Consider the following 238786-nt stretch of genomic DNA (forward strand, 5'->3'; position numbering starts at 1 on the left):
TCTCCAAGCCAGAAGCCATCCCTGCAGCATTGTCTTCGTGCTCCAAGAGAAGCCCTGGCACACACTTCTGCTCAGATGGAACCACTGTACCCTCAGCGTCCTTGTCAGTACCAGCCGGTGACTTTCCTACCCAAACCCTTCCCTCACTCCCCGCCTCATTTTCTCAAGGTGCCGTGTTTGCCTGAAAGGACATTTGCGGCCAGCAGGGGTGGTGGCTGGTCCTCTAGCTGGGCACGAATGCCACTGGCAGGCAACCTGGCAGACTCCATGGAAAGGTGCTTCCCTTCCTCAAGGTATGCACTCAGCGGGGAGACCTCATTGTCAAGTTCAGAGTTACGCTGCAGACTGCACAGCACCTCGCCTGCTTCTAGGACCTGCTCTGGTCAGCCCCGGACCCACCACAGCAGGACCCCGAATCCTGTGCTCACCCAGGGCTTGTCCATGGCACTGGAAACTCCTTCCTGTTCCTGATCCCTTCTGGGCGAGGGGTGGGCAGGGACATGTGGCTCATGCCGAGGTCTAATACTGTGTTCCCAGCATGGAAGTAGGTGCCCTGAAGAGGAGTGGGGACACTTCTTGTGGCATGCAGGATTCCGTGTAGAAAGCTGTGACTGTCACCCCTCCTTCCCACTCGGTTTTGTGAGTGGACCTTTCCCTGGCCTTTCTCTCCTTGGCCCACTCTTGGCAGGAGAGAGGAGGAGAGGATCTCACTTTCCCCTGCACCAGCCACAGCCTCGGTCGGCGGGATTCCCAGCAGCTGGCCAGGGCCGCTCCACACCTGGTGGTCAAGTAACCATCCCCTCACTGTGGACATCTGCACCCTCTCTGGAGTTGGAACAGGAAAGAAAGCCAAGACCTTTAAGTGGACCTTGAGTTGAGACTCATTTCTGTGGAGTCAGGGGTGAGGAGGAGCCAGGCCTCCTGTGTGCTCTCCATACCCCAGAGCCGGGTGCCCAGTTCCATGGGTCCTGATGGACAGAAGGGAAGAGCAGGGAGACTGCTGCACCGTGGGTGGCAATGCAGGGGCTGCCGTCTCCAGCTGAGTGCCCAGGGACTCCTGGGGGCCGCTGGCCCTGGGTCCCAGCAGTGGGTCCTGTTTCTTCTTTCCCGTCTGAATGCAGGGCCCGCCACCCCCAAACGTCCCCTCCACATTTGGTGAAATAGGAAGCTCCATGGCTCTTAGCCATCTTTCAGGGTGACTGAGAGATTGGTTTCCACAGAAGCCTCAGTGGCCTGGTCCGTGTCCCCCTCTGCACGCGGCTGCAGAAAGTGAAGGATTGTCAGGGAGCGGGGCAGACATTTGGTTTATCTATGTCGTTGGTCAAAGTTTTGTTTTTCCTCCAGAAGAAAAAGGCTTCTGGACATGCCACCGTGTTCTTCACTCCTTCTTTTGGAAATGTATGAAGAACGGGTGGTATGTTGAGTGATTGGTCCGTGAACAGTTGGCCCAGAGGAAGAGGTAGATGTGGATGAGTGTGGCCGCCTCTGCCCCTCCCCAGTGCAGGTGGGTGTGGGCAGCCCAGGCAGGCGCTCAGGAAGGGTGAGGTGGAGCCTTGCACACTCTGAGCACAAAGTCCTGGGATCCCTTAAACCCAGGCACTGCCTCGACGGCAGCCAGCATGGCTGATAGAAGAGACACAGAAGTCCAGCTGAGGCCAGACAGAGGGCGCCACTAGAGAGCCGCGCTACGTGGGGGTCATTCAAGTTGTCTCGGTGTATGCAGACGTTGCTTCTAGAGAGTCAGAAGCTCTATATGCCTACTGTTGGAGCAGAATTTCGGGATAGTGATGGAAAGCCTCCTCCCAAGCCAGCTGGGGAGTATGGGGAGGTGGTGGCCGGAGGAACCTGGCATCCCCGGGTTACGGCCACGGAGGTAGCTGTGCCTGCAGCTCGGCCTCTGCGTCATCCTGACTCGCCCTGCTTTGGCCATGGCTGTTCTTGTCCTTCCCTCTTCTCAGTGCAGGAGGACCCTGAATCAAATGCCTCATCCTGGTTTGCATTTTACCCTTGGATGAAGCTTGTGGTGAACCCCAGGGCTCTGTGTCTCCTGAGTCTCTGCAGACCTCGGGTCCTGGGCCCAGAGACTCTTCTCCCTGGGGCAGGAGGCACTGGGATGTGTGGACGGGGTTGTCCTGGGGCACAGTAGCTGATGGAGGGACTTCCTAGCTTTCTGGGCCTTTCCGACCCTGAGTGTGACCTTCCTATTCTTGATCACAGCCCCAACCTGGGAGCCTGCTGGAACCTGCAGAATGTGGCTTCAGCCTGTTCCTCTGTGAGAAAAGGTGGGCCTGGCAGTCCCACAAATCTTGTGTGTTCACCTTGGTGGTGAATACATTCTTGGGTGGTGAATACGTTCTCTCCTTGCCTTCACTCTGGAAAAGGCCCCTGTTTTGTGATGCAGGATGTGGTCAATGACTGACTCGTTCTTCAGAGTGTCAATATCCCTCTGGACCATATACACAGCTCTGATTTCTGGTGTTCCTGGGCTCTGCACACAGCAAGAGCCACTCTGGGCCTGTGAGATGCATCTTCTGGCTCACTTTCTTCTTGTTGGCTCTTTTCCCTGCGTCCTCTGCCACTGCTCTGTTCTGGGCAGGAGGCTCTCACCCTCTCCTGCCTCCCCTCTTTGATCCTTTTCTGTGAGGGTCTGCTGGAGTCCTGTGTGTCATGCATCACTGATAGATTCTGGTCGTGCTTGCTGTCCTCCCCATTCTGAGGGACCTCTGATTGCCTGTGAGCAGTTTACAGGGGCTTCTCCTGGCCCCTTCACCCACAGCATTCCTTCAACGGGTGAATATTTGTGAGGAGCGGATCCTGGAAGTGACGTCAGGTGAGAAGGGAGGGCCCGTCCTTGTCCGGTGGGCTCCTCTAAGAAAGTACATTAGCCCGGGGAGTTACTAACGCCCGAAATGTATTGTCAAAGTTCTGAAGGCTGAGAAGTCCAAGATCAATTGCCTGAGGATTTAGTGCCTGGTGAGGACCCATTCCTTAGGGCAGTGCCTCCAGCTGTGTCCTCATGTGGCCGAAGGGGACAAGGGAGGTTGCTGGAGCCTGTTTGATGAGAGCACTAACCTCCTTCAGGAGGGGATTATTGAGAATGTCCATCTTGTTTCAGGGCATTCCCGAAGGCCCCACCTGTTCTTTCTACCCCATTGGGAATTAGGCTTCAACATATAAATCTGGGGGACACTGACATTTAGGCCATAGCACGTCAAAGACAAAGTGAGGTCGAGTGTGGAAAACATCCCAGAATCTGGATGTGGCCCAGACAGAAGGAAACTCAAAGTGATGGGGTGACCGATGGTCCCTGGTGTGTGTAGGACTCAGCGGTGAGGATGGCCCTGGGCACGGTGGCAGTGGCTGTTGGAAGATGATAGGGAATGTGTTGTTGGGGGGAGGGTGGAGCCCACTATGAGTGGCAACTCCCTGGGGGCGCAGGAAGCAAAGCTAGAGGCGACTCCCCTCTCCCCTCCCTGCACACAGTGTCACCTCTGTGGTGGCCCTGTCGTCCGCCTCAGTGCACAGGTGTTGCTGTAACAACTCCTGAAATTACCTTCAAAAGGAGGGTTGTGCAGGTGCCTGCAGGAGACAGGAGGCCGCAGTGCATCCTGAGTGTCCCGGGGACAGGCGAGCCTGGCAGGGGTCCACGGCCCCACAGTCCCAACGACTGCCTCAGAAACGGGCAGAGAGCATGCTTGGTTCCAGCTTGCAGGGCCCACACCTCAGAGCTGTGGACAGTCATCAAGAGTCCATGAGCATGACGAGGGGACAAAAATGACCCAGGAACCTCAGGCCGCTGTGCTGCCATCCAGCCACATGCAGCAGCAGCCCTTCGGGCCTGAAGATCCTTCTGCCCTTCTCTGGGCCTTGCTGATTTCCTCCTCCAGCCCCGCAGTGTGTGCGCTCACACACACACGCACACACGCACACACAGTGCAATTTCCCTCTGCTCCCCTGTGCTCCTCAAAATTCACTGGGTTCCTCTCTCCTCAGAGACATAGTCCTGGGCCCCATCTCAGCCTACAGAGGCCTGAACCTTTCCCAGGATCGTTTTCTAATTCTCATGTCTTGCGCTAAAACAAAACTAAAACTAAAATGCTTTCTGAAAGGAATAATACACCAGCATCTAGTCCGGGTATCTAAGCCTGTGGTGTGTATGTTGTCTCAAAGTGAATACCTGTGAAACCACCACCTGTGCCGAAACCCAGTGTTTCCCAAGACCTAGAGGCTCTCTCCAGTCGCTAATTGTGATCACCTCTCACCTGATCACCGCCGAGCCCTGAAGGTCACCTCTCCTGACCCTATTACACCGCTGACTGCTTATACCCTTGCTGTTGCTCCATCTAATCATCCCCATAACCCTATGAGATCATCGTTCCCATATGACAGAGGAGAAAGCTTGGGGACACAGGGGCTGTGTCCTGGCCAAGGCATTGCTGGCAGCAAAAGGCAGAGCAGGCATCCAGCCAGGAGCCCCAGCACAGTCCTGTTCTTCCCCCACTACACTGGGCTGTAGAAATGAATCATGGCAGTTTGGAAAATGGGCTAACTGCATGGTGCGGGAGGTGGTGATGGATGCCCACTGCTTTTCATGGGAAGATGTGGTGTCTCCATGTCCCCCTCAGGTCTAGCCTTTCTCTGTGGCTCAGAACCTTGGGAAAGTGGGAGGCTCAGAGCAGGAAAGGGACTTACTTGCCCAAGGGCCACAGCTGCTACGTGGCAGGTAAGGGACCATTATTCCTCTGTCCCTTTCACAGAGGACAGGAGGAAAGTGAGGCCAGGTGGGTACATGAGTTTAGCCTCTTTTCTGCAGAAGGCCCGGATCAGCTTTGCACACAGTTGGTGCTGACCTCAAATTCAGCCCTAGAGGGGCCTGTCTCTGCCCTGACTATTGAGGTGCAGGCTTCTTCCCCTTTGTTCTGTCCGTTTCCAAAAATGTGAACACACACCTCCTACATGTTTGTGTATATTATTGTGTGCATAGATACTACCATTGTAACATTTTATACAGATTAAAAATGCATTATTGTATTGAAAATTTCAAAGGAAATGTGTAATAAAACATTAAAAATTAATTTATGTTTTTATTGTCAATGGACATAATCAAGTTCTCTGTAAAATATTATGGCTTAAAAGGTAGTATGAGCCAGGCACGGTGGCTCAAGCCTGTAATCTCAACACTTTGGGAAGTGGAGGTGGCTGGATCACTTGAGGTCAGGGGTTCGAGACCAGCCTGGCCAATATGGTGAAACCCCCGTCTCTACTAAAAATACAAAAAATTAGCCAGGCATCGTGGCAGCTTCCTGTAATCCCAGCTACTCGGGCAGCTGAGGCAGGAGAACTGCTTGAACCCGAGAGGCAGAGGTTTTGGTGTGCCACGATTGTCCCATTGCACTCCAGCCTGGGCAATAAGAGTGAAACTCCATCTGAAAACACACACACACACACACACACACACACAACAAAAAATAAAAGGTAATGTGGATATTAATAATGTTTCCTCAACAGGAATGATGGAGAATACTCTAGTTTTCCTCTAGGCATTTAATTTTTGAATTTCTGCCTTGGGTAAGGTATTCTTGGAATAAAGTGTTTGCACACCGGAAAATGGGCTATTTTTTTCTGAAACTAGTATGAGTATACCCACACAAAAGTGATTTTATTTTGAATTTAAAAGATAAAACAAGAAGTATGTCCTGCTCTAGAGACCTATCAGATGCTTTTACAGGCTGTAAAGGCAGTTCCTTCCCTCCTTCACCTGAGGATCCTTCCTCAGCCACCTCAAATCTGAGACTGCATCATCAGAACCACCTGGGGGGCTCGTGGAAACACGGATCGCGTGGCCCTCCCCCAGGTTTCTGAGCAAGTAGGTCTGATGGAGCTGAGTAGTTGGCTTTTTTTTTTTTTTTTTTTGAGACAGAGTCTCACTCTTGTTGCCAGGCTAGAGTGAAATGGTGCAGTCTCAGCTCACTGCAACCTCTGCCTCCTGGGTTTAAGCGATTCTCCTGCCTCGGCCTCCCAAGTAGCTGGGGTTACAGGCACCCACCACCACGCCCAGCTAATTTTATTTATTTATTTATTTATTTATTTATTTATTTATTTTTAGTAGAGACAGGTTTCACCGTGTTGGCCAGGCTGGCCTCAAAACTCCTGACCTCAGGTGATCCGCCTGCCTCAGCCTCCCAAAGTGGAGTGGTTGCATTTTAAACAATTCCAGGCAATGCTGATGCTGTAGGTCCTACATCCACACTTGTGAACCGCTCAACCACTTGGTAGAACTGGAAAGCCAGGCGGGACACCATGGCTCATGCCTGTAATCCCAGCACTTTGGAAGGCTGAGACAGGAGGATCCCTTTAGGCCGGGAGTTCACGACGAGCCTGGGCAACATAGCAAGATCTCATTTCTACCAAATAATTTTTAAAATTACGCAGGTATGGTGGCGTGTACCTATTTAGCTACTCAGGAAGGAGGCTGAGGTGGGAGGATCACATGAGACCAGGAGGTCAAGGCTAAAACGAGCTATGATTGCACCACTACAGTCCAGCCTGAAGGACAGAATAAGACCATTAAAAAAAAAAAAAAAAAAAAGCTAAAGGCATCGTTTCCTTGGGGTTCTTCATTTCATGTGTTCCTTTTAAGACCTGGAAGAAGTAAGCGTCTTACGTGGGAGATGTTTGCCAAGAACAGTTTGTTGTTGTTTACTCTCTGCACAGTGGCACAGATAAGGTGGCCTTTTTTCTACTTAGAGAAGCTGTATGTAGAGGCTATTTTTAGACAACGACAAACCCAGATGCTCCCCTATCAATTTAAAGGCCATTTTTAAGGCCTTTTAAGGAAAATAGTCAAAAGCTTTTTTTTTTCTAGAAGAGTTTCTGGTGCTCATGCATGTGGTTGAGTGAAGTCAACATACAACCATAGCAACAGTGATGGAGCACAATATTGTGGACACAAAGTAAACCCCAACTCTGAAAGGTGATTTCAGAGTGAATGATGTATAACGATCCAATAATTTTGTGGGAAGTATAGATGCTTGGCAAAGGGAAAGATGTTGCAGGTCATAGTAGCTATACAGATGGTCCCCAATTTTCCGTGGTTCCACTTAACTTTTTTTTTTTTTTTTGAGACAGAGTCTTGCTCTGTTGTCAAGGCTGAAGTGCAGTGGTGCAATCTCAGCTCACTGCAACCCCTGCCTCCCCGGTTCAAGCGATTCTCATGCCTCAGCCTCCAGAGTAGCTGAGATTACAGGTGTGCGCCACCAAGCCCCACTAATTTTCTTTTTTTTTTTTTTTTTTTTTGTATTTTTAGTAGAGACAGAGTTTCACCATGTTGGCCAGGCTGGTCTCGAACTCCTGACCTCAGGTGATCCACCCATCTCAGCCTCCCAAAGTGTTGGGATTGCAGTCGTGAGCCACCATGCCCAGCTGACTTACCATTGTGTGACTTTATGACAGTGCAAACGCAGTATGCGTTCAGTAGAAACCATACTTCAAGAGCCCATACGACATTTTGTTTTTCATTTTTGGTACAATATTTAATAAATTACATGAGATATTCAACACTTTATTATAAAATAGGCTTGTGTCTGATTATTTTAGACCACTGTCGGCTAATGTAAGTAGCATATATAGAGTAGGCAAGGCTGCTATGGTGTTCAGTAGGTGAGGTGGATTAAATGCATTTTTGACTTACAATATTTTCTTTTTTTTTTTTTTTTTTTTGAGACGGAGTCTCGCTCTGTCCCCCAGGCTGGAGTGCAGTGGCCGGATCTCAGCTCACTGCAAGCTCCGCCTCCCGGGTTTACGCCATTCTCCTGCCTCAGCCTCCCGAGTAGCTGGGACTACAGGCGCCCGCCACCTCGCCCGGCTAGTTTTTTGTATTTTTTAGTAGAGACGGGGTTTCACTGTGTTAGCCAGGATGGTCTCGATCTCCTGACCTCGTGATCCGCCCGTCTCGGCCTCCCAAAGTGCTGGGATTACAGGCTTGAGCCACCGCGCCCGGCCAACTTACAATATTTTCAATATGGTGGATTTATCAGGGTATAACCCCATTGTAAGCCGAGGAACACCTGTACTAAAAGACACTGAATTGTCCACTTTAAAAGGATGAATTGTATGGCGTGGTATTGTTAGGGGAACAGAAGAATAGGAGAGCCAGAGTAACATCATTTTAAAATCAACTCTATCTTATTGCTTCTCGGCCTTTTGTTTAAGATCAAGTGTAAAATCAGCTCCATCTTCAAACTAGCAAGGCACGTTCCTTGCCAGTCACCACCCATGGTCTTAAGATGTTTATGGCTGGGTAAACAGCTTAATAATACCCACAAGGATAAAATTCTAGGACAGCAGAATGTCCCGTTCTCCCAATATCACATAACGGTATATGTTTTTCAGATGATTACAGACATGCTTTGATGTACTTAGGCACTAAAATGCCAAAGATAGTTTTCTTTAAATCGGAAAAATAATAAATTACATCACACTGTCAGCCCACCCACACATAGATATAACTTAGCTTTTACATAGATAAGACCCCTATATAAGGAAAACCAGCCGGGCATGGTGGCTCACGCCTGTAATCCCAACACTTTGGGAAGCCGAGGCTGGCAGATCACTTGAGGTCAGGAATTCAAGACCAGCCTGGCCAATGTGGTGAAACTATCTCTGCTCAAAACACAAAAATTAGCCAGGCATGCACCCGTAATCCCAGCCACTGTGGAGGCTGAGGCAGGAGAATAACTTGAACCCGGGAGGCAGAGGTTGCAGTGAGCCAAGATCATGCCACTGTACTCTAGCCTGGGTGACAGAGTGAGACTCTGTCTCAAACACACACACACACACACACACATACACACAGTCATCAACAGAGGCCATGATTGTGGCAGGAGATACTTTTTAAATAATTGGCTGGCTTACCCAAATGTTGGTACTTAGCCCCATGGATAACTAAGGGAATATTCGTAGTTAAATATGAAGAAGAATACAAATATGCAGGTGTCATATAATTTTTTTTTTCGTTTTTTTGTTTGTTTTGTTTTGTTTGAAACAGAGTCTCACTCTGTCACCAGGCTGGAGTGCAGTGGCGTGATCTCGGCTCACTGCAACCTCCACCTCCCTGGTTCAAGCGATTCTCCTGCCTCAGCTTCCCAAGTAGCTGGGATTACAGGTATGCGCCACCATGCCCAGCTGATTTTTGTATTTTTAGTAGAGACGGGGTTTCACCATGTTGGCCAGGATGGTCTCGATCTCCTGACCTCATGATTTAACCACCTTGGCCTCCCAAAGTGCTGGGATTATAGGCATGAGCCTCCATGCCCAGATTGTCATATAGTTTTTAAATGTCTTATTGACCCAGTTTTGAGGGTCTAGGTAGAGGCCAGTTTCCCTTTTTGAGCAGTCCACATCCCCAGCCACCTCTGTTAGGGGCCACAATCCATGCCTGTATACGCTGGCCCTGATTGGCCCAGAGCCAGGCACCAGACAACCATGGACTCGCCTCTATCCCGGAGCCCACTGAAATTATTCCAACGAGCCAGCCCTAAGTCTACTAACCCTGCATCACCTGTTCCCTCCCATGGAGACCACAGTAAAGGCACTTGTCTAATGTTCCCCATCTTCCTGGCCTGGTGACCCACCCTGGGCTTACCCGAGTGGCCCTGCAGTGTGCAGTGATTTCCCCAGGGAACTGTCAGCAATGAAACTAAAACTTTTTCCAGTTTCTGTCTTTTGATCTGTGTCTGGTCCCACCATCCTTTACCCAAGACTGGAACTACAGCTCCAGCAGTTTATTTTCATACACTATTCTCTCTTTGTGGTAATACAGTATCATACAATGAGAAAAGTATCTCAGATTATCCTTAAGAGTGTGTTAGTTCTCATGATGCACAGTTTATTTTTGTTTTGTTGGGGGCATGATGTGCCTTTTTAATACCAATAAATTCCCTTTAAGTTGGAGAGCGGGGCTGTTTTGGTTTGTTTGCTTGGGTTTTGTTTTTCTTTCCCTGTAGGAAGACACCTCTGGAATTAAGAGAAGCCTCATTTTATTCCATTTCTATGTCCTTTTTATCCTTAGTTCAATAAACGTGATCTCCTGCTTCAATTTACATTGTACCAGCATAAATGGTATATCTTTGAAGAATTTTTTTTTTTTTTTTTTTTTGAGACCAAGTCTCGCTCTGTCACCAGGTTGAAGTGCAATGGCACAATCTCGGCTCACTGCAACCTCCATCTCCCCAGTTCAAGCGATTCTCCTGCCTCAGCCTGCTGAGTAGCTGGGACTACAGGTGCGCGCCACCACACCTGGCTAATTTTTGTATTTTTAGTGGGTATGGGGTTTCACCACGTTGGCCAGAATGGTCTTGATCTCTTGACCTCATGATCCTCCCACCTTACCCTCCCAAAGTGCTGGGATTACAGGCATAAGCCACCGCGCCTGGCCTGAAGAATGTTCTAATTTAAATTCTGTTTAAATAGAAATTTAAAAATCAATGATTCAAAAATTCAAATGAATGTAAAGAATTAATCTCTAAGCAATGTATAACATAGTATTATTTTCTTTTTATTCAAACTTATTTCCCAACCCATAACCAGTCACTGAAATTTCGAGTATCCTAGGTGAACTTTCCCTATGATTCATTTTCATTTACTTTCCATTGATTTTATTTTACAGACTTGTATTAAATAAATAAACAGCTGTCGCTGAGAGCTATTAAATGATAGAAGATATTTGAGTATTATAACATTTAGTCATTACAGTAAACTCATTAATATTGTTTACTCGTCCTATTCGGGCTAAGCAGAAATGCTTACACAAATTTCTATACAAGGCCAGCTTGCACCATATTGACTACACAAAGCAAATCGTAGATGTATGACTGTCGCATTGCTGAATACATTCAGATAATCAGAGGCTCCTTGCAAAACTAGTAGCCCAAGCATCGCCAGGATGGCCATGGGAATTGTCATCTGACACCTGATGTCATGTCCTGGGAAACACATTCAGACCCTTTGGATGCATGGAGGCAGTGAGGCATCAAGGGTGTGAGTCCTTTCTTTCTGTGACCCGCGTGAGTAACTTGCTTCCCCATATGTGCCCCACAAGTGGGCCCAGCTCGTAACAGGTCCAGAGCCCAATGCTGCTGGTGGAGACCAAATCAAAGCATAAGGGAGTAGTTATTCTGGAGGGATATTTCCAAGCTGTAGAAGCTAACCAATTGCTTTCCTATGCTCCAGATGTATTTCTTCCTAAAGAACCAGGACTCTATGGGTGATCTACAGTTACAGTGCTGATTAGACACTTAGGAATTTTTATTCAGTCTTTTCCTAACCCTGCAGGGACCTTCCTGTTTCTTCCCATAATTGCCACATCTCTTTTTTCACTCCAGCAATTCTCCTGTCAGAAATCATCTCTGTTTCCCACGCTCTCTTGGCCTTTGTAACCTGGCTGGCAGGAGGTCTGGGATCCCAGGATCCTGTCTGTTAATAAGAGCAAATTTAGACAGGCATGGTGACTCACACCCGTAATCCCAGCACTTTGGGAGGCTGAGGCAGGTGGATCACTTGAGGCCAGGAGTTTGAGACCAACTCCTGGCTAACATGGGGAACATTTTTGTATTTTCTCTACTAAAAATATAAAAATCACCTGAGCGTGGTGGTGCATGCCTGTAATCCCAGCTGCTTGGGAGGCTGAGGCATGAGAATTGCTTCAACCTGAGAGGCAGAGGTTGTAGTGGTCTGAGACTGCACTCTAGCCTGGGCAACAGAGCAAGACTCTGTCTCTAAATAAATAATAAACAAAATTCAGAAGAGACAGGGTTGGTAAAGAGGAGCCAGCAAAGAACACGGAGACAGGCAGGCCACCAAAGGTTGTTGTAGTGGCAACTCCTGCTTTCCTTCCAAGTCATAGACCTGTCTCCCTTGGATTGGGGAGATGCTTCCCATTTTTTTCCTGTAACCTCAACTACATTTGTTTATGGCACTGAAAAATTAATGTCCCTTTTTCTAACCTCTTGGGATTCCCTAAGGACAGGGACTATGCCTGAGCATTTTTGCATCCCAAGCACCTACCATCTGCGAGTAGACAGGCATTTTCTGGGCTCGGGGCCTCTTACTACTCTTCCATCCTTAAGCATTATCTCGTGGTCTACTTAAAGAGGAACCATCAGACTGAAGTGGTTGTAATGCCTTGGGTTCCCACAGAAGCAAACCAAAACCTAAATCAAATGCATTTCTTATAAATGACTGACTGAGAGGAAATGAAATTTAAGCTTCACCAATCCAAAACCTACAGCTAACCTCTAATTACATAACTAGGGGACTTTCTATCTGGATAATCCAAATAAGGCAACAACATCATTGTAAAGAATCAATTATTTTCCATGCTTTGCTTCCTCATTCACCTTATAAAAGCCTTTCCTTCAGGCCCCTCAAGTGGAGCCCCAAGCCAAGGTTGGGTGCTGCCCAATCCATGGATTTTTGTTTGCTCAAATAAACTCTTTGAATTGTTAATTGTGCCTCAGTTTAATTTCTAACACAGTCAACCTTCTTCAGTCCTTCAGTGAGGTAGAAGATATGGAAGCAAAAGCCCAAGGAAGAATTACCTAGGATCCACACAGAAAGTAAAAGGAAATGAGAATGTGCAGAAGAACAGTTTCCTTTGAAGTATTAAGGGAGCTTCTTTAATCCTACCTGGACAGTGAAGATCCCTTAGGCCATTGGTGAGAACATCTTCAGACCACCCCAATATCTTTTTTTTGTTTTTTTTTGAGATGGAGTCTTACTCTGTCGCTAGGCTGGAGTGCAGTGGCGCGATCTTGGCTCACTGCAACCTCCACCTCCCGGGTTCAAGTGATTCTCCTGCCTCAGCCTCCCGAGTAACTGGGACTACAGGCACATGCCACCACGCCCAGCTAATTTTTGTATTTTTAGTTTCACCATGTTGGCCAGGATGGTCTCGATCTCTTGACTATGTGATCCATCCGCCTCAGCCTCCCCAAGTGCTGGGATTACAGGCATAAGCCACTGCGCCTGGCCCCCATATCATTTTTATTTAAAAAATTGTTTTTGAGACAGTGTCTCGCTCTGTTGCCCAGGCTGGAGTGCAATGATACAATCACGACTCACTGCAGCCTCAACCTCCTGGGCTCAAGCAATCCTCCCACCTCAGCCTCCTGAGTAGCTGGGACGACAGGCACACTCCACCATGCCCACCTAATTTTATATTTTGTAGATACAGGGTCTCACTATGTTGCCCGGGCTGGTCACAAACTCCTGAGCTCAAGCACTCCTCCCACCTCAGCCTCCCAAAATGCTGGGGTTACAGGTGTGAGCCACCATGCTTGCCCCTCACCTCCGTATAGTGCTGACATGTCATGTTCCTGATACAGACTCTCATTATTCTCTCATTTTTTTCAAAAAGAAACTGTGTTTCCATTATGTCTTCATTTTTCTTATCCCCAGATCTTCCTCCATACATAACTTTTTTCTTTTTAAATTCAGACATGCACAAATCTTTCTGTCGTATCAATTAGGAATAGGTACGAATGCTCACAACAGAAGACCCAATTTATAGTGACTTAGGTTTTATTTTTCTTAGGTAACAAGGAGAATAGAGGCAGGCAGTCTAGGACTGGAATGATGTCTCTGCTGTGCCACCAAAAGTTCTGCTTCCTTCTGTTTCTGCCTGCCCAGGCTGACCTTGTGGCTTGTGTCCTCATGCTCATCTCCTTCTGCTTACAAGATGCCCATAACCTATAGCATAGGATCCCACTTCTAGCCTGAAAAGAAAGAAAAGGCAAAGGGCAAAAATCTTGCTCCAGTTGAGTTTGCCTCCTTGTAAAGAACTTTCCTAGAAGCCCCACCCAACAAATTAGGTTTACATCTCGTTGGCCAGAACTGTGTCATGTGGCCAGTTTGGGTGCAGGAGAGGCTGAGAAGTTTTAAGTTGGGTACATTGCTATTCTGAACAAAATCAGGGTCTGTCTGCAGGGAAGAGGAAAGAGTAGATATTGAGTAGACAATCAGCGATATCTGCCATAACTGTCCAAAAAAGAAAATTTGGGTAGGTGTTAGATTGGCATAAGCTTCCTGGAAAATGTTTTGGAATTATGCATCAAGGGCCTTAAAAATAGCTCCACTCTCACCTAGCAATTTCATCTCTAGAAGTCCTAAGGAAAGAGTCAGAAATACAGATCAATAATTCTGTGCATAATTTTTGTCTTTTAATTTTAATTAAAATAAATTCTAACTTTTTGAAGAGGTCACACATTTACAAGCTTCAGAATTCCAAAGGTACAAAAGACTTCAAAGAATGATCTCCCACCCACACCTGTCTCCCCCGCATTTAGTTTCCCTCTTCTGGAAGTAACCAGTGTTATCAGTTTCTTTTCTTTTCTTTTCTTTTTTTTTTTGAGACCGAGTCTCACTCTGTCACCCAGGCTGGAGTGCAGTGGCGCAATCTCAGCTCACTTCAAGCTCCGCCTCCTGGGTTCACGCCATTCCCCTGCCTCAGCCTCCCAAGTAGCTGGAACTACAGGCGCCCACCACCACGTCCGGCTAATTTTTTGTATTTGTAGTAGAGACGGGGTTTCACCGTGTTAGCCAGGATGGTCTCGATCTCCTGACCTCATGATCCGCCCGCCTCGGCCTCCCAAAGTGCGGGGATTACAGGCGTGAGCCACCGCACCCGGCCTATCAGTTTCTTATGTATATTTCTGAAAGTACTCTTTACATATCCAGCAAATACATAAGTGTGCATTTATGAGATACACACATATTCTTTCTTTTTTCATACAAATGGTGACATGCTATTCATGTGACTATGTGTCTTGTTTTTTTTTTTTTTTTCACTTAACGGGGTATTTTGGAAATGATTTCAGATATTTTCCTTGTACTTATGAAAATATGGACCATAATTTATTTAATCAGATCCTTATAATCAAGCATTTAGATTGTTTGTAACAGCAAAATTACACTGTAGTGTACAATCTTGTATAAAATGCCATTTTGTAAATGTGCTAGTTTTATCTACAGGATAAATTCCTGGAAGCAGGATTGTTGGTCCAAAGGACATGTGCATTCACAGCATTATTTATAATGGGGAAAGATGGAAAGTAAATTAATTGTCCTACTTAAGGGAGCAAATTATATAAATTATATTACATTCATACGGTGCAGTATTACACAGCCTGGGAAGATGCTTATGAAATATGTTAGAGAATTGTGATGTACATACACATACAGACATTTCTGTGTACATATCCATAAAGCTCTAACTACAATTGAAAGGACATATCACTGTTCATTGTAGTTTATTTGGTAACAACTGCAGGATTATGAAGGGATGACAATCCCAGATTTTATCCCATACTGGAATGTTATTAAAATAATAAAGAAATTTGTTGATTAGCCAAGTACATTGTCTTCTCAGGTGTCTAGATTCAATATTATCCCCCACTACTTTCAAGACTAGAATGTGCAAGAAGTCTTCAGAGAAAAGAAGGATGCTTATTTGGCATTCCAGGTATTTCCTAAGCTTGAGCAATTCACCTCTTTTATGTCTACCTTGTATTTATACTTACAAATACGAACAGGCAGGTCACAGAAAAAACGTTCAAGCTCAATAATAAAGAAATAACAGCCAGGCGTAGTGGCTCACACCTGTAATCCCAGCACTTTGGGAGGTCAAGGCAGGCAGATCACTTGAGGCCAGGAGTTCAAGACCAGCCTGGCCAACATGGTGAAACACCATCTCTACCAAAAAAATACAAAAATTAGCCAGGCGTGGTGCACATGCCTGTAGTCCTAGCTACGAGGGAGGCTGGGATGCAAGAATCACTTGAACCCCGGAGGAGGAGGTTGCAGTGAGCCAAGGCCACACCACTGCACAGCAGCCTGGGTGACAGAGAGAGGCTCTGTCTAAAAAAGAATTAAAAGAAAACAAAAAGAAATACAACTAAAGGGAATAAGATTCATTCACCTGTCAGATTAGTGAAATAAGTTATGGTATATCCATATAATAAGATGTGGATATGCAATACAAGGCAGGTCTTTTAAAAATAATTAAATCACTATTAACGGGCTTGGAAAGGGGACCACAGTATGTTAAATGAAGAACGCAGATATTCTAGTTCAATAAGTATGGTATGTTCCCGTTTTCTATAAATACATTTTGTCTTTGTGGTTATAAAGAAAAGATTCCTGAAGACCATATACCAGACTGTTAATAGTCATTTCCTCTAGGGAATGGGATGAGGAGGTGATATTCTAAACTTTTTACTTTTCATTTGCATTACTTGATTTTTTTTTACAGTTTTACAGTAAGCATGTGTTACTTTTGAATTAAAAACAAAAATGTAAATTCTTATTTCTGATTAGGTGGCTTTCTAGTCTCTGCCTGGAACACATTCCTTTCTTAAAATGCTTTTTGCATGTTGCCATAACTATTTACTTATTTAACTTTCCAGCCTGACTGTAATCATCCTGAGGGCATGCTGCCTCTTTGGTCTCTGCTGATTCCCTAACACCTGGCACTGATCCTGACATTAATGGGAGCTAGTTAATATTTGCTGAATAAACACATTATTTCTCCTTAATATTTCTGGGCTCTCTCCTGTTCTATCTGTACTTCCTGTTGTAGGCTATAGAAGGTAGTCAATCAGTAGCATCCCCTTCCAAGCCCCGGTTATTAACAAGCTGAGAAGTAACACAAAGACAAGTGGCATCAAAAAAACAAAAAAAAGAGTAAGTTAAGTTGGAGGCTATAGCAGAATGTAAGAACCAAATGAGCCAACTGCCTGCAGCCTGGAATTAGACATACTTCCCACCATCAGAGGCAGCAGTGGACCTGGGTAAGACTCCTATGTAGAAGACTGCCTGGACTGATTACACAGAGGAGAAGCAGAGGACCCAGGGCGTCACGGCAGTTGGGAGCAGCTTGATTCCAAGAGGGCAAAGGGAGGAGCTGAGTTGAGTTTCTTATTCTCCAAATCATATCAAGTTACTTCTCCCTGGGGAAGAACAAAAGGGTGGAGAGAGGGCATGCAAATCATAGTTTACCCTGGAAGGAAATTTCACAAATGGGGAAGAGGTGTCCCTCTACCCACTCCAACTGCCATTTGTTCATAGCTTGTGCCTTATTTCTTACCCAGGACTGGTTTCCTGACTGATCTCTCTCCATTCATTCTTCAATCCATTTATCCATCCAGCTTTCTTTCTTTCTTTTTCTTCTTTTTAAGAGACAGAGTCTTGCTCTGTTGCCCAGACTAGAGTGCAGTGGTACGATCTCAGCTCACTGCAGCCTCCACCTCCCTGGTTCAAGCAATTCTCCCACCTCAGCCTTCTGAGGAGCTGGGATTACAGGTGCCCGCTATCATGCCCAGCTAATTTTTGTATTTTGTAGAGATGGGGTTTCACCATGTTGGCCAGGCTGGTCTTGAACTCCTGACCTCAGGTGATCCACCCACCTCGGCCTCCCAAAGTACTGGGATTACAGGCATGAACCACCATGCCTCTCCCCATTCAGCTTTCTATATGTCTGTCATATTCCTGGAGCTTCACAGAATTTGTCATTCTGTATGTACTGAATAAATGTAAATTTAACATGAAGGAAATTAAAGATGCAAATTGAATTGTAGAAAGAAATAGACAAAGATCAAAACCTAGAATTTATTCTTTACATTTTAGAATTCTTTTGCAAAAAAAAAAAGGAAAGGGATGTTTGGTGACTCCTCCTTTAGGCAGGGGGTGAGTTCTGTCTGTAAAACTTTCTCTGGGCATCTCTAACTGCTTTGAACATTCTGAATTCTTAGTTTGTGGCTTTTAGTAGTTTTAGTGGAGTCATGTTAGTATTTCTTTCCCATTGTTCCTAAGAACCAGTGTCTATTCCTTTCCTTTCTTAAAATCTAGAAACAAAGCTGAGTATTTCCCTACTTTAGAAACACTTCATGCTTTAACCACTCCTTGTCAAAAATTAGCCCGTGGGTCATCTGAAATCTGAACAAAGCACTTAGTATTTCTCCTTATGAAAATCTAGCTTGTCCTTACAGAAAACTGGAATGAAAACAACATGGGAAATTGTCAAAGGGAAGGATGAGAGGGACTTTTTTTGTGGAATCCTTTCCTCCTTAAAAATATGGGGAAGGGTGTCTTGTTCAACAACTGAAAGAAATGAGAATGATATGAACCCTCAAAAGGGTGACTCCATGAAATTAGAAAAGCAGGAGTTTGTACTTTGGAAAGCTCTTGGAAAGCTCACAGATACTCACCTGCCACTCTGTGAAGGACAGTGAGGCAAAGACTTTTCAGGGACACGAAGAGCACTTTGTAATCCAGGAAATCCTTGCTGAATCTTTGCGGGAAGCCCTCCCATGGAAAGTGATTTGGAGAAACTCCATTTTCAGCATCTGACTGGCTTAGTTTAACAAACCTCTCTGTTGTTCAAGCGTGACATATCCTGCCACCGTACCCTGTTCAGAGAGCCCCTGGATCAGCCCTGTGGCTATGGTGATGGTGAAAACATTTACAGTGCGAAGCCTCAGTTTATCATTTGAGGTCATCAGCATGCCCACACAGAAGAGAAACCTAGCTGATGCACTAACCACAAGACAATCCCGAATAACAGCACAGGCATCTGTACTATCTACAGGGATAGTATGAGTCCCAGCTCACACTATGAGGGAATTTCAACAGAAGACAAAATGGTGGCCAGGCGCGGTGGCTCACGCCTGTAATCCCAGCACTTTGGGAGACCAAGGCGGGCGGATCACCTGAGGTCGGGAGTTCAAGACTAGTCTGACCAGCATGGAGAAACCAGTCTCTACTAAAATACAAAAATTAGCCGGGCGTGGTGGTGCATGTCTGTAATCCCAGCTACTCAGGAGGCTGAGGCAGGAGGAATCCCTTGAACCAGGTGGAAGTTACAGTGAACAGATGCTTCATTACCTCAACCTAGACAACAAAACAAAACTCGAAAAGAAGGAAGGAAGGAAGGAAGGGGGAGGGAGGAAAGAAGGAAGGAAGGAAGGAAGGAAGGAAGGAAGGAAGGGAGGAGGGAGGGAGGAGGGGAGGAAGGGCGTGGTGGCTCATGCCTGTAATCAACGTTGGGAGGCCAAGGCAGGCGGATCACGAGGTCAGGAGATCAGAGACCATCCTGGCTAACAGTGAAACCCTCTGCAAAAAATACAAAGTGGCTGGGCATGGTGGCGGGCGCCTGTGGTCAGCTCAGGAAGGCTGAGAGGCAGGAGGAATGGCGCCAGACGGGGCAGGCGCAGTGAGCCTGAATCGTCTCCCACTCGCCCTGGGCAACAGTGAGACTCAAGTCTAGAAAGAGAGAAAGAGAGAGAGGGAGGGAGGGAGGGAAGGAAGAAGGAAGGAAGGAAGGAAGGAAGGAAGGAAGGAAGGAAGGAAGGAAGGAAGGAAGGAAGGAAGGAAGGAAGGAAATATTTATATAATCCTGGAGTGGAAAGGCATTTCTATATGGGACATCTAAGCTAGAAGGTAAATAAGTAAGAAAGATGAATAGCAGCCGGGTTCAGTGGCTCACACTTGTAATCCCAGCACTTTGGGAGGCTGAGGCAGGCAGATCACATGAGCCCAGGAGTTCGAGACCAGCCTGAGCAACATGGCAAAACCCCGTTTCTACAAAAAATTAGCTGGGCCTGGTAGCACACACCTGTAATTCCAGCTACTTGGGAGACTAAGGCATAATAATCGTTTGAGCCTGGGAGGCGGAGCTTGCAGTGAGCCAAGATTAAGCCACTGCATTCCAGCCTGGGTGACAGGAAAGGTGAAGGGCTGTCCAAGACTCCGGAGTGAACAGGTCTCCGGGCCATAGTTGGCCCTTAGGTTGTCTTTCTGTAGCCTAAAAATAGGTGCTTCCTCAGGACAGATGGCTTGTGTGGGTGGCACACCTGAGCACCACCTTACACAGGGGCTAAGGATCTGACATAAGTGAGACCAGCTGCCCTACAAACAAGAGAGCCTGTTCTCCGTCAACTGATGCTTGTCATGCCTTGAAGAGCAGTATCCAACCCCAAAGATCAACCAGACTCTCTCCAAAGCTTGACCTTCCTGTCTTAGAGAGATACTCAGGGACTAATTCTGCCCTTTATTGTTTTTTGTCTCTAAGGATTTTCTTTTCTAATCTTAAAAATGGGAAATTCAATAACCTAAATCTGTTACATTGTTCAGTAGCTTTCACGTTTTCATTTTAATTTGTCATTCTGACAGTGGTGTGAACAATGTAGAAAATCATACTAGGAGTCAGTAGTCTTTGTTTTCCACATTTGCCAAAATCATCCCTTGGGTTGTGTTTTTTTAAGACTAAAAGAAAAGGGTTCAGTATCAGGAATTAGAGAACTGTTCTTGCGGACCTGCCTATAAAGGATTTGATCGTGGAAGCCTGTCTGTATTATTGATTCAGTAGCTCCTCCAAATCTATCTATTCACAACATTTATTAAGTCCTTCATGTGTGTCAGATGCCACATTAGTAACTGGGGACACGTGACCTGTCCTTAGGGAGGTCTACAGTTTAGCACAGGAAGGTGTAGAAACAAGTGCCATAAAGGATTATAGATGCTGTGGTGGTGTGAAGTGTGTGTGTTTAAGGTGTGGGGCAGAGGAGAGAGTGGCCAATTCTAATGAGGATAAGGAATTTCTGGAAGTTCTTCATAGAGGATACGATGCTTAAACTTTGCCTGGCAGAGGCATTGGGGAAAGAGCAGACATTGAAGCCAATATTCCTTTTCCAACCTTGAAGCCCAGAATCTTCTAGCTGTGTAACCTTTAAGCCTGCTTCCAGATCTGTAACATTAGAATAATAATAGTAATCTCATACTGTAGGGGTGAAGCTTACATTGGTTAGCTCTGAAAGCACATCATTAGCATGAAACTGCCATTAATGGAAGCAATCACTTTCTGGTTCTTACAAAAGAGCCCGTTGTAAAGGGGCAAATGAGGAAGATTCACACTGGCTGCCTCAGACAGGGATCTCCACATGGAAACATTAAAGAGCAGACAGTTTCTGGTGGAGTGGGTGAGTAGGGGAAAGGATATTCAAATCCAAACTGCCTGTGCTTAAAGGAACTCTAGTTCAAAGTGTCTGAAAAGCCAGTGTCCTTGGAGCTGTCCTTGGTTCTGATCTCACCAAGGCTTAACTCTTGTTATCTTCGGAAAGCCTGCTTGGCTCTCTGCCATGTCACTTTGCAGGGGTCTGAACTGTTGCCTCCAGCCAGCAACTTGATGGATTTTTCCATGTTCTCCAGCCGCCTGAGAGGAGTGCCGGGCTCCCCTTCTGAACTTCTGCCGTGGGAACTCACATCACTCCCACAAATGCATAGGAAATGTTTAGCTCTTGCTAGAGCAGTGGTTCTCAACCAGGGCCAATTTTGTCCCCCAGGGAACACTTGGCAATGTCTGGAGATACTTTTAGTTGTCACAGTTCAGAGGTAGGGGGCATTTGCTGGTGGCTCCTAGAAGATAGAGGCCAGGGATGCTGCTGAACATTCTGCAATACACAGGATAGTTCCCCACAACAAAGAATTATCTGGCCAATTGGGCCCAAAAACATCAGTAGTACCAAAACAGAAACCATGTTTTAGAGTTGAGGCAGTTGGTGTGGTAATTAGAACTTTGCTGGACATAGGTCTGGCTCACTGATCTGGATTTACCATTATAACTTTGGCTAAGTCATAAGTCACTAAACTGTTCTAAGCCTTTTCTTTCTTTCTTTCTTTCTTTCTTTCTTTCTTTCTTTCTTTCTTTCTTTCTTTCTTTCTTTCTTTCTTTCCTTCTTTCTTTCTCTCTTTCTCTCTTTCTCTCTCTCTTCCTTTCTTTCTCCCTTTCTTTCTTTCTTTCTTTCTTTCTTTCTTTCTTTCTTTCTTTCTTTCTTTCCTCTTTCTTTCTTTTTTGAGACAGAGTCTCACTCTGTCACCCAGGCTGGAGTGCAGTGGTGCAATCTCAGCTCACTGCAGCCTCTGCCTCCTGGGTTCAAGCAATTCTCCTGCCTCAGCATCCTGAGTAGCTGGGACTGCTAAGCCTTATTTTCTATGTGTGAATGTTTAGGCTCCTGAACTAGATGACCTCAATGCCCCCTATCTGTTCTAACTCAACACATCTTCAGTCCATAAATATTTGGTGAGTAGTACGCTCCTAGCAATTAACATTCTCTGAGACTATTAATATAAAATATAATGGAATGTATAAAATAAAGGAACAGAATGGGTAAAAGTTGTAAGAGCTGATATGATAAAAGGTTACTACTCGGCCAAACATGGTGGCTCACACCTGTAATCCCAGCACTTTGGGAGGCCAAGGCAGGCAGATCACCTGAGGCTAGGAGTTCAAGACCAGCCTGACCAAATGGAGAAATCCCATCTCTACTAAAAATACAAAATTAGCGCCATTGCATTCCAGCCTAGGCAGCAAGAGTGAAACTTCATCTCAAAAATAAAGGTTCCCACTCAAATATATACCAAATTTATATATAATATGCATGTTAGACAAAACACAGATTGTAGATCTTCAAGTGGTAAGAAGAATGACACTTTCACCAGCAGTTAAAGAAATATAAAATAAAATATGCCACTTTTCCTAATCTTCTGAAAGAAGCATTGGGACTGTGAGGAAACAAATGCACTTAGATATTCTTGTCTCTGAACTAACTCATAATCTGGCACCATAAAACAGTAGCAACAAATGTGGTTCTTCAGCTCAATCAAATTATTCCGTTATAAAAAGTATACCTGAAGTTCATCTTTACATCTATAAAATTCATGGGAACCTAATATTTTTAAGTAAAGACATACTAGATTACCCCCCAACACACACACACACACGTGCACACTTTATCCAGTAAACAGTGGGTAACAGACACACACACACACATTTTAGCCACTAAACAGTGGATAAAGTCACTAGATTTAAAGAGTTAATTTTCAGAATTGGGAATAATCCTTTGTATTATGTCTTCCTCTTAAATATCTTAAACACCAGCTTTAGAGTTCATGGGAGCCAGGGAGGCACACAGGTTCCAGAAGGAAAGGAGCCATCCTGGATTGTGGGTCCACCCTTCAGGAGAGGAAGGTGAGAAGCTCCTGGTGCAACTTTCCAAGTGGAGATCCCTGTCTGAGGCAGCCAGTGTGGATCTTCCTCATTTTCCCCTCACAAGAGGCTCTTTTACAAGAAGAACCAGATAGAGGTTGCTTCCAGGAATGGCAGTTTCAGGTTGGTGATGCACTTTAAATATAGAGATCCCTACCACGCTGGTTCCAAGTGACTTGACAAGGACAGGCCAACCTAGCTGTACCAAGGAGAGAGACCACATCTCAGGAACCTCTCTTAAAGCCATCTTGTCATGACCCTCCATTGTCCCCTGAGTGTGAGGAAATAGACATCTTTATTCTGCCTATAGGTCAGGAATGAAGAAGTAGCTGCCACCACCACCACCACCACACACAGGAAAAGGTACAACTAAAGGAGTGAATCTAGGAAGTATTCCTCTGCTCCCTAAAGTCTCACTTGAGCCTATAGCATTTTCAGAGGACTCTTCAAAAGAGAATTCAAAGACAGTCAGATGTAAGCAGTGACTGAAATAAAGGCAATGAGATGAGAGGTGGAAAGGAGACCAAATGTAAAAGAGAGCAGAAACTTGAGTGGACGGTGGCACAGAGCAAGACCAAAGGGCAGCAGCTATCCCCACCCTGGGCACAAGAGGTTGGTTGCATGTACATATGGTACTGGATCAATACCGCATATTGCAAACACTGCAGGTATGGGCATGTGTGCACATGGTCAATTACATTTGCATGTATACGTATGCATTAAGATGTCTTTATGAACACAAATGCGTATGTGTATTAAATGCCTGTGTATATATGAACATGTGGACAAAAGTATGCACATGTCCATACTTGCAGTGTCACATACTGAATGTTATATGGAGAACATTTTGGTAATTTTAGGCATCCTAGCATCCAGGGGACAACGTGCTCCTCAAAGCAAACCCACTGGTATGTGAGGGGACCCTGTTCATATCTTTGGTCATAAGCCAACTGGCTGTTGGTTGGATGACCCCTAAGAAATCCTCAAGAGAGTTGTTCCCCGATTGATGTGGAGAGGGAGATGGCTGCCTGGGGTGGAGGCCATCACTGCCTCTATTAATCCAGGGACCAGCAGCATCAGTACCCAGCAGACTAGGCAGGGCACTCAGCACACACAATTACCAGGCCCCTAGGTTGTACCAGAGTGTTACAAGCTACAGTGGTGGTCTTTCCCTTTTGTAAGACCTCCATGACTTTGCTCTAGTAGTTTTCCTTCCTGGAATGTCTGCTCAATGTTTGGGGCCCAGCTCCAGTGACAATGTTGCATTCAGGAAGCCTTCTCCGCCTCCTCTTCTCCCAAGTTTAAATGTATCACTACATTCCCAATGCACTGTTTCTATCTTGGCGCACTGTAATGTAGTCATGTGAATACCTGCCTCTCATGTGTATGAGAAGCATGATTTATCTATCTTTGCATTTGCACCATCTGGTCTAGTACCAAGCATTTAATACGTCTCAGTGTACTGTTGATCTGAAATGGCTCCTCAGCTTCGGGCATTCATGCCCCTGTATTTGAGGTATGAGTACACACATCCTTCCTCTGATTAAGGCAAGTAACATTTAATCCCTTCTAGGGTCTCATAGTGTAGTGAAAAATACAGAAATTTAAAACATCATTTTAATCAACTGGTGACAGGGTACAGATGCAGAAGTTGCACATGTTTGGGCCTCAGCATGACAGTGCGGGTGCGGTTGTTCACTGTGCAGTCCTTACCTGGTGCCTGGGGCAGGGAAAGTGGCCTGACAACTGGGAAGGGACAGAGAAGCCCTGCCAGCCAGCAAGGTCAGGTGGCTTCCCCATGAGCTGCTGAAACCTGCCCAGGGCTCGGGGCTTCATTCCGTTGCCAGGATGAAACACCTGGATAGGGACACAACCGTTCTCATGGAACCAGGCAGGTCGTTCATGTTCCTCGCCCAGCTCCAGCATCCAGCCCAGTGCCTGAGGGAGGAAATGCCCTTCCTAGCCAAATCTGGTTTCAGCTTCCAACCATGATGGGAATTGTGTTCTCTGCCTTGAGAAATACGTAATGGAGACAGACAGTGTGGAGGTTATGACCCCATCTGCCGCAGCCTGGCCAGAGGAGACAATACGAGGATGATCCACCTTCGGAGGATGCCCTTGTCTTTACCAGCAACCGTGTGACCTTGGACCAGCCATTTCTCCTCCAGACTCTTCTCAAGGCTGTGAATCCACAAAGACAGGGACTGTAAATGCCTCATTCACCACTGAATTCTAATCACGTAGTACTGTGCTTGGCACATAGGTACGCTCCATAGAGATTTTTAAAGTATGTGAATGTATCTCATCTGCTCTAGAATACTGTTTTAGAAATAAAGGACACTTTTACTCATAAAACTAAGTGGCTTCAGCTAAAACCATGATCTTATTTTGTCTTTTTTTCTCCACTGGGGATATTCTTGCACCTCAGAGGTTACTCACACATTCCTCAAATGACACGGAAAGTAGAGGGGTGGTGTGGAAGTTGAGATCAAGGGTCATTCTTCCAACTGTTGGGCTTACTCAAGTAGTTTAGGGAAGACACTTCAGAGGGCTGGTTTGGTGGGAGGGGAAATTCTGTGGTCTGGGAGCCAGGAAGCTTGTTCTGTTTCCAGGTGGCAAAAGTAGCTACATGAGCTGAGACAGGCCCAGGCACAGGACACAGGCTCCATGGCCCTTCTCACCCTTCCCTTCCCAGGTGCCCATCCAGAGCACGCATGTGAGGACATCTCTGTCTCAGGGACACAAGCAGCCCCTCTCCATGTGCATGGGAGATAATTGCTTAATATTAATGAAAAATTGCCACTGCCATGCTGGGCACATCAGGCCACAGTTCAGTGTCTCTTTTAACTCAGGAGTGTTCCAGACACCTCAGCAGCAAGACCCTGTGCAGGCCAGTCCCTCCGTAGTATCTCTTCTGTAAGAGAAGAGTTGGTTCAGCTTCACAATCAGGACAAGGAGGGCCAGCTGCAGCCCAGGGCAGGAGGACGAGCCCAGGTCTCAGAATTGGAGTTGAAAGATTATTAACACATGTCAGAAGATCTGGAAATTGGTCATTAGAAATTGTGCAACCTAGAAAATCTGTTTAGCCTCTGTGGACTATCACCTTTGGGATGCTCAGTGAGACAATGCAGATGAAAAGTAGATTCCTAAACTGGGCACAGGAGTGCATGCTGTAATCCCAGCTATTCAGGAGGCTGAGGCAGGAGGATCGTTGGAGCCCAGGAGTTCGAGACCAAGCTGGGCAACACAGCAAGACCCTGTTTCAAAAAAAAAAAAAAAAAAAAAAAAAAAAAGCATGTTCAACCAGACAACTGTTGAAATTTAAATATTTTCAACAGTTGAAATTCAACTGAAATTCAAACAGTTGAATTTCAACTGTTGAAATTTAAATATTTACACCCTATCTTTCACAAAGCCCATTTTTCTGAGAAGAAAAAGGAAACTGGTAGAACTTCATTACTCCTTGAAGAATTGTCAAGATGGTATTTCTACAACCCTCTGAGATCATTTCTCTCCTTTGCTCAGAAATATTTAACGCAGGAATTGCTGCCATTTTCTTTTTTGTAAATCTGATTAAAATTATGGATCCTTTCGAGAGAGAAGAGCCCCTGCACTGACACACATAAAGTTTTGCATATAACTTCTGTGGCTGTTTTACACCTGGAAGTCTATGAATCCGGGTTGCAACAATCCAGAAAAGGAATGCTTGAACTCTGAAGCATCTCAGAAGCCAAGATTATGATCCTTGATTACACTGGCTAAGCCAGTCTAGACAGTGCCAGTAGCCTTCCCTGTCTCTCAACTTCTGGTTCATCTCCAGGGAATGTTCAGTTCAGACCTACCAACCAAAGTTGACAGTCCAGGCAAAAGTCTGCCTTTGAATAGCTCTTCCCTCACCCTCGCTGCTCCTCAGACACTCTCAGCTGCCCTCAACGCATGGCACTGGTGTGGGAATAGGTACAATTGTGAAGCAGTCAGAGGCAGGTGGAGAGGCCTTCTGGTGTTGAATCAGGGCTGGCTTCCAGCTCTGCTCTGCCACCAGTGCTGCTGTGTCCTTGGCAGGTCAGGTCCCTTGATCCCAGGCCAGCACTCCTCCCTCCCTGTGCTGTACCACTGCCGTGGGCTCATCTGCAGAGCCACGCCTGGAAAGTCACGCTCGAGGAAACAGGCTGCCTCCTAGGAGAGATCCAAGCTTGAATAAAGGCTTTCACCACATCCAAGAACCTCAGAGAAGGGCAACAGTGCAGGTGTGGAGCTCACACTGTGCTTTCTTTCATAGAGCATAACAGATGTTCTGTACTGTCCCTAAAAAGGGATACAAATGGAAAATGACCCCCATCAGCCTTCCAAAAGTTTGAAGCCAAGGTATTGTCCCCACTGTGGTGTCCTGTTGGAGATTTAGATCTCACATTGGGTCGGTGTCTGAAGGGTAAGAAGCTTCAACTGGACACAGTGGCCCACACCTGTAATACCAGCACTTTGGGAGGCCAAGGTAGGAGGATTGCTTGAGCCCAGGAGTTGGAAGTTACAGTGAGCTATGATTGCATCGCCATACTCCAGCCTGAGTGTCAGAGGGAGACTTTGTCTCAATAAATAAATAAATAATAAGAAGAAGAAGCTTGGAAGTATTACTGATAGACCAGAATACCTGAAGTCAGTGAGCCAGAGCTGCAGCCCCAGCTCTTCCTTTGCCCTCTAAGTGTCCTCCGGGAAGGTACTCTCTTTTTGGCATCAGTTTTCTCTAGTATCAAATAGAAAGTATTTAACACAATGATCCCCAAGGCTTTCTCATATTAAAATGTCTCATAATCTGTGTTATTTATTCACTCCTTACCAAGCAAATGGGGGAACCTCTAAGGCAGTGCCTGATTTCTGCTTATCACAGGTACCCTTCATTTTTATGGGCTCAGGTCCCTTGGGGAGAAAACAGAGACATACACTTAACATCTCAGCACAATTCCTTCCCTACCGGCACTGTCACAATGGCACTTTGGGAAAGAGCAGCCAGGTGGTGATGGTTCTCCCATTTTACAGATGAGGAAAGGGTTTCAGAGAGGCTGTATGACTCACTCAAAGTCAGACATGGACTCACGGGATGTCAGTGCTAGAAAAGATGTCAGAGATTAAAAGAAGACAATCCTCACTGTCATTTTATTGATAATGAAACTGAGGCCCAGGTAGCGACAATGGTGGAAGCCTCAGGTTCTAAGACTCCTAGTCCCAAGTTCTTCCCATAAAACTGCTTCCATTTCATCATCTGTAAGCTGAGGCTAATCATAGCGCCCAACTCGTAGGGTAGTTGTGAGCCCTTAGCACTTAAAGATAAACTCTCAATCAATAACAGCCATTATAGGATGCTGCCTGCACTACCTTCTATATCCATTTAAGGTTTATCCATGACATCTTTGGCTAGAACTACCCCAAATAGACTTTTCATAAAATATTCAACTTTTTGTCACCTGCAGTGGGGAACTGAGAATAGGTTGGGTAAACAAAGATGAGTGAGGGCTGAGAGAGTTGAGGGCCTATCGTTTGGGAGGTGGGAAGGTATCTGTGCTATTGGGAAAGGTTCTCCTACAGATGTAGAAGAATCCAGAGCCCAACAGTCCCCCGTTGCAGAGATGAACACAATGGAGAGGGACATCTGGGCCCAGCAGGCAGCTCACAAAGAGTTATTGTCACTGTGTCTGACCTTGTTCAACGTCCCTGAAACAAGGGCAGCTGAGTTCTCATGACAATCAGTGCCGGTCATCAGAGCACAAAACAAGCTCTGTATGAGTTCCTGCCTCTCTTCACATGATGCTATCTCATTTTGCATGGCACTTTACAGTTTATCCAGAGTAAGACTTAGGCAGACTTTATCTTACCTCATCCCTACAGAATCCCTGTGCAGGGGACAGAGAATATCTGTCATCATCTCACAAGATTTCGTCTCCATTTTACAAGTTAGAAACTGAATGCAGAGATGGTTGAACAACTTTATATAAGGTCACACAGCTAGGATACAACTTAGCCAAGATCCAAACTATTACTTTTGATTCCTTATAGTCCTGTCCAAGTTTTCTCTCCAAAGGACTATACTGACCAAGTGATTTTAGTGTCTTCCATTGCTCGACTCAAATAATAAATACTCTGAGAAGTTTTATACAGTTCTGTGTGAAGGTCAGAGTCTTTCTTTGTTCTGTTTTTCTGTGCTTACTGTGAGCTATCGTGAAACTACAACAGAGCCCTGAATATACTGCCTCATGTGCTGGAATGGAGCCCTTCAATATAATTAAAGGATCATAAGCATTTGTGGTCCAGGAAATCTCCAGGCCCTATGGTGATGACTTGCCATTTTAAGTAATCACGTTTTTAAATAAAGCAGTATTTCTAAGAATTACAAAGGACCTCTGAGTGTCAGAGAAAATAGCCTGACACAGCAATTCCACTCCTAGGTATTTACTGAATAAAAATGAAAGCATATATCCACAGAATCACTTGTACGTGAGAGTTTATTGTTGCTGGAAACAACCCAGATATACACTGACAGCAAAAATATATCCACACAGTGGAACCCTACTCAGCAATAAAAAAGACTGAACCTCATAGCTCAGTCTAATCTCAGAGACACTGGGTTTACCAAAAGGAGCCAAACACAAATGAGTACATACTGTTTGATTCTATCTAGATGACCTTCCAGAACAGACAAAGGTAAAAACTATAGTGATAAAAATCAGAACAATGGTTGTAGAGGGGAGGAGGGGTTGTGTGAATAATCGACTAGAAAGAGGCACAAGGTAATTTTCTAAGGTGATGGAAAAGTTTATATCTTGTTTGGGATGATAGTTTTATAGATGTATACATTTGTCAATGCTCACCAAAGTGTATGTTATAACTTGTTTAGTATTATTAAATATTTAATAATTATTTATTTAGTATTATTATTTAGTATTAAATAATAATATTTAATACTAAACTTCTTTAGTATTATTAAAAATTATACTTCATTTTTAAAAGTCCAAATTGAGGAAAGAGCAAGAGTTACTTTAGGAAAATGTTTTCCTTATAACTCTATTCACTCACACACTTTGTTCTGCATATGGTTCCAAAGGTTAGTGATATATATTAGAGAGATATATATATATGTATGTATGTATTTAGTTTATATCTCCATTTTATAATGTACAAGACATTTTACAGTATACAATATACAATATTTATATACAATTGTGTATAAATAAACTCATATATTTAGTTTACATCTCCATTTTACAAGCTAGAAACTGAGATGCAGAGATGGTTGAACAACTACTCAAGACAAGACAGTTTTGTTTTGTCTGTTCTGGAAGGTCATCTAGATAGAATCATACAGTATGTACTCAGTGTCTCTGAGATTAGACTGAGCTATGAGATTTGGTCTTTTTTATTGCTGAGTAGGGTTCCACTGTGTAGATACAGTTTTCCTGTCAGTGTGTATTTGGGTTGTTTCCAGCAACAATGAACTCTCATGTACAAGTGATTCTGTGAACATATGCTTTCATTTTATAGAAATATATATCTAACTAATATATATCACTAGCCTGTGGAACCATATGCAGAACAACTAATATTATATATCTCTAACAAATATTATGTATATATAATGTGGTCACTTTGAGGAAGACTTTCAGAATGATCCTTGGCTTTTTGATATGTAGTCAACCTAACATGTTTTTTCTTTTTCCTTTTTTCATTTTAGAGACTGGGTCTTTCTCTGTCACACAGGCTTCAGTGCAGTGATACAATCATAGCTCACTCCAACCTCTGTCTCCTGGGCTAAAGTGATCCTCCCACCTCAGCCTCCTGAAGAACTAGAGCTACAGCATGCACCAGCATGCCCAGCTAATATTTTAGTTTTTTGTACAGATGGGAGTATCTCCCTATGTTGCCCAGGCTGGTCTTGAGCTCTGGCCTCAAGTGATCCTCCCACCTTGGCCTGCCAAAGCACTGGGATTACAGGTGTGAGCCATCACACCCATCCTGGAATAGCCCATAATGACATATAGGAAATCAGGATCACTAAGGTAAGAATGAGGAAAAAATGCCATAAGGATGTTCAGAAAAAATATCCACAAGACAGTGCAGTGTCCTACTGAGGGTGAGGGAAACTGAACCCTGAAATGGGATTCACAGGTGAGGGGTTGGGGGGCAAGCAAATGCAGGGAACAGTTTCTTCCACTTAACAACATTTAATCCTCTTTTGAGCACCTTGATATGCCTCCTAAGAAAGGTCCTGTTGCTCATCCCTAAGAAAGAGCCTCCAGAATCAGAGTGTTTGGGCTCTGCCCTTCACCAACTGTGTGCCCTACAGCAAACTACTTGGCCTCTCTAAAAAGACAGGGATCATGATGGCACCTATATCATTGGTTATTGTGCTGATTATAAAAAATAATCCACGTGAAGTAGGTAGCATAGAATTAGATACACAGAAATTGTGCAATAACTGTTAGATAACAATTATTGTTGTCCCTAATATACATGGAAAGCTCAAGCAGGCCCTGGAAATTCAGAAGAAAACTCCATATTCTAGTAGCAGAGACAGACAAGTTGACAGCTTATTACAAGTATCATGTGCTAATGACGCAGACAAATGAGATTTAGCGATTCTGTGCTATAGGTTATGTTTATTCCTACAGGAGTCCCCCAGAGGTGGAAAATGACTTTCCTATCTTCAGCACAGTCTGGAGTCAGGTCTCCTGAGTCTCAGCCCAGGGGGACATCCGCTACACTTTATCCCTTTGAAGGAAAAATCTCTTTTGAATTCTCTAGAGTTCTGTTTATCACTCTCTGGAAACAGCTATCTGTCAGTTACTGGAGAAACAGGTTAGGTGACCTCTTTACATGGTCCTTATGCTCAACCTATTTATACAGAAGCAACTCTAGGCTGCTTTCTGGAAGCTGACAGCCCTACCTTCCCCTCTGCAAAGTAGGCAGGGGCCTTACAGACGGAGATAGTCTATAAAGGAGCTGTCTTCAGGCATGAAGAAATGGGAACAGACTATTCAAGAGCTGATATGAGAGTGCAAACCCAGACAGACTGGCTCCAGGTCTAGACAGACACATCCAGGCTCTGGCTGCAAGCAGTGCTGGTCCTGGAGTTTGCCAAATAAGGGAATAGGGATGTGGATTTCCATTAACCAAGCAGCTTTCACACCCCGGATTTGCCTCCTAGGGGCTTTCTCATGGCCAGCAGTGAGCATCCACCCATTTCTCCTTCCCGTACCCCTTTTTTCTTTTTTTTCTTTCTTTTTTTGTAGAGATGAGGTCTCACCATGTTGCCCAGGCTGGTCTCGAACTCCTGTACTCAAGCAATTCTCCTGTCTCAGCCTCCCAAAGTGCTGGGATTACAGATGTGAGCCACTGCACCTGGCCGCCGCCGCCGCCGCCGCTGCTGCTGCTGCGCTGCTTCTTCTTCCTTCTTCTTCCTTCTTCTTCCCCTTCTTCTTCCCCTTCTTCTTCTTTTCTTCTTCTTCCTCTTCCTCTTCCTCTCCTTCTCCTTCTCCTTCTCCTTCTCCTTCTCCTTCTCCTTCTCCTTCTCCTTCTCCTTCTCCTTCTTCTTCTCCTTCTTCTTCTTCTTCTTCTTCTTCTTCTTCTTTCGAGACAGAGTCTTAGTGTGTCACCCAGGCTGGAGTGCAGCAGTATAATCTCGGCTCACTGCAACCTTCGCCTCCTGGGGTGAAGCAATTCGCTGCCTCAGCCTCCCGAGTAGCTGGGATTACAGGCGCCCACCACCATGCCCGGCCTTTTTTTGTATTTTTAGTAGAGAGGGAGTTTCACCATCTTGGCTAGGCTGGTCATGAACTCCCAACCTAGTGATCCACCCGCCTCAGCCTGCCAACGTGCTGGGATTACAGGCCTGAGCCACTGCACCCGGCCTGGCCTTTTCTTCTTTATTTGAAATGCCACACTCTCAGACCCTCATGTTCACTCACACATCATTCCAGCACTTACCCACATTCTCAGCTCATACATCCACTCATGTAAACAGAGGCTTAGTACTCACTCTGACTCCCAGGCATGGAATCAGAAATCCACCAAACACACATGCACACACTCCCACACAGTTACACGCACACTCATTCTCACATACTGTAACATCTGCACACACACTCTGCTCACACATTCACATCCCATGCACGCACAGGTGACACCTCATCCGCAAAGCTTTGCTGACCTCTCTCCACCAATCACTTACGATATCTCCAAAGGGGCCATTTAGGCATGTTTGGGAGAGATGCCTGGACCACTGAGTTTTCCCCAAAAAAGTCTCCCTGACCTGTCAACTTCCAGGTGGTTGGTTCTCTGTTCTGCAAAACCCAGACCCCAAACAGTGCAAGGTGTTTGCTGAGTGAACGAGGTATCAACTGCTTGGTCATCCTATTCTTCAGATTTGCCTCTGAGTCACTGTGGTAGTAGTGTGACATCTATGTGTTAACAACTTACTGCCAAATTTACACACCTTCTTTGTTTGGCAAAATTAAATATTTCTCAATACTAATTGCTTTAAAAAGAAGAGCTTCTATATGGGGAGTCTCAACCAAAAAGAAAAAGATGAAGTGGTACTAATTATCCAGCCCCTCCACCCCGATCCCTAATTGGTGGCTGCAGAGTTGAGATCCGGGAATGTTGCCTCTTAGAATGCAGGTTGCTCAAAACAGACATGATACAACAAATAGGTTCCTCCCGGGCCACTGATTAGCTACTGGAGTCCCATCCTCCCCATCCAGAGAGAACAGAAGGGACAGGGCTGTGTCTCAAAGTTATTGTCCTGGTGGCTACACATAATACTAGCCACCAGCCTCAGACTGTGACCAGAGCTAAGATTCATCCAAGTGCCTCCCTGACCTCCCCACCACCAGAAAAACACCTTTTGTTAGCAGAGCAGAACCGGCTTCTCCCTACCTGTCTCCCCCAGGGCAATGTGTCAGAACCAGGTGGTTTGCATCTGCTAGGCGTTCTTCCTCCTCAGACTCAGGCACAGTGGGTGGGGAGTCTACCTACAGTGGCCTCAGCTATTGGTTGAACTATATATGAAAATGTCTTTTTTTTTTTCAGGTTAAAAACGGTCAAATGTCAGCCATTTCATCTGGTCAAATGAATACTTTATCCTATTCCGAGAGATAAGTAAGAACATTTTCCCAGTTGGTTCCTTCCTCCAGCACCAAATGATCATTTGATTCGTGATACCTTGGGAGACATAAGATACATAGTAGATCAACAAGCGTGTATCAACTGGATGCTCCTGTTTGAACTGTTTTAGCGTTCCTAGGGGTGAAAATCCATTTATTTCTTCAAGAGGAGGAAAAGCTGCTGTAGAGAAAATTTACCATACACAAGCTGAAACCTGCTTTGCCCAATCTCCCTAAGATTAGGAAATGGCATACAGTCCGGATCAGGTAGAGATTTTTGGGGGTACATTCAGAACTCTGAATGCAGCAGGAAGCCTACACAGGGACAGAGAGAGGGGATCCATTCCTATCTTCTTTTCATGAGACTGAAAGGAAGTACAGGGCCAAGCTTCTGGATAAGCACTCACTTTTTTAAAACATTGTGTTTATAGATCCATGTTCACTGCAGCAGCATTGTTTACAATAGCCAAAAGGTGAAAGCAACCCAAGTGTCCATCAGTGGATGAATGAATGAACCAAATGTGATATATACTTACAATGAAACATTATTCAGCCTTAGAAAGGAAGAAAATGCTGATACACACCACAATATGGATAAACTTTAAGGACATTATGTTAAGTGAAATAAGTCAGTCACAGAAGGACAAATACTACGTGATTCCACTTAAGAGGTATTGAGAGACATTCAAATCATATGCAAAGTAGAATGGTGGTTGTGAGGGGGCAGGAGGAGAAGGGAATAGGGAGTTGTTTAATGTGCATAGAATTTCAGCTTTGCAAGATGAAAAGCATCTTGGATATGGGTTACACAATATATAATTAATGAATATAATTAACAATACTGAACTGTACACTTAAAATGGTTAAGAGAGCAAATTTTATGTTGTGTGTGTGTGTTTGTTGTTGTTGTTTTTGTTTTGTTTTGTTTTTGAGATGGAGTCTCGCTCTGTTGCTCAGACTGGAGGGCAGTGGTGTGATCTCAGCTCACTGCAGCCTCTGCCTCCCAGGTTCAAGCAATTCTTCTGCCTCAACCTCCCAAGTAGCTGGAATTACAGGCGCCCATTACCACGCCCAGCTAATTTCTGTATTTTTAGTAGAGATGGGGTTTCACTATGTTGGCCAGGCTGGTCTCAAACTCCTGACCTCAAGCGATCTGCCTGCCTCAGCCTCCCAAAGTGCTGGGATTACAGGCGTGAGCCAACATGTCCGGCCTATGTTATGCGTATTTTGCTACAAGTTTGCTTAAAAAGTATTTGTAAATCTGCTGTCATCAGCTGGATGGGACATGGACAGCTGTTTTTCAAACGTGTTTACCCTGCAAATGTGAGGCAGTCTGAGCATTGGCCTTCCGAGCTCAGTGCAGCATTGCTGGAGACACCAGACCCCTCAGTCTTCCTGAAGGAGGCAGGCATGCAGGGCCGGGAGTCCCGGGCAGCTGGAGTGGACAACCTTGCAGCAGCTATGAAAGGAATCTGTCAAGACAACTGAGGCAAAGAGCCTACACCTGTGAATTCTCAGGGGTGTGGCCCCCTTCAGCCCTGGCATCAACAGTGAAGGGATCCACACAATATTTACCTTCCTTGCGAAACTAAAACAAACCATTGTTTTCTTTCTCAGCTGTCCAGAGGCCTGCTGTTTGCTCTGGTTTGGCTCAAAGCCCTTTCAGACAGTCAGGAAAGTTATAAATGTGGATGCCCCCTACAATAGGCTAAATAATGGCCCTAAAAATTATCCAGGTCCTGATGCCTGGAACCTGTGAATGTTATCTGGCAAAAGAGACTTTGCACACGTGATTAAATTAAGGATGTTGAAATGGGGAGATAATCCTGGATTATCTGGTGGGTCCTAAATGTAATCATAAGGATCCTTAAAAGAGGGAGGCAGCCAGGCATGGTGGCTCATATCTGTAATCCCAGCACTTTGGGAGGCCAAGGTGGGAGGATCATGAGGTCAGGAGTTCAAGACCAGCCTGGCTAACATGGTGAAACCCCATCTCTACTAAAATTACAAAATTTAGCCAAATGTGGTGGTGGGCACCCATAATCCAAGCTACTTGGGTGGTTGGGGCAGCAGAATCACTTGAACCAGGAGGCAGAGGTTGCAGTGAGCCGAGATGGTACCACTGCAACTCCAGCTTGGGTGATAGCACAAGACTGTCTCAAAAAAAAAAAAAAAAAAAAAAAAAAGTGGGGGGAGTGGGAGGTAGAAGGAGACTGGACACAGAAGAGAGAAGACAATATAAAATTTGAAGATGCCACACTGCTGCTGGCTTTGAAGATGAAGGATGGCCTCCCACCAGTCAAGAAATGCAGCTCTAGAAGCTGGAAAGGAGAAGCACAGGAAAATAAGTTCTCCCATAGAGCTTCTGGAGGGAGTGCAACCTTGATGATACCTTGATTTCATCCCAGTGAAACTGATTTCATCCCTCTGATCTCCAGAATGGAAAGAGAATAAACACGTGTTGTTTTAAGCCACTACACTTGTGGTCATTGGTCATAGCAGCCACAAGAAACTAATAGACCCCTACTTCCCACTCAGGTGGGCTGGCTGGTCCATGTCCTCTCTCACCCCAACAGGCTTCAGAACCACCAGAGGAGGATGGATGGGGAGTCCAGACTCCCAGGCACAGAGGCAGTTGGATGTTCCCTGCCTTCTTCAGGGCTCTCTCCTGGAACTTGGATGCAGTGTGGGAAGTTCCCCAGCAGGGAAAAGGAGCACCAGCCTAGTCCTGGCTCCCTGGGAATGAGGAATCATGGAACAGGAACCCCGGGGAGTACCCTCCGAGTTCTCAGCCACCCAGGATGAACAGAGTCATGTTCAGGAGCAAAGAAAAACATCAGGATCCCAGTGGTGGCAGAGCCAGGTAGAAAGGTCTCATGCAGTGAGGAACGCAGGCTCTGATCATTCGTAGGAAGAGCAAAATGGCCCAGAACCAACACTCCCAGCCTTTGAAAGGGGCAAAGTGTCCAGGTTTGAAGACCACATACGACTCCTCCATGTACATGTCCTGACCCCGCCCTGTGAATCCTCACTGGGACAGGCCGGGGAAGGGCCTGGGATGCCCATACCACAACTGTCACAGCTGCCCGTTTGTAAGCACCCACTGTGTGCCCCATGCTAAAATGACTGCCCCCATGGGCTGTTCTGAGCAACTTTATTGCTTTTCTTCTCTGATATTTGTGGATCGTTTCCTCACTTATTTCAGTTTTTGTTTTCCTCTCTTGACTGTCTCTGTGAGCTCCCTCAAAGACTGTGTGGAGGCAGGATACATTAATAAATCAACAAATGGTCAATCTATTTATTTATTTATCTGTTTTTTGAGACAGAGTCTTACTCTGTTGCCCAGGCTGGAGTGCAATGGCGAGACCTCAGCTCATTGCAACCTCCACCTCCTGGGTTGAAGTGATTCTCCTGCCTTAGCCTCCCGAGTAGCTGGGATTACAGGCATGTGCTAATTTTTGTATTTTTAGTAGTGACGGGGTTTCACCATGTTGGCCAGGCTGGTCTCGAACTACTGACCTCAAGTGATCTACCGCCTCGGCCTCCCAAAGTGTTGGAATTACAGGCGTGAGCCACCGAGCTCAGCCTAAATGGTCCATTTATTTAAAAACACTTCAGAAGAAGAAAATGTTAACATTCCTCACCCCTGGCCTCATCTCCACTGAATGAACTCAAGGGATGACAAAGAAATAAACTGGATTATATGCGTTCTGGTTCTCTACTACTGCTTAACAGATTACCTCTCAATTTAGTTTCAAGTAGCCATCTTATTTTGGTCAAGATATCATGGGATAGGAATTTGGGAAGGACTTGGCAGGACAGTTCTTGCTTGGAGTCTCTCATAAAATTTCACTGAGACATTAGCCAAGACTGCACTCAACTAAATGCTTGGCTGGGCTGGATGTCGAAGATGGCATCACTCACAGGGCTGGCAGTTAATGCTGGCTGGTGGCTGGGAAATCAGTCAGGCTCTCAGCTGGAACACCTACCTGTAGCTTCATATGGCTTGGGCTTCCTCACAATATGGTGGCCTCAGAGAATTGAGAGTTTTTATACTTGGCAGCTCAGAAGTCTGAAAGTGAGAGACCTAATGTACAAGGTAAAAACTGCATTGCCTTTCAGAAAATAACTTTATCAAGATATGATTTACATACTATAAAATTCTCCCTTTTAAAGTATATAATCTTAGTATAGTCACAGAGTTGTGCAAATATCACCACTATCTACTTTCAGAATATATTTCTTTATCACTCAAAAGGGAACCACATACCCATTGCTAGTCACTCCCCATTTCTCTATTCCTCCAGCCCCTGGAAACCAATGGTTTCTTTTTTTCTGTCTCTATAGATTTGCCTATTCTGGATATTTCATATACATGCAATCATGTAACATGTGGCCTTTTGTTACTGACTTCTTTCACTTAACATATGCTTTCCCCAAACCAGCCACAGTGCTCATGAGAAACAAAATCATCACGTCTTAGAGGCTGATTCCGTTTCTGCCATTTCCCTGCTCTGAAGCAGCGAAGCACAGACCAGCTGCCTACCCGGCTTCATTTATTCAGGTAACAAATATTCATGGATAGTTGCCTACATGACCTGCAATATTTTAGGGACGGAGGATGCCTTCCTGAACAAAAACACAGAAATCCCTGTTCTCATTGAGCTTCCACTTGAGTAGAGAGAAAGGAATGATGAATTAACATATTAAATCGTATGCTACAGGGTGATAAGTACAATAAGGTTCATCAATGTTGTAGCGTGTATCAGTACTTCATTCCTTTATTCCTTCATTCATTTCTTCAGGCACCTGAATGGTGCACAATTTTTGAAAATTGTGGTGAAATACATAAAATGTATCATCTTAACAATTTTTAGGTGTCTGGTTTAGTAGTGTTAAGCGCACTCACACTGTTCTGCAACACATCTCTGGATCGCTTTTTTTTTTTTTTTAAACTAAGGTTGGCCCAGAGAGAACAGAAACCGCAGAAATGGGAGAAATGTCAAAGAATTTGTAGTTTTCAAACTATCACACAAATGAAGCATGGGCTTTCAAGACCCTGTTTGGGATTATCCTAAAAAGTATCTCAGGTACCTTTGGGGAAAATGTCTGGACCTTTCTGAGGCCAGCGGCCACCCCTTTTCTCACCATAGTCGAGGTCTCGTCTTGCATCCTAGTCTGAGGCTGGTCTAGACATCCAAGTATGAGGCTGCAGCAGCAGCTCACAGCCTTCTGTACCAGGGGCAACGTGGGAGGCCTGGAGCTGCCGCTGACTCATGGTAGACCCTGGGCAATTCCACTCTCTTTCCAGTGTGGTCACCTGTGCCTTCCTGGCCCCAACAATGCTGCAAGGATCCAGGGAGACAATAAGAGCCTTTGCAAACAGAGGGGAAAAGGTTACAGGGGGAATTGTCAATGTGGACTCAGCTCCACGCTGATACAAGAGAAATGGGCCCATCTAAATGCCCTAGGTGAGCAGTGAAAGCTATTTATGGCCCAGAAAGTGACAAGGGAGAGGGCTGCAGTGCAAAATGCCTGCCAAGATCTTATCTCCCACCTGCCTCTCTTCTGTTTAAGTTTTCCTTAGACCTCACAACTCAAGACTGGGGCTTGCTGCAGAAACCCTCCCTTCTTTTTTTAAACCCCCTCTAAATGGATTGTTTGTTTATTTACATGGTGAGTTGTCTCTCTCCCTGGGTCTGAGCTCAAGAGGCAGCGCTGTGCTATCTTTGTCCTGGGCTGCAAGGCCTCAGGGTGCCTTTGTTGCTCTTTCCCCATGGACACAGTCTACTCTGTCTGTACAGCCCCAGCTGGTTCCTGGGGTGTCCTCCCCTGGTGACCCTACTCAAAGCTGGTGCAGGCCCATTGCTCGACCCTCAGTTATCTCTCCCTCCTTTAGGTTCAGGCATTTGGGGGGGGGGTTGTGGGAGGGGCTGCTCTTCCTCCTGCTTCTCCATAAATTATTTTCTCTTTTCTCCCACAAACCAACCCCAAACAGCCACAATGCTCATGGGAAACAAAACCATCACATCTCAGAGGCTGTTTCTGTTTCTGCCGGTTCCCCCCTCTAAAGTAGTGAAGCACAGAATGGCTGTCTACCTGGTGTCATTCAATCATCCAACAAATATCCATCAATGGTCTTCTACATGACATGCAGTATTTTAGGGACTGAGGATGCCTTCCTGAACCAAAACACAGAAATTCCTGTTCTAGTTGAGCCTCCGTGTGAGTGGAGGGAAAGGAATGATGAACGCATGTATTACATCATACGCTACAGGGTGATAAGTGCGATAGGAGGAAGATAAAGCAGAGGAAGCGGAACAAGGCATACAAGGGAAATTGTGGTTTTAAATAGGGTGGAGGCTGGGTGCTCGTGACTCACGCCTGTAATCCCAGCACTTTGGGAGGCTGAGGTGGAAGGATTGCTTGAGCCCAGGAGTTTGAGACCAGCCTGGGTAATACAGCAAGGCCTTGTCTATAAAAAAAATTGTTTGCCGGACATGGTGGCTCAGGCCTGTAATCCCAGCACTTTGGGAGGCTGAGGCAGGCGGATCACGAGGTCAGGAGATCGAAACCATCCTGGCTAACACGGTGAAACCCTGTCTCTACTGAAAAAAAAAAAAATACAAAAAATTAGCCAGGCGTAGTGGCAGGCACCTGTAGTCCCGGCTACTCGGGAGGCTGAGGCAGCAGAATGGCGTGAACCCGGGAGGCGGAGCTTGCAGTGAGCTGAGATCGCGCCACTGCACTCCAGCCTGGGCGGCAGAGCGAGACTCGGTCTCAAAAATAAATAAATAAATAAATAAATAAATAAATAAATAAATAAATAAATTGTTAAAAATTAGCTGGGCATGCTGTAGTACCAGCTACTCAGGAGGCTAAGGCAGGAGGATCACTTGAGGCCAGGAGTCCAGACTGCAGTGAGCTATCATTGCAACAATGCACTTCAGCCTGAGTGACAGAGCAAGATCCTGTCTCTAAAATAAATAAATAAATCGGGTGGTCAGAGTGGCCTAAGAAAGTGACATTTGGGAAAGAAAAAAAGAAAAAAATGCAGCTAGAAAACATACATATTAAAAACCCATTGGTAGTTCCTTCTTATCCCAGAATAAATTTCTGACTTTAAACACGGCCTCTGGGTTGTTGGTGGCCTGGCTCCTGCTTCCTCCAGCCTTACCAGCACAAGATCCAGTAAACACTCGCCCCCACGACACGCACACCCACTGTCTCCACACAGGCCAACCTTGAATGTGCACGCTCCCCCTGTGTCACACATATCCGATCCACAATGCTGCTCATGGCATAAATACAAAATAATAGAGGTATTGTTGGAGAGAAGATGGAAGGCTAGCTGATGGAGTTACAGGGAAAATATGCAAAGGTCCTGGCCATAATGTGTTCAACTCCACCCTCAGGCTCACTTATAACTGCAGATCAGCATGTGGAGGGCAGTTGCAGGTCATCCATTCCACCCCTCACTTTATGGATGGGGACATCAGGGTCCCAGAGATGGGTGGTGGCATCCTTGGGGATCACGCAGCCTTACCTGCACATCAAGACCCAACATTCTGCAGGAATTACATGTTGTGCATGTGGTCTTTTCGTGAGCCTCAAGTTCCTCTATTGAACCTCAGAAGGAGAAATGACTGGTTGGATTTCCGCTCTACCAACTGACTACAAAGGAACCCAGGCTAAAGGGCCTCTCGATAATCTCTGTGATGCCCAAGGCAACGCCATCTTTCCTGATGGACAATTCTGTCTCGGGGGTCTAGGTGTGCGCTGGAAAGACAACGACAGACTCTTGCTCCGTGAAAGGAAGGGAGTCATGGCCTGTCAAAACACAGAGTCCGGAAAGAATCTCTTGCCATGGACCCAGGCTTGGGTGGCTGTGTTGTGATCTTACGATCTAGGATCCCATGATTTGCAACAAGCTCTCTGCCTGGGGGACAGGGAAGGGGTGTCTCTGGTGGTACAGTAAGAAATGGAGCATTTTAGGACTTCCGGGCTAAGTGTTGTAACCAAAACATCCATGAGGAAGTTGTAAGTAAGTGTAAAGGTCATCAGATTGTGACAAAGTCAACAAAAACAGTCAAATGAATAAAGCTGTGTTGCAGATTCTTCAATGCAGGTGTGGGGAGTGGGGTGCAACGGAGCCCACTTATGTGAAGGTCAGATCATCTTACTCCTGTTTCCCATGTAAGGCCCAGAAAGGTAAAAAGCTACACCCAGAGCCCTCCCCAGCTCTTGGAACCCAGATGCTTCAGAGATACCCTTAGCCCTTCTCCGCAGTGCTTCCCCATGTTCCAGTAAATGACAACAGCAGCAGCTCTCCCTCCCCAGCCCCATCAGTGTCATGGCCCATGTTCTCTCCCTGAAGCTGTTCTAATCCCTGACTGCTCCCAGCCCCCATTAGCTTTCAGACTGAGGATCTTAAAAGCTGTGTGGATCATGAGGTCAGGAGATCGAGATCATCCTGGCTAACACGGAGAAATCCCGTCTCTACTAAAAAAATACAAAAAAATTAGCTGGGCATGGTGGCGGGTGCCTGTAGTCCCAGCTATTTGGGAGGCTGAGGCAGGAGAATGGTGTGAACCCGGAAGGTGGAGCTTACAGTGAGCTGAGGTCACTGCAGCCTGGGCAACAGAGCAAGACTCTGTCTCAAAAAAAAAAAAAAAAAAAGCTGTCTGGGCCTAGTGAGGTGACTCACGCCTGTAATCCCAGCACTCTGGGAGGCCAAGACAGGCAGATCACGAGGTCAGGTGTTCAAGACCAGCCTGACCAATATGGTGAAACCCTGTCTCTACTAAAAATACAAAAATTAGCCAGGCATGGTGGCATGTGCCTGGGGTCCCAGCCACTCAGGAGGCTGAGGCACGAGAATCACCTGAACCCAGGGGGTGGAGGTTGCAGTGAGCCAAGATTGCACCACTGCACTCCAGCCTGGGTGACAGAGCGAGACTCTGTCAAAAAAAAACGCTGTGTGACCCTGAGAATTCTACCATTTACTGAACAAGCTCCCACTGCCAGGTTACATGCTGAGAATTTAACATGTATGTTTTCATTTAATCCCTATGACATAGATTTTATTATTATTTTCATTTTATTTACCAGAAAACTGAGGTTCAGAAATGTAAGCTATTTGCCTATGGTCTCAAAGTCAATAGTTGATGGATACGGATATGAACTGAGGTCAGCTCCAAGCTCAAGGTCTCTGCTAACACTGTCCTTAGCAAGGTTTCTCTGAAGAGCCTCTTTACTCACAGGCTGATCGGCAAAGGTTTCCTAAATATGGTTAAGAATCAATAACCATTAAAAATCCCTCACCCAACAAGAAACCCCAACAAAAAAACTGGAGCAGTGAAATTAACAAGCAATACACAGAAATGGAAGTACTGATAAGAAAAATAGTTTACCACCCTAGTAATCAAAGAAAAACAAAATTACATGTGTGTATTCCTTTTGGTTTATCAGATTGGAAAATATTTTTTTTTAAAGAAAAATGTAATTATCTTGTAATGACTGCATTAAAAATCTAGGGCATAATTAACTTAATTTACTCCAAATTTGTTGCTACTGTGTTCATAGCACGGACTTTTTCCATTTTCAACTCAACATGTTACGCTTGGGGTAGTTTATTACAATGAACAATAAGCATTCTCATAATTGCCAAGATAAGCCAAGTGCAAAACAGCAAGGGCGGAGACAGAAGGCAGCAGGTGGCCCCACTCGTTCGCGACTCCGGGAACGCCAAGCCTCTGCCCTTAGGAACCTGGGGCGCGGCACGTGGGTCCGGGCCAGGGGTCGCGCCTGAGGCCGCCGACGTGGGGCGCGCGTGGGGACCACAACTCCCAGGCGCCCGCGCGCCGCCTCGCCCGGACCATGTGATCCGCGCGGCGCGGGTCGCGATCACGGCGGTGGCGGCGGCGGCTGAACTGACTCGGAGCGTGGAGACCCGAGCAAGGAGACCCGAGCGAGCAGACGCGGCCCTAACGCCCGCCCCGCGCGCTCACCATGGCGGTAAGTTCCGGGCGCTAGGGAGAGGAGGGGACGCGGGTGGGCGGCTGGGGCGGGGTCTCCTGGAGCTGCCATCTGGGCACCCCGAATCCTCGCTGTCGTTGGCAGCATTGCCAACAGCCGGAACAGGGTTGGGGGGACGCGGCAGGTACAGGTTGCCGTGGCTTTGTGGTTTTCCTATTTGTCCCTCCTGCTGGGAGGCAGTCCGGCTAGGCGAGCAGTTACCGAGGGCCCGCGGTGGCACGGCTTGAGAGTGGGGGCGCGGTGGCTGAAGACAGCTGGGTCCGGGGTCCCCAGTCCCGGACCTCTGGCCGGCGCCCCAGGGCGGAGGGCAGCGCCTTGGGAGATTCCAGGTAGGCTTCCACGAAAGGGAAAGCCCCGGCGCATTTCAGCCCGCAGCCCGGCGCGCACACTGCTCTTGTTAAGTTTGTAGCCTGATTCTTTGGGGAATAAAACAGACCCAGCTCCTTTCCAGCTTCCCTGCACTTTCAGTCAGAAAACAGCGTTTCGGACAAGCTGTTTTTCTTGGTAGGGTTCACCTGGGCTGGAGAGAACGACAGCTTGCAAGACTCGTTCGTCTTTGAAGAAGTCATATCATTTTCTTCATCCCATGAAGAATGTCATAGAATTTAAGATACAGGAAGCCCAACCTGGGCAACATAGCTAGACCCCGTCTCTACAAAAATTAGCCACAAGTGGTGGCAGACGCCTGTAATCCTAGCTACTCGGGAGGCTGAGGCAGGAGGATGAGGATAATTGCTTGAGCCCCGAAGTTCTAGGCTGTAGTGAGCCATGACCTTCAGCCTGGGCAACAGAACAAGACGTTCCCAAACAAACAAACAACACACAAAACAAAAAACAAAAAAGATATAGGAAGTCTATATAGGCCGTTTAGTCAAATGATCAACTGTCCTTTAAAAAGGGAAATAGATGGAAAGCACTTGCAAAAGTTCCCCAGCCAGTCAGCCTAGCACTGGGACCTTCATCTCCTTCCCAACCCTTGTTTACAAAAAAGGAAGCTTTTCTCAAAGTGTAAGTAACCTCAAATGAAAAAATAAAGAAGAAAACAAGTTCCAGGGATTGCTCCCTCCTTCACCACAGCCCCGCCCTGAAAAAAGCACAAATCAGTTAAACTGTCAGAGGCCAAGATTCATCCCAAGGAGGAAAACAAGATTGGGGCCCTGCCCCCTGCCTATCTGACCACAAAGTCCTTTAATTGAAAACTGTAGCCCAGATCGCTTCTCTCAAGTCAGGGTGTGCTGATTTCCATCTTTACCTCTAGCAAAAAGGCAAAAGTAGAAAGGGTTGAGTGACAGGTGAGTCTTTGTCCCTCCAGGGCTTCGGACTCCGTGGGTACTTCCAGTTCTGAACATACCATACAGTTCATCTTCCCAGCTGTCTCCTGCATCTCTGACTTCAGAACTGTCCTAGCCAACTGCTCTCTGGCCAGGGCAGGTGTCTCTCAGACAGCTTAGTCCCCAGCACCCCCAGGGAGCCTCCACTGTGCCTCTCTTTCTGACCTACAACCTGTTGTAATTACTTGCTCACTTAAATGTCCCCCATCATAGACAGGTAGCTCCCTAAAGGCCAAAGACTTGTCCCATTCATCTCTGTATCGCAAGGGTCTGCACAGCCCTAGCACAACAAAAAGAAATCTTTCAAATTACTCTTACTGTTCCGTGGGGGTTCAGGTCTATGGCAAAACATGTCTGGGCTGTTTTGGGCTCCTAAGGTAACTGGCCCAGGCCCAAGGATGATAGAAGGAAACCAGTTGTGGCAACTCCCTGACTGATTAATTAGCCACTAGGGACATTCCATTCATGCCATCTGCTTTACCAAATAGACTCAGAGAAGGGGTGATCCACGGGCGTCACCCCTACCTCCACCTGGCAGAGATGGTGCTAGAGGCTTCTGCTGAGGATGAGGCCATCTCCAGTGTAAATGGAGTTTCACAGTATTGTTCGTACCTGTTTGCTTTTGTATATCAATCTTGTGTAAACATTTTGCTATGTCAACAAATGTTTTTTGAAAGCCTAACAGGAGAGATCTCTGAGCAGTAGGACTCAAAATGATTTTTTTCTTTCTTTTTGGTACTCTGTCAGCTTTTTACATTGAGCTAGTGCCATTGGGTTGGGGGAGGGGGGCGGATGTAAAAGCTATTCTTATTTTTAAACTCTTCAACATTTTTTAAACTCTTCAACATGATTTTTATCATGTTGTGATGTGACCGCCTAGATTTCCATTTTGAGGCTCTCATATAATTTACTTGACCAGTCCCTGTTGGTTGATAGGAGACCATCATGGTTCCTATGATTTCTCAAAGTGTGACCCCCATAAACACCTGTCCCAGAAACACCCAGAGTACTTGTTGTACACTAAGGTTTGAGAACCAGTACAGGCTTTCCAGAAAGATCTCTGGCTCTGGGCACCTGATTGCTGAGTGACCGTGGGGAGATAAGTGGGCCTTTCTGTGCCTTCCTTGTTAATTTAAAGAGGTTAATAATAGCAGGCACCTGCAGAGATGTCACAGGGCGTGAGGCATAAAAAATGGAAGGTGAACACGGTGCAGGCACATGCAGGCCCTCAGGAGACACGGAGCTGTCTGGCTGTTCTCTCCAATCAGATGCTTTCACATTTCTTTCTCTGTCCTGCAGCTCCACCATCTCCAGTGAGCCCAGTCCCTGGGTAGGCGCAGGCAGGGGTTGGTGACACAAGTCAGACCCCTTTTGGCACTGAAAGGCATGTTAGCTGTGTGTAGGGAGTAGAACAGCCAGGTTAGTCCCAGGTCTCTACCAAACCCAAAGCTGCAGTGTCCAAATCTGAGAGGAGATGCATAGATGTGGTGCCCCGTCCAACCTGGAAACAGAGGCACACTCACTGTTTTGTTTTGTTTTGTTTTGTTTTTTTGAGACAGAGTCTTGTTCTATTACCCCGGCTGCAGTGCAGTGGCACGATCTTGGCTCACTGCAACCTCCACCTCCTGGGCTCAAGTGATCCTCCCACCTCAGCACCTCCCAAGTAGCTGGGACTACAGGCACATGCCACCACGCCCAACTAATCTTCGTATTTTTTGTAGAGACTGGGTTTTGCCATGTTGCCCAGGCTAGCACTTTTTTCTTTTACAAGGTTTCAGGAAAACAGTAGATAGAGCTCAAGATGGGAGCCTGTGAAAGTGAGGCCAAACCAAAGGAAAGGGTTCCTAGAGTCCTATCCTCATCTTACAGACGAAGAGACTGGGGTCCACAGGGGGCTTTCTGTGTGTCTGCAGCTCAAGGCCACGCAACTGGTTCCTGGCAGAGCTGGGAGGCAGATTCAGGCAGTGCAGCTTTAGAAACCGTGTCCCTAACCACTAGCCTTGCTGCCTCTGTTCAAACTGCAACCAAGTGAACTGAGCCTCAGAATCTCCTCAAGGGGGCTGGTTAATATCTATGTCTTCCCTGCCTCCTGTGGCTCTGCCCCTGGACTCTGATTAGGGGCCTGAGGAGGCCCAGGAATCTGCACTTTTAATAAGGCCCTGGAGTCTAAGCAGCTGCTGCTATCCCTCTACACTAAGCCACTTGCCAGTGTGTGTGGAGCTCATGACTGGCCTGTGGTTTCCCAGTGATTCACCCAGGACTGACTCTGCCTCTGCGGATATGGCTATAACAGCATCATCATCCACACCTGTGATCCACTCCAGTGTCCTCCCTCCCACCCTATCCTCTTTGCCTTTTCATCCTGTTGTACCACTGTTGTCCCTGGGCTCTGGTCTTACTCTCCCATCCCCAGACTGGTCCTTGTTTGTTTCCTTTATTTAAGGTGTACTCTTCACCTTTCTCAGGAAATACGGGCCAGCTACTGGCTGAGCATCCTTGAGGGGCTAAGCATGACTATCCTAATTGCACAGAGACTTTTTCTCATACATTCCTTCCCCTCCCCAATTTCTTCCCATATTTTGTTCCAAAGTGGCCATATCAGCTTCTTCTGCTATTTGCATATCTTCCTGAAATGTTAAAACAACCGAAAGACAGCACAGCCCTCCTCTCTGTCTAGTATTGCACAAGAAAGTGGGCTCTTCTCTGCGATGTAGCATCTGTTTTCCTCTTGCCAAATGAGGGCCTGGTAAGAAGACCCAGGATCCAGTCCTGATGCTGCCACCAACTCACAATGTGACCCTGGGCATGTCACAACTGCCCCTTGGACTTCTGGTGCTGCCCTGAGAAGCTGCATTGAGAGCAGTTAGGAGCACAGAATCTGAAGCCAGCCCACCCAGGCAAAATTCTAGCTAGCAACTTGGCAAGCTACCTAACTTCTCTCTGCCTTAGTATTCTCATCTATGAAATGGAGCTAAGAATAATCATCCCCTCCCCTTGAAATTAAGTGAGTTAAGACATACAACTTTTTTAAATTATACTTTAAGTTCCAGGGTACATGTGCACAACGTGCAGTTTTGTTACATATGTATACATGTGCCATGTTGGTGTGCTGCACCCATTAACTCGTCATTTACATTAGGTATATCTCCTAATGCTATCCCTCCCCCTTCCCTCCTCCCCACAATAGGCCCCGGTGTGTGATGTTCCCCTTCCTGTGTCCAAGTGATCTCATTGTTCAATTCCCACCTATGAAGACATATAACATTTTTAGAAGAGTGCCTGGCACAGAATAATTAGTAAGTGTCATTTCCTTCCCAAGTATGAAAAAAGACGGTTGCTCTAGATTAGTACTTCCTAGAGGATAGTCTATGAGATTCTCTCCCAGAGGACACTCAGCAAGAAAAAAGGGAGGAGAGAGTTACAGGCTTTCAGAGGTACAGGCTTCTGGCAGTGCAGAAAGCTGTTAAACCTTTTGTCCAATTCCAGTCTCTCCCAAACTCCCTTGACCACAGAATCCATTGTCCCCAGTATCCTGTGCTTCTCCCATGGAACACTTCTGAGAAACACCCACCCAGCTTTGACATGTATGGGGAAAAAAAGGCACTGGGGTTATTGAGCCCTTACTGTGTGTCACTTTGTGTGGATGGCTTTGCAGAGTTTTCCCCCAGCTCCCCTCGGAGGGAACTGAGACCAGAGAGAGGCTGTGGCTAACAAATCTGTTTTGTTCCAAATCCTAGACGCAGTCTACTATTATTTACTATCTCCTTTGGTCCTAAATATTGAGACGGGGAGGATTGGAGACGACTAGAACATGCAGGGCCCGTGGTTTAGGGCTGTCATCTGCAAGCAGAAGTTTGTGGCTCTGGTTTCCGGGAGGCTACGGGATACCCACATGGCACAGCTTCCTGACAAAATGGCAGCTAATCAAATCTGCCTATCCTTCCACCCCCCACTGATGTTTGCCTCTACCGGAACTCCTTTTCTGTAAGAACTGATGGCCTCCACAGCCTTCACAAGAACCCAGTCTCAGTGGGTTCATATCTTCCTCCCTTGAACACAAACTAAGAGTAATCACGCTTCTAAGGAAGTCGGGCAAATCCCTCTCTCTCTCTCTCTTCATTTCCCTCATCTGGAAATGACAGGCGATGGAGAGGGACTGAAGTTGGGCCAAATCAGCATTTTTCAAACTGAGTTTCAGCAGAGCTTAGATTTCTCTCCCCTCTTCATCCTGAGCCCTATGTTTTATATCACAGAATTACAAGAAAGATTTAAATTGGCTAGTGTTCCGTGGCAAAAAAAGTTGAAAGCCATGGGACTAAAAACTCTGAGGATACTTCTATCTAGTGCTGACATTCAAGGATTCTAATATTTGGCCATTGTCTTAGAAGGCAAAGGCTTCCACGAGCTGATTACAACTCAGCCAGGATCTCCTTAGCTGGGTAACACTGACAGTGTTTGCTGAACTGCTTGTGCTGGCTGAGAAGGGCTTACCTGGGGACCAGAGGCTGCCTTCCCTTCCCTGAGAGGGTGAACTAACTGATAGATCTGTTGGGTCCTCATCTTTCCAAACAGTCATTAAGCCTGGTGTGGGCATCTAAATTTACCATCCAGCTCCCACCGTACCCTCTTCTCTTGGAGACTGGGAGGAAGCACCGTGTCCTGGAATGTCCAGGGCTCTGGAATCCAGCTAGACTCAGGTTTGAATCCCAGCTCTGCCAACTTACTAGCTTTGGGACCACCAGCAAATTACTTTTCTAAGGCTAGTTTCCCTAGCTTTCCTTCCTATAAAATGGGCCTAACTGTCCCTGTCACACAGAGGACTGTTGTGACAATGAAATGAGATGATGTAGAAAAAGCCCTTGATGCCACCCTGAACACAGCGTGGAGCAAGCACCCTCTGAAAAGGCATCTGACAGGCACTGCATGGTCACTGCTTTTACCTGCAGTCTTTCCTGTAAGGCTGTGAACTCACCAGGGTCAGATACATTAATCTGCCTCCAAAATGCCGGGCACACGAACTGGGCTCAGCAAATGTATAGTGAATGAGTGGACAGATGTGGAGTACAGTGAAGACAGCTGCCTCTGGGCCCCTTGACAATAAACACTGTGGGATCTGTCTAGACTCCGCAGAACAAAGAGGACTCTAGGTTCCCATCACACGGGAGCCCGTCTGGGAGCTGCAGTAGAATGGCTAGGGCCCCAGGGGGTAAGAGGAGGCAGTTGCACCTGCACTTGGAAGGCATGGAGGGGACATCCCCACATAGTCTGAGGACACTGTCACATCCCGAGCCAGTTGGCCCAGTGAGGATGGGCACTCCCACACCTCTATTCTCATATGGAGCAGGGCCAGCTCAATTATAGCTCTGCTGCTGACCCTCCTGGGCAAGTCTCAGCTCTTTATGGCCTCAGTTGGCCCTGATGACTTCTGATGGCCCTTTCGACACTTCCAAAGACTCCATTTTTCTGGACTCCCAGAGGAGGCGCTGGAGAGCATTAAGGACCATGACTTCCACTGCCCCGCGCCCCATGATGCCGATTCCCTTCTCTTTCAGATGCATTTCATCTTCTCAGATACGGTGGTGCTTCTGTTTGATTTCTGGAGTGTCCACAGTCCTGCTGGTAAGAATTGGGAAGCTCAAACTTGTAGCTTGGAAAGCCTTGTAGCACGAGGCAAGGGAGAATCCGGGTTCTCTTGATTCTCGGTGGGCATTTAAGTGAGGCTGATTCCTCTGGCATAAACACTGAGCAGGAACTTCACATTTATAATTCCATTTGCAACCACTCCCTTTCAGATCGCAAAGGGCTCCATTATCTTACTGATCCTCACACAGGCCGAGAGAGGCAGGGAGGCAGCTTTTCTCTCTGTTACAGGGGAAGAAACTAAAGCCCAGAGACAGGAAGAGAGACTCATGCAGGGTCACACAGTAAGTATGCATCAGAGCCACAACTAGATCAAGGCTTCCGGGTGCCACTTGGCACCTTCCTTATCCAGCGTTCATTGTTCTGCACCAGTTCAGAAGTCCACAGCAGCTGCTGGAGATGAGACACCAGTTTGAAAGGGAAGAATATTCCTTTGATTTGAAAAGGCAGAGTCTGTCACTAATTCATGAAAAGGTTATTTTTCAAGTTAAATAACTGCATCTTAAAAATAGACTGGAAACAGCCCAAATGCCCGTTATTGGGGGTGCAGATTAAATAAAGTATGGTCATCCCTACAATGGGCTACCATTTCTTGTTATCTATTGCTAAATAAACAGTGGCTTACAACAAGTCATTTTATCATTCTCTCTCAAGGTGCTGAGTTGACTGGACCCAGCTGAGTGGTCCTCACTGAAGGTCTCTCATGCAGTATAGTCAGACCGTGGCTGGAAGTAGGGTCATTTGGAAGAGTTCCTCACTCTCATGCCAAGTGGCTGATACTGGTTGTTAGCTAGGACCTCAGCTGGAGTTGTTGGCTGAACACCTACGTGTGGCATCTCCTATGGCTTGGGCTTCCTCATGGCAGACTGGCTAGATTCCAAGATCGAGTGTCGCAAGAGAACAAGGTAGAAGTATGTGGAATTTTCAAGACCTAGCCTTGGAAATCAGATAGCATTACTTCTGCCTTCTTTGGCTGAAGCAGTCACGAAGGTCTTCCTAGGCTAAAGGAGAGGGAACAAACATGGACCCCACTGCTTGATGGCAAGAATGTTGACATCATAAGAAGGGGATGTGGGGTTGGATATATTGGAGTGGCTGTCTTTGTAAAATATAATCTATCACAGATACGATGAAGCCACTGGGGAAAAGGTAAATCTGTGTGAACTGAGGTAAAACTGGATGATAAAGTCAAATGCAAAGGAGTATGTGTAGATAGGATGCTGTCATTTGGACAAACAGAGGCTGATATATACATTGAGCAACAGAGGTTGCTCTGAGGAGGAGAATTGGGGTGAAGGGAGATTGGGGTGGGAAGAAAACTGATTTTTCTTTTTTTTTTAAATGGAGTCTTTGTCGCCCAGGCTGGCATGCAGTGGCGCGATCTTGGCTTACTGCAACCTCTACCTCCCAGGTTCAAGCAATTCTCTTGCCTCAGCCTCCCGAGTAGCTGGGACTACAGGCATGCACCACAATGCCCAGCTAATATTTTTGTATTTTCAGTAGGGATGGGGTTTCACCATGTTGGCCAGGCTGGTCTCAAACTCCTGACCTCAAGTGATCCACCCGCCTCGGCCTCCCAAAGTGCTGGGATTACAGATATGAGCTACCACACCTGGCCTGAATTTTCACTGTATTCTTTTTTGCACTGTTTGAAGTTTCACCATGTACATGAAATTACCTATAATTTTATATTTTAAAAACCTGCATCTATCAGATGATTTCCTCCGGGGAGCCTTTGGGAAAAAAAAACCCGACTGTTTTTCCTTTTCTTACACTCAACACACTTCTGTGACCAGATGTGTAGGCTTTCCCTCAGTGACCAATTTTCTGATACCAGCTGGGTGTCCTACAACTCAGTTCAAATCTGACACTAACCAGAGTTACTGCAGATCCCACAGGTTAAGGGCACAGTCCCACAAGGCTGCCCCCTGCTTCAGGCACCAATCGCAAGTCCCAGCTTGTCTCCCGTACTTCTGGCCAACTGACTATACATCGGGGTTCCCATAACGCCTTCGTTGGGGTCAATTATTTGCTAGAATGGTTCACAACACTCAAGGAAACACTTAAAAAGAGTACAAATGGGCCAGGTGCGGTGGCTCATGCCTGTAATCCCAGCACTTTGGGAGGCCAAGGCGAGTGGATCACCTGAGGTTAGGAGTTCAAGACCAGCCTGACTAACATGGTGAAATCCCGTCTCTACTAAAAATACAAAAAAATTAGCCAGGCGTGGTGGGGGGTGCCTGTAATCCCAGCTACTTGGGAGGCTGAGGCAAGTGAATTGTTTGAACCCAGGAGGCAGAGGTTGCAGTGAGCCAAGATTGCGCCACTGCACTCCAGCCTGGGCAACAGAGCGAGACTCCATCTCGAAAAAAATAAAAAGTACAATGAATAGCTGGGAGGAAAAGATGCATGGAGCAAGGCATGTAGGAAGGGGTTCAGAGCCTCCAGGCCCTCCCTGGGCTTGCCACCTTCCAGGTACCCCCATGTGTTCAGCAGCTGGAAGCTTTTCAAATCCTGTCCTTTTAAAGAAATTATTCATATATAATAGTTGTACATGTTTTGGGGTACATGGGATATTTTGATACCTATATACAATATGCAATGATCAAATCAGGGTAACTGGGGTGTTTATCATCTCAAACATTTATCTTTGTGTTGGAAACATTACAATTCTATTTTGAAATATACAATAAATTATAGTTAACTATAATTTCCCTACTGTACTGTTGAATACAACAACTTATTCCTTCTAACTGCATTCTTTTGGGTTTCTATGGAGTCTTCATATAGAGGCATGATTGATGACCTCACTGGCCACTGGTGATCAATTCAGCCTTCAGTCCCTCTCTCCTTCCAGAGGTAGGAAGTGGGCTGAAAGTGCCAACCTCCAAGCACAAGGTTGGCTCCCCTGGCAACCAGCCCCCATCCAGAGCCCATCCAGGAGCCTCAGCCATCAGTCATCTCATTAGCATATAAAAAGACACCACTTCAGAGTTTCCAAGGGCTCTAGAAGTCGTGTGCCAGGAAACCAGGGCAGAAACAGGATATATCTCTCTTATTATGTTGCAGAGTCCAGTAAAATACTTTAGCTGGACCGCTTATTATCCCTCTTAGTGAAACGAAAGTAGTAATTAACAGTTATATTTTACACAGCAGCTCTAATAAGCACTTGATATTTTCTGTAAAATAATTTATTGGGTTTTTCCCCTAATATAAAAGTAATATATATAAAAGAAACCTTAGAAAGTTAGGCAAGAATATAAAAACCATCCGTATCCTACTTTGCTGAGATAACTATTACTCTTGTGCTGTTTATCTTTCCTTCCAGACGTTTTTTGCATACTTACATATAAACAGGACCTTGCAGTACTCATCCCTTAACAAGAAGTCACAACAGATTTGTGCAGCCTGCCAGGGGAGTGGCTGGGGTGATAGTACATGGCTTCTTCAGTCTCAGCCCCTGGCTTTTTCAGGCGGCTTCTCTTCCTTCTCTCAAAGCCACACTCCAGTAGGCCAATCCTGCTAAGAAAGGTCTGGTGAAGACAGTGAAGAAGTTCAGAGCTCAGCAAGGGTGGGGAAGAAGATGCAAGAGAGAGGTGGATGGAGTGGATTCCATGAACAGGTGGAGGTGCTGGAAGGGAAACAGTGCTGGCCAGGCCAGGTCTCCACAACTCTGCCTCCTTTGACAGGCATGGCCCTTTCGGTGTTGGTGCTCCTGCTCCTGGCTGTACTGTATGAAGGCATCAAGGTTGGCAAAGCCAAGCTGCTCCACCAGGTGCTGGTGAACCTGCCTACCTCTATCAGCCAGCAGACCATCGCAGAGACAGACGGAGACTCTGCAGGCTCAGATTCATCCCCTGTTGGCAGAACCCACCACAGGTACAGGCAGTGGGTATGGGAAAGGGGCAGAGGCCTCACATTCACCCTGAGAGACAGGCTGGCCTGGACAGCATTAGCCCCACTTCACAGAGGGGACAGCAAGGCCCAGGGAAGGACCAGGACTTGCCAACAAGTGGTTATAAATAGCCAAGTCAACTAGAGCTTATGTCTCCTGATGCCCAGGCCAAAGCACTCTCTGTGAACAGCCACTTGAAAGGCTCAGAAGGCTTTCTTTAGGGAACTGTGATCTTCAGATGCAGGTCCCTATCTAGCAACAGGGGTGGCCACCCACCCTCCCCCAAATCTCACCAGTTCCATGGGTCACTAGGCTCCCATATCCAGGAGGCGATCTGCAGCTGTCCTGAAGCAATGTATCCCACTTGGTGGGAGGAGGAAGACAAGCTGTCCTCTCCTCCCTTCCCACTCAAATCAGGCAACCATTTAGGGTCCCTGTTCTGCCCTTTGTCCAGCCCCAGCCCCACCTGTGCTTAATAAGCCTGCCCACTCCATCACTAGCCACCCTACATGGGTGTCTCAGATCTTCACAACTGTACTGCAAGGGAGGTATTCTCATTCCTGTTTTACGATAAGGAATCTTGAGTTCAGAGAGGTTAAGACATCTGTCTAGGCCACTTTTAGTAAGTGGCAGGACTAGGAACTGATATGTCACCTAAGTCCATGCTTTTTCTTTCCATTGTCATACTGCCTCCCAAAGTAGATTCATGGGGAAAATATGCCTTACTGATGATTTTCTTATTCCTTATCCGAAAGACAGATTATAGATACCTTCATTTTCCCCTTTGTCTAGGATGCCAGGAAGCTCGGCACCAAATGTAGTGAAGATATGTCTCTTTAAAAAGAAATCTCTTGAGTTTTTTCTGGGGGTGGGGTGGGGGGCAGAAAGAAATCTCTCCTGGGTTAAGCATATAAGTTATAAATAATCAGGTCACATAACTCAACAGCTTTCTACTCCCTGATATCAACTCCCAGCTTCCTCATTACCAGCTCATTACCAGGATTAACTTGCTTCTCCTTTTTATCTAGGTGGTATTTGTGTCACTTTGGCCAGTCTCTAATCCATGTCATCCAGGTGGTCATCGGCTACTTCATCATGCTGGCCGTAATGTCCTACAACACCTGGATTTTCCTTGGTGTGGTCCTGGGCTCTGCTGTGGGCTACTACCTAGCTTACCCACTTCTCAGCACAGCTTAGCTGGTGAGGAATGTGCAGGCGCTGAGGCTGGAGGGACACAGGGACCCCTCTTCCATACACTATACTTCCAACTGCCCTTTCTTCTGATGGCTATTCCTCCACCTTATTCCCAGCCCCTGGAAACTTTGAGCTGAAGCCAGCACTTGCTCCCTGGAGTTTGGAGGCCATTGTATCAACCTTCCTTCTCAGCCAGCCTGCACAGGGCCCAGGCCTGGTCTTGTGTCTTAAGATGGCTGCTGTGACCAAAGGGAGAATGGAGAGAACAGGGGTGGCAGGGTTACTGAGCCCATGACAATGCATTTCTGTGACTCAAACCAGGAATTTCCAAAGATTTCAAGCCAGGGAGAAGGGTTCTTGGTGATGCAGGGCATGGAACCTGGACACCCTCAGCTCTCCTGCTTTGTGCCTTATCTACAGGAGCATCGCCCATTGGGCTTCCTGACCTCTTCTGTCTTTGAGGGACAGAGACCAAGCAAGATCTTTTTTCTCACCTTTCTGCCTTTGGAACACATGAAGATCATCTCTTCTATGGATCATGTTGACAAACTTTATTTTTCCCATTGAACTCCTAGTTGGCAATTTTGCACATTCATACAAACAAAATTTAATGAAATGATTTCATTTTATTCATGATGGATGGCAGCAACTGCTGAGACCTACTTCCCTTTCTTTGGGGGAGAATAAGTGACAGCTGATTAAAGACAGAGACACAGGACTGCTCTCAGGCTCCTGGTTTATTCTCTGATAGACTGAGCTCCTTCCACCAGAAGGCACTGCCTGCAGGAAGAAGATCATCTGATGGCCGTGCATGTCTGGGAAGCTCTTCATGGCCTTAATGCCCTTCTTTATCCTCATCTTTCCTCTATGCAAAACAAAAAACTGCATCTAATAATGTTCAATACTTAATGTTCTCTATTTATTACTTACTGCTTACTTGTAATGATCTGGTGGGGAAACATGATTCATTCACTTAAAATATTGATTAAGCCATGGCAGGTACTGACTGAAGATGCAATCCAACCAAAGCCATTACCTTTTTTAAGTTAGATGGGACTCTCTGGATAGCTGAACCTCTTCACTTTATAAAAAAGGAAAGAGAAAAATCACTGCTGTATACTAAATACCTCACAGACTAGATGAAAAGATGGTTGTAAGCTTTGGGAATTAAAAACAAATACATTTTAGTAAATACATATTTTTAAATAGTCTATGACTGTTCTGTTCTCCTCATTCCAACAGAAAGCACCTGAACCCTTATAACAACTGCAGAGGGTGAGTGGGGCTAATAGAGCTGGTAGTGCTCTTTATAAGCCTGTCTGAGAACAGAGTCCATCCACCTGCTACAAAGACAACTCTGCTCAGGGAAACCCAGCCCTGAAATGCTGCACCCAGGTAGACACCCCAGAATGCCAACTGAGGCAAGTCGTTCTTCATTCATATAACAAGTATTAATTGAGTACATGCTATAAGAAAAGTAACTGTCACACAGACTATAAACACCTGTGTTGGCACAATTATTTAGCATCTTCTCTACCTGTGGGCAGAAGCAAATATAATAGCCACTAGTTAATATATAATAAGAAATAACTGCCCTAGAAAGTAGAGTATGTCACACCTTTAGGATTGATCAGGGCATTCCCCCATGTTTGCAGGGAATTGGAAAGCTGCCTGGTGTCTCAATAAGTTTAAGATTTTGTAGAGCAGGTGTGTTCTCACTGATGGAGTGTCAACAGTCCATCTCGTAAGTCCTGACCAGCTAATGCCTGCCCCCGCGCCGTGGTACTGCAGAGATGGGCATCTCCATAGATAATTGGCAAACTCTTCAGTTTGACAATCTCTTTAAATGTGGTTAGACACTTGCAGTTTTTATAGAATAGAGGACTTAATTTTTTTTTTTTTGAGACGGAGTCTCGCGCTGTCGCCCAGGCTGGAGTGCAGTGGCGCGATCTCGGCTCACTGCAAGCTCCGCCTCCTGGGTTCCCGCCATTCTCCTGCCTCAGCCTCCTGAGTAGCTGGGACTACAGGCGCCCACCACCGCGCCCGGCTAATTTTTTGTATTTTTAGTAGAGACGGGGTTTCACTGTGGTCTCGATCTCCTGACCTTGTGATCCGTTTTTTTTTCTTTTTAAGAATCTATGCTTTAGAGGCCGGGTGTGGTGGCTTACACCTGTAATCTCAACACTTTGGGAGGGCGAGGCAGGAGGATCACTTGAGGCCAGGAGTTCAAGACCAGCCTGGCCAACATGGTGAAACCCTATCTGTATTAGAAACACAAAAGTTAGCTAGGCGTGGTGGCAAGCACCTGCAATCCCAGCTACTCAGGAGGCTGAGGCAGGAGAATCACTTGAACCTGGGAGGTGGAGGTTGCAGTGAACCGAGATCATGCCACTGCACTCCAGCCTGGGTGACAGAGCGAGACTCCATCTCAAAAAAAAAAAAAAAATATATATATATATATATATATGTGCTTTAGAAACAGTGATTATATGGGTAGACCTAGTAGGCAGTCCATTGCTTCACTCTTCAGAGCCCAGTCACAAAAGGTGATGTTTTTCCTAAATTCCTAATTAAAAATTTTTTTAAATTTAACAAATACCTGGCCGGGTGCAGTGGCTCATGCCTGTAATCCCAGCACTTTGGGAGGCAGAGGTGGGCAGATCACGAGGTCAGGAGATCAAGACCAACCTGGCTAACACGGTGAAACCCCGTCTCTACTAAAAATACAAAAAATTAGCCGGGCATGGTGGTGGGCGCCTGTAGTCCCAGCTACTCGGGAGGCTGAGGCAGGAGAATGGCGTGAACCCAGGGGGGCGGAGCTTGCAGTGAGCCGAGATGGCGCCACTGCACTCCAGTCTGGGTGACAGAGTAAGACTCTGACTCAAAAACAAACAAATATCTATATAATGCTTATTCTTTGTTAGGCAGTCTTCTAAGCACTTTGCAAAAATTAACTCATTTAATCTTCATGACAAGGCAGAAACTATTTCTGTCCTCATCTTAGAAATGAGAAGCTCAGGCACAGAGAAGTTAAGTAAAGTCACTAGTTAATAAGTGGCAGAGCCGGGATTCAGAGCCAGGCAGCCTGACCCCAAGTCCATTTCTTCATCAAGTCAGATGAGGGGGCCAAGGCTGAAAGGGTAAGTAACTTGGCTAATACCACACAGCACCCAGTGGAACAGGGATGTGAACGCAGATCATGCTCTTTCTATTTTACCATTAATGGTGGAAATTCTGTTTCAGAAGATCTGAGGTGGAGCCCAGAAGCCTGTGTTTCTAAAAGCATCACCGCCCCTTCCCCCAACCAGTGACAGTCAGGCAGGGAATGCTGCTGTGCTGACCAACAGCCCAGGCTCTGGAATCAGATGGCCAGGATTTGAATTCTTGTGCTGAGGCTTCCTAGCTATGTAACTTTGGGCAAATTACTTTACCTCTCTAAGTCTCAGTTTTCTCTATAAAATGGTGATAACACTGTCTTCTGCAGTGGTTGCTGGAGATAAGCCAGTCTGTATAAAGTGCCAAACAGCACTGCCTTCTGTTAAGCAACAAAGAAATAATTAGTTCTCACTGCCCCCCAGGCCCGCACCTGGGAGACATCCAAAGCCTGCAAGGATGATGCCAAGCCAGATGAAGTGGAATTTTGAGTCCTATCTTGTAAACATTTAAAATCAAGGAACATTTTTATTAAAATTATTCTATTTTCTAAAAGACTGATTGGATGATCTTTGGAAGATCCTGGAATCAAGAAAATGACCACAAATATTTTCTCACTACTCTTCTCTGCATTAGTCCTGGTCCCATGAGTTCTAAGGGAATGGAAGCTGCTCTCAAAGTGAAGAATCCCTCAGGTGCCATGAACAATGGAAAGAAGGGACCCTCCCACCTTCTCTGCATGGCTTCCTAGACTGCAGGACTAAGCCTGCAGGAGCAAGAGAACCATCATGCCCCAGGGATGGGCTAGTACTACAGTGGTGACTTTCTTTGAAAGCCTAAAAGTTCCAGGGTTAGGTAACAAAGGGAGTAAATACGCCACAACGTTCTGTGCACGTTAACTGACCCAGATCTGTAAGACTCCTACCCTTAGATTCCCATAAAGGAGCACAGACAGCCCTTGGAACCAAACTCAATTTCTCTCCAAGGGCTTGAGTCAAGTTTCATTATAGACATTCATTTTAGTTTTATTTTCAAATAGTCATTGACCTCTTATATCAGATTTAAGGCAGAGGAGAAGATACACGTCCCAGGACTATAGGCCAGGCTGTTAACTGCACGGGGATTTAGATGGTGTAATCTCCCTTGGTTCTACCAGGAAGACCTCAACCCAGGTGACTTGACTTGTTGCCGGGGCACAGTTGAGCACTGGATTCAGGTAGAGGAGGGCTCCCAGGTCAGTCTGAGAGTTAATGAAGAGATTTAAAAGTCTGGCAGAGGACAAGACTCTTACAGGTGACTGGCTGGAGGGGAATCTACCAGTCCTTCTTCCAACTTGCTGCTGAAAATCCAGTGTTTTTGAAGATGGTTATGATCCTCTTCACCAGGTCTGGTGGGGGTGGGGCTCAGAAGGTGGCCGAGCCACTGTCTGAGCCCAAACTATTGTTCCCAGAATGCTCACCTTGACCTCACCCTGTGGCTCGCCTAGACCCAGGGCTGGCTGTGCAAAATCATGCTTAGGGAAGGGTTGCAGAGAAACCTTTGCACCAGTTTCCTGGGTCTTCATCCCAGCCAGTCAATGTCATCGTCATCATCATCATCTCCAAAAAGGGGTGTTGGGGGTGGGCGTCCCTTCATGCTCTGATAAAACAGGAAAGAGCAGTCAGTCCTCACTTGTCCCTGCACCACTCAACTTTCCACCTGTGAGTGGAAGCAATCCAACTTCTGTTCCCAGCTCTGGTTCAGAAAGGAGGTTGTACTGACAGGGCCGACTCTGAGGCCAGCAAACCTAGGCTTTCAGATAAAGCTGAGACAAGCAGGTAGAGAAGGGAGGCAATCTTTTCAACAGAGACAAAAGACGAACTTTGTTTGGCTGATCTTGTCATTTATTTGTGAAGCACATGTATTCATTTGACAGGTTTTCCTCTCATGCAGTAACTTACATATTTTGTGTGAAGAAAGAAGGGTCAAAGAGGAAACACTGGAGCGGGAGAAAGAAACAGAAGCAAAGCAGCCCTGAGAGAGCGAGAGGAAGTGGGAAGTAGGGAGGTTGGGAAGAAGACAACCACATATGAAAAAACACTGTTGTTGTGGCCTAAGGTGGCCTGACTGGCTCTGGGTGTGATCTCATCATTTGAAAAAGAGTTGAACGTGGAGGCTTGGCCAACTGGAGAATCCTAAGAGGTGAAGAACACGGAGCCACAGCCCCCCACACCTCTAGCCTGACTGGCACTACCCTTGCTCCTCCCAGCTAAGGTAGTGGGGTTGAAAGGGACTGATGGGCCATAAGAGACCCACTCTTTTCACAACTTGAGCTCCTGACCTTTCTCCTCTGGATTGGCAAGGGAACAGGACCTACCCGGCTAGAAGGGATTGATGCTAGAGACAGGCACGAACCGAATAGTCTCTACTAAGGCATTCTCTGCTCTGGTGAGCTACTGCCAACCAGGATCCATCTTCACAGGGCCAGGCAAAAGGGAAGGCAGTGTGATGTGTACACAAGTCTCTGGGCAATTCCCATGTCACTACCAATTAACCAGACCTCGTACTTCTCTCCGGACATCAATGAAGTGATCTCTAACTCTGACAGTATAGGATTTTCAAGTGTGGCTCAAAGCTTCTGTTTTGTCCTGACTAAAGTTCTGGCTCTACATTTACTAGCTATATAAGCTTAGTTAAATTATTTAATCTTCCTGAGCCTCAGCCCTCTGATCTATAAAATGGGATAAAAGTACCTAATTCATTGGATTGGTAGAAGATTAAATGAGAACATTTGTGAGGTCGTTTTCAGAGTAGCCAAGAAATACATGTTAACTTGACAGTATTGGTACTAATACCAATAATATACTCGCTAATCAAAAGCTTCCAACTATATTTAGGGCAGTCACTTAGAATATACTCAGTTGGGTTTTCCCCCCTTTTTTCCTTTTGTTTTAGGGCAGAATTGGTATTCTGGATTCTCAAATGAAAATTTAACTCTTGGGAAGAAAGGCTAATGGAAGGAACTGGTACATTCCCCAAAGGAACACAGGCAAGAGGGAAGGGCTCTGGTACATACAAGCTGGAGTCCAGATCTATCACAGCTCTCTGCTCAAGGTTTTGGCAAAAGGCAAAATCCACTCTGGCTGATACATGAGGGGACAAAATTTGCCCCATTCACTCTCATATTTCTGTCCTTTGGATGGACTGAGCCTGAAGCCCACCAGTGTTCTCCATATGCATTTCAGAGCCGTCAAAATGGCCTAGGGACAGCCAGAATGGTTGTAACCGAGCACAGTAGGGAACTGCAGATGCGAGAAGTGGGGTTCTAATTCAGTCCCTATCAGTGCCCTCCTCTCCTGGCCTTCACTCTTGTTCTCTGTTAAATAAAGCTATGCTATTAATACTGAACCCATTTTGTGCCCAGGGATATTGTGACGACAAAACAAGGCAGGAGGAAAGCGGGCTAAGTGGAAAATGCTCAGGAACAGGCAGTCTTTACAGGAGCCTGGGGGTTAGTCCTAGCTTTGCCATTAACTCACTCTGTGGCTTTGGGTAAATCATCCTTTTGAGCCTCAGGTTCTTTATCTATGAATAAGGATGCCAGGCAAGATGATCTTCAAAGTCCTTTCCAATTCTAAAATATAAATAATATCCCAGCAGATTTGGGGAAACCTAAGGCTTCAGCATTCCAATATGGGACTAAGCAGCTCAGCTTTCTTGCTCTCAGGGAACGAATTCCTGCATGGACAGAGACTATGATTCTTTCTCAAAAGTAAAGTGGTATGTGACTGTCCCCTAATCTGCTTACAGAGCTGCGCCCTCCCAGCCCAGCCCCAAGCCTGCTCCCACAGGGCCCTGCACACAGAGCCCAGGGAGTGGGCCACCAACAGGCTCCATTTCTCTTCTCAGAGCCAGTGGGGAAGAGCCCCCAGGTGGCTGTGTGAGGACTTGACAGTGCCTGGGATTTCCTTACCACCTCGTCTTCATCTTCCTCCTCAGGCTGTGCTTTGGGCCTCAGAGCTTTCAGAGCTGCCCCTTTAGACAGTTCATCCTCTTCATCCCGAGAGAGACTGAAGGAGAATCAAGTCATAGAAAATGTTACTGTTCCTGCTCCAGGTCACACTGCCCACCACCTACAAGGGTCACCGGCCCTTGGGTAAGGATTCAACAGCGTTGGTGACTGCCCAGGAATTCCTCCCACCTCTGCTGCCACCATCTCTTCCCACACCCTACAGTGGCCCCCTTCAGAACCTACAGCCAGAGTCATCTTTTCAATGTGACCTTCTCAGAATCCTTCCCTAGCCACCCTATCTAAAGTGGAACAACTCCTTTAGAATAGTGCCCTGTTTCTTTTTTAAAAGGACTTACTATACTTTTATAATATATAAGTATGTATTTGTTTGTTTTCTCCACTTGACTGTCACTCCTTAAACTCAAGAACCAAACCTGCCTTGCCTACCACACTACGGCAGCTCTCGCCACACTACCGCAGCGCCTGCCACACTACCGTAGCGCCCGCCACACTACCGCAGCGCCCGCCGCACTACCGCAGCGCCTGCCGCACTATCGCAGTGCCCACCACATTATCATAGTGCCTACCACAGAGCCTTCTATGTGGTAGGTGTTGCTGAATTAATACATCAACTAATGAATGAAGACATCAGTAAATTAGTCTCTGAGGGATGAGTTGCCAGCCCTGGAAAAAACAGAGACACTCCTCACCACAGATAGCCACCCTGTCCCTGAAGCAGTGCTCAGAGGAACATACCTGGAATGCTGGGAATGATGGCTGGATCTGAGGGCTGCTCCTGCAACTGTGGAACCTGCCTCTGTGCTCAACAGCTCCTCGTGGGGACCAGTGGAGCTAGTGACATCATCTTTCTTGAGCTGTGGAGGCTGAGGCTCTCCTGGGCTTTCAGGCCCTAAGGCCAGTGGGTCCCCCTTCTCGGGGTCTGAAGTCAGGGACAGTCTTGTGGAGCTTTCTTGTAGTGGGCCATCTGGTGCTACTTCTCTGACACAGACCTTTCCTGGTGGGTTGTTGGGCTTAGCTGCCATTGGGCTGGGAGCAAGTGACTCCTCCCACTCAGAGTCCATGGTTCCAGGGCCTGGGGGCTCAGGTGGAATTGAAGTCGGGGGCCCCAGAACTCTGTGGGATGGGATGCAAGACAGTTCGGGTGGAAGGGAACCATCTTTTATTTCTGAGAGTGCCTCTGCTTCTGAGTCCCCTTTCCTTCTGTGTACATCATCCTCAGAAGTGGTGAGGGCCTGAGGAGGCAACGGGACAGCTTCCTCAACCACTTGCTCTGAAGGCACCACGGGGGATTCTGGCCTCTCCCTATTCAGGGGTGCTTGAGGCTGCCCAGAACTGGCTGAGGCTGACTGCTCCTGGGAAGGTCTCCGTGGCTGCTCTACTGCTTTTTCTTCTTCTTCTTCACTGCTGCTCTCTTCCTTCTCTTGCTCCTGTTGGTTTAACAGCTGAAGAGTCACCATCTGTTCAAAAGCCAAGGAGGAGATTATCACTGAAAGGAACACAGTAGCCACTACTAATTCTTATTAACACTACTGGTCATCTAGTTTAAATGACTTTGCTTCTTTTCTGTTAAAAGAGGCTGACTGTATCTGTCAAGTCACTCCAGGAATCCTAATTACTGAGGAACAGTCCTGAATAATTTTCTTTTTTTTTTCTTTGGAGACAGGGTCTTGCTCTGTTATCCAGGCTGAAGTGCAGTCGGGGGTAATCATGGCTCACTATAGTCTTGAACTTCTGGGCTCAAGTGATCCTCTAGCCTCAGCCTCCCAAGTAGCTGGGAATACAGGCACACGCCACCATACCCGGCTAATTTTTTAATTTTAGTAGAGACAAAGTCTCATTATGTTGCCCAACCTGGTCTCGAGTTCCTGGCCTCAAGCAGTCCTCCCACCTTTGCCTCCCAAAGTGCTGGGATTACAAGCATGAGCCACTGTGCCTTCCTTGAACAATTATTTTATTCATGATCCCTTAGCAAGTACTTAAGCAAAAAAATGCCCATTCCGATGAAACAATCGACAGCTGGCTGGCTGTACCTTGATCGTATTCATGATGGTTCCCAGAATGGTCCTGCCATTGTAAGATTCCTCCAGCTCAAACTCTCTCCGTAAGGACTGGAACACCTGGTTCATGATCTTCTTGACCTGTGTGAACATCAAAACACATGCTGCCAAAATCAAGTCACTAAAGGATGCATTAAATCCCAGAGAGGTGTTTGGAAGGCCAAAATGAAGCCATCTTAGATCTCTACACGGATACCGCTGGTCATAAGCAGAGACACTGAAGGCTGTCACTGTGGAGAGGATGATATTAAATAATGAGCAGCATTCTGACAGAAGGGCTAGTCATGAGAGTTACCTATCAAGCGCAGGCAGGCTGTGGTCCGTGTGCCCAGGACTGCTTAAAGACCATTGCTTAATGTCCCCCTCCCACTGTGAGCACCACTAGGAGCTGCCATAGGCTCTAAGGGTCAGAGGCCAGTGGATGCTGGGCACACTCCCCAAGTCCCATTCTCTCCTGTGGTTAGAGGCCCTTCCTATACCTGTCAAAACCTCAGAAAGATAGGGTTCTTTTGGGTTTGCCACTTAATATATAAGTATGTATTTGTTTTCCCCACTAGACTGTAAGCTCCTTAAACTCAAGAAACCAAATCTGGGCCATGCACGGTAGCTCACGCCTGTAATCCCAGCACTCTGGGAGGCTGAGGCAGGCGGATCACAAGGTCAAGAGATTGAGACCATCCTGGCCAACATGGTGAAACCCCGTCTCTACTAAAAATATAAAAATTAGCTGGGTGTGGTGGCGCATGCCTGTAGTCCCAGCTACTCAGGAGGCTGCGGCAGGAGAATCGCTTGAACCTGGGAGGCAGAGGTTGCAGTGAGCCAAGATCGCGCCACTGCACTCTAGCCTGGCGAAAAAGCGAGACTCCGTCTCAAACACAAGCAAACACCAAATCTGGTTCATTTTAAAGTCATTAGACAAATAAAACATCACTAAAGTTAGAAAAAGAGCTACTAACACAACATACTGGCCATGTTCTTTCTGAATGCTTCTCCTTTGAAATACCAGCTCACCTTCTCCGAAGGGTCAGATGCAGCAGCTTCAACCCCAGACATGTGGGACTTGTTCTTCTCTAGTTCCTTGACGTGCTGTTCATTTTGCTTGGTGAGAGCTGTGATTTGGGCCTGGAGGGCCAAACACTGCAAAACAAACAGACTGTGGCTGTGGCCTCAGGAACCTGGATTACCAGGTGAAGGTCAGAAAACCCAAGGGGAGGAGAACCACCCTAAACATCAAGTCTCTTTCTCTCTCTTTTTTTTTTTTTTTGCATATAATAAAAAGACAATTTTATTTCAGATTCTTTTCTTCTTATCATTATACTTTAAGTTCTAGAGTACATGTGCACAACGTGCAGGTTTGATACATAGGTATACATGTGCAATGTTGGTTTGCTGCACCCATCAACTCATCATTTATATTAGGTCTATCTCCTAATGCTATCCCTCCCCCAGTCCCCCACCCTCTGACAGGCCCTGGTGTGTGATGTTCCCCGCCCTGTGTCCAAGTATTCTCATTGATCAATTCCCACCTATGAGTGAGAACATGCAGTGTTTGGTTTTCTGTCCTTTTGATAGTTTGCTGGGAATGATGGTTTCCAGCTTCATCCATGTCCCTGCAAAGGACATGAACTCATCCTTTTTTATGGCTGCATAGCATTCCATGGTGTATATGTGCCACATTTTCTTAATCCAGTCTATCATTGATGGACATTTGGGTTGGTTCTAAGTCTTTGCTATTGTGAATACTGCCGCAATAAACATATGTGTGCATGTGTCTTTATAGTAGCATGATTTATAATCCTTTGGGTATATACCCAGTAATGAGATGGCTGGGTCAAATGGTAATTCTAGTTCTAGATCCTTGAGGAATCACCACAGTGTCTTCCACAATGGTTGAACTAATTTACGCTCCCACCAACAGTGTAAAAGCATTCCTATTTTTCCACATCCTCTCCGGCATCTCTAAACATCAAGTCTTAAGCTCACCTAGGTCTGTTGGTGTCCACTCCCTCAGCCCCCACCCAAGGCCCTCTGCCTCAGAGAATTCTATCTCCTCATCACTCAATTTCAACTCAAAACTTCACTTTCTCTTTCCCAAGAAGGTCGCTTGCCTTGTTCTTAATCAGGTCAAAAATATAATGAAAAAAGAGCAGGAGGGTAGGTAATAACTCTAGTCATTTAGACATAAACATTCAGCATTAACAGCAACCCATTTGTCTGCAAGATTGCCTCCAAGATCTCTGAGCCAAAAGTTTTCAATTGGACACTTTAGGGAAAGAAACTGACCTCGAATATGGACTTTCATACCATGACCCTAAGCCATGTCCCATCTCTTTCTTTTTCAGGCCTGATGATCCCACCACACCCCAGCCTCCAACTTATCTCAGTGCCTTTGCCCAAGATGTTCTGCCTCCTTTGCTGCCTTACCTTCTTGGCTCTGCTCAAATGTCTGCTCAAATGTCACCTCCTTTGGGAAACCTTCCCAGCTCTCCCGGGTACTTCCTCTTCTGGGCCCCACAGCACTTAACGCCTATCTTTGTTTCTTTGTCTCCCTTTCTTGACTGTGAGATACGTGAGGGACAGGTTCCTTGTATGCACTTTCTTTAACACAGTGGATGGAATACAACTGACTCTCAATAAATATTTGTTTAATAAATGAAGGATCCAATAATAATGGAAAACATGTTCCAGAACACTGGTGCTGTTCTCTCTTTTTCCAGGTCACTGACCTATCACCCCAAATAAGTATGTAAAAGATAACTGACAAGCTAAACAAGTGTGGTTTTGTCTTCTAGCTATTAATAACTTTTAGGCTTAGAAGGATCAACAGGACTCAAACAGCCTGCTTGCCTCAAATTAACTGGGCTGCCTAAACTGTTTGGCTCAAGAAAAATATGTACCTTTTCCTGAAGTTGTACCAGCTTCTGCTGATAGGCGTCTCTCTGTGCGCACACCTCCTGGTACTGCTGCAGGTGCTCATCCTTGGCGGAGGCCAACAAGTGTTCACATTTTGCTTCCCACTGGGTCTGTAGCTCAGCCTGTACTAAAGACAGCTGCCAAGAGAAAGTAATGACCATACCATCCCTGGGGGCAGGGGAGTGAGATTCCATTGCACCTAGGGAAGCCCATCTTTCAAAAAGCAAAAGAATAAGCTAACAGCCCAGATTTAACTGGGAAACTGTTTAAAAGACTCTCATTACTTTTAAAGTAAATGCACTTCTTAAGATGTCATTGGTTGTCAGGACTCCAAAAGGTACTCCAAGCAGACAAAAGTGTGCCTATTTAGATAGGTTCCTGGAGGGCAGGGTCATGTGATCATTGCTTTTCAGGGTCTGAACCCTAAATTTTATAGGTTCAGAAACTTTTTTTCACCAAAATTCCCAGAGGTGGTCAAACCGAGGGCACCAATGAACTCTAATTAAACAAACACATGCATATAAATTTTAAACTTACAATGACAAAGGTTGCTGTTGCACAGACTAGAGATCCAGCTGTGTCCTGCCACTATCCCTGGTTCCCTTCCTGATGACCTAAATAAATCCCTTCCTTTCAAGGATGATAATGTGCCTGAAGGATGGTGTGTGATGGTTGATGGCTTTGGCCTTATCATGTTTGGAGTTTTTTTGTAAGGAAAGTATTTTTCATTTTTACTTATGTAATTAAATATTAACTAAGTTTTAAAAAAAGAAAGAAGATTCTCCATTCGATTCCTGGCTGTCTGGCATATATCTGGATTACTTTATCTACCTTTCTCCAAAGTGAGAGTATCAGCTATGAGAAATGTCATCCTAAAAGGGTAAGGAAGAAACTAGAAGCTTTTCTCTCTGAGTCCTTCACACCTTCCCTCTATTTCCAAAGTGCTTCAGTTTCCCATTACCTGTTCTGCAGCTGCTTGGTCAGTGGACACTCGAGTCTTTTTCAAGAGCTGTCGAAGTTTGTCCAATTCTTCCTGGTATGACTTGCGAATTTCATCTATCTCCTCCTCGGCCTGAGAACGCTCTTGAGCTGACTTCTTTTTCCTTTCTGAGAGGTTCTTAGGAACAGGAGAACCATCATCAGCTCTAGCTTGTTAACGGAGAATCAAAAGGGATGATGGCGGTGGCAGTTAATTACCTTGTGGGATCCTTACTCCATTTCTGGAAACTTCATTTTTTAGTTTAATTTTCCCCTAAATATTTAACATTCTTAGCTACTGGGTGAGGAAAATGGTGACAGGAGAAGGAAGACAAGAAGAACTTTACCCCTCTATTAAGAGCTAGGGAACATCCTAACTTTAATGAGGGTACAGGAAATCAGACCTTCTCATACCCTGATAGTAAGAAAATGAATGGATATACTCTCTTTGGATAGTAATCCTCTGAAAAGCCTTTAAAAACATACATATCCAGAAATTCCACAAATTGTAATTAAGGATTCAATAAGTCACAGTCACAAAGAGTGTGTTACAAGGATGGTCACTATAGTAGTATCTAAAGTAATGACAAACTGAAAACAGCCAAGAGGTTAGAAGGAATTGGTTAAAAATAAATAAATAAAATAGAAAAAAATCCTAGAAAAAAAAATGTAATTGCAGACCAAGATTTACCCTCTTAAAAGGCACTGGGCCAAAACAGTTTTACTAATGCGATTACTGAAGCCTCAGGAGCAGTTTATTCTTTTCATATTTCAACTATTCCAGAACATACAAAAAGATAGAAATGTCCTCACTTTGTTCACTTAGTCTTTCCTGATATTAAAATTTTAACCAACAAAATATACTACAAATAAAGTGAAAAGACAGCAAACTAGAAAAATATTTATAACATCTATGACTGGCAAAGGATTGATACCCTTAAAAGGGTTCACAAATCAAACTAATAATAGGATAAAGGACACTAAAAAGAGATACCTAAGAAATATAAATAGGTATTAAATATATGAAAGCTTTACTACTAATAAAAATACACATTAAAACAAGATAACATATTTCACCTGTCAGACTAATGAAGATTAGAAAAAGTGATATATGTACAATGGGGAAGAATGTGACAAATGGGCTCACTCACATAGTGCTGAAAGTGTAAGCACTATTCTTTGAGGATAATCTGGTAATATTTATAAAAATTCAAATATGTAGCCTTCCCTTTGATCCCATGATCCTTACTCATGCAATCCATCTTATACAAATGCTGAAACAAATTTGCAAAAACAGTTATATGAGAATGTCCATAGAAGCAATGTTTAAAATAATGAAAAAATAAAAACATAAATATCCATCCGAATAATTAAATAAATTATGGTACAGCCTCACAGTTGGCTACTATGCAGCAGTTAAATATGAGAAAGATCTTATGTAGTACAAGGCCATGATATTTTCCTAAAAAGCATGAAATGTGATGTAAAAAAAGTTGTCAGTATACATACATGTATGTGTGTGTGAGTGTGAATGTATGTTTTCTACATACAGAAAACAATCTGGAAGGATCATATACTTTATAATTGTCACCTCTAACGTATGAGATTAGAGAGGGGAAAATTTTTTTTTAATTTTACACTTTTCTATATTATTTGTATTTGTTACAATAAGCACATACTATTGTAATTTGTAAAAGGAAAATTAAAATGTTTATTAAACAGCTAATTCTGGCCAACTGGGTTGTAGAACTTACCTTTTCCAAGGACTCCTTCTCAGCTCTAAGGTCAGTCAGTTCCTCCTCCAGGGATGTCACCTTGAGTTCCAGTTGTTTCCGGCTCTGCTTTTCACTTTTGAATTTGGACTGTGCTTGCTCAGAGGTTTCTTGGAGCTCTGGGATACAAGAGCAGAGAGACTTGGCTACAGAACCAGTGCTGTAGTGGGCTGTGTGTTATCCCAGCAGTTCTTTTTTTAAATTATTTTTTGGAGACAGAGTCTTGCTCCATCACTCAGACTGGAGTGCAGTGGTATGATGGCTCACTATAGCCTCCATCTCCTGGGCTCAGGCAATCCTCCCACCTCAGCCTCCCAGAGTGCTAGGATTACAGGCGTGAACCCCTGTGCCTGGCCCCAGTGGCTCTTTCAAAGTTGCATGCCTTGATTTCCCAGTCCTACTACACAAGCAGCCTCTGCTCACTTCTTTCAACATCACCTCACTGACCAGCAATAAGATATGTCAAGCTGTCAGCTGACTCCTCCATCAACCCATATTTATCCCATAGAAAGTCATCTCTGTGTGTACATGTCACCTTCTCCACATACAAAATGGGAAAGAAATGTCCCCAGCAGTCAGAAATGACCTTTGAAACAGATCACTCCACAATTCCATTTTGGCCACCATCTTAACACACTGGACCGATCACTGTTTAGTATTAGTCTGGGTTCTTTCTCACTGCTTGAGTAAGATAGTCTCAACTTTCTTGGTAGCTGGGGCATTCTACCAAGAATTTGCTTTCAAAACATGCCTTCTCAAATAAAGCTCTTTGCAATAAATAAAATTTGTTTGGGAAACTTTTGAGACTCTTATGGCTCTTGAGGTAATTGTCATAAGGCACCACAAAAGCAGAAAGGAGACATCTGAACAATATTCAAATCTAAGACTGTCTAACATGTTTGCCTCATGTGGGCCCAGTCATGCTCTAAAAGGCAAGAGATGGGCTGGGACCAGTGGCCCATGCCTGTTAATTCCAACACTTTGGAGGAACAGGGCGGAAGGATGGCTTGAGGTCAAGAGTTCACAACCAGCCTGGTCAATATAGTGAGACTCCTGTCTCTACAAAATATAAAAAATTTAAGAAAAAAATAAAAGGGAAGGGATGTATCTTCAAGGTAGCACCTTACCCATTGACATCATTGTTTTTTAGTTTTCTATTAGGCAAATGAACTTTGCTTCCACCCAACTCTGCTGCAGCTCCAGCTACCCTCTGCCCATTAGTCCCATCTCTGCCTTCCATATTTGTTTCTATACACCACGGTAGATTAATTAACCTGCTGGTCTTCACCAATCTTCTATCCAATCACCATGTCTTGCCAGGCACTGAACACTAATATGGAGGAGAGGACTTCACAAAGATAAGCAAAACACCACGCTTATCAAACTATGATAAGGGTTATAATAATGCACTAAGAGATAAAGGATTTTTTTTTAAAGGATCAAATGTTCTAGAGAAAACTAGGAAAGCTTCTGAAAGAGGCAGACTTTGAAGAGGACTGAAGGTGAATATTGGTAACGGTAGGCATGTCAAGTCCAGAGAATAGCATGGATAAGAAGCAAGACAAGAACTACAGGATGAGCTGAAGAGCAGCCAGCAGGCTTGCTGGTATGGTCAGGGCCAGATGAACTGAACAATATAATGGGAGACAAGCCAAGCAGGAGGGGCCTTGAGTGTCAGGCTGAAGAACTGCAATCCACCCTCTAGGAAAGAAGAAACCACACCAGGAAGCATCTCTTTTTTAAACTTCCACTGAGTCATGAGTTAGAACAACACATTAACTCTTCTAGGTATTTGAAGCCAATCATAGGTACCAAAGATTTTGAAGCCAACACCTCCCCAAACAAAAGGGAACTGTGGCACTGATCAATTCCACATGAATAGTCAGTTCTTTTATTGTTCCTTCTGTAAAATAATCATGTAGATTTTATACTAGTCTCCTTTAATTTTTGGTGCAGTCCTTCAAAAACTTCATAAGCATTGTGCCAAAAAGATTGAGAGGAAGAAAACAGCTTAATTCCTTGAGTTTAAATGGCAACAATCCCAGCATCCCCAACCTAGCACATACCTGAGAGCTTTGCCTGCACTTTGGTGAGCTGGCCCCTGAGAAGATCCGTCTCCTTCAGGCTTTCTGTCAGTTGCATCTGCAGCTCTGTTTCCTTTTTTTGGTGAGCAGTCATTTTCAGCTGTAGATGAGAGACTTGTGCAGTGGCCGCTGCTAACTCCTCTGTTACCTTGGCCTGAATAATAACAAAGTATGATGTCACTTTAAACATAGGTGTTCTTCATGCAAGTAATGAACCAACCTCACATAACTCTATGTAGACTGAACTAGTAAACAGGGAGTTACAGCTGCCTTCAATTTGTATTAAACCAAATTCAAATTATGGGGGTGGACCATCTCTCCTATACGATTATATTACTACTATTATTACAACTCCTATACTATTATACCTATACAAGTATACTTAAAAACTTTTTTTTTTTAGAGATAGGGTCTCGCTCAGTCATCCAGGCTAGAGTGCAATGACATGATCATAGCTCACTGTAGCCTCAAACTCCTGGGCTCAAGCAATCCTCCCCACTCAGCCTCTGGAGTAGCTGGGACTACAGGTGCAAGCTACTATGCCTGGCTCTATTACACCTTACATACATTTTTACAGTTGTCTATTTCCTTATTATCATTTGTCTCTTCTTATTGTGTTCACTGTACCCACTTGTTTTAAATATATTTATTCCTTGCCTTATTCCAAAGTCTTTATCAGTTTTATAGATTACATTTAAAATCTGATATTTTGACTCTCCTAAAAAAAGAAAATAAAGGCCGGGCACGGTGGCTCGCGCCTATAATCCCAGCACTTTGGGAGGCCAAGACAGGCAGATCACGAGGTCAGGAGTTCGACACCAGCCTGGCAATGTGGTGAAACCCGGTCTCTACTAAAATTACAAAAATTAGCCAGGCGTGGTGGTGGGCACCTGTAATCCCAGCTACTCCAGAGGCTGAGGCAGCAGAATCACTTGAACCCAGGAGGCAGAGGTTGCAGTGAGCTGAGATCACACTCCTGCCTGGGCAACAAAGCAAGACTCTGTCTCAAAAGAAAAATAAATAAATAAATAAGTAAAACAAGAACATAAAATTGTATATAAAATAAAAATAACATGCCGGTGTTCTGCCTATGGGGTAACCATTCTTTTATTCCTTTACTTAATAAACTTGCTTTCACTTTAAAAAATAAATAAAAATAAATAGGCTATAAATGAGTATCTGAGAGTATATGTAACCTTTAGACTAAGCTTTAAGATATTTATTTTTGCTATTCAGTAGCCTTAGGTTTTCACCTCCTAAACACAGATGACAATGAAATCTAGAACTTCTAGATATAGGAGTGGCTTTCATCTACTCACTGTCCTGCTTCAAATGGCCTAATGAAAACAAAACTAACTCAGAGCTCAGAGAGCTTTGCATCTATTCATAGCTCAGAGAGTTCACTAATAACAAAACATGCACCTCCCTCACAAGCACTTGCAGCAGCTAAAACACTGGAAGGGACAAATTCCAAAGGCACGCCAATGAAATGGAGGGTCACTCTCTTGCTAAAGGTTAAGCAGAGTGGAAAATCACCCAAAAGCTCTTTTTATCTCAGGTCTTTAGCTAGAAAGGCCTATCAGAAGCATAAAAATTAATGCTATCCCCCAAATGCACATGTACACAGAAAATAAGGGAATGGATATCATTATTTTTGAGTGGAAGGATTTATATTTTATGTTTGCCTATCTGTATTTGTAAATTTTCCAGACTGAACAGATGCAACTTTTATGATCAGAAAAAAATGTGTGTGTGTGTGTGTGTGTGTGTGTGTGTGCATAGGTGTATTTATAATTTCTTTTTAAGGTTAGGGTATAATCAAGTGAGAAGGGAAAACACAAAAAAATCTACACAGTGGATGGGATGGCTCCCTGGTTCCTACTGTGGATCAAATTCTACTGCTGACATGGAGAGTGAGAAAAAGAAAGCAATGACAGGAAGAACCAAGAGTTCAGAAAAACAGTGAATAAAGCTTGCAAGGTAAAAGCAGGAGAACAGTACTCAAGAGAGATAGTAATTTGACACAGGAAAAGAAATATAGCTGAATGGAAATGGGGTCCTATGCAGGTCTTTTACTCTTTCATTTCTGAGTCTTGGTTTGTCCCTCTAAAATAAAAAGGTTAAACTAAAAAGGCGACCTCTAATAGCTCTTCCAGTTTTAGCCATTATTCCACGACTTTTTGTGGTACTATATCACAATGAAAAATAATTTCATTCACCAAATATTCATTGAGCCCTTAACCATACCTTTCTGAGCTGTGTCTGAAGGCAGAAAATTGCCTCCAGGGATGAAAGGACCTTGCCCATCTCCCTTTAAAAGGAGAGATCACAGGAAAACTGTTAAGTGAGAAGTGGATCAAAAGAAAAAGAGGGGAGAGTCAGGGCTCAAAAAGTTTCACTGAAATAAAGATGATCAATTAAAACATATGGTACTTGGCATCCCAGTCACATTTATCACGAGATTCCCTCAAAAATTTGTGTGAAGCATGGTATCTATAACACAGTGGGTCGTGGCAGATACTAGCTGTGATTACTATTGTTATTACTTCTACTGTTTCGCTATTATAAACAGAGCATCTACTGGGCTCAATGCATGGTATCAGACATCTCTGGGGTTTATCAACACGAAAACATTTGGGTAGATCACTGAGCTAATTCAGGGGCTGGCAAACTATGACCTATGAGCCAAACTGACCTATTATCTTTGTAAATACAGTTTTATTGGAACACATACACACACAAAACAGTGCTTCTCAACATGAGAATCACATGCTGAACTTCTTAAAAATGCTGCCCCTCCAGAGATTATGACAAAAGAAATCACTGACAAGAGCAGTAATTCCTACACCTGGAATCTATAGGATCTTTTTAAAAGTTCAGATTCAGATCCCAGCTAGATATACTAAATTAGAATCTCTGGAGGTTCGGGATTTAAGAATATCTAGTTTTAATCAAGCACCCCAAGTGAGTCTGAGGCAGCCAGTGCTTGCGGACCACTGATCTGCAACAAGTTACAGTAATCATTTTAGCCCTGAATAGTAACAGTGAGGCCAAATAATATATTTAGATGCCCCGTATAGGCCTAAAGAAAAAACAAACAAGCAAACAAAAGGAGTAAAGGAAAGGAAGAGAAGAAATAAAAGTAGAGGAAGGAGAAATAGTAAAAAGTGTATTTAGTGGGTGGGGAGCGGTTAAGTGACTTCAGCACTACCTAATGATAACAATGTCACAGGCTGCTGATCTTCACCTAGGCATTAGGAGTCGACAGTCACATAAATAAGAAATGGTATAAAGTAATGGGAACAGAACAGGGTCAGCACTGGACAGGGCTGTGCAGGATAAGGCACTGCTTGTCTGAGAAAAAGAGGTCACACATTACTTGCCTGGATTCTATGGCTAAGAGAAGACAAAGATTAGCGTAAGACATAGTAAGGAATCCTCATTACCAGAATATGAGAAAGTGAGTAAACTCCACAAGTTACAAGTGTGTTCAATCTAAGTTTTCATCAAGGAAAACACTAATATAAAATATAAACGATTTCTAAACCTCTGAGAAGAAAGACAGCAGATGAAAAAGTCAGGATCTCCTAGCTGATGAGTGGTAGCCCAAACAAGAAGGAATCCATTTAGGATAAAGAACGTCACTGGAGCAACAGGGGAAGTGTTTCAGAATCAGCAGATCCCAACCCAAGACACACTAGTCTTCCTTACTGCTACTGCAGGAACAGGTCAAAATTCCTAGTTTTGAAAGGATTGAAGTCAAATAGTAGTACTTTAAAATGCTTTGGCAAACACAGATGAAGGAGCAAACAATCTTGAATTCCTCTAAAAAGAACCTAAACATCTGTTACCTGGCATAATGGAAATTTCTGTTGATTTTGTCAACAGAATAAATTTAGTTTCTAATAAGCTGTGTAATTCTTACCTAATCAAATTACTAAGATCAGTGATTATTTTTGAGTCACCTTACTGCGAAGTATATTATAAAACAGAAATGTAGATGATGGATACATGAAAACCTGCCGGGAGATTTCTAGTTCTTTTTGCAGTGATGGCAAAAATTCTGTTGGAAAGCTGACTAGTGAGTACGTACACAGGACATTCCTTAGCTCCACCCATCCTGACCTGGGCTTTTCTCTCCCCAGTTGCTTTACCTTCTCTTGTTCAGCATGCAATACTCTTGCCTGTGTGTTTTCTGTGGCTGTCTGAAGTGAGTTGTTCCTCTTCTCCATCATCAGGTTACTCTGCTCAACATACCTGTGAAAGAAATAGGGAAAAAGAAAACACTTATCAAGCACTGAGCACAATCCAATGCCCATTCTCTCCTCATAACATTGCTGCTCATCAAAAGCTATCTGAAAGCATTTTCTTTTCCTTAGATCTGAAGTACTGAGATCTAAAGAAATCAGGTTGGAAGCAGGAATCTGGGCCAGCAGTGAACTACCCTGAATAATGGAGAGGACAATAATGTGAAGGGTATGTGATAATGGGAATGAGGAGGAAGAGACAGGAGTAAAGAGGCTATAAGAAAGAGGGAAGAAGAGAAAGCCACTCCCTCAGCTCTGTCATGTGGGAGACAAGAGACAGCGGAGAAGAGAAATATGGGAGAATGATTTTTTTTAAGTGAAATGCTATGTTGTGATGTGTTCCATTCACCCTCCCCACACATCCCTCCAAATCTTCAGAAGTATCTACAAAAAATACAAAATCCTTAGGTTTTATATGGGAATCAGTGAAGTTTTGTCTGAGTTCTGGTGGATAAAACCGAGTTAACCCACACAGAAGAGAGAAGAGTTGACACCAGAGTTCTGTAAGTAATAAATAGTACCAGTTTTAAAGATAAAGAAACTAGGGCCAGCAGGAATCAATAACATGCCCAGAGCCACAAAATGAATGAGGGTCAGAGCAGGAATCAAACACAGGTCTGCCCTACATCACAGCCTACTCAGCTCCTTCTACTGCAATGCCTCTCAGAAAACAGGCAATAATTCACATGACAGGCAGGAAACAGAAATGGCAGAAATACATACGTACTGCCCTAAACAAATACGCGTACTTAAGCTGGGCATATACACAATAAACCCTTTTGTCCATCCTAGCCAGGCCCCGTACCTGTCATTACCTCTGATTTCGTTCAATTAGTTCACTAATCTTGTCATTCTGTTCTTCTATCCGATTGCTCTTTTCAAGAATTTCTTGCTTCAATCTTTCATTTTCCTAAATTCAAAATATATGACGTACAATTTAAGCGTCTTAAGAGAAAAGTGCCAGATAGAAGAGAATCAACTTGAACTGACAGGTGACATTGTTAACCTATTTTGAGACAAAACACCAGAACTTATGTCTACATGTATGTTAAAACAACACATCAGATTATACCTGCTGGATACAAATCACTAGGTCCAATGAATTGAGTGAATAAATGGCTAAAAAACAAGAAGTGAAATTCTGAAGTATGGTCAAAAAAGCAATGTTTCCTTCAGAATATAGAGTGATAAGTCACTTGGACGGAATTAAGCCATAATGGATTTTCTAGAATTGTCTAACCCAGTGTAGCATTTATCACAGGCTATTTCTGGGGTGGAGGTGTGAAAGGGTAGTACCTCTGGGAAGACAGCAGGGTAAGACCTTCAGCCTGAGTGGTCTGTTCTTAATCACCCTCACCTGAATGATTCGCTGGATGTTGCTCATAATCATGCTTGTTTCCATTGTAACTGACATGCTAGGAATAAGCATGGAATTGCCAGCACTATGTTTCTGTAACTCTTCAACCTACAAAAGGGATACCAGAAAGACCTTGTGAGAAATTATAAAACGAAGAAATACAATTTACCCAAGATTTGACCCCGTTGTTAAGGGGGTTAATGAGTTCCTGAGACAATCTCTAACTGTAAGTTAGAGTTTTCTGCAAGTAACTGGATCCCAGCATAATTATAACTGTCCTTGTAGTGATGTAACCTCTAACTACTACCAATACAGGAAACCAAAGAAGAGTTTACCTATAGCTCTGGCTGCTCCCTGTTTACATCCCCACTTTCAACATGGCCCCAACCCTGACTCAGTCACCTTAGTCATGAGATGATCCATTTTATCAGCCACTTTGCTGACTGCCATTCGAATTTCAGTGTTATGTTGCCGGGCTTCAGTCATGAGAAATGAAGCCATATCACCTGATCCTAAACAGATATAAGCCAAAAAGAAACTTATGAAACTGGAGCAGAGGAAACTGTATGAAGAAAAGCCAGTAGCTCTTCCAGTAGAGGAAAGAAAGAAATTAATACTTCCATACACTAGGAAATGCTATAGGTGACTTCACCCTGTCAGAAGATATACGGGAGAGAGTAGAGGCAAAAGGGCTTCAAAGTAAACAATAACTAAGCTGTGCTCATGCAAAATGCATCAATGGCTACATCTGGTCCAAGGGCACAAATATGCCCACTTTGCACTGCCATAGCACTGGCAGCTCAGATTGCTTTCCCGTTCATCCAACTGCATGCCAGGCATTGTACCAGGTACAAGGAATACAGCAGTAAACAAAACACAGCTTCTGCCCTTGGTGAGCTCTTAGTCTGGTTGGGAGACTGACAGGTAAAAAAATCATTACAAGAGAGTATATTAAGTGCAAAACAATGAACCACATACTAGGTATAAAAGTAGCACAGAGAAAAGCACGATTAACTCTTTGCTGACATGCATACATAGTTGTGTTTGTGGGAAGAGAGAAAAGAGGGACAAAGAATAGTCAGGGAAGGCTTCACAGAGGGAGATGACAGTTTTGATGGATGAAAAAGCATATCCCAGATGGAGAAGGACAGAGCTTCCAGATAAAGGCTACATCCAGGAAATCCTGACCAGTCCAGAACCACAAATTATGCTGCAGGACATACTGGCTTCTTCCTATCACTGTCTTAATACCAAAGCTGATTACTAAACGAAGACAAACAGCAGAACAAGGCAGGATTCCATCATAGCAGTTTACACTTTATCTTGGTTTGGTTTTTTTACATTAGATATTCATACTTGTACATGCATACAAAAATATCTGAGAAGTTACCCAAGTAACTGTTAACAACAGTTTTCCAAGGCCAGGGGGTTTATGGATGGGAAGGACAGTAACTTTTCACTTTACACCCTTTTGTACTGCTTGACTGTTTTATAAAAGTCTCTTATTTTCATAATTAAAAAATTTTAACAGAGTAGCTTTCATTGGAGATACTAAACACCTATAGTATTCAACTTTCTCCCAATTTCCTCCAATGTTTTGCTCTTTTACTATTTTCTCTAAACTCTAGCTATTCTAACAGAGGAATTAAAAGGGCCAGGGGAGAATATCCAAGGAACAAAATACAGAATGCAGACGCAAGGAAATATTGGGGGATGATGGAAATGTTCTAAAATAGGATTGTAGTGATGAATGCACAACTCTGCAAATTTACTAAAAAACTTTTGAATTGTATATTTAAAATGAATGAATGTATGGAATACATATTATATCTCAACAAAGTTGTTTAAAAAGAGAAGAAACAATGAGTAGAGAGCTGTTGGAGTAAAAATGAAAGAGGAGCAAAAAGAGGGAAAGCACAGCAAGAGCAAAGATGAGAAACTGAGGGATTTACTTCCTACCTTGGAAATGGGGAGGCTGAGAAAGCGGTGCTGGGTACAAAGGCCGAATGGGCTGCAGCTGGGAGGTGACAGCAGATGCCTGGGGATAAGCGTAGGCTTGCATACCTGCATAGGGCTGAGAAACTGACGAGTTACCGCTGCTTGATAAAACGTTCATGTCTTTCTTTTTTGTTCACATTTTTCTTTGGTGGAATAAAGTGGATGAGCTGGGAGGAGACTCAAATTTACTGATGCTAGAGATGGCTGAGATCTGGGTTTGGTAGTGAGTAAGGACTACAGTAGGAGAGTTATCTATCTAACCCAGGGGAAACCAGTCACTAAAATTCTACCCAGAAACTAAAGAAAGTGTATCTTGGGTCACTGCCCAGTCATCTGGTGAGATGATTTAACTAAGTAGGGATTCATTCCCCACTATCAGGTCTATTGTCTAAGAAGTTTTTAGATTAATAAACTCTGCTTAGCTTCCATTGAGTTCAAGGAAGAAGTGCTTACTGAGATTCCAAACCAAATCTGCCAATTTCCAAGGATGCCTCTCCCCTGCAAGATTCTGAAGCTAACCTGCAAGACCAAGAGCTCTCATGTTCCTCTGAACCTCGGTCACCTCAATTTTAAGAGGAAGATAATAATATCACTTCATAGGGCTGTTGTATGGACTAAATGAAGTGAGATAGGTAATGTTCTGAAAAGCTGGTAAGTTACAGGCCTGACAGATAGTAAGCGCTCAATAAACAGCAGCTTTTATTTTAACAAGGATGGTTACTCTTCCTTGAAGTAAGGAAGTCTAGCTCATTTCCAGGGATAGATATAACTACCCATCCACTTAAAAAAAATTCTTAGTCTATAGGATAGTAATTCTCCAGGGAGGAGAGGAGGGATGGGGAGAAAGAGGGCAACAGTGGGACTTTTTCCAGTTTTGAGACTCCTCCATCTTAATGAGGCATAGCCTAGCTACCATTACTCCCACACCTCCATTAAGCATTACCAAGGAGTGAGCCGCTGTTATCAGTGACAATATGTCTTATCCACTAAGTGTGTTGAGGCAAAAGAAAGGGTCTGCCCCTGGCAAACAGGCTGCTGCCATTGTCTTCTGTAGATAACAGGAAAAAAGCCTTCTTTAAGAAAAGTATACTACATAGCAGAGTCCAGTTACATTTTCCATGCAATTCTGCTTTTAAATCATATCATTCTGCTGAATTTACTGCAGAATGTTAGCCTGTCAACTTTTGATAGAAAATACAGAAGAACGTGAATATACACCCTTCGACTGGATATGTGTGGAAAGAAAAGGAAACAAACATTGATTGGACCTTTACTACGCTGTACTAGGGGCTCTACTTGTTCTTGCATTTAATCTTTATGACACTGGAACGTAGGTAATCCTTTGCCTGGTTTAGAGATAAGAAAGTGGTAACCGAGGAAGGGAAAAAAATTACGAACTATGACTTTGGGGACCTGCTACTGTATGAAATGTACACGAAGAAGAAAAGACTGACTAGAACCATGGCAAATTATAGGATATAATTAATACGGTTATAAAACATTACCTGAAAGGATTGGGCATTTCCAGATACAGCTGAGTGGGAATCGAGAGATGCAACTTGCATTAAGGCAGCAGAAGGTGCCTGGAGCCCAGAAACAGATGCCTGAGGTGCTAAGATAAAGGGAGACGTTTCCACTGTTATCCACCCTTGCTTCTTGGTGTGAGTCTGGACTAGCACCTTACATACCATCATGCTTCAGACTCAACTATTTTCCTTGCCTAGTCTCCCTACACTCAGCTCTACTGCAATCTCAGGAATGAGCCAGTGGAAGGAAACTGGGTGCTCTCATGTGCTTCTGACTCAGCCCTAGGATCCCATCCGACAGGAAGTACAGAACACACCCAGGGAGATGTCTCAATAGCTGAGTGCAGATATCCAAAACTGACAGTGCAACACAGCAGAAGTCACAACCAGCAGCCAGGTCCCTCTCTGGGTGTGAAAATGTCTTACCCAGGGACAAACTGACAAGTGTCCCACTCTTACATTTACACTTTAGTCCTCAGTACTGAAACAATGCAGCCTAACAGTTTAAGGAACAGTGATGATAATTTTTGTGCTGACCCAGTTCAAGGCCACAGAGCCTCAGAGAGGTTCCTTACCCTGTGAGGTCATCTGTGGTAACACTGGATGGGCTGGTTGAAGAGAGGGCTGGACGGACGGAGTCACCACGGGCTGCCCACCTCCTCGCAGAGCGTTCACATCCTGAAACAGGAACGAGTGTTTGAGTTACTCTGTATGGGGTCCCTCATTGAAGACTGAGGCTGACTGACTGCCCTAAACCTGCTTCCAACACAGGATTTCTAGGCAAAGAAGAGGAAGGAAAGGTAAGCGGAAGGCCATGAGTTGAGGGTGTGGGTTGTGGAGAAAAAGCACTCTGCTATGCAATAAAGTAAGAGTCCTTCTCCCTGTAAATCATATTGATTAAGTAAATATAGTTCATTTCCACAAATATTCTAAGTTGTTGATGTTCTATTGTCTGAAGCAGCTAAACTAACCACTCTTCAGAATATATCATTTTCCAAACCAGTAGCTACCTTAAGACAAATATAATCTATTCCTACAAAAAAAGTGGTCTTTTGCAAGAAATAATCCAGACTCTTCCCTTCTGGCAAATCATCTCCATAGGCCTCAAGGTACTCAATGAAAATCGGATAACGCAGGATTCACTGCACCTGATTAACATGCTATATTTAGATAATATAGTTTTAGGATGTTTTTTCCAACAATCTTTCGTCTCATAAAATCAAAGCTATAACTCTAAACAAAGTTATTCTACATCCTCCTGCTTCATATAAGAAACAGAAAATCTTGAGGCACAATATTGACTGTAATCTGCTATGCTATAGTTCAAGGACCAAAGTTTTAGACATTCTTTTACTTTAGAACTTCCCCTTGTCCCCTTATATTCTCTTCTAGAAAAACATCCCAGTTTTAGATTTCTGCAGCTCTTAACAAACCTAAATGTCTAACAACAGAGTGAAAGGAATGTAATAAAATGATATAATAGAACACTGGGTTTCCTTTAAACCACTTTATTTACTTAAATCATTTATGTTAACGTAAATGTTTATGATATAACATTAAGTTTAAAAATCAGGTTACAAAGCAATATATAAAGATGAATGCCCTTTTTGTTCTATATGTTTCTTTTCTATAATTTTAAAGTATTCTAAAATGAATAAAAACATACAAAATTTTTAATAAAAATATTCTTATTTAAATTGCATTTCCAGACCACAAAAAAATTAATCCTATAACAGTAGGCCTCAGAAATCCTATCTTCCTTTAAGATGTTAAATCTACGTAGAGCTTTTCCAAGAATAAAACAAAAATGTAAAATATAAAGTATATTCCAGAAAAAATTTTTTCAAGACCATCACCCTTTCCTTGTTTTCTATCAAAGTAAAAGAATACTAAAAATCAATTTGGAACACCAAATTCCAAATGGATTAAAAATTTAGATCTAAGTATAAAATATTGATAAATATCTTTAAAAATACATGTGATATTTATAATTTGAAAGTGGGGAGGCTTTCTAAGCATGTTAAAAGCAAATAACAAGGGGAGAAAGTTGACAGATTTGAATTCAATAAAATTCTTGAACTTCTAAATAGAAAACAAACACAAAAATACCATATACAAAGTCAAAAGACATACTAGTTGGAGCTTTAGTGATAGGCAACATCAGTGAGAAGACCAACCTTTCCCAAAATAATCTAAACATTTGCTCAACACATATGAATAGAGCATCTGCTATGAACTGGGCATCATGCTGTCCAGAGAGTGATCTCTTGTAACAACACAGATTCTAGTAAAGAAGGCTAAATTAACCACTGAAAACTGCCCAGTTCTTGTAAAAGATCTACAAAATTGCTTCCATCTCTCAGGGGAAGTACTAATCACAGTAGAAACACATGTACCAATACCAATCTGTATCATTTTGCATATTAGCCCTCTAAATAATGATTCTGCCTTAGAGGCAGAAAACACAATCACTCCAACCAAATAAAAAGAAAGATGATGGCGACATCTCTACTATTCATTCTAATACAGCCAGGGGGACATACTTCGATTTCTGAATCATTGGAATCCAGCTGTGGTGGAAGGATGGGCAGCATGGGCTGGCCCATTTTAGCCATCCGAGAGATCAACTTGGCTTTGACTGCATCGGGACTCTACAAAGAGAGGAAAGTCACAAAAATCACTGTGATCAAGGCTTATCACCTTCAGGCAGCTCTATCCCTTTGGCTTTTGTATCAAATCCTTCAACAAATCCCCCTACCATATCTATTTAAAAACATATCCTCTAGAAAATGAGAATCAAAGATTTCTTGCATAGAAGCATACATGGATCACAATTAATAGCAGTAAAAATAATTCCCTGTATCTTTGGAATGGACAAAGTAGTTTCACACGTATTGCCTCATTTCGATCAAGTCTCCCCAGCAGGCATAATTAGTCTCATTTTACAGATGAGAAACTAACATAGAGATGTTAAGAAAGGGAGGCATTTTAGATGACAGTACCCTCACTCAAAAGCCTGAAGCAATTCAGTAGATAGATATTCAGAAGAGATCTGTGAAGAAAAGGAAACAGGAGCTCTTTAACTTCAGGTTAATTTAACTATGACTTAGCATTAACTACACACTAGACCCTGTGCTAGAAGCTTCCATTAACTGGTCCAAAATTTCAAAATGGCAAGTAAGTACACCTGAAGGTGCACAACATGAGCTATTGGGTGTAGAAGGAAATGATCATAACCTCCATTTTTATTAAGATTACTTTTTTTTTTTTTGAGATGGGGTCTCTATCACCCAGGTTGGAGTGCAGTGGCGTGATCTCAGCTCACTGCAACTTCCATTTCCCAGATTTAAGAGGTCCTCCCACCCCGGCCTCCCAAGTAGCTGGGACCACAGGTGCTAATTTTTTGTATTTTTGGTCGAGAAAGGGCTTCGCCATGTTGCCTAGGCTGCATTTTTAATATTTTTAAGCTACCAATGTAAGACATTGAGTTTGCTTACAGGGACTGATGGTACTTTATGTACATAATTTGTCAATAAACATACACTGGGAGTGTGTGCTTATTTTTTCTTAACTGATGATGTATCCAAAAAAAGTTAGATACATCAGGAAAGGACTAGTTATATAAACCCTATGCACACAATGGAATATTGTGATCTACAGATTAAAATGAGGACGCTCTCTATACAATAACATGAAAAGATTTTGCATTTTTTATATAATATAGTTATATGGAAAAGGCAAGGTGCATTACATACAGAGTATGCTACTTTGTGTGTGTGAAAGGAGGGAGGAATAAAATATACATTCCTATTTGCGTGCACCTGCATAAAGAAACACTGAAAGAATATATAAGAAACTAATAAAAGCAGTTACCTAAGGGGTGTGAGATGGAATAGGGTAGATAAGGACAGGAATAGAAGTGAGTCCTCACAATGTAGATCTTGTTATATTGTTTTGATAACTGTGCCATATAAATGTAATTACCTATTCAAAACAAAGATAAAAACTTAAATGGAAAAGAAAAAGAAAAAGAAAGGTGGTTAATTTCATGTTATGTAAATTTTGCCTCCATTAAAAAAACAAACTTGTTTAAAAAAAAAAAAAGAAAAAAATAGTTGGAGGCCATTAGTCTGCTAGAAGTTACTATAGCTTAGAAATAGGTAACAAGAGTTGTTATGACTACAGAGTACAATGGAACCAATATTGGACCATTTTGGTGACTGTTCAAAGATCTGAGATAATAATTATTCTTCAATTTTCCTCTGATTCTTTGATTTAACCTTCTGGGTTTAGGAGATCACTTCGAAACAATTATTTGCTTAATAATTCTGTTGGATTGAATATAAATAAGTAAACTAGGGTTGGAGACATGCTAGCACCAATTTCACTCCATACACCTATTCTGTTTCCCAGTGCAGTAGGTGAAGGCCACAGGGCTTTAGAATTTGAAGTGCCTCAGCCACTGTCTGGTCCACAGGCAGCAAACTCAGAAGCCTTCACAGACCAGGCAGGCCAGCAGCAAACTACCATATGCATCCTTCTTAAACGCATTCAAATCCAGATTTTACTAAAACAGCATGCTGGCACTTTCATCTTACAACTGGGGAAACACAGAGGCTCACTGTCCTGCTCAAAGTCAATCAGCTGGTGAATTAGTACAGAGCTCCTCTGTGAGAATGAAAGTATAAAGATATGTAATGTTAGCAACATTTATGATAATAACAAGAGCTAATGTTTACTGAGTGCTTACAATATGCCAGACACAATACTAAAAACTCCATAGGCACTATTTTATTTAAAAGTCATAAAAATCTATTTGAGATAGGCAACATCTCCATTTTACAGATGAGGATTTAAACATGAAGCTTAGAGAAGCTAAATTGTTCAAGGTCACAGAAAGCAAGTAGAAGAGAGTGCCTAGGATTAACCACTAACACAATCCTTGGAATAAATAATATTTCTAAAATTGAAGAGCACTTTAACTGAGAGAGGCTCCTCCCCCAGTTGAACATCAGTCTCCTGATAATAATCACGGTGACCACTTACTAAAGACACACTAAACGAAGGCTCTGAGCTCAGCACTTTACAAATTATCTCTAATCTTCACAAAAACTGTAAAAAGGGGCTATGAGAATGAATTCCTTTTAACTAATGAAGAAGCTGAGGATCACAGAAGTTAGACAATTTTCTCAAGGCCACATGCTTATAAGAATCAAGATTTGAATCTCTATGCAGAAGCTGAGGCTAACTTACACTGACTCCCAAGTAAGGGGAAATGAACAAAGTAACCATTGATTTAGCCTAGAAACATTTTAGCCTCTTAACTTTTTTTTTCTCTAACCTACCATATCCTAAGCACATAAAACCTCAGCACACTAGGGGTGAGGGAGAAAAACTCTTTTTTTTTTTTTAAGGGAGAGACAAGGTCTCACTATGTTGCCTAGGCTGGTCTTGAACTCCTGCGCTGAAGTGATCCTCCTGCCTCAGCTTCGCAAAGTGTTAGGATTACAGGTGATAACCACCATGCCTGGCCAAGACTCTTATACTTACTGTATTTATTGCAAGTTGTTCACTGAGGGAGTTAGATTTGGTACGAAGAGCTGGCTCCCTGAAAGCAAACAGACCATATTCCAAGATTGAAAACAAAATCCAGAATCACAAGTCCAAACTATATTGGATAAGCAAATTGTTTTTTTAAATGTATGCCAATTTAATGACTGTAAAACAGAATTTTAACTCTTCTTTAGTTTGCATAATCTTTGAATGCTAGTAAAGTTGAACAACTTTCCATCCAAATGTTTATTATTTACATTTTTTCCATGAGTATATAATTTTGTATTTATGCCCTCTGCTTAGTTTTCTTCCAGAATTTTGTAAGTATTCTTCTGAGTTAGTGCTTTTGAGGCCTATGAATATTAAACTTCTGTCAGAAAAATCTGACGCAAGTATTTTCCCCATTTCCCTGATCCCATTTTTTCCAGTTATTTAAAATTATTTTAGTTTTTAACTATATCTCTATTTCTGAACCCCTCTAAGAATCATTTTCATGAGCCATAAAAGAGCTTGATACAATTGGAGTATCTTACCCTGATTTGAAAGGTATTGATGTGGGTGGTGACACAACAGGATCAGCAGAGGGGTTATCAGCACCAGGGATGGGAGACGGGGCTGCAGAATCCCGGGAACTAACACTGTGCCCATCAGAGCCAGAATCTCTGGCAAACTTCACCTAGAGAAAGAGTCATCGCAGGTGGAATAGGCGACAAATACCCTTCCCCTTTCACTCTCCTTTCATTTTACTTATTTTTCATTATACAAGCCATTACCTGTTCACTGCAGGCAAATCAGAAAATGTAGCTCAGCCAAAAAGACAAAGGTAGTAATCACCTGCAATCCAACTACCATTATATTATCTGTCTCTGTATATAGCTTTTACAAAAATGAGCCATGCTGTTTTGTAACCTGTTTTGCTCACTCACTGACATATTAACCTATTTCCATATCATTAAATATTACTTTGCAATATTATTTTTAACTACTGAAGAGTATATTTAACTTCAAGGGTCAGCCCTTCACTGCTATGATCTATAGGAAAAAGTCTCCAAAGGATTTTAGGAACTAAAGTCATAAATACATATTCTATTACAAAGTATATTTCACCGATTCCTCACTGTTAGACATTCAGCTTATTTCTATCATAAACAATGCTTCCATGAATAGCTTTGTATCTGTATTTTTGTACATAATCTTAAATATTTCCAAACTATAAATTAGTTAAATTTTAGTTAAATATTTCCAAACTATAAATTAGTTAAAATTGTTGGATAAAAGGGATGCTCATTTTGAAAGCTTTTAACCCATTTATGCCAAGTGTTCCATTATTGAAACGTTAAGCTTGTGGGAGTAATTTATATCCTACTGCTCAAGGTCATCACCAAGGTCTGATTTTTCCCAAAAATTTTGCAACCTCCAGCATAAATGGGTTAATAGATATTATTAAATTTCCCTTCAGAAAGAGTGAACTAGTTTATACACCACAGTAGTGTATAAATCTTTCTGAACACTCTTGCCACACGGGGTATCATTCTCTACCAGCCTTGTGAATTTGATATGCAGGTCAATTTGTCATTGTTTGATTATTGGTAAAACAGAAAATTTTTTGTTTCATGTGCCAGTCATGATAAACTCAAATTGGTTTGTTACCTATCACCAGCCATGATTTTTCAAACTCAAAGGAAAATTGACAGAGAATATAAAAGTTGTAAAAAAGAAAAAAGGCAGCAGGTCACATGTCATTGAAAGAGGGCTAGAGCAGCCCAGCAGGATGAAAGTGTCCAGTTAGGAATGGTTAGGAAAGCATCACTGAGAAGGGAATCACATCCTTTCTCTGTGGCAGGTGTAACAGCCATAAAGAAGATGACCATAATATTCCCTATTTGTATTGTATTTTAGAGTTTACAGTAACAAACCCTATCACATTTGAATCTAACAAACAGTATAAAGCAAACAGGATCATTTGGGGGCAGGGAACAGGTAGTATTAAGTTGACTAAGCACAATTTATTGCACAGAAACTATATATATTCATGTTAAGTTTTTTACATGGTACAAAAGGTACAGTGACAAAAAGTAAAACTTTCTGAACTCCATTTCCACTCTACAGAAAAAAAAAATCACTTTTAATGATTTCTTTTAAAGCTTCCAGGAATTTTCTATGAATATATGAGCATATATGTGTGTATTACGTGTGTGTGTATACACATATATGTACATATGACTATGGATATGGATATGTATATGTGTATACACACACAGACACACACACATGCACACACATACACACGCACATGAGACCATACTATCCACAATGTTCTGCAACTTGCTTCCTTAACAATAGATTTTTCATATTCTTTAAGAGCTACATAAAAGTCTATGGAAAAAAACATAATTTAACCAGTATCTTAATGATGGACATTTACGTTGTTGCCAGTTTTTGGCTACTACAATGTGGCAGAGGTGGTCGTAGTAAAACATACACACACGCAATCTTTGCATACTTATGTAAAGATATCAAGTTTGTAGCCATAGAATCACTAAGTAAAAAGTATATACATTGGGCAGGAGTCACTATTTTGTAGCCAAAATAAAAAGCTTAGTGTGAAGATGTGACTTTTTTTTTTGAGACAGAGTCTTGCTCTGTCACCCATGCTGGAGTGCAATGGCACGATCTCATCTCACTGCAATCTCCACCTCCCAGGTTCAAGCAATTCTCCTGCCTCAGCCTCCCAAGTAGCTGGGACTACAGGCACCTGCCACCAAGCCCAGCTAATTTTTTGTATTTTTAGTAGAGATGGGGTTTCACCACGTTAGCCAGGATGGTCTCGATCTCCTGACCTCATGATCCACCCACCTCGGCCTCCGAAAGTGCTGGGATTACAGGCATGAGATGTGACTTTCTTAAAGTCACAACCACTTCTAGACTCTGAATAGAGAGCCAGGAAGGACATAATACTTTGATCCTTAGATTTCAAAGCTGTTGCTCTTTCTGACTACTCCATTTCTACTTTTTCAAAGAAATCTACGTCTTCAGAACCTAGTTTTCAAATATCTTCATTTATTTATTCATTTAACTAGCAAAAAGACATGCAGAAGACTCATCAAACAAAACAAAGACAGTTTCACTCACCCGCCTAACCTCCACCTCGAACACCAGGATCGAGTCTGTTGCTTGAGTCCAGCCTATTACCCCTTCTGAGCCAACAGCACAGGCTGGAGGGACAATAAGCAACCGCTTTCCTCCTTTTTTCATGCCCAGCATTCCATCTTCCCAGCCCTTTAAAAATCAGATAGGAAAAGTTCATCAAACAAGAAGCTCCTCAGAAGACAAAGTGAAGTACAGGAGCAACAGGTTTCACTTATCCACACTTTCAGGTTTACTCAGTGCCTCCAGAGGTCGGGTCTGACTACTGCCCCGTGTTGCTATAAGAATATCTAGAAGACACCCTCTAAACCTACTTGTAAAAGCAGGCATATCTGGGGTTGCATGAAATATATTTAGCTTAGATGATGAGAGAAAATGGGAGGAATAAAAGAAGAGCAGTAAGAGTAAGAAAAGCTATCATTAAAAAAGCATGTTTTCAGCTGGGCACAGTGGCTCACAGCTGTAATCCCACCACTTTGAGAGGCCGGGATGGGTGGATCACCTGAGGTCAGGGGTTCGAGACCAGCCTGGCCAACATGGTGAAACCTCGTCTCTACCAAAAATACAAAAAATTAGCCAGACATGGTGGTGCACACCTGTAGTCCCAGCTACTCAGGAGGCTGAGGCAGGAGAATCGCTTGAACCCAGGAGACAGAGGTTGCAGAGAGCTGAGATCATGCCACTGAACTCCAGCCTAGGTGATAAAGCAAGACTCCATTTCCCCCCATCAAAAAAGATTGTTTTCTAGGAAGTGTGGAAAGTGCTTTACATGCACGATCTTGTTTAAGCCCCTCCAAAAACTTCATAAGGTTGTCAGGATTGTCCCCATTTTACTTCAATAACTGAAGCTTGTGGAGGTTAAGTATGTAGCCCAAGATCACACAGTTAGTAAGTTGTTAAGCTAAGATTCAACATTAGATCTGTCTAGGTTCAGGGATCATGACTTAACTGCTATGATCTATGGGAAAAAGTCTCCATAGGATTCTGGGAAAAGCGGTCATGAAAATAAACCTTTTTACCACACAGATGAATGAGTACAGCACAATGCATCATCACTACTATGTCCTGACACCATAATATACCACATGTGTAAAATATTCTTTATTTTATAAAACACCTGCACAGTTAGTAAAGAAAAAATTCACAACTTGAACCCAAGTTCTCGGATTCGAATCCCAGTGTTCCTCCTGCTATTGTCACAGTTGCCTCCCACAGTGATTGGAAAGTGCTGATTCAAAGCAACCCAGACAGATGAGATTCAACCCTTTATGACAAGTTTCTAGAATAAACTGTCTCACCTTTTCCCCTACTAGGCTATAGGAAGGATGAAATAATATGCTCAGAGTCATAGAATAGAAAAGAAAAGGTCAGGACTACAGAAAACGATTGTAACCATCTTCAATATAATGATTCATAGATAAAAATATCCCAAATGCAATGTAACACATTTTCCCCTCATATTCTTCATCCAAGCATTTCCAGATGTCAAAAAGATACCCTGATTAGAAATCCCACAGGCCGGGCGCGGTGGTTCACGCCTGTAATCCCAGCACTTTGGGAGGCCGAGGCGGGTGGATCACCTGAGGTCAGGAGTTGGAGACCAGCCTGATCAACATGCAGACACTCTATCTCCACTAAAAATACAAAATTAGCTGGGCGTGGTGGCGCATGCCTGTAATCCCAGCTACTCGGGAAGCCGAGGCAGGAGAATCGCTTGAACCCGGGAGGTGGAGGTTGCAACGAGCTGAGATCACACCATTGCACTCCAGCCTGAACAACAAGAGCGAAACTCTGTCTCAAAAAAAAAGAAAAGAAAAGAAAAGAAATTCCACACAATTTAAGTTAAACCCATTGCAACTGATAAAACCATAAAAAAACACAGTGCAGCCTTTACCTTGATGACTTTTCCTGATCCTAATTTCAAGCGAAGCAACTTATCTTTGTTAGCAGTGGAGTCGAAAACCTGCAATTTGATTGAAGGAAATGAGGCCAGCCAATTTCAAAAATAATAATAACCATTATGGCATTCAACTAACTACATACCAGCACAGTACTTCTGGAACAGGGACTGTTAAATACACTCAGAAGATAGTTTCTAAAGGACCTGAAATGTTGGATGACATCATAGCTAAAGGGTGTTATCATAATGAGTATCTCTAAAACAGTGATTTTCCAGGTTTAGAAAAAAAACACATTCCTACAACTATGCATTTAAGCATTTTTCATCCACAATATACTTTCAAATAAATCATCTCATTTTGATGCTGACACTAACCCTGCCGAGTAAGCAGAGCAAGATCATTAACCTCCATTCGCAAATGGAAAAAAATAAGAGTATAAATGACTTGATCAAGGTCAAATTAGTATATAATTGGATCTTGAATCCAGATTTTTCTAAACTCATAAAGGTCTTTCTCTCATATAATATATTGCTTTTAAGGGCTTAACAATATTAAAACACAATAAGCTCAATGTATTTACAGTACCTACTATAAGAAAAACTGTAAGGAGGGTCTAAAAAGAAGTTTTAAGACTTAATCCCATAAGAATATATTCAAGTGTAACACTGGTATAGGAGCATACACATGAACAACTAGCAAAAATAATAGTACTTGGGAAACTGGTTCCCACTTTCCCTAAGTTGAAGTGACAGAGTGGCACTGAGGATCTTTTACACATTCACATTTCATAATGTGCCCCCCCAAAGCAATTGCAGTGTCTAAAGTGGGGCTCCTATTTGACAACAGTGACAGTTCACAGTAATAGTATCTTCCCTGGGAATAGCCCTCATGCTATGTAAGTTTACAAAAGAACTTGCAAGGTGCATTTTCTTACCTGGCCCAGCACATGATTCTGAAAGAGCCAGCCGGTATAGGCCACTTCCAGAGAATCTCCAACTTCTACAGCAGGGCCTTCTGCCACAATGAGGTCCTGGGAGAGCACTGCATCCAGGGAAGAGGTACTGTTGCACTTAGCAATGCACACCTGCAAGACAAAATCGAAGCAGCATAAATGTAGTTTAAGCTCAGTAAGTACTCATTCCTTTATTGCTACTGCTCTTTCTCAAATAGCTTCATCCACTAACAAAACAGATTACATGTTTAGAAGTAAACCAAATGAAAGTTACTTATCTTGCCAGGAATCAAAAGTGCCTAGGAGTGTGGCTTTGTAGTCAGAATGTCTGAGTACAGATCCAGGTACTGCCACTTATTAACTTTGTGACCCTGGCCAAATAATCTCTATGTACCCAAGATGGAGATAATGCTTCACACATCTCATAGGATGGTTATGAAAATTAAATGAGCTAATATAAGTAGAGTACTTGACAAGGTACCTGGCAAATAACAGTAAGTACTTAATAAGCATTAGCTATTGATTATGATACTGATTTACTGTTTCAGTTTTTGGGAACCTAGGAAAGAAAGGGAAACTTCGAAAAAATGTCAAAAAGCACTTCTAAAGACTGTAGTAGAAAGGGCATTTACAAAATCATGTTGCAATCCCAGAATCCACATCAATGCCACCTACAGATTTGGCCATATTATCTTAGCATAAATCTTAGACAAAGGAGTCAGAGGCATCTTTGTGAATAATTATTCTATTTATGAATAATTATCCTTGGGCTTGTGTTTTAATATTATTAAGCCCTCAAAAGCAATATACTATGAAAGATCTTTAGACTATGAGTTTAGAAAAATGTGGATTCAAGACCCAATTTTATCAATGTTTTAATATAGTATCCATTAGAAACTTGCTGCTCATTTTCTTTTAAAAAGTTCCAGAGGCCAGGCGCGGTGGCTCACGCCTGTAATCCCAGCACTTTGGGAGGCCGAGGCGGGCGGATCACAAGCTCAAGAGATTAGCCAGGAGTGGAGGTGTGCGCCTGTAGTCCCAGCTACTCGGGAGGCTGGGGCAGGAGAATAACTTGAACCGAGGAGGCAGAGGTTGTAGTAAGCTGAGATCACGCCACTGCACTCCAGCCTGGCAACAGAGCAAGACTCCATCTCAAAAAAAAAAAAAAAAAAATTCATTATTGCAATCAAATAAAAACAATGAGGCATCATTATTTTTACCAAGTGATGAAGACCAAAAGAAAAAAAGGATCATTCCAAATGCTGGCAAAGGTACAATGAGAAAATTGCTATAAATGTGAAATAGTACAATCTTTCTGAAAAAGCAGTGTGCCAAAGTGTATTAAGAACCTAAAAATAGGCTGGGTGCGGTGGCTCAAGCCTGTAATCCCAGCACTTTGGGAGGCCGAGACAGGTGGATCATGAGGTCAGGAGATCGAGACCATCCTGGCTAACACAGTGAAACCCCGTCTCTACTAAAAAAATACAAAAACTAGCTGGGCGAGGTGGCGGGCGCCTGTAGTCCCAGCTACTCAGGAGGCTGAGGCAGGAGAATGGCATAAACCCGGGAGGCGGAGCTTGCAGTGAGCTGAGATCCGGCCACTGCACTCCAGCCTGGGCAACAGAGCGAGACTCCGTCTCAAAATAAAAATAAAAATAAAAATAAAAACTAAAAATATCTGGACCTTTTCACTGAACCGAATCACTCACTCACTGAAACAAAGCTTATGGAAATATGTAGGGAGGAAAAAAGGACAGACTTATATAAAAAATGCTCACCTCGGTGTCATTTATTGCAGAGATAGAAAACAATCTAAGTGCATAACATAAGGTAATGATTACATCAACTAAGAAACAAATGTTATGGGCTGAATGTTTGTGTCCCCTTCGAATACTTACACTGAAATCCTAATTCCCAGTGTGACAGTATTAGGAGGTGGGGCCTTTGCGGGGTAAGTAAGCCAGAAGGGTGGAGCCCTCATGAATGGGATTAGGGACCTTATTAAAGAGATACCAGAGAACCATCTCACCCTCTTTCTACTATGTAAGGATACAAGAAGAAGATAGTCTGTAACCCAGAAGAGGGTCTCACTAGAACCCAACTATGCTGGCACCCTGATCTCAGACTTTCAGCCTCAAAACCGTGAGAAATAACTTTCTGTTGCTTAATCACTCTATGGTAATTTGTTACGGTAGCTTGAACTGACAACACGCATATTATGCAGCCTTCAAAAATGTTTCCAAATAGTTTTTCATGAGATAGGAAAAGATGAATTATACATTTTTAAATACAATAAGCAAGATAAAGAACTATTAAAGGATTATATCTACTTATGTATATTATGCATAGAAAAAAGGAAATAGTGGTTACTTTGAGTAGTAAGATTATGAGTTTTTTTTTTTTTAATGCTTTTCTAAATTTTCTACAAGGAGTATGTAGTAACCTACTCTCTCTCTCTCTCTCTCTTTTGTTGTACAGATGGGGTTTCACTATGTTGCCCAGGCTGGTCTTGAACTTCTGGGCTCAAGCGATCCACCTGCCTTGGCCTCCCAAAATGCTGGGATTACAGGCGTGGCGTGAACCACCACACCCAGCCTAAAACATTCTCTTTTAAAAAAGAGAAAGGCTAAATTGTCAAGCAGTTTCAGTAAGTATTCCTATTATTTTCCTGAAATCATACAACAGGCTGAAGTGGCAAATTTAGTGGGTTTTTTAATCTAGTCACCAACAAAACACAGCAGATTATGGGGTTTCTATATGTTTCCCTAAAATTAAGGGAAATCCAAACAAGTATTCTGGCTTCTCACAGGGAGAATAAGATACTATCACCTGCTTATTGAACTCCACAGCAGCTTTTTCCGACTCAAACATGATGGACCAGTTCTGTCTTTGGTCATCATAAAAGGTGCTATAGTTATTGGGGCGAACCTGGAGAAAGGAGAAATGTTAAGATAATGCATCCACAAGCAGTATTATACCAGATAAACATGACTGCCTAAGCTCACAGAGTAGGGTCATGACTCAGGTGGACCCAAAGAGAAGTATCAGAGATTTTTCTTCTTCCCTCTCACCCTCCACCATTCAACCTTTAGTCCACATTCCCAGAAGGAGCCAAGAGACCTTTCTGAAAGGTTCTGTTAGATACTTACAAGGACACCCAGGGATGAACAAGTGGATCTAATTTCTACTAGGTACAATGAGACCAATCTCTCCTGTAAACCTATCCTGAAGGCGCTAATGATTACATGATGAAGTCTTACCATTAGCTCAAAGTTCACATGAATCCTAGCAACCGTAACTGGCTGTTGCTGACTGATATAAAGAAGAATCCTATACTGTAGACAAGCAACGACAGAAAAAAGAGAGAACAGAAGTTAAAAGGCAACATAAAATCAGCAATATGTATCAGGGGTTGTGCTTCATACAGCTATTAAACTCAAAATCTTTTCATCCTTTAAGGCCTCAACTGTAAATTTTATCTTCTCACTATCCACGTTAATCTCTCATTTTGGCCTTGCTGTTTAACTGTAATTGGCAATGTCTTCATTTTGTTAGTGTTTTCATTTATACAAGGGGTGACTAAGAGAGAGTGACTGGTTGTGTAAAAGAAAATACAAATTGTTTTTAAATTGATGAAAAACATAAAATACATGTACATTATACATATATATGCCCACGTGACCATTAACCGGATTTTTAAAATAGCAGAGCATTTCCCACACCACAGGAAGCTCCTTCATGCCCTTCCTAGTCAGTAATCCCCACCCTGAGGTAACCAATATTCTGACTTCTGTCACTGATTAATTTTGCCTTTTCTTTTTTTTTTTTTTCTTTTTGAGACACTGTCTCTCTGTTGCCCAGGCTGGAGTACAGTGGAACAATCTCTGTTCACTGCAACCTCCACCTCCCGGGTTCAAGCAATTCTCCTGCCTCAGCCTCCAGAGTAGCTGAGGCTACAGGTGCATACCACCATGCCCGGCTCATTTTGTATTTTTAGTAGAGACTGGGTTTCACCATGCTGGCCAGGCTGGTCTTGAACTCCTGACCTCAGGTGATCCACCTGTCTCAGCCTCCCAAAGTGCTGGGATTACAGGTGTGAGCCACCACACCCAATTGTGCTATTCTTAAATTTGTATAAATGGGATTATACAGAGTATACTCTTTTGCCTTGCTTCTTTCACTCACCGTATCTGTAAGAGTAAGCCTTGATACTTCACGTTGCAGTACTTTGCTCTCTTCTATTGTCATGTAGTATTATATTACATGAATATACCATAAACTCTTCATTCATTCTCCTGTTTATGAACATTTGAGTTGTTTCCAGCTAGAGGCTATTATGAATGATACTTCTATGAACATTCTCCATGTCATTTTTTTTTTTTTTTTTTTTTTTTTGAGACGGAGTTTCACTCTTGTTGCCCAGGTTGGAGTGCAGTGGCATGATCTCGGCTCACCGCAACCTCCACCTCTCCACCTCCCAGGTTCAAGCAATTCTCCTGCCCCAGCCTCCCAAGTAGCTGGGATTACAGGCATGTGCCACCACACCTGGTTAATTTTTTTGTATTTTTAGTAGAGACGGGGTTTCTCCATGTTGGTCAGGCTGGTCTCCAACTCCCGACCTCAGGTGATCCACCTGCCTCAGCCTCCCAAAGTGCTGGGATTATAGGCGTAAGCCACTGCGCCCAGTCTCTCTATGTCTTTTGAAAGACACAGACATTCATTTCCCTCAACTTAAAGAATGTCCTTTAATGTTCCTTGCAGTGCAAATCTACTACAATGAATTCTCTCACTTTTGTTTGGCTGAAAATTTATTTTGCCTTCATTTTCGAAGGACATTTTTGTTGCTACAGAATTCTGTAATAGGCAGGGTTTTGTTTTCCTTTCAGCACTTTAAAGATGTAATTCTACTGTCTTTGGATTCCAATTATATGGACGTCAGACCATGTCCCACATCAATCTTTGCCCTAGTCTCTTTCTATTATTTCTTCTCTCTGTGCTTCAGTCTGAATATTTTCTATGGAACTGCCTTCGAAGTCACTAATTCTGTCTTCTGCTGTATTCTTACTCTGTTAAACCTATCCAATATGTTCTTAATTTCAGAAATTGTATTTTTCAAATCTAGAATGCCATGTGATTATTCTTATAGATTCTAATTTTTTAAATTCTCCACCTTTTCATTCTGTTTGTACTTTTCCTCTATTTTCTTTAAGATATTATTCCTAGTTGTTTTAAGTGCTTTGTATGTTAACTTCAATGTCTAGATTATTTGTGAGTCTGCTCCTAGTTTATTTGTTCCCTTGATTATCAGTTACATTTTCCCACCTCTTCACATGTCAAGTAATTTTTGACTGTAGGCCTAACTTGTATATAAAACAACATAGGGGATAAAATCATAAAACTCTTGGAAGAAAACATAGAGGTAAATCTTCGTGACCTTGGTTTTGGTAATGGATTCTCCGATAAAACACTAAAAGTACATGTAACAAAAGAAAAAAATTAATAATATGGAGTTCACCAAAATTAAAAACTTTTGTACATCAAAGGACATTATCAAGAAAGTGAAAAGATAATCTATAAAATATCTGCAAATAAGCGTTTCATACTCAGAATATATTAAAAGACTACTACAACTCCACAACAAAAAAAAAATCCAATTTTTAAAATGGGCAAAGGGCTTGAATAGACATCTCTCCAAAGAAAATACATGAATGGTCAATAAGCAAATGAAAAGATACTCAACATTAGACATTGGGTAAAATGCACATTAAAACCACAATAAAGTACCATTCCACACCTACTAGAATGGCAAGAATTTAAAAATAATAATAATAACAAAATGCTGGCAAGGATGTGAACAAACTGAAACCCTCATACATTGCTTGTGGGAATGTAAAATGGTGTGGCTGCTGTGGAAAACAGTTTGGCAGTTTCTCAAAAAGCAATACATAAAATTACCATACGAGTCAGCAATTTCCACTCTTAGTATACAGCCAAAACAGGAACTTGACCATATACTTTTATGTCAGTCTTCCTGGTACATACTTTGTCTATTCCCAACAGACAAAAGGTATAAACAACCCAGCGTCCATCAACTGATGAATGAATAAACAAAATGTGGTATATACCTATAATGAAATATTATTCAGCCATGAAAAGGAATGAAATACTGACACATGCTAAAACATGGGTGAACCTTCAGGACATTATGCGAAATGAAATACATCAGTCACCAAAGACAAATACTGTTATGATTCCACTTATATGAGGTACCCAGAAAGGGCAAATTTATAAAAACAAGAAGTAGATTTGACCTTATGGGGAGTTGGGAAAAGGAAGAAGTAGAGTTGTTGCTTAATGGTTACAGTTTCTGTTTGGGAAATGTACAGTAGTGTTGGTTGCTCAACCAATATTATGAATGCAATTAATAGCACTGGATTATCCACTTAAAACAGTTAAATGGCAAATTTTATCTTATATATGCATATGTATGTGTGTATATATATGTGTTCATGTATTTGTCTGTGTACACACACACCCCACAATTAAACAACAAACAAAAAATGCCCAAATTTGTAAGGTAGGATCATATCACAAAGGTCAAATTTAACAATTTTGAATAGTTGGATTTGTTTGAATGCACAATAGTAACCAAAATGTGATCATTTACTATATACCTGATATTATAAATTAACATTCAATACAAACAATCATCTTTATCTTCTGATAAACAAAACATTGGGCAAGTCAGATAAAAGCCAACTCATTGGTATTATTTGGGACATCTGAATATACATGAGATGTGGGAGCACTCTCACCTCTCTGGCTGTGTGGTTCCCCAGAACTGCAGCACCAAATTTGCCCTGCTTTACATATTGACCATTTGTGCTATAGAAGGAAGAGAAACAACAAGTATTAACACTTCCCTAAACTCTGCAGAACCAGCTTTCTTTTCTGCCACAGAGAAGTGGGAACAATAGTCATTCAGCCTCTAGACAGGCACACAGGTGAGCAGTTAGTTGTTTTTTTTTTTTTTTTGAGACAGAGTCTCGCTCTGTCGCCAGGCTGGAGTCCAGTGGCACGATCTCGGCTCACTGCAACCTCCACCTCCCAGGTTCAAGTGATTCTTCTGCCTCGGCCTCCCAAAGTGCTGGGATTATAGGCGAGCATCACCACACCCGGCCCAGCAGTTTATAATTTAAAGCTCGTATGCTACTTCCTTACTCTTTAAATATAAATATCTATCATTCTTGCTATCTCAGTGGAGAGGCTTTCTTTGAGTATTTGACAGTTGTTGAGGGTACAAGCACTTCCTAAAGAGAGTAGTCAAGATAATGGCTTTTCAAGTTTTACGGCAGAAATCTCCAATTCAGATGTTAAAAGTACTACTGAGATTTTGTCCGTGGAAGGGCTGAATAACCATTTTGCAACAAACAGAGTTTTTCGAGAAAAAGTAGCTTAACTGCACACCCTTTCACCAAACTTCAGAGAGCGTTCCTTCTCAGCGACTTACTATCGATATGCATGGACTGCTGTTGCAACCAGTATTGCAGGAGTGCTCATGGTGGCTGGTGCTGTTTTTGGTGTTGCCTGATTTCCTGAAGATGAACAAGAAAACAAAGTTGTCTTTCACTTCTAGGTTTAAACTAATTTTTTTTTTTTTTTTTTTTTTTTTGAGACAGAGTGTCACTCTGTTGCCCAGGCAGGAGTGCAGTGGCACGATCTCGGTTCACTGGAACCTCCACCTCCCAGGTTCAAGCAATTATCCTGCCTCAGCCTCATGAGTGGCTGGGATTCCAGGTGCGCACCACCACACCCAGCTAATCTTTGTATTTTTAGTAGAGATGAGGTTTCACCATGTTGGTCAGGCTGGTTTTGAACTCCTGACCTTGTGATCCATCTGCCTCAGCCTCCCAAAGTGCTAGGATTACAGGCATGAGCCACCACACCCAGCCTTAAACTAATTTTTAACCACTGAACTAGCTTCAAAATTGATCTTATTATAAAGATCACAGTTAGTGTTGTAATGCTTTTATTATTATTATCCTTAACTGATCCACAAAGCAGCCCTATGATCTAGTCTGGGGGTGAAGAAACTCAGCTTCTAATCACCCAAGTGCCTCACACAATTATACCATTATAGTGCCTAGGTCTGAAACCCAGGTACTTGGGAGGCTGAGGCACGAGAATCGCTTGAAACACCGGAGGCAGAAGTTGCAATGAGCCAAGATCACGCCACTGCACTCTAGCTCGGGTGACAGAGCAAGACTCCATCTCAAAAAAAAAAAAAAAAAAAAAAAAAATTTTCCTTGAACAGAGAAGGTCTTCTGTATTGCTACTTTATTTATTTGTAAATGCCTAAAGAAAACTCTATAGGCAATCTTGCCTCTATAGCTCCCCGCTAAAAGCATAACAAACTCATAGTTGCTGTCTTCTGATTTACACAATCAAGTTAGGCAGGTGCAGTGGCCAGGAGTTCAAGGCCATAGTGCACTGGGATGGCACCTGTGAACAGCCACTACATTCCAGCCTGGGCAGCAAAGCAAGACTCTGTTTCCAAAATTAAGTAAAATAAAAAATAAAAATAAAAAATCAAGTGTTTTCATTGGGTGGTGACTAAGGTTGTTTCTTTTTTTCCCATTAACTCAACCACTCCAATTCTGAAGCACACTGTTGATGAAGAGATGCATCACGGGAAATATAAAAGCACAGCCTACTAGAAATCTGGCCAGGTTATGAGTTGGAAAACAAGAGAAGCACCTACAGCAAAACTGCCTAAAGTAATACGTAATATTTAAAGCAGCGGTCAGCAAACATTTTCTGTAAAGGGCCTATATATAGGTTGTGGTATAATATGAAATATGTTTGTTCTTTGTCCTCGGTTCCTGACACAGTGCTCCCAAATCTCTTGTAATTTCCTGAGTGATAAGAGTGGTAGGGACATCTTTTGTATAATCCAATTTTAGCCAGCATGGTAAGGAAGGAAGGCCCCTTTGCTTTAACCTACACAACAAAAGTAACTTTGAAGTGACCAGTTGTTTTTTGTTCTGTTTCTGCTTTCTTCAGCCCTTTTCTGCCTATAAAGCCAACCTCCTCTGCTCAGCTCATCACAACATTCCATTTTATAGAATGAAGTGTTGCCCAATTCTAGAATCTCAAATAAAAGCCCACCAAGATCTTAAAACTACATGTGTTATAACTGTATCATTTGACAATGCTAATGAGTGGGGCCCTACAGGGGTGGAGCCTCAGGATGGAGCCTACAGCTAACCTGCCCAGATAAAGGAAGTGAAAAGTAGGTCTTCCTTCTTGCCAAAACACTGGACAGTGTCTACTTAAGAGTGCCTTGGGCAGAGTTTGGGAGAGCGGTGTCCACATGGGGCAGAAAGTCTTGCTTTCGAATCTCTCCATCAGTTCCCAAGAAAGAGCACACCATCCAGCTACTAGAAATTAGGATCCCAGATCTTAGAGAAGCACCCATCACTGGGGGTGAGCTTAGCCAGACTGGTCAAGGATACACAACCTGGCATGTCACTTTTGGAAGGTTGCTAACCCTTCCATCTAACCTGTTAAGACACAATCCTAGTGCCAGTTGTGATGGCTAATACTGAGTGTCAACTTGATTGGATTGAAGTACACAAAGTATTGATCCTGGGGGTGTCTGTGACGGTGTTGCCAAAGGAGATTAACATCTGAATCAGTGGACTGGGAGAGGCAGACTCACCCTCAATCTGGTTGGGCACCATCTAATTAACTGCTAGCATGGCTAGAATAAGCCAGGCAGAAGAAGGTGGAAGGGGCTGACTTGCTGAGTCTTCCGACTTTCATCTTTCTCCTGTGCTGGATGCTTTCTGCCCTTGAACGTCAGGTTCTTTGGCTTTTGGACTCTTGGACTTACACTAGTAGTTGGCCAGAGGCTCTCAGGCCTGCAGCCACAGACTGAAGGCTGTACTGTCGGCTTCCCTACTTTTGGGGTTTTGGGACTCGGACTTATCCATTACTGGCTTCCTTGTTCTTCAACTTGCAGATGGCCTATCATGGGGCTTTACCTTGTGATCGTGTGAGTCAATTCTCAATTAAACTCCCTTTCATACATACATATTTCCTATTAGTTCTGTCCCTCCAGAGAACCCTAATACACTCTTGCTTTTATTTTGTTTTGTTTTTGGTTTTTGTTTTTGTTTTTGTTTTTTTTGAGATGGAGTCTCGCTCTGTTGCCCAGGCTGGAGTACAGTGGTACAATCTCAGATCACTACAACCTCTGCCTCCTGGGTTCTAGAGATCCTCCTGCCTCAGCCCCCCCTAGTAGCTGGGATTACAGGCACGCACCACTATGACTGGTTAATTTTTGTATTTTTTGTAGAGATGGGGTTTCGCCATGTTGACCAGGCTGGTCTTGAACTCCTGACCTCAAGTGATCCACCCACCTCGGCCTCCCAAAGTGCTGGGATTACAGGTGTGAGCCACCTTGCCCAGGCAATACACTCTTAACTTACCTGTTGCTGCAGTTCCCTGGCCTTTCTTAGGCTGTTTTGGGGCTGTGTACTGGAAAAATTCATTTCCATGGCCAGCTGCTGCCTGATCCAGACCAAAAAGGGAGGCCAATCTGGCACTGTCAATAGAAAATGAAAAATGAAATTTCATTGATATATCCCAAATCTGGAATTACTATAAAAGCTGCTCATCTCCAACCTTGAAGAAATACTTCCTTGACGACATCCCACCATTCAATACTAGAAGCACTTCCAGCTAGGAAAGCTGATTAAAAAAAAAAAAGAAAGAAAGAAGGAAAGAAAAATACTGGACACAGCAAAGTGTCTTTGAAATCAAGATTGTATATGTGATTTGAACACCATCAGTTGACCCTGCTCATCCCCAGGATCTTGGTTATTTCTTTTTTCTGGACCTCAGTTTTTCCACCTGTAAATTGAAGTGATTAGTTCAGATGCTCTCTATGATACCTTCAAACTGTAAATTCTTGCTTTTAGCAAATCACAGTTTCTAGTCACCCTTACTGATTACTCCCCCTCCTGCTTTTGCCAGTTTATTCAATTGAAATGAAGCTATGATACAAACTTACCCATCAAACACGGTCCCTGACATCCTTTCATCTAACAGAACTATTCTTTCATCAGCCCACACAAGGAATCTTATGCTCCCACCATTCCACTGAAACTCATCTTGTTAAGATCACTAACAACTTTTTATTTGTTTTTGTTTTTGTGTTTAGATGGAGTTTCACCCTGTTGCCTAGGCTGGAGTGCAGTGGTATGATCTCGGCTCACTGCAACCTCCGCTTCCCAGGTTCAAGCAATTCTCCTGCCTCAGCCTCCCAAGTAGCTGGGACTACAGGCATGTGCCACCACACCCAGCTAATTTTTGTACTTTTAGTAGAGATAGGGTTTCACCATGTTGGGCAGGCTGGTCTCGAACTCCTGACCTCAAGTGATCCACCCACCTTGGACTCCCAAAGTGCTGGGATTATAGGCATGAGCCACCAGGCCCGTCCGATCATCACAACTTCTTTGTTACTAAACCCAGTTTACCAGACCTTATCTTATTTGACCTCATACCACCTTTTTCTACGGTTAATTAATTTGTTCTTGAGATTCTTCTCTTGACTTCTGCAGGGGTTGTGGAAGGAACAGGTCCAAATAAGATATCAATAAATACTAATGCAATCCCTGGCTTGTTTTGCCCCATTTCTCTGGCTTCTCTTTAACTCCTTGGGCTCTTCTTCTTCATTTGCCCAATCTTTAAATGTCCATGTCTCCAGGGCTTCATGCTTTCTCTCTCTTGGTAGCATTTCATACTGTCTCTCTCTACTTATTTACCTTGGTATCAAATGCTATCCAAATGCTGATGATGCTCAGATCTGTATTCCCAGCCCAGAACTTGCTCCCAAGTGCCAGACAACATAGATATCCCACAGGCAATACAAATGTAACATGTCCAAACCAGAACTCATATCCTCCAATGCCCACTGCCCCAGCAAAACTTGTTCTTCCTTTTGTGCTCCAAGACCACTGCCAGTTTCAAGGATTCCAGAGAATGACTCAATGGTCTCAGCATATAGTGGTACTCATGACTAAAATCTATTACAAAAGGATATACAGCAAAATCAGCAAAAGCAAAAAGTGCATGGGTTGGCTGGGCACAGTGGCTCATGCCTATAATCCCAGCACTTTGGGAGGCTGAGACAGGAGGATCACTTGAGGTCAGGAGTTTGAGACCAGCCTGACCAACATGGTGAAACCCCATCTCTACTAAAAGTACAAAAATTAGCTGGGCATGGAGGTGTACACCTGTAATCCCAGCTACTCAGGAGGCTGAGGCAGGAGAATCGCTTGAACCCGGGAGGCAGAGGTTGCAGTGAGCTGAGATTGCACCACTGCGCTCTAGGCTAGGCAACAGAGCAAGACTCCGTCTCCAAAAAAAAAAAAAAGAAAAAAAAAATTATCCAGTCTTGGGGGTAAACGTCTGGAGTCCTAGCTACTTCAGAGGCTGAGGCAGGAGGCTCAATTGAGCCCAGGAGTTTGAGACTACACTGAGCTATGATCATGCCACTGCATCACAGCCTAGGTAACACAGCAAGACCCTGTCTTCCCTAAACCAAAAGAAAAGGATTACTAGATCATCATAAATGCCATGGGAATGAGACCAGTGGCGTTATAAGAAGAGGAAGAAAGATCTGAGCTAGTATATCCAGCATGCTTGCCATGTGATGCCCCATGCCATCTCAGGACCCTGCAGAGAGTTCCTACCAACAAGACCTTCACCACATACAGCCCCTCTGACCTTGAACTTCACAGCCTCCATAATTGTAAAAAAGAAATTCCTTTTCTTTATCGCACTTTAGGTATTTTGTTACAAGCAACAGAAAACAGACTAACATATCAGCCAAGAGCCAACCTTCTAAGCAGGGCTTTTTAGGAATAATAGTCTCAGGCTTGCTGTGTTAACTCTTTAAAACAATTTTTTTTTAGAGACAGGGTCTCAATCTGTCACCAGGCTAGAGTGCAGCGGGGTGTTCATGGCTCACTGAAGCTTTTGTGTCCAGGGCTCAACCAATCCTCCGACTTCAGCCTTCCAAATAGCTGAGACTATAAGCATGCACCACCACACTCTGTGGATTCTCCCACCTCAGCTTCCCAAGTAGCTGGGACTATAGGCATGCACCAAGAAACCTGGCTAATTCTTGTATTTTTTGTACAGATAGGGTTTCACCATGTTGCCCAGGCTGCTCTTGAACTCCTGGGCTCAAGTGATCCACCCACCTTAGCCTCCCAAAGTTCTGGGATTACAGGTGTGAGCCATTGTGCTCAGCCATGAAACATATTTCTTAAATGGTAAGACCTGATCTGAATGGATGTTGTGTTAGCAGGCATGAAAACAATATTAATCTTATACATCTCCATCAGAGCTTGTGAGTGACCAGGTACACTGTCAGTGGGCAGTAATAATTTGAAAGAAGGCTTTTTTTTTTTTTTTTTTCCTGAACAGTGGGTCTCAACAGTGCATTTAAAATATTCAGTAAAGTATGGTATAAACAGATGTGCTGTCATCCAGGCTTTGTTCCATTTACAGAGCACAGGCAGAGTAAATTCAGCATAATACCTAAGGGCCCTAGGATTTTTGGAATGGTAAATGAGCAATGGCTTCAACTTAAAGTCACCAGCTGCATTATCCCCTAATAAGAGTAAGCCTGTCCTTTGAAGTTTTGAAGCCAAGCACTGACTTTTCCTCTCTAGCCATGAAAGTCCTAGATCTTCTTCCAACAGAAAGCTGTTTTGTCTACACTGAAAATCTGTTGTTTGGTGTAGCCACCATCACCAGTTCTCTTTGCTAGAACTTCTAGATAACTTGCTGCAGCTGGAAATTACTTGCTGCTTCATTTAGCACTTTCATGCTATGAAGATGGCTTCTTTCCCTCAACCTCATGAACCTCTGCTCACTTCCAACTTTTCTTCTGCAGCATCCTCACCTCTCTCAGCTTTCACAGAATTGAAAAGAGTTAGGGCCTTGCTCTGAATTAGGCTTTGGTTCAAGAAAATTTGTGACTGATTTGATGTTTTATCAGATCCCTCAAACTTTCTCCATGTCAGCAATAAGGCTGTTTTGCTTTCTCATCATTTGTGTGTTCACTGGAGCACTTTTAATTTCCTTTAGGAATGTTTCCTTTGCATTCACAATATGGCTAACTGGCACAAGAGGCCTAGTTTTTGACTTGTCTTTGTTTTTACACTCCTTCCTCACAAAGCTTGATCATTTCTACCTTTTTTTTTTTTTTGAGACGGAGTCTCTCTCTGTCGCCCAGGCTGGAGTGCAGTGGCCGGATCTCAGCTCACTGCAAGCTCCGCCCGGCTAGGTTTTTTTTTTTTGTATTTCTTAATAGAGACGGGGTTTCACCGTGTTAGCCAGGATGGTCTCGATCTCCTGACCTCGTGATCCGCCCGTCTCGGCCTCCCAAAGTACTGGGATTACAGGCTTGAGCCACCGCGCCCGGCCCATTTCTACCTTTTTTAAAGCGAGATATGTGCAACTCTTCCTTTCACTTAAACACTTAAGGTGGTTGTAGGGTTATTCATTGGCCTAATGCCAATATTGCTGAGTCATAGAGTATAGGTAGGCCCAAGAAGAGGAAAAAAAAGATAGAGAACTGCCAGTCAGTGGAGCAGTCAGAACATACACAACATTTATCAATTAAGTTCACTATTTTATGTGGGTGTAGTTTGTGACAACAACAATTACAATAACACCAAAGATCACACCATAACAGATATAATGCCATTGAAAAAGTTTGCAATATTCAGAGGATATATGTGTGTATGCGTGTATGTGTGTGTATATATATATATATAATTATTATTATTTTTTTCTTTGAGATGCAGTCTCACTCTGTCGCCCAGGCTGGAGTGCAGTGGCACAATCTCGGCTCACTACAACCTCCGCCTCCTGGGTTCAAGAGATTCTCATGTCTCAGCGTCCCAAATTGCTAGGATTACAGGAGCGCACCACCATGCCCTGCTAATTTCTGTATTTTTTAGTAGAGACATGGTTTTGCTATGTTGGCCAGGCTGGTTGCAAACTCCTGGCCTCAAGTGATCCACCCACCTCAGCCTCCCAAAGTGCTGGGATTATAGGTGTGAGCCACTGCAACTGACCAAGAGAATATTTTTGAATATTAAGAGAATTACCAAAATGTGACACAGAGACACGAAGGGAGCAATTTTGCTGTTGGCAAAATTATGCCAACAAACTCGCTCAACACAGGGTTGGCCACGACCTTTATTTTGTAAAACAAACAAACAAAAAAAAATCTGCAAGGCACAATAAAGCAAATCAAAAAAAAAAAAAAAGAGGTATGCCCAGGGTCTGGTATGTAATAGGTTCAATAAATGAATTCAAAGCTTAGTCTGGCTCTGAGTGCCTCTTCTCCAAAGGCATCCTTAGCTTAGGTGAAGTAAACATTGAAACTTCCCAACAAGTTATTTTGGCTTTTCAGGTTTTTTCAAAACTAGTTTTATGTATAGAGAAATACGCACTAGCATTTTACAAAATAAATTTGATATGACTTGAAACTATTACCTTCTTTTCTCAAAGTAGTCTAGTGTAAGTCTGTTTCCTGTAAATAGGCCAGAAATGCCTACTGTAAAGGACTAAGAGGTTTAAACGAGATTGTAAATGCAGTGCTTGTGTGAGAGCAGCACTGGCCTAAAAAGACATCAAGGAATGCTTATGGAATTTAGAAGAGAGCAAGATTTTTCCTTTCAGGCAGGAAAATTTGGGCAAATTGCCTAAAGGAATAAGATTCTGGAAGAGCTGGGTTTCACTGTCTTTAACACAGTGAAAAAAGTACAAAGCTTAGCACCTAGTTAAGATAACATATAAGAAAAGAATGTCCTTGTTAGCTTCAATAAGCCATTGGTATTGGGCTTGCTGTTTTAATTTTGCAGGTATAGCCTTTCTAAAAGGAAAGAAGAATGTCATAAGTGAACTGTGTTTCCATAGATGTTCTAAAGACCAGCCAACTGAAGACTACAAAGTCAATCCAAAAGCCAGGTCAACCTAATTAGTTTTCAGATTAATTCCAATTTCTTTTCTTCTTCTTTCTTTTTTTTTGAGATGGAATTTTGCTCTTGGCGTCCAGGCTAGAGTGCAATGGCAGGATCTCAGCTTACTGCAACCTCCACCTCCAGGATTCAAGCAATTCTCGTGCCTCAGTCTCCTGATCACCGAGATTACGAGCACCCGCCACCATGCCTGTTTAATTTTTGTATTTTTAGTAGATATGGGGTTTCACCATGTTGGCCAGGCTGGTCTTGAACTCCTGACCTCAGGTGATCCGCCCGCCTCAGCCTCCCAAAGTGCTGGGATTACAGGCGCAAGCCACCACGCCCAGCCTTTTTTTTTTTTTTTTTTAATGAGACGGAGAGTAGCTTTGTCTCCCAGGCTGAGTGCACTGGCACGACCTCGGCTCACTGCAACCTCCGCCTCCCAGATTCAAGCGATTCTCCTGCCTCAGCCTCCTGAATAGCTGGGATTACAGGCACCCGTCACCACACCCAGTTAATTTTTGTATTTTTGTAGAGACGGGGTTTCACTGTGTTGGCCAGGCTGGTCTCAATCTCCTGACCTCATGATCCGCCCACCTTGTCCTCCCAAAATGCTGGGATTACAAGTTTGAACCACCACGCTCAGCCCCCTTTTCTATTAATATTTTTAATGGACTCTACATCAACTTGGGAGATAAGTTACTTGTAAATTTTTAGCAGGGCATGGTGGTTCACTCTCAGAGGCTGAGACAGGAGGACTCCTTGAGGCCAGGAGTTCAAGACCAGCCTGAGCAACATAGCAAGACCCTATATTTACAAAAAATTAAAAATTAGCCAGGCGTGGTGGCATGCGCCTGTAGTCCCAGCTACTTGGGAGACTGAAGCAAGTGGATTGCTTGAGCCCAGGAGTTCGAAGCTGCAGTGAGCCATGACTGTACCACTGCACTCCAGCCTAGGCATCAGAGCAAAACCCTGTCTCAAAAAATAAATAAATCAACAAAAATGAATAAATTTTTAGATTTTGCCACTACTAAAGAACTCTCAAATATACACACTCTCCCTATGTTGGCAAGAATGAGTTTGCTAACTCTGGACTTGAGTCAATGTTTATAATTCATAGGAAAAGTCATTACAACATTAACTACATTTAAAAAAAAATGTTAGACAATGCATTTAGTCGCCAAGGACCTCACCTCACCTCAGTTTTATATTACTTTTCTTTCTCATCAAAAACAAAAACACATGCATTTACATTGTATCAATATATTTTAATAAATGGATTTTTTTGTTGGTAAAGTATTATACTTTTTAAATAAACTGACATCAAACATCTATTTCAATAATAACAACAACAGCACATAGGCAGGTCTCGTAGAATCTGCCTACCTGATTTCAGATCCAGGCTCTATTACTTTCTAGCTGCATGATGTTGGGCAATTTACCTCTCTGAGCCTTTCTCATTTGTAAAATGGATATAATAGTTAATAGTAGTACCTCATAGAGAAGAGTAAATACACTAATGTATATATACATTTCTCACTTGTAAACTGGGCATAGTAGGTAAAATTACTTCATGGAGTAGAAGGAAGGAATAAATACAATAATGTCTATGTATTCCTTAGAACAGTGTGTGGCATTGAGTAAGCACAGAGTATGTGTTTATATACTTGTAAACACATCCTATTATCTCAAAATGTGGTTCAACTCAGATACCCCTGCAAGAGTGGAAGCATGCTTGATTGACATACAAGTTGACCTGCAACCATAAACTGGTATTAGCGTTAACATTAAAACTATAGAATTGGGAAAGGTCTCCAAGTTTATCTAGGTCAAACCTCATTATTGAATAGGTTGGGGTATGGAGAGACAAGGATGGAAGATAATCTGTCCAAAGTTACATTCCTAACTGGGGATAGAATAAACATTAGAATCTAGGCTTTTTCCTATCTTTTACAGAACTTAAAATGCTTTCTGATGATCAGATAATTTATCTTTTTACCCTCTTTAGATTGGTGATTTACCATTACTATGCTAATCAGATCTGCCTACACATACCTTTATAATCTAAAACAAATATATACATAACTAGCCCCTTAAAAATGCTTTGTGATTATTATTCCTGGGTTGATTTTATTCTACTACTAAAATAAAAGTTTCTTAGGGACAGAAACTGTGCCTTATTCCTATCTGGATTAGCTGAAGCCAAGTACTATTACTTCATTACTATTACTTCCCACAACAGTGAGGAATGGGCTAAAACAAACTAACAAACAAAAGCAAGCCTCTTGATTACTACTTCTACATTAACAGTAAACTCTAAGAGGCCTAGAAATTCAGAAGACAGATTATCAGATACTTCCACTTCTATTAGGCTTGAATATCCTTAATGGAATCAAGCAAGTCAGGTGTTTAAATCAAGAGACTTGGAACTTAAGCAAGTATACTTATAGTAATATATGGCTACAAAAGAGGAAGTGAAAAGCAGTTGCAGTATTCACTGTCATATGTTCTACTTCCTTAGAGAAAACCAAAAAAGGAATAGCTAAATCAGAGAATGTTGGTGAAACTTTCTGTATTCTCAGTGTTAAATTTGATTTGGTTTTCCTGATAACCGTGGGGAACAAAAATAAGCTGCAACTTTGCTTAGCATGTCTTTTATCATCAAATTAGCTGTTGTCTATGTCTAGGAGTACAGTCACATGCCTAGAATTCAAGTGTCCCAGATCCTTGAGAAGACTGCTCAGGAAAAAAGAATAGTTGAGCCACCAAGAATTTATCTCTGGCCAGGAATCTGGAAAAGAACACATGACTGTCATTACTTATTCCATAATTTTCAGTCAGCTTGGACTGATTGTTGCAAGAAAGTTGGGAGCCCTAACATTACAGACTTCTCCCAATTACTTTCACATAGTGAAGGATGTGAATTTAAAGTATAACCTTCGAAATTTTCAAGTGGTCTAATATACGGCTATACACAAAACAGGTTTGTCGGAAGGAACATTAATTCAAAAGGCTGGCTACAAACAGAGTCAACGGCAGCAAGGAGTTTGGACTGTATGGAGATTTGTTAATGTTTTGGGTGGAACAGGGAAAAAAAGAACCAAAGCACAGCTTAACTCTAAAATAACTGAGAAACGGAAAGAACTCAAAGTGGAACTAAGTGAATGCAGGCCATCTAAAGAGGGGGGTACGAAGGGAAAAGAGTGGTGAGAGTGAAAAGACTTAAGGATAGGTAATATAGAGCTAGTCAGTGTAAATCAAAAGTTCCTATTTAAAGACAAAAGAAGGCCAGTGTCATTTTATGGTCATTCATCTATTAACTCATTTGTTTATGTATTGTCTATGACTACTCTCACCCTACAAGGCAGAACTGAGTATTTGTGGTTGCAACAGAAACCACATGGCCCATTAGATCTTTAAGCAACTTAAGGGGAGGCACAGCAGTTTAATCATTTTTGTAACCTCTTAGTATTTAGCAGATTAAGGAGCATATGTGGTGTATTTGTCATTTTTCCAGTACATTCTTCAGCATGCACAAAATTTGTTAAGCATATGTTCAAAGATAAGCTCTGCAATGATCAGAGCTTGGTAGCTCACAAGTTTGGAGGAAGTCAAGCTGTCCACTGGCACAACACAATGGAAAAGGCTAAACTGACCAATGAAAGAGACAAAACCCTGCCTTTCTTTAAAGACTTCTATCCCAGGCTGGTATATATTAATATAACGCTTGAATAAACTGGAGAATGACGGAAGTCTGTTACGTTGGTTTTAAGCTTTAAACTTTACAAAGTGCAGTTTCGCAGCTATTATTCATTCAACAGCCATTTCCTGAGCACTCACTATGTCTAGCACTCACCATGCTGAGTGCTAGACAGAAATGAACAACATAAGCAGTCCCTGTCCTGTGAGGACGCATAATCTAATAGGTTCGGGGTACAAGAATAGAGGCAAACACACCTAACTGTAGGAATAAGGAAGAGAAAGCAATTCATTCTGTCTGAGGCTGCAGGAGAAGGAAAAGCATCCAAAACGTGACATCCGAGCTGGGCCTTGAAGAATGCTAGAGCTGACCCACCAGGGCCCGGTTCTAAAGTGTCATCGCCTTCTCCACGGAGAAGGGAAAGTCTCTTATCAGCCCCAGCTGACTCCTACAAAAATTCTGAGGCAGGAAGTTTCATCAGCAATCATTCCCATTTCACAGGAGAAATTGTGACCCAGAATGCAAAAGGCAAACCCCAGGGTTATCTTCGCGCCAAGAGAGATGCCGGGTCCCGAACCTCAGATTGGCAGAGTCAGCACAGTTGGAAGCTCTGCCCAGATTCTGAGAGGTGTAGAGCACCGGAATGTGTCAAGAGTCTCCCCCCGGAAGTTGGGAAAAGGCCTGAGAAAAGATCGACCCTCCCTCCAACAATCCGCCGGTATCTCTCAGCCACGCCCTCCAGCGCATACTTCTCAGTCACTCACCCGCCGCTGGGGGATAGGAAATCGGTGTCGTCCTCGTCCCCCGCACCGAACATTGCGTTGGCTTTCACCAGGCTGCGGGGAGGAAGCTGGGTATTTCCAGAGTCCCAGGGCTTGTCACCGCCGACGTCGTAAAATGCCGCGGCGGCGTGCTGCTTTCCGGCAGGGTGAACTGCCTCACGGTCTCTGGGCCGAAAGTAGTCTAGGCTCTGGAGAAGGTGGGGCAAAGGCAAATGAGAGGCTCGCGTGGGCACGCGCGCCACGTGACGTCAGGCCTCTCCAGCCCGCAGGGGGTCGGAGCTTCACAGTCTCGTGCAGGGATTGGTCGGTAATGCTAGGGGGCGGGAGGGGGCGGGAAATCCTCGGCCTCGGTGGCGGTCGTGGACACGTCGAGCCGGGTAGAAGTGGACGGACGGCTCGAGGAGTCGTGAGGGGGTGACGGATTAAGATTGGGAGAGAGAGGCGCCAGTGGCTGGACTCGACCTGGGAAGGTAAGGCTTCTCCCGGCCCCTCTCTAGCACCCCTGTGCATGGGTACCGTCCTTTCGCCAGCGGGACAAGGACCCTTCTGGCTGCTCCCCTCAGCTTCGCGGAAGGAGAAAGAGCGCGGGACTGGAGGGTTAAAGACTTGGGCTTCGGCCCGGTCCCTGCAGTGGCATAGCCAGAGTGACCTTGGGCCGGGGTGCTCGGTGCCTCAGTTTCCCCGTGTATGCAACCGGCCATTTGTCCAGTGCTTCCATGTGCCGGCTGGTGCAGAAGATTTTAGAGCTCAAAGGTCATCGATTTCGATCCTGGCCTCCTCGTAATCTCAGAATTTACAGATAGGGAGACGAAGGAACTAAGCACCCGGGTGACTAGTCCGAGGTCACAAAGAGTAAAGGGCAGACTGAGACTGGATTCCTCGTCCTTTGATTCAGGACATAGTGAGCTAGTGCGTGAACAAGAACCTTACCAGCCCTTAAGCACTGTGTGCCCTTACAGAATGGCTATTGAAAGACTGTAGCATACACCTCGAGGAAAATCCCCTTTCTGGAGTCCACCTGTATTCTACGCAGGTGAGGTGCAGAAGAACTAGGATATTCTGGCGGTGGGTGATGGAAAGGAGGATACTTTGGAGGCAGACACATCCCCAGCCCAACCTTGGCGTGGGTTTCCCTGGGTCTTCCTGCGACAGTCCTAAATCAACATCAATTGTGACGGACTCCTCTGACTCCAGTTTCCACCCTATCTGTATCTTACCTAAGTATTTTTTTGGTTAACCTGGTTTCATTCTCGAAACAATCCTGGGGTAGTCCTGGCTTAGGTAAGGTGTGGCTCAGGAGAGTGTCCCATTGTAGCGTCCAGACTCAATGGAGTTCTTGGGCTTCCCCTCACAGTCAGGTTGGTACTACAGGTGTCCCTTACCTGAATGTTTCAATCTGTCAATATAAAATTGAAGCGAAGTTCTCCCTCCCAGAGAACTTTGCACCTCCTGGCAAAGATGTTAAAGCAGCGAAGCCTCACATTTGGAATGATGCAACTGGAATCTAAGCACTAGAACCGGAACTGGAACTAGAATCTAAGGACTAACATTAGAACTGTTGCAGTAGCTCTGTTTAGTGTGTGAACTTGGCTATATCTTGGAGGTGTTAGGGGAATAACTGGATTAAGTACCATGGCACTTTTTAATCACTCTCCCCAGTACTGGTCACTGTGATTGCAGCCCTGAAACATCTAAATGTTTAACAGAAAGAGCTTGCTAGCCCCTGGCCTACATTATCTATGCTATTTTTAACATAGAGTGAATACTTAAAGTCACTTGCAAAGCAGTCTCACTGCAGAATCTTTCTAGTTGTTTATGAAATGTCCTTCCAGCCTTTTCTTTTAAAAAAAAAATGGCCAAGGGAATATTTGAACTCTGATCTTGTATTCTTGGGTGGAGGTGTTTTTATCCTGGATGTTTAAGTAGCTTTTTAGGTACTCAGGAATCCTAAAATCAATAGCCTTTTTGTTGATTGGAACATCACGAACGTGCATACCCAGATTATCACTGTAGAAACACAACTGCTGATTCTTATTAGCAGTATGAGGAGGAGGAAGATGATGGTGAGTCTTCCCAGGCTTTGAACTGCAGGACTGGGTGCACCTAAAAAAAAAGAAAAGAAAGCCACTGTCTTCCTAAATTCGTGTATCTTCAGATTGGTAATATTGGACTAGGAATCAGGAAATCTGAATTCCTGTCCCAGCCCTTCTAACTCAACTCTGAGTTTGGTCCAGGCTCCCTAAACACCGTAAAACAAGTGGATTAGACCTGGACTTCTACTGAGTAATTCTTGGGGATACAAAAGCAAGTAAGGCACAACCTTGATCTCAAGTTTAAAGTAAGCATTTTTGTTTATTTGTTTTGCTTAAGTATACAACTTTTAGAATATTCATGAAATGTATTGTCAACCCCCTGAAGATTGGCCAGGAAGCAGCAATTTTTTTCCTCCACCCTCCACCCTCCTTCCTCCCTCAGGGAAGCAGCAATTTTAATAATTCTTTTCAAATTATCAGCAATTTTGCAACAGAGATGACAGTCTTTATATACGAGTATGCCCATACTAATCTGTACTGATGCATGCATTTTAAAATTAGTACTTTAAAGTTATAACCAAGTTATATCAGGTATAATGACAGGAATATGAATTAAATGCAGGTTCTAGGGCATCTATAACATTCACTCAGTTACTGAAAGCAGACTTTTAGGGCCATTAGTTGGCTAACTGAAGAAGTACGTTAAAGCAGGGAATCACACAGATAATAGTTACATACATAACATTTTAACGAAGACATAAACATTCTTTTGCCATTCTTTTAACATAAGGCCTCAGCCTTTTCTTGGAATGTAGGACCCTGTTGCCTGTTTTTATAAGTAAAGCTTTATTAGAACACAGCCTTGCTCATTTGTTTATGTATTGTCTATGACTACTCTCAGCCTACAAGGCAGAATTGAGTATTAGTGGTTGAGACAGAAACCACATGGCCTTCAACACCTAAAATGTTTACTTTTGACCCTTTACAGAAAGAGCTTGCTAGCCCCTGGCCTACCTTATCTATGGTATTTTTAACATAGAGTGAATACTTAAAGTCACTTGCAAAGCAGTCTCACTGCAGAATCTTTCTAGGTGTTTATGAAATGCCCTTCCAGCCTTTTCTGTTGTCTCCCACATCTAACAGCAAGTTTATGTGTTATCTGTATGCTCACTTTTTTTTTTTTTTGAGACGGAGTTTTGCTCTTGTTGCCCAGGCTGGAGTGCAGTGGCACGATCTCGGCTCACCACAACCTCCACCTCCCGGGTTCAAGCGATTCTTCTGCCTCAGCCTCCTGAGTAGCTGGGATTACAGGCATGTGCCACCATGCCCAGCTAATTTTGTATTTTTAGTAGAGATGGGGTTTCTCCATGTTGGTCAGGCTGGTCTGGAACTCCCGATCTCAGGTGATCCACCCACCTTGGCCTCCCAAAGTGCTGGGATTATAGGCGTGAGCCACCACACCTGGCCTTGTATGCTCACTTTTATCTAGTCTTTCCAAAGCATTCAATGTGGATTTTATAGAAATAACTACTAGAGAGGCTATGTCTTGTAGTAGTTAAGTACTTGAGCTCTGGAGCCAAATTGCTTTGCCACTTACTGGTTATATAGGCCACAGGCAAGTTACTCAGTTTCTGCCTTTGTAAAATAGGCATAATGGTAGTATCCATTTCTAGGTTTCTTGTGAAGATTATAGGAGTTAATTCATGTAAAGCATTTAGAACAGTGTCTGGCAAGTAGTAGGTACTCAGTGTTAATTGCTGCTGTCATTTTTCTCTTCTCATTTATACTTCATCGCTTTACATAGTATTTACATATTTTCAATAATAAGCACAACTGGCATAAATTGGTTTCTGAATAAACACATTGTCACCATTGATAAGCACACTTCACAGAGGGAGAACCAGAAGTGTTGTTCCCATCACATTGGAGAATAGCCTAGTGGTGTGGTGTCAGTTAAATTGGATAAGAGAGTTCTTTGGGATAGTTTGCTAGGAGTATAAGGCAACAGTTCCCAAAAGAAAGTAATGGATTAAAATTGAAAAGGAATCCAGGACCATATTTGTCAAATACCTTGAAGGTCAAGGTGACAAGTTTGTACTTAGCTTGGTAGGAAGTGGAATTTTTTTTGTTCTAAATGGCATGATTGATGTAAAAAAGTTCAGATGGCTCAGGAATGTATGAAGTAAAAAGTTAAATTTCCCCGGCTCCATTCCATGTCAGTAGCCATTTCATTTTTTAATGGCCCCTAGAACATGGGGTTGTTCTGAAGGCATGGTAAACACTACTTGGGGTACTGGTATTAATCTGTTAAAATTTTCAATTCAGCTTTCCTTTGGATTATAGTCTCAATTTTGAATTGAGAAAACTAAAGTTTCCATACTGAATGTGAATAAAATGAAATGACTGGTTTGAAAGTAGATATCATACTCATAAGAGTCTTTGATTCCTAAGTCTTTCTCTACCTCTTGTTTCCAACTTGGAAGTCTTGGTAGAGAAGGACTTAGGAATCAGAGACTCATCTCTACTGTTAATTCATTTTTGCACTTTTCCCACCAGAAGTGCTACAAGAGAGAAACATGATATAATTATCACTAGAAAAGCAAAGCGTTCGGCTGGGCATGGTGGCTCCTGCCTGTAATCTCAGCACAGGTGGATCGCCTGAGATCAGGAGTTTGAGACCAGCCTGGCCAACATGATGAAACCCCATCTCTACTGAAAATACAAAAATTAGTCGGGCATGGTGGCGGGCACCTGTAGTCCCAGCTACTCAGGAGACTGAGGCACGAGAATCGTTTGAGCTCTGGAGAGGCGTAGGTTGCAGTGAGCCGAGGTCACGCCACTGCACTCCAACCTGGGCAACAGAGTGAGACTCCATCTGAAAAGAAAAAAAAAAAAAAAAAGAAAAGAAAAGTATTTACAGAGACAAGTTGATTTCAACTAGCAGTTGTCAGATAAGTTAGTAACAAGGTATCACCCAAATAACTGCATTTTAAAGTTGACAGGGCAGGCCTGACTGGGGAAAAGGGAGGGAAGGGGTAGGGGGTTGCTGATGCCTGTCCTCCCGCATGCAGCTCTTAAAACAAAGCCATTTTAAAAACTTAAAAGTTTTTTGTAGTTTTGTGACATAAGTATGACAAGTCATCAGAAGTCTGATACTTAATACATTACAATGAACAGTTTATGCCAAAAGAAATCTTATAGTAGGGCCTGGGAAGGAAATGCTTTTGAAGTTCCATTGCTTTGAGTAATATCATTTTATAATTTAGGTAACATCCCCAAGCAGAGGAGGGGCCCATCCTTAGGAATGCAAAGCCCTGCAGAGAAGGAAAGGGTTGAGAAGGGTCCACCCTACTTCTTTTCCTTTACACAATGGCCCTAGGCTTTTGTATACAACGTGCTTTTGTAGGCTAAGGACATTATGAAATACAGCATGGTAAGATGGAAGCCTGAATCTCAAAAGTAAATATGAGAAGTGATTCGGAGGGAACATATAAAGAGTGCAAAATTAGAGTAACAGGTGACATATTTCCCTAGATAGAAGAGTTACCGTAGAACTATGATGAGTGTTTATATAATTTTGAAGCAGTTTAGAGCATCTAGAATGTAGTCGTTTAATTTATGAAACGAAAGAGAAATGCTGTAACTCGTACACCCGCATCCTCTCTCCTACCTTTTCTGATGGTTTTTTATGAGCTCTCACACAACCCATATGCATAATCTATACCTTAGTACATTTTACATTATTTTAAAAGTATTTACATGTGTCCCTCTTTCACCAGAATGGGTTTCTTAAGGTTAGAGTTTCATCGTGGTACCTTCATTCAATAGATGTGCAATAAATAGCGAAAGAACAGTCTGAGTTCCTCGGAGTTGCACAGCAAATGAGACCTAAGAGCCAGATCTAGAACCTCTTTCAATTCGTAGCCCAGTACTTTTACTGCCACACCATACAGCCTCTATCTGAGATATTGAACAACTTTTTCGTTTTCATTTTCTTTTTTATTTTATTTTATTTTATTTTTTCTTGAAACAGGGTCTTGCTCTGTTGCCCAGGTTGGAGTGCAGTAGCACGATCTCAGCTCACTGCAACCTCTGTCTCTCAGGCTCAAGCAATCTTCCCATCTCAGCCTTCTGAGTAGCTGGGACTACAGGCATGCACTACCACGCCCAGCTAATTTTTTGTATTTTTGATAGAGTTGGGGCTTTGCCATGTTGCCCAGGCTGGTCTCAAACTCCTGAGCTTAAGCAATCTGCCCGCCTTGGCCTCCTAGAGTGCTGGGATTACAGGCGTGAGCCACCATGCCCAGCCTCATTTTCATTCTTGTATTGCATTTTCATTAAATCAAGTTCCTGTTATCTTGTGTAACATATTTAATTGCATTTTCCTACTGAGTAAAATAAAGGGAACAGTTCAAATGTTTTCTAGTTTGTGTCTTATGCCATATTAATTCCCAATATTATTCATAGGCAAACCAACAACATTATTATCCAGACAGTTTAAATACTATATAATATAATTAAAGCAAAGTTTAGACAAGGAGGACCATTGTCTGCCTTTCATTATAACAATAATGCAGTTAAAGCAATGCTTTGCCAATGTGTATTTGTCTGACTAGCTAGTTTTGTTTAAATCAAACTGTGAAACGCTGTATAGTTCAAAAGACATGAAAGTGAGCCTTATGTGTGACTTAGCTTCTTTTGGAGATTTTGTCATCTAATGAGCAAGCAAGCTATTATAGTTCATATTTACTGTACCTTAAAATTGGAAAGTATTTAGCATATTTTATTTGACCCTTACAATACTATGAGATTGGCAGCGTAGGTATTTTAATATCTGTTTCGCAAATTTTGGTGATTTGCCTAATGTCATATGGCTAGTATATGGCAAATGTGGGTCCAGAGCTCAGAGCCTTTGATACCTAGTGCTCCATGCTTTCTCCACTCTAAGATACTACCTAGAAAACACTGAAATCCTCACATAAATCATACTAAAGCACCGTTAGCAGACTGGAAGTGCGTCAGGACTACAAAAGGATCCTGTAAGAGGAGCATGAAAGGGTGCCTCTTGTGATTACATTATTCCAGGATGTGGCTTACCCAACAACAAAAGGTATCACAGAAATGGAGTAAAGTAGCTGGGAGATCCACTCCCCATTGGACTTAGGCCCTGCTATCATTACATAACTAAAAGACCTTTTCAGTTTGTTTGTTTGACATATCAAATTTGAGTTGTCCTATTAGAACCAGGCAAATAAAAGCTTTTCTAAAGGCCTTTGGAAGAATGTAGTTGTACACTTGATCTTCTTTGTACAGAAGGGTGGGAGCGGGCAAGAGAAATAGGAGCTTCTGTGTTACGTGCCACCAGAACAGGATATGTAAAGCTCAGAAACCCCTCCTGCTTAGCTGCTTCCCAGCAAGCCATCGGAGAAATGGGACTGGAGAAAGTGGTTAGTCTAGTGTTATGGAGCCTTCTAGTAGAAGCAGATGTTATGGATTCACCTAACTAAAGAGTATTAGTGTCATTATTTAATAACGTGGGCCTCAGTTTCCACATCTGTAAAATAGAGGAGTTGGATTTGATGTTTTTTTTTTTTTTTTTTTTTTTTTTGAGTTGGAATTTTGCCCTTGTTGCCCAGGCTGAAGTGCAATAGTGTAATCCTGGCTCATTGCAACTTCCACCTCCCGGGTTCAAGCAATTCTCCTGCCTCAACCTCCCTAGTAGCTGGGATTACAGGTATGCGTGACCACACCCGGCTAATTTTATATTTTTAGTAGAGACAGGGTTTCTCCATGGTGGTCAGGCTGGTCTTGAACTCCTGACCTCAGGTGGTCTGCTTGCCTCGGCCTCCCAAAGTGCTGGGATTATAGGCGTGATCCACTGCGCCCGGCCAATAATTTAATTATTTAAATAGGAAATATATTCACATGGTTTGTAATTCAAAAAGTACACAAGGATATTCAGTGAAAAGTATTTGATTTACTCCTACCCACCTCTGACCAGTTCCCCTTAGGGACCACGGTCCTATTTTGCCTCCCAGGCTCAACCAACAACTTTGTTGTTTCCCCCCAACTCCCCTGCAGATAGTATAGGTATATAAAAATAACATGTACATACTCTGTTCCCTTTTTAAGTTTTTTACAAATTACAGCATACGGTATACTCTGGTTTTATTTCATTTCATAATATATCTTGGAGATCATTCTATATCAATATATAAGAGCATTCTCATTCTTATTCTGCAAAGTATTCCATTGTATGAAAATAGGATAACTCATTTAATCAGTGCCCTATCAGTGAACATTTAGGTTGTATTTTCAATATTTTGCTATTACAGACAATCCTGTTATAAGTAACTTTATACACATACATTTCCCATATGTGCCAGTTTATCTGTAGAATGAATATTTAGAAGTGGGATTACTGTGTTAAAGAGTGTGGGCATCAGACTGATGACTGTTCTAGTTTTAATCTTCTATGAGACTAACTGAAAAATGATTAGTGGAAAAGAAAAAGTATCATTTTCTTGGTAATATCTTAATTTTTTATCTCTTACTATTCAGAACTAAGTCTTAAGTAAGAACCAAGAATAGGTAACCTCATCAAAATTATGTTGAATTGCAGACTTCACTAAAGTCACCTGCATCGTGGTCTTGTATATTTTTCTAGTGCTTTTCAGTATGATACTATTAAAGCTAATTTGCAAGGTGAATATTATAAACTCAGAACAAAACAAGACTGTCTCCCAACTATCTTTACTAGTATTTACCAAGCAGAAGATTCAGAAGATTTGCCCTTTATTACAATTTATGTAGGGAATGAAAATGGAAAGATAAAGAGAGACTAACTAATATCTGTTTTTTACTGTCTTCCCAAATTTTTGGATGGTTATGAGGTGTGTGATAACTTTACAAAATGTATGATACCATAAAAATTACTAATCTTTTGGGGATTTGTTTGTTCATTTGTTTGAGAGACAGAGTCTTGTTCTGTCACCCAGGCTGGAGTGCAGTGGTGCGATCTCAGCTCACTGCAGCCTTAACCTCCCAGGCTCAGGCGATCCTCCTGCCTTAGCCTGCCAAAGTAGTACAAAAGTAGATCCTATGGCCTCAGCCTGTAGCTGAGACTACAGGCCTGCATCCCCACACCTGGCTACTTTTCTTGATTTTTTGTCGAGACAAGGTCTCACTATGTTGCCCAGGCTGGTCTTGAACTCCTGGACTCAAATCCTTCCACCTCAGCCTCCCAAGTTCTGGGATTATAGGCATGAGCCACTATACGCTGCCTGTTTTGTTTTTAATTAATACATAATAATTGTACATATTTATGGGGTACAGTGTGATATTTTAATACGTATATAAATTGCATAATGATCAAACGATGGTATTTAGCATATATATCACCTCAAAAATTTATCATTTCTTTATGGTAAAAACATTCAGAATTCCCTTGTCTAGATATTTTGAAATATCCACAATAACATTGTTTACTCTAGTCACTAGTCTTTTGGGGAAGCTAGGGACCATAAAGCAGGTCAGAATTGTATCAGCCCCTCATACTTTCTTGACTATAACCTACTAACTTTTCTTATCTCCCCATCTCACCTCCCTCATTCTCTTTCTAGGTACAATAAGCCATTTGTGAAATTTTCTCTGTTCATTAGCAAGTTTAAGCCAGAGCCTCCATCCTTTTCATCTCTGAATTCCCTGTAGCCTCTGGGGCAGAGGCTACTTCATAATACTTGTTGAGTTGAATTGAGGTAGATGTCAAAGTGATCTGACCTCTACTTTGCTCCTCTCTCAAGTGCCATATCCTTCCCTTTCCCTGCTCAGCCTTGACACACCTGTCAAGCCATCCCTTTACATGCTTAATTTGGTTCAGGAAAGGACAAGAGGCCAAGTAAATTATTTATTTTGAAGAGCAGTCTGTGTCTGCCTATGTTTAAGTAAATGCGCACACACACCTATCTTTCTGGCTCCCACTGCCGTTCTTTGTGTTGTACTTAAAAATTGGGAGTTGGATACGGTGGTTTACACCTGTAATCTGAGCATTTTGGGAGACTGAGGCAGAAGAATCACTTGAGGGCTGGGGTACAAGACCAGCCTGGGCAACATAGGGAGACCCCCTCTCTACAAAAAGTTTTAAAATTAGCTGGGCATAATGGTACGTACCTATGGTCCCAGCTACTCTGGAGGCTGAGGTGGGAGGATCTCTTGAGCCCAGGAGGTGTAGGCTGCAGTGAGCTGTAATCATGCTACTGCACTCCAGCTGGGGCAACAGAATATGACCTTGTCTCAAAAAAAAAAAAAAATGGGGAAATTATTTATTTAGTTATACATTAGTGGTAGCTGTGGAGTTAGGCACACTTGGTAGGAACAGCATTGGAATATATAATTCAAAATACACATGTATCTTTTTATTCACATGAATTTTATTTTATGTGTATGAAATCATCAAAGTGAATAGTCGATGAATATGAACTCTAGCTTATTGGACATTTAGAAGATAGAGTTTGATTAGTGTTGATTTTTTTTTATTTTAGATTTGAAAAACTTGTCTGTGGGCCATATATTAAGTACTCATAGTATCTCTGTGGAAGAGTTGTGATAAACTCTGGGATAGGAGATAGTCAGGCCCACGTGTGGACTATAACTCCTGTAAAGTTATAGATAACAGAATTGTATGGTCTAGCATGCAGCACTTAGGCAGTCCTACCTTTCCAAATGTTTTCTTCAATGCCATATTCCCAGGGAAAATTGCTGCTGGGTAGTTGAAACTAGGTGCCTCACTGGACTTCTTCCTGTCTATTATTTGGGCAACTTGTAAAAGCTTACAAACTTTCTAGAAAGTAGCCCTGAAAACAGTTCCTTCGTTATGTTTTTAGCAATACCACAGAATACATGGCTCTATGTTATAGCTTAGAATTGCTACTACTCTTAAAAAATTAGAATGTAGAAAAGATAGACAAAAACCTAGTATAATGTATCATTATTTCCATTTCAAGATGGCGTTTTGACCTCATCTCTTTTCCTTCCCAAAAGCCTAGTAAAATTAACATAGAAATATGAAGAAGCATTATTTATAGTCAGAAAACAGGGAGGCAGAAGCCAGAAACTTTAAAACATTTGAAAGAAAATGTGATACAGATGGGAATCAAATTGAAAAAAAATGACTGACCACCTGATTCAACATAGGTAAAAGCCACCTCTGTCGATAAATTTAAATGGGTGGGATTCATTTGCACACCCCTGCAAACTCCCAAATCAGGAACAGCAGAGATAGCCAGATGCAGTGGTTCATACCAGTAATCCCAGCACTTGGGAGGCCAAAGTGGGTAGATCATCTGAGGTCAAGAGTTCAAGACCAGCCTGGCCAACATGGTGAAACCCCATCTCTACTAAAAATTAAAAAAAAAAAACAAACTAGCTGGGAATGGTGGCAGGCACCTGTAATCCCAGCTACTTGGCAGGCTGAGGCAGGACAGTCACTTGAACCTGGGAGGCGGAGGTTGCAGTGAGCCGAGATCGCGCCACTGCACTCCAGCCTAGGTGACAAGAGTAAAACTCCATCTCGGAAAAAAAAGGGCCGGGCACGGTGGCTCAAGCCTGTAATCCCAGCACTTTGGGAGGCCGAGACGGGCGGATCACGAGGTCAGGAGATCGAGACCATCCTGGCTAACGCGGTGAAACCCCGTCTCTACTAAAAAATACAAAAAACTAGCCGGGCGCGGTGGCCAGCGCCTGTAGTCCCAGCTACTCGGGAGGCTGAGGCAGGAGAATGGCGTAAACCCGGGAGGCGGAGCTTGCAGTGAGCTGAGATCCGGCCACTGCACTCCAGCCTGGGCGACAGAGCGAGACTCCGTCTCAAAAACAAAACAAAACAAAACAAAAAAAAACAGCAGAGATTAGGAAGAAGGGTTAGCTATGGGGTAGTTGGTGGACAAATCAAGGATTTGGGGAATTGTACTTATACCAAATATACAGAGAACAGTAGATTCAGAAGTAAAAATTATGAGTATTTATCAAGAACTTCCTGTGTTTAGAGACTGTGCTTAAGTAAGTGTTTAAGTGTATACCGTCAAGAGGTAGTTGCTATAAACATCCTTGGTTTAGAGGAAACTGACTTACCCTCTTAACCACTGTGCTTTTGCCTCAGTGAACTCCTGCTAATAATTCTTTAAAACAATCCTATGAAATAGGTTACTTTTATTTTCCCAATTTTAGAGTTGAGGCACAAAAATGTTAAGTAATTTGCCAAAGGGCCCACAACTAGTAGGTACAGTTTTACTGGTTAGAGAATGAGAAGATCTCCTTGCATATTTAAATAGCTGCCATAATAAAGAAAGGGGAAATATCTTTTCTACCCACAGCTTCCTCCTTGTGTTTTTTTGTTTTTGGTGGGCTATTCAGGATCTCAGATCAAATTCCAATCTCAGAAAGACAGTTGACAGACTCTGGAAAGGTCAGCTGGGAACAAATGTAAAAGTCTCAGCAAAACGGTGTACTTCCCGTTTGAGGTCTGTCTTTCTGGTAGATCAATCCCTGTATTTCACAACTAGTCTACAAAAATAAAACTACAAAAATATGTAATTTCCACTTCATCTGGGATTTAGAGATTTTACTTACACAGTGCTTTAGAAAACCTCTCTCAAATTCCAAAGATGAGTGATTTGGTATTAAATTCAGTGTTAGCCCCCAAGGTTCTTTGATTATTAGGTGGTGGTCTGTGTAAATTTTATGTGAGACTGGGCTAACTCTGTGACCTTTTTGGAATTTCAAAATAAACAAATGCATTATTTTAGTTCCTGGTTGAATCTTGGCTTTCGTTTTTTAGTTACTGACACATAATAATTGCACATATTTATGGGCACAATAAATAATTGCATAATGTATAATGATCAAATCAGGGTATTTAGGATATCCATCACCTTCAATATGTATCATTTCTTTGTATTGGGAACATTTCAGATATTCTAATTATTTCAAAATATACAATGTATTGTTGTTGACTGTAGTCACCTTTCTGTGCTATTATCAAACACTAGAACTTATTCCTTCTATCTAAGCAACTGTTTGTACTGTTAACTCATCTGTCTTTATCCCACCCTCACGCCACCTTGAGTACACACACATACACCCTTCCCAGCCTCTGGTGACTATTCTACTGTCTACCTCCATGGGATCAACTTTTTTGGCTCCCACATATGACTAAAAACATGCAATATTTGTCTTTTTGTTTAGCTTTCTTTTTTTTTTTTTTTTTTTTTTTGAGACTGAGTCTTGCTCTATTACCCAGGCTGGAGTACAGTGGCATGATCTTGGGTCACTGCAACCTCCACCTCCCGGGTTCCTGAGTAGCTGGGATTACAGGCACCCACCACTAAGCCCAGCTAATTTTTGTATTTTTAGTAGAGACGGGATTTCACCATGTTGGCCAGGCTGGTCTCAAACTCCTGACCTCAGGGCCTCCCAAAGTGCTGGGATTACAGGCGTGAGCCACCACACCTGGCCATCTTTTTTTTTTTTTTTTTTTTTTTTTTTTTTAGCTCTCACTTGTTGAACATCTAGTTCTTAGATTCTGTGTACTATGTATCTATGTTGTACATCTCTATAATTCAGAACTGTGGTTCTTAGGCTTTAGCGTGCATAAGAATTGTCCATGGAACTTGATAAGCACCTAAATTTTGAGGCCCTACTCCCTGAGAGGTGATTCAGTGGTGTGGCATAGGGTCCATAATTTTTATTTTTACCCAAACTTCCCCGATGATTCTGATCCAGGCGGTCCTTGGACCACACTTTGAGAAGCACTTGAGTTAGGAGGAAAGTAATTAACATTTATTATTTACTATATATGTTATTAACATGCCAATCTCTTCAATATGTATTTTTACATTTGATATTCATACTGTTGTGAGATTTTATCCCAGTTTTACGTGTACTTATTATCCTCACAAAGTTTTTGTAACTTATTAGGAGTTTTAAGGATGGCAGTGCCCCTTAGGATAAAAAATAAAGCATGATAGGCCGGGCGCGGTGGCTCAAGCCTGTAATCCCAGCACTTTGGGAGGCTGAGACGGGCGGATCACGAGGTCAGGAGATCGAGACCATCCTGGCGAACACGGTGAAACCCCGTCTCTACTAAAAAATACAAAAAAACTAGCCGGGCGAGGTGGCGGGCGCCTGTAGTCCCAGCTACTCCGGAGGCTGAGGCAGGAGAATGGCGGGAACCCGGGAGGCGGAGCTTGCAGTGAGCTGAGATCCGGCCACTGCACTCCAGCCTGGGTGACAGAGCAAGACTCCGTCTCAAAAAAAAAAAAAAAAAAAAAAAAAAAATAAAGCATGATAAATAGACTACATTAACAGTAAAAAACTTCTGTTCATCAAAAGACACAATAAAAGAAATGAAAAGGGAAGCCACAGACTGGGAGAAGATACTTGCAATGATGATAGAAGACTCATTCAGAATATGTAAAGAACCTTCACTAATCAATAAGAAAAAGACCTCACAGAAAAATATGCCACAAACTTGAACAAATACTTAACAAAAGAAAGGATATCCAAAAGCCAATACATGTATGAAAAAGTTTCCATGTCAATAGTCATTAGGAAGATGCAAATTAAAGTTCAATTTATACCCACCAGAATGGCTAAAATTAAGTAGACTGACTATAATAAGTGCTGAGAAGAATGTGACCAGTCTTGGAGAGGGGAAGTATTTGCAAATGTTCACAGCGGCATTATTAAAAACCCTGAAAACAGTTTAGATGCCAGAGCCGAAATGGAAAGGTAAGTTGCATATTCATTCAAAGGAAACTGTAGAGCAATGAAAAATAACAAACTGCTGCTACACACAATATGGATGAACCTCACAAAACTTATGTTGAGCAAAGGACCCAGACACAGTAGTATATTCTATCTGCTTCCATTTATATAAATTTCAAAATCACAGAAGACTGTGTATGATTTTAGAAGTCAGGAGAGAAGTTCCCTCCGGAGAGGAGGAGGAAGCATGACTGGGAGAGGCAGGAGGGGAGCTCCTGGAGTACTGGCAATAGTTACTGTTCTGGGTAACAATTAAATAAAATGTACTTATTTTATGGGGGAAAAAAGATGGCAATGTCCTGCAACAGTGAGCAGCCTGACTCCGAGAAGAGTGTGGGCTCTTGCCCTTGCTGTTTCTGCTTTGGCAAGGTGCCTCTCAGAGGAGATGATTGTTTAAGATTGGTTCTGGAAAGTAATATGAACAGTATGTTCTGGAATGTGTTTAATCAGTGTTAAAGCCACTGAAATGTTAGAATGGCTAAAGTATATCTATCATTATTCAGAGTGCATTTCATTGTTTTGTTTTGTTTTGTTTTGTTTTGAGACAGTCTTGCTGTGTCACCCAGGGTGGTGTGCAGTGGCATGATCTTGGCTCACTGCAACCTCTGCCTCCCAAGTTCAAGCAATTCTCAAGCCTCAGCTTCCTGAGTCGCTGGAATTACAGGTGCACGCCACCAAACCTGGCTAGTTTTTGTATTTTTAGTAGAGACAGGTTTTTGCCATGTTGGCCAGGCTGGTCTCAAACTCCTGGCCTCAAGTGATCTGCCCGTCTTGGCCTCCCAAAGTGCCGGGATTACAGATGTGAGCCACTGCGCCCAGCCCTGTTATTCAGAGTGCGTTTCGAAAAGTGAAGTATGCGTTTGTTTCTCACTGAAACTGTTCTTGTATGCACCTAAACTTTTTAGACCGAAATAGGCTCTAAAGATGAATCAGTGTGTTCCTTGACTCAGGAAGCTATGACCAGAAAGGCTAAGTTACCTAGTGTAATGGAAAACCAGGGCTAGAACAAAAACTTCTAGTCTTATATTTTTCAAATTGTAATCATTATAAAGATTAAGGTGGGCTCCAGCCCACCAATTCCCCTTGCCTGGGAATTATCCAGAACACTGTTGAGTCAGTGTTTGAGAGTGACAACCCTGTGACAACATTCAGCATATGAAAGTTCACACAAAGCCATGATAATCAGAGATTATCTGACATTTTAAAGGAGTAGAATAAATGGTGACATGTTTATGAATTATTCTCAAAAGTTCTGTTTCTGACCCTGAAAATACAAATTGTAGAAAGGCATTTGGGGCTTTTGCGCATTACTCACAGAATGCCAAAATGTGGCCTAGAACTTGGGGCTGTATGGAAGTCCATTTTCACCCCACTTAGAGCCACTTGGAGGTAGAGCAGCCAAGAATACTGCATATGACAGTTGTAGCACATACTGTATGCCAGCAGCATGGTATGAACCATTGCAGGACACAGCTGCTCTGGAGCGGGGGTAACAATTAGATTTAGCTGCTCCTGGACAACTTAATGGGCAAGGATTTCATAGACTTGTCAGAGCACTAGGATAGCTTGACATTGGTTTACCCTGAATGTAGAGAATATCCAGTTGTGCCTCAACAGGAATAGGTCTACATTTCTTTTTCCAAGCCTCTCTCAAAACTACAGCTGTTTCCTTGCCTCCATTTTTCTGAGTTGCCCTTAGAATGCAAAAAAAAAAAAAAAGCTAACTTGGTGTTAAGAGATTAGGAACAGGAGATAGTTGGATAGACAGACCATGCTACGAATAATAAAAAGAACACTGGGCTTGAGGTCAGAATCAGGCTTGTAATGACGACCACTAGACTAACTGCCCTGTGACCTTGGCTAGTCCTTTAACCTTTATACCTCAGTTTTCCATCTGAAAAATGAATAATTATTCTTGTTTAATCTAGGCCTATTCTTTTAAGTGGAGTTAAGTTTGGAAACATACTGCAATGTTGTGACTCAGCAATTCTCAGAAAAAGTGTGCATGAGAACATGCCACAAAAGTAAATGAAGTTACTGTTGGACCCAGACTTAGAATCGATCAATCAACAAGTATTTATTGAATAGCCACCTAAAAGGTATATTAGACTGCATATAGCCTTTACCTAAACCTTATAGTGAATTCTGTAAACAAGATATGAATGCGTTAACCTCATTGTTGAGCTCTCACAGAGCATAATGATAATATTACCACAGAGTAATAATAAGGCTTTTACACATATGGCCTTTTCTCCCCTGTTTTTCCCCATTCATTATCTTATTTGAATCGTATAGTAACCCTGAAGGAGGATAAAATAGATGTTATCTCCATGTTTCCAAGAGTTTCAGATGAGACATTGAAATTCAGAGTATGAAAATGCTTCTCAAGGGGATAGGACAAATTGAGAAATGTCTGGAGACATTTTTGGTTGTCAAAACTGGGGCAATGCTACTGGCATTGAGTTGGTAGAGCTCAGAGATACTGTTGAACACCCAGCGATACACAAGACAGCTCAGACAACAAAGAATTATCCAGTCCAAAATGTTGTTAATGCTGAGGTTGAAACCCTGAGATAGGTGTTTCCCCAAAAGAACTCAAAGTGATAGAGTTGGAACCAGAATCCACATCTTTGACTCACTCTAGTGTGTTTTCACTATCTCTAAAGCAGGGCATTGAAATCTAGAGTTCACAGGCCGGGCGTGGTGGCTCACACCTGTAATCCCAGCACTTTTTGGGAGGCCAAGGCAGGTGGATTACCTGAGGTCGGGAGCTCAAGACCAGCCTGGCCAACATGATGAAACCCTGTCTGTACTGAAAATACAAAAATTATCCAGGTATGGTGGCACACGCCTGTAATCCCACCTACTTGGAAAGCTGAGGCACAAGAATCACCTGAACCCAGGAGGCAGAGGTTGCAGAGATTGTGACGCTGCACTCAAGCCTGGGCAACAGAGTGTGACTCTGTCTCAAAATTCTTTTTAAATTAAAAAATAAATAAAATCTGGAGTTCACAAGTCTTACATTAATCACTAATGTTTTGAAGAGGTATGAGTGACAAGTGGAGTTTGTTTAGATCACTGTTGAAGATGTATAGTATAGATTGTGTAGTCTGTTAAGCACTTACTGTGTGTCTCACAGTCTGCTGCCCCTGTCCCTCCCAGAGGCTAGTTCACCTTCATCATATTTATTGATTTATTTATTGAGCAAGTACCAAATTTGAGTCATTTTACCAAAATGCTGTTGAAATCTGGACACGATCCCTGTAGCAATCTCTATGTGTAGTACCTGTTGCCAAACTAAAGACCCATGGGACTTTTACAGGAAATGTCACCAGGAGACTCAGCTAGAAATTAGTAGAGCCAGGATTTGAATACCTTCTGACTCCAGACTTTTTTTTTTAACTCCTACCCCCAGATTCTTAACAATAGTCTGTAAGATCAAATCTCACTTGCAAAGGGTGGCATGTGACTTTTAGAAGCTCTTAAAATCCAGGAATTTAAAAATTTTAAATTCCTTACTAGTTCTTGTAGAATATTCTTAAGTTGTGCCCCTCAAATCATTTTATGCCCAGAAATTAGATGGTTCTTCTCACCTTTCTAAAGTTTTAACAGATGCCATTCTGGATCCTGGCAAACTAAACAGCTGTAGCCGTAAGGATTTAATCTATAAAGATTTTTTTTCCTTCTGTAAATCTGCCTCAAAGAACTTAAACAGGAAATATGAGTCCCTGCATATTACCTTTAAATAGCTTCCAATTGCCCTGGAAATAAAACTTAGAATCCTTAAAATGACCTTTAAGATTTTTTTTTTGAGACACAGTCTCGCTGTGTCACCCAGGCTGGGGTGCAGTGGTGTGATCTTGGCCCCACTGCAACCTCTGCTTCCTGGGTTCAAGTGATTCTTCTGCCTCAGCTTCCCAAGTCACTGGGACTACAGGCATGCGCCACCACACCCAGCTAACTTTTGTATTTTTAGTAGAGATGGGGTTTCACCACGTTGGCCAGGCTGGTCTTGAACTCCTGACCTCAAGTGATTCACCCTCCTTGGCCTCCCAAAGTGCTGGGATTACAGGTGTGAGCCACCGCGCCCAGACATTCTTAATTGAGTATTCCTTAATGCTTCCCTCTTCAACCTCATTAGCCTGTCCTCCACTCACTCAGTATGTTCTGTTCATGTTAACCTTGATCTCTTATTTCTTCTCTTGACTCAGGAAGGCTCTTCTCTTTCCTTCTACTAAACTCCAATAATTACTTTATCAGTCTGTTTAAAGTCAGCTCCTTTAAGAAAACGCCTCTCTTTCTCTTCCCACCTGTCCTCCATCTAAATTAGTTCTTTCACCGTTATTTTCTGCCACAGTTCATTGTTGTACTTCCTTCATACCACTTACACAAATGGTAATTATACATTCCTATATATATTTATTTGCTTACATTTTTACTGAGAGAGACTTCTTCCTCTTGAGTAGCCCCACAAAGGCAATTACCTTGTCTTTTTGCATCAGACTCCTTATAGGTAGATATTGAAACCTACATGGATTTTGTAAGAATTAATACATACTTTTTGAATGAATGAGTATTTGGTGAGTATTCTTCCAGATGCTGTAAGGAAGTAGAAATTAGAAAGTTTCTTGCCCTCAAGAAGCTTGCTATGTACATATGGCATTTTTTATCTTGTATTTTAAAAACTGCAAGTCAAAATTTCTGTAAGAGAAGATTGCTAGGGAAATTCAAAAAAGAGAGATTTCTTCAGAATTAAAGAAAAACCTCCTGGAATGAGCTAGGTTATAAATCAAAAGGATCAAGGGCCATGTTTTAGCTTTATCCTTAATTCTGGCACATTTTATTGCATGATAAATGTTGAATAAATAATGGCAGAATTAGTACATATATAGAAAATGAGGGGGAAAAAATAAAAGGAATTCCAGGGAATTACAAAAGCCTGAAAACGCATACAGATGTCAAAGTGCTGAATTTTATTGAGGGGCTGGCCACGGTGGCTCACACCTGTAAATCCTACCACTTTGGGAGCCCGAGGCGGGCGGATCACTTGAGGTCAGGAGTTTGAGACCAGTCTGGCCAACACGGTGAAACCCCATCTCTACTAAAAATACAAAAATTAGCTGGGCGTGGTGGTGCTTGCCTGTAATTCCAGCTACACTGGAGGCTGAGGCAGGAGAATCGCTTGAACCTAGGAGGTGGAAGTGAGCCAAGATTGCACCACTGTACTCCAGTCTGGGCGACAGAGCAAGACTGTCTCAAAAAAAAAAAAAAAAAAATTATTGAGGTACAGTGAGTAGGTCAGTTTCAGTGGAACATATGAATGTGAAGGAGAGTAGATTGAGATTAGTCTGGAAAGATAAGTCTGCAACAGATTTAAATGCCACATAGTGAGCTTAAAAATCAGTGTATTGATATCAAAAGTGGGGGTGAAGATACCTAGGTTTCTTTTTGCAGGCCAGAAATTAGTTCTTCGGAGTGCAGCCTTAGAAGCAAATTACAGCTTGAGAAGTACATGCAAATAGTATCTGCAGTACAAATACTGGTTTAGCTTGGAGTACCGGTTCATCAGCATCATCACTGTCAAATAGCAAGATTCAGATTCCTATGGGGCATCTTCTGTATTTGGCTTGGCTAGGAAGATAATTTTGCTTCCTTATATTTCTGGAAGGGAGCAACACACTTGCCTGACAAGTTCCCAGAGGTGTTTGAACAGTTATTATAGAATTTGAGTATTACTGAGGAGCACCATGCAATGACTGCTAAGGTCCTTCCAATTCTTAGTGGGATTCTGTGACCCACAAATTAAGAGACGGGACACTCAGGTTTCAGTTTCAGGTGATCCACATATAGGTGAAGAACTGGCTTATCCATCTCTTTCCAGACCGAATTGTTTGGAGCCAGACTTCTCTTCTTAGCTGACTCAAGAAAGAGTAGCATCCAAGAGGGGCTCATTAAGCATCTGCAGTTGATAAAGATGAGAAGGAATTTTAGAATAGTTTCATTCAACTGTTTCTCCTACCATTTCTCAATACCATTCTATCAGTATGATGATATGGGCATTGATTGAAAATATCATAAAAACATTATTTAGAGTATTTTGAGACCTAGTTCCAGTTAGAATTATTAGGAAAGGCACAATATTCTATGGATCTTCAGAGCTCTTAAAACTAGAAGATCACAAGGTCAGGACGTCGAGACCATCCTGGCTAACACAGTGAAACCCCGTCTCTACTAAAAATACAATTAGCCGGGTGTGGTGGTGGGCGTCTGTAGTGCCAGCTATTCGGGAGGTGGAGGCAGGAGAATGGCATGAACCCAGGAGATGAAGCTTGCAGTGAGTGGAGATTGCGCCACTGCACTCCAGCCTGGGCAACAGAGCGAGACTCTGTCTCAAAAAAAAAAAAAAAAAACAGAAACAAAACTAGACCTTGGAGGATGGCATGGATTTGTTGCACTAGAGATAGTAAGGATGGGCATTTCAGACTTAAGAAACAATGCCTGCAAAGATTCCAGACAGAAAAGTGTGGGATGTTTCCTAGGAGCACTAGAAACTTTTGGCCATTGGACTTGTTTGGCTGAAATATAAAGTACATATAGGCAGAAAAGGTAGGGTTTGGTTTTTTTGGTTTTTTTGAGACAAAGTCTCACTCTTGCCCAGGCTGGAGTACAGTGGCATGATCATGGCACACTGCAGCCTTGACCTCCCAGGCTTAAAGCAATCCTCCCACTTCAGGGCCTCCCTCAGTAGCTGGCATTACAAGTGCATGACACCACACCCGGCTAATTTTTTGCTTTTTTGTAGAGATGGGGTCTCACTGTATTTCCCAGGCTGGTCTCAAACTCCTGGACTCAAGTGATCCTCCCACCTCGGCCTCCCAAAGCACTAGGATTGCAGGCATGAGCCACCATGCCCGGCCTAAAATCATTTTTAAGTTGATCTTATCTTACAGTTTGTTCCATTTCCCCTGATGTCATTTTATATGGAACTTGTCAAGGCTTCATGCTTTAGAGATTTAATTCACATAAAAAGTTTTGGTTTAGCATTTCAGACCACTTAAAAGTCAACAGTAGCCAGTATAATCTCTTCCCTTCTTCTTTTAGAAACAGGGATGAGTTTTGTGTACAATCTCTGTCCTCATATTTGTCACAAAACACATATTTTCCAAAAGTATCTATGAAGGTAAATTTGGCCGGAAAATGTAAATGTTCAGATCTCCCAAGAGCTTTGTATTTTATACTCTAGGCTTCTCAGCCTCCCAAGGGCTTTGTGTTTTTATACTCTAGGCTTTTTTTTTTTTTAAAGTTTTAACTCTAGGTGAAACTTTATGGATTATATAATTCAGTATTCTTATAGTTAAGGAAAATGAAGCTCTAAAATGTAAAATAACTTACCCAATGTAGTGTATGTCACCTGTGTCCTCTCTCACCTTTAAACTAGTTCTTGCCTTTATATTTTGTTGTTTATATAGTAATTACATGGTCCATTCATGTTTACTTAGAAGACATAGGTGACCTAGGGATTGGACAATGGGCATTTTAAAAATTGAGTTTGACTTTAGCATGTTTTCTCTTGCAAATAATAGCCTTCAATGACTGTATAATTAATCACGTAATCACTTTCTCCAAGATCTGTCTTGCCTCAACAGGTTTCTCATCTCCTTTGCTGAGTTTGAACAGCTTAATAAGCTGGAGTGATGTAGAAAGATGAAATTTATGATAGAAGGGGATGACCTTCAACTGATATCTGGAGATAAAGTGTTTCTTTGTCTTATTACTTCTTTTTAAGAGATGTGGGGGCGGGGGGGTTGTCTCACTATGCTGCCCAGGCTAGATTCAAACTCCCAGGCTCCAGTGATCCTCTGAGTAGCTGGGACTGCAGGCACGCACCACTGCCCCCAGCTTATTCCTGTCTTGTTCTGATTATAATTAAATCACAGGTTTTTTGTGTTTGTTTTTTATCATTCCATAAGTACAGTCAAAGTAAGATTCTCAGGGCAGCTGCCGAGTTATCGTCCTTTTTTGCTAAAATAGATATTTTTAGCCAAGAGCTTATGAGTAAAGAAGCTATTCCTACTAGCCAAGCGCAGTGGCTCACGCCTGTAATCCCAGTACTTTGGGAGGCCGAGGCAGGTGGATCACCTGAGGTCAGGAGTCCGAGACCAGCCTGGCCAACATGGTGAAACCTCATCTCTAATAAAAATACAAAAAATTAGCCAGGCGTGGCGGCAGGCACCTGTAATCCCAGCTACTCGGGAGGCTGAGGCAGGAGAATCACTTGAACCCAGGAGGCGGAGCTTGCAGTGAGCCGAGATCGCACCAGTTACTCCAGCTTAGGTGACAAAAGCAAAACTCCGTCTCAAAAAAAAAAAAAAAAAAAAAAAAAGCTATTCCTACTAATTCATAGCTTGTTTTATTATTTTAAAAAGTTGTCAATCCATGCAGCATTTCTTGTTTGCCTAGATCATTGGCCACTCATAAATGAAGGCACTTAAAGTTTTAAGTGTAATTATTTGAAGTAGTTTCCTCCTTTATGTCTCTGACAGTTGGTTACTTTTGATGCAGCTTATTAGTCTGATGTATGAGTAATTCATCCACATAAATTCTGCTATTACTTCAGTATGGCATAGTTTGGCTTTTCTACATGAAAAGTGCTTCAGGGAAGGTATATGGTGAAGGAAGAGAAAATATCTCCATCTGTCAGGGTCAGAAAAAAACAAGATGAGAGAGAGAATAATATAAGGATTATTGAAATCTGCAGATAATCACTAAATTAATTCTTGGCCAATTCTATTAATATCCTTCTCAGCCCCAACATTGCTATGAAGACAAGCAAGTGAGAATTTATTATAGATGATCCCTTGGAGTTATTATCAACAAAGGCAAAAGGCAAAACAGTAGCTAGGTTTTATTGGAGAAGTTTTAAAAAGATAAAATGTAAGATATGTGTGTGGGTGTGTGAGGTAAAGGTAATTATAATGGTGGGTTTGGGATAATTGCTTTCCTAAGTACAGACTATCCTTGTAAGACTACAGTTGTAGCAAGTGCCATATGGACTACTGTCACTTGACAGACTTAATCTGGGGAGAACAATATGTGTTTGAATGTATAGAATTTTAAGATATTTTACATTTCTTTTTTTTCTTGTTGACCTGACCTGTTTTCTTACTACCTCCACTGATCATTTTACTTACCGTATTTAATACATTGGTATGGCACAACTTTAGGGGTCTTTAAGTTTTTGCCAGTTCTGGCCGAGACCCATAGTTTAATCAAGCCTACCTTTTATAAGAGGAATTGATCAAATTAAGTATACCTATGATCACTGCACCTCAAGAAAGACATAGGCAAGGGAAAGGCAGCTAGAATATCAAAAGGATTATATGGTTATCATCATCCAATTATGGTCACATTTCTGTTGGTTAATTTGGGTTTGGTTTTGTTTGTTGTTGTTGTTTTGTTTGTTTTTTGTTTTTCTTTTTTTTTTTTAGTAGAGACGGGTTTCACCATGTTGGCCAGGCTGGTTTCAAACTCCTGACCTCAAGTGATCTACCCACCTCGGCCTCCCAAAGTGCTGGGATTACAGGTGTGAGCCATCACACCCGACCTCTGTCAGTTAGTTTGGAATAGGAATATGAAGCCAGGACCCAGGGAATGAGTAGGAAACATTACAGCCTTCAAAGCGAAGAGTCTTCTCCCTAAAAATTTATCAGATTGTATTTCCCCTCCCACTTACTGGGAGCTACTATGTTTTTTCCAAGCAACTCCAGTATATTGACCTAGAATGCCACTAAGTTCTTTTTTTTTTTTTCTTTTTTTTTTTTTTTTTTAGACAAGGTATCATTCCTGTTGCCCAGGCTGGAGTGCATGGCGCAATCATGGCTCACTGCAGCCATGACCTCCCAGGCTCAGGTCGATTCTCCCACCTGAGCCTCTTGAGTAGTTGGAACTACAGGCACACATCACCACACCTGGCTAACTTTTGTATTTTCAGTAGAGATGGGGTTTCTTCATGTTGCCCGGGCGGGTCTGAAACTCCTGAGCTGAAGCGATCTGCCTGCCCCAGCCTCTCAAAGTGTTGGGATTACAGATGTGAGCCACTGTACCCAGCTCAAAGTTCTGTTTATTGCTGTATTATATCAAGGTCTCCCCTTTGTTGTCCTACATCTCCTTTGCCACCACTCCTCCACAAAAGGTGTGTGGGATTTATTGAGCCATCAGGATAATTTTTTTTGAGACAGGGCCTCACCCTTTCGCCCACACTAGAGTGCAGTGGCGCAATCACTACTCACTGCAGCCGTGACTTCCCAGGCACAAGTGATCTCCCACACCCTCTCAAGCTGGGACCACAGGTGCACACCAGCATGCCCAGCTAATTTTTGTATTTTTAGTACAGACGAGGTTTCACCATGTTGCCCAGCCTGGTATCAAACTCCTGGGTTCAAGTGATCTGCGTGTCTCAGCTTCCCAAAGTGCTGGGATTACATGTGTAAGCTACCATGCCCAGCCATTAAGATTTTTTTTTTTTTTTTTTGAGATGGAATCTCGCTCTGTCACCCAGACTAGAGTGCAGTGGCATGATCTCAGCCCAGTGCAACCTCTGCCTCCCAGGTTCAAGTGATTTTTCTGCCTCAGCCTCCTGAGTAGCTGGGACTACAGGCACGTGCCACCAGGCCCAGCTAATTTTTTGTATTTTTAGTAGAGACAAGGTTTCACCATGTTAGCCAGGATGGTCTCGATCTCCTGACCTCATGATCTGCCCGCCTTGGCCTCCCAAAGTGCTGGGATTACAGGCGTGAGCCACCCCACCTGGATGATAATTTTTATTTTTATTTTATTTTATTTATTGAGAAAGAATCTTGCTCTGTCGCCCAGTCTGGAGTGCAGTGGCACAATCTCAGCTCACTGCAACCTCCACCTCCTGTGTTCAAGTGATTATCATGCCTCAGCCTCCTGAGTAGCTGGAACTACAGACACACCACCATACCTAGCTAATTTTTAGTAGAGATGGGGTTTTGCCATGTTGGCCAGGCTGGTCTTAAACTCCTGGCCTCAAGTGATTCACCCGCCTCGTTCTCCCAAAGTGCTGAGATTAAAGGCATGAGCCACCGTACCTAACCAAGATAATTTTAAAATTCACCTATAGGAGCAATCAAAACAAAGCCAGAGTCATTTCTCAGAGTGTCTGCTAACCCCATACAGGTCATCAAAAGGCAGGATTTGCCCAGTTAAACTGGTTGCTTGATCATGTGGACATAGTCCATAAGCATGCATCCCTGTTTATGGTAGTGTACTGTCTTTGACCTTGAATTTTCTGTATAAGTGCTTGCCAAAAACTTACAGTTACCAATTATAAGTAATGAATATAGAAAGTAGAAGATAAACTAGATAGATGTCTCTTTTTTTAAATGTTTTTACAAATCTAAAAAGGAATATGACCCTAATCATTTTAAGAATAAAGACTTTCTTCCTTATCATGGAAGCCAGGAAAGACAGGCAGTCTCCAAAAGAATTGTCCGGGGCTCCAGATTATATCTGTCTGAGCTAGAGAAAAGAGCCCATGTGGCAGATGTATGACTACTTCTGTGTAGTCTTTTTGTGCAATCTAATCTCCATAGTCCCTATGGATTATTATATCTTATTCTTATTGTGCAATAGAAATAAGGCCAATACTCAATGCTAAGACTCAGAATAGGCATCAGAATTTAGCCATCTTGCTAATTTCCTAACTCCTGACCATAAATTTGTATGTATTTTTGTTAAAGATACTAGATTTTACAGACTGTGTCTGTCTTGGAGGTGACAGGGCAGGTATAGGGAAAACTTTTTTGATAATCTTTGGAGGTTGACTATGAAAGACCCTTGACTATAAGGAGGTTTTGAAAGTTATCGGGAAAAATATCATACCGTACTTATTAAATGGGGGAGAGAGGAAAGCAATAGAAGTGCTGAGCTCTTCAAGAGTCAATATAGCATGTGCTGTTTCCTATATTTAATAGCATTCAGAGCAACAGAAACAAGTTGGCACATAGCCAACTTCAGGTACCTAACTGAAGATAAATGTTCCCTAGAAACTGAATAGTTTAAAGCCTTCCTGAGAAAGAAACTCCTTTTCTTAACTATTTTATGGGAACTAAATTCCACATAACCTCTTGCTTAATTTTTTAAAATAGTCAATTCCTAGACCATTTCTCATCTTCTTTAATAATCCAAGAAGATGGCCAGGCCATCTTTTATTTTATATCACTTGAACTCAGGAGGTGGAGGTTGCAGTGAGCTGAGATTGTGTCACTGCAGTCCAGCCTGGGTGACAGAGACTCCGTCTCAAAAAAAAAAAAAAAAGATCCAAGATTTCTGTGCTAGAAGGAAGAGGTCTTATGAACTGTTCACATGAGTGTTCATAGCCACTGCATGGTCTCAGGAATCAGGACAGGCAGAAAGAGACTTGAAAGTAGTCTTTTTTTTTTTTTTTTTTTTTTTGAGACAGAGTTTTGCTCTTGTCGCCCAGGCTAGAGAGCAATGGCGCAGTCTCAGTTCACTACAACACAGCCTCCCAGGTTCAAGTGATTCTCCTGCCTCAGCCTCCCAAGTAGCTGGGATTACAGGCACCCGCCACCATGCCCGGCTAATTTTTGTATTTTTAGTAGAGATGGGGTTTCACCATGTTGGCCAGGCTGGTCTCAAACTCCTGACCTCAAGTGATCCTCCCACCTCGGCCTCCCAAAGTGCTGGGATTATAGGCGTGAGCCACTGTGCCCAGTCTTGAAAGTAGTCTTGACTCGCATACTTTGTAGGAGAGAAACTAACAGACAAGTCAAGGGTTGTCTTAATAAAGTCAAGTGGGGAGAGAAACCCAGCTAATATTTTGATTAATGCCTTCTCCCACGAAGTTCACTCATTGGATTTTCCCTACGCAAGGTCTTTTATCCCCTAATCTTCCACATAATGATAATAACTGCCATTTATCGGGCACTTTGGTAGATGCTTTATGTATGTTATCTCATATAATCCTCCCAAGAATCCTCCAAGTTGTATAGGCTGGAGACCAGCTCCAGAATGGCTAAGTAACTTTCCCAGGACATACAATCAGATCACCTCCCTTTTCTTTTAAAATTCACCTTCACCTTCCAAATTCTTTGTATAGATGTGTTCAGTTATGTAGTTAAATCCTGTCATTCCATTATTTTAATGCAAAGGTGACTCTCCAGTATTGAACTATTTTGAATTATGTTAAAGAAAACTAGTGTACCTCAATTGGCAAAAAAAAAAAAAAAAGTAAATGAAAGGGCAGTACAGTAATTCTAATCTTTCTTTGTTTTGGGGGTGGTGGTTGTTGTTGTTGTTGTTGTTATTGTTGTTGTTTGAGATGGAGTTTCGCTCTTATTGCCCAGGCTGGAGTGCAATGGCAGGATCTTCGCTCACTGCAACCTCCACCTCCTGGATTCAAGCGATTATCCTGCCTCAGCCTCTCAGGTAGCTGGGATTACAGGCATGCACCACCACGCCCAGCTAATTTTATATTTTTAGTAGAGATGGGGTTTCACTATGTTGGTCAGGCTAGTCTCGAACTCCTGACCTCAGGTGATCCACCCTCCTCGGCCTCCGAAAGTGCTGAGATTACAGGCGTGAGCCACCACACCTGGTCACAGTAATTCTAATCTTTCTACCCTAGTTATAAGCTCAACTTGGTAAATAAAATATTGTAGGTGGATTTTATCATAGATTAAAGGTTAGGAATCCTAAGGGTTTTTTTATTGTTTGTTTTTCAGTTCTGTCCCTGAGTTACATATTCACGTTTTTTTGGTTAGTATTTGTAACAGTGGTGAGAGCCGGTAGGCATTTGGGTCCTTAGGGATCCACCCTCATGAGTAAATTAATGTCCACTCTCAGGAGCGAGTGAGTTATTGCTTTCACAGGAATGGATTCGTTCCTGCAAGATTGGGTTGCTGTAAAGTGAGTCCATATCTCTTTGCACATGCCCACCTGCCTTTCTGCTTCTCTGCCAGAAGCCCCGCAGATGCTGGCACCATGCTCTTGGACTGTCCAGTCCCCAGAATCATGAGGCAAATAAACCTCTTTTCTTTGTAAATTACCCAGCCTGAGGTATTCTGTTATAGCCATACAAAACAGATTTAGACAGTATTGTTCTTTACAAATAATTTGTAAATTTGGCCTGGCATGGTGGTTCATGCCTGTTATCCCAGCACTTTGGGAGGCCAAAGTGGGCAGATCATTTGAGGTCAGGAGTTCAACACCAGCCTTGCTAAAATGGTAAAACCCGGTTCCACTAAAAATAAAAAATTAGCTGGGCATGGTGGCACATGCCTGTAATCCCAGCTACTAGGGAAGCTGAGGCCGGAGAACTGCTTGAACCTGAGAGGTGGAGGTTGCAGCGAGCCAAGATCGCACCACTGCACTCCAGCCTGGGCGACAGAGTGAGACTCCATCTAAAAAAAAAAAAATAGAGCAAAGATTGCTGTGACCGGCCAGGCGCGGTGGCTCACGCCTGTAATCCCAGCACTTTGGGAGGCCGAGACGGGCAGATTACGAGGTCAGGAGATCGAGACCATCCTGGCTAACATGGTGAAACCCCGTCTCTACTAAAAAATACAAAAAACTAGCCGAGCGAGGTGGCGGGCGCCTGTAGTCCCAGCTACTCAGGAGGCTGAGGCAGGAGAATGGCGTGAACCCAGGGAGGCGGAGCTTGCAGTGAGTTGAGTCCCAGCTACTCAGGAGGCTGAGGCAGGAGAATGGCGTGAACCCAGGGAGGCGGAGCTTGCAGTGAGTTGAGATCCGGCCACTGCACTCCAGCCTGGGTGACAGAGCGAGACTCCGTCTTAAAAAAAAAAAAAAAAAAGATTGCTGTGACCCTGGATTTTAACTTATTTTTACATCAATACCCATTTTTATTTTGGAAGAAGCTGAGCTTGAGTCATCTTAGATTAAAGCTACCAAAGGAAACAGGCTAAAAAGAACCAATGGTAGTTTACCTCCTATAAGTTGAATTTCTATTCTAGAGAGAATGGGTTAGGTGTGTTTGATTGCTTTAGAAGATAAGTTATCCAAATACATACAGCACATCACTGAAAATTTAAGTGGGAAGAGAAAAAAATATAATCACTTTTATTTATTATGCTTTAATAATTAATTTGTAAGTTTTTCCTTTTTTAATGTCATTTAGCTTTGCATATTCCCATGGGATCTTTTCCTAAAATAAAGCTTTTAGTGAGCTTAAGGACTTATCAGGATTGGTTTGTATTTGAGCCTACAGTGTATGTTTATTTAGTAATCTCCAACAGCTTTGTACCTTCCTATTCATACACCATTGGGTAAGCCTTGCATAGGATTCCATTACATTACATCCATTGTCTACTGACAATGAGAGCAAGTAGATTCTGCTCTTGTTCTATCTCCTAGTATATTTGGATGTGAAATATATCCTGCACAGATGACACTTCAAAACAGGTGCATACTTTGAAAGGTTTTCTGGAAATTTGTATATACTTTGTCCTGAGTCACTGATATGTCTGAAGAGATTTGATAATGTGTCATCATTGAGTAGATTTCTCTTAATTGATAATGAGGGGCCTGAATAATTAAGAACCTGTGGGTCTTCGAAATTAGTTCATGGTAATAATTAATGTTATGAAAGTTCATCAAGGAAATCATCAGGGTTACAACTTTTAGGTAGTTTGTGGTACTATAGTCTTTTTTTTTTTGTTTTTTTTTTTTTTTTTTTTGAGATGGAGTCTCAGTCTGTTGCCCAGGCTGGAGTGCAATGGCACAGTCTCGGCTCACTGCAACCTCTGCCTCCCAGGTTCAAGCGATTCTCCTGCCTCAGCCTCCCAAGTAGCTGGGATTACAGGTGCCTGCCACTAGATCTGGCTAAGTTTTGTATTTTCAGTAGAGACGGGGTTTTTAGTCAGGCTGGTCTTAAACTCCTGACCTCAGGTGATCTGCTCACCTCGGCCTCCCAAAGTGCTGGGATCACAGGGGTGAGCCACTGCGCCTGGCCTAGTCTTGCTTTTTTAACAGTCCTTTACATGTTATCTTATATCCCAAAATGAAAATTATGACTGTTCAGTTTCCCTTTCTAGCTTTTAGCCTTAAAGCTCCTTGAGGAAAGACTCCATGTTCATTTCTTTATTTCCTTTGGTCTTAAGAAGGCACTCTTGCAAATATTCATTGCCTCTTCCTGACCACGATTCATATTGATAATATGGAATGAAATAATCCTTTATGGTTTTCTTATGCTATAATCATTTTTCAGACTCTTATTGGAAGAGAACAGTATTTGTGTCTTCTGCCTTTATCTTTTTATAAGGATGTGTTAATAGTCTTCCTGGCTAGCGAAAGTCTTTTCATTCTTACTGCATTTGTTTGGTTCAATATCATAATTTATGATCACTCAGATGCCAGTGATCTCTCCATCCTACCGTGATTACCTCTTTATCTGAAAACAGCTGCCCACCTGCCATTTGTCCCATCATTGACACTTTGAGCGTGGTCTTTATTTTATTGTGCATTGTATTTTTTCATGTTTACTCTAAAAATGTTGTAGACAAAGACCCTGTTATGTATGTTTTTATACCTCCAATCTAATCTCTTTATGGTAATGGTATCAATAATACCAGATTGTTGAGCTCTGTAATTTTTTTTTTTTTTTTTAATGGAGTCTTGCTTTGCTGCCCAGGCTGGAGTGCAGCGGCATGATCTCTGCTCACTGCAACCTCCGCCTCCCGGGTTTAAGCAATTCTCTGCCTCAGCCTCCTGAGAAGCTGGGATTACAGGCACATGCCACCATGCCTGGCTAATTTTTGTATTTTTAGTAGAGACGGGGTTTCACTGTCAAGCTCTATAATTATAAAATAATCTAGTGTCTGGCATGAAAGGGGATCTTTGATTATGCCTACCTGATGCTTTGCCTTATCCTTCACTAGAAATAAGAACCTATTTCTTAAGCCAGCTGTCATAGAACCATGGGGTAGGAGTTAACAAGGAGAAAATAGATAAATAGATGGCTCCCTGAATCGATATAAATTTCCTACCTACAGTCTTTTTTTTTTTTTTTTTTTTTTGAGACAGTCTCCTTCTGTCACCTAGGCTGGAGTGCAGTGGTGCAACCTTGACTCACTGAAACCTCCACCTCCCAAGTTCAAGTGATTCTCATGCCTCAGCCACTCGAGTAACTGGGATTACAAGTGCACGCCACCACACCTGGCTAATATTTTTGTTGCTTTTTTTTTTTTTTTCAGTGGAGATGGGGTTTCATCATGTTGGCCAGGCTGGTCTCGAACTCCTGGCCTCAAGTGATCTGCCCGCCTCAGCCTTCCAAAGTGCTAGGATAACAGGCATGAGCCACCGCACCTGGCCAATTTCTTCTTTACCTCTTAGTAATTGTGTCTTATTTCTCAGCTTATTTCCTTCACAACATGAAATTGTGTTTATTGTTTCTCTCCCTATTAGGAACCTTGTTTGTCATATTCACTGTTGAATTATTAGCACTTAGGTCAGAGTTTGGTATGTAATAGGAGCTTGATAAATATTTATTGAGTGCATGAATAATGAAAAGCATACTTGGTTTCATGAACACGAATACCTACTTGGAATTTTTAAAACCACTTTTTCTTCCACAGACGAGTTGAGGGACACATAAAGAGAATCCAACAACACCTTCCCTTCCACACACCCCAGCTTCCCACTCTCCCACTCCAACTCTAGCTATAGGAGTTACTGCTTCCGGGCCAGGCACAGTAGCTCAAGCCTATAATCCCAGCACTTTGGGAGGCCGAGGCGGGCAGATCACTTGAGCTTAGGAGTTCTAGACCAGCCTGGCCAACATGGTGAAACCCCATCTCTACTAAAAATTTAAAAATTAGCCAGGTGTGGTGGTACACACCTGTAATCCCAACTACTCAGGCAGCTGAGGCACAAGAATCGCTTGAATACAAGAGGTGAAGGTTGCAGTGAGCAGAGATCACGCCACTGTTCTCTAGCCTGGGCAACAATGCAAAACTCTGTCTCAAAAATAAAAAAATAAATTTAAAGAAAAGGGAATTATTGCTCCTTGGTTTATGTCTTAGATGACTTTTGCAGCAATACAGTGATGTGGTAGTAAAGAAACAAGGCTGAATTTGCAGTTGTCTGGACTTAATTTAATATAGAGTATCCAATTTATACCTTGTTTTTCATGTTCTTCACTCTAATGTCCTGGTAGGATTGAAATTATATCTAAAGTCTGAGCACATTGCTTGCCTAGGGCCACAGTAGACCTTTCTTCAAATTTAAATTAGCTGAAGGCTGGTTGTCCTGTATGTGAAAATGTAATCAAAATATCCAGATTAGGCACAGGCCATCCCAATTAGGTGAATTATCTGAAGTCCTTGCTTTTCATCTGCTGACATTTATGATTAGAAAGCCTTAAAGCAGTTAAATTTCATTAACGGCGTTCATTTGTATCTTATTACAGATTGTCTGTTTCCTGCAATCCAAAGAAGCTGCTTTTCTTCTCCTTATCTAATATTTAAGTTTGAACATATATTAAGCAATACCTATTAAAGGAACTACACTGGCTGGACACAGTGGCTTACATGGGTAATCCCAACACTTTGGGAGGCCAAGGCAAGAGGATTGCTTGAGCTCAAGAGTTTGAGACCTGCCTGGGCAACATGAGACCTCATCTGTACCGTAAAACAAAAAATTAGCTAGGCATGGTGGTGGTGGTGGACTAAGCTAAGGCCTGTGATTCTACCTACTTAGGAGGCTGAGGTTGAGGCTGCAGTGAGTTGCACTCCAGCCTGGGTGACAGAGCAAGACCCTGTCTCAAAAAAAAAAAAAAAAAAAAAAAGGAACAATTCTGCAGAATAAGGAAGGATTAGGCATCTGTAGCCCTACATGTAAACCCTTTCTGCTACAGTCTCCAAAAGTGATCTCTATTAGCATGAGTTCCTTCTCACTCCATCTGTAGATTATGAAAAATAATTCTGAGTAAAGATGCTAGGAGAGCATTCATTTATTAGACAAATTCCATATAGACAAAGTATTTACCAAGAAACAAGCCCAGGAGCAGGGAACCACCAGGTTGCCTGGTGAACCAGCCTAGGTCAGAAATGGAGCAGGTCAAAACTCCTGTATTGATCAGTAGCGGGATCATGCCTGTGAATAGCCATTGCATTCCAGCCTGGGCAACATGGCAAGATTCCATCTCTAAAAATTAAAAAAAAAAAGAAACAAGATTTTTATATCCTTAAATTATTATATATAATTCTTTCTCTTAAAAGAATCTTCTGCTGACTCTCAACTTTTCCTGGAAAAAATGGATCATTCCCACCATATGGAGATGAGCTATATGGACTCCAACAGTACCATGCAACCTTCTCACCATCACCCAGCCACTTCAGCCTCACACTCCCATGGTGGAGGAGACAGCAACATGATGATGATGATGGTGAGTGCCATAGGAGGGGCAATGCAGGCCCTTTCCCACCCACTTGGGTAATAGAAATAATGGAATTTTAGTGTTGGAAGCTTATTATCTTTAAAGGTCAGTTTACCAGTGAGGATAACTAAAGCAGACCCAAGCAAGTAATTTGCCCAAGATTACATGGCAGGCTACTTACAGAGTCACACCAGAACCAAGATTTTAGGCTTCTTTCTTTGGTAGTCCCGTCTAAAATCAACTCTTTTCTGAATTAAGTTCTGGTCTTTATGCCTTGTGTGGAAAAGAGAGAAAGACAAAAGTTGGCCAGGCGCAGTGGCTCATGCCTGTAATCCCAACACTTTGGGAGGTGGAGGCAGGTGGATCACGAGGTCAGGAGATCGAGACCATCCTGGCTAACACGGTGAAACCCTGTCTCTACTAAAAATACAAAAAATTAGCCAGGCATGGTGGCATATGCCTGTAGTCCCAGCTACTTGGGAGGCTGAGGCAGGAGAATCGCTTGAACCTGGGAGGTGGAGGTTTTAGTGAGCTGAGATCTCACAACTGCATTCCAGCCTGGGTGACAGAGAGAGAATCTGTCTCAAAAAAAAAAACAAAAAAGAAAGAAAGATAAATGTTGATGGTAGGGGCCCAGTAGAGTACTCATGCTCGGTAGTAACACTAAAATGAGGGCTTCCCACTCACATGAGTGTCTCTTCTTACTATCCAGATCTTCTACTTTTAAATGTTCTAAGCTTCTTTGCCCCAAATTCTCATTTAGAATTTTCATTCATCTCTAACTGACTTGTTTTGGTTTTCTGGCAGCCTATGACCTTCTACTTTGGCTTTAAGAATGTGGAACTACTGTTTTCCGGTTTGGTGATCAATACAGCTGGAGGTGAGTAAGCCATCAGGTAGTGCTGGAAGGTGATAGTCACATGAGAGATAGTGACAAATAATTTGGAAGTCCAGCACCTGTTTCTGTCCTAACTACTGAGTCAACATGGTAATGATGCATAACCATCTTGGTTCCTATTTCCTACCTAGAAGGTAGGAAACACAGTACTTTTTTGGTCCTCTGGTAAACCTCTGTTAACTAACCTGTATGTTTTGGAGCTCTAAAAAATAATTTAGATACCAAATAGAAGTCTTTTGCAATCCATTTTCTTTCATTCTTTTCCAGAGTGTTTACTTTTTTTTTTTTGAGATGGAGTTTCATTCTTGTCACCCAGGTTGGAGTGCAGTGGCAGCTATCTTGGCTCACTGCAATCTCCGCTCCCAAGTTCAAGCAATTCTCCTGCCTCAGCCTCCCAAGTAGCTAGAGTTACAGGCACCCACCACCATGCCCAGCTAATTTTTGTATTTTTAGTAGAAACGGGGTTTTGCCGTGTTTGCCAGGCTGGTCTCAAACTCCTGACCTCAGGTGATCCACCCACCTCGGCCTCCCAAAGTGCTGGGATTACAGGCATGAACCACCATGCCTGGCCTCAGAGTGTTTACTTATTTAATAAGTTATTAGTCCTGGACGTAAGACTAAGTCAAGTTAAATACCACAAAATAACTCTAAGTTTAAAACTATTGCTCTAATATAATACTTCAATTTTACGATAAACTAAGTGCCACAAAGAGTGAAATGACTTGCCCTCAATCATAGAGTTAATATGTCAGAGCTAGGACAAGGACCCAGACCTTCCAGAGCTACCTAGACCAGTGTTCTTTTAGTCTACCAAACTATGGCCCACATCCTTCCTGATTTTTGGCATGGCCCATCTTAGTCACTCCTAGTTTTGAGGTAGATGATTACCCATCTCTTTGTGTCTATTATGTTGTATGGTATACTTTAAATTTAACTTGCGCAAACTCAGTAGTCAGTTGGACTGCCTTAGGTACCAGATGTCTCTTTGGAGCCATAAAATCAATTTGTTTTGGGAAGAAGGAGAGCATTTCGTTCAGGTAATGTGTTAAATTAGCAGTTTGAATACATTTATGTCATTACCAACACTTCCCAGTGTGAAAGACTTAGAATTGAAATGCCTATTCAGGAATATTCTACATTGTGTGTTTCAGTGTAACTAACCTAATTTAATGACATCAAGCAGTCTGACCAAAAGGTTATTGTTGTTCTGATTTTTTTTCTTATCTTAATCAAAAAGTAAACATGTTCTTGGCAGAGGCAATAGTTTTCAGTTACACCATCTTAGCTGTTCTCCTATCTGGGCAAGAGAAGAGGGAATAATATAATGTCTTCAAAAACTGAGAGTAGCATTTTTTCTGTGTGTCTTTCTAGCTGGACAGCACATTGGCTAATGATTTTGCACATGTTTGACAGTACCACCATATTTTCCTTCCATACTTAGAAATGGCTGGAGCTTTTGTGGCAGTGTTTTTACTAGCAATGTTCTATGAAGGACTCAAGATAGCCCGAGAGAGCCTGCTGCGTAAGTCACAAGTCAGCATTCGCTACAATTCCATGCCTGTCCCAGGACCAAATGGAACCATCCTTATGGAGACACACAAAACTGTTGGGTAAGAACTGAACAGATCCAGATGAAGTCCTAAAGAGCTTGATCAGTTAAGCAGCAAAGTGCAGCTATGTGATCAGCAGCAGCCCTCTTCTTGAGTTAGGAGTTCTGTATGACCTTGATCAAAACTGTCCTTAGAGGTTTGGGTTTGTAGGTCATGAGCAGGCCAAAGGAGGAATGAGAGGAAGTCTTCTGCAAATATGAATGTTTGTTCTGAGTTGTAGGTATTGGCCACTTCAGAAGAAGGGAAGTGAAGAATCCATATTTTAAAATATTTACCAAAATAATAATGAACAAGTTAAGAAATTCAGGTCAAGATATAAAAGAATGGCAGACTGCAGTTGATTCTATAAAATTACACCTAGTCAGCTCTGTCCTCTTTTTGTTTACAATATAAGACTGTATTAATTTCTGTGTTCTGTCTAAGAAAGTATTTGGGTGATTATTGGTTTTTCCCATGGATTGGCAAATGTTTTTTGAGATTGTTTTAATAAAAATGTAAGTCTTAAAACCAAATTGGACCTTAAGAAATCCTATAGACTGACATCCTGCTTTCAAACAAGCAGTGTTATTTATTTCCATTGTACTGATGAGCTTACTGAGGCCCAGAAGGATTGTGACCTACCTAAGGTGGCACAGGGGATGAATAGCCAGGGCTCCTTATCCCTAATTAAGTAATTTCTTCTATACTACCCAACCCTTAATTCTATTTTTTTTTTTTTTTTTTTTCTGGAGACAGGGTCTCCCTCTATTGCCCAGGCTGAAGTGCAGTGGCACGGTCTTCACTCACTGCAACCTCTGCCTTCCAGACTCAAGTGGTCCTCCCACCTCAGCCTCCCAAGTAGCTGGAACTACAGGCATGAGCCACAACACCCAGCTAATTTTTTTTATTTTTTGTAGAGACAAGGTTTTGCCATGTTGCCCAGGCTGGTCTGAAACTCCTGAGCTCAAGCAATCAGCCCACCTCAGCCTCCCAAAGTGCTGGGATTAAAGGCATTAGCCACCACCCCCAGCCTCTGTTTCCGTGTTTGTAGAATGTAAACTTTACAAAGGTGGGAAACCTAAAAACATTCGGGCAGATGAGCGGGAGAGGGTTTACGCTTCCCTTTCAGGATCTAAGGTGGAGATAAGTCTAGATTACTGCTCGTCCTTTTCTCCTTCTCCGGAAAAGGGTTCCTCCTCACGGCCATATCTGACCAGTGTTTATAAGCCTGACAGCCCTGTGCTGTTTCATTTCCATGGACCAATCAAAGAACATTCAAGTACCCGTGAGTTGCCAGAGTGGCTGTCCAGTTCCAGCTGAGCTCATGGCAAGAGCTCTTCCCTCTTTCTCCTGATCTGCAGAACTCCTAGGAGTCCCTGATTGTTGTGTCCCTGTTTACTCTCCAGGCAGCAGATGCTGAGCTTTCCTCACCTCCTGCAAACAGTGCTGCACATCATCCAGGTGGTCATAAGCTACTTCCTCATGCTTATCTTCATGACCTACAACGGGTACCTCTGCATTGCAGTAGCAGCAGGGGCCGGTACAGGATACTTCCTCTTCAGCTGGAAGAAGGCAGTGGTAGTGGACATCACAGAGCATTGCCATTGATGTCAAACTCTGGCGTGGCCTTATCGATTGCAGTGGGAAGCTGTTCAAGACTTGAAGACGTGGTTTCCTGCTCCAGTCATCCCTTCTTGCTCCTCTTTGTGCACGTACACACACACACACACACACACACACACAGACACACACACACACCCTTCCTGCTCAACAGAGGTTTAGTTTACAGTCTCTGAGCTAAAGTAGTAACCTCCCAAATTGTTTTTTCTAATAAGCTGAGTTTCCCATTTCTTTTAAGGAGAAGCCACCCATGAAATGTCTTTTCCTTCTCCATCATCTTAGAGCCATGTTATATGTTCTTGTCTAATCCATGTAGCTTTTTGTTCAATGACTTGATCATCTGCTTCCTTTTTGAATTTTTAACAGATAGTAAGTAAATTTGGTAGTTTTTTTCCCTGGGTCAGCGATGGAAAGGGGTTAACTTCAGCCAGGATTGATGGCAGCTGAGGGAAATTCTTGCCCAACTAAACCCAGAACTCAAACTTAACATTAGAAAATAAGGTCCAGGGCCGGACACAGTGGCCCACGCCTGTAATCCCAGCACGTTAGGGGGCCAAGGCAGGCTGGATCACCTGAGGACAGGAGTTCGTGACTAGCCTGGTCAACATGGTGAAACCCCGTCTCTACTAAAAATACAAAAATGAGCTGGGCATGGTGGCGGGCACCTGTAATCCCAGCTACTCAGAAGGCTGAGGCAGGAGAATCACTTGAACTTAGGAGGTGGAGGTTGCAGTGAGCCAAGATGGCGCCATTGCATTCCAGCCTGGGCAACAAGAGTGAAACTCCATCTCAAAGAAAAAGAAAAGAAGGTCCAGTTTTTGGATTCAACGAGTGGGAAATACATTGTGCCTTTGTCCAGATGTGATGCATTATACCAAAATTTTAGTAGTGTGCAGAGGGGTGGTTTCAGACTAAATACAGGCTTAGAGCTTGCAGAGTGTGTATTCTTGGATGGCTGACTCATCAACCTGCATTCCCACTTAACACTTTGATTAGCATGAACTTGCCAATCAAAAAATGACAATCAGTTTTAGAAAACAGAAATAGGTATTTTTAAATAAAACCATTCGCAGTTTACTTTGGCTTGATACCTTGGTTTGTCCCAGCTGAAGTGAAGCAAAAGAGTTCGAATTATTTTTTTCCATTACTGTTTTCGCATGTCTGCCTCTAAAACAGTGATTTTCAAGCTTTAGCGTGCATCAGAATCACCCGTAGGGCTTGTTAAAACACTGACTGCTGGGCCTCAACCCAAAAGCCCCCAGAGTGGCACTTCTGAGTTCCTGCTCATGTTACAAGGGACCACACTTTGAGAATCTCTGCTTTAAGCTAAGGAAATATTGCCTGGTGGGCTGGCTGCCTGATACTGGGCATGGAAATTTGAATTGCTGATTGGTAGATGGTGTGTCTGGACTTAACTCATGTAGTAAATACTGCTGATCAATACCTAATCATTCCACATTTATTGAGCTCCACCTGTGTGTGTGTATACCCAAGCATACATGTGTGAAGGGCTGTAGCCAAAGTATTTTTACTAGCCTGTATGAAGTCACTAGTCCTTATTTTTAAAGGTCTGTGGTTTCTTGGAAGTAATTTGATTGTTGAGAGAGACCTTTGATCTGCAGTGTAAATCTACCAGTCATGGGCCAAAAGGGCAAAAGCCCAGCTTTCTCTTTGGAAAGACTCAGGGTGTGGTTTGCTGATGGCCAGATTTTCCTCAGGCTCCAACAACTGTGCTCATACCAAGCAGATCCTCATCCTCCATATAACCATCTTTGTTATTCGTGGGGGTTTAATTACATTACAAGTGGCCAAAACCCCTGTTCTCAGTGAAGAACCACATTGGATTTTTATTCTGTTCAGTTGTAGTCTACACTGCAGTCTTACTCCCGGTTCAAACTACCTCTTTAAATTGATTTGTCTTGTGCTGGTCTGTTAAATCCTGCCCTTCTTGGTGCTAGATCCAGTTGTGCCTCAGGGCAGAGGAAACTTATCCTGTTGGCCTGTGTCGTGGTTTTGTAGTTTGTACTTTCTCCATGGGTGCCAGTTAAATATTGGAGAGCAAGGAATGTGTACTTGTATGGCTTTGAACCAAGAGAGGGTTATAAGCCTACTGGATTGAGGTTAAAATCCAAGAACCAACATTTAGAGCTTTGCGCTTTTCTCTCATTCCATCACCTTGTAATGATGATACTTAACATGAGCAGGGTGAATGACAGGTACTGACAAAGTCCAACAAAAAGGTGTAATACAGCCTGTTGTCTCAAGCCAAGAAATCTTAAAACCATGATAAATAAATAGGAATCAATAGTTAGTAGTGACGGCCGGGCGCGGTGGCTCAAGCCTGTAATCCCAGCACTTTGGGAGGCCGAGACGGGCGGATCACGAGGTCAGGAGATCGAGACCATCCTGGCTAACACGGTGAAACCCCGTCTCTACTAAAAAATACAAAAAACTAGCCGGGCGAGTTGGCGGGCGCCTGTAGTCCCAGCTACTCGGGAGGCTGAGGCAGGAGAATGGCGTGAACCCGGGAGGCGGAGCTTGCAGTGAGCTGAGATCCGGCCACTGCACTCCAGCCTGAGTGACACAGCGAGACTCCGTCTCAAAAAAAAAAAAAAAAAAAATAGTTAGTAGTGACACTGGTGCTCTCTAGAAATCTCAGCATGAACTGCTATAGAATACCCTCCCAGCAACAGAACCTTATCAGTAAGGCCAGCTAGACCCAATGGCTCATGCCTGTAATCCCAACACTTTGGGAGGCCAAGGTGGGAGGATGCCTTGTCCCCCGAAGTGCGAGACAGGCCTGGACAACATAGTGAGATCCCATCTCTATAAAAAATGAAAAATTAGCCAGGCATGGTGGTGCACACCTGTAGTCCTGGCTACTTGGGAGACTGAGGCAGGAGGATTGCTTTTGCCCTGAAGGTCGAGGCTGCAGTGAGCCATGATTGTGCCACTGTACTCAGCCCGGGTGACAAAGCAAGATCCTGTCTCAGAAAAAAAAAAAAAGAAAATTCAAGGCCAGTTAAGACAAAATGCTATGACTGAAATTCACAGAAATATCAGTTTAGATTAGGTCTTCAGGTATTCAGGAGAGACAGGTATTAAAACCTGAATTTCAGAGATTCTTAGACTGGGTGCCAAAGGATGAAGCTAGTGAAGGAGAAAAAGCTTAAATTCCATCTTGAGCTCTTGGATTGTGATAATACAATGATCTCATTAACTTTTCATTTCTGTATACCTGTTCATTTGGAATTTAATGCTTGACTTCTTTGTTCATTTTGAATCCAAACTTCTCTTTTCTTTCTTCCCCATTCACATCTATTAGAAGACTGCATCACCATTTTTTCGGCCCCCTTACTCTGCTGTCCTTTCCCTTTTCTTTAATTTTTTTTTTAATCTCATGTCTAGTGTATTACATCTCCATAGCCCTCCTGATGCAGTAGACAGTGCTATGCTATGGATACAAATATCAACCAGAAATTGGCATTTATAAACCTGTTAGAGACTTTAACCATGCTTCAAGAGGCAGTTGCCCCACTGGAATTTCTATAAGGATGGTACCCTTCCCAGAGTTACAGAATCTTAGGTGCTGTCTCTAGTCTGTGATGGAGGAACTCCCAGCATCCCCATTGCCCACAAATGGAATCCTCACTGTATCCACTAGGAAATTAGAAATTAAGGTTTCTTCACTACTTCTATGGTAGGGTTGTCTGAAATTCCCTTTCAGGCTGTGGGTACTGGTCTTAGGTTCTAGTCAGAAGGGGTTCCTTATAAGGAGCACGAGGAGGGGAGTACACTTTCATATCATTTAATTTTGATCCTGCCCTCTCCAGCTGCTCCTTCAAAAGATACATCAAAAGATACAAACTCGGCCGGGCACAGTGGCTCACACACTTTGGGAGGCCGAGGGGGGCGCGGATCACCTAAGGTCAGGAGTTTGAGACCAGCCTGGCCGACGTGGTGAAACCCCATCTCTACTAAAAATACAAAAATTAGCCGGGCATGGTGGCTCATGCCTGTAATCCCAGCTACTCTGGAGGCTGAGGCAGGAGAATCACTTGAACCCGGGAGGGAGAGGTTGCAGTGAGCCAAGATGGCGCCATTGCACTCCAACCTGGGCAACAAGAGCAAAAAAAAAAAAGATACAAAGTCTGCATTTGATATAATGCCTTAATTACTGCGTCTACAATTAATGTTGACTGTTTTAGATTGTAAGCTCCTGGAGAGCAGTATTGCTGTAGTAGGAATGTTTTAACAGTGTCATATGAAAAAGAACAAAATAAATATTTTGATTTTGTGATTCTATGCAAGTTTTTCTGCCCAGAGTGATAACGCAATAAGCTAGTCTCTTCATAGTCTGCATAGATTCTGGCCATTAACATCAGTTTTTAAGATGTCAGTATTTTAGGTGGTATGATCCTTTCAGGTTTTCATCTCACTTCCTCCTACTCTACTTAAAATGACATGCCTGGTACATGCCAGAAGATCCATGTGACCTTCTGCACAGGAGACAGGGTCTTCATAAAGCCAGAAGTATTTCAGTATACTGAGGATTCCTGAATTTAAAAGCCAACTTTTGTCACATCATAATCCCTTCCGTGTTTCTGCTGTCAGGCAAGAGGCTCTGAGCTGGGCCTGTAGGAAGTTTACCGCCAAACCTTGAGATGCACAGTGACCCTGCCAGTCCCTTCAGTAATGCCAAAATGCTGACGTTACTTGCTCTTCCCACTGGCTGCCAGTGGGTATCTTGCCGTCAGCACCATTCCTAGTCTCTTAGTGTAGTATCATGAACGTGGACTTAGAGGAGTCAATGGGTTTGGATTCTGGCTCCACCACTTACTAGCAATATGACCTTAGGAAGTTAGTCTAATGATCCCTAAGCCTTAGTTTTCTTAGAGATGGAGTCTCGCTTCGTCACCTAGGCTGGAGTGCAATGGTGCAGTCTCGCCTCACTGCCACCTCCATCTCCCGGGTTCAAGTGATTCTCCTGCTCAGCCTACCAAGTAGCTGGGGCTACAGGCACACACCATCATGTCTGGCTAATTTTTGTATTTTTAGTAGAGACGAGTTTTCACCATGTTGGCCAGGCTGGTCTTGAACTCCTGAGCTCAAGTGATCCGCCTGCCTCGGCCTCCCAAAGTGCTGGGATTGGGAAAGGTGTGAGCCACTGTGCCTGACCATAACACCTGTTTGAATCAGGCACCCAGCACAAAATACGCATTCAAGCCGTAGTGTATTTTTTTAATCTATGCTTATTGTTAATCTAGCTTTCAGGAAAATGAAAAGTACACTTTTCTTGATAAGGTTAGTAGGTTAGTTTTTTTTGTTGTTGTTTTGTTTTTTTCATTTTTGTTTTTATGATGGAGTTTTGCTCGTTGCCCAGACTGGAGTGCAATGGTGCAATCTCAGAGGCTGCAATCACTGCAACCTCTGCCTCCCGGGTTCAAGCAATTCTCCCACCTCAGCCTCCCGAGTAGCTGGGATTGCAGGCATACACCACGCCTGGCTAATTTTGTATTTTTAGTAGAGACGGGGTTTCGCCATGTTGGTCACGCTGGTCTCAAACTCCAGACCTCAGATGATCCACCCACCTCAGCCTCCCAAAGTGCTGGGATTACAGGCATGAGCCACCACACCTGGCCCTCTCCCACTCGTATTACTCAAACTACCCCAAAAAGGCTAACGTCCTGCTAAGAGTCTCTGTAGAACTGATGATTCAAGAGGCTCTTATGATCACAGCTGGCGATTCCCTGGGTTGAATTAGTAAAAACAGGCCAAGCATAGTAATCCCAGCACTTTGGGAGGACTGTTGAATGCCAGCAGCTCAAGCCCACCTTGGGCAACATAGAGCCCTGCCTCTACGTAAAACAATAAAAATTAAAAAAAAAATTTTAACTCCAAAACATTAGGGCAAGATTCAAAATTATCCTCTGAGCTGCCTCGCTGATTCTTTCTGGGAAAAATGCTTAGGCAAGTTGAGAAAGGAAGGAAAGTTGGAATAATGGCAAAACTGTTTAGAAGCAATCCTCTTATTTCCCTCCATTGTCTGTCCTCCGAACATTGTACCCAAACTAGTTACAAAGCCATTCTATAAAGAGATCTGGTACCTACAATTTCTTCAGATTTACACAATATCACTAGAATTTAATTTCGACAAGGGCAGGGATCTTTGTTGAGTGGCACATGGTAGGCACTCAATAAATACTTGTTGAATAGATGGGTTAAATGAAAGTGGCAGGGATCAACTAGAGTGTCCTGTGCTTAGGGTCTTTTAATAAAGATGGAAAGAATGATGTTAATCTTGTAGCAATTATCTTTTAAAGCCTGAGGGTTAACAGTGCTGTTATACTTCATTAAGGATGCCTCACATTTTTCCAAAAATATATTTATTTTTAAAAACAAAAACTCAGATCAGTTTTATAGAGTCAGATCTTCCAGAGACAAACCACAGTTTGGATTCCGGCTTAGCGTGCAAGTGAAGCATCAGTAATCTCATGCAGAAGGATTTGTCTCTGCAGGAGGTACATTCTGCTTGACTGCAAGCACTCAATTCTCTAAATCTGGTTTGTACTTCTGCCATCATTTTATTCCATTCCAGCGCTCTGGCATGCAAGATAATCCATCTCTAAAATTCAAGACTTCCAAATTGAGATGAACGATTATTGGGCTTGGGTTGGGGTTTATAACCAATCCGATCATTGATCATTTGTTCCCGGCTCTTGGGATCACTGCTGAGCCCAATGGCTCCTTCTCCATCACTGCCTCCTACAACTTCCACATCTTCCTTCTGTTTCTTACGGGTCTGAAAGTATAAACGTTTTAGGATTAAGGCAACATTCTTTCAATTAGCAAACGTTTATTTAGAGTACCTACCATGTACTAGGCATGGGGTAAAGGATAGAGTTAGGGTGTAAAGAACAATAAACTGAAATCCTAGGTTTGGAATACTTAGGGGCACAATGAGGATACGGTGTTAAAAGTTGTAACCTCTGATCGCTTGAGGTCAGGAATTTGAGACCAGCCTGGCAAACATGGCGAAACCCCATCTCTACTAAAAATAAACAATGTGGCCGGGCACAGTGAGTCACACCTGTGATCCCAGCCCTTTGGGAGGCCGAGGCGGGCGGATCACGAGGTCAAGAGATCAAGACCATCCTGGCCAACACAGTGAAACTCCATCTCTACTAAAAATACAAAAATTAGCTGGGCATGGTGGCACATGCCTGTAATCCCACCTACTCAGGAGGCTGAGGCAGGAGAACCACTCGAACCAGGAAGTCGGAGGTTGCAGTGAGCCGAGATGCACTCCAGCCTGGTGACAGAGTGAGACTCCGTCTCAAAAAAAAAAGATGTAACCCCTGCCCTCCAGGATGTCACAGTCTAATAGGTAAACAGGCAAACAGACGATTATAGGGTGATCCGGGCTATGACCTATGACAGAGGGAAGTCAACACTGCCAAAGAGACAAGAGGTAAGGAGTTGGGGTGTGGTGGTACAACAGGAAGCTACAACTGGAAAGATGTAAGAGCAGACAAGGGGGAGCAAAGGGTATTTCAACAAATTTATTATTCTAGAGAATAGACAGAAAAATAAATTGACTGGTAAAGAAATAACCACCAAAAATCTATAGCCTAACTGATCCCATGAGATTAAAAGTAACATGAAAAGGTTTTATGCTATCTTATCAAAAGGTCTGGGTTTTGTGGCTTCATTTTGTTTTCAGATAAAAGGTTTGGTTCTTAAGTCACATGTGACTGCAGAATCCACAAAGTATATATCAGTTTGATCATTTTCAAAAAGAAACACTTATCCCGTAACTGCCACTACCTGACTGTAAGGACAACAGATGATAACTTTCTCTAAGAGAGTGAAATGATGTTTTATCCAAAATTCCTTAATAATAATAGAATGGCTCAGCTACTCAAATCACTGGAATTACCACCATTCTTCACCACTTGCTGCTGGACTGTGGGCATTTAAATGCCAAGCATCAGGCTGACCGCAGTGGCTCATGCCTGTAAATCCCACTGCTTTGGGAGGACTGCTTGAGCCCAGGAGTTTGACACTAGCCTGGGCAACATAGTGAGACTCCATCTGTCCCCACAAATTTTTTTTTTTTCTTCAGACCAAGTCTCGGTCTGTCACCAGGCTGGAGTGCAGTGGCGCCATCTCGGCTCACTGCAACCTCCACCTCCCAGGTTCAAGCGATTCTCCTGCCCTTGGCTTCCCAAGTAGTTGGGACTACACGTGCATGCCACCACACCCAGCTAATGTTTATATTTTTAGTAGAGATGGGGTTTCAACATGTTAGCTAGGATGGTCTCTTGACCTCGTGATCCGCCTGCCTCGGCCTCCCAAAGTGCTGGGATTACAGGCGTGAGCCACCACACCCGGCCCACAAAAAATTTAAAAATTAGCCAGGCATAGTGGCACATGCCTGTATTCCCAGTTATTCAGGGGGCCTGACGTGGTAGGATCACTGGAGCCTGGCAGGTAGAGGCTGCAGTGAGTGGTGATCATGCCACTGTACACCAGCAGGGCGACACAGCAAGACCCTGTCTCAAAAATAAAAATAAAAAATAAAATAAATGCCAACACTCACAAAGTATTACAGTGAATAAAATAAGGTATTGCCTTTTATGTGGCAAATGACCTTCCTGATTACTAGTAAGTGATGTTAGAAAGTTCTACCTAAATATCTTTGTGAAAACAAGTTCTAAAAGGCAAACAACTCTATCATTCTGAGAATATCCAAGTGGAATGAAATCACTTAAAAGGCTTCCCACTTTGAGCAACTGCTGTTTCAGAAGCTAGAGTCACAGTAGTATAATCAAACTCATGTTGGTAATAAATGAAACAGGCCAGTTTTCTACTGGTTTCACTTTAGGGCATGACTGTCCCTGCTTCCTAAGTTACTCTAAAACAGGGCAAAACCCACTAGATAACTGCCTTTGGTGAAAAGACTAACTCAATAGTGAGCTGACTCTGTAGAGTCAAAGTTCGGCATGCTAGCATTTTATGAGATTTGTAACAACTGAAGTTTAAGCCATACTTTAAAGCTCATCCTTAATAATATATGAGTTTTTTAAAAGCAGAAATTATGATGCTTCGAGAACACTAAAGTCTCTTGGGATGAAGCAGGGCAAAGAAATCTAAGTTATTAGTCTTAATATGAAGCATATACAATCCATAATAAAGCTGTTGGTAAATACATGCAAAATGTACTGTCCTCTGCCATATAGTACAAGATATCTGCTAGGACAGCAAATGAAAACAGACTTGTATTGAGCCCTCCTTTGGGCCTGGTATTGCAGGGAACAGATGCAGACAGAAATATACTAATCCCTGACTTCAAGGAGCTTATGGCCCAGTGAGGGAAAACAAAAGCAAACAGACAATTACAACAGAGACTAACAGTGCTTATGAGAGAGGTTAGCACAGGAGGATGAGGTTGAGCCTAACCCAGCTGGGGGCTGGAAGAAGTAAGAGTTAGCCTGGCAAAGAAAAATAAAGGACTTTTCTGGCAAAGGGAACACTTGTGTATAGGCATTGAGATTAAAGATAACCCAGCAGTGAAAGTGGAGAGAGAAGCAAGGACCAGCTCACAAAGGACCTCATACGCCATGCTAGGGAATTTGGAATTTATTCTGTAGACCACTGAAGAATTTAAGTCTTATTAATGGACATCTAATACCATGTAGCAAGGCCACACTTAAAAATACATATGGGGCTCCTACCATGAGCTAGATGGTAGGAAATGGTGATGCAAACAGACATGATTTCTGCAATCAATCACTGGCTGGGTGCAGTGGGTCACATGTGTAATCCCAGCACTTTGGGAGGCTGAGGCGGATGGATCACTTGAGGTCAGGAGTTGGAGACCAGCCTGGCCCCAACATGGCAAAATCCCGTCTCTACTAAAAACACAAAAATGACCCGGGCATGCTGGCATGTACCTATAGTCCCAGCTACTTGGGAGGCTGAGGCAGAGGTTGCAGTGAGCCAAGGATCATGCCACTATACTCCAGCCTGTGTGACACAGCGAGACTCCATCTCAAAAAAACACAAAGTTGTATTCATACCTCCAGGTCCTTTCGAATGCTCTCAAACTCTTCAATGTCATCAAGCTTTAGCTCTAGGCGTGTTGGTTTTCGTCTCAGCATACTGAAGTCAACACTAAGGGCCAAACCCAGTGAACTATTAGCTGATAAAAATGAAAGAGAGGAGGAAAAACTGAAGGTAATAAAGTCTCAGATACAAAACATAAAATCAGTTTGCAAGCATGTGTACTAAAGTGAATGGAAGTATTAAAACTTTATTTGAATTCACACAGACTTCTAAAGTCTTTTTAAGAGACAGGATCTTGCTCTTTGCCCAGGCTGGAGCACAGTAGCATGACCTTAGCTCACTACAGCCTCAACTTCCTGGGCTCAAGCAATCTTACTGCCTCAGCCTCTAGAGTAGCTGGGACTACAGGCGTACACCACCATATCTGGCTAATTTTTGTGTTTTTTGTAGAAATGAGATCTCTCTCTGATGCCCAGGCTGGTCTCAAACTCTTGGGCTCAAGTGTTCCTCCCTCCTCATTTTCCCAAAGTGCTGGCATTATAGGCAAGAGCTACTATACCCAGCCAACTTCTAAAGTCTTTAGGTATATGATTATTACATTTTTATTACATTATGGAGGTCTACAGCTCTGTAAAATCAAAAACTCTTTCAGTAAGAATTTAAAATAGCAAACTGCCTATAAGAGAGAAATTCTAGGCAACCATCACTTTAATCTCATGTTCTAGTCACATTCAAAGAAATACTCTAGCTAAAAGAATAAACTATCACATCTTAGTATAGTTAGAGGGGAAAGTGGACAAACCAGTGAATTTAATCTACTCTACGTGAGAACTGTCAGAGATTTGTGATCACTCCTGAATGCTAAAATCAGTTTGCTAAATCTCATGAAGACTCCAACTCACCAATTCACAGGATTATCCTCAGCGTCCAAACAGATCCTAAATGTGTGTACGTCATTCATTAAACAAACACTTCTTGTGCTCCAGCTACAGAATTAAAAGGTACAGTCATAATCTGTGGGGAAAATAAAGAAAACTGTGATATCATATCACGAGAACCCTAATGAGGATACTGGCACTGGCATCACACAGGCACCTAATCCAGTCTGGGCTGAGTGTGGGGTGGACAAGGATGTCAGGCAAGCCTTCCTGGAGAAAATGATATCTTAGTTGACTTCTGAAGGGCAGGCAGAGAGAAGAGTGCACAAGGAGGCTCAAGACCAGCTTTGGCAACATAGCAAGACCCTGTCTCTACAAAAAAGTAAAAAAATTAGCTAGGCTGGTAGTGTGTACCTGTAGTCCTAGCTACTCAGGAGGCTGAGATGGAAGGATCACTTGAGCCCAGGAGTTTGAGGTGGCCACAGTGAGCCATGATCTCACCATAAGACCCCAACTCAGAAAAAAAAAAAAAAAAAAGAAGAAGAAGAAAAGAGGTTCAAAAGAGCATTCCACAGCCTGAAATCTCGAGGTAATACTGTGTTAACAAAAACCATTTTGTTTTGTTTTGTTTTGTTTTTGAGAAAACACAACTCCCCCAATTGAGTTTAATATCTGTTGATGGCATCATTTGTATATTCTCCACAGCATCCCCTAGAGTGTATCTATAAAAACAGTCAGTAAATGTTTGTTGAATAAAAGGTGAGATCATTCTTGAGCACTGTGCTCTTTTTCCATTCCCATTCTTTACATTCTTAACACAAAAACCCTGTGAAGTTGACAAAATGATTCCTATTTCACACATAAAGAAGTCATCGAAGCAAGCTGTTCAGTTTGGTTAATAATTTTAGCCTCCTATAAAAATTATACAGGTCAACATGATAAGGATTAAGTAAGAATGATGGAAGTGAAAACTCCTTGAAAGTATATAGAGATACAAATTATTACATGTATCTAGGATGAAACTAGGGACTGTGAAGTATACAAAGGAAGAAACATTTCCTTCTCCCATGAAGCTTAGGATATTACAGGCGATATTATCAACACAAAACACTGGCACATTACATTTCAAATTGCTTTGTACTAAATCAGGCATTATCTTCTACCAGATTCCAATGCAGACAAATGGTAGAGAAAGCCAAAGTTCCAAAGAGGGAAAGAGAGGGATAGGGATACCTAAAAGGAAAAAAAAGGTCTACTATACATTTTACCTTTTCTGCAAACTGCGAAAACCTGGCCACTACGGAGCAGTATAGAGTAGCAGTTAAAAGTGCTGGCTGTAGAGGTTAAAGGGCACAGGTTCTAATCCCACTGCGCCACTGATCTTGAACAATTAGTTTCATTTCTAACTAGGCCTTAGTTTCCTCATCTGTATCCTACTTTGCTGTTGTAGGAAGTGAATAACGTAATGCAGAGTAAGCTCTTGGAACATTACTTGGCATTTAATAAATGTTCAATAAATAACACCTATTATGGCTGTAATTTTTCTAGGGGGTTGGATGAGGATCTGGCCAGCTACGGAAACGTCAATATTTTGAGGATCTCCCACCGTCCACGTGGGGATAAAAACCTTATGCTGTTCGTCTCTAATACCCCAGCATCCAGCAGGGCAGAGAGACGTACAGTTCCCTGACACCCTCCTAACCATCATCTTACTCTCAATCTGATACAAAGACCAGGCTGAAGACAAATGAACAAAATCAGGCCGAAGCTCCTCCGCCGGGTCTTTATTTGACTTTGGCACCAGCGGGCTCTTCTAGCTTAATCTCTCGCTGCAGCCCAAATCCACCGCCGAGCCATCAAGCTCATAGGTGGCCCCTGGGAAGACTTCCGCACCATGGAAGAGAACAGTCCTCGTCCCCTAGCTCCAGGCCTGTACCTCGGATCCCAGGGTTTCTATGGTAACACGGTCCTCGGCTCCCAGAAGACGTAAACGCCCCCGAAGGCCCGGGGAGGCACAGCGGGCCCCGGAAGCCCTCGACTCGCTCCAGAGTTCAGCCCCGAGCCGCGCGAGTCGACTTACCTACCTCTTTTCAAGTCGGCTCAGCCCCTTCCCGGAACCTCGGCTCCCCTCCACGAAACTACTGCTACGCCAACTGGACTACACTTCCCAGACGGCTTGGAGCCTCTCTCTCAGCAGAACCTCGTCTTCCGCGAGCTTTTCTTGGAGGTTCTAGGAGGGATGCCCCTCAATGCCACGACGCCATTTCCTACTACGACTTCCATCATGCTCCGCGCCGCTCCGGGCGCAGCGACGGCTCTTGGCCCATGTCCTGTTTGTGACACACTTCCGCTCAGTGACGCACTTCCGCTCTGCTGGGCGCGCGGTGGAAGGTCTAAAACGGAGAGCTTGGATTTCGCTGGGGCCTCGCGGCTCCAGAGCCCAGCATGGCTTCCTCGCGAACCTCCTCCACGGTACAGAGCCCGGGATCTCAACTCACTCTGGCAGGGAGCGCGAAGGGGGAAGAGGATCTCTGCGGGAAGGGGCCGTTAGGGAGCGAGAGAAGGCGGTGGAGGGCTGAGGAGGAAGGCTGCGGGACTCAGTGGTGTTCTACACAGCGGACCACCGTTTTCCTGACCCCTAAGCGCTTTCGTGGACTGTAGCTTATTTGCACCTCTCCCACTACAGCCCCAAAGGGCAAACATCTCTTCCGACTCATCCAGTAACGGTGCTCTGAAATAGGGAAGTGTCTTGGCCAAGGTTTATGCGTTTGGCAGATCTCAAAATTTTAATGAGACCTACTAACTTCTACCTCACGTCCAGAAACGTTTGAAATGTATACACTCGTAATGTTGTAACTTGTTATCCTTTAGCACCGCGTTGGTTATTTCATCTATCCTTAATATTTCCCCAGTGATGAGCAGTAATCTTGGATACATCGTAAAACACGAGATTCCACGTTTCCAGCAGAATAAAGTAAACAGATTCCAGAGCAAACCTTTCATATGAAAATACTCGAGAGAACCTCACTAGTTTTATCAATCCCGTCAACTAAAGTGAGGGACTGAAACACCCTCCCCTTCACCTCAAATCGATGAAGAACATCTTAAGTAGTGTCCAATTTGTCCTTTCAATTATGAAGGAAATAGGACTGTGAAACTCAGGGCGAGCTTCATCCTCGGGAAATCCGGTAAATTGCCAAGATTAAACCTCAATTTAATCCAGATTTTTGATTTGGCAGGCAACCAAAACTAAAACACCCGATGACTTAGTTGCTCCGGTTGTGAAGAAACCACACATCTATTATGGAAGTTTGGAAGAGAAGGAGAGGGAGCGTCTGGCCAAAGGAGAGTCTGGGATTTTGGGGAAAGAAGGACTTAAAGCAGGGATCGAAGCTGGAAATATTAATATAACCTCTGGTAAGATGCAAATTGTGAACCCATCTTTACCTCTTTGTGTAATGAATACTTTCCTAAACTTGAATATCATCAGTTTTATAATGTCAAAAAATTTAAGTTCTTTTGTTTTAGACGGAGTCTCGCTCTGTCACCAGGCTGGAGTGCAGTGGTGCGATCTCGGCTCACTGCAACCCCCGCCTCCCGGGTTCAGGCAGTTCTCCTTCAGCCTCCGGAGTAGCCGGGATAACAGGCGCACACCAACAAGCCCGACTAATTTTTGTGTTTTTAGTAGAGAGGGGGTTTCATCATGTTAGTCAAACTCCTGACCTTGTGATCCCTCCCCCTCGTCCTCCCAAAGTGCTGGTATTACAAGCGTGAGCCACTGCGCCTGGCAGAATTTCAATTCTTAAACTTGCATCTATAAGGCTGTATTTTGCCTACCCCCTTAATATCATGCAGAGAGCCTTTTTCTTACAATGTGTTACATAGTTTTTCTTCTACGAGTGAGCAGTCTTATCAAAAATTTAGTATACATTTGGATTCAGATTGATTCCATTTGTCTTCTGGAGATCTAACATAGTTCTGGCATTGGTTTGCAGCTAGAGTGGTTCGTGATATTCTCCCTTTTGAAGTTTTCCAATTATTTTTTACCCAAAGGGGAAATATCTTTTTTTTTTTTTTTTTTTTTTTTTTTTTTGACACAGGGTCTCACTCTCTTGCCCAGGCTGGAATGCAGTGGCATAACCGTGGCTCACTGCAACCTCTGCCTTTTGTGTTCAAGTGATTCTCCTGCCTCAGCTTCACGATTAGCTGAGATTACAGGTGCCCGCTACCACACCCAGCTAATTGTTGTATTTTTAGTAGAGACAGGGTTTCACCATGTTGCCCAGGCTGGTCTCCAACTCCTGACCTCAAATGATCTGCCCACTTCGGCCTCCCAAAGTGCTGGGATTACGGGCGTGAGCCACTGCACCTGGCTGAGATATCTTGTTTTATTATAAAAGTAATAGTGGCCAAGCCTGGTGGCTGAAACCTGTAATCCCAGCACTTTGGGAGGCTGTGAAGTGGGAGTCCGGCTTGAGCCCAGGAATTCGAGACCAGCCTGGGCAAATAGTGATACCCCATCTCTACAAAAAGTAGAAAATTAGCCGGGCATGTGACACGTGCCTGTATTCCCAGCTAATTGGGGTTCTGAGGTGGGAGTTCAAGGCTGCAGTGAGTCATGATTGTACCACTGCACTCCAGCCTGGACAACAGAGAGAGACCCTGTCTCAAAAAAAAAGGTAGTAATTATTTTTCTTTTAAAAGATCAAACAGTGTATGAATGTGTGAAGTAGAAAATCCAGTATTTTTGTATTAATTGATTGTATCTCTTAGAATTTTAATACAGCTATAAAAATACGTAATTTTTTCCATAAGTGAAAACATGATATGTAAATTGTTGTATAACCCCCATTTTTCATTTTATATACCATTGAGGATATCTTTCCATGTCGGTAATGAGAGGTCCACTCTATTTTTAAAATAAAATTACGCATATTTGTCATAAGAAATTCAGACAATACCAGAGGGCATAAAATGAAGACTCCTCTGGCTGGGTGTGGTGGCTCACGCCTGTAATCCCAGCACTTTGGGAGACCGAGGTGGGTGGATCACGACGTCAGGAGATGGAAACCATCCTAGCTAACATGGTGAAACCCCGTCTCTACTAAAAATACAAAAAAATTAGCCAGGTGTGGTGGCGGGCTCCTGTAGTCCCAGCTATTCGGGAGGCTGAGGCAGGAGAATGGTGTGAACCCGGGAGGCGGAGCTTGCAGTGAGCTGAGATGGCGCCACTGCACTCCAGCCTGGGCGACAGAGCAAGACTCCGTCTCAAAAAACTGAAGACTCTTCTGCAGTAGGGACATCTGTCAGGTTTCTCATTGATCCCCCCACACATTTTCTAAACACATGTGCTGTAGCCTAGTGACTTTTTAAAGTTTTTATACTGTTTTTAAACATAATGTCACCACTGTACCTCTCATTTTTTATCACACTTGTATTTTGGTGTGGGTTTCAAAACTATTGCTAGATTTTCCAGAAATCCTTATAGTTGTGGAACTCTCATTTTCATGGTAATTATTTGCAGTTCACTAGTTAATTATTTGTTAAGTATCTCTATACTGGGACTCCTTTAGAGAATAAATAGCTTTGTAAAGTTATGTAGAGGTATAAAGTTAATAAATGAAACCAGAGGTAGCTTGAACCATTTACCTGCCTTTTGAAGTTGTGTCATTTAGGTTTATGTGTTTGGCATAATTTAATAAACTGAAAAACAGTAAACTATAAAATGTGTAATATATTAGACATTACCTTTCTCTCAGGGCATACACAGACTACAGTTATTTATTTCTCTCCATTTGAAGAAGATCTGCTGATGTTGCCTGTTTTCTTTTTGACAGGAGAAGTGTTTGAAATTGAAGAGCATATCAGTGAGCGACAGGCAGAAGTATTGGCTGAGTTTGAGAGAAGGAAGCGAGCCCGGCAGATCAATGTTTCCACAGATGACTCAGAGGTCAAGGCTTGCCTTAGAGCCTTGGGGGAACCCATCACACTTTTTGGAGAGGGTCCTGCTGAAAGAAGAGAAAGGTCACCTTTCTAAACATTTACTTTTTTTCTTTATTATAATCACAGGGTTCTACTCCAAATTTTGGTTGATGTTTTAGTTGAACTTGAATAGAATGTCTCAAATCATGTTATCATGTTACCAATATCTTACTGTGTTTATATGAGTTAGCCTATCATCTATCTTAGGCCAATTTTTATTCAACTATTAATTTTTTTTTCTTTTTTCTTTTTTCTTTTTTTTTTTTTTGAGGTAGAGTCTTGCTCTGTCACGCAGGCTGGAGTGCAGTGTCATGATCTTGGCACACTGCAGCCTCCACCTCCCAGGTTCAAGCAATTTTCCTGCCTCAGCCTCCCAAGTGGCTGGGATTACAGGCACCCGCCACCATGCCCAGCTAATTTTTGTATTTTTAGTAGAGACAGGGTTTCACCATGCTGGCCAGGCTGGTCTTGAACTCCTAACCTCAAATGATTCACCCACCTTAGCCTTCCAAAGTGCTGGGATTACAAGCGTGAGCCTCCACACCTGGCCAGTTTTTCTTTATAGACTGGGAAGAGGGTGCTAACATGCTCCCTTGCCTCCCCTCCCCAGTGCAAGTTTTGAATTGGATAAACATTTGTTTTGGGGCTTTGAAAATTTAGACATCAAATGCATTCTATGTCAGTAACCTAAAACAATGATAAATGTTTTTTGGATTTTATTGAAGAGGGGTACGGTCCTCAGGTAATGCCCTCTTATGATTTACAGGTTGCAAAGTCTTTTAGTTATGGTCTAGTCATACACAATTATGAAGAGCCCTTCTGGTCTCTATCCACTGTCTCATCTCCCCTTCATCATCCAGCTTGTTGGAAGGGTTTTTTCTATTACTCTCTTGAGGTCCTTACCCTTATTTACTCTTCAACCTGCTGCAAACTGACCGACCCCTGCCACATTAAAATTGCTCCTTATTAAGGTCACCAACCCAGCTTTACTAAGAATAGCCCTAGTATACTGCCAGCCACTCCCTCCTTGGAATACTCCCTTTCCTTCACTCTCCTAAGACCAAATCCTCTTGATTTTCCTGTCTCTCACTAGCTAGTTCTTCTCGCTTACCTTCTAAACCTCTTTTTCTCTGCCTACCCTTTACAGGCTGCCTTCTCTACTTGCCCTTGATGATCAGATCTACTCCCTTGGCATCATTCACTGTGTGTGTTCTGTTGATTCCCAGATCTCTCGTTGTAGCTGAGGCATCCCACAGGTACTTCAGACTTGAGGCGTCTGAATTGAAATATTTCCCCAGCTCTCTCCTATACTCATACAGTTCATAGTTGAAAATCTACCTAGCCTCCTTTATAATTCATCAGCAAAATCTAATCTATTCTACTTGCGAGCTACAACTCCAATCTATCATTGCTCTATCTTTACTGCTTTCAAATCTGCACTGTTGTGATAGCCCCAAACATGTTGTGTTGATTGCTTGCTTAAAATCCTAGATTGTCATCTCATACTTGGAGTAAAAAACTCTTTTCATGGTCTGTAAGGTCTTCAGCCTTACCCATACCACCCTTCCCCAATTTACTAGAATAGCCACATTGGTCCTTCTGGAATATGCTAGTTCTTTTTATGTTTTTCCACATAATTGGTCTATTTTTATTGCTCTCTCTTGGCTTTTAGAACCTTTTTTTCTTCCTTTTTTTTTTTTCTTTTTTTTTTTCTTTGAGACAGAGTCTCGCTGTGTCACCTAGGCTGGAGTGCAATGGTGTAATCTCGGCTCACTGCAACCTCCACCTCCCAAGTACAAGCCATTCTCTTGCTTCAGCCTCCCAAGTAGCTGGGACTGCAGGCATGTGCCACCATGTCTGGTTAAGTTTTGTATTTTTAGTAGAGACGGGATTTCACCATGTTGGCTAGGCTGGTTTCAAACTCCTGACCTCAAGTGATCCGCCTGCCTTGGCCTCCCAAAGTGCTGGGATTTCAGGCTTGAGCCTGCCTTCTTCATTTTTTATTGAATCTGGATCCCTGTCAAACTTTATTCTTTTGTTTCAGCATAAATGCCACCTATTCAAAGAAGCCTTTCATCACACCTAACCCCTCCATTCTCTGTCATAGTATGTTATTTTATTAGCCTTTTCGAAGGGTATACTTTTTTATTACTGTTTAGTTTGTTTTTTCCACTAGCAAAGTCTTATTCATTATTATGTTCCTTAAATGAATCCCTTGAGTAACTACTGCTACTATCTGAATTTCAGTCCACCGTTGTGACTCAGAGGGTCACTACAGCAGTACTGTCTGATTTCCCTGCCATTATTCTTCCCTTTTAATCCACTCTTCGTACTGTTTCGGTGATCTTTCTCACCTGTAAGCCCTCCTGAGTGCTGCATTAGCAATTCTTTGTGACCTGGCCCCTCCTCGCATTTGCAGCCCTGTTCTTCACCGGTCCTCTTCTATGTTCCACGCTCCAGCCATACTGAATTATTTATGACTGCAAGCTCAACATGTTTTTCTTACCTCCAGGCCTTATTTGTTTAACCCTCTGCCTGACATTTTCTCATTCTTAACCCCCTTGACCTGATTCATTGAGGACTCAATTTAGATACTACCTTTTTTTAATGAAGCCTTCCCTGATCCTCTAAGCCTAGTTAGATCCCCCTTACAAAGTCCCCTCTAGCACTGTGTGCTTACTGCTGTCGTGATAGGTAATATAATATAGTTCGCCAGTACTCTCTGTCATTTCCCCAGGACTAAGCTACTTGAAATCAAGAACGGATTCTTAGCCATCACTGTATAGTTAGCACCTGAGTCCGTATCCAGTACATTGTGGCACTGAGTGAAAGTTGGCAGTCTTCACAAACCAAGTGGTGGCAGTGTAGGGGCTCATTGACTCTAAACTGCATAGAGTAATTGCTTATAGTTGAATTTTGGGAATTTCCAAATAGAGAAGACTGAGTGGGAGAAACCACAGTGGAAGTTTAGCCATCCCCACTTGACTCTTTGAAGGTTGTTGGAGGGCTGGGCATAGTGGCTCATGCCCATAATCCCAGCACTTTGGGAGACTGAGGCAGGAGGATCACTTGAGCCCAGAAGTTCAAGACTTGCCTGAGCAACATAGCAAGACCTTGTCTCTGCAGAAAAATTTAAAAATTAGCCAGTTGTAGCATTATACCTGTAGTCCCAGCTACTCAGGAGGCTGGGGTGGAAGGATCGCTTGAGCCCAGGAGTTTGAGGCTGCAGTCACCCATGACCGTGCCACTGCACTCCACCCTGGGCAACAACAAGACCTCATCTCTTGAAAAGAAAAAAAAAAAGGTTGCTAGGTGGTTTGAACGGTAAGAGAATAGTAGAGGCTTGCTCCCATCTTAGGGGAGCTTTAAAAACAGTGTTTAAAACTGTGTTAAAGTGTACTTTAAAAACAGTGTTATGTCAACCATGTTTAAATTCTGATCTTTTTTTTTTTTTTTAACAGGTTAAGAAATATCCTCTCAGTCGTCGGTACTGATGCCTTGAAAAAGACCAAAAAGGATGATGAGAAGTCTAAGAAGTCCAAAGAAGAGGTAGAACATGTCTTTAACTTCACAGTGTAAACATGAAGGAAATGAGGAGATAGGTCTCTCGTTTTCTGCTTTCAATGGTTTGCTTTGCTAAGATGATGGAGGGAAGTGTCTTTGAAGGCTCTACCATTCAAGAATAGTTGCTGGCAGTAGTTTTGGTTCCTTTGTAAGTATGAATGGAGCTAAGTGAGTTTTCCAGTCAGGAAAGAATCATAGCATTCCTGGTATAACCATCTATTTACATATCATAGAAAAAAAATACGGTAGAAAGCCATATGCCTGATTTCATACTATTACCAAACGAATTCACCTTCCTTCTGGGCAGTTAACATGGAGAAACGACAGGAGTAGAATGCTTCAGATTTGACCTTTCTGCTCTTAATTTGCCTTTCAGTATCAGCAGACCTGGTACCATGAAGGACCAAATAGCTTGAAGGTGGCAAGACTATGGATTGCTAATTATTCATTGCCCAGGTAAAGAGAGCCTCCAGTAGAAGAAAGAAGCATATTTTGTGTGTGTGTTTCAGGAACTGAGTGCTTGATAATGACTGTGGTTGTTAAATGAAATTGAGGGGTAGAGATACATGTGGGCCCTTGTTTACAACCCTGTTGCTCCTGGTGATGGTGTTTCTGTGTCACAGGGCAATGAAACGCTTGGAAGAGGCCCGACTCCATAAGGAGATTCCTGAGACAACGAGGACCTCCCAGATGCAAGAGCTGCACAAGTCTCTCCGGGTAAGATGCTCCCAGCGATTGTCCCACGTCTTAAAGGTTCTTCATATTTGTGTGATTTTTCTACTTTGGCCCACCTCTGGGAAGGTAGAGGTGACTAGAGCGATCCCTCCCTGCTTGAGCTGAGCTGCTGTGACATGGAAGGAGCAATCAGTTAACGTGACAGGAGCTTGCTGTGCTTTGTACTCAGCAGAGGCCTATGGTTCTCTTCTTTATTTCTCCCTGTTAATACGTCAAAGTTTCTCTGGGGTTTTCTGTTTATATTTATCTGACTCAGAAGTTGTGATACTAAGACTATAGAAAACAGCTGGGTGCAGTGGCTCATGCCTGTAATCCCAGCACTTTGGGAGGCAGAGGTGGGTGGGTCACTTGAGCTCAGGAGTTTGAGACCAGCCTAGTCAACATGATGAAACCCTGTCTTTACTAAAAGTACAAAAATTTGCCAGGTATGGTGTCATGTGCCTGTAATCCCAGGTACTTGGGAGGCTGAGATGGGAGGATCGCTTGAACCTGGGAGGCAGAGGTTGCAGTGAGCCAAGATCACACCACTACACTCCACTCTGGGCGACAGAGCAACACTCTGTCTCAAAACCACAGAAGAATCTTGGGATGGGTTAAAACTGAAAAGTTGCTTTGTTGTTCTTTTTTTGGTGGAAAAGCCAAGGAACTCAGATTAACCTATTAATGATCATCATGTGTGTGTGTGTTTTTTTTCTTTTTAAGTCTTTGAATAATTTTTGCAGTCAGATTGGGGATGATCGGCCTATCTCCTACTGTCACTTTAGTCCCAATTCCAAGATGCTGGCCACAGCTTGTTGGTAAGTTCCATTTTACAGTGACATTTTTTCCTAAATGGGGAACAGGCTCAGGAAAATATTAGCATTTGTCTTAGACATCTATTTGTATGTCCTCTTTCTCTGCTTCTCATGATCACACCAAACTACAGATGTCAGTCAGTGCTCTACCTGTTGTATAATATGATGCAGACTTGGTTTAGCCGTTCTCAGTCTTCACCAGTGACCGCAGAGATTCATTACACTCTAGCACTCTGTCACATTCTTGACACTAGTATTTTGGAGCAGGTCATGTAGTGAGTTTACAGACCAACTAGTATCCATAACTCAGTCTGGCTTTTCTTTTTCAGTTATGTGATCTCCCTAAGATACTTAATCCCTGTCAGCTTCAGTGTCCTTATCTGTAAAGTGGGATGAGGTAGTGTTTGTAAAGCATTTTGCCTTGACGGTGCCTGGTATGTAGTAAGGGCTCATTAAATGTTAATTATTGGTTTATCTTTGTTTTATTTTCTTATCACCACATACGCAGAAAACTCAGGATGTGGTAACTTTGTTGTTTTGTTTGAGTTTGGTTGTTTGGTTTGGTTTGGTTTGGTTTTTTTTTTTTGAGATGGAGTCTCGCTTTGTCGCCGAGGCTGGAGTGCAGTGACACAATGTCCACTCACTGCAAGCTCCGCCTCCTGGGTTCACACCATTCTCCTGCCTCAGCTTCCTGAGTAGCTGAGACTACAGGTGCCCGCCACCACGCCTGACAAATTTTTTTTTTAATTTTTTTTTAAATTTTTTTTATTTTTAGTAGAGACGGGGTTTCACCATGTTAGCCAGGATGGTCTCCATCTCCTGACCTTGTGATCCACCCGCCTTGGCCTCCCAAATGGTTGTGTTTTTTTGCGAGACATGGCTAACTAAAGAGAAAGGAAACTTAGATTTAATACACAGGAGCTACTTGACTAGGCCGACCTTGAGACTGGTTTAGGAGAAAGCCAAGGGACTGCACAAATCAGTCCACCTCTCCAAGCCTCATTACCTTCACTGTAAAGTATAAATGATCATTCCTGCTGTACCTACTTCACAGGTCTGTTAGAAAGATCATCTGAGATAATAGATATAAAAGTAATTTGTTGAAAATTTTCCAAAATTTTCCAAAAATTAGGCTGGCCTAAATAAAGTTTAAGGCCAGCCAGGCAGGGTGGCTCACGCTTGTAATCCCAGCACTTCAGAAGGCCGAGGTGGGAGGATCACTTGAGCCCAGGAGTTTGAGACCAGCCTGGGCAGCATAGTGAGACCCTGTCTCTACACATTTTTTTTTTTTCTTTTGAGACGGAGTCTCATACTGTCGCCCAGGCTGGAGTGCAGTGGCACGATCTCAGCTCACTTCATGCTCCGCTTCCTAGGTTCATGCCATTCTCCTGCCTGAGCCTCCCAAGCAGCTGGGACTACAGGCACCCACCACCATGCCCTGCTAATTTTTTGTGTTTTTAGTAAAGACAGCGTTTCACTGTGTTAGCCAAGAGGGGTTCAATCTCCTGACTTGTGATCTGCCTGCCTCGGCCTCCCAAAGTGCTGGGATTACAGGCGTGAGCCACTGTACCTGACCCATAAAATTTTTAAAAATTTATTTAATTTTTTAAAGGTTAGCCAGGTGTGGTGGCATGCGCCTGTTAGTCCCAGCTACTCAGGAGGCTGAGTGATAGAATTGCTTGAGCCTGGGAGGTTGAGGCTGCAGTGAACTGTGATCATGCTACTGCACTCCAGCCTAGGTGACAGAGTGACACCCTTTCTCAAAAAAAAATTTAAATACTTTGTAATCAGCAAAATACTGTTCATATTTAAGGATAGTATCACTATTAATATTAGTATTATTGGATAGTTTAATTTGCCCCACCTTCCCTCACAAGTGGATCCAAAATTTAAGGAAAATGGCTACTGGTATAGTGTTAATTATAGTCCAGTAAAAGCCTCTAGTTGCGTGCGGGCTGGAGGTAGCTTTTTCTTCTGTAACCCTTCCAACTATAAGGCTTTTATATTTCTGTCAACCATTGTAAAGTTTGTTGGGGTTGAGAAGAGATTGTCCTTTAGTAATATTACCAAGGTACCTTTTCCTTCCCAGACCAACCCTGGCTGAGATGCTTTCCTTTGTATTTGATAGGAGTGGGCTTTGCAAGCTCTGGTCTGTTCCTGATTGCAACCTCCTTCACACTCTTCGAGGTAAGTTAGAGTCATATCTAAATCTCAGTCTTTTTCCCAGTGTGAACTCAGTTAAGCCGTAAACTCTGCTTGACACTCAGACCCCATACACACAGCATTAATTCTTGATTTGATTTGACTTGGTTTTCTCTGGCTGCAAGACTGGACTATCACAACCTCATACACATCCACTTTTCTGTCATGTCCAGTCACACTCTGGCATTTTGTAATCTCTAAACCAAAACCACAATGGGTTTTGTTTTTGTTTTGCTTTTTTAAAAAATATAATTTAAATAGTAGCTTAAAATAGTTCATGTTTTAATAGTTGAATAGTCACTTTAATACTCTCTATGTCCACATGTTCCCTAGTATATACTTACCTGTGATGTTCATCATAGTCTGTATTTGTACACAGGTTATAAAGAGGCAGGAACCTTTTAACTTGGATCTCTTACACTCCTTTAGGGCATAACACAAATGTAGGAGCAATTGTATTCCATCCCAAATCTACTGTCTCCTTGGACCAAAAAGATGTCAACCTGGCGTCTTGTGCGGCTGATGGCTCTGTGAAGCTTTGGAGTCTCGACAGGTGAATATCACTGTTCTGCGGCCCACACTGCCATCACTAAAGAAGATGTTTGATTGGTTGGTCCCCAGGACCTCAGGTTAACAATCTGGCATTTAGGCCATGCACAGTGGTTCACACCTTAAGGCTGAGGCAGGAGAATTGCTTAAACCTGGGAGGTGAAGGTTGTGGTGAGCTAAGATCGCACCACTGCACTCCAGCCTGGGCGACAGAGCAAGACTCTGTCTTGAAAGAAAAAAAAATCTGGCATTTAACCCCCAAGATGGTTTAAGAGTCAAGGTAACTTAGTGTGAAAATGAAGTAAGTGGAAGATTTCATTCTTAGGCCTTTTCTTACTAAAGGAGTTACGTCAGTTTTTTCTTACCTGTTAACTTTGGATCTTGATTTTTGCCTGTAGCCTAGTGACCACTATTTCCTGGCTCCATTTATTCCAGAAAGATCCAGGCTACCTCCTACATGATTAACAATGAACTAAAGATAATATTCTTGGCAATTCATTGGCTCTTAGCAAACAGCCACAGGGGAGGGGAAAGTGAGGTTCTGTCTAGCAGTATTACCAGGGAGATGTCTCCTCCCAGTAGCGTCATCCTTTACCTAGAATGTATTTTCCAACTACAACAGTTTTTTAAAATGTGTTTATGTGATTGTTTTCAAAAAAAAAAACAACAACTTTGGAAGCACCCCGTTGGCCAAAAGACATCTGAATTTAATTGCTTAGTTTTCTTTCTTTGGGAAAACACATGAAGGTTTTTACTTGAGAATTTTTATAAGAGCTAATTAATGTCTTCACTCCTCACCAGGCAGGGTCTGACTTACGAGCACAGCGAGTTTTAATTGGCTTTGGTAATACTTAGCAATATTTATTCCCTTCGGGCTTTGGCTTGTTCTGTGTATGCACATTGACAAAGTTCCCTTTTTAATTACCCTCCTTAGAGTTCATGTTTATTTCCTTTTGCTGATGTTTCAGATCTTTTGGTGGTTGCTGGGTTGTAGAATTTAATAGCCACCAAAAGGAGACTAAGCTTCATCTCTGGTTAGGAGTTCCTTTTTCATTTGGATCTTAGAACAGGCCTAAATTTGAAAAAGGTTTATCTGTAATCCTGTACCAAAACTGTGTGATTTCTGTGTCCTTATGTCTCTTCCAAAGCATGTTTTCTTTCTAGAATTCAGGTACTCCTTTGGTACAGAATGACTATTTTGCTTATTGGGCCGAAGTATTTTACAAGTGTAGTTACAATTTAGCCTCTCATGTTGTAAAGAATGGGTATAGCTGCACAAAAGGTAATCAGTTTGGGGAATATTTATATGTCTATAAAGTTGTTTATATGTTTCGTTCTTTTCCAGTGATGAACCAGTGGCAGATATTGAAGGCCATACGGTGCGTGTGGCCCGGGTAATGTGGCATCCATCAGGACGTTTCCTGGGCACCACCTGGTGAGCCATCTTGTTACTGTTTTATCCATATAGGCCTGTGGCATCTTCTTAACCCTTTATGACTATCTGCCAGGTAAATTTTTAGAGCGGAGATCTTTAGGTAGGATTTTCTTGGGCTGCAGAGAATTGGAATCAGAGGAGAATGTTTAATATAGTGAGGGCTAAGTATATTTGCCTTTTTTTTTTTTTTGGGGGGGGGTAGAGTCTCACTCTGTCACCCAGGCTAGAGTGCAGTGGCACGATCTCAGCTCACTGCAACCTCTGCCTCCTGGGTTCAAGCAATTCTCCTGCCTCGACCTCCCTAGTAGCTGGGACTACAGGCACGTACTACCACGCCCAGCTAATTTTTTATTTTTGGTAGAGACAGGGTTTCACCATGTTGGCCAGGCTGGTCTTGAACTCCTGACTTCAAGTGATCTTCCCGCCTCGGCCTCCCAAAGTGGTGGGATTATAGGCATGAGGCACCGCACCCAGTCATATTTGCCTTTAAATTACAATTAATCTGAAATTTCAGAGTTACAAATTACCAGAAAACAAGGATTTTCACTTTTGTCCAATGCTACAGGTATGTAAGTCTCCCTTCCTGGTTCTGTAAGTTCAGGGAGGCTAGAATCTGCTGGAGAACTTTTTCATTAAGCTGTAATTTACATACAATGGAATGGATTTATTTTAAGCATACAAAGCTATCAGTCTTTACAAATGCGTACCATTCCTGTGACCCACACCCCTGTCAATATAGAGAACAGTCCCATCACCCCAGAAAGGTCCCTCATGCCCTTTTCCAGCCAACTCCCCTTTTAAAGCAACCGCTGATCTGACTTCTATCACCATAAATTAATTACGTCTATTCATACTGTGTGAATTCATTTGTGGCAGGCTTCTTTCTCTCAGCATAACATTGTTAAGAGTCATTCATGTTGTTGCATGTATCAGTAATTCCTTTTTATTGCTGGGGGTTGTTCATTTTTATGACTGTGCCATAGTTTATCCATTCTCCTGTTGATGGACACTTGGGCTGTTTCCAGGTTTGGGCCAGTCGGAATGAAACTGCTCTAAATATTCTTGTACCAGGCTTTTTGTGGACATGAGTACAAATTGCTGGGTCATAGGGTAGAGGTATTAGACGTATATTTAACTTTTTCTAAACTCCCCACCAGTTTTCCAAAACGGTTACACCATTTTACATTCCCGGAGTTCTGGTTACTTCACATCCCTGTTAACATTTGGTGTTGTCAGACTTACCATTTTGCCCAATGTAGCAGGTGTGTAGTGATCTCCCATGATTTTCATTCTTATTACCCTGATCACTGTTGCTCTTAAGTGCCCTGTCATATGCTTTGCCTGTTTTTTTTAATTGAGTTTGTCTCTTTTGTCTTTATTTCCATGTGCATAGTCAGTTACACCACTGTGTACTGAAGAGACTTTCCTTTCTCTATTGGAAATGTTTCAGTACCCTTGTTGAAAATCATCTGACCATGTATGTGTGGTTATTTCTGTACTTCCTATTTTCTTCCGTTGATCTATTTGTCTATGAGTGATTTTTGTATTTCCAACATCCATTTTAGGGCCTAGTAAATGTATAAATGCTTGATAAATGAAAGAACATAACAGTGGAAGAAGGAAGAAGGCAACACAGTCTTTGCTGGGCCATTCTTGGGGAATCCTGTTATTAAAATAGCCACTAGGTTGGGCACGGTGGCTCACACCTGTAATCCCAGCACTTTGGGAGAACAAGGTAGGTGGATCACCTGAGCTCAGGAGTTCGAGACCAGCCTGGCCAACATAGTGAAACCCCATCTCTATGAAAAATACAAAAATTAGCTGGGCATGGTGGCGCACACCTGTAGTCCCAGCTACGCAGAAGGCTGAGGCAAGAGAATGACTTGAACCCAGGAAGTGGAGCTTGCAGTGAGCCAAGATTGCGCCACTGTACTCCAGGCTGGGCAACAGAGTGAGACTCTGTCTCAAAAATAAATAAATAAATAAATAGGCACTAGAGGTTTATAGCGAGTCCATGGTTTTCAGTCAGCACCTAAGGCAGATAAGCTTAGTTGTTGAGTCATTGTTTATGTCAGAAAGGAGCTTCCTGTTAATATGGTTATATGAATAGTTTCAGAAGCATTAATAACTTAAGCTATAATGACTTACAATACTTTATATGTTGTAGAAACTGGAGAAATACCAGCTGGTTGATTGTTAGTGTGATTTGGTTTTAGCTATGACCGTTCATGGCGATTATGGGATTTGGAGGCTCAAGAGGAGATCCTGCATCAGGAAGGCCACAGCATGGGTGTGTATGACATTGCCTTCCATCAAGATGGCTCTTTGGCTGGCACTGGGTAAGGCTTCTCCCATGTAGCCAGGGGCAGCTCAGTACTCTCACCTCTTATGTATGCGTGCTTCCACAGAGAACTGGATTCAAAGTGTTCATTTATAAATTATTTTATCAGGGGACTGGATGCATTTGGTCGAGTTTGGGACCTACGCACAGGACGTTGTATCATGTTCTTAGAAGGCCACCTGAAAGAAATCTATGGAATACATTTCTCCCCCAATGGGTAAAATAAACACACTGAATGAGGGGTGAAAAAGGGTTCTGGGTCAGAAAGTACTGTATTTCTAACTTCAGTACTGCATCCAATCCACAGCTATCATATTGCAACCGGCAGTGGTGACAACACCTGCAAAGTGTGGGACCTTCGACAGCGGCGTTGCGTCTACACCATCCCTGCTCATCAGAACTTAGTGACTGGTGTCAAGTTTGAGCGTAAGCTTTCCTCCTATTTTAGATCTAAATGACACAGACAAACAGTATTGTGTTCCCGTGCAATACAGGCCAGACTTTAGCTTAAACTGAGAAGTAGAACAGGAAAGAATTTGACCTACTGGTAAAGGAGCAAATTATAATTTCCTTCCCCCTGCCATACCCGTAGATCTGTGGGAAAGCATGCTTCTCGTTGCTGGAAGTAAAGACTTTCATGAGTGCTTTGCTTCATTCTTTCCCCCATGGATGCTCTGAGCACTGAATTCTAAATATTATTCTGAACAGATTTACAGTCAGGGAATGAGCCAGAAGACCTTACTGTTATTTGTTCCCTTAAGTCTGCCTTGGGTTATCCCCTTTACCTGGAGGCCTAGTAGGAAGACAGAATCAATGTTGACTTTTTCTGAATGTAGAAATAAGTTTTTAAAAAATAGTGTGTTTTTGCAGACTTTTGTGCTTTTGTTGTCTTCTCTTTTGAATACCTGAATTCCTCAAGCAATTCCCCTTCTCTTCTGTAGCTATCCATGGGAACTTCTTGCTTACGGGTGCCTATGATAACACAGCCAAGATCTGGACGCACCCAGGCTGGTCCCCGCTGAAGACTCTGGCCGGCCATGAAGGCAAAGTGATGGGCCTAGATATTTCTTCCGATGGGCAGCTCATAGCCACTTGCTCGTATGACAGGACCTTCAAGCTCTGGATGGCTGAATAGATGACAGTGGAGAAAGGACTTGAACCTCAAGCTCTTTCTAAGGAGCTGTTTTCCTCAAAAGAGAAGAATTGAAGTGTTTAGTTCTATCATGTTTTCTGCCAATTACCATGCGTAGACCCTCACTAGAATTGGATTTCCATGTTAGCCCCCACTCCAGGCAGGCGGCCCAATCCCTAGGTAATGGTGAACCCCTCTCATGGTTGAAAATTTATTACCTTTTTATGCCCTGCCATGAACTGTGTAGACATTGTTTTTATTAATCTTTTGTTTGGCCAGGCATGGTGGTTCATGCCTGTAATCCTAGCACTTTGGGAGGCTCAGTTGGGCAGATCACTTGAGCTCAGAAGTCCAAGACTAGCCTGGGCAACATGGCAAATGCCGTCTCTACAAAAAAAATACTAAAATTAGCCTGTTGCGGTGACTTGTGCCTGTGGTTCCGGCTACTTGGGAGGCTGAGATAGGAGGGATTGCTTAAGCCTGGTAGATGGAGGTTGTAGTGAGCTGAGATTGTGCCATTGCACTCTAGCCTGTGTAACAGAGCAAGACTCTGTCTCAAAAAAAAAAAAATCTTTTGTTCGAATGCCCTATAGCCATCCTCACAGCGCCCAGGATTGTGACTGACTGCATTTTTAATTATTGAAACTTGGCTTTCCATAACATGGTACATGCTTCAGGACTACATGTGACCCAGAGAGCAAGGTGGCTGAACTATAGTCGGGAAGCCCTCAGGTAAAGAGGCGCGTCTCACCACTTATTGGTTAAACAATGCGTAACAGTGAACACTTCCTTTCCCTGGAGAATGGGATATGAAGCAGTAGACCGCAGCCACGCCGATGGTTATGCAGTGAGGAAGACTTCACCTCTTCCTGTTAAGTTTGCTTGGAATGCTGGCTGCATCAGGAAACTCTGAACTGAACATTTGCTTTGTCAGAAAATATCTTTTATTTTACTTTGAAGTTTGGCAACCTTCATGTTACCCTAAAGCAAAACCATTGTGTCAGGAGTCAAACAAATGTTTAGAAAGCAAACATGATGTCTCTATTGTACAACCTCCTTTCTGTTGGCTGTTTAAAGGATGTACTTCATATGTTAAAGGGTACTTTATGTTAAAGTAACTGGAAAAAAAAACCCTAATGGGTATTCCTAAACCTAAACTTTTTCTTTATTCCACATTTGCTACGGTAAAATCCAGTTACAAAAACTACGCTATAGAGAATTATTTTCTATAGTTAAGCATTTCTGAATCCTAGCCATTGGTCCATAGAGGTCTCCTTTTTTTGGTTGGGGATATAATGGATGATCTCAAATATGGATTACTCTGATTTATGTCTCCTTAGCACCTTGTTAACAATTTTTTTTAAATAGAGGGCTGTTTACGCTGTGGGCCAGACTACCAGTAAGCCAGGTCTGGACTCATTACAATTCTTGCTTGCCTGTCATGCTCCTCTTTTCACCTCAACTGTACAACCTCTGAACTCTCAAATTACACAGTAAATTTAAAAAAAAAAAAAAATGGCATTTGGAAGAAGAAAGGGTTGTCAGAGTTATTAAAGGCCTTCTTGGCCGGACACGTTGGCTCACACATGGAATTGCTTGAACCTGGGAGGCGGAGGTTGCAGTGAGCCAAGATCATGTTGTACTCCAGCCTGGGCAACAGAGCAAGACTCCATCTCAAAAAAAAAAAACTTTTCATTTGCTGCTGCGGAGAGGCTGGCGATGGCTTTGGTCAGCTCTGTTCTGTGGACTCTGAATGTGTGATATATCGCCAAACAGCTGGATTGTTTTGTTTCCGTTTGAGACTGGGTCTCGCTCTGTCGCCCAGGCTGGAGTGCAGTAATGAGAACACAGCTCACCGCAGCCTTGACTTCCTGTGCTCAAGTGATTCTCCTGCCTCATCCCCTCATCCTCCTGTGTAACTGGGATCACAGGAGGATGCCACCATGCCTGGCTGATTTTTTTGATTTTTTGAAGAGACACGATTTGACTTTGTTGCCTAGGCCAGTCTCAAATTTCTGGGCTCATGCAATCCTTCTGCCTTGGCCTCCCAGAATGCTGGGATTACAGGCATGAGCCACTGTGCCTGACCTAAACATACTGTTTTTAATCTGATTTCAATTATAACCAAGTAGTTGCATTTCCTATGTAGTTGTTCAGCTTCCGAATTGTCAGGACTACCCTCTGTTGCTCACTTCACTGTTGTTCAAGTATTAATGAATTCTATTTCATAGACTGCGATGAAGAGAAATTTTTTTCTTACCTTTGTAGTATGTGTAAAATAATGAACGCTGGTGAATTAGCATGCAATTGGATATAATGTGCTAACAAAGATTTTTCGTTTCTCAGGTTTGAATTTTACTATTAGTTCCCTTCTACTTGTTTGTGTTTTTTGGTTGTTCCAAGAGGTAGCAGTTGGGTGAAAACATTTCATCTAAGCCTTTGACAGAACAGATACCTCGTGGGCTATTTCTTCACAGGAATTAAAACATCATTGTAAGAAAGTGGTTAAGAAGCATAAAGCCAGGCGTGGCATTTGTGAAAATGGCAAGATAAACAGCCACAGAAGTGTTCACAGAACACTTAGTGCCTACCTAGATGGTGTACCAAGCACATTCAGATACCTAGTTTAATCTCCACCATCTTTTGAGTTTATTACTCCCTTTTTACGGACAAAACTGAGGCTCCAAGAAACACTCGCTCAAGTTTACCCAACTGGCAAGTGATGGAGCCTGAATCTGAACTGATACCTGACCATTGGTGACCTTGTGAAGGTTTCACAGGTTCCCCACACTGACCAGACAGAAGGACTGGTGCAGCCAGCATTGCCTGTTTCCTGTACGAAGTCTGAGCTTTTTAAGGACTCTCCACTTTGTATAATGCCCCTCACCTTTTTTTTTTTTTTAAAGACGGAGTCTCGGCTGGGTGCAATGGCTCATACCTGTAATCCCAACACTTTGGTCAGGAGTTTGAGAGCAGCCTGACCAACATGGCGAAACCCTATCTCTACAAAAAATACCAAAAATTAGGCGTGGTGGCGGACACCTGTAATCCCAGCTACTCAGGAGGCTGGGACAGGAGAATCGCTTGAACCCGGGAGACAGAGGTTGCACTTAGCTGGGATCGTGCCATTGCACTCTAGCCTGGGCGACAAGAGCAAAACTCCATCTCAAAAAACAAAAAAAAAAAGAGATAGGATCTCTAACTCCTAGGTTCAAACGATCATCCTGCCTAAGCCTCCTGAGTAGCTGAGATACAGGCATGGGCCACTGTGCCCACCTTGTATACTGCTCTTTTGACAAGTCACTTCCATCTCTGAGCTCATGCCCAATGGAGTTAAAGTAACTCCCCCACATCCCGAACGGATGAGGAGCCTATTGTTATCAACAAGATAGCTATTTGCATTTGTAGTTAGATGATCTTTCATCCTGTGGAACTGTGGCAACGTAAGTATTGCAGCAGGTGTTAGTATCCCAGACCTCTGAGCCCTAAATGTCAGCAGCGCAGTTCACCCCCTCCACTGAGTACAAAAGATGCTCCCGTGCATTTCCAGATACATTTGAAGAGGATGGGGCTGCCGCAAGGCTGGAGCTACTGAATGTGAAAACAAGAGACACCATAATGTTCACGCAGCCCTCCATCTGTTACCAGCGGGTTCCACATCAAGGATTCAACCAACCATAGGTCGAAAATACACTACTGAATATATACAGACTTTTTTTCTTGTTATCCCCTAAACAATACAGTATAGCAACTTCACATAGCATTTGCATTGTATTAGGTATTGTAAATAATTAACAGATGAATTAAAATATACAGGAGGATGTGTCTAGGTTATATGCAAACACGTACACCATTTTATAGCAAGGACTTGAGCATCCTTGTATTCAGGAATCTTCAGGATATCCTGGGACCATTTCCCCCTGAATATCAAGGGATGACTGTATATCCTCACCTATCAGAAAAACCCTCAAACTTACATCTTGTCTTATTTGGGTGGTGTATCAACCACTCCAAGGATCTAAGTTCTTTTTTGACTGAAAAGACTCTCCCACCTCCTAGCTGGGTGACCTTGAACAAGGTAGCTAAACTCACGGAGCCTCGGTTTCATCTATAAAGTGGGGATTAAGCTTGCTGAGATTAGTAGGCCCTAGTGCAGAGGCCCATGTTCCTTCCTGGCCTTTCCTCAGCTCTTCCTGTCCTGAGCTGCCCTTGCCTGTCCTCTTAGCTCAGGGGACGTGGTGAGATCATTGCCTAACTTACCTGCCACAAGTTTAAGGAGCAAAGCTGTGTAAAGAAATGAAGTAAATGGGGAAAGGTGGAGTCCCAGCTTTAGTGTAATTATCTTTGATGGCACAAATGGAGAGACAGTTGCTAGTCCCCTAGAGGAGTATGTAGGCAGTTTTCCAACTTTGTAATGGAGAATATTTCTTTATACTGGAGCTTAAAACCATTTGGTTTTTCTAAACGTGAAATATACGTCTTGGATATTTTGATGTATTTTGTACATTAAAACCCGTCGGGGGGAATCTAACATTATTTGCAGCAAATCAACCAACTCAAATTCTGGCCTCTGAAAGCTTATTCCACATATCAAAAAACCCACAAAACCTCAAAATGTTATCCTTACGTATTTGTGATGGTATCTTTTTTGTACAATGATATCTTTTTTCCCCCCCTGAGACAGAGTTTCACTCTGTCACCCAGGCTGGAGTGCAGTGGTGCAATCTTGACTCACTGCAACCTCCGTCTCCTGGGTTCAAGCAATTCTCCTGCCTCAGCCTCCCCAGTAGCTGGGATTACAGGCATGCGTCACCACACCCAGCTCATCTTTGCTGGGGATTACAGGCGTGAGCCACTGTGCCCAGGCTGTAATGGTATCTTAACCACTCTAAAATTGTGTCAGAGCCTTAAGCCACCAGGCAAGGTTGAAACTGGGGAAACAGAAATCAGGGTTTTAGACACTGCAAGGTTGCAACTTACCAAGCAATAGCCTGAGCCCCCAAATTCTATCTGATTGGTTCCTGGATTCTATCCCATCCAGGATGGGAGCTAAGCCTTTGCCTCTGTCCAGAGTTTCCATCTTCTTGAAGCCAGGATTATTAAGCTTGGCGGAGGGGAATCAGAACTCTACCCTGTGTCCATTCTAATCAGGGCCTCTGTATCTGCCTGGAGGAAGAAAGACGTATTCCTCCAAATCCCAGACTTCCCCTAGTCCACTGATCTAACATCTTTCACCGTTAGATTTCACCTAACACTCCATGAACTACATGGTGGCAAGAGGTCGTCTCATAGAAGCAGCAGCTGAATGAGCACACCCCTTCCTGCTAGTAAGGGCCATCTGCCACCCCTGGATAATCCTACTCTTCTCTTCCCTTAGTTCTGGCACTCAGCACCAGCCCAGTAAATGGTCATAGAATGAATAAGTGAATGAATTAATGAATGCAGAACAGTTTTACTGCAACCGGCGGCAAGACATCCAAAGAGAAAGCTGAAAAGAAACAAACACACATTTACCCACAGAATTCAAGCTCACTTCCCAATTTTTTTTTTTTAGCAACCCATAGTAAAAAGAGCAATGCAAAAAACAAATCCACTGATTTTGAAGCAGCTCCAGTGAGAAATGCAACTTGCTATGTGAGCTAGTCAGGTTCCTGGATACCATTGTACAGCCCTTTGGCACAACTTGCTGTGGAGCTCTGTGGTCAGAACCGCTTGTCTGCCCTTCCATGACGCCACACTCACATCCGGAGGTTGCTCCACATCTCCCAGTCCTTCAAGCTGTTCGTTTTTTTGTTTGTTTGTTTGTTTTTAATTGTTCCCAGAAGCAAACACGTGGTCTAAACAATCCCTGGATTGTAAAATAAACAACACTACAAAGGAAGACACCACCAAATGAGGCTCTACAGTCACCATGCCCAGCAGCAACCGAAAAAGGTTTGGTTTCTTGTCTGGGAACAGCACTCACCCCGCCCCCCAAAGGAACTGCTTGGTCCAAAAGATGGAGAAGATGAGCAACAGAGTGACACTGAGGATGACGGTCATCAGGTAGGCAAAGATGCGGAACTGAGGATTGCGGAAACACTCCCTCGGAGAGTAGTGGCTGGGGATGGGGATGGGCGTAGGCACGGTGGCAGAGGCCGTGTCTGGGGGCGGCCCAGTCTGGCCCCCAGGCTGGGGGCCGAGGTCCAGCGTGTAAACTCGAGGCTGGCGCAGGAAGTAGCGGCTCTTGGGCTGGTCTTTGAGGCACAGCTGACGGCCTTCCAAGATGACATGGTGCGGCTCCAGGCGGAGCAGGGTGAGCATGGCAGTGTCCGTGGGCAAGTCAGTGACGGGCTGCCCCAAGGCCAGCACCGTGGGCTGGCGACAGAGCGGGCACAGCAGGCGGCGCTGGGCTGGAGTCACCAGGCTGAGGTGGGCCAGGCATTCCACGCAGAAGGAGTGGCAGCAATCCAGCATTTTGGGGGTATGGAACGTGTTGTTGAAGGGATTCCAGCAGATGGGACACTCGGCCTCAAGCTCCCGGCCCTCCTGCTCAGCCATCCTCAGCCACACACAGGGAGGCCTCGCGGGAGACGTCCTGGCAGAATGGGGAAAGGAGCAAAGGAACAGCCATGAAGCCCCATCCCTGTGCTTGGCCTGGGGCAAAGTGTTCTGTGGGTGTTGAAAGGTGTCATCACCATGTTTTACTCAGGTTCAAAAGCGTTTTGTTCTTGATCACCAGTTCCTAAGCCATCGAGTGGAGTCGAATGCTCCTGCAGCCTCCCCTCTGTCAAGGTGAAGGCCTGGGCCACCCCTACCAAGAGCCCCCAAGTGAGCCGGCATTGGAGGAGACAGCGCCCCGGGCTTTGGAGCTGGACGCAAATGCTCCTTATGGTCGGTGTCTGTGGCCGTGGCTGCCCTGAACCCAGGGAGCTGGGGGTAAGCCGCAGTCTGTGGATTTTGCTAGAGGACAAATGTTTCCTTCCCTGCTACCTCAAATCCCTGACTAGCGCAGAGATGGGTTTTGTGAATTCCCTGGTCTATCCCTCCTATGGGGACAAATGCCAGCCCTCTTTCCCTCCTCCCCTTGAGCTAGAGGGCCAACCCTCCAGATCCTACGCACCCAGTCCTTGGCAAGGGGACCCCTGGAAAGGCTTTTCTCCCTACCTGGAAGGCTTGTAGAAGCTCCTCTGCCCCATTTCCCAGATCAGCCCTCCCAGAGCCTCTTCCCCTTCCAAAGCCTCTTCCCGGTCCTCTGCCTACCCTGGCTCCTCCTCCCTCCCTTTGTCCTGGGAAACCTTCAGGGCACGCACCTGGGCTTCTGTGGGTTCCAGGGTGGTCAGGCAGACTGCACTGGAGGGCCTGAGGCTCCAGTCGCTCCCTCCCCTGAATTGGCAAAGCTTTGGGAGACTGCCTTCTTGCCACCAACCCAGGGGCCTGTCTCCATGGCAGCAGGCACGCAGCACCTGGGGCTGCCAGGTGGCCCAGTCTGCAGCCTCTTGAGCACACCTGCTTGGAGCCAAGGCCAGAGAGCTTCCGGGGGGTGGGGTGGGGAGGGAGATGGAGGACCTGAGTTCCCCCCAGGGCATGGCAACTAATTGAACCTGGAAGCCAAACACCTGTGAGATTGTGGGCAGTCCCTTCAAGACCTGGCGTCCCTGGTCTGGAAAGGTAGGGTGGCAATTTCCTCTTTCTAGATGTGGAGAGGGTAAGGGAGTCTTCTGGGCTTCCTCTCTCGGGTCCTCATTTCTCTTCGAACGTGGCTGGAACCTCCTCCTTGCACAAAGGGGCTGCCTGCTCAGCACTTCGGTTGCTGTGAAAGTCACCTACTTGGAAGCTTAAAAGCTCCGACTATCAGATTCAGTCCAGTCACCCACTGATCTTTTAATGTGCCTAAGTAACTGCAAGCAGCGTGTGCAAACCTTGCTGCCTTCTGCTTTGTTCTTAGCACACAGCGGGTCAGCCTTCTGAGATCTTAGAGTTGGTCGTCCCACCAACCTTAGGGAGTTAAAGCGGGGAGTTGGAGGGAGGCACACTCCAGCCCCGCTTCTCCATTTCAACCAGAAATACTTGGCTTTTCTCTGTTTTTCATATAGGTCATTTGAATAATCTGAAGAGTTGAGCTACTGGGGAAAAGAAAAAGTTTAAAAACCAATTCTCCATCTGAACTACTCATGTTGCAGATGAGAGACAAGAAGTGACTCACCCAAAGTCACCCAGCTAGTTAATGGTGACGTGGGACCCATGTCTTCAGACTCATGGTTTTCGAAAAGACGGAAGGCTACATCCACGCCGTCCACCTACTCAGTGTGTGTTACTAGCTAGATAATAAGTGTTTGCATGTGATCAGGAACCCCTCACAGCCAGAAGACTCATGGGAGAAATCCAGGAACTGTGCAAGAGGGGATCTGGGGGGAAGGGAGTCTCCCTAAAGCCCCTGATATGATATCAACTATCCCGACTGAGTCGATGTCTGAAGCAAAACCTGCTCTTTATACTCTTTGACCCGTGGCTTCCTGGTTTTCTTCTAGACCTCTGGCACTGCCCCAAACAGGGAAGGAGGAAATGAAGATATGTGGAGGGAGATGGAGCCCTAAGCGAAACTAGGGTAGTTTACCAGGGCTCTGCACCAGTGCTTTCTTCTGCGGCCCATTCATCCACTCGGTCATTATTGAGGGCTTACTCTAGCCCAGGTGCTGTGCAAGGTATTAATGGGTATTATGGTGAACAAAATAGACATTGTCTTTGACCTCATGACATTTAGAGTGTAGTGAGGCAAAGAGATATTTAATGATTAGTGGGCAATAAATAAATACACAGTTTTAATGGTTGTTAATAAAAGGCAAAAAGGAAAATGGGCTTCGGGTGCTTGGTCGCTGCTCCCGATGAGACCACCAGAGAATGTTTCTGCAAAGAGGTGACAGAAGAGCTGAGACCAAAGTATATAAGAATCCAGCCACGCAGAGTGGAGGGAGAGCGTTGCAGGCCCGGGGAACAGCATGTGTGGCTCTGAGGCGAGAAAAATTCTTCCAATTTGAGAAAGTGAAAGGAGCCCAGGGTGATCAAGGTGTGGTGGCTGGAGCCAGGGTAGGCAGGGTGGGGAGGGACAGGACGCAGGACCTGTGAGCGAAGCTCATCTGGATTTTATTACAGGGGTGAGCGGTAGGGTAAGGTACCTGATCCTATTTCCATTTTTAAAACACTATTCTAGCTGCAGGGCAGAGGACAGACGGAGGGGACAAGACCGGGAAGGGAGCACCTGTTCGGGCTGTAGCAGTGTGGCTCAGGCATTCGATGGTGGTGCAGGTTAGGCAGTGGTGGAGAAGATAAAAGGGGATGGGATAAGTGATATCTTTGGGGACAGAATCAAAGCCACTTCCCAAGAAGCAGTGGAGCTCTAGGGATCCAGTTGTAGTTTATGTCAAGGTTCATGACGCCAGATCCATGGCTATTTAGGGCTGCGATTCCAGTTGAATTGCTTGACCTCTCTGTGCCTCTATTTCCCCTTGTGAAAAGGAAGCCAAAACTAGTAAAACTTTTAGTTAGAGCCCAGCACCCAGTAAAGACTACAAAGCGACATAGCACCTAACAACGGGAATATGTTCTGAGAAACCCATCGTTGTGTGAACAGCACAGAGTGTATTTACACAAACCTAGATGGTAGAGCCTGCTACGTGCCTAGGCTGTGTGGTCTAGCCTGCTGCACCTAGGCTACAAACCCACACAACTTATTAGGTTCTGAATACTATAGGTATTGTAACACAATGATAATTATGTGTGTATTTCAACATAAACTTAGAAAAGGCACGGTAAATATATGGTATTATAATCTTATGTGGCCACCATCACATATGTAATCCACTATTGACCAAAGCATTGTTATGGATATATGAGGCAACTGAAATTATTAATGCAAATGGATTTGAGAGAAAGGAAGGGTCAAGGTTGACTTCAAAGCCACAACAAAGTTCTCTGCATCAAGCTTTGAGGAGCTCCTGAATCCCAGAGTGTGTTAGAAGCAGACCTTTTATACTTATCAGAAGCCTTCAATTGTATGTAACTCTGACTCATCATTTCCCCCACTGGGAATTGATTCCACGGAAATCATCAAGGACTTCTGCAAAGATGTGAGTACAGAGATGCCCATCTGGGTGCTGGTTTAACAGTGACGTATGGAGAACTACGTCATCATCCAGTAATAGGACATTGATTAAGTAGATTCTGCTCCATCCATAGGAAGAGATATTATGCAGCCTTTAATATGATGTGGTAAAACTATTAAGATGGGTATATGCCTAGGATATAATGTCATTAAGCAAAAAAGAACCAGCAACAAAACCATATTGCAATATAATCCAATTTTCAAAAATGTGTGCACAATGGAAAAAAATGTCTGGAAAGATAAATAACCAAATATTAGCAGTGGTTATCTCTGGGGGCAAGATTATAAGTTGTTTTTTTTTTTTTTTTAATTCTCTTACCTGAAAATTCTAACTTCACTCCAGTAAGCTTGTATTACTACACGTCAAGATCTCCTGTTTCCCCCCAGATCAGACCTACATTCTCTGAAATTCCATGGCCAGAGCTGTAAAAGGCTGTCCAAGAGGAGGAAGGATCATTATTGCCTGGATCTTTATCTGTGCTGCTCTTCCAGCGATCCACTGCTGTTTCAGGATCAGCTGGGGAGAGACTCTGGCCACGTATCACCCCCACCCCAAGCCAGGACATCTCAGCTACAGTAAATCCTGAACACTGTCACAAAGTCATCTCCTTGGTCTGTGAACAAGTCATCACCAAATATCAGTTGTCTCCAGCATCACTCCATTGTTTTCACTCAGGAACTGGCATTTCATAGCACTTCACAGTTTACAGAGGTTCCTGGCCCTTGCTAAGATCTAAGTGTGGTGATCCATCTAGATAGGTTACTTGCCTTTTAGGATATTTTGTTGTTTGCAGAAGGCTATTTCATACTCTAAAACCACCCTGTGAGAGAGGCTGAATGGGGAGTACGAAGTGTGCCGGCTTTGTAACCAGATTTGGAACCATTTGTCTTGGACAAATGGCTTAATCTCTCTGAACTTCATTTTCCTCCGTAAAAAAGGGTAACCATCCCACTCCTACAGGGTTGCTCTGGGGAAGGACTAGTCTATAAGGTGCCCGGTAGAATACAGAAGACATGCAACTCTGGTTAGCATGGTTATTGTTGGACCCATTTTCTAGATGGGGAAGCCAAGGCTCAGAAAGTTGAGGCGACATGCTGAAGGCTTCCCAGCTAAAGAGTGGCTGAGTTTGAAAGATGAACCCAGTAGCCTGCCCTCCCAGGCCAGATTTCACCTGCCACGCGCTTCACGGCTGCTGCCTCTCCGGACTCTGGGGCCCTGTGACCCGTCCCTCCGCGACCCTCTCTGTCTCCTTACCTGCTCCCTCGGAGCCGCCTCCTCTGCCTCCCTTCCCTGCAGCCCTGCACGCAAGTACTTTGTTTTCTGACTTCCCAGGCCCGATTTCCAGGCAGCGTGGGTGGGTCTCATTTGCATAGGTCTTAGCAGCGCTTGGCCAGCTCTCACTGTTTCAGATTTTCTTCTTCCTTCTGATGACTTTGGACTTCCTGTACACCCGGGAAGCTTTGGCTGCTTTGTCTTTCTCCTGTGAGTGACTCTGGCTTTTTTCTCTGAGGGGGTCAAGCGCAGTCATCCTTGCAGGCCTCTGTTCTGGGTTCGGTTGATCTCCTACCATCCCCTCGGATTCCACTGTCCTCTGTGCGCTGACCCGCCTGGACTCCTGGCTTCTGCCCAGATAGATCCTTCCCTATGCTGAGCCCCTGCAACCAAAATACAAACAGCTCTTGCAAAATACTAACAAACGCTGCCACTAATTTAGCAGAAAAATAGTCGGGAGACAGTTGAGCATCTGCCTGAAGAGCCAGGGTCCTCAAGCAAGGCACACTTCTAGGTCAGAGTTCAGTCCTCACTGAGAATCCAAACTCCATTTAACTAGCGATGGAGACTTGAGCAAATTAGTTAACATCTGCCAGCCTCAGTTTCCTCACCTGAAAACGGCCATAGTACCCTACCTACTTGATCTGTAGATGAAAAGAGGTAATATGTGTCGAGATCGCATAATAGCACAGTGCCTGGCACACAGTAACTCAGTAAATGTTAACCAGAACTATTATTGTTATACGACCGGTCTGTTCACATGGCCCGTCTTTTGTTCCTGCTCAAATTCTTTTTGTACCTATTATTTTTGTACCTATGGTCCTCTTTTCTCTTCTCGTCTCTTCTCTTCTCTCTCTCTCTTTCTTCTTTCTTTTCTTTCTTTTTCTTTCTTTCTTTCTTCATATAGTCTTACTCTGTCGCCCAGGCTGGAGTGCAGTGGGGCGATACTGGCTCACTGTAACCCCAATCTCCCTGGTTCCAGCAATTCTCCTCCCTCAGCCTCCCGAGTAGCTGGGACTATGGGTGCGCGCCACCATGCCCGGGTAATTTTTACATTCTTAGTAGAGACGGGGTTTCACCATGTTGGCCAGGCTGGTCTTGAACTCCTGACCTCAGGTGATCCACCCTCCTCAACCTCCCAAAGGGCTGCGATTACAGGTGTGAGCTACCACGCCTGGCCCCTTATTTCTTTACTGACATTTTCAGCAGTACTTGAGAAATAAGTAAATAAATGTATCTGCTTGGTGATGCAATCAAACGCCCTAGTCCCCTCATGTTGTGTTTTTTTTTTTTTAACAATAATTTTTATGTATTTATGTATTTTGAGACAGAGTCTCACTCTGTCGTCCAGGCTGGGGTGCAGGGCATGATCTCAGCTCACTGCAGCCTCAACCTCCTGGGATCAAGCACTCCTCCCACCTCTGTCTCCTGAGTACCTGGGACTACAGGTGCATGCCGCCGTGGCTGGCTAATTTTTGTATTTCTTGTAGAGATGGGGTTTCTCCATGTTGCCTAGGCTGGTCTCAAACTCCTGGGTTCCAGCAATCCACCTGCCAAAAGTGCTAGGATTACACCTGAGCCACCGCTCCCACATTTGATTTTTAAATAGGTAATATATTTACATAGTTGACCATGTGAAAGGTGTGATTTCACAGTGAAAACTTTCTCTTCGCAGCCACCTAGTTTCCCTGGAAATCAAAGTATTATACTATCAGTTTGTTGTGTATCTTTCCAAAGATGTTTTATGCATACACAAACAGCATGTCCATGGCAAAACATCTATGTATTCCCTTACCTCCTTTTTACACAAATGTGCGTATTATGTACCCTGTTCTGCATTTTTCTTTTTTCATTTGATGATGTATTTGAGATACCATTCTGTATTAGTACATGAAGACCTTCTTCGGTTTTGGCCCAGCGCGGTGACTCACACCTATAATCCCAGCACTTTGGGAGGCCAAGGTGGGTAGATCACTTGAGGTCAGCAGTTCAAGACCAACCTGGCCAACATGGTGAAACCCCATTTCTACTAAAAATACAAAAATCAGCCAGCATCGTAGTGCATACCTGTAGTCCCAGCTATTCAGGAGGCTGAGGCAGGAGAATCGCTTGAACCTGGGAGGCTGAGGTTGCAGTGAGCTGAGATTGTACCACTGCACTCCAGCCTAGGCGACAGAGCAAGACTCTGTCTCAGATAATAATAATAATAATAATAATAAGACCTTCTTCAGTTTTTTAATGGTTGTATCAGATTTCATTGAATGGCTGTACCATAAATCACTTCACCAATCCCCTATTGATCTAATCCCCTGATTATAAATATATAAATATTGAATGAAAGAATAATGCAAAAATGCTGATTTTAAGTTAGCCTAGAATTGTGTGAAAATAAAACTGTGGACTTTGGGAAGTTTTAGATCTCTAAACAAAATGTCTGAGTAATTCTCCTCTTTCGGAGCTGGAGATGAGAGGTATTTGATCACTGATGGCCTCGAAGTTCCTCTCAGCTTTGGAATTCCCTGCTTTTCGGTGTCACTACTGGTTAACTGAGGTTAGTGGGGTTTCGAAACACTGATTTAGTCCAAAGAACCTGGTTTGTATTTGAGAGTTTGGAAGTCATGCTTTCTGACTTGGCAACATAAGAAAACATAAAGTTCATCTACTTTGACCTGATCATGTAATTCCCCAGAAGTATCAAAAAGATAATTTTGGTTGAGTGAGGACATTCATTGTAGTTTTATTTTAATCCCAAATGATTGAAAACACTCCAAAACCCCATCAATGAAGTGAAAAACTACATAATCATTTAAAATAAAGATATAGAAAGATTTTCATTGACTTGTAAAAATGGTCACAGTACACTGTAAATGGAGGGGGAAAGCAGTTTAAAAATGGTGCATGTTGGCAGGGCGCAGTGGGTGGCTCACGCTTGTAATCCCAGCATTCTGGGAGGCCAAGGCGGGCGGATAACAAGGTCAGGAGTTTGAGACCAGCCTGGCCAATATGGTGAAACCCCGTCTCTGCTAAAAAAAAATACTAAAAAACACATTAGCCAGGCGTGGTGGCGGGTCCCTGTAATCCCAGCTACTTGGGAGGCTAAGGAGGCAGGAGAATCACTTGAACCTGGGAGGCAGAGGTTGCAGTAAGCTGAGATCATGCCACTGCACTCCAGCCCAGGCAACAGAGAGAGACTCCAGCTCAAAAAAAAAAAAAAGGTGCATGTTGGTTGGGCACACGCCTGTAATCCCAGCACTTTGGGAGGCCGAGGTTGGAGGATTGCTTGAGCCCAGGACTTCAAGACCAGTGATCCCATTGCTACAAAAAATCAAAAAATAAAAAAATTAGCTGGGTGTGGTGGTACATGCCTATTGTCTCAGATACTCAGGAGGCTGAAGTGGGAGAATCACTTGAGCCCAGAAAGTCAAGGCTGCAGTGATCCCAGATCTCACGACTGCACTCTAGCCTGGGCAACAGAGCAAAGACCCTGTGAAAGAAAGAAAAGTAAAAAAGAAAGAAAAGAAAAGAAGAAAAGAGAGGGAGAAGGAAGGAAAGAAGGAAGGAAGGGAGGGAGGAAGGAAGGAAGGATGGAAGAGAGGGAGGGAGGGGAAGGAAAAGAAAAGGAAAGAAAGAGAGAGTATGTAGCATAAGCCAGATTTTGTAAAGCATAATTTATGTATAAAGACTGCAAGGCCGTGAGGCAAAATGTCACAATATTTATCTCTGGGTGATGGCCACTCATGTTTTCATGTTTTCACTTTCTTCTTATATTTTCTAAGTTCTCAAATATGTATTACTTTGGTAGTAAGAAAGTTCACTTAGAGAGTAAGTTAAGTCTGAGTTTTCTGCAACCAGGGTATCCAGAACTTAAAAAGATAAGCAGGTAGGGCAGGTAAGAAGTCAGTCATGACATTGTAAGCATTAAAATAAAAATAAAATAAGTCATGGCCAGGCATGGCCTGTAATTCCAGCACTTTGGGAGGCTGAGGCAGGCAAATCACTTGAGGTCAGGAGTTCGAGACCAGCCTGGCCAACATGGTGAAACCCCATCTCTACTAAAAATACAAAAATTAGCCAGGCATGGTGGTGGGTGCCTGTAATCCCAGCTACTCGGGAGGCTGAGGCAGGAGAATCACTTGAACCCAGGAGGCGGAGGTTGCAGTGAGCCAAGATCGTACCATTGCACTCCAGCCTGGGCGACAAGAGTGAAACTCTGTCTCAAAAAGAGAAAATAAAATTTAAAAAGTCGTGGCCTTTTTCCAGGTCACTAATTGTCTAGTGAGTCAGTGTATTATCATAATGTCTGTGGGTGGTCAGGCTAAGGAGTGCTTTTCCAACACTGGAAAAGTTTTCCAGGGAGATACCTGGGAGAGATAGTGAGGCATCTCAGGAACTTGAGAGTAAAACTCATTTATAAAGTTCATGCTTGTGGGGGCAAGGTCAGCCATCCGGAAAAGCACCTCACCTAAGCAGTACCTTAGACCTGAGTGAGTGAACAGTCATGAGACTCGGTGGAGCCCAGCCAAGGTCTGGAGCAGAGGCGTGGGGTGGTTTTAACCCGTCTGGGAAGGAAGAGGTGGCAGGAGGCAGAAGGATGGAGAAAAGGTGAAGACTGCAGCAGGTTTAGAATCCGGGATGGTCAGTGTTTAGCAGGTCCCAGTCAAGGGCGGAGGACAACTCTCCCAAGGGGGCCACCCTGTCATCATCACTCAGAGCCTTGCCTGAGGTTTATCTAGCATTTAGGACAGTTCCGGCAGCATAGGCTTCAATTAGAGATTGTTAGATATGCAAAATCTGGCCGGACTTGGTGGCTCACGCCTGTAATCATGGCTCTTTGGGAGACTGAGGCAGGCGGATCCCTTGGGGTCAGGAGTTCGAGACCAGCCTGGACAACATGGCGAAACTCCGTCTCTACTAAAAATACAAAAATTAGCTGGGGGTGGTATACAGGCGCCTGTAATACAAAAATTAGCTGGGCATGGTAACGGGTGCCTGTTATCCCAGCTACTCGGGAGGCTGAGGCAGGAGAATAACTTGAACCTGGGAGGTGGAGATTGCAGTGAGCCAAAATTGTACCATTGCACTCCAGCCTGGGCAACAGGGCGAGACTACGTCTCAAAAAAAAAAAAAAAAGAAAAGAAAAAAAAAAAAGAAATGAAAAATCTCAGACCCACTCCAGACCTACAGAGGCAGAATTTGCATTTTTACGAGATCCCTGGGAGATTCAGAGAGACATTAAAAGTGAAGAGTACTGATTTAGGAGAAATACCTCCAACATATACTTCTTGATGCCTTCTGATTATATTCGGCTTCGGATTCATAAAGGCTCCCAAGAACCTGACCCCTAGGCAGGGCAATGTGAATCCCAACCTGGGGATGGGCACCCCCGGCCTCTACTGTGTGCAGCATCTGAATGTGCTTTCCAAGTCACAATCCCTTATTCAAAACCTTTGGTTCCAAGTGTATTTCAGAATTCAGAATTGTTCATATTTTAGGAAGGTAAGATGATGCATTTGCCAACTCTCCCAGTTCTCCCAGTGGGATCTGGGGCAGTACCCTATATTCAAACATTAATATCCTCCAGTTTATTATGAATATTGACACCAAAAAGAATAAACTTCACAAGATCAGGTAAATTTTGGCACCAAATTTAATGCAAAATCTTGGTTTTCAGGCTGGGCGTGGTAAGCTCACATCTGTAATCCCAGAACTTTGGGAGGCTGAGGCGGGTGGATAACAGGGTCGGGAGTGCGAGACCAGCCTGGCTAACATGGTGAAACCCTGCCTCTACTAAAATACAAAAATTAGCCAGGTGTGGTGGCACATGCCTGTAATCCCAGCTACTCGGGGGGCTGAGGCAGGAGATTTGCTTGAATCTGGGAGGTGGAGGTTGTAGTGAGCCGAGATCATGCTACTGCACTCCAGCCTGGGCAACAGGGTGAGGCTCTGTTGCAAAAAGCAACAAAACAAACAACCACCCAAAACTTTAGACACAGAGATAATTGCCCACATTTGATTTCATATAACTTTTTCTCTACATTTTAAATATATATTTTATATATTTTAAAATAATATATATTTTATATAATTTCATATAAAATGTCACACTGTACGTAGTTTTCCAGCCTCTGTTTTTCACTTTTCATCTTTTTATATAATCAAAGAGTCTTCTACAGCCTTTTCTTCAAAAATCAAGGTAGTTTTATTTTGGTTGTAAAAGTGATAATAGGAAAAAACAAACATGTATTTGCTTATATGTGCATAAAGTCTCTAACAGGATACACTAGTTGCTGGTCACACTGTTTACCTCTGGAGGGAGCCAGATGGAAGGCAGACAGGGACGAGAGAAGGAATTTTTATTGTATAATCTTTTGGACTCTTGATTATTACTTTGTGAATGTATTCTCTATTTCAAAACTAAAATTTGAAAAAATTGATACATCTTCACTGCAAAAGAAATCAAGAAATATAGAAAGGAACAAAGAAGAAAATAAATTCATTTTTAAACTCAATACCCAGGTACAACACTGTTAATATTTTTGCCATATTTCTTCCAAGCCTTTATCTATGAATGTACAGACATGTGTATGGAGGTATTTTTACCAAAACAGGACGATGCTGTATGATGGTTTTTGTTTCCTGTGTTTTTCATGTAGGGTGAATCACAGACAGCTTCCATGCAGCCTCATTTTAAACATCTGCATTGTTATTGCATGAAATTAGCCAGTTACCAAAAAATTAATCCAGGGGAACTGAGTCCAGCATCTGAACACGCAGTGCCAGGTAACAACAACCCCCTGATCCAAAGCTGGGATTTTCTTTTATTTTCTTTTTCTCTTTTTTTTTTTTTTTGAGACAGAGTCTCGCTCTGTGGCCCAAGCTGGAGTGCAGTGGTGCGATCTCAGCTCACTGCAACCTCTGCTTCCCAGGTTCAAGCAATTCTCCTGCCTCAGCCTCCTGAGTAGCTGGGATTACAGGTGTGCACCACCACACCAGGCTAATTTTTGTATTTTTAGCAGAGATGGGGTTTCACCATGTTGGTCTGGCTGGTCTCAAACTCCTGACCTCAAGTGATCCGCCTGCTTCGGCCTCCCAAAGCACTGGAATTCCAGGTGTGGGTCATCGCACCAGCCACAGTCTACATTTCTAATGATAAAGCTGCTCTTTAATAATTATGTTTTCAGAAGGCCATTTGGAAATAGTTTTTTTCTCACTGTTGGATTATAAAAACACCAAGTGACCCAAGTTCTACACTTTTTTGTGCCAAAATGAAGAACATTAATAATAAGCATCCATTTGCTCTTAAGTATATATATTTAAATCATAAATATGTAAGTAAATGTATACATTTGTTTAAGTTTTAAATATGCAATTGGCCAGGTTCCAAGGGCTTATCCACCTTCCGGGAAAAAAAGTCAACTGTCTTTGGAAAATTCCTTGACATGATTTTAGAGGGGCAGCCTCTAGAATGAAGTGTTCAATGAATGTTCGAGGAATGAATGAATTTTAGCAGCCTATATCTTAGGTGCTGAGAGTATCTGATTAGGGCGTATCGGACTGAAAAAAGTCCTCTACAAACACTAGCATTTACTAATCTATTTTCTACTTAAAATGTGTAATTTGACATCAAGCACACATACAGTTTATGGAAACAATTTTATTGGTAACAGAACCCTACTAACTCATCAGAGCCCTACTATTTTCTCACGTGTACTTTCCTTCTCCTGGCAGCCTGTCCCCCTTCCCTGGAACTCCCTCCCAACTCATTCCCGTGGACTTTCTGACTTGCTGCCTCTCTCCCTTCTGGGAAAACGTGTCAGCTGATGCACTAATAATCCAGCACATGCAAAGACTGTCCCTGAGACAGCTGTCTACTACCCCTACACCCTTGGGCAGGGGATCTCCTTGGAGCCAGAAAGTTAATAACTGGTCTTTAAGATACAAACAATGTCATGGTCTATGACTTTGTGACATGATACAAAGAAAAGTGCTTTGAGTCAGGCAGACCCAGATTCATATCTCAGCTCTTCTTAATATGTATGTAACTTTGGACAAAGTACTGCATGTCTCTAGCCCTCAGCTTCCTCATCTGTGAAATGGAAATAACAATACAGGGAATACTGGGAATAACAAATGAGAATAAATGTATTCAGCCCTCTAGCTTCCTCTCCCACTACCTCTTTGTCTTTCCAGAGTTTAAAGACCCATAACAAGGAATCAAAGGAGAGCAAAACAAGACCAAAGGGTTAGAGGATAAGATCTAAGAATGGATGAAGGGATGGTAAACGTTTATTTATTTATTTTATTTTGAGACGGAGTCTCTCTCTGTCGCCCAGGCTGGAGTGCAATGGTGCAGTCTCAGCTCACTGCAACCTCCGCCTCCCAGGTTCACGCGATTCTCCTGCCGCAGCCTCCTGAGTAACTGGGACTACAGGTGCCCGCCACCACACCCAGCTAATTTTTGTATTTTTAGTAGAGACGGGGTTTCACCATGTTGGCCAGGATGGTCTCGAACTCCTGACCTTGTGATCTGCCTGCCTCAGCCTCCCAAGGTGCTGGAATTACAGGCATGAGCCAACTCATCTGGCAGAACGGTAAATGTTTAATATGGAAAGGGAATATTTAGTCTGGACAGAGAGGACAATAAATAATTATGGTTACCATTTGTCAGCACCTTTCCTGGCATTTATTTATTTAGACGGAGTTTCACTCTTGTTGCCCAGGCTGGAGTGCAATGGTGCAATCTCGGCTCACCGCAACCTCCGCCTCCTGGGTTCAAGCGATTCCCCCGCCTCAGGCTTCCGGGTAGCTGGGATTACAGGCGGGCACCACCAGGCCCGGCTAATTTTTGTATTTTTAGTAGAGACGGGGTTTTTCCATGTTGGTCAGGCTGGTCTCAAACTCCTGACCTCAGGTGATCCTCCTGCCTCGGCCTCCCAAAGTGCTAGGAGCCACAGCACCTGGCCTTTCCTAGCATTTAAAATAGCTATGTCCAGTCTTCAGAACAGCCCTCTGGTGAGGTATGATCATGAGCCCCATGTTATAAAGTGAAGAGGAAACAGATTTTATAACTTGCCCAAGATCATCCAGCTAAATGGAGAAGTGGAGATTCAAAGTCTGGTCTGACTGTTTGTACTAGCTTAAGAACAGACTCTTAGCTGGATGCAGTGGCTCATACCTGTAATCTCAACACTTGAGGAGGCTGAGGCAGATGGATCACTTGAGCCCAGGAGACTACACAAACACACAAAAAATTACCCAGGTGTGGTGGTGCATGCCTGCAGTCCAGCTACTCAGGAGGCTAAGGAGGGAGGATTGATTGAGCCCTGGTGATTGAGGCTGCAGTTAGCCATGATCACACCAAGAGAGGGAACAAGGAAGGTGGCTGTCAGCCACTGGTATCAGAGACAAGCAGAGGCCAGAGAAGACAAAAGCAAAATCTGTCTTTGGCTGGGACTTGTCAGAAAGGGAATCTCCAGGCCTCATGTGCCTTATGTGTGGGCATCTATGAAGGCAGAAAGGACTCCATTTTCCCTGGATGAAAATGGGCCTGTGAGCACGAGGCTGAGGTCTGACTCCTGGGGGTCACACAGGCAGGCCTGAGCACCTTGCCCCTCCTCATTGAAGGGGGCTTAATGTCTGGGGCACAGTTGACTCCATCCCTCTTTTTCCTGTATGTTTTTTTTTTTTCAAGACAAGGTCTCTCACTCTGTCACACAGGCTGAAGTGCAGTGGCACAATCTCAGCTCACTGCAAACTCTGCCTGCCAGCTTCAAGTGATTCTCCCACCTCACCCTCCTGTGTAGCTGGGACTACAGGCACACGCATACAGGCTTGTCTCCAACTCCTGACCTCAAGTGATCCGCCTGCCTCGTTTTTCCTGTATGTTCTAATGTTATTTCAGGGATCCCCTTTGCCTCACTCTGGCCATTCCAAAACATATATATATATATGTTTCATTTATATAAATCCAAATAAAAATATTAAAATTGCAAGTGAGATATTTTTGGCCTTAATCTTTGAATTTCAATGTTTTCTTATCTGTAGAGCAGATGTGCTAACTCCTATAATTCTGGGCAATGCCCATGTGATTCTTGGCCGCTTCAAGCCATCTCAGGTCTGATTTTCACACAAGTTCAGCAGCATTGGGCTAGAAGGGCACCGCCCTCCCACTCTGCTGCCACTTTGAATAGAAGTCCAAGCTTTCGCTTGCTTGCCCTGACTTTGATTCTTCACATTGCTGAGGAGCAGTGACTGAAGCTTAATCTCATTGTCTACAGTCTGTCTCCTCTATGGAGCTGCACTATTCTTTCCCATCTCAATTATTTCTGATGTAACCAAAACACTCTCTCTCCCCATTGCCTTTTTTCTTTTGTGAAGACTTGGAAGGGTCAGTTTCAGAGGCTTGAGCCCTGTGTTCTGACTTTCACAGACAGAGGCCTGCCACTCTTACATTTACAGGTCATCATTCTGAGCAATAAACTTTTTTTGAAGAGTAGTCCTACAAGCTCACTAAAAAGTTGCATTTGTATTTAACTTAAATAGAGAACCTTATGTGTAGTCCATGTTTCTGGACTCTATGCCTGATTTTGAATCACTGGACTTAAATTATTTGACTTACAACACTGATACCTCTTCTAAGTGAACCTAAACAAAGAATACCAGCCCTACATCCCACTCCCCACAAGATAACTGGGAAAGACACAAAGTCACGCTGAGAAAGGGCCATGGTTTGATATTGTCCAGTGAGTGTCTCTTGGCCTCAGAATGCTGCCACTTCCTGCAGTTCCAGCCCTCGGCTGTGGTCCATTCTGAGTAAGTGAATTCCTCTGTTAAAACTTGCACACAATAAGGAGATGGCGTCACCAACAGCCAGAGAAGTCAAGGGTCCTGATCCATCCAGAGACAAGGTGAAAAGGCAGGCTGGGGGGAAAAGGGGAACCAGCAGATTAGGCCAAGAGTGTAGCATCATGAAACGTGATGTCTTCATGAGAAATGCAAGGAAATAAAGCATTTGCTGTACATATCTAACCAGTATGAGAGAGGCCCCAGTTCTTCAGAGGAAAGCATATCAGGGAGGTCAGAAATTGGGCCAACCCCACGACATCAATGGTAGAGAATGGCACATGGGCCAAACAGGATGCATACCATCACCAGAAGTATCAGGGTCTCACCGGCTAAAGACATGTTACAAAGGTGCCCTCAGTCACCTGTCCAGAGAATAAAGCAGGGCCCAGGCAGGGAAAAACATACAAGGATACTGATCTTTAGCTGCTGGCTTCCTGGGGTCTTGATGCCTTGGAGATGAAGGATAATGGGGGAGCCTGAAAGGCATTCTTTAGGGGTTTCAGCTGACCCATCTCCCTCCATCTGCATCTTAGAGGCCACTCTTCTGAAATCTACAGGCTCATACCTGGTGGGCAGGGAATCTGTGCCACTTGGTCAGGTCAACACTTTCAGACCTCGTTCTCCCTGGTAAGGTTTATGATCATTAAGTCTAAAACATCTGCTCTTTTTCCTCAAGCAACTGTTACACCTGGGTGGCTGGAGAAGCCGCTCCAGGTGACGGTACAGCAGGCTGTCCTTACTATGGAAGTTTGGCTTGTGGCCACAGTTATTTGCAGAGTGCCCACAAGACACGGTCCCGCCTCTATTCTCTGAGGGAACTACCCTGTCTCCCCTGAGAGGAGCTGAGTTCTAGAAGACTGCTGTAGGAGAGATTTGGTTTAAAGTTCTTTAAGTCAATGCTATTTTTCTGTCTGTGGCAGAACCCTGTGTCCAGGACAGAACAGATGGAGGCAGTGGCGTGCTGGTAAACCAGCTTTCTGGAGGAAAAAACACTACCACCACCGATTCATAGCACTTGTCAATTTTCATGGTGTAAATACCTCCACCATGATCAGATTTCAGGCCACCAAAGGTTTAAAAACCAGTTCACAAAAATCCTGAATATTTAACAATCGGCCAGCAGGGGCTGGCTCCAGCAGATCCAGGAATCTGGGGACCTGGGTTGCATAAGACATCCTTTTTCTCTGATGCTTTGAAATGTTATGAGCTTACCGTGTTCTTAAACTTCAGCTACAGAATCAAAACAGGGCAGAGACTTTCTGAAACTATCCTGACTCCCCCTTAACCTCACCAAAAGCTGAGGGTTTCATTTTAGTCCTCGAAAGAAGAATTCAAAAGTGGCAATTCTTTTTTTTTTTTTGAGATGGAGTCTCGCTCTGTCACCCAGGCTGGAGTGCAGTGGACAGATCTCGGCTCACTGCAAGCTCCGCCTCCCGGGTTTACACCATTCTCCTGCCTCAGCCTCCCGAGTAGCTGGGACTACAGGCGCCCGCCACCTCGCCCGGCTAGTTTTTTGTATTTTTTAGTAGAGACAGGGTTTCACCGTGTTAGCCAGGATGGTCTCGATCTCCTGACCTCGTGATCCGCCCGTCTCGGCCTCCCAAAGTGCTGGGATTACAGGCTTGAGCCACCGCACTCGGCCAAAAGTGGCAATTCTTGTTCTCTTTTCCAGGTATTTTAAGTGTCACAAATTAGAATCTGATGAAGAACTTCAGGTAGAAAGAATGTAAGAGCCAAATCTATGTGAGTTCTCAGGAATGAGTCTATGCAACATGGTACCAGGGGATACATGGGGATAGCATCTTGACATCACCTCTTAACCACAGGACTAGACAGTGGCAGAAGATGGGTGGCTTTGTAATGCTGAGCAATGGGAAGAGGGAGTTTTAAAGAAGGTTTTAGGACTTCATGTGTCTTTCAAGGAGAACTGACAGCAGACTCCTTACCTCCAGTATCTTGGTTCCAAATCTTCACCTTGCAATCATGTGATGAGGTAGCAATTAAAGGCATCAAGGCCAATGCTCTTGGTAGAAAGACGCAGGACGCAACAGTCTGGAAATGCCCCTTATACTCACATATTCTGTTTCGAGTCTGTCTTAGGTCCCACAACTGCAAAGTAATGACATGGACCAGCTCATACTTACTCGTCTAGCTTCGTCCACGAATATCCATCACCCCCGCTCCCATGATGTACCTATTCCCTCCACTTACCTGCTCACGTATCTTCATCCATCCACAGACCCAACAACCCCCATCTAGTGATTATTTTAAGCCTCAACTATGTCTCAAACAACCCTGGTTAAGAATGTGTCTGGCCGGGCGCGGTGGCTCAAGCCTGTAATCCCAGCACTTTGGGAGGCCGAGACGGGCGGATCACGAGGTCAGGAGATCGAGACCATCCTGGCTAACACGGTGAAACCCCGTCTCTACTAAAAAATACAAAAAAAAAAACTAGCCGGGCGAGGTGGTGGGCGCCTGTAGTCCCAGCTACTTGGGAGGCTGAGGCAGGAGAATGGCGTGAACCCGGGAGGCGGAGCTTGCAGTGAGCTGAGATCCGGCCACTGCACTCCAGCCTGGGCGACAGAGCAAGACTCCGTCTCAAAAAAAAAAAAAAAAAAAAAGAATGTGTCATAAGTTTTTGCCTTTTTAATGGTTAGGGAAGTAAAAGCTCCTAGTCCTACAGCATGATGGTGTCCCATCATGGGGAACCCGAAACAACAGTATGGGGTTGTTTGCTTTCATGGCAACTCAAGAGCTGCCTTATTTCAACCTCTTGGCATCTGTGGGTCCTATGGGGACCCCATGGTTAGAAGTACCTCATAGGTATAAGTACATATAGGTGTAGACATTCTGATTTAATGCCTAGATGCTGAACCTTGATGTGTGAAGACTAGTGTCTACAAGAGGGAAGTGCCAGTCAGTGCTGCCAGTCCCACTCTCATAGATACAGATCAGATCACAGCTGGAGAATAATGTTCAGAGAGGACAGCAAATTGAATTATGTCCAAAAAGATAATGAAGTTATTGGACAGCATGTTATCCAGGGAATAGCTGTAGAAGCTGGAAATGTTTCACTTAGAAAAGAGATGCTACATTCAAAGGCTGCAACACCCCAATCTACCATTTACTAGGGATATGGTCTTGTGCAAGAAATGTCAACTTGCCATGCCTCTATTTCCTTGTCTGTGAAATGGGAATTATAATAGTACCTAACTCATGGGGTTGTTTTTAAGGATTAAATGAGATACTACATGTAATGTGCTCAGCCCAGTGCCCAGCACACAAGAAATGTTCGATAAAATAGGAGGCATAATTGTTCTATTCGAATACTAGATAACCCTTTTAATTGATATTCTACAATTATGAATCTAAGGTGCTTTGGAGGAGCCTAGGCAATCTATTCCAAAATTAACTGCAAGGAAGGTATATGAGTAAGGGATGGAGTAGGCCCTGGACCAACACTAGAGCTCCAAATTTCCTAAAAAGCTTGAGCTTCTTTTACTGTGGCCATGCCTATAATGGGAATAAATCTCGTTCTTCAAACAGTCCCTCCCCTCTCCAAGCTCTGCTGCGAGTAGAGACATCAGCAGACTGGTTCTGTGTTTAGCTCTTCCCCATCTTGACTCTCATCCCATTCCTCTTTCCTACTACCAATTCAGAGAGCCCTAAGTTGACGAATGTTTCTTTTCTTTTCTTTCTTTATTTTTTTGAGATGGGGTCTCCCTTGTTGCCCAGGCTGGCCTCAAACTCCTGGGCTCAGTTGATCCTCCCACCTCAGCCTCTGAATAGCTTGGACTACAGGCACACACCACCATGCCCAGCTAACTTTTTATTTTTATATAGAGACAGGGTCTTGCTCTGTTGCCCAAGCTAGTCTCAAACTTCTGGGCTCAAGTAATCCTCCTGCCTCGGCCTCCCCTATGAATGTTTCTTAAATGAAGCAACTGGAATGCAAAGAATCACTCACAGTATGATTTTGAAAGAGGCCTGAGCAATTAGCAGAGCTCGCCTGTGTAGAACAGCTACAGGCATAAGGCCAGAGTAAGTGATCTGTTCATCAGCAACCAGATACCTGGACCTCACACAGTCTCCTACCGTGGCTTCACAGCCTTCTCCTCCAAAGCCATTGCTGCAGGAGACACACTTGTGTCCATCCACACTGACTTCACAGTAGGTCTGAATGTACTGCTTTGCAGGAAACATATGAGCTACCTGCAGCCCCCGACTGTCCCATAATCTGAAAGAGATTAGGGCAGGAAATTAGCTTGTAGTAAATGTGGCTGAAATATACCCGTATTGTCCCACTACCATAAAAGTCTTGGCTCTTTGCTGTGTAGGCCAGCCAGATTGGAATGGCATGATTTACCTAAAAACAGCAGCATGAACCAGATCAATCTCTGAGACTCTAAAGCTGGCAGGAAGTAACCAAATTGAATGACATCTGAGTTCTTTCTATTTTGAGATCAGTTAATAGAAATTGAGACCAAGCATCTTAATTGTACAAGTTAATTTGTTAATTTGGTCCTTTGAGGCACTGCTTTCCATGGACAAAAGGATATTTCTGTGCCTGTGACTTAAATTTTTAAAAAGATACTTATTATGATACGGAAGATCAGTCATCATTCAGAATCAGTTACAGAAGATTTACATACAGGCCATGGCCAACCTTGGCTATGGGGTCCACTGGGGAGTATTTTGTTTTGCTCCTTATTTTATTTTTACCTCTTTACCCCATTCCTATCATTTTCTAAGGAGAATCTCTTCTGAGATCCAAAGTTTCTAGTTATGCTCTCCGGTCTAAGAACTATTGACTTTACTGACTCCCCTGATGCTGATTTTGACCCTGCTTCCCCAGGGAGGGCTTCAGCTGAAGGCTGGGTGACTGAGAACACCAGGAGCCATGCAGGAGTAGCAAGGAGAGCCAGGCAGCCCGACAGGGTGGGACAAGCAAATGACTGATTCTGGGGTTAATCTGAACACATTCACATAGCAGGAGCTGGCTGAATCAGATGCTTTGAAACCATCTAGAACAGGGGCTTTTACCAGGCCTGATCTCATGGTATACAGTCCCTACCTTAATGATCCATGGGGCCAGAGCAGAGAGGCCCCACCACCAGTGAAGGGCAGAGGAACAGAAGGCTCTGGGAAGGGCAGAGCAATGTGGAGAAGCAGAGTGGGAATGGAGCCATGTACACATGGGAGCCACAAACCTCACAAGAAACACTTTCACTGCTGCTCAGTAAGCCCACCTGAGGGTTTTATCTTCAGAGGTCTGTAGTATGTATGGTTCTCTGGGGACCCAGCACAGGTGAGTGACCTAGAAAAAGCAAAATGTTCAGAACTTCTCACACCAAGTCATTCCTCTGCTGTAATTCCTGTCAAATGTGCTAACTAGCATCACTGTGCCTCTTCTCAAGGATTCTGAACTAGCAAATTCATTTACAGGCATCTTACCTTTTGCAGATACCTATCAGTCATGCTCTACCTGCATCTCCCAGGTTATCAGCAGCAAGGGAACAGCTGGGCCAGTTGTGAGCACCAAAATACATGCAGGCACCCTTAGAGTACCTGAAACCCCAGCTGTGTGGCAGATAGAACAGCCCCTGTTGTAAGGCGGGTTCACTGAAACTCTAGCCCAACACCTCATGGGGATCAGGAAGAGCATTCATGTTTCTCTTTATCCCTGCAGTCTCCTGCTTGGACAGGCATAAAACAGTTTCCAAAATAACCCAAAATAACAGGATTTTCTTTTCTTCCAGTAAACTCCACCAATATAGAGGGCATGGGGCAAGCACATCTGACCATTGGCAGTCATCTTCAAAATTAGAAAAGATGACTGGGACTGAAATTTGACGACCACTAAAAGAACATCTACTATAGGTCAGGTACAACGACAGGTATTTCACATCTAGTATTTCAATTCACCCTCTGAAGAACCTTAGCAGGTGATAGAATTCTCCCCGTTTTATAAATGAAGACATAGACACTCTAAGAGCTTAAGTAACTTCCTTGAGATAACATAGCTGGTAAGTAATAGATCCATGATTTGAACCTGGGTATGACTGACTCCAAAGGCTCTGCAGTTTATACCAGTCTGCTACTAGAAAACAACTGGTCCTTCAAAAGCAATGCAAATTCTACATAAAGCAAAAGGTAATGTTTATTTCTCCACATGATGTTACATGTATGAACATGCAATAAGCATAAGCTGTGAGCTCCTGGAGGACAGGAACTCTGTCCTTGGTCACTAACCCTGTTCCTAGCACAGTGTCTGGCCCACAGAAGAAAAGTAATAGTGAAATAAATAATGAAGACCATTTTTAATTCCCATAAGAGTGAGTAAAATCATTGTCTGGAGCAGAAGACTCAAGGGACCATCTAATCTAATAACCTCGAGAGGCCAGGGTCTCACAGCAGGTTAGGGGACAGCAATTGGGATCCAGGCTCTAATTTCTGCTCATGGGCCTCCTGATTTTTCTCCTGAGCCTTTCCTTCACCCCATGCTCCTTTCTGCTGCCCTGTTCTGTACCAAGTTCGAGTTCATACCACGTTTCTGGAGACAGATGCTCTTTCCACACTCTGTCCTGTCACCACATCCCACAGAAGCAGGGTGTTGTCCCGAGAGCCAGTGCACAGCTGTGATGAGTCTTTGGAAACAATGGTGAGAAGACAGCCTGTGAGAGGGGACCTGAACAGGGTTTTTCAGAAAGTATCAAGGTGTTGGGAAGAGGTTCACTTTGTTTTACCTGGACTCACAGCCAATCCGGTGACCACCATGGCATGGCCACACAATTGCTGCCTTGGTTGTGAGGAACCGTGCAAGTCCCACATCATGACCATCCTGTCACGAGAGGCACTGAAGAACTGGTTGGAATTGGGAATACAGGTTACCTGCTCAGGGAAAAAACACTAACACTGAAATAGCTCTGGTGTGCTAGTTGGACTGGACTTTAAATTGGGGGAAAAAAGATGAGTCTGCATAACTCCCTCCCCACACACTTCTTTTTTTTTTTTTTTTTTTGAGATGGAGTCTCACTGTCACCCAGGTTGGAGTGCAGTGGTGCGATCTTGGCTCACTGAAGCCTCCACCTCCCGGGATTACAGGCGACAGCCACCACACCCAGCTAATTTTAATATTTTTAGTAGAGACAGGGTTTCACCACGTTGGCCAGGCTGGTCTCCAATTCCTGATCTCAGGTGAACCGCCCACCTCGGCCTCCCAAAGTGCCGGGATTACAGGCGTGAGCCACCACGCCTGGCCCCCACACACACTTCTCAAGAGTAATACCTAAGCTTGAAATCTATGAATGCAAAGCATGGGCCAGTCTGAATTTCCACCTTTTTCAACGTTGTGCTACCTTTTCCTTTATGTAGCAGATTTCCTCCTGTCCTTCAGGGTAAGGTTAAAAATCTCACCTCCTCAGATCACGTTACCTTGGTGAGGATGTTTCCCTTCTTGGGCTTCCTATAGAACTTCCTCCTGTGGGATTCCTTTTACACCTGATCATCACTGCACCCCAAAAATGGATACTGTACTGTTATGACAGGTGATTCTGTTGTACTTATGATGAATTTGAAGTGAATCTCTGTTCCATTTTATGCTTTTTACCTTGAATACAACTTTGCTTGATATCATCATCCCAACTCCTGCTCTGTTTGTTTACATTTGCCTGATATATCTTTGCTGACCTGTTCTTCCTGTTCTGATCTCTTCCATCGTGTTCTTTTTTGTGTGATTTTTTTTTTTTGTAACTGTGGTAAATATACATAAAACTTACAATTTTAACTATTTTTAAATGTACAACTCAGTGGCAACAAGTACATTCGTTGTTGTATAACCATCACCACTATCATCTCTAGAACTTTTCCATCATCCCAAACTGAAACTCTACAACCTTTAAACAATTACTGTCCATTTTCCTCTCCCCGCAGCTGCTGGCACCCGCAATTATTCTACTTCTGTCTCTATGGACTTGACTATTCTAGGTACCTCATATAAGTGGAATCATACCATATTTGTCCTTTTGTGTCTGGCTCTTACTTAGCATAATGTTTTCAGGGTTCAGCCATGTTGTAACATGTATCAGAAATTCATTCCTTTTTTTTTGAGACAGGGTCTTGCTCTGTCACCCAGGCTGGAGTGCAGTGACCTGGTCTCAGTTCACTGCAACCTTCCCTTCCTGAGTTCAAGCAATCCACTTGCCTCAGCCTCCTGAATAGCTGGGACTATAAGTGTGTGCCACCACACCCGACTAATTTTTGTATTTTCTGTAGAGATGGGGTTTTGCCATGTTGCTCAGGCTGGCCTCGAATTCCCAGGCTCAAGTGATCTATCTGCCTGGGCCTCCCACAATGCTGGGTTTACAAGCATAAGCCACTGTGCCTGGCCTATTTCATTCCTTTTTAAGGGTGAAAAATAGCCCACTGTATGTATATTACCACATTTTGTTTATCCATGAATCTGTCAAAGGACATTTGGGTTGTTTCCAGCTTTTGGCTATTCTAAACAATGTTGCTATATATATGTGTGTGTGTGTGTGTGCGCACATGTACAAATATCTGTTCTATGTTTACTATTTCACTTTAAATTTTAAAGGTGCTTTGCATTAGATATGTCTTATTTATTTATTTATTTATTTACTGAGACACAGTCTCACTCTGTCGCCCAGGCTGGAGTGCAATGGTATGATCTCTGCTCACTGCAACCTCTGCCTCCCAGGTTCAAGTGATTCTCCTGTCTCAGCCTCCCGCATAGGTGGAATTACAGGTGTGTGCCACCATGCCTGGCTAATTTTTTTTTTTTTAATTTTTAGTAGAGATGGGGTTTTGCCATGTTGGCCAGGCTGGTCTTGAACTCCTGACCTCAAGTGATCCACCCGCCTCAGCCCCCTAAAGTGCTGGGATTACAAACGTGAGCCATTGTACCCAGCCTAGATATGTCTCTTTTAAACAATGTATAGGTGGCTTTAGTTTTTAACTCAGTAAGAGTACTGCCTTTCAATAAGTGAATTTATCCCAATTACATTTACTGCTATCATATATATGTTTGATCTTGTTTCTTCCATCTTTTCTGCTGGTTTTGAAAAACATTTTGTCATATTTTCATTGTCTTCTTTTTCTATAAAATTGCATATTTATTTTTAGATTTATTTTTCCCTTTCTTTATATTTTTAATTTAAATAATATGTAACCTGAGTTCTTCTCATGATACCTCTATATATGTATTAATATCTTTAAACTCATATTCTCAATGTATTAATTTCAGAAAGAAAAGAATCTCCTATAAGGAAAAACAATTTTTTCTTTAATTAGCACAATTATATTACTTCTGGCTCATTCCCACTTTTGTAGGTACTCTCTTGGATTTTTATCCAGTCTATTATCATATTATTAATATTTTGCATTTTATTCATATAAATTTTTTAAAGAATTAAAACAATTACATTTCTTCTCATAGCCCTAGTTTTGACAATTCTTTAGACATAATTCTGTGTTTAATTGGATTGAAGACTCATACAGTGAATTCAGTTTGGAACTTCTTTAATATTAGTTGGCTTTATTATTCATCATTCATTCGCATTCTTTTTTTTTTTCTTTCCCTCTTGTTGCCCAAGCTGGAGTGCAATGGCGCGATCTCAGCTCACCACAACCTCTGCCTCCTGGGTTCAAGCGATTCTCCTGCCTCAGTCTCTTGAGTAGCTGGGATTACAGGCATGCGCCACCACACCCAGCTAATTTTGTATTTTTAGTAGAGATGGGGTTTCTCCATGTTGGTCAGGCTGGTCTTGAACTCCCGACCTCAGGTGATCCGCCCGCCTTGGCCTCCCAAAGTGCTGGGATTACAGGCGTTAGCCACCACGCCTGGCCCATTCACATTCTTTAATAATATACCTTCAACTATATTATTCAGGAATGCTTTGCATATGGCAAGATTTTACGGATTTAAGAATGTCTTTCCATGCCTTTACATATGAACAACACTCTCCGCACATAAATAATCTTTTTCTTTCTTCCTTTCCTTTCTCTCTCTCTCTTTCTTTCTTTCTCTCTCTCTCATTCTCTTTCTTCTCTTTTTTTCTTTCTCTCTTTTCTCTTTCTCTCTTTCTCTCTCTCTCTCTCTCTCTCTTCCCTCCCTCCCTCTTTCTTTCTTTCTGACTGGGTCTCGCTATGTCACCCAGGCTGGGCTGCAATGGCGCAACTATAGCCCACTGCAGCCTCCATCTCCCTGGCTTAAACGATCCTCTTGCCTTAGCCTCCCAAGTAGTTTAGACTATAGGCATGCACCACTATGACCACTGAATGTATTTGTATTTTTATTTGTAGTAGAGACAGGTCTTGCTATGTTGCGCAAGCTGGTCTTGAACTCCTGAGCTCAAGCAATGCTCCCACCTCAGCTTCCCAAAGTGTTGGGATTATAGGAATGAGCTACCCTGCCTGGCCAATTTTTACTTTTTAATAATATTTTTCCTCAAATCTTTTCTCCCCCAGATAATTCTTCTATTGTCTCACTTTTTTTTTTTTTTTTTTTTTTTTTTGAGACAAATCTTGCTCTGTCACCAAGGCTGGAGTGCAGTGAAATAATCACAGCTCACTATGAATTCAACTTCATGGACTCAAATGATCCTCCCACATCAGATTCCTGAGTAGCTGGGACTATAGGCGCGCACCACCACATCCAACTAATTTTTTAATTTTTTGTGGAGATGGGGTCTCATTATGCTGCCTGGGCTGGTCTCAAATTCTTGGGCTCAAGCAATCCTCCTGCCTTGCCTTGCCAAAGTGCCAGAATTACAGGCAGGAGCCACTGCACCTGGCTTGTCTTATTTTTTCAACTTATTGTTTCATAGAGTATATGTTCTCTTAATTTATAGAGTAAAAAAGCATTAATCAAATTTTATCTTTGCTTCTTGAGTAGTTCTTCCTTTAAAGTGTATTTTCATCTGACATTAGCTTGTTATATGTGTATTTAAAAAAAATCTAGGCATATAGACCTCACTTTGGATCCTTTCTGCTTATTAATCTTTTCATCTTTGAATGAGGGCAAGTCCAATCTTTGGCAGTAAATTCAACAAGGCTTGATACATGCTCAAGTATTACATGCACACACACACACACATGCATGTGCACACACACACAAGTGCACGCACATACACACACTCACACACAGTCAATTCTCTCTCACTTTCTTTCCTTTCAGTCCAAGGTCTACTATAACTTGATTTGTCATGCTGAATATTGATGGTTGATTATGTCTTGATTTGTCATCCTGAATACTGATGGCTGATTATGTCTTGTCTAAATAGCTGAGACTACAGGTGTGCACCAACATGCCTAGCTAGTTTTTTTTATTTTTTGTCAAGATGGGGTCTTGCTATGTCGCAGGCTGGTTTTAAACTCCTGGCCTCGGGCAAATCACTTGAGGCCAGGGGTTGGAGACCAGCCTGGCCAACCGAGCAAAACCCCATCTCTACTAAAAATATAAAAATTAGCCGGGTGTGGTGGCACACGTCTGTAATCCCAGTTACTTGGGCGGCCAAGGCAGAAGAATAGCTTGAACCCGCGAGATGGAGGTTGCAGTGAGCTGTGATCACACAACAGAGAGAGTGAGACTCTATCTCAAAAAACAAAACAAAACATTCCTGGCCTCAAATGATACTCCTGCCTCAGCCTCCCAAAGCACTGGGATTACAGGGATGAGCCACCATGCCTGGCCAGTCCTGCAGCATTTTAGGGTGACTGGAAGAAAGAGAAGCAAGCTGGCAGCAGCCTCGATTTTGTTACATTGTCTTGTTTTACTGGTAAACAATCTATATCCTTAGTCCTCATCTTTCTAAATAAAGGACTGTTGGGAGGACCATTCAGGACCAGCTCTTTTAGTGTAATCTGCACTCTGTCAAATATCTGGGGATAAGTGAATAGAGCATGGTGTTCCCTATCAGTCTAGTTCAGAACACAACGTATCTGGCGAGCAACTATCATATTCTGTGCTATGGGATTGTGGCTGATGCCTACTTTCATTATAAAAGAAGTGTGTATCTTAATTTTTGGTTCATTTAGGTGGACTTCAGAGCAGGGAATTATATATAAACTGGCATTCTCTATCATTTTTGCTGGAAGCTCACTCTGGTCTGTAATGCTATCTAACAAATTAATTTTTATTTCATTGTTATTGAATGTTCATTAAATGTCCCCAACTAGACTAAAAGGTTGCTGAGCACAGGGATTTTGTCATTTTCCTAGCTATGGTAAGCACAGGGTAAGCCTTCAGTACTGTACCTGCTGAGTCAGGATAGGTCAGAGAGAGTTGTTATCAGCTGTGTTCTGTTTGCTATTAAGGGCTTAATGACAAAAGAAAAACTGTTCGATATGCCTGTAACAACAACTAAGTGAATGGTTTGCTCTGTTTCTCCTGAAGTAGGACTTCACAGCATCAAACAAAGCCTTTGCATTTTTCCTTAAGATCAAAGATTCAGTCACCCTTAATATCTAGAACTATTAGCTATCCTTTATTCAGTTCCAGATTGCCTTCATAATAATCATTTGACAATTACCTTGGTGATCTCATGTTCATGTCCTTTGAACCTTTTCACCACATTTCCAGTTTTCCAATTATAGGCCACAACTGTCTGAAGAGAGTGAAGATTTTAGTTTCATTACTCAATTGTTGTTAAAGTGACACTAGCCTCTACTGCATTCCCACCTTACTTTCTCCCTCTTCACTCACTCCCTCTCTGTTCAGGGACTTGCTCAAAGCATTAGGGGCTCCCTGTTGTGGCCATCCCTCCTCATGTGCCCCTCCTTTGAGTTTCTTTTCTTTCCTCCTGGTGGTTCTCTCTCTCTCCCTCTCACACTAGACCACTGCTCTAAACTTACTGATGGGTTTGGGCTAACATTCCCCAAGGAGAACTGATTCCACTGGAGGTTCTGGCTGTAGATGGTGAAGGAGAATTCCACATAGGGTTAGATTTGTTTTCCTACTGCGCTGTATATTTTTGTTGTGGTGCTTTTTAAAAAAATTTACCATTTCAAGCTGGGCACAGTGGCTCATGCCTATAATCCAGCACTTTGGGAGGCTGAGGTGGGCAGATCACCTGAGGTCGGGAGTCAGAGACCAGACTGACCAACATGGAGAAACCCCATCTCTACTAAAAATACAAAATAAGACAGGCATGGTGGCACATGCCCATAATCCCAGCTACTCAGGAGGCTGAGGCAGCAGAATCGCTTGAACCCAGGAGGTGGAGACTGCAGTGAGCCACCCTGCCCGGCCTAGATTTTAAGACAAAATACTGCCAATTAAATTAGGATACTTAGATGCATCCTGATTTAAGAAGTGTTACAATGTGAAAACAGGGCCAGGCATGGTGGCTCATGCCTGTAATCCCAGCACTTCGGGAGGCCAAGGCGGGCGGATCACCTGAGGTCGGGAGTTCGAGACCAGCCTGACCAATATGGAGAAACCCCATCTCTACTAAAAAAAATACAAAATTAGCCAGGTGTGGTGGCACATGCCTGTAATCCCAGCTACTCAGGAAGCTGAGGCTCAAGAATCGCTTGAACCCAGGAGGCGGAGGTTGAGGTGAGCCAAGATCGAGCCATTGCACTCCAGCCTGGACAACAAGGGCAAAACTCCCTCTCAAAAAAAAAAAAATAAATAATAATAATAATAATAATAATAAAATAAAATAAAATGTGAAAACATGCATCTTAGAACCAGTGGAATACAGTATGCAAATGGAATTTGAAGACTCTAAAAGGCTATTGAAAATGAGAGACATTATTATTATTTTTTGAGACAGAGTCTTGCTCTGCCACCCAGGCTGGAGTACGGTGGCCCGATCTCAGCTTACTGCAACCTCCACCTCCCAGGTTCAAGCAATTCTTGAGCCTCAGCCTCCCAAGTAGCTAGGATTACAGGCATGCGCCACCATGCCCCCCCTAATTTTTGTATTTTTAGTAGAGACGGGGTTTCGCCATGTTGTCCAGGCTGGTCTTCAGCTCCTATCCTCAAGTGATCCACCTGCCATGGCCTCCCAAAGTGCTGGGATTATAGGTGTGAGCGGCCACACCCGGCCCATTATTAGTATTATTCACTACAAAAAGAATTAGCAGTTGTGTTACCAGTATCCCAGGTGTGAGTGCTATGATAGATCCAAATATGAAGGAGAGAAATGCGAGAATGGGAGGAAAGAGGACAAAAACACAGGAGGAATCATAATGCATATCAGTGTAAAGAGCATAAAAGAAGAGATTAGAAAGTTCCTTTTGCTGACAATTAACTCCTGTGTCTCCATGTAGGTGTAACATGGCATTGGTGGGAAGTATGATCTCTGCCATTTATAGAAAGCACGTGGGTGGTCAGGCACAGTGTTAAGGATCTCACCTACGTTCTTTGATTTAATCTTTATAACCACCTGTGAGGTAGCATTATTATTCCCACTTAACAGATAAGACTGAAGCTCAAAAAAATTTAAAGACTTGTCCAAACGAATGGGTAGTGGCCAAGCAGGGATTTAAACCCAGTCTTCCTAACTCTAAAGCTCATATTTTTATACTCATCAACCCTGCTCCAGAAATGCAAACCCTAGACTTCCTTTCAAAATATCTTCCTTTCCCTGCAATAAAGTTCGTTTCCCAGGAAACACTGCAAACCCCACCTTATCTTTCCCTCCAGAGACACAAACATCTGAGTTCAAAGCAGCAACGACAGAGACGGTATCCATGTGAGCTGGGCTATACTCTTGAAAAGCTTTAGTCTGAATTCTCTCTTCTATAATTTCATCAGGCCTGCTAAAAAGAGTATAGAAAATGAGAGACCCAATGGCATGGGAATGGATAGGGGTGTGGTGGGGTAGGGAGAAGAATGTGGGTTAAGAAGGCAATTCAGGCCAGACTAAGGAGGAATATTTAAAAAGGAGAAGAGAAGGGAGACCCACTGACATTGTCAGCAATGGTATTATTTATTCTGAAAATGTGCAGAATGACTGAAGGATTGGAATCTGATAAAGGGGGATCCTGAAGCCAAGAAGCCAGGAGTCTTTCTTTGCTCACACTAGCAATTAATCCTAAAGATTTAGGCCCCTCTGTGTATGGGTGCAGCCACTAGCTAATAAACTGACTGTTTCTTTCTTTTGAGACAGGGTCTCACTCTGTTGCCCAGGCTGGAGTGCAGTGGCACACATGGCTCACTGCAGCCTTGACTTCCTGGGCTCCAGCAATCTTCCCACCTCAGCTTCCCACGTAGCTGGGACTATAGGCTCATGCCATCATGCCCAGCTAATTTTTGTATTTTTTGTAGAGATAGGGTTTTGCCATGTTGCCAAGGCTGGTCTCAAACTACTGACCTCAAGCAATCTGTCCACCTCGGCCTCCCAAAGTGCTGGGATTACAGGCATGAGACAGCACACCCAGCCCTGACTGTTTCTTATCCAAAAGAAAACACACTAAACTATTCAGGGAAGGCCATCAACATTCACCCTGGGTCTTCTCTTTCTTTAGTGGAGAGTTTTAATGGGGCATGATAAAACCTGGGCTCCCAGGGGAGGATTGCTGTACCTGTATTTGTAAGTGCTGTGTTTGAGTTTGCTTTGCAGTTTCCCCATCACGGCACAAAACCTACACCAAACCTTCTGTGGAGGAGCTTGTTTCAGTTGGCACCTGAGTAGCAGCATTCCTTGTGGCTGCTGGAAGTTGCGTTCCCTGTTTAATAAAAAGAATACATACTGTTAATTTTGTTAGGCACAATAATGGTAGTATGATGTTGAAAATAAATCCTTTTTCAGACTAATTAATTGTATGCTTTTGCTTTTCCTCCTCACCCTGCTTCACCCTTACGGCCCTGAGGTTGCAGATACACAAAACAAAACTGATTTTAAAAAAGACTAAGAAGTCCTGAAATAACTAAAAAACAGAAGTGCCATATGGTCCAGCAATTCTTCTCCTGGGTTTACAGCCAAAAACACAGAAACAGATGTTCAAACAAAAATTTGTGCACAAATGTTCACAGCAGCACTGTTCACAGTGGCCGAAAAGTGAAAACAACTCAAATATTCATCAACAAATGAATGGATAAACATCATGTGGTCAATCCATACAATGAAATATTACTTGGCCATTAAAAGGAATGAAGTACTCATACATATTACAACATGGGTGAATCTTGAGAACATCATGCTAAGCAAAAGAAGCCAGACACAAAAGGCTACATAGTTCATATTCTATATATATGAAATATCCATAGTTGGCAAACCTAGAGACAAAAAGCAGATTAGTGGTTGCCAAGAGCTGGGATGAGGAAGAGATTGGGGAGTGACTACTTAATAGATACAGATAGAATGTAATATAGAATATCTTAATAGACTAGATATAGTTTGGATATGTGCCCCCTCCAAATCTCATGTTGAAATTTGATCCCCAATGTTGGAGGTAGGGCTTAGTTGGAGGTGTTTTGGTCATGTGGCCAGATCCCTCATGAATACTTGGTGACATCTCCCTGGTAATTAGTGAGTTCTCATACTCTATTAGTTCCCACAAGAACTAACTGTTTTTAAAAAAGCCTGGCACCTTCCTCCTCACCTGGTTCCTTCCTCTCTTGCCATGGGATGCCCACTCTCCTTTGCCTTCTGCCACAGTGGAAGCTTCCTGAGCCCTCACCAGAAACAGAAGCCCGTGTCATGCTTTTTATACAGCCTGCAGAACTGTGAGCCAAATAAACTGCTTTTCTTTTTTTTTTTTTTTTTTTTTTTTGAGACGGAGTCTCGCTCTGCCGCCCAGGCTGGAGTGCAGTGGCCGGATCTCAGCTCACTGCAAGCTCCGCCTCCCGGGTTCCCGCCATTCTCCTGCCTCAGCCTCCCGAGTAGCTGGGACTACAGGCGCCCGCCACCTCGCCCGGCTAGTTTTTTGTATTTTAGTAGAGACGGGGTTTCACCGTGTCAGCCAGGATGGTCTCGATCTCCTGACCTCGTGATCCGCCCGTCTCGGCCTCCCAAAGTGCTGGGATTACAGGCTTGAGCCACCGCGCCCGGCCTAAACTGCTTTTCTTTATAAACTACTTAGGCTCAGTTTTTTTTTTTTTATAGCAACACAAAAAAACTAAGAGGCAGAGTTTCCTTTTGGACTGATGAAAGTGTTCTAAAACTAGATAGTGATGATGGTTGCACAACATTGTCTCTATATACTAAATGTTACTAATCATAAATTTTATGTTACATGCACTCTGCCACAATAAAATAAATACTAAGAAGATGTAATCAAAAATAAAAAATAATTCACATTACTGAAGCTTCTTGAAAAAGAAAAGCCTCAGTTATTCTAAAAGGTTGTAACCTTCCTTGGTTGCTGGATTTTTTTTTTCTTAATAATTTCACTACAGCACCTCTCAGTGTGCCAGAATCATGAAATAGATGTTCTGAGATGCCAGATTTAATGACACTAAATGAGACAATATAGGTAACGACCTAGACTAGCATTTCTTAAAGTGTGATCCATGGATCATGGGGGATTCCTGAGAGCCTTTTAGGGAGTTTGGGAGGACTTCCCTTTTCCAACTACATCTCTCGGTGAGGCCCTTCTCTCCCTCCCTCTCTCCCTTCCTCTCCTTTCTTCCTTCTCCTCCTTCTCCTTCTTCCTTCTTCCTTTTTCCTTCTCCCTTCTCCTCCTTTTCCTTCTTCCTTCTTCCTTTTTCCTTCTTCCTTCTCCTTTCTTTTTTATTTTGAGACAGGGTCTCACTCTATCACCCAGGCTGGAGTGCAGTGGTGTGATCTCACTGTACCCTCCACCTCCCAGGCTTAGGTGATCCTCCCACCTCAGCCTCCCGGGGAGCTGGGACTACAGGCTTACACCATCACGCCCAGCTAATTTTTTTGTGTTTTTTGTAGAGATGGGGTTTCGCCAACTCCTGGGCTCAAGCAATCCACGTTCCCTGGCCTCCCAAAGTGCAGGCCTTCTTTTCTTTTTATACCTCAACATAAACAATAGATTACAATAGACTGAATACAGAAGCAGATATCCAAGTCAAATTGTCTCCTGTTTAAGGGAAACATTAGAAATTTGCAAAACCATAAAGCAATACCATTTTTTCTAACTAAATATTTTGGTTTTGGAAAGTATATTTATTTTTCATAAAATGATGTTTTATGTTAATATGTAATAGGTTTATTACTAATTGAAAATTAATAAGTAAATATCTTTAAAATTTCTGTTTTTTTTAATTAATTCATTTACTTATTTATTTTATTTATTTTTTTGAGACGGAGTTTCACTCTTGTCACCCAGGCTGGAGTGCAATGACGTGATCTCTGCCCACTGCAACCTCTGCCTCCTGGGTTCAAGCAATTCTCCTGTCTCAGCCTCCCAAGTAGCTGGGACTACAGGCATGCACCACTACATCAGGTCTTTTTTTTTTTTTTTTTTTTTTCTGTATTTTTAGTAGAGATGGGGTTTCACCATTTTTTGGCAAGGCTAGTCTCAAACTCCTGACCTCAGGTGATCCACCCGCCTTGGCTTCCCAAAGTGCTGGGATTACAGGTGTGAGCCACCGTGCCTGCCTCATTTATTTATTTTTAAATTTAACAAACCCTGCATGTGGCATTCAATCTCAGTTTTAATGTCAAACAATAGTAGCAGAGCAGGATTCAAATCCAATCTATAACCTACATAAGCAAAACCTCTTTGGGGGTTCTTAATTTTTAAGAATGAAAAGAAGTTCTGAGACCAAAAAGTTTGAGAGCCAGTGACCCAGAATTTAAATAATGTTAATATTGGATTACATATTAGAATAAAAAGAATAATGAAACATTTTCCAGATTTACTTGTATCATCCCCCTCAACTAACAAGGCTAGAACTGAAAAGAAAGAGAATGTATTATGCATTCAAACATGCTCCTCCACTCATTCAGGAAACACCTCCTAAGCACCTTATTTATGTAGGTCCTATACCAGTTGCTGGTGAAACTGAAAAAAAGAGAAACCTGAAGATGTGACCAGCATGAACATTTGCTGGGACCCAAGGAACCTAAGGACCAGTCTCAACTACTCCAGGTCACGTGTCCCCTGCAACCAGCTGTGATATCAAAGAGCTGAGGGAAGTATGGGGGGCAGTGGGAGCACCCAATCCCCATTTCTTCTGAGGTTCTGCTTAAAAGTTCTAGGAAATGAGTTTCTTATGGGCATGACCAACCTAATTCTAGGAAGAACTGTCTATAGGAGAGAACAGCAGCTAAAACGCACCAACTTAATATTCTCATTCATACCATTAGCGTTAAAAAAAATAGAGCTTTCCAGAAGAATTTCAGCCTACGTTTTGAGAAGAGGATAGAATTACCTCCTGACAAGACTAGGTAACCAATACAGAAAAGCATAATGCAATGGAAACAATGTGAGTGGCATCAAGAGACCCAGGATCTACCCCAGCCCTGCCTCATCCCATTATGTGTCCTTGAACAGCTCCATTCCCCACTCTGGCCTCAGTCTCCCCAACCAAAAAATTAGGACACTAGATGAAATGATTTTTAGTAGACTATGAGTATAATGAGAGAAGGTCTTTCATTATTCATCTTTGTACCCCGAGTGGCTTGCACAGTACTGTACAAGAAAAATACTTGTGAAGTGGCGAATCTAAAGTCCCTTCCACTTCAGATAGTCCAGGATTTTCTGTAAGAGACTACAAGATGTGCTGAGAGGCAAAATTCAGGATAGTTTTCAAAAAGCTTGGGATGTGGTATTGTTTATAGATAGAGGGTGCAGGGCTTCTTATCTGCCAGCCTAACCTATTTTTCAACATTGTCATCAAACTAACGACAGATGTCATCCACAGATCTAGGTCACTGGAAATTACAGGTGCTATAAATGGATTGGCTCTGCTCAAAACTGATTGGTATAGTCAGAGAGCCATACTTCCCAAGAAAAGCATATTCATGGGACATTCTAAGGAAAAGATAACTTTTAGAATTACTTACCCCCAAACCAATAGGATCTTCTTGGTGAGCTGCCCCTATGCAATAATTTGTAATGTGTATCCTTTGGAAAATAATTCAGGCAGGTACTTCTTAATCTCTGTAATTAGTGGGAAGCCACTGAAGTTAATCTCTTCTCTGTCTAAGCATGTTTGCACTGAAAAGAGATTTACAAGATAAATAAAGACCTTGTTTATTAAAGAGATGGTTAGGTGTAGTTTTCCCTCACAAAGAAAGAAATATTTTACAAAATTCCAAGATTATCTCTCTCACATTTCCACAATTCAGGAAAGTATACTATAATGTTAATTATATATCTATTTTTAAAATATGCAAAATATATTTAAATACATCATTAAACATTTTGATTTTGCTCCTAACATAGTACTTCTGTTCATCAAAAATCTTGAGTTGACTGCTTACTTCAGAGTTTACTGCTTTTGTGAAAAAGGCAATTTCTCCTGTTTCAAATAATTATCCTAGAATTTGAGATGGAAGAGCTTTTCAAAATCACCATATATAAACCATTTATTTATTTCAAGATCTGCAGAATAAGGGTAGAAATATTATTTGCTCAAAATTATAACTACGACCATTTATTTAAAGATCTGCAGAATAAGGATAGAAATATTATTTGCTCAAAATTATAACTAAGTAAATCTCTTGACTTCTAGTCCAGAATTTCCATTATAAATGTCTACAAAGAATAAACAGTTTTATTGCATTTTAATAACTAATTTTAAGAATTCAAATAAATTCTAAATATTGATTGACAGTACAGCTTATTCTGAGAATTAAGGGCAGCACAGAATAGTCAGAACAACATTTGATTAAATGCATTAGTATCTGCATTAGACAGGACTAGTTGTGAATTATAGCTCAATGTGGCCTTGGGCAAGTTGTTGAACCTCTCTAAGTCTCACTTTCCTATGTGTAAAATAGGATAATAACTCCATCACTGACTTCTGCGAAGATTAAAAATAGCACTTAAAATGTACCAGGAATTGCTATAGGTTTTATATTTATTAACTCATTTTATCTATTCCACAAGCCTCTGAGATACCATTACTACAGGCTGAGCATCTAATCCAAAAATCCAAAATTGAAAATGCTCCACAATCTAAAACTCTTTGAGCACTGACATGACATAAGGAGGAAATAGTCATTGAAGCATTTTGGATTTCTTTTTTTTGTTTGTTTTTGTTTTTGTTTCGTTTTTTTTTGAGACGGAGTCTCGCTCTGTCGCCCAGGCTGGAGTGCAGTGGCCGGATTTCAGCTCACTGCAAGCTCCGCCTCCTGGGTTTACGCCATTCTCCTGCCTCAGCCTCCCGAGTAGCTGGGACTACAGGCGCCCACCACCTCGCCCGACTAGTTTTTTTTTTTTTTGTATTTTTTTAGTACAGACGGGTTTTCACCGTGTTAGCCAGGATGGTCTCCATCTCCTGACCTTGTGATCCACCCATCTTGGTCTCCCAAAGTGCTGGGATTACAGGCTTGAGCCACCACGCCCAGCCTTTTTTTTTTTTTTTTTTTTTAAGACAGAATCTTACTCTATTGCCCAGGCTGGAGTGCAGTGGCACAACCTCAGCTCACGGCAACCTCTACCTCCCAGGTTCAAGCAATTCTCCTGCCTCAGCCTCCTGAGTAGCTGCGATTACAGGTGTGTGCCACTATGTCCGGCTAAGTTTTGTGTTTTTTGTAGAGACGGGGTTTCACCATGTTGGCCAGGCTGGTCTCGAACTCCTGACCTCAAATGATCTGCCCACCTAGGCTTCCCAAAGTGCTGGGATTACAGGCATGAGCCACTGTGCCTGGCCACATTGGAGCATTTTGGATTTCAGGTTTTCCATTAGGGGTGCTCAACCCTTAAGTATATAATGCAAATATTCTAAAATCTGAAATTTGAAACACTTCTAGTCCCAAACATTTCAGATAAGTGATACTCAACCTGTATGGCCATTTTGCAGATGAGAAAAGTGAGGCACAGAGATATCAAATAGCTTGGTCAAGTTTATACTGCAAATAAGTGGCAGAGCTGAAACTTGAATCCAGGCAGTTTAACTCCAGAGGCCCTGTTCTTGACCAGCGTATTATACTGCATCTCTACAAAAGCTAGTGCATGTAAAGCTTTCGGTTCATTCTGGCAAGCTGTTAACAATAAATTATGGTTACTAGCATGACTGCAAGATTAACAGTGATCATACTGGAAGCAGCATTTTCACCCTTATTAATACTGTTCATAATGCACAAATATTAATGCACAAATATACACAGAGAACATATACAAATGGATATATAAATCTAGCGGATATTAAAGCTGAAGTAAATTATGGCCTCTGATCAGAGTGACTGGATCCAATAAAGCTAAGAATTCATTATGTTACATAGCAAGGCAATTAAAAAGTCTCAAGAACAAAGTATGTGAATTTGGGTTACGTCTACGTTGTTGTAACTTATTATGAGTAGACTAAGAAATAAAAATACTGCTAAGTTTTCTTCCACTATTTTTATTATGAACATGTAATATACTTGAGAGGAGGTATAATTTCTGGTTCATTTTTGTATCTATGATTTGACCTTAGCCTAGGAGAATGAATGCAAGGCAAATAAATATTTGTTGAATTAATTAATGGAATACTAAGATGAAGAGTCAGCTTGGAGTTTGGCTCTTGTTGCCCAGGCTGGAGCGCAATGGTGCGATCTCGGCTCACCGCAACCTCCACCTCCCAGGTTCAAGCGATTCTCCAGTCTCAGCTTCCCGAGTAGCTGGGATTACAGGCACCTGTCACCACGCCCAGCTAATTTTGTATTTTTAGTAGAGACAGGGTTTCTTCATGTTGGTCAGACTGGTCTCGAACTCCTGACCTCAGGTAATCTGCCTGCCTTGGCCTCCCAAAATGCTGGGATCACAGGCGTGAGCCACTGCACCCAGCCCAGTGGTACACTTTTTAAGGATCCAACAACATAAGGGCCCTTTTAACCTGCCCAACAACGTATCCTTTAGAGAGCAGTCACCCTGTTTCATCCCAGACTCCAGACCCAGAAAGGCTGGAGAGGACATGGGAAAATCTATAGACTCAATTACGGCTCTGGATGTCCCCATTGGTTCCAGTTGGAACCAGGCCTCAGTCTGAATCCTGGCACTTATTTCGATTCTAATCTGCTTTCCAAAGGCCTTGAGATATCCAGTAGTCACTCTAAACCACCCTAAACATAAAGCAGAGAATTCTCTAACTCTCCAGTGCAATATTCCTTGATATACACCAGTACCTATCCAACTGCTCTATTTCATGAAGAAACTGGGACTCAGCAGGCTGTGACTTGCTGAAGGTCACAGGGGCAGAGCTGGGTGGACTGCACCTTATTTCCCTGGTCCCCTGTTCATGCAAACGCTGATATCTTATCTCCCTCCGTCTCCGGAAATCTCCCTCTGCACACTTCTATCTTACACTCTGGGAGACCAAGGCATCTTTAGCCGCCAAAACAATGCTCAAAGAAAGAAAAGTATGAGTAGAAACACCTGGAAGCTGGTCTGGTTCGACCTTCTAATGGTACAGATAGCGGAAACCGAGGTCCAGGGAATAAGAGGGTCTTGCCTAGAGTCACATAGGGAGCCAGTTCTAGGCCGCCACTCTCAAGGTTGCCTCAAATTTGGGGGATGACTTGTGGACTTGTGTGCAGTTTTTCCTTTCTGTTGCTTCAGATCACAAGTGCTCCTCTCTCTGCCCATTATACGAACAACTAAAGTTTATTATTTTTTATTTATTTATTTTTTTAGAGACGGAGTCTCGAGTCTCCCTCTGTCGCCCAGGCTAGTGTGCAGTGGCGCGATCTCGGCTCACTGCAACCTCCGCCTCCCGGGTTCTGGCAGTTCTCCTGCCTCAGCTTCCCAAGTAGCTGGGACTACACGCGCACGCCACCACACCTGGCTAATTTTTTGTATTTTAGTAGAGACAGGGTTTCACCGTGTTGCCCAGGCTGGTCTCGAACTCCTGAGCTCAGGCAATCCACCCACCTCCCACAGTGCTAGGATTCCAGGCGTGAGCCACCGCGCCCGGCCTAAAGCTTATTTTTGATGTGTATGTGGAAGGAGGGGAGAGGAGTCCCCCAAGATGGGAACCTAGCGCCACCCAACACAAGGTCGGCCCTCATAACCGCTCTCCGCTTCGGCCAAAGGGCGCAGGTTGCCCGCTCCCAGTCTGCCGCTTAGCCCCTTTCTCCCACCTCAGGCTGAGTACCCACCGGCGGGCTCGGGGGCTGGAGCTGGAGCCAGCGGGAACGCGGAGCTGGCGGGTGTGAGCAGCCTCCGAGCCCTCCCCCGCCTCCGCCCCAGCAGCAGGCGCACGTTGCTAGGGTGGGAGTGCTGACGAAAAGCCTCCGGGCACCCTCGCCGGCAGCCGAACCGCAGTTCCGCTAGCGTAAAGCTGGGACAGAACTGAGCGCCCGGTGCTACTTTCTTCGTGTAACAATGCACTGATGAGGTCCAGAGAAGAGGACGCTTGTGCCCAGGACCACGTTGCCAGAAGAATCTAGACAATCCAAGGAAAGCGGGTACCTTTGTAATAGCTATGGAGAAAGCACTTAATAAAGGTCGTCTTTTAAATTATTAGTCGCTCAGATATACATGTTGCCGTGTTTCTTTGGATTTTCCCTGATTTCGACTAGAAATTCCTCCTTTGGACACTCTCCCAGCCCCCCACTCCTCTATCCCTTTCATTATTTTTTTCATCGAGCCGTTACAGCCTAGTACCATAGCAAGAAGAGACCCCTCAGTAACTTCTTGAGATCCGAATGGGAAGACAGTTGTAGAAACTAACAGTTTTTACAGCTGTAGTCTCTTTGCTTCCAGACTGGAGTCTATTCATCTCCGTATTCCTGGTGCACAGTATGGGGCTTGGTATATAGTAGGGGCTTGTTGAATGTTTGTTGAATTAATGAATGAATGGCAGGGATCCTAGCCAACATTTATTTATTTGCTTATTTATTTACTAGACAGAGTCTTGCTCTGTCATCCAGGCTGAAGTGCAGTCATGTGATCTGGGCTCACTGCAACTTCTGCCTCCCAGGTTCAAGTGAGTCTCCTGCCTCAGCCTCCCAAGTAGCTGGGACTACAGGTGCAGGCCTCCATGCCCGGCTAATTCTTCTATTTGCAGTAGAGATGGGGTTTCATCATGTTGGCCAGGCTGGTCTCGAACTCCTGACCTCAGGTGATCCACCCACCACAGCCTCCCAAAGTGCTGGGATTACAGGCATGAGCCTCTGCGCCTGGCCTTAACATTTATTTTGAACCCTAGTAGGTGCCTTTGCAGTGTTGATCTGGCAAAACAGCCTTCGATGAAGATTTGTGGAGCTTCTGAAAATTGGGTGCCTTTGAGGATGTGGGAGTGGTGAGAGAAGTTTGCCTCCACATACTGGCGATTGGGTCTGTTTTCCAATCCAGGGAAGGGATCCCCTCCATGGCATCCCTGATGGGGTATCTGTAGCCCTAGTTGATGCTTGCTCTGTGATGATGCACTCATTACTTTCTAAGCTAGTGACCTATTGTTGGGAGATTTCCCTCTGGCAGGAGAACGTATCTACCCCTATGCCACCTGAAACTCTGATCTTCGTTCAGAGCCGATGGCTCTCCTTACAGACTTAATCCCTTTTCCCCACAACAGCTGGGCAAGCCACAACCAGGATAGACTTACTGCTTTGTCCTGGGACTCTGGGCTAGGCTCAGTGCAGCTACAAAGTTGAGTTACTAGATCTCTGCCCCCAAGATGTTCCTGCTCTGGGAATGTTCTTCCCTCTGAGAGAGAGGCTTTAGGTTTAAGGCATGAAAGACTCCCAAACTGGTACCTGTAGTCAGGCCTCTCCCTGAGCCGCACCTGTATATCCACCTGCCACCCGCCCATCTGCAACTGGCTGTTTAAAAGACACCTCATTCTTGACATGACTCATACTGGAAACATCATCATCTTCCCCCCAAACCTGTTCCCCCTCTTTTCCCTCCAAGTGCTGGGCACTACCATTCACCAGTCACCCAAGTCAAGGATCTAGGGGTCATTTGTAACTTTACCCTCACTTCCTCGTTCAAGAACAACCCTCGAGACTTCTCAATTCTGCCTCCCAAACATTATAAAAATAAAAATCTGTTCACTTCTCTCTACCTACCACCTGGATTCAGGCCAACATCAGGGTGTGATAGATTAAAAACGACCACGACTTCTTTGTAGCTGTTCCCATTAAGGCTGGCTTTGTAACTCGTTTTGACCAATAGAATGCAGCATGAGTGACATTGTGGGACTTCTTGAGTTTAAGCTACAAAAGGCCTTGCAGTTTCTGCTCCTATCCTTTTGGAACACTGCCAGCATGGGAAGAGAACCAGGCTAGTCTGTTTGAGAGACATGGCCCATCCAGTAGCTAGCACCAAATGCCAGCCATGTAAGTGCCCAGGCTGGAGTGCAGTAGTGCAATCTCGGCTCACTGCAACTTCTGCCTCCTTAGTTCAAGCGATTCTCCTACCTCAGCCTCCTAAGTAGCTGGGATTACAGGCATGCACCACCACACCCGGCTAATTCTTGTATTTTTAGTAGGGACGGGGTTTCACCATGTTGGTCAGGCTGGTCTCGAACTCCTGACCTCGTGATCCGCCCGCCTCAGCCTCCCAAAGTGCTGGGATTATAGGTGTGAGCCGCTGCGCCCGACTCAGTGTTATAATCTTATGGGACCACCAGGTACATGCAGTCCATCATTGATCAAAATGTTATTACGCAGGATATGACTTTATCCTCAGCTTAGAGGCCATTTCCCTCTCTACGCCCCAAGTCTTCCCTAACCCTTTCTCGCCTTCTCCAGACTGGGTTAACTATTCTTCTTCTGTGCTTCCAAAGCTCCCACACTTTCCACCACATAGTATAACTTTTCATTTACTTCTCTCTCTCACTCAACTGCAAGCAACAGAGGCAGTGACTGAGTCTCATTTACACTTGTATTGTTGGTGTCTAACCGAGGGTCTGGCACAGCACTACAATAGAACTTTCTGCAATTATGGCAATGTTCTATACTTGCATTGTCTAATACACTAATCACTAGCCCTACTAGCTATTGAGCACTTGAAATGTAGCTAGTTCAACTGAAGAACTGAATTTTAAAAGTTATTTATTTTAATTAAATTTAAATAGCCACATGGGGCTAGTGGCTATGGTATTGAACAGTGTAGGGCTAGCACTTGGTAGATGGCCATTGAATATTTTTGAACAAAGATTAAAAGAGAAAGACAGTCACGACAGACAGGACATGATAGAATGCTATGGGTATAAGCAACATAATTTCATGTTGACCTCTCCTGGCTCCTCACTTCACATCCCCTCAACTTTACACTACCAGTGCCTTTGTCTTAGTCCATTTTGTGCTGCTATAACAGAATACTAGAGACTGGGTAATTTATTACAAACAGAAATGGATTTGGCTCATGGTTCTGGAGACTGGGAAGTCCAAGATCGAGAGGCTGCATCTGGTGAGAGCCTTCTTGCTGCATTATGACATGGTGGAAGACATCACATGGTGACGTGCAGGAGCTAGAGACGGAAGGGGACAGACTTATCCTTCTATCAGGAACCCACTCCCACAATAACATCATTAATCCATGCATGAGGTCAGAGCCCTCATGATCTAATCACCTCTTAAAGGCCCTACCTCTCAACACTATTACAATGGGAATTCAGTTTCCAACACATGAACTTTGGGGGACACGTTCAAACCACAGCAGCCTGTGGCTCTGCCTTGTTTAAATATAATCCTAGTTTTTGGCTCTTTATGGCCTGAGTTGGTTGTTCTCTCCTGGACTTGCCCAGATTGATAACATCCCTCCTGTGAAGTGGGCTGGTCTAAGGAGCCCTCTAGAGAAGAGAGCTGTTCTCATCTAGTTCAGTCTGGCTGAGCAGAGAGGACTCTGTCATTGGAAGACTTGGACTTCACCATAGAGGACCCATGTGATCTGAATTTGTCTGCATGGCAGGCTGCCAAATCCCTCTTAAAAGTGATGGTTAAAGCTGGCTGTACTGTGAAAATACCCCAGGAGGAAAAGAAGCCACAGTGTTAGTAGTCTTATTGCTATTCCTGGAAACCATGCAAACTCCAGTCAGATGACTTCCAGTCCTGGCACCAGAGATATTGGATCAGTGTCTGAGAAGGAAGGAGGAATGGACACAGGCCCAGGCAGAAGGGGGCTGGGCTGGGCCAGGCCAGGGCCCCACCAGGCAGGCAGAAAAGGCTGGGCCTGACACCGAGCAGAAGGCCTGAGGGAAAGTAAAGGCTAGGGAAGAATAGTCCTTTCCAAAAGACTTTCCAAAATGTTCATTACAATAAAAAATTTAGGCCAGGCCTGGTGGCTCACACCTGTAATCTCAACAATTTGGGAGGCTGAGGTGGGAGGATCACTTGAGGCCAGGAATTTGAGACTGGTCTAGCAACATAGCAAGACTCAGGTCTCTACAGAAGTTTTTTTTATGGTTTTGTTTTTTCGTTTTTTTTTTTTTTTTTTTTTTTTGAGATATAGAGTCTCGCTCTATCCCCCAGGCTGGAGTGCAGTGGCGCTATCTCAGCTTACTGCAAGCTCCGCCTCCCAGGTTCATGTCATTCTCCTGCCTCAGCCTCCCGAGTAGCTAGGATTTCAGGTGCCCGCCACCACTCCCAGCTAATTCATTCCTTCCTTCCTTCCTTCCTTCCTTCCTTCCTTCCTTCCTTCCTTCCTTTCTTTCTTTCTTTCTTTCTTTCTTTCTTTTTTTGTATTTTTAGTACAGACAGAGTTTCACTGTGTTAGCCAGGATGGTCTCAATCTCCTGACCTCCTGATCTGCCTGCCTCGTCTTCCCAAAGTGCTGGGATTACAGGTGTGAGCCACTGTGCCTGGCCCAGAAGTTTTTTTTTTTTTAAGTTTTTTAGAAAAGATCCAAACCAAATGTTATAAATGAGCAAGTGAAAGGGCAGGTTAGAGAGCAGGTTGTACACATAATCCCAATCTTATAAAATAAATACGTTCCAGCTTGTATCATATAGTGGGAGCTAAGGAATGCTTTAACCTATGTGTGAGGACCTGTAAGTATATTTGTAGCAGGTTTTCACACATTGTAAATCGTGTGAGGTTCTTTGAAGATTGGGGAGCAGAGTTGATGGTACAGAAAAACGTCTTGCACTTGCTAGTCCTCTGCCTGGAAAGCTCCTCCCCAGATGTTTTCATGCCTTGCTTTTTCCAGTGTCACTTACCTGAAAGGCCTTCTACACCATCCTTTCTACACCAGCACCTCCATCATGCATTTTTTCCTGTAATACTTGGATCTTTTTCATAGCCCTTATCATTACTGACATTATATTACATATCCATTTGTTGCATTTTATTTGTTCATGAAAGTAGACTTTGTTCTTCTTGACCGTTGTATCCCCAGTGTTGAAGGCCAGGGGCTCAATAAATCTGTTGAATGACTAAAATGTAACAAAGGTGTCCATTCTTCTCTCCCTAGCTCAGAGTGCCTGAAGTTCAAATACAGCCCTGCCCGTGCCCATGAAGCCTCCAGAGGTCCCCTAAGAGCTCTAAGCAGCTTTCAAACTTTTTTAACCTCATAAAGAAATACATTCATTCTCCACAGTGCATATATATGTATATGTAGGCCAAAGACAAAATTACAACAAATGTAGTTAAGTGACCTTATTGGCTTTTATTAGCACTTCTAGAATCAGGCAACACCTCATTCTATAAAACAGAATATTCCAATGAGCTGAACAGAGGAGATGGGCTTTATAGGTAGAAAAGAGCTGGGGGGGGGGGGGAAACAACAGAAATAAGGGGGAAAAAAAAAAGAGGATTGCTCATTTCAAAGTTAATTTCCTTTCAGGGTTAAAACAGAGAGGACTTCCTTATCATTCCAGCTAATTCTGTACTGTTTGGGGATTTTAATATGCTCTCTCTTTCTCTTTTCTCTCCCAATTTCTTGGAAGTTCAGATAAACAACTTAGTTTTGGTTTGGTGAAGTGGAAATTTAGCATGAGTAACTCCATTTTGTTTTGGTCTAGTCTGGTGAGGCCTAGTGTAGAAGCCCAGTACAAAACAATGGCCTTCCATTCATTTTGTTTAACTATATACAGGTAATTGAAAGAACAACAAAAACCTCACTAAGAGCATGTTTTCTGTTTTTTTCTTCATTCTTTTTTCCTTTTTTGGAGACAGAGTCTCACTCTGTCACCCACCGCCCAGGCTGGAGTGCAATGGTGCAATCTCGGCTCACTGCAACCTCTGCCTCCTGGGTTGAAGCGATTCTTCTGCCTCAGCCTCCCGAGTAGCTAGGACTACAGGCATGTGCCATCACACCTGGCTAGTTTTTATATTTTTGGTAGAGACGGAGTTTCGCCATGTTGGCCAGGCTGGTCTCCAACTCCTGACCTCAGGTGATCCACCCTCCTTGGCCTCCCAAAATGCTGAGATTACATGCATGAGCCATTGTGCCCAGCCTTTTCTTTCTTTTTATAAAAGATGCTGATACCCACCCCTTGAATTTATTGATATGCCACCTAATAAAGCATTGCCATTGCCTTAGGGCAGAGTTTCTAGAAACAGTCAAGGGGCTCCTTTGCATCCTAGTCAAGGAGTAACTGCCACAAATGCAGCTTCTTGGCTTCATCCCAGACTTAATGGATGAAAATCTTACTGGAAAGTCTGCGTGTTTTACAACTCCTCCTCTTTCCCCTCCTGACCATCCGCTGTCCTCCAACAATTCTGAAGCCTGATAAAGCTTAAGAGCCACAACCAGGGAGTTTATGAGTATCCCAGATGTGTCCTGCAGAGCATGATGAACAGATAGGGAAAGGGCAATTCTCCAGTTCCAGTCCAACTTGGCTCACAAGTGGTGAAACAGAAGAACCTGACTTGATAAAAGTAAATCCACTCCTACCTTAGCCCTTTGCATTTGCTGAGACCTCTGCCTGAAAGCAACTCTGGTGATTTTGGGGCTGTTTTCCAGATCCTGGACCTGGTAGGGCCAATGACTGCTCTAGGACCACACCCAGTGAAAGCCCCCCGCCCCAACTTTCCCTAAGGATTTTAACCCTTGTTCCTCCCCGCTGCCCTCCACAATCTTTTTTCTTTTCTTTTCTTTTTTGAAACAGTCTTGCTCTGTTGCCCTGGCTGGAGTGCAGTGGTGCGATCTCAGTTCACTGCAACCTCCGCCTCCCAGGTTCAAGCGATTCTCATACCTCAGCCTCCCCAGTAGGTAGGATTACAGGCACGCGCCACCACGCCTAGCGAATTTTTGTGTTTTTAGTAGAGACGGGGTTTCACCATGTTGGCCAGACTGGTCTCAAACTCCTCAAGTGATCTGCCTGCCTCGGCCTTCCAAAGTGCATGAGCCACTGCTCCCGGCCACATAACCTCTTTTCTTTTTAGCCTTCACACAGTCGGACGCGATGGTTCATGCCTGTAATCCCAGCACTTTGGGAGGCCGAGGCGGGTGGATCATGAGGTCAGAAGATCGAGACCATCCTGGCTAACATGGTGAAACCCCGTCTCTACTAAAAATACAAAAAAAATTAGCCGGGTGTGGTGGCAGGCACCTGTAGTCCCAGAAACTTGGGAGGCTGAGGCAGGAGAATGATGTGAACCCAGGAGGCAGAGCTTGCAGTGAGCCGCACAAAAAGCACCTCCTGTTTTCTTTGTTTCACCATAGGGTTTAATAATTCCCCATCCCCAGTCCTTAGAAGGAACAAATGGTAACCACAATCTCTAATTACCGTGGCCTATTTCCCTCCCCACCCCCAGAGGAGGGTAGATGCTGTTATGAGGCCATCACCCTCCCACTGGGATGCACTGGAAACTTCTTTTGATGCCAGGAACGCAGCACCCCTGTCGCCAAAGAACCTCACACAATTTACATTCCAAAACCCGCTACAACTATATTTACGGATCCTCACGCATATAATAAAAACGTTTAATATCCCCTAGTGTATATCAGACACCCAAACTGAACACTTTGCAGACAAGATCTCATTTCATTCTTGAAGGAGCCCGCTAAGGTAGAGAGTATTATTATCACCTCTATTGTAGAGATAAGAAAACAGACACAGAAGATGTAAGTAACCTGACCAAGATCTCATAGCTGTAAGCTGTGTAGCCAGGATGAAACCAATGACTGTATTTCACTCTGTGTCCTCTCTAGTCATATGGTGTAATATTTTCTATCTGGGGTGACAATGTGTCCCCAATGGATGATGACACCACTGTGTGCTGCTCTGGTAGCTCTGGAGCTGTTAGCTGCCCTTACCCCTCAGGGGCTAAAGCAGTAGTGGCTGAGAAGGAAGGGGTTGTATCTCCTTTGTGTAGCCATTGCTTAGAGAAGCTTCAGAGTAGAGGTGCTAGAGCCCCTGTGAGCTATGCGATGTAATGTTTCTCTTTCAGTTTAGCTCCCGCCTGTGTTCAGTTCTGATGCACTCAGAGTACTCTCTGACACCTGAAGGCCTGGGCCCTTCCCCTTTTGAGAGAGTGCCCAGCTTTCTGCCAAGACCCCTAAGAAATAATTTGGGGTTGGTGGCCAGGTGTGGTGGCTCACACCTGTAATCCCAGCACTTTGGGAGGCTGAAGGGGGAGGACGGCTTGAGCCCAGGAGTTTGAAATCAGCCTGGGCAACATGGCAAAACCCTGTCTCTACAAAAAATACAAAGCTTAGCTGGGCATGGTGGCACGTGCCTGTAGTTCCAGCTACTCAGGAGACTGAGGTGGGAGGATCACTTGAGCTGGGGAGGTCGAGGTTGCAGTGAGCTATGATTGCCCCACTGCACTCCAGCTGGGGTGACACAGTGAGACCCTATCTCAAAAAAAGAGGAAGAAAAAAGAATTTAGAGTTGGAGGGCAGCGTTCTCCTTGTATGCATAGACAGAAGAGACTGGATCCCCAGCAGAGGGCTCAAGGTAAGCTCAGACTAATATATAAGATCCTAGGGGGGAAAGCCCTAAACAGCTGAGGTACATGTTAGCAGTTTTTCTTTCTGGGGTGGGGGTGGGTGGATTTTTCTTCCACATGCTTATTTTCATATTTTGTTTGCTTCAAAATAAAAACGCGTTACTTTTTTTCAATGGTAGTTTAAAAAGAAAACTCAGGCCGGGCGCGGTGGCTCAAGCCTGTAATCCCAGCACTTTGGGAGGCTGAGACGGGCGGATCACGAGGTCAGGAGTTCGAGACCATCCTGGCTAACACGGTGAAACTCCGTCTCTACTAAAAAAATACAAAAAAAACTAGCCAGGCGAGGTGGCGGGCGTCTGTAGTCCCAGCTACTCAGGAGGCTGAGGCAGGAGAATGGCTTGAACCCGGGAGGCGGAGCTTGCAGTGAGCTGAGATCCGGCCACTGTGCTCCAGCCTGGGCCACAGACCGAGACTCCGTCTCAAATAAATACATAAATAAATAAATAAATAAATAAATAAATAAAATAAAAAATAAAAAGAAAACTCAAATATTCAAATTCAAAAAATTTGGATGTAAATACTTTGAGAAAATCAGCTTAATACAGATGTTTCTCACTGGGCCTCAATGTTCCATTTAAAAAATTATTAATTATAGTAACCCTTAAGTCACACTGCGTAGGTTCCAATCTCATGGCTACCAATTAGTAACTGTGACCCTTGGCAAGCCACTTTCATAAAAATGGGATCCTAATAGTGCTTTCCTCGCACTATTAGTAGACACTTAGCGATGGCAGCTGCTGTGTTGCAGATATTGTTTTACGTATTTAGCGCATTTACTCCTCAGTCGTCTGGGAGACAGGTACTCTCACCCCATTTTACAGCTGTGGTTCCCACCCAGTGAACAGCCAAACAGGATCTGAGCTCAGGCAGTTTGTCAGCACAGCCTTGCTTGAAGCTAGGCAGCTAAAGCTGCCTCTCAAAAAGGGC

General features: G+C 43.4%; 7 protein-coding genes and 1 pseudogene across 34 annotated transcripts; 4 read left to right on the forward strand and 4 right to left on the reverse strand.

The window, feature by feature from the left end:
* Positions 1-121: 121 nt before the first annotated feature.
* LOC100997652 lies at positions 122-5075 on the forward strand (annotated as a pseudogene). The gene has a single exon (XR_004178051.1). The product of XR_004178051.1 is annotated as an uncharacterized LOC100997652 (transcript).
* A 38675-nt stretch (positions 5076-43750) lies between these two features.
* SLC31A2 (solute carrier family 31 member 2) lies at positions 43751-68466 on the forward strand. Of its 6 annotated transcripts, none has more exons than XM_009188253.4 (5): positions 43796-44262; positions 51167-51233; positions 54944-55133; positions 56178-56349; positions 57586-58219. In XM_009188253.4, the coding sequence occupies exons 1-4, from the start codon at positions 44257-44259 to the stop codon at positions 56344-56346; spliced, it is 432 nt and encodes a 143-aa protein (XP_009186517.1). In that variant the 5' UTR covers positions 43796-44256; the 3' UTR covers positions 56347-56349; positions 57586-58219. The 6 variants fall into 6 exon arrangements, with proteins under 6 accessions (XP_021782943.1, XP_021782940.1, XP_009186517.1 ...); XM_009188252.3 differs by lacking the exon at positions 57586-58219 and adding an exon at positions 56764-57554 and having other exon boundaries at positions 43799-44262; XM_021927248.2 differs by lacking the exons at positions 56178-56349; positions 57586-58219 and adding an exon at positions 67908-68466 and having other exon boundaries at positions 43764-44262.
* Positions 60491-114735, reverse strand: FKBP15 (FKBP prolyl isomerase 15). 9 transcript variants are annotated; one of them, XM_009188260.3, is made up of 28 exons: positions 114570-114734; positions 104547-104662; positions 101564-101648; positions 100869-100938; positions 97314-97388; positions 96883-96981; positions 94036-94185; positions 93095-93163; positions 91186-91332; positions 88587-88729; positions 88051-88108; positions 85044-85151; positions 83076-83178; positions 82480-82586; positions 80936-81050; positions 79379-79488; positions 78977-79084; positions 78435-78529; positions 77497-77569; positions 73295-73466; positions 71211-71347; positions 69440-69595; positions 68463-68615; positions 66577-66702; positions 65539-65646; positions 64244-64965; positions 63449-63545; positions 60491-61134 (listed from the first exon to the last, which is right to left on the reverse strand). In XM_009188260.3, exons 1-28 carry the CDS (start codon positions 114620-114622, stop codon positions 61057-61059), a joined length of 3633 nt encoding a protein of 1210 aa, XP_009186524.2. In that variant the 5' UTR covers positions 114623-114734; the 3' UTR covers positions 60491-61056. The 9 variants fall into 9 exon arrangements, with proteins under 9 accessions (XP_009186524.2, XP_021782937.2, XP_009186526.2 ...); XM_021927245.2 differs by having other exon boundaries at positions 77467-77569; positions 97314-97383; positions 114570-114673; XM_009188259.3 differs by having other exon boundaries at positions 60501-61134; positions 77467-77569; positions 114570-114735.
* Positions 114736-114904: 169 nt separating this feature from the next.
* On the forward strand, positions 114905-154058 carry SLC31A1 (solute carrier family 31 member 1). Its single transcript, XM_003911341.4, has 5 exons — positions 114905-115057; positions 148717-148883; positions 149682-149754; positions 151214-151382; positions 152768-154058. The coding sequence occupies exons 2-5, from the start codon at positions 148752-148754 to the stop codon at positions 152967-152969; spliced, it is 576 nt and encodes a 191-aa protein (XP_003911390.1). The 5' UTR covers positions 114905-115057; positions 148717-148751; the 3' UTR covers positions 152970-154058.
* CDC26 (cell division cycle 26) lies at positions 135138-166202 on the reverse strand. Of its 11 annotated transcripts, XR_001895667.2 has the most exons (7): positions 166012-166039; positions 163952-164063; positions 163064-163185; positions 149056-149147; positions 148484-148642; positions 136832-136952; positions 135138-135398 (listed from the first exon to the last, which is right to left on the reverse strand). XR_001895667.2 is itself a non-coding variant. In XM_009188245.3 (4 exons), exons 2-4 carry the CDS (start codon positions 164008-164010, stop codon positions 159607-159609), a joined length of 330 nt encoding a protein of 109 aa, XP_009186509.1. In that variant the 5' UTR covers positions 164011-164063; positions 166012-166202; the 3' UTR covers positions 159351-159606. The 11 variants fall into 11 exon arrangements, 8 of the variants coding, with proteins under 8 accessions (XP_009186509.1, XP_009186514.1, XP_009186513.1 ...); XR_001895668.2 differs by lacking the exon at positions 136832-136952; XR_001895666.1 differs by lacking the exons at positions 135138-135398; positions 136832-136952 and having other exon boundaries at positions 148431-148642; positions 166012-166178.
* Positions 166203-166256: 54 nt separating this feature from the next.
* On the forward strand, positions 166257-184896 carry PRPF4 (pre-mRNA processing factor 4). Of its 2 annotated transcripts, none has more exons than XM_017949626.3 (14): positions 166257-166399; positions 167167-167344; positions 169765-169951; positions 173371-173458; positions 173850-173929; positions 174097-174190; positions 174911-175005; positions 177092-177189; positions 177634-177757; positions 179099-179188; positions 181405-181527; positions 181639-181746; positions 181837-181955; positions 182471-184896. In XM_017949626.3, exons 8-14 carry the CDS (start codon positions 177108-177110, stop codon positions 182662-182664), a joined length of 840 nt encoding a protein of 279 aa, XP_017805115.1. In that variant the 5' UTR covers positions 166257-166399; positions 167167-167344; positions 169765-169951; positions 173371-173458; positions 173850-173929; positions 174097-174190; positions 174911-175005; positions 177092-177107; the 3' UTR covers positions 182665-184896. The 2 variants fall into 2 exon arrangements, with proteins under 2 accessions (XP_017805115.1, XP_003911388.1); XM_003911339.4 differs by having other exon boundaries at positions 177131-177189.
* A 3197-nt stretch (positions 184897-188093) lies between these two features.
* RNF183 (ring finger protein 183) lies at positions 188094-194137 on the reverse strand. The gene is made up of 2 exons (XM_009188242.4): positions 194058-194137; positions 188094-189238 (listed from the first exon to the last, which is right to left on the reverse strand). Exon 2 carries the CDS (start codon positions 189199-189201, stop codon positions 188623-188625), a length of 579 nt encoding a protein of 192 aa, XP_009186506.1. The 5' UTR covers positions 189202-189238; positions 194058-194137; the 3' UTR covers positions 188094-188622.
* Positions 194138-204585: 10448 nt separating this feature from the next.
* On the reverse strand, positions 204586-229236 carry WDR31 (WD repeat domain 31). 3 transcript variants are annotated; one of them, XM_009188241.4, is made up of 11 exons: positions 229115-229236; positions 224876-225029; positions 220476-220619; positions 219578-219707; positions 217472-217546; positions 211667-211811; positions 211467-211567; positions 210170-210237; positions 209016-209157; positions 206867-207029; positions 204586-204995 (listed from the first exon to the last, which is right to left on the reverse strand). In XM_009188241.4, exons 3-11 carry the CDS (start codon positions 220589-220591, stop codon positions 204835-204837), a joined length of 1101 nt encoding a protein of 366 aa, XP_009186505.1. In that variant the 5' UTR covers positions 220592-220619; positions 224876-225029; positions 229115-229236; the 3' UTR covers positions 204586-204834. The 3 variants fall into 3 exon arrangements, with proteins under 3 accessions (XP_009186505.1, XP_003911386.1, XP_017805114.1); XM_003911337.5 differs by having other exon boundaries at positions 219578-219710; XM_017949625.3 differs by lacking the exon at positions 219578-219707.
* Between the last annotated feature and the right edge of the window lie 9550 nt (positions 229237-238786).

The sequence above is a fragment of the Papio anubis genome, chromosome 13 (assembly GCF_008728515.1).
Source record: "Papio anubis isolate 15944 chromosome 13, Panubis1.0, whole genome shotgun sequence".
Lineage (NCBI taxonomy): Eukaryota > Metazoa > Chordata > Mammalia > Primates > Cercopithecidae > Papio > Papio anubis.

Coding starts and splice junctions, on each gene's coding strand:
- FKBP15 (XM_009188259.3), bottom strand. CDS start 114,622: ATGTTCGGTGCGGGGGACGAGGACGACACCGATTTCCTATCCCCCAGC. Junction 97,389..100,868: donor GGAACCACACAGCCAGAGAG/GTGAGAGTGCTC, acceptor GCTTGTCTACAG/TATAGGATTCTTCTTTATAT. Junction 79,085..79,378: donor TGGATCATCTCATGACTAAG/GTGACTGAGTCA, acceptor TCCCTTTTGTAG/GTTGAAGAGTTACAGAAACA.
- RNF183 (XM_009188242.4), bottom strand. CDS start 189,201: ATGGCTGAGCAGGAGGGCCGGGAGCTTGAGGCCGAGTGTCCCATCTGC.
- CDC26 (XM_009188245.3), bottom strand. CDS start 164,010: ATGAATGACGTACACACATTTAGGATCTGTTTGGACGCTGAGGATAAT. Junction 163,158..163,951: donor GAGGATAATCCTGTGAATTG/GTGAGTTGGAGT, acceptor TTTGGCCCTTAG/TGTTGACTTCAGTATGCTGA. Junction 159,784..163,063: donor GCATTCGAAAGGACCTGGAG/GTATGAATACAA, acceptor TTATACTTTCAG/ACCCGTAAGAAACAGAAGGA.
- PRPF4 (XM_003911339.4), top strand. CDS start 166,373: ATGGCTTCCTCGCGAACCTCCTCCACG. Junction 166,400..167,166: donor CCTCGCGAACCTCCTCCACG/GTACAGAGCCCG, acceptor TTGATTTGGCAG/GCAACCAAAACTAAAACACC. Junction 173,459..173,849: donor CTAAGAAGTCCAAAGAAGAG/GTAGAACATGTC, acceptor TTTGCCTTTCAG/TATCAGCAGACCTGGTACCA.
- SLC31A1 (XM_003911341.4), top strand. CDS start 148,752: ATGGATCATTCCCACCATATGGAGATGAGCTATATGGACTCCAACAGT. Junction 148,884..149,681: donor GCAACATGATGATGATGATG/GTGAGTGCCATA, acceptor GTTTTCTGGCAG/CCTATGACCTTCTACTTTGG. Junction 149,755..151,213: donor GGTGATCAATACAGCTGGAG/GTGAGTAAGCCA, acceptor TTCCATACTTAG/AAATGGCTGGAGCTTTTGTG.
- WDR31 (XM_003911337.5), bottom strand. CDS start 220,591: ATGCTGCTACTCAGGTGCCAACTGAAACAAGCTCCTCCACAGAAGGTT. Junction 209,158..210,169: donor TCTGAAGATAAAACCCTCAG/GTGGGCTTACTG, acceptor AATCTCTTTCAG/ATTATGGGACAGTCGGGGGC. Junction 204,996..206,866: donor TTGGAACCAAGATACTGGAG/GTAAGGAGTCTG, acceptor TTTTCCCCCCAG/CCTGCCTTTTCACCTTGTCT.
- SLC31A2 (XM_021927248.2), top strand. Junction 51,234..54,943: donor GAGTGTCCACAGTCCTGCTG/GTAAGAATTGGG, acceptor CTCCTTTGACAG/GCATGGCCCTTTCGGTGTTG. Junction 55,134..67,907: donor GTTGGCAGAACCCACCACAG/GTACAGGCAGTG, acceptor TTTCTTTTTCAG/GCCTGATGATCCCACCACAC.